This window comes from Microtus pennsylvanicus, chromosome 13 (genome assembly GCF_037038515.1).
Source record: "Microtus pennsylvanicus isolate mMicPen1 chromosome 13, mMicPen1.hap1, whole genome shotgun sequence".
NCBI lineage: Eukaryota > Metazoa > Chordata > Mammalia > Rodentia > Cricetidae > Microtus > Microtus pennsylvanicus.
The window spans coordinates 42,604,559-42,837,675 of NC_134591.1; the positions used below are offsets into that span (position 1 = coordinate 42,604,559).

General features: G+C 50.3%; 6 protein-coding genes across 10 annotated transcripts; 3 read left to right on the forward strand and 3 right to left on the reverse strand.

The window, feature by feature from the left end:
• Positions 1-4,093: 4,093 nt before the first annotated feature.
• Ttc22 (tetratricopeptide repeat domain 22) lies at positions 4,094-21,124 on the forward strand. Its single transcript, XM_075946343.1, has 7 exons — positions 4,094-5,337; positions 15,381-15,436; positions 15,556-15,671; positions 16,945-17,063; positions 17,725-17,886; positions 19,615-19,767; positions 20,123-21,124. The coding sequence occupies exons 1-7, from the start codon at positions 4,777-4,779 to the stop codon at positions 20,657-20,659; spliced, it is 1,704 nt and encodes a 567-aa protein (XP_075802458.1). The 5' UTR covers positions 4,094-4,776; the 3' UTR covers positions 20,660-21,124.
• A 10,250-nt stretch (positions 21,125-31,374) lies between these two features.
• On the forward strand, positions 31,375-40,286 carry Pars2 (prolyl-tRNA synthetase 2, mitochondrial). 2 transcript variants are annotated; one of them, XM_075947086.1, is made up of 2 exons: positions 31,375-31,427; positions 33,838-40,286. In XM_075947086.1, the coding sequence occupies exon 2, from the start codon at positions 33,851-33,853 to the stop codon at positions 35,276-35,278; it is 1,428 nt and encodes a 475-aa protein (XP_075803201.1). In that variant the 5' UTR covers positions 31,375-31,427; positions 33,838-33,850; the 3' UTR covers positions 35,279-40,286. The 2 variants fall into 2 exon arrangements, with proteins under 2 accessions (XP_075803201.1, XP_075803202.1); XM_075947087.1 differs by lacking the exon at positions 31,375-31,427 and adding an exon at positions 31,440-31,753.
• A 3,438-nt stretch (positions 40,287-43,724) lies between these two features.
• Ttc4 (tetratricopeptide repeat domain 4) lies at positions 43,725-58,337 on the reverse strand. The gene is made up of 10 exons (XM_075947088.1): positions 58,122-58,337; positions 57,491-57,608; positions 55,966-56,127; positions 53,457-53,534; positions 51,401-51,525; positions 50,466-50,552; positions 46,805-47,022; positions 46,046-46,127; positions 45,769-45,851; positions 43,725-44,927 (listed from the first exon to the last, which is right to left on the reverse strand). Exons 1-10 carry the CDS (start codon positions 58,230-58,232, stop codon positions 44,831-44,833), a joined length of 1,161 nt encoding a protein of 386 aa, XP_075803203.1. The 5' UTR covers positions 58,233-58,337; the 3' UTR covers positions 43,725-44,830.
• A 1,512-nt stretch (positions 58,338-59,849) lies between these two features.
• Positions 59,850-106,017, reverse strand: Mroh7 (maestro heat like repeat family member 7). The gene is made up of 22 exons (XM_075945517.1): positions 104,907-106,017; positions 96,704-96,768; positions 92,347-92,430; positions 91,101-91,180; positions 90,694-90,823; positions 88,804-88,899; positions 87,913-88,017; positions 87,679-87,814; positions 84,677-84,789; positions 83,740-83,916; positions 83,217-83,371; positions 80,844-80,982; positions 80,474-80,664; positions 75,200-75,337; positions 73,325-73,439; positions 70,361-70,501; positions 69,356-69,535; positions 68,850-69,005; positions 67,852-67,974; positions 63,727-63,829; positions 60,744-60,806; positions 59,850-60,205 (listed from the first exon to the last, which is right to left on the reverse strand). Exons 1-22 carry the CDS (start codon positions 106,015-106,017, stop codon positions 59,955-59,957), a joined length of 3,852 nt encoding a protein of 1,283 aa, XP_075801632.1. The 3' UTR covers positions 59,850-59,954.
• Positions 106,018-118,214: 12,197 nt separating this feature from the next.
• On the forward strand, positions 118,215-130,005 carry Fam151a (family with sequence similarity 151 member A). The gene is given in 8 exon segments (XM_075944588.1): positions 118,215-118,341; positions 120,098-120,244; positions 123,178-123,330; positions 125,097-125,256; positions 127,291-127,515; positions 127,905-128,044; positions 128,701-128,844; positions 129,275-130,005. Coding segments are annotated over 8 exon segments (1,827 nt in total).
• Positions 126,372-180,163, reverse strand: Acot11 (acyl-CoA thioesterase 11). 4 transcript variants are annotated; one of them, XM_075944907.1, is made up of 17 exons: positions 180,045-180,159; positions 175,728-176,348; positions 151,007-151,214; positions 150,350-150,419; positions 145,743-145,803; positions 144,761-144,859; positions 144,288-144,423; positions 141,058-141,211; positions 139,592-139,711; positions 138,267-138,411; positions 137,195-137,250; positions 135,892-135,958; positions 135,520-135,603; positions 134,422-134,552; positions 131,706-131,837; positions 131,034-131,160; positions 126,372-130,221 (listed from the first exon to the last, which is right to left on the reverse strand). In XM_075944907.1, the coding sequence occupies exons 3-17, from the start codon at positions 151,200-151,202 to the stop codon at positions 130,066-130,068; spliced, it is 1,734 nt and encodes a 577-aa protein (XP_075801022.1). In that variant the 5' UTR covers positions 151,203-151,214; positions 175,728-176,348; positions 180,045-180,159; the 3' UTR covers positions 126,372-130,065. The 4 variants fall into 4 exon arrangements, with proteins under 4 accessions (XP_075801022.1, XP_075801024.1, XP_075801025.1 ...); XM_075944909.1 differs by lacking the exon at positions 175,728-176,348 and having other exon boundaries at positions 180,045-180,163; XM_075944910.1 differs by lacking the exons at positions 175,728-176,348; positions 180,045-180,159 and adding an exon at positions 179,937-180,018.
• Between the last annotated feature and the right edge of the window lie 52,954 nt (positions 180,164-233,117).

Here is a 233,117-nt window from a genome sequence, read left to right on the forward strand (position 1 = left end):
CGTGCTCACCTTGTATTAAGGGAAACCAATGGGAGAGCAAACTTGGAACTCTGTTCCCTCTCTACTGGAAGGAACTCCGGGAGGACAAAGAGGATGGAGCACGCCAAGGGCAAATAAGGTGAAGAGATAGGTGAAGGATCTAGGATCTAGGATGTAGTACCATCTAGGATGTAGTACCATCGGGACTGGTCCATCCTCAGACATCCGCTCTGAGCAGACCCTGAAGAATGTCTGCAACCCAAATGTTGTTCCTGTCTTCTGTGTATAGTGAGGAAAACAACATCCTTCGCAGCTTGGCCAGACTGAGGGGAGGAGGTGGGGTGGGACCCAGCCTATGGGCCAGGTACTTCAGGGAAAGCTTTAGACAGTAGAATCGCAACACTCTAGCTCCCAGATTCCCACGAGGATTAAATGACCTACTGTAGGTGCAAGAGTTCAGAGTCATTCCTAGCCTCGGGAAGGGCCTCCGAGAGGCCCACAGAAAGAGACTGGGTCCTTCTCTCTTGACCCAGCACGCTTAGGAAATATGCAGTACATATCTGTTGCATGATGGGAAATGGATAAAGGAATGTAGCCCAGTTTCTCAGGGACCCTTACATTTGAAGGTTGGTTTTGCTGTTCCCTAGCTGGTTTTGCTGTTCCCTGGCCTGGTTTTGCTGTTCCCTAGCTGGTTTTGCTGTTCCCTCGCTGGTTTTGCTGTTCCCTAGCTGGTTTTGCTGTTCCCTAGCCTGGTTTTGTTGTTCCCTAGCTGGTTTTGCTGTTCCTTAGCTGATTTTGCTGTTCCCTAGCCTGGTTTTGTTGTTCCCTAGCTGGTTTTGCTGTTCCCTAGCTGGTTTTGCTGTTCCCTAGCTGGTTTTGCTGTTCCCTAGCTGGTTTTGCTGTTCCCTAGCTGGTTTTGCTGTTCCCTAGCTGGTTTTGCTGTTCCCTAGCCTGGTTTTGTTGTTCCCTAGCTGGTTTTGCTGTTCCTTAGCTGGTTTTGCTGTTCCCTAGCCTGGTTTTGTTGTTCCCTAGCTGGTTTTGCTGTTCCCTAGCCTGGTTTTGCTGTTCCCTAGCCTGGTTTTGCTGTTCCCTAGCTGGTTTTGCTGTTCCCTGGCTGGTTTTGCTGTTCCCTGGCTGGTTTTGCTGTTCCCTAGCTGGTTTTGCTGTTCCCTAGCTGGTTTTGCTGTTCCCTAGCTGGTTTTGCTGTTCCCTAGCTCTCTTCTGGACACGATGTGCTCACGGAACTTCCATGTCCCCACCTGGGAGAGGACATATGACGGAGCATCCTTGGAAAGTTACACTGAAGTGTCATGGAGTTGTGGCTGACCTTGCACAGAGCAGAAGTCTCTTCTACCAATCTAGGCCTCCTTAGGCACTCTTGTGGGATGGCTGTAGCCGCTTGCGTCTTTTCTTTTAAGTGATCTCTTGGCTGCAGGCTGGCTGAAGGGGTGGTACAAGATACAAAACCAAGATCCATGGGCCAATGTGAGTCAGCCCTGTACTGAGGCCACTGCCCTGAGGCCATTGCCCTGAGGCTACTGCCTTGGACAGTCCAACCCTTCCCTTTTATAGAAACTTCTTTGTCTGGCCAATGAATTCACTCTCTTTCATGGGCGCCACCGCAACTCTCCATCCCCACTCTCATGCTGGAGGAAAGGAAGCTAAGGCACTGACAGAATAAATTGTCTTGGTCACATCTAATAAGGCATGGGGGTCACACAGCCCACGCAGGCTTGAGAGATCTGTAGCTGCAAGAGTTTCAGTGTGAACAAATTGAGCTTCTCAGCTGGGATGTGAGGGGCTTCTGCCACTACCTTTACATCTTATCTCTTGTCACCTCTTTCCCACACTCTGTGAGCTCCAGGTAGGGGCAGCTCTAGCCTAAGTTGCGTTGAGAAACCCCTGGACTTTTCAAACTTTTCCAGCTTCCACAACACACTTACTCCCTTCCCTCCCAACTCCTACTCATCTTCTTTGAGTCAGCTCAAAAGCCTAGCCCACCCATCAGAATGTTAATATGAACAGAATTAGAGAAGATGACATGTGCCGGCAAGGCTGTAGAGAAACTGGAACCTCTGTGCTTTGTTGATGGAACATACTGTAAAACAGTCCAGTGATTCCTCAAAGAATAAAACATAGAACTATAACATGGCCCAGCAATACTACTTGTGCTGCAAGACTGAAGGCAGGACACCCAAACACACACAAATACACACACATTTCACACCTGCACACACACACACAGTACCCCTGTTTGTAGCGGCATCATTCACAATAACCACAACCCACGTGTTTACAAGCAAATGATGGATAAACAAGGAGTGATAGGTACAGACAAACAGACCATGGAATACTGCTCACCCTTAAAAAGGGAGGAAACACTGTCCAACAATGGCAGTATGCACCATAATCCCAACATTTGGGATCCTGTAGCAGAAGGAAAGTTCCAGACCAGCCAGGGCTACATAGTGAGTATGAAGTCAACCTGGACCACACAGAGGCCCTGTCTGGAAAGAAAAGTTAAAAAAAAAGTTTTTTACTCATGCTACATCATGGATTAAGCTTGAAGTCATTATGCCAAATGACAAGTCAGGCATAAAAGAATATTATTTCACTTACATGAAGTGCTAGAGTATTCAACTGTGGAGAGAGAGCATGGAATAGCAGTTACCAGGCACAGGAGGATTTGGAGGAGGGGGAGGGAACTGGGATGGAATCCTATCTCCATCGCTGAGCTACATCTCCAACCCTTGTAAAATTATTTGAAATGAGGTCTCATATGTTTCCAGGCATTCTGATGAGCCCCGAGCTAGCAATGCTCCTGCTTCAGCCTCCTACTGAGTAACCAATATTAAAACATGAGCCACCGCATCTGGTGGGAGTTATTTAAGTAGACATATAGAGTTTCAACTTTGGAAGATGGAAAGGTTTCAGAAATGGAAGGAGGTGATAATGTGAATAAGCTTAATGCCACTAAACTGCACAGTTAAAACCCAGTAGAATGGCTGGGTGTGGTAGGGCACCCCAAAAGAGCAGCGCAGACTGCAGTGGTTTTGAGTACAGCCTGGCTTTTATTTATTTGTTTGTTTATTTATTTATTTGGTTTTTCGAGACAGGGTTTCTCTGTAGCTTTGGAGCGTGTCCTGGAACTAGCTCTTAGACCAGGCTGGTCTCGAACTCACAGAGATCTGCCTGCCTCTGCCTCCCAAGTGCTGGGATTAAAGGTGTGCACCACCGTCTGGCTGGTTTTTATAGTGAGTTCCAGGCCAGCCAGAGAGACATGGAAAGACCCTGTCTCTAAAAAATAGCAAACAGAAACGGGTAAAATTGGGCTGGGGAGGCGACTCCACAGGTAAAGGCCCTTGCTACCTAGCCTGACAACCTGAGCCCCCAGAAACTAAATAACAGGAAAAGCTGACTCCTGAAAGCTGTCCTCTTGACATGACACATGTGTCCCCACCACACAAATACATAGGGGTACCCATGAAACCTGTGCCCCTACCACACAAACACATACAATAAAATATTTTATAAGTCAAATGGAAATTTTTATATTAACTATACTGCTGCAATTTGAAAACAGAAAATAAAAAAGCAAAGCTCTCTGGAAATCCCTCCCTGATAATCCAAAGCAGTGAGAGATTGTTTCAGCTCATGATGGACAGTAACATATGGTAAGTTTTGTACTAAAAAATATTAAATGTGTTATGCTTCAAACCTAAAACTAGTAGGTAAAGACAGCACCCAGATGTTTTGACTTGAAAATACTGCTGAGGTCGTATTTTCCTCAGCTTCACTAACAAGTCTATTTTCTCTTGTGAAATCCTTCAGAGGAGAATGAGGCAAGAAGCCCAAACACAGGATGAGGGCGGAAGAGTCCAAGGTCCAGACCGAAGCCTAGTCTACAGGGACTCTGCCTTGCCACACCAGGCACCACAGTCCGACCCGCACTCTAGAGCCAGCTCCAACCTGAGGAGACAGGGCAGAGCAAGAAAACTGGGGTCCGGGGCAGGCAGCAGGACCAGCTGGGCACCAATTCGGAGTCCACGCATATCCAAAGCGGTCATTCATCAGTTTACAAAGTATTTTTCTCCCGCTCTCCCCACACCCATAGGTGTCTGCATCATGTCACGGAAGAGGCCAGCCGACAACAACGGGAATTGTGCTTTATTAGGGACGGAGAAGCAAAAGTAGACACAGTTCTTGGGTGCCTTATTCTTGCCATCCGGATTCACTGCGGAGTAAAGGTATTCAAGTGACAGGCCAGACGCATACCGGCTGGAAAAAGACCGGAGGGCAGTGGCCTGCTGTGTTCTGTGGAAGGACACACTACAGCGCTAGAATGAGGGACGCTGCTTGCACGGCTGGAAGGGCCTGTCCTGACAGCTCTGTGTGGAGGGCGGAGCAGTACCAATTGAGGAAGGATCTGGCCTGCCTGGGCAACCTGAGGTACCAGGTCTCCTTAGGCATGCCCTGGTTCTGTGACCTTGGCCAGCACCTTTCTCTTCTGAACCTATTTCTTCGTTTGCTGAGTAGTCAAAATCTGCCTTTGCCACTCAACGAGTTGGTGAGCCTTGCATTTGGACCACACCTGTTTTTCAGGCACACCTGCTTGTGCAATGCAGCGAAAGCGGAAACACCTACAGGGCGAGTCCTCGACCAGCTCTAGGAGCCACCCACTCGCAAGAGGTGCCCAGGACTGTCCTGTGGTTGTGCGGGGCTCCCTCAGGGCGGCCCCATCCACTGTCCTCCGCAGCCTTGGGAGCTAGGAGGGGCCAGGGCAGCCCAGGGGCAGCCATGACAGAGCCCGGGGCCGAGGACCTGGACACCCTCATCGACGAACTGGACTACCTGCCCGGCCACTTCCATTTGGAGATGCAGCTCAACTTCGAGCCGCGCTCACCGGCTCAGCTACGCGCCCGGGATCTGAAGCTCCAACGGGAGGGTCTGCGGCAGGAGCTGGAGCTGTTGGCCACCCCGCAGCTGTCTGCTGTGCGTCACCTCCTGGGAACCTTTTCCTTTTATCTGGATGAGCTGGACGAGGCCCGCGAGCGTTTCCTGGAGGTGGCCCGCGAAGACCCTGGGAACCTCAATGCCTGGGCCAATCTGGCACACGTCTACGGGCAGCTGGGCCAGGAGGAAGAGGAGGAGGCGTGCGCCGCGCGACTGGCCGGCCTCATGGGCCTGGCAGGGGACCCCGAGGATTCAGGAGACCCACGGCTCCGCGCTGCCCGGTGCCTGGCAGAGCAGGGATACGCACACGGCTTCGACGTGGGTTGTGCCAGCCCAGAGGAGCGTGCCCAGGTGCTGGAGGCGGGCATCGCACTCTACGACAAAGCGCTGAGCTATGGGCAGCAGGTGAGTGCTGGCAGAACTCTTCCATTACCTTTGTAGGGATGCCCCCCACCATTCCTGACCCAGGCTGCCTAATAGCTTCGGGTTCCTTGCACTGCCTACCTAGCTTTCTGTTTCCGCACCAAGGCAAATATAACTAGACCAGCTCATCCCTTTTCCCTCCTCTGCCAGCAAGGACCTATGCACATTCACCTAATTAGAGGCACAATCAGGCACCAAAACTTGCCAGATTTTCTTTCTTTCCTCTCCCCTACTCCACCTACCTATCTATTTAGACCCCGAATTTTGCCAGCTCCGCTGCCTCAGTGGGCGGACTTCCGTCTCCTCCCCAGCCTTTCTCTGCTGGCCCAGCCTCAGGAACTCTCCTGTGCTATGCCTCACTCGCTATCCATACAGTTGCTGCAGCTCACAGGCCACGTCTTCAGCTCAGGCCCCTCCCCACCCACCGGCAGAATGAGTCCTGGGTTTGAGTGGCATTTGAGGCCCTCAGTCCTTCATCCAGGCTTTCACTAAATCCTACACCTGCTCCATTCCTTATAGGCCGGCTGCTCACGGCTCCCTCCCTTCAGATTTGCCACAAGTTCCCCCTGATTCCTGGCTGGTCACAGCTTGCGCTCAGCTTCCACAGCGCTGTCCCAACTATCCCTCCAGCTCAGTCTCAACAGAGGGGGGCACAGTGTTCATCTGATTTATCACTGTAAACCAGTCTGGTAGTAACACTCAGGTCCTGGCACTAACAGACCCTAGTATACTTACCAATATCCTGCAGATAAGGGCCCTATGTTCAGCAGCCTATACAATAAGCACTTAGAATTGAGCAGCCCCATGGGTCTGGAATCAAGGTATGGCTCTATTCAGTGCTTGGGGCTATGGAGTCCTCTGCAGGTCTGCCTGACTGGGGGCCATCGATAGCCACACCAGTTCATAATCAATTGGGTTTGGTTCCTGCCTGGTTGATGTTTTGCTGTCTTCTGTTTCTTAGAAACAAGCCAATGGGTCTAGCCTACACTGCAGGGGAAGGGGTTACACAGGTCAGAAATACCAGCAGGTGGGACTCACTGGGGCATCCCAGAGGCTGCCTGTCACTGAGACTGATGGAAGAGTGATGTGGGCATGTTATCCTCTTGAGAGCAATGCCCTAGCACATCTCCATCCCCCAAACCTCCACGCGCCCTGGGTGTCTCTTCCATCAAAGTGTGCAACTTCTTTAAGGACAAATATTGGAATGGTGACTTCAGGAAGGCCACGTTGGAGAGTATGGACTTGACCTAAGGACAACAGTGCAGAACTGAAGTCGAGAGGGGACTTAGGCTGCAAGGGTCCAGGTCCAAGCCCCAGCTCCCTGAGCTCTCTAGCTCCAGTCAACAGATACCTGGCTCTCCAAGTGCCCTTTCTGTCACTTAATGAGGAAATAATGGCATGTGTGTCATAGGTTTTCTCACTGGTATAATGGCGACACAGCGGGCCCTGCCAGAGGATGGAATGCTGAGAGTTTGTTGCTTTGGGGAGCTGCCTGAGGTCTGTGCAGAGCAACTGGGGTCCAGGGAGAGGTAGGGTTTGTTCCCTGCCCCATCTGCCAAAGAATAGATGAGCCTGTACTCATGAAGTACCTGGTACCGAGTATGTGCTCAGTAAACAGGACAACAGTGATTTCAGCCTTCAGCATCAGGGGCTGGATCTGGAGAACTCAGATCTGTTTCTGATTTGCTGTGTGGCTTAGAAAAGCTGCTTGTCCCTGGCCTCTGCAGACTTCACAGAGGCCAGTCCTGAGCTCTGTATCCCTCCCTGAGATGCACCGTGATTATCTTGTCAAGTAGTAGAGAAGCCCGTACATGCCGAGCAGGTGGTTACTGGATTTCTCTACATTTATCCATACTGCCTGTGTGCCAGGCTTGTATTTAAGAAGTCCCAGCATTGAGAAACTCCTCAACAACAAAGAAAGCAAACATCAGTTCCTCCATTAACCACCTTACCCAAGCCCTTCCTCTGGGAGCAGAAGCCCAAAGGACAAGTTAGAGATGCCCCTACAGCTGCCCGAGGTCACACACCCATGACACTCTCTAAATAGTGAGCTTCAGGGAGCATGCTTTCTGAAATAAAACCAGTTCCCCAGGGCCTGATGATGGACACAGACTTCAGCGGCACATGGGGACCCAATGCTGGCATCAGCGGTGACCTGGAAAATCCGGGTCCTGGGGAGTAGAGAAGCAATGTGCAAGTTCCAGAGAAGGGATGCTTTTCAGCAGAGGTGACTGATGGAAGCTTCTGGAAGAGGAAGAACTCTGTTAACAGGAATAAGAGGAGGGCATGCCCAGCATGATGTCTGTAAAGGCCTGACATAGCAGGAGCATAGGGAGCATGAGGACTTCAGAGACAGTTACCTGGGGTGGGAAATGAGGGCCAGGAGGCGGCATCCTGAAGCTTTGTGGAGATAGCATTACCACTCAAGAGCTACTGGTATGAGCTCTGAAACCGGGTGCTGACGTGATGCACACATACATACACACATACACACACACACATGCACACACACATATACACACACATGCACGCATACACACATGCACACATGCACACATACACACACACACATGCCTCTGCCTCCCAAGTGCTGGGATTAAAGGCTTGCGCCACCACTGCCCGGCGCTCCCCCCTCCTTCTAAGAGGGCAGATAAACAGGCCCAGCTGTGCTGAGCTTTTGTGAGCAAGCCAGCAGAACTCCCAAAGATGGTGGCAGTTTTGCTTGGAGGGTGGTCCTGTCCAACACACACCTGCTAATATACTTGCAGATCCACGTCTGAACACACATGAACACTCTTCATACCTACCACAAGTAAGTGCTCACACATGTGCGTGCTCCTGCCCCTCCCCACCCCTCACAGCTGCCTGGGTGCGACCCATCCACAATGGGAGCCTGTGGGCTGTCTGAGCTCAGAACTGCACTTTTATTAGCGTTTTTTGTCTAACTCAGACTTCACAGAGCCACTGCCAGTTAGGCATTGTGTTCCCCCTCGCCTGCAGGGCACAGCAGGCTCCAGAGGGGAAGCTACCTTCCAGGAGGAACCCGTGCACTCACATCATTTGGATTTCATCATCAGGGATGCTGGAGGGCAGGGAAGTGATGCCTAGGCCAGCTTCACAAAGAGTGGGCATTCCATTTCCATGCCTAACAGGGTTGAAAGGGGACCCTAGTCAGCAAACCCAGGGTCCCTGTGTGCACATTGGGTACACACACCTCCACGGTTCTGGAAGCTCAGATTCTGTTCAGGATGGGTGAAGCCAGACGAAGCCGACAGAAGGAGGATGCCAGGCCATGGGCTAATGAGCTGGGCACTGAGCATGCCTGTGTTTTTCTACATCATCTCACGTGATCTCATAGAAATGCTGGCAATGCCACGCTGTTCTACAGATGAGCAAACAGAGGCTCAAAGAGGTGCAGCCTTGCCCAAGAGTATACACAGCCATTAGTGACAGGCAGGGACCAAAGTCGGGTGCTTTTGTTCAGGGTACAGCATTCCTGCCTCAGCCTTGTGGTGTCCTTGGAGCCACTCACATTTGCTGCTCATTGCTTCTGGGAATGCCACTGCCTTCTCTCCCCAGTAACTGATAACCTTGAGGGCTGCAGTCTGTGAGACCTCAGAGGGCAGGCGTTTTTAGTATCATCTCATTCAATTATGCCTGACAGAAGAAATCATGTCCACAGGGCTCTGCACAGTGGGGAACTGAGGAGAGTGAGGCTCTCTGTTCTTACCTGAGGGCAAAAGTCACCCTCAGACCCACAGCCACTACAGACCCTGAGTCTGAATTAGATCTGCAGCAAATAGAGACGTGGCTCTTCAAGGTGCAGTCAGTGTAGGGACCGCACGAAACAAAGATGACCCACAGGGCCAGCGGGTATGACAGACTAAGAGGCAGCAGGGAGCTGCTGTTGATCTGCTCAGAGCATGAAGTCCAGGTGAAATGCTTCAGGGGACCCAAGATGCTGACAGACACTGAGTCATGGCACTCAATTCCCAACGCCCTCCACCAGCCCATTCACTACCCCACCACAAGCTTCTTAGATGGGCAGGATGTTCAGAGACACAGAGGCGGGTTCAGTGACCAGGATCCCTCGGTAGAGGAAGGAACCTCAGACTTTTGTGATTCGGCAGACTCAATGAGGCAAGTCAAGGGGAACACTAGTCCCCACAGCAGCATGGGGAGGAACCTCTCTCTGTCCTGTCCAGTGCGCTCTGCCGCTGTCTGTCACCACTAAAGACATCCCACTTGTGCTAGACGGACTCATTCTCGGGCAGGTCTGACACCAGCGATTGTTTCTGCAGTGTCTGCCTTTACAAGGCCAGGGATTCAGGGTGCTGTTGAAAGACTGGTTTTTGGAGGGAGGCAGATCAGAACTGAATCCTGGTCCTTCTACCCGGCAGTGTGGCAGAGCTGTGGCTCTTTGGCTGTCTTCCAATCAGTCCAAGGAAGACGTGATACCTAACTTCCAGAGCTGTTCTGAGAATCCGATGCCACCATGCCCCGCAAGCCCAGTGACCTGGGAGAAGCCTCCTTCCTTTCCATTAGTCCCCTCCCAGGAGGGTAGTAGTCATCCCGGGGCCTCCCTGGAATGTAAAGAGCAGCTGCCAGGGCAAAGTTCACCCTGCCAGGTAAATACTCGCTGAGAGCCTAGTTGATAACCCAGTCTAGTCCGTAGTCTGTAGTTCTGCGAACTGAGGGTTTAATGAAAGGAGAATTGAAATCCTTTAAAGTAACTTCCAATGTCCCTGTCTCTGCGGCACCACCCAGGGACACGCTTGAGTCCACGCAAACCTGCCCTGTGTGTGACGCTGCATCTCATCCCACTACTTCTGCCAGGTCACCTGCCTTAGGCTCTTATCCCACAAGCCACAGAAGCAAGCTCGTCAGGCATCCCCGAGGAGGGGAGTTCTGGTCCTTTGGCCCATTGGAAAGGGACACACCTCTCAGCCCATTTCACTCCACCCTCTGTAGGGAGTCCAGCCAGCGGCTTTCAAACTCAGACCCTCAGAGAGGACACAGAGCCTCCTGGGCCATACCTCTAGAGCCACAGAAGGGTGAATCAAGAATTTGCATTTCTAAGTAGGGCCTGGTAGCTCACACAGTAATCCTAGCACACCCAGACTAAGGCAGGAGGATTGCCACAAGTCTGAAACCAACCTAGACTATATTATGAAACGCTTGCCTCAAAAAAAAAAAAAAACCCTAACCAGGTTGGCCTCGAACTCACGGAGATCTCACCGCTCTATCACAGCTGTCTCTCCTACAACCTCCCTAACAAGGAACTCTTGAGCAGTCAAATGGGCCAGCACATGGTCTGCTCTGCACAGCAGAATTTATTGGCTATCACATTGTGTGACATAACAAACAGCTAAGTCTGGATGTGGTGATGCACCCCTGGATTCCTAGCAAGAGATGGAGGCAAGGTGATGTCAAGCTCTAGGCTAGCCCAGGACATGCAGTAAGATGCTCCCTCATTAAACAGGGGTGTAGGGGTGTGTGGGGTGGGTAGAATGCAAGGAGTGTCCATAAGTCTGTCCAGGCTTTCACGTCAGTCATGTGACTTCGAGGGCAGCATCTTGCCTCAGTTTGCCCATCTGGAGTAAGGTGGTAATGATTCTCACTTTCCCTTCCATGCGGACAGTCAGAAGCCCTAAGTAAGCTGTGAGACCGTGTTTTGCAAGTGGTAACCACGGTTTTAACCCTGGCTCTTTGCGGTTAGATAGTGTGGAAAGAATGTGAACTTAAGACAGAGGTGGCTTTCGGCCTGCTTTCCCCATCTCAGGGGGGAGGCAGAAAATGAGGAGAGGAGCAGGCTGATGCTTACTTAGGGAACCCCTCAGGGTCTATCCCCACACCTGCGGCTATTCCCAGGGTGACTGCAAACTCAGGCTGGGCCTCATGCAGCTCCTTCTTGAGAATCTATCTGCCCCAGAATGAGGGCCAGCCTGACACCTGGGCTCTGATGCTGACTGGCCCCTCTCGTGGGGTGTCCCAGGCAGAGCCCAGACCAGGCTGTCCCAGAGACTCCTTCCATACTCTCAGCCTTTACCTCCTCCCAGGCTGCCTAAACCCTCAGCCTCTGGAAGCTGGGAACCCTGGAGCTGTGCCCTTGCCTGCCACTGAGGCTCCTCAGCAGGAGAGAGGCAAGTACCCCCTCCTTTCAGCAGGAGCCACAGCAGTCACAGGCCTGGTTAATTTAATGCACTGTGGCTTGCCAGGTTGCCCCTGGTAACAGCTTCAGCTGCTGCTCCCAAAACAACCAGGACTTTTAAAGGGACAGGCTATTTTCCTGCTGGCATTGCACTGCAGAGGGAACAGCATCCAGGAGATTTTCCTGGCTGACAGCAACCCAGCAGCACTCTGAGGCCCCCACTCCCATGTCCGCTGCTGCTCCACTCCTTGTCTGCTGACCCAGCCCGTAACCCAGAAGCCCGCCTTCGGCATCACTCACAAGTGAGATTCGTCACTTGTCTCACTCAGATAGCTGCAGTTCTGAAAATCAGTTTAGTCTCCAAATTTGGAGGGTCAGGGAGAGAGAAGAGTAGAAGAGTATAGGCCTAGGAGCTGCTCCTGCAGTTCAGGGATAGTGTCATATGGCTTCCATTGTGAAATTCTTAATAAGGGTGTTGACAGTGAGCAGAGTGGCGGGGGAAGTGTCTGCTCATAGACCTTGATGTTAACACGTGTGGAGCTTTGGGTAAATCACCCCACCTCTCAGGTCTCAGGGTCCCTGGATACATAACACAGCCTTGTGGGAAAGGCTGGGGGGTTAGGACCGTGGAGGAATGAGCGTAACTCCCAGCTCTGCCATTCACTGGCCATGTGGTTTGGGCAAATAAGGCAATGTCTTTGGACCTGAGTACCAATGCTGAAGGAGTGCCTACACACAAGAGGAGCCCTGTCCAAAGGCAGTGGGTCAAGTGGGTGTAGTGTACATACCTATAATGTAAGCACATGGAATCACACGTTTGGAGCTATCCTGGGCTACACAGCAAGTCCAGGACAGCTTAGGCACATAATGAGATGCTGTCTCAAACAAAAAACAAAACAAAATGGATGGCACTTCTAATACCGGGGTGCTATGGAAACAAGACAGATGTCTGCAGCCCTAGAGATAGGAATAAAGTACGGAGGGTGTCTTCAGGTTCCAGGCCTTAAAGCCCTGGGGCCATTTGGGGCACTGAAGCAGATTACAGTCTACAGTCGACAAAGCAGCCCCAGCCCACACCAGGAGAGACGGACTCCTGTTTGCCCCTGGGTGTGCCCCTGAGGCACACAGCACTATCCTCCTCTGCAGATAAGGATGCAACCCCTAGATAAGCTCTCATCCCTAGGGCTGCCTAGCTGAGGCCCCTGAGCCTCCCAGCCTCTGCTCTGCTCGTTCCAACCCAGAAGCCACTCTGCCAGCTCTTGTATTGGCCCCCCCATTCCTTATCAGAAACACGGAAGAAAGCGTGGGGCCTTTTCCCTCCACGACTCGTGTTAGACAATCACAAAGCAGGCCTGTGACCAGACCAGAGGTCTGAGGTCACGCCAACAAGCAGTCAGGCAGCCCGAGGCACCATGGGTTACTCATGCACAAGTGTTTGACCAGGGTAGCCCATAAAAGGTGCCCCATAAATCTGAGCCCTCCCTCCCTTCCAAGCACCAGTGTAAGGGCAACAGGCAGGTAATCTACCATCCTATCCCCACTTTGTGCTTTGGAAATGTTCCCCATTTCTCAAGGATGCCCCAGAACCCTTGGGGCCTGCGCCTCTATCACCCACAGTGCTTTTCACAGCAGCCCTGGTGTACGTAGCCCCTCCTAGAAACGGTTTAACCCACTGAAGTGTCATGAGCAGCAAAGCACACGCGGCCGCTTGACATCCCCAGCTCTAGCCCCTGCTTTGGCTCGCCACCACCTTACAGATGGGCTCCAAATTCTAAGCCTGGAACTTTGACCCTTCACAATGTTCCCCCTGGCTCCTCGACACTTTGGGTTAGGGATTCCAGCCCTGGTCACATGCAGACCCCATTTCTGCTCTCCTACCATCTTGAACCTCTCTCTGCCCATGATGGCCAGGCCTCCGGGAATAGTATTTCTTGCTATATCCCTCTGGCAGTGCCCTCTCTCCTGGAGGACCCTGTTCTAGTGCCACTTCTTCAGAAAGCCTTGGGGGACCCTGGTCTGAGTAGGACATCTCTTCAGGACTCGCACAGCCCCTTCATCCCTTCCATTCTAACTGTGCCTTTACACCTGGCTTTGCTGCCAGGCCAAAACCTTCAAGATGGGACCACCTTCCCTCTCCTGTCTTCACTGCCCAGCCTTGGACCACTCACCATTCACTGGCTCTGGCTCCCTCCTCCTCACTTCACAATGTTCTTTGCCTTCCAGGTTACATACATACATATGTATACACACACACACACACACACACACACACACTTTACCCAAGATCCTGTTCACTGGCTGTGACTCCCTCCACCTCACACACACACACAGTGTTCTTTGCCCTCCAGATTCCTCATTCCCTCACATCCCTGAAAAGCTGCTCAAGCCACCCCACCTCAACACACACACCAGGTACTCTGGTCCCTGTCTCTCCCTCTGAAGTGCCACAACCTAGTCAAGACTCAGCTTGGAAATACATCCTCTAACTGGGCGGTAGTGATGCATACCTTTAATCCCAGCATTTGGATCTCTGAGCTCTGAGTTTGAGGCTACCCTGGTCTACAGAGAGAGTTCCAGGGTAGCCAGGGCTACAAAGAAAAACCCTGTCTCAAAAAAGAAAGAAGAAAGAAAGAAAGAAAGAAAGAAAGAAAGAAAGAAAGAAAGAAAGAAAGAAAGAAAGAAAAAAGAAAGGAAAGAAAGAGAAAGAAAGAAAGAAAGAAAGAAAGAAAGGAAAGAAAGAAAGAAAGAATGAACGAACGAACCTCCTCTGGCTGGAAGTGGCGTCATCCTGCTATAGATGGTCTGCCATCACTCTCAAGGCTTTGGTCAGACTTTGCCCCTCCTCCAGGGTTTGATAATGGTGACAGGAATCAGGAATATGGGCTATGTAGCTAAACCAACACCAGTTCCCTAGAGCTGCCTTCTCCAGCCGGGCTATCCTGGGCAAGTCACGTCCCTCTCTGCACCTCAGTGTATTTACCTGTAGAGGAACTAATATCCAGGTCCTAGGTTTGCTGTGAGCTCAGGTAACGGGCATGAGAACCTTGGCACATACACCAGGCCTCTCCATACCCAGGTCTGTTTCCCTAGCCAGTTTATAAGCCTCGAAATGTCAGGGTTCAACCGTCACTGGAGGCCACATCCCCGCAGCACCTCAGAGGCTCTCGGGAAGGCTGGCTGATGTGAACGTTGCTGGAGGGGGAGGAGTGTAGGGAATGAGGTGAGTGAGAGCCCAAGCAGAGAAGGCAGGAGAGGTGGGCAGGGAGATGACTATGGGGGAGGGGCCAGAGGCAGAGGCAGAGCCGATATGCACTGGGGACTTTATTGGTTTTCATTAAAATTCCTTCCCAAGGCAAGAGGAGCTACTCCCGTAAATAGCAGCATAAATATTTTATCGGGTGCCCGAGTCAGTCTAAATGCACAGCAGGGTTGGCGAGAATAATAATGGGAAAATATTCAGGGAGGCCCGGTGAGCTGAGCTTTGTGGACTCACTTAACATCCCCAGAGAGGTGGAAGTGGGGAAGCGGGAGGGGAAGGAAGAAAGGAGAACACAGCTGAGCAGAGCTGGGGCTGGGGACCAGAGACTGGGTAGAGTTAGCTGGGGAAGGAGGAGAACAGGATCCATACTTGCTCTTGAGGGCTGCTTCACTGGGGACTCAGGTGGCTCATCTCAAAAGCCCTTTGATCAGAGAAGGAAAGCAGTTTGCCTATGGCTGCCCAAACAGGCACCAACATCAAGGCTGTTGATGGCCGGAGGCCTCCCCACTGTACCTGTTGCCTCTTCGAGTTCAGGCTCTAGCATGGGTGCTTGTAAGCACCAGCCTGAGTGTCTCCATAACCACCATATACAGCATGTCATTCTCTGCTTCCTAGATCCCAATAGAAGAGAAAAGGAGCTGGTACTTCACCATGGCAACGCTCTTCATCAGGTCAGGCCTGGGACTGGAGATGGGTTGGGGATGGTGGAAGAGGCGTGGCTTGTGGAATAGAGGTGGGTGGGTGCCATGGCACCTCTCTGGCGTCGGCCACAACCCTTTCCTGTGCACAGGTTGGATGGCATCTTGCTAGAGATGGGCACTGAGGAGCAGAAAAGGCTGCCAGCCTTCAACCGCACCCTGGCCTTGCTCCGGCAAGTCCTCAAGTCCTCAGACTCCCGACACCAAGGTGGGAACTCCGGGTGGGGTTGAAGCACCTCTGTCCTGCTGTCCTGCCCCTGTCAGTAGTTCTGTCTGACTCCATCCCTGTCTCTTTTCGCCTCACCCTGGCTCACCTCACAAACCTGTGTTTACCCAAGGAAGCCCAGGCTCCTTAGCATAGCAGACTCAGGTGGGATGCCAAAACCTGTGGTCCGTGAAACATCATAGAAAGGGCTTGGATCAGTGGTAAAACAATTTACCCACGTGGAAACAGGCAAAAAGAGTTTACTGAGGTATGCTTCAAAGAAGTAGCAGGGAAATCACTGCTTCTTCAGGGAAGAGAGAGTAGCCACTGAGAGGGAGTTTCTTTTTCTTTTTTTTTTAAATTTATTTATTTATTATGTATACAACATTCTGCCTCAATGTATGCCCGCACGCCAGAGCAGGGGGCCAGATCTCAGTACAGATGGTTGTAAGCCACCATGCGGTTGCTGGGAATTGAACTCAGGACCTCTGGAAGAGCAGCCAGTGCTCTTAACCTCTGAGCCATCTCTCCCGCCAGAGGGAGTTTCTTTTATAGCCGTTGAAGGGGGGGGGGTACTTGGCATTGTTTCCTGTGCCATTTGTGTGGGGAACCCTATCTGGGTGGAGAGGCTCCACCCCGTGCCATCTTATTTAGTAGGAATTTTGGCAGTAAGTTGTTTTCCTGGAGATTGGTCATTTGTCCAAGGAGCCGTGGGGTCAGGTTCCAAAGGTTGTGACCAGGCTGTAAAAGCATAGGAATTTTGCTTTTATTTGGGGCCTTTTGTTTCCCTACTCAGAAACCTGAGGTAGCCTAGAGTGCTAAAACAGTGTGTGTTAGATAGTAAGACCACCACCAGACACAAGCCCATAAGCGTACAATGACACAGACCCATATCTTAGAATATACAGCATGTGTCTCCACCACCTTCCACCCCCGCCTATGGTTAGGGAAGAAGGCTGTGTTAGGAGACAGGTGAGTCACTCGTTCTAAAGGCCAAGCAGCAATCACAGGGACTGAAGGGCTATGTCCCTGAAATGGCTTCTCCTGTGTGACATGTTTAGACACAGAGTAAGCTGCAGACATGGCCTGCCATACCCTCAGGAGTCCGATAACCTCCTCTGCCTTTCGTCTTCTCTGCCTCCGGTCACGCTGTGGTCCTTTTCTTCATCTTTATGGGGACAGTGCCTACAGAGGAGGAGTTGGCCCCCCTCCCCGCTTATGCTCACCCTTCCTCCACTGCTCCCTAGAGACCCCACCCTCTCTTGCCCTCACCCAGCTTTGGCCTGGTGCTATGTTGGCATGCTGCTGGAGAGGAAGGACACCTTCTTTACCACCCCCATGGGTGTCCACGAATGCGGATACTCAGGGACGGAGCCCCTGGACTGCTTTGGCAAGGTATGTGTATGTCCTGGATACATCCACTTCACAAACTTGGGCTCCCCCAGAGCCCTCTGCTTCTCTGGGCTAACCCCGCTGTGTGACCCACCCAGAAAGAACCCTACTCCAGTCCTCCATCTCCATCCTCTCCTCACCCAAAGGATAAGCATTCCTTCACACCTGCTCTGCTCTGCCCAAGGTCAACACTGTCCCCACCTGAAAAGACCCACACCCATCCCTCCAGCCTTGAAATGGGCCTGAAACAGTTCTTCCCTCAGCTGTGTTTCCTTTCCCTCCCAGGGGTTTAATAGAGGGGATAGATTTACTGGGGTCTCCTTACTGGGTCTGCCCTCAGGCTCTGAGACAAGTCAGAGAACCACTAGTAACAATCAGCAATCAATACCAACATTGGCAGGGAGACTCTGGCCCAGCTAGAAGCCCCATAAGTATGAGGAGGTTGAGGATGACTCTGGCCTACGTCTTATCAGCCACATAACAGGAGAGGAAAAGCTTAAGAATGTGCCAGTGAGCTGGACTCCAGGGAATTTGGGGCTGGTAGGTTTGCCCCAAAGTGGTTACTTGTATGACTAAGCCATGAGGATGCTGGCCATGGGTAGGTAGGATCTGTGAATGTGGTGGCTCAGCTTCATGCTTCATTCCCCCCTTCCTCCCTCCATAGGCCATTGAGATCGCCAAGGACCATCCTCCCATCCTGAATCGCCTGGCCAAAATCTTCCACTTCCTAGGAAAGCAGGATATGGCCATAGGAACCTGCAACATGGCCCTGGATGTGCTTAGAGACCCACAGCTCAACTGGCAGGCATACAGCACCAGGGCCAAGGTGAGACAGCCCCACCTCATCCTGCCATCAGGAATAAGAGGCCAAAGGGCAAGGGCAAAGATCCTGGGGCCAGTGCCCTGGAATCTTCGTGGCAGAGAGCTTAGGAATCGTCTAGACACCCGAAATGCCTGCCTTTTGAGCCAAGAGTTAAGCTTGGTGCTGTGTGTAAACACGGAAGCAAACATATCCCAGGAGTCCGTTCGTGACTGAGTGATCGCTATATTAGGTCCATCTTTAGCGACTTCACTGTCTATCGGGAGACTGGGCTGCACCATATCCTCAGGGCTCCCAGTTACACACTGAGGTGAGAGTTGCCTCCCTCGGTTCTCCTTGCTGGGCCCAGCTCTACCTCTGACCCCCTCAGAACACAGCTGCTTGAGGCCACACCTACAGGTCTGAACTCATTTTTCTTCAAGTTAATAAGTCCCCCCTCCCCCCACCACACACCCCTCATCGGCTCTACTACCTTTTCATTGTGCTTCCAATCCGGTCTCCAGGGCTGCAGGAAGTAAACAGAAAACTGCCCTGTAGTTGATGCAGTTGCTACTGATAATAAGGATACTCACTGTAAAGCCAGAAGGTGGCGCTACAAAAATCTTCCAAGCTGTGCTCTGTTTACTCACCCCGAGAATCCCCGGAAAAGTCTACGGATGGGGCAAAGCACAGAGTGGCAGCCAGCTTCCTCAGGGTCCTGCCTTCACTTTGCTGGAATGACAGCCATAGCTCCTCCATCTGCTCCCTGTGGCTCCAGAGGTCACACTCACTACTCAGATGACCAGAACAAGAAGGAACATGGACAGAAGGGAACGCACAGGGCAAGGACGGAAGCCAGGACCTGGCTATGATAGCTTTGTCCAACTCCTGTTCTGACGCCTTTCTTCCATCCTGTGGGCCTGGGTCTCCGCCTAGAATGCCCACTTGGTAGATATCCGGCTGACTTCCTCCCTTCCTACAGGCCTGACAAAGCTTCAGCTTTTTTCTAATGGCCTCTCATTGAAAATATCAAACTACTTGCCAGTATTTTCTGTCCTTCCCTGCTTTATTTTTTTCTTCTTTTGTTGTTTGTTTATTTGTTTGTTTATTTGAGACAGGGCTTCTCTGGCTGTCCTGGAACTCACTCTGGAGACTAGTCTGGCCTTGAACTCAGAGATCCTCCTGCCTCTGCCTTCCAAGTGCTGACATCAAAGGCATGCACCCCCACCGCCCGGCTACTTTTCCTTTTTAACACCCAAGACACTGTTTGCTCTTTGTCCTGTTGATTGCTTCTCCTTACTGACATAGAAGCTCACACTTTGTCATTTTGTTTTCCACTGTGTCCTCAGGACCTGACACATAGTTTTGGGAATTGCCAACTTTTCAATCTAGAAAATGGAGTTCAGATGTTATAACACTTCCTCCAGGTTATATGGCAGATTGTGGGGGCAGTCAATACATGTTTGCTGGAAGAATAGATGGATGGAGGGATGGATGGATGAATGAATGTTCTTACTTCATTCTGCTCCTCATTGTGTAAGCAGGGAGGCAGGCCCAGAATGGGGAGTGGTTACCCCAGCTGGCACAGAACTAAGACCCAGGGCTCCTGGGTCCCAGTCTGGGGTAGCAGGCTTTCTGCAGTCACACAGGATGCCCCTGGTTGCCGCCAAGAAGCAACCTGGCTTTTTCGTGAGATCAGAAAGGAGGCAGATGTCTTGTGCAGAGGATTTCCCCTGAGTTGCCCCTCTACTGCAGGTTCGAATCAGAGCCTATGTCCACGACCTGGAACGGGCCAAGGTGGGGCTCGGGGGCATGCCAGACAGGAACCACCTGGCTTGTGCCAAAGCTGACCTTGAGGAAGTGATCAAGGTGCACCCAGGCCTCAGGACCTACCTAGACATCGGCCAGGTAAGAGACAAGGGCTGCCTGGACCCTGAGGACAGAGAGGAATACGTGGTGTGGGCCCTGCTCTCTCCTCCAACTGTCCCGTGGATTGGATGCAATAATGTGTGTAGATGTTTAGAAGCCTCCCTCGTCCCACCCTCTACCCCTCAGCAGTCAGTACAGGCCATGATGTGCTCAGGGAAGGGCTATCAAAGGTGACCACATCATAATTGCATGGGGGCGGGGCTTAAGGCTAGGTGTGGAGGAGCTGGGACTAGAACCCTGGTACAGGGTTTTCCAGGGGGCTGGAGAAATGGTGGGAACTGATTAGGGGGGCTAGGGTGTGAAGGAGGAAGGCTAAGAGGCCATCCCTACCCAGGTTTACTACTACATGGGCGTGGATGCCATGAGGGAGCTGCTGGCTGTGGATGAAGCCGCGCTCAACCAGGCGCTGGTCTTCCTGGCGAAGGCTGGCGAGTTGGAGCTGGGAGCCACGCTACCGGAGCTGCAGCTGCTGCGCGGCAAATGCTTGCGAGTCCAAGGTGAGGATGCCAACGCTGCAGCCTGCTTCAAGCGTGCAGTGGAACTGGACGACAGGGGATCCAGCCACACCGAGAGCTTCGGCTGCCTGCTCGAGGCGCTCCTGGCTCAGTGGAGCCAGGCACAGCTGAGCGACGGCGAGGTGGGCTGCGAGGTGGACATCTGGTTGTGCCACGCCAGGAGCAAGTACCCAGCGGCACGCCTGCGCCAGGAGCTGCAGCGTGTGTGGCGCGGCCACACAGATGAGGTCCTGGGCCTGGCTGGTGCCTTGGTAGCCCAGGGACGGCCGGCACTAGTGCGACTGCTCTTTGAGACCATGGAACACGAGGGTGAGGACGCTGGAGGACCGTGCAAAAATCGAGCATCCTCCTCCTGAATCAGGTGCTGATGCCCTGATGAGGTCGGATCCCAAAGAGTCCCCACGTGGATGACTGAGGTTAGTCATGGCACTCAAGACAGGCCACCTGGAAGGGTGAGCAGAGCCAGATGTTTTTTGCGTTGGGTTATAGTTTAGTCGAAGGCTTGCCTAGCAAGCATTGAGGCCCTGGGTTCGTTTCCTACACCTGAGGGGTGGGGGGAATCAAAGCAGATTTTCTCCCCCTATAGAAACTGTGAATGGGTATTTTGAAACGTTTTATAAATTTGAAATACCCATAGGGCAGGAAAGGGGCGCTTGCAGGAAATTCTGCAGAACAAGGAGTCTGGGGGCAGGCACGAGAGGCCAATGGAAAACTGCTGCTTGAAGAAAAGAATTTTACAAACATGCAGGGAAAATAGGATAGTTCAACTCTGACAGAAAAGATAGCTGTCTCCAATGTGACTTTCTATCCCAGATGTCTGAGTGACTGTCATTGGAGTCCCGAGGGCCACACTGAAAGTTTAGCTGAGTAGTCTCAAGTACTCAGCCAGAAAAGTCTAGCTAAAACAGACTAAGGTAGCGCTGTGCGTGGGTGCCTGCAGGGTTCTTCTGACTTAAGCCCAGGCTTTCAGAACCAGTTCCTACCTCCCCATCAGCGTCCAGCAAGCCTGGAAGGCATCCCGAAGTCCCTGAAATAAAACTCATCAGAAACACCCTCACTCACCTTCCCTGTCCTCTCTGTACCCCTGCTCCTGTCCTGTTTAGTTTTTTTGTTGTGTATTGTTTTATGATAACCTCGAGGAATTTTCTGAAAACCTCACCGGCACATTGTATGGGCAGTCAGCAAACACCTGTTCTAATTTCCCTCTGGGTTCTCTGCACACCAACCAAACGTCACATAGGTCAAGAACCCCATTGCCTGGGCTGCCCGCTATGTGCTACACATAGATCAAGTGGCATTACCTCCTCACTTCATGGATGACACAGACACGGACAAAGTCCCAGACAGATGAAGAGTCATCACAGAGGCAGATCACCCACTCCCTGACACCTCCCAGCTGGAGGCTGTGGCATCTTTGGTCAGAGTTAGGCTCTCCTGGTGCTCTTTGGGCCTGTTCTCTTTCGTCCCCATCTCTGCTCCTCACTCCAGGACCTCTGTGCCCTTCCATATCTTGTTTCCTCTCTGGCTTTCCCCAGCCATTACTGTCCTATCGAGTGCTCAGCTCAGAGGCGACACACCCCCCCCCGGAAGTTCTTTGCCTCCTCTCACCTCTCATGAACCTCACCTTTCTCAACAGGAAGGGTGTATTGGAACTGTCTCCTGCCGTATGACATTCATAGATGTTGTGACCAGGACTGTAGCCCAGGGACTCTTGAGGTCTAGAGTTCAGCCAGAGCCGTGGCCATTGTACCTCCTGCTCAGCTTTATGCCAACTCCCCAATTCCATGAGTGGGAAACTGAAGCCACTCATGTTTGACTGGTCCAAGGTCAAGCTCAAAACTACTACCCCTTTCATAGTCCTTTCAAGGATGCCGTTTACTTCTGTCAAGTCCATGGGAACCTCAGTTCTTCCATTTCCTGTCTCATCAAATACATGGCAAGCACAGGCCAAACTCCAGAACAGATTTGGGGCCAGAACCAACCCTGTCTTTGCCTTGCCTTTAGAGAGGTAGCAGTCTAGACCATGCTCAGCAATTAGGAAAACACCTTATGAACCACCACCCTCAAGACTTAAAGAGAGTTACAAAGCTACTAGAGACCTATGGAAGTGTTTGAAAGGCACCCGCCCCCAGCTGTCCTCAGCTAGCCTGAGTGGCCCTTCTATAGCGTAGTGAAGAATGTGCTGTCCCAGGACCTGAATCTTGGCTGTTCCTCTTCAACAAGCCATTGTCAGGTCAGACCTGAAAATTCCTTGCTCTGCCCCCTGAGTGTCTGGGAGGACAACTGTCACACAGATGAAGCCACAGGAACCTCAGTCTTTGCACTGCCTGCCTTCTCTTCTCTTGGATCTCACAGCTGCTAGGCAGCTGGGAACATCTGTTTAAGAGGTATGAGCGAGGGATGTGAAAGACTATAAAAATGAACAGGATTCCTCAGTTACAGCTTTCAAAGACCTTTAGTTCTCACCTGCTCCTGCCTCCCACCTCCTGATCGCCCAGTGGGAGTGTCTACAAACCGTTGCGTACAGCAGACAGGCAAATGCTACATCACAAAGGAATTAATTGTTAGTCAGGTATAATGGCTCACACCTGTAATCCCAGCACTCCTTGGGCTTGGGATCAAGACCAGCCTGGGCTACACAGTGAGTTCCAGATCTGCAGAGTGAAAGCCTGTCTGGAAAACTAAACAAATAAAAGAAGACATTTTATTTATTTATTTATTTAATATGTATACAATATTCTGTCTGTGTGTATGTCTGCAGGCCAGAAGAGGGCACCAAACCTCATTACAGATGGTAGTGAGCCACCATGTGGTTGTTGGGAATTGAACTCAGGACCTTTGGAAGAGCAGGCAATGCTCTTAACCACTGAGCCATCTCTCCAGCCCCTAAAAGAAGACATTTTTAAAAGGAAAGGAAAAGATAAAGATGGCAAGAAAGCCACAGAAAACAAATCAGTTCGTTTTCAACAGGTCTGTCCTTTTATAGAGTTGATACCTTTTCTAAAACTTTTCCCCCCAATTCAAGTTCATTTCCTGGGGCCATAGAGCATAGACCCTAATAAGTGAAGTGACCTTGAATAGACTCTTTCCTCTGCTCAGCATCCTCTTCCTAGCATGGTGCTGTTGTGCAGTGTTGCCAGCCAGGCTGTGCTATGCTCTGACCTGGGCGCTCACAGCGAAGGTGCGAAGGTGTGAGAGGCTAAAAGCTGCTTAGTGCAGGGTTTCTCTCTCTCCTGAAACAGCCCCCTCTCCAAGGGAGCACCCTTCACGGATGATGGTGGCTGGATGCCAAACGAAGTGAAATGTCTCCTTCTCGGGCTGTTGACTTTTTTCTTGTTTAGGGAAGGGGAGGATAATGACATTTAGCACTTTACAGCCTAACAGTAAAATGAGCAGATGGAAACAGATTCCAGCACTGTGGACTGAAGCTCCGCAGCCAGAGCCCCGCCCCCTGCCCTCCCCCACCCCCGCCCCACTGTTCTTGGGGCCAGAGTCACTGGCACCCTCCTCTCTCAGTTTTGCCACAACCAGCTGCTCACATCAGGTTTCACACCTGTTCTAAATCTACCCTCAACCCTCCCTCCACCCCCTGACAACTACCCCCACTAACACCCCCAGCTACCACACTTCTCTGCCTCTGCTGAGGGGGAAGGGGAGTGCTTGCTGTATTTAGAGAGTGCTGCTTGTCCCTTTCCTTGCAGAAAGTCTGGTTTCGGGAGCATTCACAGACTATCCACAAAGATTAAGGTGGATACTTCTGGGCCCTGACCCAAGACCCCTTCTCAGGCTCATCTTATTTTAATGCTGGGTCCCCAGCCTGTGGTGCTGTTTTGAGGGAACCTTTAGGTGGGAGACAGGGCCTGGAGTCCTTTGAGAGTTATTCCCATTTGGTCGGTGTCTGCCTATCTGCCAAAGGAAGATGCTGACACCGTGTGCTCCCACAGACTGAGCCACCCCGTTTTGCCTTCCCCTACTCTGAAGAACTAAACCTTGAAAACAAAACAAACAAACAAAAAGCTGTAGGGCGGGATAGATGACTCAGTGGTTAAGAGCACTGCCTGCTCTTCCAAAGGTCCTGAGTTCAATTCCCAGCAACCACATAGTGGCCCAAAACCATCTGTAATAAGATCTGGTGCCCTCTTCTGACCTGCAGGCATACATGCAGACAGAACACTGTATACATAATAAATAAATTTAAAAAAAAAAACAAAACCCTGTTAACCAAAAGAATAAGGTGGCAGTGGGTGATAGGAGGGGATGTTTGCAGGGCACCTAGGGACTCAAGCTGGCTTTGCAGGATTTACTAACGTATGCCCTGTTTAAATTGTCTCTGACAGGCATTTGGTCACAGAAATGAGAAAAATAGCAAATATACTTCCCCAAAAATCAAGTTCCAGCACTTTAACATTGGACTTCCTAGCTCCTAGAATGCAAGGCACACATCTCTGAATTTTTTTTTCTTTAGAAATTTCCCAGCTGGAGAGACAACTAGCAGCTAAGGTTACTTACTGATCTTTCAAAGGGCATGAATTTGGTTCCCAGTACCCACATTGGGCAACTTAGAACTGCCTCTAACTCCACCTCCAAGGGGATCTGATTGATGCCTTTGACCTCTATGGTCAAAGACCTTCGCACAGACACATGTGCATAGACAAAAATAAAATACACTTTAAAAAATAAATTTTAAGAGCCGGACAGTGCGGTGGCACACACCTTTAATCCCAGCACTTGGGAGGCAGAAGCAGGCAGATATCTGAGTTCAAGGCTAGCCTGGTCTACAGAGTGAGTCCCAGGACAGCCAGGGATACACAGAAAAACTCTGTCTTTAGAAAGAAAAGAAAAAAAAATCTTTAGAAAGTACAATTAGAAATTACCCAGTCTCGAGTATCTTGTGATACTAGTACATATGGACTTAGCCAGAGAGCACAGATATTTGGTCAAACACTATTCTGGACATTTCTGTGAGACTGTTTTTGGACGAGAATAGTATTTATCCCTGAGAGCTCTGAGTAACGTGGATCGCCGTCCCTAATGTGTGTTGCCTTGTTCACTCAGTAACAAGGACTAACTTCCCTTCAGCAAGAAGACCCTTTTGGGGCTAGAGAGATGGCTCAGAGCTAAAGAGCACTGATTGCTGATCCAGAGGTCCTGAGTTCAATTCCCAGCAACCGCATAGTGGTTCACAACCATCTATAATGAGATCTGGTGCCTTCTTCTGGGCACCATAATAATAATAAATAAATAAATAAATCTTTTTTTTTTAAAGCCTTTGGATTACAACTACAACAGCAGCTATTTTAGCTGGCCCAATCCACAGATTTTTGAGCTTACAGGCTTCTATAATCATTGGAGCCAACAGTACTCATTGCACGCGCGCGCGCACACACACACACACACACACGCACGCACGCACGCATGCACGCATACATGCCCTATAATTTCTGTCTCTCTGGAGAACTCTCATGCGGATGCCTATACAAATGCTCTCTCTTCTCAGGAAGGACCCACTCTCTCAGTCCTCCCACAGTGCTGTCCTTACACTCCTCTATACATCACAATCTATCTTACTAAATTTCCTAAGTGCAAATAGGAAGGAAGGGGTACTGAGGTATTTATTGCATGCCATATGTGTGAGACACTGTAGCACTCGCCTCGTGTTCATTCATTCTTTTATTCACCAATTAATTCAGCAAAGTTTTATCAAGCATTTATAATGTTCCAGGCAATGATCTAGTCCAGGCGGTGGGTAAACTATGGGTGAATTTGGTCTGCTACCACCTTTTTTTAAATAAAGTTTTATTGAAACATAGCCATGCTTATTTGTTTACATTCTCCTATGGTTACCTTTCCTAGATAACGACCTAATTGAATAGCTATAAAAAAGACCATACGGCCTGCAAAGCCTGAAGTACCTAGTGTTCTATTTAACTCTTGAAGAAGAAAGTTTGGTGCCCCCGGGACAGACATTAGTGTGCCACTGTGTTCTAAGGTGACGGAGGTGGGGAAGGATGAAATACAAGTGAGACCCACACTGGAAAAGCCTTTACTGTGTTAAATAGTGATGCGTATTAGAGAGGAGACTGAAGCAAGGGTATGAAGCATGCAGGGGATGCCGTGAGTAGGGGTGGACTGCAGAGGGGAAGAGGATGTCCTGGTTGAGAATGGGTGAAGGTCTGAGGAAGTGGAGGAGTGAGTCCTGAGGGCGGGGCATGGAGCTGTCAGGAAAACAACAGGTGCAGAGCCCTACTGGAGTATTAGCTATAAGTACGATTCCATTTAACACCAGGTACAGGTGCCCTTCAACAACTTCCCATATACAATCACATTTAATAACAAGTCATTGCCTAATTACACAGATAATCATACACAAGACTCACCTGAGTATCTTTCTGCTACCTACTCTTACAAGACTTCTAGTTTAAAGCTTTGTCTGTTGCTCAGATGTCATGTCTGAGAACACTACAAGGTACTGTGCCCTCCTCTTGAAAGACACTCTTCCATGAAGCCCATAGTTCCTGTAGCCAGGGAGTTCATTGTGAGCTTCATCCTGCATGTTCTACCCATGCTTGGAGTCCCTCTTGGTTTGTGGTCATAGGCTCTGGATGCAGGGATGTCTTGCGTCAGAGGAGTTTGTCATCTGAGGGGTAGACAAGCTGTCCCTTCCTCTATTTATTGATATATTAAGCCACAAACCAAGCAAAACTGTGGTTCTTCAAAATACAGGAAAGGGCAAGATTAGGATCACCCTCAAGAGGATGCAAGTGTGGCCAGGGAAAACCACTGGGGCATAAAGTGTCCCGGGACAGTGGGACAGCAAAGCAGCTGTCCATTTCTTTCCCTTTCTTTTTGATAACCAGAACAAGAAATGGGCTTTTCTAATTTGTGGGGCTAAACTAGGAATGTGACTATAAACCAAAGCATCCAATAAACTGATTGATTGAAATGTGTCCCAGGAATCTGCTAGCATGACAGGGTTAGACACTGGGTCTCTGCCACCCTGGACTCTGTGACTGTCCAGCCAGGCCCCCACTCCAGACCACAGAAGCTCCTGTGCTCTTACAGATCACTACAGCATGCTGGTCTGCTTCCCAAGGGGGTCGTAAGCTTTAATTGGTTCCTGTGGTTAAGTGCTCTGAAGATGTGGGGGTGTATAAACACTACAGGTCATTAGGCCTCTTCATACCACTATGTTCTGCAGCCTGGGAACTGCTAATTGAGAAATAATTAACACCTCAGGGTATAAAGGCCACTGCCTAGATTCCCCAGATCGGAGGGACTATAACTACATGTGTGGGCAGAGGGAGAATAAAAGGTCACTGTGGACACATGGATCCCAAGAAATTCCGAGCATGACTTCCCTCCCAGTTGGAGGAATATTGCTCCAGCAAAACCTGAGAGACACCAGTGCCCAAGGAAAACCCCTCCCATAGAGCTGGACCACGGGGACCCGGCATGGCTTTTAGAGACAGAAGAACTCAGGACCACCAGCTCAGCCTGGTCCTCTAAGCAGGTTGATGGATACTATGGTCATGTGCTCTCATGTGTTCAAGCCAAGCCATGTCTTCCTCAATGTAAGGGTATGATGAACCATATATCTACTACCCTCCCCCACCAAGTTGTTCAGTATCTTTCTTACATCTAACACAGTCGTTCTAGGGGAGACTTTAAGATATCAATGCCTGGGCTTGTCCCACTTCAGTAACCATGTACATGGGGATTCCTGCACGGTTCTGGCCAGGGTATTAAGTCACTGGAGCCTGCATGCCTGGGAGGAATAAAGACATTCTTAAAGAGACACTGTGCCCCTCCTTGTGGCTATGGAAACAATGTGCCACAAGAAATGGGAATTCCTCTGGAAATCTCACACTAAGGGGAAGGAAACGACTAAAGTCTGAGCCAATGTAGTGGTTTTGAAAGAAAATGGCCCCCAAAGGGAGAGGCACTATTAGGAGGTGTGGCCTTGTTGGAGGAAGTGCATCACTGTGGGGGCGGGCTTTGAGGTCTCTTTTAATCAAGCTTCACTCAGTGTAATAGTTGACTTCCTGTTGCCTCTTAGTCAAGATGTAGGACTCTCAGCTCCACACCACATCTGCCTGCACACTGCCATGCTCCCTCCCCTCACCCCCCCCTGTGATGATAATGGACTGAACTTCTGAAACTGTAGCAAGCCACCTCAGTTAAATGGTTCATTTATAAGAGTTGTTGTGGTCATGGTGTCTCTCACAGCAATAAAAACCCTAAGACAGTCACCCAGAAAGAAACCGATCTCCCAGAAGAGGACTGCAATTTGTCAGGCCACCTTTCAGCACAGTCTAGAAATGGTGACAGCGATGGCTTTGAGACAGTCTAGTGGTCCTGACTGGGTGTCTCTTCTCTGCCAGTTAAAGAGTTAAAAGGCAGGGGCAGTCTGAAGCATCACAGGTGGCAGCAGAGAGCAGCTGGAGAAAGACATTCCCTGGGAGCGAGGACACTCAGCCGGAAAATCCAGTCTTCCCTCTAGGGCTGGGGGTGTTAAAGCCTCTGAAGGGTCTTGTGCTATTTAGGATTAGTCAGTCTGAAGAAAGCAAGGGTGGTTGATTGGCCCAGAACTGTGGTGTGGCTTGTCCAGCCAGTCCGTCACCACGGGGCCTGCTGGTGGGAAACAGAAGCCTACAAAGCTTTTCTTTGCTTTAAGCTGATGGGTTTTTGTCTGAGATCAGGAGGGTGAGAAAAAAGTTGGCCATCTTGGAAATTCACCACCTTTATTACCTAGCCATGGCTTCTCTCCCTGTCTGTCTGTCCACCAGGGAGTCGTTCTAACTCCTAGTCTCAGCTTGTTGAGGACAGGTGGCCAAATCTGGCTCACTGGGGTTTTCGGGACCTAGGTTCTGACCCTTAACAATTCTGGCACATCAGGAGCCCTGAGAAACAAAGATGCAGTCCCAGCGCCGGCCTATCCCTCTGACTGTCCTGGCCCCCCTGCCTGGCAGACACTTTCATCTCTAAGGTAAGCTGAAAGGTAATTTCCTCAGTAAGCTTCCCCTTTCCTGTGCTCCAGTGAGGCTACTGATCACAGGCAGGCGTTGTCATTGAAGCTCCAGGGGCACCGAGAGCTGTCTGGACCATTATGGGAGTCATCAGTGTCTTGCGGTGGGCCCAGAACACTTGAGGCCGTCCATAAAGTGTCATTGTTGAATGAGGGAACTGAAATAAACACAGCTGCTGCTCAGGACATTTTCATTGTGTTCTGTGTCTGCAACATTCTCCCCAGACACCTACAAGGCTCTGGACCCTCCCCTCCTTCAGCTCTTTGTTGACATGCTGCCTTCGTGCTGAGGCTTCCTATGGGTGATCTGTTTACATCAGGACCATCCAGCTCCCCGCTCCGTGCTTTTTAAGCTAACTTGTCTTTGGAACATTTAAAATACCCTAGAGCTAGCTAACAACTTAGTTTCTTTCTATGAATTTTTTGTTAATTTTGATTTAAAAAATAATTTTATCAAAATCCTGTTTTGCCTTAGTTTCTGAGTTCTTTATGCCCTGCTTCCCTGCAGCACTTTCTAGTTTGTTTGTCAACATGAGAGAGCTAGAGCCTTCTGGGAAGAGGGGACCTCAGTTGAGAAAACACCCCCATCAGGTTTGCCTGTAGACAAGTCCGTAGGGAGACGTCTTAGAGAATGATTGACATGGGAGGGCCCAGCCCTTTGTGGCTGGTACCACCACTGCACAGGCCGTCCGGCATTGTCTAAGAAGGCAGGTAGAACAAGCCATGAGGAACAAGCCAGTAAGCAGTATTCCTCCATGGTGTTTGCTTCAGTTCCTGTCTCCAGGTATCTGTCTTGAGTTCCTGCCTTGACCTCCATCACCCATGGTGGACTGTAACCTGTAAGCTAAAACAAACCCTTTCCTCCCCAAGTTGCCTGTGCTTGTGGTCTTTCTCACAGCGGCAGAAAGCCAACCGAGACAAGTACCCACTAAAGTTTCGCTGTGCTAGGCACTGTTTTCTTCATTCTGTTCTTCACTACACCTCCAGCAGGGGCTTGTACGATGTAGCTATTCAGAAAATACTTTGTGAGGGCTAGGGAGGCGGCTCTCCAGGTAAAGAGCTTGCCATGCAAAAGTGCGCCTCCATGAAGAGGAGAGCTCAGGATCTCCGGGCCTCCATCTATAAGATGGAAGAAAGACACCTCTGTCAGCCTTGGACCTCCACATACGAGCTCATACTTGTACACACGCAAACAAGCAAACATTCGCTTACGCCACACAACACACTTGTGTAAATATGTATATATTATGTATGGGGAAAAAGACTCATTTTTACTTATGCATATATGTATGTACACGTATGCTATGAGTGGGTATCCTCAGAAGGCGGTCATGAATTTCCCCGGAGCTGGAGTTACAGTGATTGTGAGCTACCCGAAGTGAATGCTGAGAACCCAACTCTTTCTCCCTGAAGAGCAGCAATCGGTCTTAACCAGCACAGTAAATGGAAGTTTTAATTCGCACCTTCAAGACTCAGGGAGGCTCCTCTTTGAGAAGCCCACGCCCATGTTCTCCAGTTTCTGAGCTATTCTCTCAAGCCTGGTGCTTAAGTCTATATTAAAATGTCTTTGTTAAACCCCATTTCTGCCTCATAAAAAATTTTAAAAGACTTCCCTGGATATTGTAATAATTTGTCCAATTGGTTTACGATCCTAAGCTCATTTAAATGTAAGCTTTTTTAATCATAGGGTAAAGTTGAAACGTAGCTTCCTGTGTGTAGCCAAAGTCAAGGTTACTTAGCAGCACACCTGTTATCCTAAGAGTCAACAGGTCCTGGCAGTGGGTGGTAAAAATAGACTCAAATCCTTAAAAGTAGGATTTGATCATAGAGTCGCACCTTGCTAATGCCTAGAGGGCACTTCCGGAACCGTGATCATCATGCTGCGACCCAGGCCAATCAACGATCTTGGCGGGAGAGCGAGGCTCTTTGGCTCAGTTTCCGGAAACTCTCTCACGTCCTTCTCCAGTAGGGTGGAGCCAGAGCTTCCCGCCCCCTCCCGAGAGTGTGGCTTTCCGATTGGCGAGAAGCGTGGGGGTGGGGCTCAGACAGAGCCGGCGCAGGCGCACTGGCTTCGCGTGGCGGACGAGCGGGCGGTGCAGGTAGAGTGCTGCTGGGGAGCATGGCTGGTTTGAGGGTACGCAGGGAGGGCCCAAGCGAATCTAGGGACGGTTTCTGGGCGCACGCACCCAGGATCTGGTGTCTGCTTTCCCGCCTGCGTCCTGTCCTGGAGTTTGGTGGAGTCACAGCCACGGACAGTTGGATAGAGGAGTCCTTGGTCCCTGCACCCCCGCCCAGCTGTATTTGAGGGCAGCACTTCCGCCCTGGTCAGCCTCGCGTGGCCCTCAAGAGTCAGAGTTCCTAGAGCAGCCTCGGGGATGACCTAGTGGTTCGGACGCCTTAGTGTTTTGATTCAAGAGAGAGGAAGGTGGGTAGGGTCACCTCTCCTGAAGGGCGAGCCAGTTTAGAGCCGGGTGCTGAAATGCCAGTGTCAGTGGTGGCAACTTGGTGGGAATTGGAGACGAGTTCCTGCCTTTCAGAATGCCCTGTGCCTTTTGCTGTCGCCTTACACAGATAAGACTCCCCCATCTCAGAGCCTCTGAATTGGGCATCATAATAGCCAAACCTTTATGGCACTTCCTGTGTACCTGGCACTTGGAAGCGCTCTGTGTACAGCTTTCCTGACTGTTGAGTCGTGTCGTGTGTCCCTGGAACAGGGAGAGGATAGGGACATCTCACAGGTGGGATCTGTGTGCACTCCCTAGGCAGCAGACAACTCTCCCGACTGCTGCCTGCGTTTTGAAAAGTTGGAAGCGGGCTGTTTTAACAGGCCGAATGAAAGATGATTGTAGCTGGGACGGAGGTGCAGGCTGGTCAGGTGGAGAGCTTTGGTAATAAGGAGCGAATAGATGAGGGCAGGTTTCTGATTTGGCTGGAGGGTGCTTCTGGTGCCTTGCAGGGTGATACTCAGATCTGCAGGGGCACCGTTGTTGAGAGACTTTGGGTCATCAAGTTCCAAATAGCTGTGTGCTGTGTTCTCCAAAGAGGAGGGTATGCAGGTCTAAAGTTCAGCAGATTGCACAATGAATAAAGATGCAGATTGACTGGGAATGTGCAGTGAGAAGAGCTGTTAAAACAAGAATGATTTTTTTGTTTGAGCCAGAGTTTCATTATATATCCTCAGGTGGCCTGGAACGCTGATGTGCAAACTTGGCTGGCCTTGAACTTGTGGTAATCCCACCTCTGGTTCCCCAGTCCTGGTATTACTGGATGTGCCACAGTGTCTGGCAATACTGACATAAAAGCGGAGGTTGGGAATAAAGACAAGGGATGGCAAAGCTGCCCTCAGCTGTTGGCTGTGGGATTACAGTGGGTTTGTTCCAGATTGTTCTGTTGTAGAAGATTATTTTAAGGTGTGTTGCTTTTCTTTATTCTGCATTTGTTTAACTCTGTGAGGCTGTGATTCCTTGCCTGTCTAAAACACCTGATGGTCTAATAAAGAGCTGAATGGCCAATAAGGCAGGAGCAAGGATAGGCGGGGCTGGCAGACAGGGCGGATAAGTAGGAAAAATCTGGGAAGAGTAGAGGAGCAAGAGAACAAGGATTGGAGGATAGTAGGGGCCAGTCACCCAGGTAAACAACCCGTCACGGAGTAAGAGTGAAATTAAGATATATAGAAGTAAGAAAAGGAAAAAGCCCAGAGGCAAAAGGTAGACAGGTTAAGAAAAGCTGGCTAGAAACAAGCCAAGCTAAGAGCAGGCACTCATAATTAAGAATAACCCTCCATGTGTGATTTATTTGGGAGCTGGGTGGCATCCTCCCCCGCAAAAGCCAAAGGAGTTAAAAAAAAAAAAAAGGAACATTTTGGCATTCCATCATGGGGATAGAGTAAAAGAATATATAACTACAGGTTCTTCCCCAGTTTCCTAAAATAGTAGCAATAGTAAACATCCACCGAGCACATAAACTGTTGGAAGAATAAAAATTCCCCCCATCTTTACAAAGTGCCCACAGTGAACATACAAAGGAAATCTGGTGGTTATACCATTTCATGATGAACTTTAGTACACATGAGTAGAGACAGATGTGCGAAGCTGCATACAGGAAGTTCTAGTGGGAAGTTGGCCGAGAACCCAGGCTGCCTTCTCCACAGCCTGTGCATGTACCGCTGGATGCTGTCTCCACGGTAGATTGTTACATCTTCATAATCAGAATAATAGGAATTTCTTTTGTTCTTCTTCAATAAAAGTCCTTTCTACATAGCCCTGACTGTCCTCGAACTCACTCTGTAAACCAGGCTGGCCTCTGTCTTCGCCTCCCGAGGTTTGAGATTGAAGGTGTGTGCCTAAACCTGGCTGAACTTTGTTTGAAGAGAAGTGGTGCTTTGGTCTGCTGGGCTATTGGAAATAGAAGGACCCACGGCTCCCGAGATGAGCTTCTGTCTCAGGCGTTAGTTGGAGCCCATGCTGAGAACCCAGTTAACAGTCATCCACTCGACTCGTTTTTCTCCAGGTACCAGGGTGTCATGGAAGGGCTGCTGAAAAGATGCAGAGCACTGTCTGCCTTGGCTCTCTGCAGCCGCCACCTCTCCAGGTACGTTACCCACAGATGCTACCATTGTGCACCGGGGAGGTGGCAGCGCTTGGTTTTATCCCGCATGTTCCAGCCTCAGAACCTCCGGGAAGACCAGGTGCTTCCTCTGGAGGGCAGAGCTAGCGATCTGACCTGTAAGAGCCAGCGGCTGATGCTGCAAGTGGGCCTGATCCTCCCAGCAAGCCCCGGCTGTTACCACCTCATGCCCTACACGGTTCGTGCCATGGAGAAGCTTGTCAGGGTAATAGACCAGGAGATGCAGGCCATTGGGGGGCAGAAGATCAACATGCCGAGCCTCAGCCCCGCTGAGCTGTGGCGAGCCACCAGCCGCTGGGACCTGATGGGCAGGGAGCTGCTGAGACTGAGAGACAGGCATGGCAAAGAGTACTGCTTGGGACCAACTCATGAGGAAGCGGTTACAGCCCTGGTCGCCTCCCAGAAGAAACTGTCCTACAAGCAGCTTCCCTTACTGTTGTACCAGGTTACTAGGAAGTTTCGGGATGAGCCGAGGCCCCGTTTTGGTCTTCTCCGTGGCCGGGAGTTCTATATGAAGGACATGTACTCCTTTGACTCCTCCTCTGAGGCCGCCCAGGAGACCTATGGCCTGGTGTGCGATGCTTATTGCAGACTGTTTGATAGGCTGGGGTTACAATGGACGAAAGCCAGGGCAGCTGTGGGCAGCATTGGGGGCACATTGTCCCACGAATTCCAGCTGCCAGTGGACATTGGAGAGGACCGGCTTGTGGTCTGTCCCAGCTGCCACTTCTCGGCCAACACAGAGATATTAGACTTGTCGCAAAAAGTCTGCCCTGACTGCCAGGGTCCACTGACAGAAACCAAAGGCATTGAGGTGGGGCACACATTCTACCTCGGTACCAAGTACTCCTCCATTTTCAGTGCCCAGTTTACCAATGCCCACGGGGACCCTTCGCTGGCGGAGATGGGGTGCTATGGCTTGGGGGTCACTCGGATCTTGGCTGCTGCCATCGAAGTCCTCTCTACAGAAGACTGCATCCGCTGGCCCGGTCTCCTGGCTCCGTACCAAGTCTGCCTCATCCCCCCTAAGAAGGGCAGTAAGGAGGCAGCAGCCACCGAGATGGTGGAGCGCTTACATGATGACATCATTGAAGCGGTGGCACAGCTCCGAGGGGAGGTCCTGCTGGATGACAGGACCCACCTGACTATCGGAAATCGACTGAAAGACGCCAACAAGCTTGGCTACCCCTATGTGGTCATTGCTGGCAAGAGGGCCCTGGAGGACCCCGCCCACTTTGAGGTTTGGTGCCAGAACACTGGTGAGGTGATCTTCCTCACCAAAGAGGGAGTCCTGGAACTGCTGGCTAGTGTTTGTGTTGTCTAAGTGTCTAACCACACCTGTCCCTGGGCTTGGTGTCCACTGTACGACTGTAGTTCCTTCCACTTCTCTGGCTTCTCGTGAAAGGGAGGCCATGCTAGGGAACCCTGTACTCATTCCTTAGGATGGTTCGTATTTAATCACTGACTGATCCCCTGGACTGGCCATCTACCATTGGCATTCATTTTGCACGTAGACACTTCCATTACACAGGTGCGAAGGAGACCTACGTCACTCCCTTGAAAAGCTGATTTCTGGGTGTAAGACCAGAATGACTGGAAGCTGGGGACCACGCTTCCCCAACCTCATCCCACAGTCTGACACATGCCTTGCACTTCATTCAATCCACAAAGCAGGGCCCTTCTCCTCTGAGGAACCAAGAGCTCCAGAGAGTCAGGCACTTGCTGCTAACTCATTGGTAATTTGACTCGCCTACTCCCTGCTGGGGCCTGGGGTTCCCATTTGAGCAGGGGGATGGAGTTAGGTCTGTAAGGACCACAGAGCTCTCACTGAGTGACTCCACTAGACATGTGGGTCTGGTCCTTATTCCTCTAAGCTTCCCAAGAAGCTTAGTTGTCCTAACTGCCTGATGGCCCCACACTAGCTCCAGAGACTTGACATTACTGAGTTCACTTCAGCACTGAGATCATGTTCTGCTGATTGAATAAAGTCAGGCTTTGGGATGAGCTTATTTTGTGTGTTAATTTGAAACAAAAATAGCATGTTGGGGGCTGGAGAGATGGCTCAGAGGTTAAGAGCACTGGCTGCTCTTCCAGAGGTCTTAAGTTCAATTCCCAGCAACCACCAGGTGACTCACAGCCATCTGTAATGAGATCTGATGCCCTCTTCTGGTATGCAGACATACATGAAAGCAGAATGTTGTACACATAATAAATTAAAAAATAGCATCTGTTTCAGCAGTACATACAATAGCATGCCCCCCGCACTTGCTGGGGTGGGGAGGGTGGCAGGGGGTTGGGAAAATGTGCTTTAAACTGTTTCTCCCAGACTTCAGGAGCAATAGGACCCATCCTCCCACCACCATGACCTTGTCCTGGGTTCTGAGTTGAATTCCAGAGCCATAACAGGAGAGACTGGTTGAGAGCTGGCTAGATTCTGTGGGAAAATGGGAGTAGGGGCAGCATTTCACAGCAGGGCCACCTCCACTCACTGCTCCAGCATCCAGCTGAGGAACACAGCTGGGCTTTCCATCCCAGCGTCCCCATGATCTCCACGTGTGCAGCTCACCACTCCATGGAATAGTACCATATTTGAGGAGGGTCTTCCCCACCTTGGCTAACACTCTGGAAAGGCTCTCCCAGACACATACAGAGGTGAGCCTCACAAATCTAGGTGATTCTAAATCCAACCAACTTGCCAAGGAAGGTAGATTACAGAAAGGTGTCTGGGCTCCAAAGCAGGTCCTGGGAGCTATTAGGGCTTGGCAGATAGATTGCACTGCGGGACTTGACAGTGTGCTTGAGGGTGGAGTTACTGCAGGACAGCAGCAGCTGGACAGAGACGGGAAAAGAGAAAGTAAGCCAAGCATCCTCAATCCCCTTAGTGCTACTGGCCAGCCGTCAAGTGGACAGCCACCTCCGGCCACATGCTGTTACGTCCAAGCGCATGGGTCCTGTGAATGAACTGAACCCAATAGTCTCTCTTTGGGTTGTCTCTCTGGGGTATTTTGATCAAGTGACATGAGATGTAATCTTGCCTTTATAATACTCAGGGTTCTGAGAGCAAGCATAGGTCAGGTTGCCTGGCAGAGGCTCTTATAAGGTTTACTGCACATTGGGGTCCCTTACAGAGCTTCTGGTTCCAGTGGGGCCATGGCTTAGGACTCTGGTTGCAGTGAGACTCATCAAGAGCTCCTGGAGTGAGACCGTCTGCCTTTGAACCCATGTTATCAGGTATTTCTTTGATTTCAGTGGGGCATCAGGCTGATGCCAGCCTCTGTTTTTGGGTTTTGTTTTTTTTTTTAAATACTTTGTGTGTGTGTGTGTGTGTGTGTGTGTGTGTGTGTGTGTGTGTGTGTGTGTGTGTGTGTGTGTGTGTATGAGTGCTCTGTCTTCACGCACACCAGAAGAGGGAATCAAATCCCATTACAGATGGCTGTGAGCCACCATATGGGTGCTGGGAATTGAATTCAGGACCTCTGGAAGAACAGCCAGTGCCCTTAACTGCTGAACCATTTCTTCAGCCCCCCAGCCCTCTACTTTTGATGGTTTTGTTTGCTGAGGACCTGCCTTGAGCCTCTACTGTGAGCATCTTCATGTGCTGCTTCTAGACCTTAAGATTTTTACAGATGAGGAACCTGGGGCTCTGTTTAATCAGCTATCATAAGGATGTGTGGGTACTGAGGATCACACCTGGGATCCAGATGCCAGCCCCAAGCTGTGCCTTTCTTACCACATTACTTGACTTCTGTGCTATCTCATTAACCTTGTGAGAAATTAAAATTCATGCACACGGGCTGAGATGCAGCGCAGTTGGCAGAGTACTTGCTATCAGGCATGGAGTCCTGGGATTGATCCCCAGCACTGCATAAACCAGGCATTATGGTGCACGTCTGTCATCCCAGCACGTGGAGACAGAAGAATCAGAAGTTCAAGGTCATCTTGGTTTCATAGCAGGCAGCCTGGGACCCTTGCCCCAAACAAATGAAAAAAATGACACGAGTGCTTTAATTTATTCATTTTGGTGCAGGGAGTTGAACCAAGGGCCTTGCACACGTGCCAGACAAGCAGTTTACCACTGAGCTGCAGTCCCATACATCTTCAGGTTCTTTTTTTTCCCCCAGGGTTTCACTGTGCAGCAGGCCAGGCTGACTTCAAGTTCAGTCTTGCCTCAGCCTCCCAAGTGCTGGTATTACAAGAATGCACTCCTAAGCCTAGCTTTATTTTTTTCTAATTACAGATGTGTGATGTGAGATTCCCCTCTGTATGCTATGAATACCATTGGTTAATAAAGTAACTGTTAGGCCTGTGCAAGGCAGAATATTTTCCCCAAAGGTAGGTGGGGAAAATGCTGGGGGAAAAAAGGTGGAGTCAGGGAAAAGCCATGGAGCTGCTGCCAAAACTTTGCTGGTAACCCACAGCCATGTGGCAATACACAGATTGATGGAGATGGGCTAGTTTAGGATATAAGAGTTAGCCAGAAATACGCTTAAGCTATTGGCCAAACAGTATTGCAAATAATATAGTTTCTGTGTGGTTATTTCGGGAGTCTGGACAGCTGGGAAAACAAACAAGTGGCCTCCTACAACAGATGTGTATGCTGTAAACTTAAGGAAAGTTGGCCTAAAGGCACTTTAAAAGCCAGATTCCAAGAATAGAGAGCCGATAGACTTCATAAACGTGCAAGCTGAATACAATGATGTGGAACTCCAGGAACCCCACATGCAGGGACCGGGAAACTTCTCTAGCACTTGGTTCACAGAGATCTGTTTGTCTCTGCCTTCTAGGCACTGGGATTAAAGGCGTGTGCTACCACACCTTGAAGTCACAGAGGTCAATCTGTGTAGAGGGCCTGTGTAGAGGGCCTGTGTAGAGGGCCGAATTCGAACTGCATAGAAACTCTGTGCAGGGGTGACTTGAGATAGCATTCTCACAGGCTTGGCAAACCAAGTCAGGAAGAGGCAAACCTCTCCCATCAGTAGAGTGCCTTGCCAATGGTCAGTCCTTGAGAACACAGATGTGCACTGTAGTTCAAAGGCTCTGATTAGGTTGTGGTTTGTCTTCTGCTGAGGTGTTTTTACATATTATATTACAACAAGAGTTTTTCCCATAACACTGAGCTTTCTGTTTAGATTAGCTAGGGCATAAAGCTCTTGAAATTAGTTGCAACCAAGTGACTAGTCCATGAAACAATTTTCCTGTATTATGGGAACCTAGTTTGAATCATGATTTGAGTATTATAAAAAGAGCACTGGCTTTGCAATAAAGTATGCACTGTATCTCCTACTCTGCATCCCCTGTGTCCAGGGTCATCCATAACCGAGGAGGTTGGGGAAGGAACAAGCCTGGAGTAGGAACAAAGTGTCTCATGCCATGGACCTGGCGAGTAGCAGGTCAGCCACTAAGCTGCCAAAGCCTCATATGCTGCTGCCACTGGTATCCATTCTCTGTCTCACAAGGAGTTAAATGCAAGCACAGTGCCACCCGTGGCCAGCCTTGAGTTTTAGGCATTGGACTCACGGGACCACTAAGCTAGTGTTCTGGTAGCTGCCAGTGTGATTTGGTGAGATGAGAAGAGCATAATCCTAGATTTCGTTCTTCCTGGGATTGTGACCTAAGACAAATTGTCCTTAACACACTCATTCTTGGCAAGGTGCTCAGAGGAGTGGTAGCCTCCTCATAGGGCGATATGGGGTTGACAGGGTCACTTGTGTGTAACACTTAACCTTTAGTGTGCACTCAAGAAACCCTTCTCTTCCCCGAGGAAGCATTCCCATAACTTAGGAAATCCCCCAGGAGGCCTGGCTCTGCCACTAACGTTATCCTAAGATTTGGATCTTGCTTTTAGGGGTTGAAGCTTTGTATCCGTCCTGGGAAGAGTCGAACAAGTGGGGCACACCCACAGAATGTTTCAACTTGGGACATCCAGACAACACACCCTACTCATTTCTCAGCCAAGGGATTTTACCTCTTGCCATAAACTGATGGCTGGGATGTTGGCTGGATAATGCAGGACAGGCAGAACTATCACTGTTCATTCCTTGGGGAGGTGTAGCGGCAACTGGCTGGGAAAGGGCTGAATTACTACTTGGGGATAAAGGCTGGTACATAAACCCATCATGTAAATCAGCCTAGAATGTAAATCAGGGCTCCATTAATATTCTGTGTTCTAATGGAAGAAACACCTGCTGAGCCATCAATAAAGGAACTCTGCAGAAATATGTTGAAATTGCTCCTTTTTTAACTGCTTGGATGCCAGGCCTCATAAGAGTTCCTGCAGCCCATTTCTGTATTAAGATGCCTGTATGTTTTAGTGAATTGTTTTGCTACAATGGCTTTGTTTTATTGGGAAAAGGATGGGACATAATTTTAAGTGTTATTGCAAACTTAAGTAACATTAAAAACGAACAAGGTACTTCACTTAATATCAAACAATGGTTTACATTGTAGTGAGAATCCAGACCTGAGACACTAAGGATACATGATACACTTAATAGTGTATCTATGGCTTCTATGACTGTGAAGGAGACTTCCTTAGAGCCTCAGTACCTCAACTTTTGTGTGGGTAAAATGGAGACAGTGCCTGGGCCTTTGCAGGCACATGGTAAGTAGCGACTGCCCTTACATACATTAGGTGATACTTTGCATGTAAGTTGGGGGCACACACGATGAACCAGCAGAAAAGGGTGACGTTTATACTTTGCATGTTCAGGCAGAATCCTAGTGAGGGACTGAGTCCCCAGTTGTCAAGCCAGCAGCTTGCCAGGCTGCTAACAAGCTCCCAGGGTTGAGCTTAGTTGCCCTTGGCTAATGCATACTGCAAGGTCAGCAAGGTGTCGAGGGGCACACCAGGTAATAGCAACCATGCATCCCATTGGCAAAGGCAGATGCTGCTGCTAGGGCTCTCCTCAGAAACAGGCTGTAAGCCAGGCGTGGCCATGCTTTTTGTGGAAGTATATTTTAAAGACACGAAGAATAGGACAGTGGCTCCCAGAGTAAATGGTGCGCTGGGAATGGTGCCAGAGAACAGGGAGGATGGGAAGGATGGCTGACCCTTTAAAGTTCTATAGCACAGGAGGACAACTCTGGTTAACAATGCTTCACTGCCTATTTTAAAATGGCCAATCAAGAGGATTTTCAATGTTTCCATCAAAGTAATGATGTATATGTGACTGTCATTACACAGTACATACATGTACAGAAATGTCACACTACACCAAGAATTTCCAGTTACTATGTGCCAGTTTAAATTTAAAATATTTTAGAAAGTACTACATACCTTAAAACAAGATTATCTAGATGTGCACAGTTTAACCACACAGATCTTAAAAGCATAGGGTTTCCTCTGGCTGGAGTGTCAGATGTAGCAGGGGAAACCAGGCATGAGACACAGAACATGACAGGCCACAGAGGAGCAGTTAGTCACGGAGACCCAGGAACCAGAGAGAGGCTTCCAGAAGCTAAAGACAGCTCCTGCTGAGGACTAGTGAGGCAAGGGGTGCCTCAGTTCTACCTCGGTGAACTGAATTCTCTCAGCCACCTGAACAGGCCTGAAGCAGATTCTCAGAATCCTCAGGAAGAGCCCAGAAGGCTGACATTTTTATTTCACCCTTGTAAACCCTGGCGCGGAGACACCAGCTGAGCCAGGGCACATCTCTGGCCACAGAACTATCTGCTGCTAAAGAAGACAGGATGGAAGAGGACTGGGAGCCCCACTGACAGAGTTCTGTGGCCATAGGCTCTGGCTGGGGGTTGGGAATGCTGCACCGCCCAGCGACTGCCAACACTGTACCGTAAGCACAGAGCGAGCGGTGCAAAGGCCTTTGGGCCCATGGCAAGCCAGGAGGCAGGCCCAGTCTTTACAGTCTTGCTATCTCTGAAGGACTCAAGAAGGTCCCGAGTTCAAGTCCTGTTCTACTTTGCATTGGCTAGTTGACTTTGGGATGGTTGCTTAAGCTGTCCTTGCCATCTTTATACACTGCCTGCTGCCTAGAGGCGTGGGGAGATTTGGGGAGCCGGCACACCAAGCCCCTACAATGTTGCTGGCCTGGCGCAGGCGCTCAGTAGGTGGCTGATCTTTCTCTGGAGTCAGGCCAGCAGGTGCTGCCCTGCAGAGGCTCCCTCAAGGGGCCTTGGCTCTGCTCGGACTGTCCACCTTCTTCAACTTTATAAATCTCCACAGGTGCTGGACCTGTTCACAGTGAGTCACCCTTTTCTGGAGGTCACAAGCCCATGACTGCTTGTGAATCATTGAGATGCTGAGTGGGTTCAATGCCAGGCCCTGGCAAACAGGCATTGAAGACTACAGGAAAGAAAGTTGCACAGTGGTGAGACCTCAGCCTTATTGTCACCCTACCTCCTCTGTGGGTCTCCTGCCTTCACTTCCCCACCCTGCCCCCCCACATGCATATGCACACACCAAAACAATAACAAAACCAGGCAGGTAAGGTTTGGGTCTCCTGCTGTATTCCCCAGGATGGGTATGGTGACCAGAGGGGCACAGGATGAGGATCTAGCCCATGTCTTGCTAGGAAGCAGTTCCTTCACAGATCCCCACCACTCTCCTCAGGCTTCATAGAAAGACTGTTTCCAAAAACCATCTTTTTCTTTCTGGTTTAGTGAACATTTCTCCACCTCCATCACCGACAGTTTAGGTCAGATCATTCCTTTTGTGGCACACACCATAAAAAATCAAGAGACAACACCTGGCCTCAGCCTTCTGAATGCCAGCAGCACCCACCATATTATGATGTCGCCTGAATGGTGTCATACAGAATCACCCAATTGTGAATCACTGAGCCTGTCTGTGTATATGTGCCCCAAACAGCACATTTGACAAGAGCTATTCATTAAGAACATGTCACTCCTGGGCTGAGGCCTCAAATGCACAGGTTGCAAGCAATGCCAAGAGTAAGATAAGCATTTTACAGCTGAAAGGGGCTTCAAGCAGCAGATGGGCCCTGGTGTAACAATGAGCTCCTGGTGCCTGTTCTGCATGTGGTGGTTTGAACGAGAATGGCCACCTCAGGCTCAGTATTTGAATGCTTGGTCCCTAGTTGGAAAATCTGTTTGGGAAGGATTAGGAGGTGTAGCCCTGTTGAAGATGTGTCGCTGGGGGTGGGCTTTGAGGTTTCAAAAGTCCAGCCATTTGGTTACCTCTTTTTGTCTTGTTGTCTCAAGATGTGAGCTCTCAGCTACTGCCCCAGCACCATACCAGCCTGCCTGCTGCCATGATCCCCACCATGGTCTTGGGTTCTAACCCATTGGAACCATGGGCCCCAGTAAACTCTTCTGTAAGTTGGGTTAGATTCCAGAGGGTCAAGGACTAGAGGCACAGCAGAGGCTGGCTGATGGGAAGGGCACAGTCTGAGGATAGAAGGCTCTAGAACGTCTTCCAGGTGTATTTCACCCATTGCCTCGCCTCAGCCTCATCCGGGTCGTATCTCTAAGTAGGCAGTAGGAAGGCGCAGTGGAACGTCATTTGCCCATGACAGCGAGGTGGCTATAATGGCTGCTCTTGGGATCCTGCAACGCCTGCTGGTCTGCTGCCAACCATTAGGACCCTCACATAGACTTCTGAGTTCTTACAAAGTCAGGGACAGTCTAGCTGAGGAGAGAATGTCTAGTGTTTCCAAAACCAGGTGAGAAGAGAGGCTAGATTTGCAGAAACCTGCCCTAGGAAAGAAAGCTGCACTGGTCTCCCTAAATATTCCAGACAATTTCTCTTCCAGAAATAAGGATGCATGTAACACAAGACCCCGAATCAGCCCATCTGAAGGATACCAGCTGGTTTCAGTTTAATGATGTATTAGTCAGTTTTACTATGGTAACAAACACCCCCAGATCTCAGTATTTACTACAGAAAACATTTGCCTTTCACTTTACAATCCGTGGCTTTAGGTCAGCTGCTCTGAGCTTTGTTCAGACACTCAGGCTGAAGGCAATGCTCCTATTTGAGAAATGGGGCCTCAGAGTAGAGGGAAAAGAACACAAGCCTACTTGTCATCCACTGTCCATTGGCTCCTCCAGCTTCTGTCAGACGTGGCATGAGTCACATCTGCTCATAGCCCTTGCTCCCCTTGGGAGATGGGGCGGGCACTGAGGAACGCCACTTGGCGTCAGGTAAGAGTACAGAGTCTCTAGGATGAACAAGCCCAAGACAAAAACCATCTATGGCAGATAAAGACTTTCCAGATCAAGAGGTATGAAATCCTAGCAGGCACAGTGGTGCGCACGCTAGCCCAGCATTCTTCTGCTGAGCAGGAGCATGACTGGAGCTGAGGAATTGGGAAGCGCTCAGACTGCTGTCTGGTCTGTTGTAGTTCTCACACTGGAAGGTCAGGGGAACAGGTAGACTTCTGAGACATCCTGAGGATCCCAGTTTGTACAGTCACTGACGCAGAAACAGGATGTGGCTTCATGGCTCCATTAACCTCACGGCATCCGCAGCATCCTTATAGTTCTCCATTCTGGTGAAAAACTGGACCAGTCTCAGCCCTACGCCTTAGAATACTATGCAGGATTGGTTACTGCCTTGGAGTGCCTTCCATGTGTGCCTGATGCCACAGAGGTTAAGGCTGTCGATGTGCTATGGGACAGTCTACAGGCCAGGGAGTCACCAAGGCCAGCTAGTCTGGCAACTGCAGCAGACGTTCCTTCAGAGATGGGCTCCAAGGATGCTCTCTCTGACCAGGGCGGAGTTGTGAATCTGAGGAGGGTGAGGCCCAGCTGGAGCCTGGCACTCAGCCAGACAGGCTGAGGTTCAGAGAGGCCAGCAGCTTCTCCCCAGCATGAGGCTAGGAACCACTGTCCCTGGGGATAGAGAAGTGCTGGACTCCAGGCAGAGGAAGCTGAGGAGACCCCAGGTCTGGCTCCCACTTTACCTGTGCACCCTTTTCCCCTGAAGATAACTCTTAAGGAAAGACGAGGATGCTACACAGATGAGAAATGCTGGGGTGAGGGCTTTCACAGAGTACCTGCAGGGAGAGCATGACAGAGTGGTTAGCTGGGTTACACTCCCCATTAGCCATGAACCTTTCAATGTACAGAAACATTAAAATACAACTTAGCCCATTGCTTTGTCTGTGGACACCATGACAATCTCCCCTTAAAACTGAGTCCCAACCCCTAGATGGGCCCTCTGACATCAGGCACACAGGGACAAAACATGGAAGACCACAAACAAGCTATCAGTTCATTCCCTAGCTAGTCTGTGAGTAACGGGGGTGAGCCAGGTTCCTACTAACTTGAGGTTACAGTCTGTACCCCAACAAGCAAATGGCTCCAGGAATGAACTTGTTAACCCCCTGGGAATTCTACAGACGCTGCTGAGAGGCCACAGTGGATACTGCTTGCTGCCATTGCTGATAACAAAGACATCCTCTCCCAGCAGACTGCACCATGTCTACAGGACAGGGCACTCTGACCCCGGGCTTGCTTCCTTACTTGAAAGCCTAGAACCGTGTCCCCATCCTGCCGGTGAAGGGCAAGCCACCGAGGCAGAATGCTCAGGGTCACACAGACGGAACAGAGGGTCTGCAATGCTCTTTCCATGTAACGGTGCCAGGAGACAAGTGCAATCAGAAAACGGAAGCTACCCCAGCTGCCTTCTGCTGTAAAGCAGCTTTTCCATTCTGAGACCAGGCCACTCACCTGCCTTGGCCTAGGCTGTCACTGTTCTTCAACCTCCTTGGCCAATGGCCAGGCCAGTCAGTCCCACTGGCTGCCTTCTGTGACTGCTGTGTGTCACTGAGCAGAGGAACTAACCAGACCCTGGGAAGGATCTGCCCATTCCCATCATCCCAAGGAGGTGCTCACCTGGGGTGCTGCAACACCTGCAACAGAGTGCTCCCAGGGGACACCTGGTATAGCTCTGCCCTTTCCTCATCCTCGAAGTAGACCTACGAGATTAACCAGGAAGAGAGTCAGAGACAAATGGGCATAAGCTGCCCTACACATGCCAACACCCAAAAGTTGTTCACTGACCTCCATATGTGCTATGGCAAATCAAACACACAACGTTTTAATAAAAACACTCAATTTCTGTATACACTCTCCCAAAATCCCTCAGAGGAATGAAACAGAACTTTCTTACCTCCAAATTATCCGTGTGATATTTCTGCTCTGAGTCCCAGCAGGGTGCTTCACTAAACATCGCCATGAGATGGTCAATAAACCTAAGAAGAGAGGAAGATGTGCTTTCTGGGTACCAGTGCTCCACCTACATTCCCATACCAGTCCCTGGACACCTAAGAGAGGAAGATGTGCTTTCTGGGTACCAGTGCTCCATCTACATTCCCACACCAGTCCCTGGACACCTAAGAGAGGAAGATGTGCTTTCTGGGTACCAGTGCTCCATCTACATTCCCACACCAGTCCCTGGACACCTAAGAGAGGAAGATGTGCTTTCTGGGTACCAGTGCTCCATCTACATTCCCACACCAGTCCCTGGACACCAATCCAGAGAGAAAGGCGATGTATAAGGCATGACATTCAGGCTTAACTCACATTGGCAACAGTGCCAAAATAGGAAGGTGTACCACTTGTCTAGAACGTATCTCTCTAAGCATTAACTTTCTAAGCATTTCACTTGAAATTACAAGTTAAATGGTGCAATCTGTATCTTTTCTAGTAAACACACATAAGTTATATGGATGAACTACCTACCCAGACCTGACAAGGCAAGACCTGTGTGGCCAGCTAGTAAACAGATTCACGCTAGAGAAGCCTGTAAACCTGCTGGAGATAACCTCTAAATTACTCTTTCCTACTCAGCAAAAGCCCGCTTATCACTGGGCAGTCAGCAGGAGGCGCACACGAGCAGGAGTGGAAAGCTGCTGGATGGAGTATGTACCTGGAGTCCTCATGAAAAGCAGAGATGAAGTCAGACTGCGCATACTCTGGATACAGGAACAGCACAGGCCAGCTCAGTCTGCCTTGATTATCTAGGCTCAGCCTGGCTCCGCAAGGGTTCTCAGAGCTGAGCCCATCCAGGAAGATCTCAGTTGGACCATCGGAGGCTGAATCTTCATCCTTACCCAGGGCTTCTGAGACAAGCCTGATACTCCTAGCCTGGATCAAGACAGAAAGAAAGGCACAAACTACCTTCTCCTGTAGGAAGATGCAGACACACACCACTGAAATACACCCTAGCCCTATGAGCTTTCCGAGGGCCCACTCCACATGACTCATCCTAACTGTCCTGGCAGCCTGGCACACAGGAGGCACCACTGTTGAACTTACTTTCACTAGGAATGTGTTGTGTGTTTGGCCCTGCATCAAAAGAGGAGCTGGACATGGTTCCCTACCCTCAGGGCTGTTTCTGGTCTAGTGGGAGCAGCTGCAGAACAGTTACAACAGAAGGTAGGAAGTGGAGCTGAGGAACCACAGACAGTTCACGTGGGATTCCCCTCTGTATGCTATGAATATGTTTTATTACCACTGGTTATTAAAGAAGCCAATGTTTCGGCCAATGGCTTAGTAGAGTAAAGCCAGGTGGGAAATCTGAACAGAGATGTAGAAAGTAGGTGGAGTCAGGGAGACGCCATGTAGCTGCTGAAGGAGACAAGATGCCACGGAACCTTACTGGTAGGCAACAACCTCGTGGTTATACAGATTGACAGAAATGGGTTAATTTAAGATATAAGAGCTAGCTAGAAAGACGGCTAAGCTATTGGCTGAACAGTGTTGTGTAATTAATATAGTTTCTGTGTGATTATTCGGGTCTGGGAAACCGGGATACAAACAAGCAGTCTCTGCCTACAGACAGTAGCTGGTGGTATCTGAGCATGCTAAGCCTTAGAGTGTGGCTTTGGAAGGCAGAGAATGAAGGAGCAGCCCAGCCCAAGGACTGGCATGTGCAAAGGTGTAGGACAGGGCAAGCATGCGATGGTACAGCAATGGAAACGCTTCCCTTTGGGGAGAGCCTGGGATGCTAGAAATAAAGCTGACTTCATCCTGACTGCCTTACTAAAGTGAAGATCCATCAAGAATGGGGCTACCTCTTACGTGTGCCAAGGTTTCTACGATTAGCACATCCAGGGAATCAAAATTAGTTGTGGTGATATCCCTTAAGGTAGGTGAAAAGTTTCTACTCCCTGATAAGCCTCTCCACCAACACAACAATCCAAATCAGACCAAATCAAACCAAATTAGAAAAAGCCCAGGTTTAATGGATACAATGCTCCTGGATGATTTTCTAGCCCCGCAAAGAGCAGACAGGAAAGGAAGACCAGAAAACTACATGTCTGTTTTCTGGGGGGGCAGTTTAAATACCCAGCGGTAGTGTTCGTGAGCATCTCTGGGGGAAGGGTCATCATGTGGTGGTCTTTCTGAGATGTAGCAGGGTTTGGGGAGAGAGATGGGGGAGGGGGCTTAGGATGGAGCTTCCACCTGAACATTCCAGACTCTTTGGATATATGGATGCCAGGGGCTGGGGTGAAACTTCCACATGAACAGTAGGAGTTGACAAAACCTGTTCTTTTCTTTTTGACAGTCTCATGTAACTGGAGCTGGCCTCGACTTTCTGGTCTTCCTGTCACCTGCTCCCTAGTGCTGGGATCAAAGGCATATGCCACATGCCCAGCCCAGTTTGTTTGTTTATTTGTTTTTAAAAATTTATATTTATGTAGTGTTTTATCTGTATATACGTCTGTGTGAGAGTGTCAGCTCCCCTGGAGTTGGGTATAGACAGACAGTTGTAAGCTGCCATGTGGATACTGAGGATGGACCTGGGTCCTCTGGAAGAACAGCCAGGAGTCTTGATCACTGAGCCATCCGTCTCTCCAGCCCCCATATTTAACTTGTTAATAGGTGTTAACAGATTGTTGGTTGGGAGAGAAGTGGGGTACACTAAATTTAGCAGTGTTAAGTTTTCAAAGTTAATAGCTGAAATAAATGGGTACATGACGTCAGTGAACACAGAATGAAACTATGACCTCACCCAGGAGGCATCATCTCCCTTGTAAGGGCAGAGCAAGATCAAATGGGAGACTAGCCAGGTGTCAAGGATGAGAGACCACGTGGGTCAGACACATCCACTTCATGTAAGAACCAAGCACTAACTGGCTTGGCCACTGGGTCTCCTAGACTACACTCACTTCAGAGTACAGCACAGGGAGGATTTTATCATCATCAGTTAGAGTGACATCCTAAAACTGTAATATAAGTTATAGTAAAGAGCAAGGACCAGGCTCTGACACCCACGAGCTGCGTTAGATTTTCTCACCCAAGGCTAGTAAACCAGGAATAAGAAAGCCTTCCCCAAGGCTGGAAAGGGAGAGGGGAGGAAGGGGAGTGGAGAAATGTATAGCTCAATTAAAAATAAAATAAACAAGAAAGCCTTCCCCAAGGCTGGAAGGGGAAAGGGGAGGGAGGAAGGGAAATGGGTAAAATGTATAGCTCAATTAAAAATAAAACAAACAAACAAACAAACAAACAAGAAAGCATTCCCCAGATGGCTGCTGTGAAAATGCCCAGAGCACGCACTCAGTATGTTGCTGAGACCAGCAAAGGCTATTTGAACTAATTGAACATGGTGGTCTGACTCCAGAGCCTGGGGTAAGCACAGTGTGAAGAAAAAGTATCCCAAGAAAGTCCCCTGTAGTCAAAGACTGCCTTTCATTTCCCAGCGCCCAGACCCATAATGACACAAAAACTACATTAATTGTAACATTGTTTGGCCAATAGCTTAGGCGTATTACTAGCTAGCTCTTACATCTTAAATTAGCCCATTTCTATTAATCTATGCATTGCCAGGAGGCTGTGGCTTACAGGTAAGGTTCCAGCGTCTGTCTCCTTTGGCATCTTTTGTCAGGAGCCAATTTCCTCCTAAAATCATTACAGGAACCATCACCCTGGGGAGTCTGCAGAGAACCCCACACCCCTAATTGTGTTAAGAATGGTTCTATTGACAGAGCCTACCCCACACCCAAATTGGCTTGTTAATGAGAGCTATCTGTTAGCGGAACCCACCCCACATTCCAAACTATCTCGAGAACTAGGTGTGTCATCTCCTAGTTGCAACTTCCAGGCCTACTGTGACTTGACCGAAGATAACCTCCTGCCTACGTGACCAACGAGAACCATGTGACCAACGTGAACCACGCGGCAAGAGCCCAGAAACCTGTGCCCATCCCCCAACTCTTTACTCTATATAAAGCTATACCCCATCTGTAATAAACGGAGGCTTTGACAAACTTTGCATGGCCTTCTTCCTGTCTCCTAGCCCATATCTTCCAGGTAGTGCCTCTCCGTGACCCTGGAATAACTGAACCGCCAGGCGGGTTACTAACCCTAGACTAAGTAGCCCGCCAAGGCAATCAACAATCTTTGACTCTGCCTTCTTTCTCTCTATATCTGTTCAGATTTTCTGCTAAGCCACTGGCCAAAACACCTTTATTTATCAACCAATAAAAGCAACAAAAATAACAGAAGTACATCTCACATAAGTCCCCAGCAGGCTTCTCACAACCAGGGGACTTCATACACTTGGGGCCTTTGGCTTGAGAACTCACCTTGATGGCCTGGAGTAGAGCCTCGTTCTGACTCTGTTCCTTCTTTTCTTTCAGCCTTGCTTTCCTCAGATCCCTCTCTTTCATTCTCTGAAAACAAAATTCAGATGCTGTCAGCTCTAAGGAACTCTTCCTCCATCTTATTCCAGCCTACAGGACTGATTTTGTCCCCCAAGACTTAGGGAGCTGAGGAAGATGCCACCAATAAAGGAGAAAGGGCATTCCCATTCAGGGACCCCAATGGAGTATACAAGTACTGCATGGGAACCCTAACTTCTCTGGTGTGGCTGAAGAACCCATGTCAAAAACTCACAGGCTTTGCCCTCTGCACAGTTATAACCTATAAGAGAAAAACTCCACCATTCTACTCAGTCTGGCAGGAAGAGAATTCAGATTCTCTTTCCAGGTCGCCTCCCCACCCCAGTCTGTCCAACACCAGTAGCTCCTGCTTTCACTCCTGGGCTTGCAGTTGATGGGAATCTGCCAACATCTGATACAAAGGGAAGAAAGCAAATATTTTAGGCTTTGTAGACCATGGGGTCTCTGCTGTGTATTATCTGGTTTTCTTTCTGACTCTTGAGAATGTGAAAACCGCTTAGCTCATTTCATCTTCATTAAAAACACTCAAGGGTGGACTGAGAAATATCAGGAACTTGTCCAGTGCATTTCAGCAGCGGCAAAGCAGAATTCAAACTCAGATTTGCTGACGTATCCCTCCTAGGGCTCTTGCCTGGAATATGATTCTCTCTCAGCGTCACTGAGCCAAGTAAACACCTGCTTGGTCATCATCTCTCAGCAAGCTTGCCTGCTGGAATCCCCATTTGCACCCTGCTCTTGGTAGGGTAGAGTTAGACATCACTACTAGACAGCTAGCACACACACCAGACAATCCCAGTGACATGAGACACAACCTGATGCATGTGTAGATAGTCACCAACCTTCAGCTTGTCTGCTTTCGCCCTCACTTCTAGAAGTTTCTTCTCTTTGGCATCGATCTGTAGCCCCTCATCACACCAGTTCACAGCCTCAGCAAAGTGGTTCAGTTCAAGATGGCACATGGCACCTGTGGAAACCAGAGTTCTGAGATCTAGGAACAACGGGCACACCTTGAACAAACCCTCCTCCCCTGGCAGCACCAGCCAGCCCCAGGAGGGGTAGCAGGACACAGCTCTTTGCAGTTCAGTTCCTAGACAAGGCAAGGATTTGTAAAATTGCACTCATCCCCATTTAGTTAAAAACTTTCTAATCCTCCTGGCACAAAGAACCCTAAAATACAACATCTCACGGCAAAGAACACAGGCTCTGGAACCAGAGAGAGCTGGGCTAGAAAATGGCTGTCATTCATGGGACTAGGACAAGGGCCATGACTGAGCCTCAGGTTTCTCCTCTGCGAATGGGAGAATAAAGCCCATCTCAGATGTGTATTTTTTTTTAAGATTTATTTTTAATTGTGTGTGTGTGTTTATAGGTGGGCATGTTCACAACAATGCCTGCCTGAAGAGGCTAGAAATGTTGGCCACCCTGGAGCCGGAGGCTCAGACAGCTGTGAGCCACTGGGAACTGAAAAAGGTGCCCTGCAGAAGTAAATGTTCTCCCAACCGCTGAGCCATCTCCCCAGCCCCAGAGGATGTTTACTACAAAGCAGAATTTCTGCAGCCGCCAATCAACACCAAAGCCCAAGCACTTCTAATTTTCCTTTTTTTATGGAGCCGTCTGCTTAAGCTGGCCCCTTTTGGGTTTTGTCTGGCTGGTTTGGGGGTTGTTTGGTTTGCATTCTGGGATGAAATCTGAGGCACCTTGTGCATGTTAGGAAAGTGCTCTACCACTACGCTACATACCTGGATTCCAGTTCCAAAATGTTTCTTTAATACATTTGTTTGTTTTTTTGAGACAGGGCATCATTGTGTAACCCTGGCTGTCCTGGAACTCATTACGTATACCAGGCTGGCCTTGAACTCACAGAGATCCGCAGCCTTTGCCTCCCAAGTGCTGGGATTAAACGTGTACACCACCACCACCCAACTCTAAAATTAATGATGCTATCATGTTCAAGAGTTAACCTCTTTTAGGCTTTTCATAGAAATTAAAAATATCAGAACTTTATTATAAAGCTTGGCTGTCAAAGACTCTAACCCTGGATAGGTAAGATGGTTGAGCACTTGCTGCCAAGCCTGATGTCCTAAATTCACTCCCTGGAGCCTACATGGTGGAGGAGGAAAGTCTACTCCTGAAGGTTGTCCTCTGACCTCCACAAAATACATACTTGGCTTTTGTTTTTTTTTTTTAAGACTCTATCTTCATCATCCAGAGATGAACAAAAACTCATACCAAGAGCAAATGCCCTGCCAAGATCATAACATAAGGTAAGGCTGACAATGGGTCAATGAGACTAATTCTACTGGCCAGTGCTTACTCAGGGCCTCTGTCCTGTGGCCACCCACAGCCATGAACATCTAAAGAGGCATAAGTTGGATAACGCAGGTCAAGCTGGCTCATGGCAAGGAGTGAGGTTCAATACATAAAGACTAAAGACTACAGCACCCTAAGCTCAGAGAGGAGCCGAAGAATAAAGGAATAAAGCATTGTTATTATGAAGATCAGACCTCAGGATGGAAACAAGGTGGGGACAGTCCAGCACCAGTGTTCTCTGCAAAGGCCCCAGAGCTTATCTTTTCATTCATTTTAACAAGGCATTTGACTATCTTGCCCTTTAATAGGCAAAACTGGGGAGAAAATCAAAATGTGCTATGTCTTAATTGATTTCATTCTTTACTAATTTAAAATGAGGAGTTTCAATTTCATACAAATACAGCATAAAGGGCAGAGCCTTCTAGGAGTGCCGAGGGGCAGCAAGGAACTTCACCTCAAGACTGCAGGATTGCGGCCACTCCCCCAGTCCCCAGCTCCTCGGGAACAAAGCTTTCAGTGGCAGTTTTTGGTGCAGACGGCCAGCTTTTCCATAGTGATGACCACCCTCAGCTCATGGAGACTCACCTCTTATTATGGCCTTCAGGTGGCTGGGCTTTAGCTTCCTGGCGGCCAGCACATCATTGAGAGCAGAGCGAAAATTGCCTAACAAAATGTCAATAAGTGAAAAAAAAAAAGAACAAATTTTAAGATCAAAATGTTTCCAAAATATCATGGCATTGACAAAAGATATTTTTGCACAACTGTCGAGAAATCACAACAACTGAACATATTTCTGGAAAAATATAGTTATGCTCATCAAGTCCTAAAAAGTTCACAGTATCAGGCAGTCTGGGTGACTCTGAAATGCTAACAAGCACGTGAAATAGGTGAGGGTATGAAAAAGAACAGTGTCCAGATAGAGAATAAATCAGCACACTCCTTGAAACAAGTTTCCTTCTGGAAATCATTCTCAAAAATACTTGAGTAACACGTAAGGAGTGGTGAGAAGAACAAGCAAGCTCCAATACTTCCCTCTGGTACTGAGATCTAAGACAGGGTTCCATGAAACCACCAGGCTGACCTCAAACGTGGGATCCTCCTGCCTCACTCTCCCAGGTGGCTGAGATTTATAGTCAGACACTCACATAGGCGCTTAGAGCACAGAATACACTTTGAAAGCTGGAAGGCAAAGGGACAGGCTTGACAACAGAAAGCAGAGGGAAAGCCACACCACAGAAGGAACGAGCATCAGGATCAGTGTCATGGGCACCAGGCCCTCTGCAATGGGAGCAGAGGCAGACTGAAGGACCAGCAGATTTCCAAACGCCGTACTCTCCACTGCTAGAACCCAGCCTGCCCCAAACCTGTGGAGAAACTGGAAGTTTATTCTAGGTAGACTCAAAAACAGGTTTTCTGGGCTGCAGCCTCCCTCCGCCCCCGCCAGGCACAATGAGATCCAGTAAAGGAAAACTAAGCATAGAGCCCTCAGCAGTACACAGGCCTAGCAGTGGCAGCCCACGCCTTTAATCCCAGCACTCAGGAGACAGAGGCAGGTGGGTGGATCTCAGTGAGTTTGAGGATAGCCTTGAAGCATAATTAATAAAAACTCAGGGATAGATATTGAAGTTCAACCTAAAGAGACAAAAAGCAAAATAGCCATTAGCTCTTACCTCGACTTTGGTTCAAAAATGGTGATTCTGCCTTCAGGAATCTCAGAAAGAGACTGAGAGTTGTCTCCTCCCGTTTTATAATCCTCTCTAGGGCTGGGATTAAAGGTATGCACCGCCAGTTTCTATGGCAACTAGTGTGGCTACTGGGATTAAAGGTATTACCACTGCCTGGTCTGTAGGGCTGACCAGTGGGGCTGTTTTACTCTCTGATCTTCAGGCAAGCTTTATTTATTAAAATACGAGTGAAATGTCACTACACAGCCTGGTCTACAAAACGAGTTCCTTTACAGCCAGGGCTACACAGAGAAACCCTGTCTTGAAAAAAAATAAATAAATAAAAATCAGAAAAGAAAGAAGGAAGGAAGGAAGGAAGGAAGGAAGAGAAAGAAAGAAAGAAAGAAAGAAAGAAAGAAAGAAAGAAAGAAAGAAAGAAAGAAAGAAAGAAAACAGTACACAGATGAAGGCGTAAGTCACAAACAATGCCACACCAATTTGGGATTACGATTAATAGGGTGATATTTATTTAAAGGGGAAAAAACTTACAGATCACTGCCCCAGGCAACGGCCCTCTACGCAACGCAACCAGGAGTCTAGTCGCCGGCGGAGCAGGAAGTGAAGAGAGGAGAGGGAAGTGGCTGCTTTTTTAAAGGGAGAGAGACCACGCCCCAAGGGGCTGGTATCTCAGCGGCGATAGGCTGGAGGAGTGGGAGGACCTCCCGCAACACCCAGAATTTAAAAAATTTCCTAGCTCTACCTGCATCTCCCTCTCAAATTCCAAGATGAGAGGCATAAGGTACCACTCCTGGTGTAAAGTCTTTCTTCCTGGTTTTTTTTTTTTTTTTAATTTGTGTGTGTGTGTGTGTGAGCGCTCACACACACATGAATGCCAGCCAGCCAGGCTCATGGACATCAGAAGACGTCTGATGCCCTCTGGAGCTGAGTTGTGCCTGTGTACAAGCGGCTGTGAGCACCTGATGTGGGTATTTGGGATCTGAACTTGAGGTTCTCTGGAAGCAGAGTGAGTGCTCTTAACTGTTGAGACACATAATCTCTTGAATCCTCTAAGTAAATTCTTCAGAAATAGTAAAGTCAGGCTGAGGAGAGAGCTCAGTCAGCAAAGTGCTTGCTGAACAAGCATGAGGACGGGAACACAATCCCTAGCACACTAAGAATGCTCCCTGTGAGCATGTGCCTTTGATCCCACGCTGGGAGAAGAAGTAGTGGAGACAAATGGATTCATAGGGCTTGCTGGCCAGCCTGCCTTTCTCAGAAAGCTTCAGGCCGAAGAGAAACTGTCTCAACAAACAAGGTAGATGGCACCTGAGAATGGCATCCGAGGTTACCTCTACCCTGCAATACACACCCACTCACCTATACATACACACACATACAGGAAACGGAGCTAACCGCGTCATAATGCTCACCCAGATAGTACTGGGCTGCCGCCCGGTTGGTATAAAGGACAGCGTTCAAATCAGGGTCTACACACTTCTTCTTTAATCCCTCGCTGTAGGAAACCACGGCTTTCTTATAGTCCTTTTCTTTAAAGTAGTCATTGCCTTCATCCTTATAGGTCTTGGCTTGATCTGAAAAGAGAAGGAAATAAGTATCATGTCACACCTTCAGAAAGCTCCTAAAAATCTGAACCATGAAGTAATGTAATACTGTGCAGGCTGGGTTGTTGGCATCTTGATGCAAGCTAGGGTCCTCTGGGAAGAGGAAGCATCGAATAAAAAAATGGCTCCATCAGATTGGCCTGTCTTAGGCATTTTCTTGATTAATGATTGCTGTGGGAGGGGCCATCACACTGTGGGCAATACTACTCCTAGCAGGTGGTTCTGGGTTGTATAAAAAAGCGGAACACGGCAAGGGCAGCAAGGCAGTGAGCAGCACTCCTCCATGGTCTCTGTTTCAGTTCCTGCCTCTAAGTTCCTGCTCGAGTTTACTTCCTTTGGTGATGGACTAACTGTAACCTATAAGCTAAAATAAACCCTTTCTTCCCCCAAGCTCATTTTGGTCACTCTTTTAGCACTATAAGAGAAGGGCAAACTAACACATATATGATAAATGAAAGAAATGGGACCAACAGAGAACTAAAAATTCAAATTAATGGTATGATAAAGTGGACATCAACATAGAAACACAATGTTATGCAAAGTTAATGCTACAGTCAATTCCAGGTATGTGTATCTCTGGCTATTCTGGAACTCACTCTGTAGACCAGGCTGGCCTCAAACTCAGAGATTCACCTGCTCTGCCTCCTGAGTGCTAGGTGGTGTGCCACCACTGCCTGGCTATGAATGCTGCTTGTGAGAGGGGGGAAGAAAACTGACCTAAGAGAAGGGGCTCAGCAGGTAAAGGCACTTGCCCATAGCTTGACAACCTGAGTTTGATCTCAGAAACATTCATAAAGGTAAAGGAGAAGTCACGCCAAAAAAGCTGTTCTCTGACCTGCATATGTGTACACACACACACACACACACACACACAGAGAGAGAGAGAGAGAGAGAGAGAGAGAGAGAGAGAGAGAGAGAGAGAGAGAGAGAGAGATCCATCCTAGTTTTTGAAGGAGCTTAAGAATCGTTTTGAGGAAATTATACTACTCCCTTTGTTCCGTTCACTGAAATGCAAATTTCCCTCCTCTTTCTGGGAACAACCTACAAAACTATTAAGATTTACTTTCAACTTCAGACCCACTGTGAGCTCACCCCTACCCCCACAGTGCTCCAACATGTTGTGCCCACGAAGGCAGTAGTATATTTCTTGGCACTTATCACACATATCTCCTGATTCTTTGGGACAATTTGGCTTTTTATTGGAGTCTGACCTTTAGGCCTGTAATGACCATGGAGAAGGACGTGTGGAGCGAAAAGCAACAAGCTGGCCATCTCGCTCACACTTTACCTCCACTCAGCAAACACACAAGCAAACACTAGTTAGGTAAGGTACCTTCCGGAGATCGCTCATCGTCATAAATAATTGACTGAAGGCAAGCCAAGTCGGGGAACTCCTTGGGATCTATTTCTGATGGTGCTTTCTTCATAAATAGGGGGATCTTGTCAAATTCCTAGATTTTAAAAAGAATAAAGCACATAATTAGTATTGTCTACTGAATGAGATCCAATCCCAGGACGCAATGTTTTTTTCACTGGTCATGATCTGCCAGTCTTCATGATTGGCTGGATCTATAGAGGCTCCAGTTTCTAGGGTGGAAAACTGGACTTCTGAGTTCTCAGCTCTCCAGGGGTGGTCGTAATCACCTTTAGCTGGGCGCTCTCGCGTTCCTGACCCTTCTCCACCTCCTTTCATCTTTGCCCCAACCTTAAGTGACAGGGTGCTGCAGGTAAAACAACTTTACAAGTGAGGAACCCGGCTCAAAGAACCCAGGAAATCGATCCAGTAGCAGAATCAGGAGGTCACAGGGCTGACTGCCAAACCCTGTGGTCTTAACTGCACTGACAACTTAGACCCTCAAAACCTCAAGGCTTGTGGCACTCAACAGGCAGTCACTCGTCCTTTGGCAGCGATCAAGACACGAGGACCACACTCCTACCCCAGCGGAGCCCCCGAGACCGCCCACCTCCTCCCACTGGTCCTCGTGGAAGCCGCCGCTGTAAGGTTGGCTCTGGAACTTTTCCAGGAATGCGTCCATGTTAGCGTCATCCGTAGGGTCAGGCTCAGAATTCTCCATTGCAGCTCGTGACTCTAGGGCTTGAATCCGGAGGAGCCAAGAAGCGTACCACTCCTTCCGGCGGCGGCCCAGGTGCCCTTCCCTCTGCTCTCCGGGCTGTGCGTTGTCCGTGCCTCTTGGGTTCCGCTGGTCGGGGGCGTGGTCTGACAGGGGCGTGGCCTGATAGGCAGCCTCCACCGCCGCAGTCCGCAGGCAGAGTTTGCCTAGCTTCCAGTCTCCTGGCTTCCAGTAGGAGTTCGCTAAGCTCCCTTTTGTATCTGAACCCTCCACACCCTCTCCAAACCTGATGTTTTGTCTTTCCTATAAATATTCTCAAAAGGTGAATTCTTAGCCAAGCCTGGTAACATCTGTCTGTAATCCTAGCACTTATGAGTTTTAGTAGGAGAGAATCACAAGTTCAAGACCGCCTAGACCCAGTCTCCAACAAAAAACTTTTGTGCACACAAATTTTAGCACACTTTTTTCACTCAACGCAAGTCTTGGGGTCCCCAATGGAACTAAGTACATCCCTACTACCTATAACTACACATGAAACTCCATGGGGCTTACTCTTCTGGATAGACCCAGCCTAACTCCTCCTCGCCTCACCTCACCCCACCTCACCTCACTTCACCTCAGACATCTTCATACATGCCCCTATGGGCCTGTGGGACGATCGCCCCAAGACGTATGCCTACAGGTAGACTCCTTGGGTCATGGTTATTCCTAAGCTCCCACTACTGACTAGTGACAGATTCTTGTTCAGAATTAGCTGTGTCAATCTATTGCCACACCAGCAGTGCCCAGGGCTCCTACATCCCACGAGGAGAGTTTTCTAAAGTTGGCATCTGCTTATCTATCTCCCTTCTTAGCACCCCACCGTGCCTCCCCACTGCCCTCTGGATGAAGTCTATCTCCTTTGGGCAGCTTCCATGGCCTTAGGCCTGGCTCTTGCCCCTCTCCTCTTTTTCTAGGTTCTGTCTCACCGTGACTTTGAAGATGGTCTTTGGTCCCACGTACCCCACTGTCTACACATAGATGCCCAAATGTGGCTATCTTTCCAAACCTCCTTGAAAAATCTCTTCTCTGGAACCTCAGCTGACACACACAACCTCTGGATGCCACGGTCTCTATGCCTCCCTGCTGAGAACTCAGTCCTAGAACTTTGGAGCACTTCCATGTGGGGCTGTCATGAACACTGTAAGGTATTTAACAGTGTGCCCTGACACCTGCTCCCTACCTACCAGAAGTCAGTAGCATTGACACCTTCAGGTGGTAACAGCAAAAATGACTTCAGGTATTTTTGTGTTAGGGGTGGGCAATTACTGGGCAAAGACCCAAGGGTGAGACTCAGAGACCAGGGTTCCCAAATATGCACTATGCCATAGGTGGGAAAAGTCTTTTCTCTTTCCTTTTCTACAGGGCCACCTAAACCATCGCCCCTTCTGCTCTCGTCACTGAGGAAAGGGAAACTGAGATGTCCAGGAGACCTCCTGAGTGGCCTTGGTCAAGCCACTTCACCTCTGTGCCTTGGTATCCCCTCCCGTTATGCTAAGTGAACAAAACAGCCTGCACACATCTGTAAGTGTCAACTAAATCAACAAATGAAGGTCATGTGCTTTTCACAGACTCGTCACAGTGAGGGCTACACAGGAACCCGGGGTATCTCTCATGAAGAAGCCGTCCGGATGGAGAGCTTGACCATGCGGTATTTACAGTAACCTGTCTGGGGGCTTTGGCATGTCACTGCTTCAAAGACATCGACATCTTCCAGGAGGCCAGTGCCTGCATGATCCAGGAGCGCCGCTGGTGGGACGTGGGTAGGTTCTCACAGCTGGAGTTCCAGCGGTGCGAACTGGATGGGTCACACACCCATGAATCCCCATGTGGCAGCGGCCAAGAATTCCGCCAGCAGCTAGCCATGATGTGGTCCTGGGCCTGGGCTGCATAGATGCATACTGACGCTTCTGGGTCATGTCTCAAGAGATCTAGAGCTGGGTTGGAGGACGAGAAAAGCCACTTGTTTAGATAAGGTTCCTCTCTCCAGCAGAGCTCACATTTCACCCCTCCTTCCCACCTCCTAGCCTTGGCTTAGACACCCCTCAAGGAAGCATCTTCCCAGTCATCCAGATTGTTGCAATCTTTCAAAGCTTGTATGAGAAGTCTGCCTCCCTTAGGAACCCTCCCAAGAGTTCTCCAGCCTACTTCCAGGCTCCTTATCCGTGCTCTCAGGTGCAAGCTGTGCCTCCTTAAGCATTTAAACTATCCACCCTGCACTAAATGGTTTTGGGTCTTGCTTCTGAGCCTTGTTTGCCTAATGAAGTCACAAGCTCCCCAGGATGCTGTGCGTTCTGCCTCTGGGTAACCCCACAGTAGCTAACATTGCACTCACTACAGGTAATGCTTTAGCACAGCAGAATGAACTGAAGACTCTTGCCCTGACCCACGCCATTCTCTTTCCCTGTTATACATTGTGGTTCTGCTCATGTCCCCATTCCCTCAGCAATCTCACCAACTCCGGGTGTGACTTACTGGCTTTCACTTCATTCAGCCACTGTTCAGTCATAATGTTCTTCATGCAGGGGACCAGGGACCCTGGATAATCCAAAAGGTGAAGGCGTCTACCTTGATACCTGCTCCTCCTTTTCCTGGATCAGATGATCTCAGAATCTGTCTGCCCTCTTCCAGCCCCTTAGAGGGCATTAAAGGAGAGCTTTGTTATGACGTGAGGGCAGACTCCCAACAAGAGTCCCAGGGAGGTGTTGGTCCCGTGGGCAGGATTGAACCAGGATGGCACAGGATCCGGGATGTGGCCAATTGACAGTGCTATCCTAGGCTGGGCCTTAGCTTCCTTGTCTGTGACATGAAGAATTTCCCAATTTCCCCAGAGAATCTGAGCCCGTAGCCTCATACACTTGTCAGCCACAGCTGCAAGGGACCTCTGAGGTGTCCTTGTGCCACTTACCTGGCTCCCATGATGCCTGGTCCTGGTTATAACCCACCCTTCCCACATTCATGTGTTTTCCTGGGAAGTTCCTAATTGTCCTGTATGTTAACTTCAGAAAGTGACTCTCTATGAAGTCCTGACCCAGGCTGAGCCTTGATGGGGAGGCTCAGCCAATCACATTTGGCTAGGGCGTGGCCACTTAGGGCGACAGAAGAAGGACCTGGGCATCCAGGTGCCCACCCCTTGTTTTGTATTCATTCGGCTGCGCGTGACTCTCACTGAATCCCGATTGTGTGAGTTTCTCATTCTCTCAATTATTAAAATTACATTCCTTGTTTTTGAGCTGGTCTGGTTAATTCTGACTACCGGTCGACCACACCCTTCAGAGCCTGGTGTCTACCTAGAGTCTCAGAGTCTCGGTGAGCTTCCTGTCTATATACACTGGATCTGTAGACACTGGGCCTGTATACACCGGGTCTGTATACACCGGGCCTGTATACACCGGGTCTGTATACTCTGGACCTGTATACACCAGGTCTGTAGATACTGGGTCTGTATACCCTGGGCCTGTATACCGTGGGTCTGTATACACCAGGTCTGTATACCCTGGGCCTGTATACCGTGGGTCTGTATACACCAGGTCTGTATACCCTGGGCCTGTATACACTGGGTCTATATACCCTGGGCCTGTATACACCTCTGTATACACCAGGTCTATATACCCTGGGCCTGTATACACCGGATCTGTATACCCTGGGCCTGTATACACCGGGTCTGTATACACTGGGTATATATACCATGGGCCTGTATACACTGAGCCCATATACATTGGGTCTGTATACACTAGGTTTGTATACAATGGTTTTACTTTACTTGTGATTTACAAATCGTATATGTATGTGTTTGTGTGAACTCGGGGTCTTATACATGCCAAGCATGTGTTCTACCACTAAGCTACATCTCCAGGCCCTGATTTATGTATGAATCTTTATCTCCCACCACACTATAAATTTCTTAATCTGATATCCATTTGGGGGGTGGAGTGGTAGGGTAAGTTGGAGCAAGACTGAAAGAAATCAGCATGTGAGGAGCTGCCTCTGTGTAGCCCCTTAGTTCAGATGTGTGCCAAATGTCCTAGGCCTTGCTCCTGTGCCCCAGCATTGGTTATGTTGGCAGTCCCCTCATCCCACCCCCGTGTCTTACCCCAGCCCCCGTCTCACTCCCATCCACCCCAGCAGCTCAGTTTCTCTAACCTCATCATCACACCTGACAAAGAACAGGGAGTCATTCTCTAAATAAACCACTGACAGGATGGGAGGCGCATGGATGGATGAGGGGATGCACAAGTGGGTAGATGGATTGGTTAGTGGATGGATGGGCAGGTGAGTAGATGGATGGGTAGGTGGGTGGATTGGTGAGTGAATAGCTACAAAGATGGATGGGTAGATGATGGACAGATGAGTGTGCATGGGTCGATAAAAGGATAGGAAAATGGAATATATTACATATATGGTGGGTGGGTAGATAGGTAGATGGATTGAAGGATGAATGGATGAATGGATGAATGGTGGATAAGTGGATGGATTCGTGAATGGATGTAGGGATGGATGGATGGATGGATGGATGTAGGGATGGATGGATGTAGGGATGGATGGACGGATGTAGGGATGGATGGATGTAGGGATGGATGTAGGGATGGATGTAGGGATGGATGGATGTACGTATGGATGGATGTAGGGATGGATGGATGTAGGGATGGATGTAAGTATGGATGGATGTAGGGATGGATGGATGGATGGATGTAGGGATGGATGGATGTAGGGATGGATGGACGGATGTAGGGATGGATGGATGTAGGGATGGATGGATGGATGGATGTAGGGATGGATGGATGTAGGGATGGATGGATGTACGTATGGATGGATGTAGGGATGGATGGATGTAGGGATGGATGGATGTAGGGATGGATGTAGGGATGGATGGATGGATGGATGTGGTGATGAATGGATGGATGTAGGGATGGATGGATGTATGTAGGGATGGACGGATGTAGGGATGGATGTATGTAGGGATGGATGGATGGATGGATGTAGGGATGGATGGATGTAGGGATGGATGGATGGATGGATGTGGTGATGAATGGATGGATGTAGGGATGGATGGATGGATATAGGGATGGAAGGGTGGATGTAGGGATAGATGGATGGATGGTAGGTATATGGGTGGATGGGGTATGAGAAAGAGCAAATGAATTTAAAACATACACTAAAATAAATGTCATTTTATAGAGGTCATCACCTCCAGGCCTCTCTGCAGTAAGGTCTCCTGACCCTGGTGTAGGGACTATGATTATCTGGGCAGAGGAGAATAGGAATCTAATACAGTAAATGTAGTGTGATGTGGTGGGAGAGGCAGCCCAGATGCCAACGTTAGAAGGGTCTTATGAAGAATCCTGAGCAAAGAGAATCTGTAATCAATCTTTCCCCCAGAGATTGGGATTCTGGGAAACTCAGACTGGAGCTCAGGCAGAGGCTTGGTGGGGGGACTTATTATCCCAGAAAAGGTTACCTATGAAGATGACAGAGGACTTCCGGAGGGAGGCCCGTGAATTCTTGGCAAACTCCAGGCTCTGGCTGAGGAAGGTGAAGACACTGTCTCGGTGAGCGTTCACCTGGAATGAAGAGAAACCCCTCAAGTGCTGGGTCCACTACCTCATATCTAGGGGCAGCTATTCTCCCCATCAGCACTACCCTGACCCCGGCTCCCAAACATCCCTACTGCCCAGCTCTTTGCCGAGAAGCCCCCAGGGGCCAGACTTTGTCTTCTTTTATCTGACTGAAATCACCACTTCTAATGGCGTGCCAGCCCAGGTCTCCTATCAGTCCATCTCCCGGGTGTAATGGAGGAAAGGTTCCACACTGCAGATCCCACGGGAGATGACATGGGGCATGGCATGCAAAGGGAAACTGGGCTGGCAGGGATGAAAGACTGGGGCTACAGAGCGACGGGGAATTAGCTGGAGGACTGAGCAGTCCTCAAAGCCAGGCACAAACAAGGCATCCTCCTGCGCTGGGAAGTGCAAGCCTTCACTCACGACTGGTAGTGACAAAGCCATGCTCTGTGCAAGATCGCCTGACAGAGGCCATCACCGTGGCTCAGGTGTAGAGACCTGGGAGCAGTTGTTCAGGTAAGAGGCTACTGAGAGAGAAGACTCATGTCTGTTAACAACTTCCTCAGGCTGAGGCCAAGGTCTGAACTCCCAGGTCTGGCAGGCAAAGCCTCCACAATCTTACTGAGTTTGACAGCTTCCCGTCGCTGCCTCAACTGCCATACTTGCGGGGCTATGCAGTAAGGACATGAACCAGCCAGAGCCACCTCTGTGTCCTGTATGGGGATTGCCCCTAATTACGGTATCCTCCCTTCTACTTGATAAATTGCTTTGCATCCTTCAAGCCTCAATTCAGATGCTACCTCCCACTGAAATCTTTCATGACCCCAGGGGATGCTCATCTACCATTTTTGTTTGGCTTGGTTTGTCTTTCAAGACAGGATTTCTCTGTGTGTATAGCCTTGGCTGTCTTGGAACTCTCTCTGTAGACCAGGCTGGCCTCGAGCTCATAGAGATCCAACTGCCTCTGCCTCCCAGGTGCTGGGATTAAAGGCGTGCGCCACCACCACCTGGCTGTCCACCATTCTTAATGCTTCTGCAGCATCCCGCACATGCTCAGTCATGATACCCAGAACGGTAGCTTTTAATCGTACACCCTTTCCCCCATTGCATACAGAACTCTTCCAAGATGAGGGAACTTATCACTCCATTCAGAGTCCTCAGCACCCTAGACAGGACTTGTATTAGAGCTGGTGACCAGAAACAACTAAAAGAGCAGTTCCCAACCCATGGGTCCCAACCCCTTTCACCTAAGGCCATTGGAAAACACAGATATTTACATTATGATTCATAACAGTAGCAAAATTACAATTATGAAGTAGCAACAAAAATAACTTTATAGTTGTGGGGGTCGCCACCCCATGAGGAACCGTATTAAAGCGTCACAGCCTTAGGGAGGTTGAGAAGCACTGTGCTAGATGAGAAAATGAATGAGCTACAGTTGATTCGGTCATTGATCAGCAGTAAGTCACTGGTTTCTTCGTCAAGCTACTAGAGCGTAGCTTTAGCTTCTTGTACTCATTTATTTTTTGAGACAGGGTTTCATGTAGCCTGCCCTGGCTTCCTGCATGCACCACCACACACCACCACACACACACCACCAAGCTGGGGTTATGGGGTGTGCTAAAGCTCTAGCCTAGGGTCTCAGGCATGCTAGGCAGGTACTCTACTAACTGAGCCGCAGTACTCAGCCCAAGAACTTTTTTAAAGAAGATGTATTTACTTAGTATGTATAGTGTTCTGCCTGCATGTACGCCTGCAGGCCAGAAGGGGACACCACATCTTATAGTGATATTTCATTTGTATTTTAATAAATAAAGCTTGCTTGAAGATCAGGAATAAAATAGCCACTCTGGTCAACCTTACAGACCAGGCAGTGGTAACACACACCTTTAATCCCAGTAGTCACACTAGCTTGCCACAGAAACCGGGCAGTGGTGGTGCATGCCTTTAATCCCAGCACTAGAGAGGAATATAAAACAGGAGGAGACAGGTTTCATACAGTGTCTCATTCTGAGGATTCCTGGAGGCAGGATTGCCATTTCAGACCGAGGTAAAGGTAAGAGTCTGTGGCTGGCTGTTTTGCTTTTCTGACCTTCAGGTTGAACCCCAATTTCTGTCTCTGGGTTTTTATTAATTGTGCTACAAGATCTCATTACAGATGGTTGTGAGCCACCATGTGGTTGCTGGGAATTGAACTCAGAAAGAACCTCTGGAAGAGCAGGTAGTGCTCTTAACCTCTGAGTCGTCTCTCCAGCTCCCATTAGCTTAAGAATTTAACTTTCTTGTGAGCAAAGCTGTTGATGGGCAGAAAAGCAAAGTAGAGGGATCGGCCATAGAGGTACAAACTGAGAGCCACAACCCCCAAAGGTCTACAGAACGGTGCTGAGCACAATGTATGTAGGTCTTTTGGGGGTTGTTGTTGTTGTTAGACAGAGTCTCACTCTATAGCACAAGATGGGCTCAAACTCATAGCAGTCCTCCTGTCTCAGCCTCTCAAGTACTAAGGCTATACCTAGCTTAATACAATGCTTTAGTGTGTGTGTGTGTGTGTGTGTGTGTGTGTGTGTGTGTGTTTGTGTGTGAGGTTGTTTGTGAAGGTAAATGTATGTGGTGTGTGTGTGTGTGTGTACAGGCATGCACGGGGATACTCCTGTCACTGGAAATACTGCCTGGGAAAATCCGTTGCAGGAAAGGGAGCCAAAAGGCCAGGCATGATGGTCCATGGACGAGGAGACCCAAGGACAACCTCTGCTGCTGCTGTTGTCTGGGTACCGTCCATTTAGAGTTTTTTGTTTGTTTGTTTTGTTTTTGTGGAGACAAAGTTTCTCATCGGCCTGGAGCTTACCAAGTAAGCTAGGCTGCTTTTCCAATGAGTCCCAGGGATCCTCCTGCCTCTGCCTCCCCAGTGCTGAGAGCACAAGCATGCACCACCATACCCAGATACTTTCTGTGTTTGTTGTTTTTTTACATGGACTCCTGCCCATGACAACAGGGAAGGGAGAGTGGGACTAGATGTCCCCAGAGGTTCCATGACCCACAGTGACACCTTCACAGCATGTCTGTGGCTTACTTAGCTAGTCACAGAGATGGCTGAGAAAGGTCGAGAAAGCATGAGTCATTCCTCTGCACAGAGCACCTCCAAGCCCTCTGAAGCTACTGTCAATCTGCAGGGTTGTGGTGAGCATTCAGCATTTGCAACACCCCAGAACACCTGCCCCCAGCATCCCCACCCTGTGGACCATCACTAGAAACACTGCCTGGGAAATTCTATTGCAGAAAAGGGAGCCTGAAATCCAGGCACAGTGGCACACACCTTTAACCCCATCTCTCAGGAGGGTGAGACAGAGAGTCACTGTGAATTCAAGGCCAGCCTGGGCTACATAGTGAGTTCCAGACCAGGTTGAGGTACATAGTAAGACCATGTCTCAAAAAGTTTAAAAAAGGAAAAGAAAAGGCAGACCATCTAGGCAGAAGGTACAATATAGACACAATATAGATAGGTTGGGGCTGTAACTCAGTGGTAGATCACTTGCCTAGCATGCATGAGATCACAGGCTCGGTCCCTACACACACACACACACACACACACACAGTGGGGAGTGTACAGAGAGAGAGCAGGAAGGAAGGTAGATAGATAGATGATAGATAGATAGATGATAGATAAATAGATAGATAGATGATAGATAATAGATAGATGATAGATAATAGATAGATGATAGATAGATAGATAGATAGATAAATAGATAGATAGATGATAGATAGATAGATAGATAGATAGATAGATAGATAGATAGATAGATAGATAGATAGATAGATAACTATCCACTGGAGGTATCCAGTGATCCAGAGGAGGGGGACTCTAGACGGGGAGAAGTCAGAGACAGATATGGATGCTTAAGCACCAATAGCCTGGAGGCAGTGATGTGAACCACAAGTCAGAACATGAAACAGGAAGGGGGAAGGGATGACTCCTGGCCTCCAACACCCTTGTAAAGAGTCAGTAGCTTACAGGAAGCACTCACAAGATACTTGCAAATTTTTGCCACCGTCTGTAGATGGTTTTCCCAGGGCTTCTGGCTGTAAGCCCTTTTTGGCAACTCCCACTTCATGAAGCAAGAACAGCGGGACAGGGTCTTCACACATTTCTGCAGACCAATAGGAAGAAAATAGCAGCAGTGTGGAATTCCAGGACAGCAGACCTCCAGGGGGGAAAGGCATGTAGAAACTGGCCTGGGGACTGCTGAGACAGCTCAGTGGATAGAGGGGCTCACCACTCAAGCCCGGCAGTCCGAGTTCAATCCCCAGAAAGGTAGAAGGAGAGAACCAACTCCGCAAAGTTGTTCTTTGACCTCCGTGTGCACACTGTGGCATGTGTGCCCATGCTAAAACATTACACGCACAAATTTTTAAAGGAATTTATGTTTTTAATATTTATTTATTTATTAGATTTTATTTATTAGATATAGAATGTTCTGTCTGTGTTCTGATTAGATATTTATTTATTAGATTTTATTTATTAGATATAGAATGTTCTGTCTGTGTTCTGTGCAGGCCAGAAGAAGGCACCAGACCTCATTACAGATGGTTGTGAGCCACCATGTGGTTGCTGGGAATTGAACTCAGGACCTTTGGAAGAGCAGGCAGTGCTCTTAACCTCTGAGCCATCTCTCTAGCCCCACACACAATTTTTTATAGTTGGATTTTGGAAAACCAAGTCCTGTTTGAAAGGTGCAAATGAAAGCATCGAAACTATAGCTCAGTGGTAGAGAGCCGGACTGGCGTGTGTGAAGCCTAAGTAAGGCTTAACCCTCAGCACTGCAAATAAATAAATAAAACTTAGAGGAAGAAAAGAAGGGTACAAGTGAAGCTATCTATTTGAGGAGGAATTCTGTCCAAGATGCCTCTAGAAATCACACCTGGCTGGACATAATTGACTGCTTTCCACGGACTGGCCCCAGTCCTGGCTTGGCTCTGTAAAGGAGGTGCCCCTTCGGGACCGGACACCTGTGCCTGCTCTCACCTGGACCACTTTGGCATTGCCCTCCTGCATGATGAGGAGCAAGGGCAGCAGCGTGCTGGTCAGCTGCTCCTCCAAGGCTTGGGTGCGGGGTATCCGGAGCTTCTGAACCACTTTTCCGTACACGCTGATGCAGGAGACCTGCACCTCTTCTCTTGCCTGGGACAAACCAGAGGCTCAGAGGGACCTCTCTCCCAGGAGGAGGCTCCCCAGCCTTCCTGTCCCTCGTTTGAAGGACCTTCTTGGCACAGAGGCAGAGAAGAGCCCAGACCACGTGGGGGGGCCAACATAGACCAACCAGTGGCAGTAAGTCCACCTTCTCTGGGAAAACTAATCACAAAAGAACTCCCTTCTGGAAAAGCCGCTGGGTCAAGGTGCCCCTTCCTCTAACCTGGGGCAGCTCTGCCCAGACCCCAGTGTGGTGGGGTAGATGGGAGATTCTGCAACCCCAGGAAGTGACTGACCCTCCTCTTCCCATGCTCCTCCCCTCCCCACTCCTGAGGCCTTACATCAGTGAAGTGAGGCAGCAAGAGCTGCAGCATCTCCACGTAGACTGAGCTGTCCATTAGCTTCTTGCCCTTCCCCTGGAAGATGCTCTTGAGGTCACAGACAGCCTCCACCACCAGCACCCCATCCATGTTCTTCAGGCATTTAACCATGGTGGGCAGCAGGGTCTGGACCTTGGCCATCTGGGGGACAGAAGCATGGAGGAGGGGGTACTGCCTGGGCCAGCAGGAAGAAGATCCAGCCTCCCACTCACAGAAGACCTGGGCAGCCCAGCCTGGACCTTGTCACCTATTCTGAGCTCCCTCCCTGGCTGTTCTTTAAAGGCTTCTTTGGTCTCCTTAATTCCCACCCCCCTGCTGGGTGAATGAATCCGTCTGGCTTTTTCCCTCCTCTGGCCCCAGGTCACATAGGATACCCTACGTCACAAATTAGCTTTTTTTTAAAATATTTATTTATTTATTATGTATACAATATTCTGTCTGTGTGTATGTCTGCAGGCCAGAAGAGGGCACCAGACCTCATTACAGATGGTTGTGAGCCAACCATGTGGTTGCCGGGAATTGAACTCAGGATCTTTGAAAGAGCAGGCAATGCTCTTAACCACTGAGCCATCTCTCCAGCCCCCACAAATTAGCTTTTTGAGTCTGTGCTCTGCCCCTTCTACCAAGCTGTGTCAGGCAGTCCCTAGGAGAGAAAACGGGCACTTTTTACAATGCTAAGCTTATATCACCCTTCCAGACTTCCGTTTCCTGATCCACAACATAGGGATAATTAGTGCCATCCCTTTCTGTCCACACACTGCCTGTACGAACACTGCCTGTACGAAATCTGGATCAGGATATGTTGAAAAAGAATATAATACATAGAGATTGTGTTGGCAGGTCCATTTTACAGATGGGACCACCGAGGGCAGGCAAACATAAGCTCTAATTCCAGACTATGACAGCTGAGCCCTCCCTCCAGCCCAAGGCCTGGTAAGGCTGGGCTTCTCTCAACCCTCTACTCACCTTCTCAGACCTACGGGCCAGGATGACCAGGCCCCGGATGGACAGCACCTTCATGATGGGGTTGCGGTGGCTCAGGCCTTCCACCATCCGCCCCAGGGAGTACTCCTCGGGGATGCGACGCACCTGCTCCATGCGGAACAGCTGAGAGAGCAAACAGCACTGACTCCTGAGCCCAGGGGTACATAGCCCACGGTCTCCCTGGGACTCCCAGGATCTGCCTCCTGGAGCCGCGGGCTTGGAAAACTGACAGTAGCCGGTGCTTTTCACCTAACGTTCACCAGAAACTGGTGGGAATGCTGAAGCTGTCTCTCCTTGTGCCTCTGCATCGCCTGCCTCCTGCCCGCCTCCTTCGCTCTGTATTCACCCTGCAGCCCATACTCCTACATAGCCAGACATGTTCCACCATTCCTCAAATGACCAGGCCCGTTTGTGCCCTCTGGGCTGGCAGGATGCCCTGCCACTACGATAGCTATTTGCATGCTCACACCCACACCTGGCATAGCTCCTTCCAAAACTCAGCCCCAGGTTGAACACGTTTCCCCCGAGTCCCAGGAACTCTGGGCACCCTCCTGAGGCAGCAACTAGGAACCTCAGTGCTCCATCCGCCCGTCTGTCCCCCTGGACCTCTGTGACCTTCCTATTGGACAAAAACTCAGCCAACTCTTTCAGGGGCATCACTCAATCTAAGAATTGGGGTAGAATGTGTGTTTACTACAGGGATCAAGTCCTCCCCCTCTGAGGACAACTCCTCTTCCATTGCAGGGTTGGCACCATCAGTGAAACCCATCCTCTTCTCCCTGTCCGGCTTCACACCCTCCCTCCCTTCAGCGGCCAACAGGCACTGGGTCTTACCGGCCCATCCTCACAAACAACACTCTATCATCCTGGCTGCCACCGTGGAGAGCCATGTCTACAAGATGGGGAGAACTGGGAGGAGGAGCTGGTGCAGCGGGAGAATCACCAGTTAACCAGAGGAGATGGAAGGGAGGAAGGACCACACCACCGCTGCCTTCTATCTGTCCATGCAAGCTACTCAGGCCGGATGTATACCAGGCTGTGGGCAGAGCCTGAGACACAGAGGATAACGGCTCCTGTCTCTTTTACTTGCAAACTCCCTTTGCAAAAGATAAAGATTCGGGGCTGGAGAGATGGCTCAGTGGTTAAGAGCATTGCCTGCTCTTCCAAAGGTCCTGAGTTCAATTCCCGGCAACCACATGGTGGCTCACAACCACCTATAATGAGATCTGGTGCCCTCTTCTGGTATGCGGGCATACACACATACAGAATATTGTATACATAATAAATAAATATTAAAAAAAGATAAAGATTCTTCATTTATAGATCAGAGGGCCAGCGAGATAGCTCAGCAGGTAGAAGTGCTTGCTGCCAACTCTGATGACCTGAGTTCAATTCCCACACGGTGAAAGGACAGCGGAACTGACTCCCACAAGTTGTCTTCTAACCTCCACATGCCAAGACATGCATGTGTTCATATATATAGATACACAGACATAAATAAATAACTATAAGAGTAGATGTGGTATAAATGTCTACCCAAAATAATTAATGTGGACACTTGAACCATTCACTTTTATAAATCATCATTTCTAATCTTGATATTGGCTACAGATTTGGAACACTAGTGCTGCCATATAAACATGGTCCCTGCTCTGATCTCACAGTCTGGAGAGGCAGAAATGTTTTAAGAAATGTGTCAAGAAGAATGCCCTTTTTGCAAACCGTACTCACCCGTTGAGGTCGAGCTTAAATGTCACCTCCTCCAGGAAGCCTTTCTGTCCTTCCCACTAGCTAGGCAGGTGGTAAGCCAGCCCTACCCTACAGACTCTGGTGAAACCCTAGAGTCCTCCGAATGATAACTGTCAGACGAGGGAGCAGGGACCAAAGCAGGTCCTCTAATGTCACTCACAGACAGAAGTTGAACAAAATGGGGTGTTCTCAGCCTCTTTGGGGGGACACCCGATGATTCAGCCTGGATAAGCTTGGAGATGCCATAAAATCGCTGAGCACAATGCTGCAAACAGGTCCGTTTGCAGTTAGAAGACAGAAGTTGGGAGGACCAGAGGGCTTGTGTGTAACGGGGGTGGGGTGTGTGCATCTGATGGGGCAGGTGGAAAGGTCCTGGAGTTACTTAGTTACAATTACACAGCGTAGGAGGGAACTGGCACCACTGAGCGCTTCAAATGACCTTGTGCCTTGTGTGGTGTGGAGGTTTTACAGCAAACTAAGGAAGAGAGAGGCGTGGAGGAGTTAGAGCCAAAGGTGAAGATTTGAATCCTGGATCTAGCTGCCATTTGGGCCTTGGGAAAGAGACTGGACCTCAACTGCCTTCTCTGAGGTGGCCATAAACTAGTATCTAAGTTATGGAATTTGAGGGAAAATGAAATGAGCCAATTAGCATAAATTGAGAGCAGGCTGGGAGGACAGTAAGCGCCCAGTAAACGTCAGTCAGCTCCGAATGCATCGCCCTTCTGCGGCTGGCCTTCCCAACTCCTGACTAGTGTCCTGGTCCTGCCTGGCACTTCCTGCTACGTGTGCTCTAATTATGTCACCTCCTTCAGGAAGCTCTCCCTGAGGCCCTCTCTCCAATCTCCAGCTCTCTCATGACCGCCCAGTATGGCACCCCACACTATAACCGGGATGCTCTCTGTTTTCCCTGCCACACTGAGAACTCCTCAAGGCCAGGGTGGCGTCAAGGTCACATTTGTGTCTCTGGTTCCTGACACACCGTGGTGCCCAGCAAAGATAAACAGGTGCCTGAGGTTTTCGGAAAGTCTGGAAGAGTGGGGTATAGGGGTGCAGAGGGGGAGACACAAGAGAGAGACCTGTGGGGTCTTCCTATTGAAGAGACATGAAGGATCTGGGAAGGCTTTGCAAACTGGAAAGTGTCGTTCCCCAGAAGGCCCCGAATGACTGTCCCCAGGTTCCCAGGGCCCCAGGAGGTACCTCCACAAAGAAGGCGGTGGCCGTGACCTTGTGCTTCTCGTCACCTCTTTCCAAGAGCGGGATGAGCAGGTAGAGGATGCGACACAACTCCTGGCAGGAGTAGTGCACCATGGCCCTAGGGAGGGCAGACCCTCAGGCTCCCAGTCACACAAGGCCCGCTGACGAGGTCTAACAGGGACGCTACCAACCCTGGCCAGTCAGTGTCATCCGGGTGACATCTCGGAGTCAGTGGTACCTACCTGCTTCTTTACACAGCTGGGGAAATGAGGCACAGGGTGGGAAGGAGATTTGGCAGAGGGCACAGGGCAAATCAGTGAGCTGGGCAAGCTGAAGCCCTCCCACGACGGTGCAGGAGGCCAGGGCAGAAGGAAGGAGATGTGAGATTTCACTCACTGAGGCCAGCAGCAGCCAGCCTCCCACTTTGTCATTCCATGGGGTCTCCACACCACCCTTCCAGACAGGTCGCCTTGAATATCCCCAGTCACAGAGGGAACTGAGGCTCTGAGTGGGGCTGGCTCAGCTCTCAGAGCTGGAGTGTGGCAGGGCTGTGGTCCCGACCACAAGTTCCTGCTCCAGCTGCTTCACCCATCCCACCGGAGCCAGCAGGTGATCAAAGTACCCCTACCCACACAGCCAGCATCAGCACCGCATGGAAACTGCCTGAAGACACACTCTCAGGACCCTAGCCCACACCCACTGAGAACTCAGCTGCCAGCCAAGGTGACAGTGGGTCACTGAATCTGAGAGAATAGCTTATTGAAGAATTGAAGGGAGAGAGTCTGGGTTCAAATCCTGACTCCAGTATGTGCTGTGTGATTTGGGGCAGGCACTTAATCTCTGGGCCTCAGTTTCCTCATGTTTGACCCTGGGCTCGTCATAGCACTGTTTCTTTGGTGCTGGTAAGAACCATGGAGTCATCGTCCATGTAGCCCCTTTTTGCGTGGTGCTTGGAGAACAGTTAGTGCTCCATCAGGTGACTGTGTGCTCAGCCCAGGAAGAGGCTCTTGTGGCAGGAGTCATGGCACCAGCACAGAAGTCGAGATGCCCCTCTGTAGCCAGGGAGGGGTGTGTGTTTGGAGAGGGAGCACTCATCTGGGCCAGGGTGGGAAGGAGCCTCGGTGAAGGACACAGGACAATCACTTTACCACTCCTCAGTTGTGTGGCCTTGGATAGATGACCCAGCTGTGTTCCTGAGCAAGATGTGTACGTGTAAACCCTGGCTTGCCACCAGCCTCCATCATGGTAGCCTGTGCTTCTCTCTGTGTAACAGCTCTGGCTGTCCTGGACCTCACTTTGTAGACCAAGCTGGCCACGAACTCACAGAGATCACCTGCTCTGTCTCAGGAGTGCTGGGATTAAAGGCAGGTGCTATCATGGCTGGCTGAAGAAGGGAACTTGTAAGTAAACTGGTGTTTATTTATTTTACGTGCGTGTATATGTGAGTGGTGTGCATGCCACGGTGCTCATGGGGAGGTCAGAGGACAATTAGTGGGTTTGCCTTCCATCATGTGGGTCCAGGGAATTGAACTCAGATCGGCAGCCTTGGCAGCAAGCACCTTTACCCGTTGAGCCATCTCACCAAGCCAAAAAGAGAGAGAGAGAGAGAGAGAGAGAGAGAGAGAGAGAGAGAGAGAGAGAGAGAGAGAGAGAGAGCGAGCTAACTATATCATTTCAGGGACCAAGTTTGCCTCTCAAGAATGGACATCATCTTTCACACTGGTGTTGACCCGCTGCTAGGACAGTATTCCCCAAGCTGTAGAGAAGAGCCGGGGTTGGGGGGACAAAAGCTGTTGCTCAGAGATGCCAGCTTGGGTCTGTCTGAAGATCCGAGGGCCCACCCTATCCCACCCTACCCCACTGAGGTCCACACCTCACCTTGCCAACAAGGACACTCCCCGGTAGTGATTCTCTGCCTGGCCCATGAGCTCCCAGCCACCCTGCTCCTCCAGAAACGTAGACTCATATGAACAGCCCATTTTCAGAAGCAGGGTTTTCACCACCTTCACCATCCAGCTGCCGAGACAAGGGGGTAAAGTCTCCTGTGCACTGTGTGCCTTCTACTTGGCCCCTCTTGCCAAGGCTCCTCTCCACCCCCAGCACCGTCTCTACCACACAGTTAGCAGGGTGCACTGGATCCACAGACAGTGGCTCTTTATAAGTAACACATCCTTCACTTTCAGAACCTGAGAGATAGCAGACACAAAGTCCCCCTTCACCCACCCTTTCTCCGGGGCCTTGCTTCCTGGAGGAGCTGGCTGCCCAAACTTCCTTTCCTGTGTCTTGCCTGTTCTCCTCTATACTCTCCATTAAGCCACGAATGTCTTGGCAGCCTGCTCTCCTGGACACTCAGTCTTCTGCCAGTGCCCAAGTCCCTTTTGGCCTCAGGACCCTTCAGGAAGGTCCTGGGGAGTTGTCACACCCAGGAAACTGAGCAGAACTCAGAAGGTCTAAGTGAGCTCAGGGATCCTGGAGGCCACTGCCACCTTTTAACCAACTGGATGTCTAGCCCAGCCTATTGTTTCGTTACGAAAGTTAAGTTACAGCCATATACTGATGGGATACATTCTGAGAAAGGCCTCAAGAGCTGGTGGCATGTGTGAGCATTGAAAGACCCAGGTAAATTCAGACCCCTCTAGCAGAAAGAGTAGAGCCAAAACAATCAAGCAGGGAGAGAAGAACCAAAAGTCTAGGTTAGCTGGTTCAGTGACTCTGTTCCAGGAACTAGCTGACCATAAAGTTAGATTATAATTTTGAGAATAATCTTGAGAAACAGGGAGGTACCCCCTTGTGATTATCACTGGTATTTTCGGAATTTTCCAATGACGCCCTCCCTACCCCCTTTAGATTACCGGCTTGTGGTTTCTTCCCTTAAATATCCCTTCTCCCAGCTACTCGGGGTCCAACTCTCCACCCCTGCAAGGGAAATGAGTTTCCGCCCCGGTGCACTGGTTCCTGTCATGTCAATAAACTTCGTGTGATTGCAGCAAGGATGGTCTCTCATGAGTTCCTGGGGGGTCGTGCTATCCCAAGACTTGAGTGAGAGTCTCCCCACTCCGGGGTTCTTTCAGCATCATGGTGTGTACTTACTCTAGCTTACGTGGGCTCTCCTACAGTCTTAGGGGAACCACCATTGTGGGGAGCACAGTCCAAGAATGAAGTCGAGTGAGGAGAACTCTGAGGACTTGTGAGAAAACAAAAGTCTAATGACCTCAGTTTCTTCAAAACACGAATTGTTCTTGGAATGTGTTTTCATGTTCCTGCCAGGTGTAGTGGATGGAAGTGAGTGTGCTCCAGATCACTAGTGCAGTTCTTACATTGGTACTATCTCTTGCAACGTTTCAACTGCTGTCTTTCATTTGACTCAGGTTCTCTGGGTCAGCTCCAGGTCAGGCAGGTGGACCTTATACTCACTGGGCCCAAATGCTGCTTAGATCCACCCCGTCCTACCGGAGAGCCTCTAACCTCAGAGAAAAAAAGACCTGTCCCTTCTAAAGGACCTCAAAGATGTCACTGTGACTAAAATTAGACCCCAGAAAAGTGTTAAGGTCGATCTAAATGTCACTTTAGCTAAAATGTTGAGAATGTGGTTAGTAGCAGCAGCAGCGGCTGATGCTAGCAATCCAAGCAATCACCAAAGCTACTTTTCTTTTTTCTTTTTCTGTTTTTGGAGACAAACAGTGGCCAGTCAAGAAACTGATTGTAAAATGATTTTTTTTTTTTTGGTTTTTCGAGACAGGGTTTCCCTGTGCAACAGTCCTATCTGTCCTGGAACTAGCTCTTGTAGACCAGGCTGGCCTCGAACTCACAGAGATTCACCTGCCTCTGCCTCTGAATGGTGACTGGACAGCCACGGCACCACACGAAACAACTGAAACGCCCAGGGCTGCCAAAACCCTCAGGTCATGCCTATGTCCGTGTGCTTGAATCCAGGAGTCCCTCTTTCCCTTCAAACTCACATGAGACATGTCACCTGGTACCAACAGAGCTGTCACATTCATAGCCAATGCCCCTCGCCATACAAGAGATGTGACTACTTCTGTTGGGTGACTTTTTCATCTGTCACTGAGTCTGGAGCACCAAGGAGTCACACAAAGGCCACACAACAGCATGGCTGCCGTGGCTAGCTGCCACAGGTAACCGTAAAGCAGCAGAAAGGACTGCTGGCTCTAGAGGCTGGAACCCAACTTTAAGGTGCTGGCAGGGCTGTGCTCCCGCTAGTGGGGATATGGATAAGATGAGCTGTCCATCGCTGTGGGTAGGTGTGCTGTTGCTGTGGCTATGGGTAGGGTGGCTACTCTGGCTTCCTTCTAGTGGTCCTGTGGTCTTAGCGGAGTTGAATCCTCCTCTTGTGGAGGCTGTTCCCCTCATCACTTCCAGACAGGGAAGCCTCCATCTGTGTTCCTCCTACTGTGGCTACACCACCCCTTCATCTCCTGCTGTTGCCCAGGAACCTAACAGCCCCGGAAAGCACAGCAAGAGATGCAAGAGGATACGTGGACGGCGGGTGTTTCTCTAGCGGCGGGTGAGGCTATCAGTTCGCACAACCATTAGGCAGAAATCAGGCATTCATCTCATGGGGGCGGGTGGCCAAAAGGTTAACTATCAAAACAAACAAACAAACGGGAGAAAACCAGAGCAAACAGGATGGACAGCTCTGGATCAAAGGCCTCCAGCCACACGCGACTTGCCCTTTGCCCTCCCGAATATGCTTCTGTAAGTGAACGCACAAGGATGAGAAGGGGAATGGACCAGCACGCCATGGAAACAGTTAACTTTCTGAATGACAAAAGACTTAAAATAAACACAGGTTAAGTAGCCAAATATAATATAAATGACAGTTAATTCCCTTAGTAAAATGGGTTCTCCTACATTAATAGGGAAAAATGGAAATAAAATAGTTTTTAAAATTGCTAAGAAAAATCCCCAATAGCCCTATGTGGATGGACGAAGGGCAAGGGCAACTTGCTCATATAAACGGGAATACAAATGCCATTTAAATCTCAGCTTCATTCAAATGAGAGACATGATAACGAAACCCCCAGCACGTCGCATGCACACACGCGCGTGCGCGCACACACACACACCAGGTGTGGTGGCAGAATCCTGCCCTCCCAGCACTCAGGATATGAGGCAGGAGAATCATGATTCCTTTTAAGGACCTTATCTAAAGAAAAGAATAAGAAAGAAAGAAATCCATTTTTTTTTGCAGCTCAGATTTGCAAAGATTAAAATGTTCTGCAATACATTAGCCGAGAATAGATGTGGAGATGTAGGCACTGGCATAGACCACAACCACTCGTGACAGTTTCCTCTGTGCACCCTGGCAGATGGGGCAGTGGAGGAATTGCTACGTTTTAGCTAATCTCTGTGTGTATGTGTGTGTGCGTGTGTGCCTTCAGAGGTTAGAGAATCGATTCTCTCCTCTGTCTTGTGGGTCATGAAGATGAAACTCAGGCTTGACAGCAATCACCTGTATCTGCTGACCTATCTCACTGGCCCTTCATTTCAGTGTTCAGCCCTCAATGATCATTAACTTTCTCCATCATGCATTCCTATGCCATTTCAGTATCCCCATGCAGAAGTCCATCGGTGCCCCACCCTCCCTTCAGGAGTCCATCCTACACATACAATTACATGCGTGTCTCCATGCAAGCCAGCTCACAGCAGTGTCTCTGCCATTGCAAACGGTAGAGAAGTGCCCGAATCAGGAGGAGGGCTGCAGGGCTGCCCATTACGGGACTGAACTTCTGTACATAAGGATGCCCCAGTGTCAAAAATAATGAGACAGCTGTATGCATGAAGGTCTTCAAGACTAGATATCCAAGAGCAAATGTGTGCCTGTGTCACAGGCTAGCACCTGTAAAAATAAATATAAACCCATGTGCTCATCTAAACTAACTACCCCTGAAAGGGCATGAAGGAAAAAACTTGCTTCTCTTCTGGGAAGGCATCTGGGGTACAAAGAGGAAAAAGAGAATTGATTTTAATGCCCTGTTTCCTCCCCCCTCCCCCCGTGTACATAGATTATGTTCCAATCAATAGGAACATTGGTGGGTCTGTGATACACATCTAATACGAGAAAGTCCGCTGGCGATGGCAGCGGGTGAAGATCCCCGGACCACTCATCCTGTTACGCCACCATGCACTGATCAGAGCTGTGGGATGCAGACAAAGGGGCTCAGAACCAGCTGTGGAACGGGGTGTGAGTCCAGTAACATCGCATCTCTAGTGTCTGGAGAGGCAGCTAGGTGGATAGGGAATGCTTGGTCAGCGTCAACCGAGCCCGAGGTTTGATCCATAGAACCAGATAAACTGGTCAGGGTGGAGCATGCCTACAATCCCAATGACTAGGGAGATGGGGACAGGAGGGTCAGAAGTTCAAGATCATCCTCAGTCTACATAACAAGCGCTGGGCCAGCCTGGACTACGTGAGGTCCTATTTCTAAAAGCAAATGTATGCTCCACTTCTGGTACCTGTTTATTTGGTTCTAAGGATCAAACCTTGGGCTCGGTTGATGCTGATCAAGCATTCCCTATCCACCTAGCTGCCTCTCCAGACACTAGAGACGCGATGTTGCTGGACTCACACCCCGTTCCACAGCTGGTTCTGAGCCCCTTTGTCTGCATCCCACAGCTCTGATCAGTGCATGGTGGCGTAACAGGATGAGTGGTCCGGGGATCTTCACCCGCTGCCATCCCCAGCGGACTTGCTCGTATTAGATGTGTATCACAGACCCACCAATGTTCCTATTGATTGGAACATAATCCATGTATGAGATGTCTGGGGGACTCCCAACTGCCAGGACAGCAGGGTAGACAGACGATGGGGCCTACCATACAGGTAAGAAGAAAGGAGGGTAGACAGACAATGGGGCCTACCATACAGGTAAGAAGACAGGAGGGTAGACAGACAATGGGGCCTACCATACAGGTAAGAAGACAGGAGGGTAGACAGACAATGGGGCCTACCATACAGGTAAGAAGACAGGAGGGTAGACAGACAATGGGGCCTACCATACAGGTAAGAAGAAAGGAAGGTAGACAGACAATGGGGCCTACCATACAGGTAAGAAGAAAGGAAGGTAGACAGACAATGGGGCCTACCATACAGGTAAGAAGACAGGAGGGTAGACAGACAATGGGGCCTACCATACAGGTAAGAAGACAGGAGGCTGCGTGTCATCCTTGGCATCCTTCCGAGGAGCCACGCGGTTGGGCAGGCTGAGACCAATGTGATAATGGACCTGAATGAGCAGAGCCAGGAGCAGCTGAGGGTAGATGCGCCTCACACGGCTCACACAGCTGTTGACGGACAGGAGCTCACACAAGCCACTGGCTGCCTAGAGGTAGAGGGGAGGCCAGTGGCTTGACCCAGTTCATCCTCTCAGCACCGCTGGCTGTAGCCTAGCTTATTGCTCTGAGAGGCTGGGACTGGTTCACTAATTCAGTCTAGGAAAGCAGATGGGACCAACAAGCTGAGTGGGGTAAAAGGGAAGGAAAGCAGGTGCCTGGTCCTCACCGCCAGGGGCACAATGGAGGCCCGGCCCTTCTTGGTGATGGGTTTCTCCTTCAGGCTAGTCAGGAGCAGATCCAGCAGGTCTCGGACATCACAGCTGGGCTTTCGAAGTATCAGCTGCCTCCACATCTCTGCCCCGTTGCTAAGGAGGAGGGAGGATAGTTAGTGGTTGGTAAGGCAGGGGCCACCTGATGCCAATGGCTTCAGGGCTGAGGTGCAGGGCCAATGAAATGGTATCCAGGAGCACACCCGCAAGGAGTGGCCCTGAAAGCATTCTCCATGAGGCAGGAGGCTGGCAGTGATTGAGAACCCCGTTTGCAGGTTTCAGCCCCAGTGCTTTATCCTCATGTAATGTGCCACTGGGCAAACATTCATTAGAGTGGGCATCGTGTACCAGGCACCAAGCAAATCTCTGAGGATACAGACGCAGACGCCTGGAAACGCTCCAAGTCACTGACTTCTCGCACAGTAATAAAGGACATTATTCCCATTTTACAAAGGCAGAATGGAGGCTCGGGGAGGTAAAACCATCAGTCCAAGATGCTGCTGCTAACAGGCTGCAGAGGTAAGATGTGACCACACCCGATGACTCCAAAGCTGTCTCCCAAGAGCAGGAGTGGACGTCACAGAGCCCTCTGGGGCCTGGATCTTGCCCTTATTCCAGACTCCCAGGAAGCAAACTCCAGGCCCTTTGCCCAAAGCTATGCCAGCAGGAGGAGCAGCAGCACCAGGGCAGACTCTGGGCATTTGGCAGTGAGCTAAAGGGTTACTGAAACCCTTTTGCCTGGATGCCGGAGCATCTGAACCTTCCGCTCACTTCCCAGCTCTGTTCTCCTGGAAACCCAATAAAGATAGTATTTTAACTACGTTGCTAGGCAACATTGCTTAGGGTAAAAATGGTCATGTTTATAGCTGCCTGGTATATATAACATCTGGATCAGGGGGAACGATCATTAACTATAAGGACCAATGGAACAGCATGGGGCTTCCCAAGGACTGTGACCCTTGTGGCTGGACTAATCACTGCAGAGATGCAGAGAACAAGGATCCTGTAAGAGATTCTGGTCCCTCTGAGTCCCCTGGCTCTCCTACCCTCACAGCCACGGTTTACTTGGAAAGCATATAGGGAATAAATAGAAGCCCTCACTCTCGGGATCATAAATAGGGCCATCAAGTCAAGGGCAGCCCTGGTAACCTAATGACTGAGTGGTTCACAAAAGAAACCCCCTGTAGCTGTAGTTCAGCAATAGGGCACTTGCATACCATGGCCCTGGGTTCGATTCCCAGCACTGCATAAAGGAAAAAAAAAGACCTTAATGTAATTCCAGTACCTGAAAGTAGGAGGCAGGAAGATTGCAGTGAGTTTGAGGACAGTCTGGAATATATAATGAACAACACCCCCCCACACTTCCTCTTCTCCTTGTCACTGTCTACCCATTCATGTGTGTTCCCATCTCTGTGTGTGTGTGTGAGAGAGAGAGAGAAACAGAGGGGAGGAAGGGAGAGGGAGAGAAAGGAGAGAGAGAGAGACAGAGAGAGACAGAGAGAGGGGGAGAGGGAGAGGGAGACAAGGGGAGGAGAGAGAGACAGAGACAGAGACAGAGAGAGAGAGAGAGAGAGAGAGAGAGAGAGAGAGAGAGAGAGAGAGAGAGAAGAGCTCCCCCTGGTGGGCAGTACAGCTATAATGCGCTATAATGGTTAACTTCTTGGGCTAAATAGCTGGCCCTCAGGGTCCCCTGATCTTGACTCTGTGACTGACCTGCTCCTTGGGCACACCCCCTCTTGCACAGTTCTGCATATTCTTCCACATTTCCTCAGAATCAACCATCCTATGTAATCCCTTTCCCGATTCATTCATTTAAAGGAGCAATAGATGGGCTTGTCCAACAGGCTAAAGGAAGCAAGACTTGTCCTTTGTCACCATCTGGCTAGGCTCCTCTCCAGCCCAGACAAGGACCTCCATGGAGGCAGTGAGCGGGGAACCGCCTTCTGCTCACTGACACTGTGGAGCAGTCTTTCCTAAGGGAAAGCTGAAGACCAGAGAGGGCACAGGAGCTACCTGAGACCAGCAGCTACCGTTAAAGAAAGAGCTCCAGGGTAGATCCCCACGCTAGCAATACCTCAGCGGGTATAGAGGCCAAGAAATATCTCCAGAGCCTCACTTCAACTTCTGGAGACCAGCACTGAGTTAGGAATTAGAGACTGTACTTTCAATATATATCCAGCAATGCTCGGGCAGAGCCTGGCTGGCTGTCGTTACCATAGAATGTAGGAGCAGGGAAGGGTGGGGCTTCTCTAGACAAGAGCATCTCAGCCTGGGACAGGACTGCCTCAAGCCTTTGAGATCTACAAGATGGAAGCCTCCATGCTTGGTACCTGTCCAGTGGGAGGGGGCACATGAACAGGGCCACCACGACCTCGGTCATGAAGGAGCTGGCCAGGAAGGAGATGGGCAGCAAGGCCACCTCACGCGCCCGCGGCTCCTGGATGTGGCTCAGTTGCATATAGATGCCCTGCATGATCTCTGGAATCTGGAGGCCGCAGTGAGCAGGGGGAAGGCAGACTCGTAGAAGAAGCAGAGAGGGGACAAGAAGCATGGGTAGACGGCAGAAGGACGAAGGACGTAGGGTAGAGTAACAGAAGGGGACCAAAGAGACAGGGAGAGGAAGCACAGGACAGGACAGAAGTGAGGAGAGATGTTTAGGGGCCTGCTACTCCCCCTGGAGTGAGACAGACCCCTAACTGACGTCCCCACTCAGGGCTGGTGCCTCCTTCTCCTCCCTAGCCCAGCGCTCAGTTCCAACCCCGCCCACAGGCAGGCAGGCTATCCCAGTAGAAGCAGGATCCCGGGGGACTCCCTCAGTCTGATATCAGGGCCTCTGCCTCCAAGAGGCCTTACCACCTCCAGCGCCCTGTGACGATACCACTCCAGCACAGAACTGAGTGTGACCTCCGAGGCCAGCTGCATCATCTCCCCGGAGTCCTTCCCCTGAGCCTCTGAGATGTCCTTCAGGCCTTCCAAGGCTGCTAACAGCAGGTCCTTTACCTGCTGGGGCCCCAGGAAGTCTCCAAATTCCTGAAATATGGATAGAGAGGTCTTGGCACTGCTGCATAAGGCAGATCCCCTGAGACACACAGAGAAGCATAGACTCCACCCAACTCGAAAAGAAAGGGTGCCGGACACCAGACACATTCTCTAATGCGTGCATGTTAGACCCACTGACGAGGTCAGAGGGACAGCAGGGCACCAAGGTGCTCCTGTAGCCCAAGCTGCTTAGGAGGCTGAGGTAGGAGGACTACATGAGCCCAGGGGGTTGAGAGTAGCCCGAGGAGGGTAACAAGGCTCCATCTTTAAAAGAAGGAAAAGAGAGAGACAGACAGACAGACAGAGAGAGGGAGGGAGGGAGAAGGAAGAGGAAGGGGAGGACAACGGACAGGGACAATATGGCCCCTGCCCCCAGAATTGGCTGGCAAGCACCCGGGAGAAGGAAGTCAAGGGCTGGAATAGCAGTTCTCAACCTCCCTGATGCTTCCACCCTTTCCCACAATTCCTTATGTTGTGGCGACCCCCCCTAGAATTATTTCACTGCTACTTCATAACTATAATTTTTCTACTGTTATGAAATGGAATGTATATATATATGATATACAGGGTCACACATCAGATACCCTGTATATCAGATATTCATTACAGCTCATAAATAGAACAGAGAGGACAGAGGAGGGCACCTGGGAAGGCTGTGCCGCCTGAGAAGGCTTCCTTCCTAGGATGCTTTCTAGTGGCAACCCCTTGTCCCTCCCATCCCGGCCTGGGAGGCCTGACCACTGGTAGTCACCGCAATGACACGCAGAATGTTCTGGCATGGACTGACAGGGTTGTAGGGCCCTAGAAAGTGCTTGTTGTTCTCATACAGCTCTTTCTTGTTGGTGTCTTCCTTGTCCTTGGTTCCTACAGGAGAAGACACCTTCTGAGGAATCCTGACCCCCACCATTGCTTTGAACTGTCTGTCAAGCCCACATCATCATCCCGCACAGTTGGTCTTCACATAGTGAACAGGCACAGGCAGCTGGTACCCAAGTAAAGAAACAACACAACCAGCCCCCCCAGGAGCCCCTCCTCTGACCCCCTCTCAGCACCTAGAGCAACAACTATTCTGGTTTCTGAGGCCCTAGGTAGAGGGCCTTGCTTTTGGACTTCTCATCAATGGACTCGCAAAACATTATCCCTTGTGGATGGTTTCACCCTGCAGCCGCCGGTACTTATTCTCATTCATTCGCAGTGTAGTCGTTTCCTACGCTAGGAGGGCTGCAGCGTGCATGCCTGTCTTACTTGGCATGCACCTCTAGGCTGCTTCCAGCCCTCCTGCCCTGTGCTGCTGTGGGCACACAGCAAGTCTCCTGGTGAACATATTGACGCGTCTGCCAGGGATGCGCCAGGGGAGAAATCCCCGACTCACAGTAGGCTCGGGCTCACCCTCCTGAGACGTGCCAGACCATTTCCCAGCCCTGTCTCCCTGAGCAGTGTGCAAGAGCCCCTGCCGCTTCAGCCCAAGGCATTATCTATTTCATTTTGTTATGCTATTCTAGTAGCCAGTGGATTTTGTTTCCCTTTTTCAATTGTTTGGTTGGTTGGTTGGATTTGGTTTTGGTTTTTAAAATAAGGCCTCACCATGTAGCCCTGGCTGGTCTGGCATTCACTATGTAGACCAGGCTGGCCTCTAACTCACAGACCTGCCTCTGCCTCCAGAGTGCTGGGATTAAAGGGTGCAGCCTCCACATCTGCCTCACCCCGTTTCCAGTTCTTGGATAGAATCCGGGGCCTGATGCATGCTAGACAAGCACTTACCCACTAGATACCCACAGCTTTGCAATCCTCTTTTGGATTTGAGCTGTTCCTGTGTTCAGGTGGTGTTTTTATTTTGTTGGCTTATTGTTACTTAGGCTTGGTTTTCTTGAGACACGGGGGCTCTCATAACCCAGGCTGGCCTCCAGCTCTCTCTGCTGCAGAGGAGGGCTTGAAGGCCTATGTCCCTGCCTCTCTCCCCCTAGTGCTGTGCACCACCATATCTGGTCTATTGTGTGTGTTTCCAGAGGTGAGGTCTCTTGTCCAGAATGGCCTCGACCTTCCCATCCAGTGCTGGTACTGTCACTATGTGCCGCCAGGCCCAGCCCTGGTGACACCATTAGCGAATGCCGGTCTCTCCAGCCTCTGCTGCTTTTGTTCCCTTTGTATCTAACTTACTCTGTGCTTTACTTGTTTGTCTTGCCTATTATCTGTCTCCTGGCAACAAGAAGGTAAGTCAAAGAGAGAGGTGCTTAATGAATCTCTTCTCGAGGCTGTGCCCCCAGAGCTTGGGCAGTGCCTGGCACAGAGAGCCTCCTGGTCTTCTGGGAAAGGAAACACCTTTAGGAACTATGCCCTCATCGGAGCCAGGCCTGGGTCCTTCCTGGAGCCATTCAGTCTGCACAAAGCCTGGGCACAAGAAAGGGTCGCTGAGGCAGTGTGAGTGAACAGAGGCAGAAGGGCCTGGGGTTCTGTGGCCAGGCACTTTCCACAGATTGCCAATCCAAGCTCATGTCCCCCTCCTCCAGAGTGACTGTGGCCAGGGGCGCTCCCAAAGAATACAGGGCTCTCAGCTCAACCTGGGTTTCAGCAGGACGGATCATACTCAGATACCTGAAAAGTGACTCACTGTTCATCTGCATTCAAATTAAACTGGACGTCCTCCATTTCCAGCCATCTCTGGCAGCCTCACTTTGGTCTGTACTGTCCCCATCCTAGGGCCAATCAGTATTGTAGACTACCATTGAAGGATCTTGAACCCCAGTCAGTGGAAGAATATCTCAGGAAACATTGCCCCAAATGCTGGGACTAAGAAAGATCAGAGACCCCAGACAGATCCCAGAAGCAGAGGTAGGAGATTGGGGAGGGGGGGAGAAAGTTCTGTGTGATAAGAGCCTATGACATGGAGCCCTGAGTTGGTCTTTCCATGTGCTCTTACGAAAAATAGCATTTAATATTTCAAAAAAACTATGAATTACACTCTACCATAACCCTGTACAGATGAGGAAATCTAGGCAAGGCAAGTGCTGTCTTGAGGCCACCCAGCTGAGAAAGTCGAGTGTCATAGTCAGGTCTGCTATACAGGCCACTCTGCCTCCACAGTCAGGGAGTCTAAGTGACCAGCCAAAGTCTCCTGGTTGAGATAGAGTCAGGACGAAGGAGAAAGAGAGGCCAGAGGCTGGAGGCAGCTGGCACTGGGCAGTCCAGGGAGAGGTAGGCTCATGCCATCTCACAGGCTCCCTGAAGCCTAATCTCAGGACGGTCTCTCACTAACAGGCTCCAGATTCTAATGGAGGACCTGGCCTTCATTAGTTCCTAATGCATAGTCTGTGAATATGGTCATATGCCAGGCCAGGACTACACTCGGGACCAACAGAGGACCTTGCCCTCCCCTCGTGGTATTACAACCTAGTAGGAACAACAGACAAAAGAAGAAGTCATCCATAATGCCTAGATACCCATGGTACCATGGGAAGGAGAAATTAAGGTTGGAACAATACAGAAAAGCTCAGTTAATGAAGGGTGGCTTCCATCAATATGAATTTGCTATCTAGACAGGGCAGTACATGCATATAGCCCCAGTACTTGAGAGGCTAGCTATATAGTTAAGACCCTGTCTCTAAAACAAAACATGCAAAATAAAAGCTAGTTTGTATGGAGATAAGGGTTTCACATCAGCTCCCAATCCCTACCTGACCCTTGCTGCCCTTCTTCCAGTTGCCCAACTGTACCACCAAGCTCCCCTCTCTAGTTTTGCAGCTGCTTGGGACATACGTTTCTGGAGATCCAGGATAGTGTAGAGGATGGCAATGCCATCCAGAGCCTCCCGGCCGATCTCTTCATCAGGATCCCCGATACGAAGAAGGAGCCTCCCCAGCAGCAGACCCAGTGCTGGGAACCCTGAGGCCATCTGTTAGTGCCATAACCACAGGGAGGGGGTCTATATATGACAGCAGCAGATCAGCAGAGAAGAGTCCCCAGCGTGTCCACCCCTCCAGGAACACTCACGGAGAAAGGCAGGGTCATGAGTGTGTGGTTCAGCACAGAGATGTTGCTGTTCACAGCCCGTGCTCGCTCATGGGCCTTCCCAGAGTTCATCCAGGGCCCTAGGGGCTATGGGGACAAGGAAGAGACTCTGCTGCCATTGACTGCCAGCCCTTACTGTCCAACAGGTAAGCCAATAGCTTGCAAGAATCTTCCAGAAGAAGGCAATTAGCCATAGTTCTCCTTCTCTGATGGCTCAATGACAGATGGGGTTTGAGCTGAGAATGGGACTCAGACCAGAGGAAGGGAGAGGGGTCAAGGAAGAGGCACGGAAGGGACAGCAACAGGGGTCAGGGTGGAGGAAAGGGGGGGAGGCAAGGGCAGGAGCTGCAAGAGATGGCTGTAGGGAGCACAAGGGCAGAGGTCCAGGCCTGTGACCCCTGCTACTCAGGAGATCATACTGGGCAGCTCACTAAGACAATGTCTACAAATAAAAAAGTTTTAAAAAGAGCTATGGTGCCAGGCAGTGGTGGCGCACACCTTTAATCCCAGCGCTCAGGAGGCAGAGGCCAGTGAATCCCTGTGAGTTCGAGGCTAGCCTGGTCTACAAGAGCTAGTTCCAGGACAGCTATGATTGTTACACAGGGAAACCCTGTCTCGAAAAACCAAAAAGAAAAAAAAAGGGGGGGCTGTAGCTCAGTAGGTAGAGCTTGCCTAGGAGGTGTGAGGGCTTAGGTCCAACCCCCAATATCGTCAAAAACTCAATAAAACAGTATAAAATACGATGAGGAAGCAGAGCTTTGAATTTGAGCTGGTATCCTGAAGTCACTTCTTTGGGATCCACCTCCCACTTCTATCAAGTTTTCCGGTTTCCCTCTGCCTCCCCGCTCCCTCCCCAGCCACCGTGCTGCACACCTCCAAGATGCTCTTCAGTCCCACGGGCGTAGGGTCTTCGATAAAGAGGGCGTTGAGCAGTTTCTGCAAGGAATCTAAGGTCTGGTGGTAAAGTGTCTGTAGACAGAAAGAGGACAGGGCTGCTGGGGGCTCCCAGCAAAGCTGCCAGCCCCAGACACCCCCTGGGTTGGTCCTGGAGGAGGGTACACTTGGACACACAAAAACTGTATCTGGCCCCATCTCTGTGCCTCACCTAATATACAGTAGTAGGCAAATTACTTCCTCTCTGTGGAATCGAGTTTATTTAGCAACAAATTGGGAATTAGTATCCCCTGACTTCCCGGGGACGGGGGCATGAGCAGAAGCCTGGCATTCGCTGCCTGGCACGCGCCAGACAAGTGCCTGGTGATTTGAGTATCCTCCATCACTTGGTCTTTAAATTGTTTTTCTCATTTTACAGATCCGGGAACACCTATCCAAGGTCTCACAGCAAGGAACAAAGACTTAGGGCTGGAGAGCCGTCAGGCCTATCTGGCTTTATCTTCTCCAAAGTGTTCTGCTTCCTGTTACTTCCAGACCCCCCTAGATCCCAGGCAACCCTTAGGGAAGCCATCTCTGCCTTGCCCAGGTTCCTCCTTATTTTCCTATACTACAGTCCCACAGTTGCTCCGTGAGGACAAGCAAAGCTGAGTGGTGGAGCTCAGACTGCTACGGGAAGACCCTCTCTTTCTTACCTGCTCTCCTTCTGCGGGCTTCCATAAGTCTATTCCCTGGGTTGTCCTTATCCCAGCTTCCTAATTTCACACACTCTAGAGTCAGTGGCCCTTAGGATCACACCGCAACCACTAAGCAAGCCCTACAACCCGCTTGCTTCTATGACTGCTGCTTATTAGACACTACTGCCCTCTGCCGGCAATACTCGTAACTACAAGAGAGCCTGTTCTTTCCACAGCAAGGATTCTGGTGGTGGTGACCTTGAGTCCCCACAAGGCACCAACTTGAGAACCCAGAGTTTATCTTTCTGTGTGGTCTGACTCCTACCATCCTAAGCTCTCAGAGTTCCTGTCTCACCCTTCAGACTCCAGTCACACTGACTCTTGTCGTCCTGGCAGTTGGCACGGGTTCTGGACAGGATCTTTATAACACCCTCTTTCAAGGAATCACAACATCTCCCACCCTCCCTAGGCCATGTCCATCATCCACTCTCCTTTTGGTACCCCGTAGGTTATGCGTGTAGTGCTGACCACCCCTGAGATTTTGCATTTGACTGATTCTTTGATAGCACTCCCCCCACCCCCACCCCGTCCCCACTGCTACAAGATGGCCTTAGTGATGTGGCCAGGGACACGGTTAACACCTGCTGAGTGAAAAGGGGGTGGAATGGCTGGGCTTCCTCTCACCCAACCTCCCGCCTGACCCTAGCTTTCCTTGCATCCTACAGCATCCTACAGCTGAGCCCCACCCCACTGGTACCTCCAGGAATAACTCTGCCGAGGCTTTCAGGATGCTTGCCAAACCCTCTTTGAGGTTCTGTTCTTCCAGATCTCTGCCCAGTTTTCCCCAGTCTTCTTCCTTACGGCCCAGTCCTTGGTCCTACCCTCTAAACCTGGCCCCTTTTTATGACTCTGGAGCCTCTGTCTACATCCCAGATACAGGACAGGGTTTACAAGTGGACACGCCCTCCTAGGGAGTCACTACTGCAATAGTTCCCTTATTTGCTAAACGGTTATCGAGCACCTGTTCAGGCTGACACAGGAGAGGTGAGTCACTCCAGTGATTCCAACAGTCAAGGATTGGGGGGCCTGGGGGGCTCACGGTGGACTAATTATAGAAAGCCCCTACTCATCCCTGTGAGTTGTCCCTTCTGGGCCTGTCCCCAACCTAAAGACCCACCAGGAGGAGAGGACTCACCTGGATGACCTCTGCCTTGGCCTCATCTTTCTCCTGCATGGATCGCACCGAGGGCAGGGAGAACACACTCCGCACACAGGTGTTCACCAGCTCCACCCTGTCCCGCACACTCAGGGCAGGCTTGGTGTGACTGAGAGAGAGAGAGAGAGAGAGAGAGAGAGAGAGAGAGAGAGAGAGAGAGAGAATGCAAGGGGTGGAGTGAGGGAGGGGTCAAGGACATAGTGGGGAAGAGGGCAACTATTTCAGCTAGGCCACCTGGGACAAGTTGAGGTGCGAGCAAGAGCGTGGAGGTGACCTGTTCTGTGGGGACCAGGCAGGGAGAGAGGGAATGGCTCTGAGTGGACAGAGGCAGGTGTGGGAGAAGGAGCAGAGCTTAGGAGAGAGAGACACACACAAGCGGTGGGTACCTCAGCTGTGCCAGGATCTCCATGGCTTGCCGGCGGACAGGGCTCAAAAGGGAATCCACAGGCTCTTCCTGAATCTGTCTCTGGGTGGAGAGCACAAAGCCGGTGAGGGCAGCTGTGGCTGACTCCCAGGCTCAGACAGCAGGTCATGCAGGCTCTGGACCTGGGCACACTCTCCCAGTGGACAGGTAGGAGAGCCAGCTACCGCCTAGACCAACCTCAAGCTCTCAAGACCACTCAACCTCCAGCGCCCTGATCTGCACGTCCCACGTGGAGAGCTCAGTAACGGCCATCCCCATGGTACCCTTTCTGTGACTGACAGCTAAACCGTGGAACTGACCCACGTAACAAGCACCAGGTGTGGCCACTGAGAGCTGTCCAGTTGAATTCCTCAAACATCCTCCTACTTTTCACTTGTCATCTAACAACTACACAAGGTAGGTGTTCAATTAATGTCAGCTAATCAAAGGGAGAAAGTTTCTTTTCTTATGCATCGTGTATGGGCAGATGGGTATGTGAGTTGTGTGTGTGTGTGTGTGTGTGTGTGTGTGTGTGTGTGTGTGCTCACGTGCACATGTATGCAGAGACCAGAGTGTATCATTCTTAAGGAGCCACACATCTTGGTTTTGAGGCAAGGGCTCTCTTGGGTTCCAAAGCGGGTCAGTTAGGCTGGTCTGATTGACCAGAGCGCCCATTATGTCTCCTCAGCGCTGGGATTATAAAGGTGTGTCTAAATACCATGCCTGATTTTTATGTGTGTCCTGGGCTTTAAACTCGGGAACTCTTTCTTGTGAGGCAAACACCACTGTCTAGGCTAAGCCCTCTAGCCCCTTTCTCTCTTAAGGACCACAAAGCCAAATATAACTGTGAAAGCCCCCATGGTGAGTGATGTATGGTTACGAGGAAGCTGCTTTAGGGAGCTCTCTGAAGTTACCCACCAAGAGGGATCTCTGGGGAGGGGGAGAAAGGGTTGACAGCAGCTGCTCTCAGCTGCATAGACTTCACAATGGGCTAATCCCTGGGTCGTGTCTTCCCACAAGCAAAGCTAGGCATGATCACACCCATTTCTGAGATGGGAAGAGTGAGGCTCAGAAAAGGAAATAACTTGTTCATGCTCCCTCTTGGCAGGAGGGGCAGTGAGAGGCAGAACTGAGCCTCAAGCCCAAGAGGCCTGTCTCCTGCTCCTATCCCCCTCCCAGCTCTCTCCAGAAGTCCCACCCCCGCAGCACTGGGCCTGTGGCTCCCATACCATCATCATCTTCACCGTTGTCTCCTTTTCTCCTTTCGTTTCTATCAGGTCCTGATCCTTCTGGAAAGCAATGGTGTTCTCTACCTTCAGGGCCATGGAAGCAGAACCGCAGGATTCCCCTGAGTCCTGCCCTCCATCTGAGCAGCATGAACAGCACCCTCTGGTCACCCAGCACCTGCAGCTCTCCCAAGCCACCCAACCCTGGCATCAGTCCATGTCTAGGTCTGGTTTCTGATTGCTGTGATAAAATACTCCAACAAAACCTGGCCTAGTGGCACACGACTTTAATCCCAGCATTCAGAAGGCAGAGGCAGGTGGATCTCTGTGAGTTTGAAGCCAGCCTGGTCTCCAGAACGAGTTCCAGGACAGCCAGAGCTACACAGAGAGACCCTATCTCAAAAAAAAAAACCCAAAGTAAATAAACGAATACAAACACCCTGACAAAAGCGACCTAAGGGGAAAGGATTTATTCTGGCTCCCAGTTCAGGGAACCATTCATCGTGGTGGGGAAGTCACAGGACAGAAGCTTTAGAGTAATGGTCACATGACACCCATAGGCAATCAAGTGCTCAGCTCCTCTCTCCCCCTCTCAGGACAGTCCAGGATCCCTGCCTAGGGAATGATGCTACCCACAGTGGGCCGGTACCCAACTGATGTAATCAAGATAATCCCTTGAGAAGTAGAAAGTAGAAAAAGACAGATCTCCTGAGTAAATTGGGAACATGGGGACCTTGGGGGAGGTTTGAAGGGGAGAGGGGAGAGGCAGGGAGGTGAGCAGAGAAAAATGTAGAGCTCAATAAATATCAATAAAAAGTATAAATCAAAAAAAGATAATCCCTTGCAGACATATACACATGGTCTAGACACTTTCTCTGGAACTCTCTTCCCAGGTGATTCTTGGTTACATCAAGCTGACAATTAAAGCTATCACAGCCCAAGAGAAGGGACATGTTTCTGCAGGGGGTGTCTGGGTATATATGAAGATTAGAGCCAGGGGATGGCGCATGCTTTTAATCCCATGACTCGGGAGGCAGAGGCAAGCAGATCTCTGTGAGTTCGAGGCCAGCCTGGTCTACAAGAGTTAGTTCCAGGACAGGCTCCAAAGCTACAGAAAAACCCTGTCTCGAACCCCTCCCCCAAAAAAAACAAAGAAGAAGAAGAAGATGATGATGATGATTATTAGTGATGGGAAGGATGGCTCCTGAAGTTGCATTTGAGGGACTATAAGGCACCTTCCCTCTCTAATCAACTAAAGGAGGACAGACCTTAAGGATCCATAGACCTCAACCTGAAAGTCTACCACAGTAACACTTCTTCCTAAGCCTTTTGGTAAGTTCCAGTCCAGTTAAGGCATTCTGCTACGTGAGAGATGGAGCCCATTCGCCTGTGTCAACCCATTGATTCCCATCATCTTAAGGAGGAAGAACAGGGTCATATGAAATGAATAGCTTAACATTACACAGTGAAGAAAAAAAGCCACCTTGATCTGATGCAGACTATGGAATGTTAATGATGGCCACAAGTGTAACGGTCTGCTCTGTCCCTTTAAGAGACAAGTCACACCCACTCCCTTTCCCATCCCCTGAGGCAGCTGATCTTCAGCTTCCAGCCTGAGTCCCTTTCTTTTCCATCTCTCCCCTGGAGAGGCAGCTTCTGCCTTGCTCCATTCTCTCCATTTTCCCCTTCCCCCATCTCTCAGTCTCTCTCTCTGTTTCTCTCTGCTCTTCCCCTTTCTCTCCTTACTCCCTCTCCCCTTCCCTTCCATAACCCACTAAATAAATATCCAACCTCACCTATCCATGTCTCTCGCCCACCAAGTGGCTCCCTGCCCAGGACCAGCTGCCTTTGGAGACCTGTGGCATGATCTCGTAGCATCATCTGTCTCTCCTCGTGGGACTCACTGCCATTTGGGGAACTGCACCGTGCCTGCCTGGGACTGGCTGCTCTCGGGACCTGGTGCCCACTGCCTGCCACTTGGGGGATCTGCAGCATTTTTACTTAATCCATTATAAAAAGTTCTTTTCCGCTTGTCCCATCAATGGACAGAATCTTCTCCAGCTCTGGCTCAGACTATTGTGAAAGGAGCGTGTGTCAGTATTTACCCCTGCACACGCTTCTCCTTTCTGTCACCCAGACATCATGCTGAAGGAAAGTCAGACTAGACTAAGGAGGAATGAGCCCATGCAGACAGGGAGCCTCGTGAATAAGGATCAATCAAGTTCCAGCCCCCTAAGAGATCTGTCTGTACAATGTAGAACAGATGAACCACCCAGCTGAATTCAGTCAAACAGCAGCAAAGAGAAGGTCACCCTGGGAATCCTTCCTCCCCAGCAGCAGACTGAACTGAACTGCTTTGGGTTATTAATTGCAGTTTGAAAAGGGGGGAGGGTGCCAGTATAGAATAAATATAGAATATATACCTATATATAAATATAGAATGAATCGCCAGGGACAGCCACTCATGAGTGGACAGTCAGGCTTAATTCTGAGTAAGGGTGTGGAGGCCCAAAGAGGCCAAAGGTCACAGAGTTTGGAACTGGTTTTTAGTTCATTCAAGGTTATTGAGCTTCTAACTCAAGCAAAGGTCCCACCTAGCTGTGAATCAGGGTTCTGCTCTCTCGAGGCTATTGTCCACAGGTGTACCAAGTTGTCAGACCTGTGCTCCTGAAATAGGGAAGTTGGTTCCTACCTAAAACAAAAGTCTAAGAATCCAACTAAGTTCCAGTTCCCTTTGTGGAAATAACTTGGGATTCCACCCAGGGAGTGGTGGAATTTGCCTACAGAGTGTTTGGTCTAGGTCATGAGTCTAGGACACCAGCGATGAATATAGCCCACGACTTTCAATTTGTATGTCAATGCAGTCTTTCGTTTTACTTCTGTGTTTTAGGGTCAGGGGTATATTAACCAGTTGGAAATCAAACACTGGTGAATTTTCAGTACTCACTGAAATTCCCTCCCTATACCATCCTATATGTTTCTGCATTTTATTATTTTCGTTCGCTCTTTGTATTCTTTACTATATTTCTAAATTCCCATGCCTCCACTCTGGAAGAGGGTATTTTTGTCGTGGCTGGCCTCCGACATAAGGGGAAGGGTCTATTGACCCAGCCTAAAATATCAGGTCACTATTCTGTGCTTAGAGTTGGAATTAGCGTCCGGCACATTGTAGAGCCCTGTCAAGCTCGCTGAATGAGGGCAGGGATTGCCTTCCCTGTACTGGCACTGAGCTTGGGTCTGAAAGGGCCTCACTTCAACTCCACAGGCCCACTCTCTAGAGGAGGAGACTGCTCCTGACCGCAGACCATCCCACCACATCCATACGTGTATAACACAATTGTCTGCCCCTACTGGCCTGGCCTTTTCTGCTACACAGTCCAGACTATTTTTAGCCTTTCTGTCCCTTTCAGAGCCCCTCCCACAAGTCATTCAGCTGTTAAAGACTTTTGGCGATGGTGGCGCACGCCTTTAATCCCAGCACTCGGGAGGCAGAGGCAGGTGGATCTCTGTGAGTTCGAGATCAGCCTGGTCTACAGAGCTAGTTCCAGGACAGGCTCCAAAGCCACAGAGAAACCCTGTCTCGAAAAAAAAAAAAAGACTTTTATTTAGAACCTACTTGCCAAGCACTACTCTGCCTCCTGAAGGCTCGGCTGTAAGACAAACAAAGATTCCTGGCCTTCTTTGGAAGACTCTAGTGGGAGAGACTGCTGGGGTCTGAATCTGAAATGTTTCCCACATGCTCCGTCTGCAGCTGCTGACGCTGTAAGGAGAGACTGTGGATCCTTTAGGCTGCATGGCCTGAATGGAAGAAGTCAATCACTAGGGAACAGTGTTAGGGGTATGGTCTGCTTCCTGTCTCACCATCGCTGCTTCCTGGTCTTCTGGAAGTGCGGTATCTGCCACACACTCCCACAGCCTGCCCCTGGGATGACTGACACCCTCTGAATCCGTGAGCCAAATAAACCTTTCCCCCCTTGAACTGTTTCTGTCGGGTCTTTTGGTCACAGTGGCGCAAAGGAAACTGAAATGGAGGTGGATGAGCAACAAGAGGGGCTGGTGACCACTCAGCGCATCAGGTAGCACAGAGCTCCCGGGAGGGAGCAGAGATAGAGCAGAGGGGTGGGCGGGGCCAAGCCAGAACTGGGTGTGGTGACGTGTACCTGGTGTCCCACCACTCAGGAGGCAGAGACAGGAGGATTGCTACAAGCTCGATGCCAACCTGTTCTACATATCAAGTTCCAGACCAGCTAAGGTTAAACAGCAAGACTCTACCCAAAAAGAGGATGGGCAAGGAGGGCAGGATGGGAGGGGGGAAGGAGAAGGGAGGGGACAGAGGGAAGGGACCGACAGTTGAGCGTACCAGAGCTGTTTTGTTGCCATCGTCTCTGTCCTCTGGCACGTTGACCTTCCCATCTTCAGAGGTTCCTGCACGTCACAGATTCGGTGAAAGAGGGAAAAGTAGAGCATGGTGTCCCCAGGAAGCCATCTTCCCATCTCTCCTCCCCAGTGGGTCTCTCCAGTCCTCACTCTCTCACCAGACCGACAAAGCTTGGAAAATGTAAATCAGCTCTTGCCGTGGACTCTCCCTAGAAGCCTTCAGTGAAACTCCTTGTCATTGATCGTGTGTTGTGGCCCTGCCTGGTCAGTCTCCCTGTCCACCTCTCCAGCTTTATCTCCCCTGCTCTCCTCCATTCCCAGGTCTGTCTCTACTGGCCTCTGTCCAGTTCCAGGCAAGCTTCTGGTCAGGTGGTTTTCTCTACTCCAGCCACTATGCCCTAGGGATCTCGTTTTCAGGCCTCACCCTGCCTGCCACACCTCTCAAAGGCCTCTCCTGGCCTCTGGGATAAGAGAAAGCATGTGTACCGCCCAGAACAGGCTGTTTGTGTCCTTCAGGGCTTATCCCTTTGATAGACCCTGGTTACAGTGGCTGAGTGCTGTTTTCTCAGCCCAGATCCCTTGCTTTACTTTGGGTGAAAGAGCCCCTTTCTTTCCTGTAGGTTCCTATTCCCAGCAATTAGGTAAAAACCCCACCCATTCTTCTTTTCAAAGAGGGATTGGTCTGCAATCCAAGCTTGGCCAATTAGAGTGTCCCGTTCCCCTAATTGACAGGACCAGGGATGGGTACTTAGCTGATGAGGGCCAATAAATGCCTTCTGTTTAAGGGGACACTGAAGGAGAACAGATCTCTATCCATCTGAGGTCAAAGCCACCAGGGTCTGGGTGAGCAGGGATTCAGGAGGAACTTGGTCTAGCTGCCAGAGGATGCAAGAGGGTTGAGCCAAGGGGAAGAGAACACAACTGGTCCAAGACATTGGCTTCTAACTACGATTCTCCACTGAAAACAGAGAGGCTCCTGGGAGGAAAGGCAGGTCCCGGGAAAGTCTAGGTTGAGCCTGGGACTCTGGCCCCAGTAAACAAGGAGAGCTCCGAGGAGAATGGAAGAACATACATGCTTACCTGGAGGAAGTTCTGCTGCGGAAACTAAAGAAATCTTATCAACATAACTATGATAGCAACTGATTTATAACCCTTAAATAAACTAGAAAACGACACAAATAAATGTACCCATAACTTGAAAATTTAGATGAGCGGGATAATTATGTGTGTTCAACGCCCTCCCTCATCACAAGATAGTACAAGGGAAAAACAAGGCTTCCCAGTGTAGAACCTCAGCACAGCCCTCCTGCCAAGAATCAAAACCAAAGAACATTACTCAACTCCATATGGAAAAACAAAAAGCCCAGAATAGCTAAAACAATCCTGTACAATAAAGGAACTTCTGGAGGCATCACCAACCCTGACCTCAAGCTATACTATAGAGCTATAGTAATAAAAACAGCTTGGTATTGGGATAAAAACAGACATGTAGATCAATGGAATCAATCTGAAGACCCTGACATTAATCCATGCACATATGAACACCTGATTTCTGACAAAGAAGGCAAAAGGGGACAATGGAAAAAGAGAAAATATCTTTAACAAATGGTGCTGTCATAACTGGATGTCAACATGTACAAAACTCAAGTCCAAAGTCAGGCGGTGGTAGCACACGCCTTTCTTTAATCCCAGCACTCGGAAGGCAGAGGCAGGTGGATCTCTGTGAATTAGAGGCCAGCCTGGTCTACAAGAGCTAGTTCCAGGACAGGTACCAAAGCTACAGAAAAACCTTGTCTCGGAAAAAAAAAAAGCAAAACAAAAACAAACAAAAAACCCTCAAGTCCAAGTGGATCAAGGACCTCAACATAAAACCAGTTATACTGAACCTGATAAAAGAGAAAGTGGGAAGTAGCCTTGAACACATTGGCACAAGATACCGCTTCCTAAATAGAACACCAGGAGCACAGACACTGAGAGAAACAATCAATAAATGGTCAATAAGACAAAATGCAGCCTACAGAATGAAAAAGATATTCATCAATCCCACACTGGACAGAGGGTTGATCTCCAATATATATAAAGAACTCAAGAAACTAGACACCAGGCCAGGCACCTTTAATCCCAGCACTTGGGAGGCAGAGGCAGGTATATCTCTGTGAGTTTGAGGCCAGCCTGGTCTACAAGAGCTAGTTCCAGGAAAGGCACCAAAAGCTACAGAGAAACCCTATCATAAAAAACCAAAAAAAGAAAAAGAAAAGAAAGAAGGAAGGAAGGAAGGAAGGAAGGAAGGAAGGAAGGAAGGAAGAAAGAAAGAAAGAAAGAAAGAAAGAAAGAAAGAAACTAGATACCAAAATACCAAAAAATACAATTTAAAAATTGGGCCGCGCAGTGGTGGCACACACCTCTAATCCCAGCATTCGGGAGGCAGAGGCAGGCGGATCTCTGTGAGTTCGAGACCAGCGTCTACAAGAGCTAGCTCCAGGACAGGCTCCAAAGCTACAGAGAACCCCTATCTCGAAAAAAATAAAAATAAAAATGAGGTGGAGAGCTAAATAGAGAATTTTCAACAGAAGAAACTCAGATAGTCAAAAGACGTTTAAGGAATTGTTCAACATCCTTAATCATCAGGGAAATGCAAATCAAAGTGACTCTGAGAAACCATCTTACACCTGTCAGAATAACGAAGATCAGAACTAAGAGTTCTGAGGACAGCTTATGTTAGAGAGAATGTGGAATCAGGAGAACACTCCTCCACTGCTGGTGGGAATGCAAACTTGTACAGCCATTCTGTAAATCAGTATGGTGGTTTCTCAGAAAATTGGGAATCAATCTATCTCAAGACCCAGCAATATCACTCGGGAATATACTCAAGGGATACTCAATCATACCACAAGAACACTTGCACAACAATGTTCATAACAGCATTATTTGTAATAGCTAGACCCTGGAAACAACCTACATGCCCCTCAATTGAAGAATGGATAAAGAAAATGTGGTACATTTACACAAGAGAGTATTTATTACTCCACTTCAAAAAAAAAAACCAATGACATCATGAAATTTGCGGGCAAATAGATGGAACTAGAAAACCATCCTGAGTGAAAACCATCCTGAGTGAGGTAACTCAGACTCAGAAAGAAATATATGGTAAGTATTCACTCATAAGTGGATAGGAGAAATAAAGCAAAGCAAAGGATAAGCAGACTACAGTCCTCAGCTCCAGAGAACTGGGAGCGTGGGGGCAGGGAAGAGGTTAGAAAGGGAAAGGGAGGAAGGAAGGGGAGTAGGAAAAATGTATAGCTCAATAAAAACGTTAAGAAGTTTTAAAAAAAAATCAAAACCGAGAGCCGCCAGAGGGGGCACAGTGAGAAAGCCGGTATGTATGCCCAGCTACTCCTGCCAATGCTGTGGGACCTGAATCTGGCCAGCCCTCAATCTCACACAAGGAAATGAAGGGCAGAGAAGACCAAGAACAGAAGGAGGCCAAACAAGACAGACAGAATGACAAGACTCTCAGCTGGAGCCTCTTAGGACAGTGCTGGGAGAGCTGACCACACTTGAGTAGCGTACGAGAATCTGGGGGGAGACATAGAAACATTAATGCCTTGTTTACGGTGGTTATATTTTGTGCTTTTTTGGTAAGAAATGTGCTGAAAATTTAGGGGCTTACTAACAAGTGACTCAGGGGAAAGAAAGATTTTAATGATGTGCTTTCGACTATTCTGTAAGCTTTTAAAAAAACACTAAGGGGCTGGAGGTGGGTTCGTGGATAAAGCACTTGCTGAGTTCAGATTCCTAGCACCCACCCACACACAGGTGAGTATGGTGGCCTGCAAGTGAGAGTCTCAGAGGCGGAGAGGGGATCCTTGGAGCAAGCTGGTTAGCTAGACTGGCCATATAGGCAACCTCTGTTTTCAATTAGAAACCATGCTTCAATGAATAAAGAGCAGTCAAGAAAGACTCCTAGTGTCTGCCTCAGCCATCAAAAGGCATGTGTACCCACACACATGTGAACAGGCACATACATGCACATATACCACATATACATATGTATCATAAAAACTAACAAACAAAAACCATTTCCGTTGGTAAAGTGCCTGTCATACAAACATAGGGATCTGAGTTCAAATCATTCCCAACACACACACACAAACACATACACACAATAGACACACGTGTGATATGTGCCTACTCTATGACCACACTGTTCTAGGTGTACCTAATAAGAGAGAATCAGGCACACACTTGGAGTCCCAGAATACAATAGACTAAAGAAGGATCATGAGTTCCAGGTCAACCTGGGCTACAGAGCAAAAGCTTGTATACATTTTTTTAAAATCCTCTCTCTCCCTCTTTATCTCTCTCTTCTCTTTCTATCTCTGTCTCTCCCTCTCTCCTCTCTCTCTTCTCTTCCTCTATCTCTATCTCTCTCCCTCTCTCCCTCCTTCTCTCTCTCCTCTCTAAGTAAAATCCCAGGTCTTGCATGCACTATGCAAGGGTTCTATCACTTTATTATTAAAAAAATTAAAATCAGGCATGATAACTCACGCTTGTAATCCCAGCATTTGGAGACCTGAAACAGGAGGATTGCTGCAAATTTAATATCAATCAACACTACCTAGTGAATTTCAGGTTAGCCTGGGCTACAGAGTGAGACCGTGTCTCAGATTTTAAAAAAAAAAGTGGGGGGAGGAACAGAGGGAGGAAGGAGAAAACAAAAACGGGCAAAGGATTTGGAATAGAAATTTCTCAGAGAAGGCACAGAAATGCCCTGTCCCTATATAAAAAGACCCTCGGCACCGGATGTCATTGCACATCCTAGAAGTTAGTTGTTACCCTGGAGGACAGAAGACAAAAGCCAGACCCGCCTCCCACTCATCACATGACCAGGGGCTCTGCTACCAGGAAAGCCCAGTCACTAACACAGGTAGCCCCATATTGTTTCTGTTTTTCCTCCTTCCGGGCTCTCTTTGGTTTCTCTTCCCTATGGTTTGTCCCAGTAACTCCAGGCCTGGTGAAGACATTAAGATAAATGACCCAGACCACGCCACACAACAGGGTGGTTTCTTGGTGCAGACAAAGTTCTCTGCATGGACATTCTTGAGAAAATGGAGGAAGTAACTATCAACCAGCCTGTGACCAGTCCGAGCAGACCTAGGCTACCAATCATGGAAACCCCAACTCTCCAACCCTAACCTTTGTTACCCGTACCTGTGTAACCCTGAAACTGCGAGAGCACCCTAGACAAGTGCCTGCCCGTGAGACCTCCATTCTCCCCAACAGGATTCCTGGAGATTGTTCAACTTGGACTTTCTAGGGAAATTGGTATGGTACTTCACTGGGACTCCCTGGAGGCAGGCTTTTGCCCTCCCTCACTCTGGCAATAGCGGCATTGTTTAAAATAAGCAGAAGAGAGCTGGTGAGATGATTCAGCTGGTAAAGGTGTTCAAGTCTGATGGTCTGGGTTAGATCCTGGGACCCACATGACAGAGAGAACTGACACCTGCGAGCTATCCTCTGACCTCCACACACGCACGGTGGCAATCAATCAATCAACCAATGTGACTTTAAAAATTAAAAGAGCCAACAGCGGGCTGCGAATGTTTCAGCTGGTAGAATGTTTCCCTAGCATGTACAAAGCCCTGAGTATGATCCCCATCATATAAAATCAGGCATGCTGGGCCATGTATGTAATCCCCAAACTCCAGAGGTGGGAGTCAGAGGGATTAGAAATTCAAAGGAACTCAAGGTTAGCCAGCCTAGGGTACAAGAGACCCTGTATGTTAAAGAAAGAGAGGAAGTTGGAGGGGGGGGGAGAGGAGGAGGAGAATCAAAACACAGAGAAAACTCAAATGTCTGTCAGTTGTCACCTTGCCCAGGTGACTCAGTTGAGCGTCTATCCTGCCCTGATCTTATCTTGCCATCAGTCTCTCCAGGTGGACCAGCTAAACCCAGTTGAAATAAAACTTCCAGACAACCTCTGACTTTGTTACAATCCATCTACATGCTAAATCTTAATGACACAAGCACACGCCACCACCACCATTACCACAGCTAACAGCTGCCGTGAGAACAGCCAGGAAGATAGTAAAAAGAGCAAAAAGAAATTCCCAGCCATTTTCTATGGCTCTGGGAAAGGACTGAGTATCTCTCTTCATCAGCCCATCTCTCCTGTCATTTCTTTGACTCTGTATCTGTGACTTCTCCACTGTCAACAAGTCAAGAAGCTGGTCTATGAGCCTTCCTCCCTGCTTCTCCTGCATCCAGCCACCAAAGACACATCTTCCCATGGGCATAGCGGCATTTAGGGAACGGAGGCAGCAGGGCTTAGATTGGAGTCTAGTCTGAGCTACACAGCAAGATTTAACCTTGCTCTACTGGTCAATCAAGGACCTTGGTTCCCTTGGTCCTGTGATTCCGTTGAGGTTAAAATATTTGATAACAAATAGGTATAAACAAAATGTCTATATCCACAGGAGAGGATACTTTCAACACAAGAATGAAGTGTTGGCCTGCACTGCAGTACAAGCGAAACTTGAAAAGGATTTACTGTGTGAAATAAGCCAATCACAAAGGGCCACAAATTATAGAAATTATATAACTCCAGTTATACAAAATGTACAGACGTGGGATGTAGCTCAGTGAGCGGGACACTTGCCTAACACACCCAAGGCCCTGGGTTTGATCCTTAGGATCAAAAATGTATTAATTAGTTTAAAATAAAGTCTTCAAGGCCCAGGTATGCCCTGCTCCTGTGATCTCACTCCTGGAAGATAGAGACAGGAGAATTGTAAGTCTGAGGCCAGCATGAACTACACAGCGAGGCCCTGACTCAAAATGACAACAGCTAATAAAAGTGTATGGAGGAAAAGGTTTACTAATGGCTAGTGAATTTGAGTGGGGTTTTATGAGTGGCTTCTCACCCTGGCAGATACGCACACATAATTACAAAGCCATGGGTTTGCTTGCTTGCTTGCTTGCTTGCTTTTTACTTTGTTGAGAGAGTCTTGTAACAGAGGCCGGTCCTGAACTTGCTATATAACCCAGGCTGTCCACATGTTCTTACCCTCTCTTCATCTTTAGAGTGCCAGGATCATAGCCTGTGCTGCCGTGCCTAGATGTCATGCTAACTTTTCAAATCACAATCTTGGGGTTGGGGGACTATGATGACCTGGGTTTAATCCTCAGGACCATGGAAACAGCAGATATTGGTAATCTGTGTTTGTAATCTCAGTGCCAGGAAACCAGAGACAGGAGAATCCCTGCAGCACCCTTAGCTAAACAGCCTCTAGCCCACACAGTGAACTTCAGGTCAATGAGAGACCCTGCTGGTCTCAAAACACAGATGGAGGACTCCTAAGGAGTGAAACCTGAGGTTGACCTCTGTAAACACATGCGCACACAAGTAATCACAATAAGACAGTGGTGCAGGAACAAAAAAGAAACATTGATTGATCCCGATGTGGTGACACACGCTGCAATCTCTGCACTTGAAATGTAAAGGTAGGGGGATCTGAACTCAGGTTCATCCTCCAGTCTGTAGCAAGTTTGAGACCATCCTAGGCTACACAAGACCCTGTCTACCAAAGGATATGAAAGAAATACCAACTGAGAGAACATACAGCAACAGACTTCCTGCATATACGGAGGGAGGCATTTGCTCCAGAGGTCAGGGCCTGAGTGGGTTCTTCAAATAGCTAGAGAGGCGATCCCGCTACGTCTAGACTTTCCCTGCTCCTCTGGCCAAATCAGCCACGGGAGTCAGGACTGGCATTTACAGAAAAGAGGAAGACCTTCTGAATGGAGCATGTGAATAGTGGATGAACTCAGGCTTTGAATTGAATGGAAGGATCATTGCCTGGTGGGACACTTTTGATCCAGCACTGGAGATACAGAGGTGAGTGGATCTCTGTAAGTTCGAGGCCAGCCTGATCTACATAGTGAATTCCAGGCTAGTCAGAGCTACATATAGTGAGACCTTGTCAAAAAGGGGGAGGAGGGATTATCATATTATAATTTAAAAAATAGACACTCAAGTCATACGGCTGGCCAAAGTGCCGGTCAGAGCATGGTTACCACTGTGCCGTGAATGCCATCTACTCCCTTCTCATTCCTCTCCGCTGCCTACCCTGTCTTAGGGCTCTGAATGTATAATCATTCTAGGCTGCCTCCTCTTCCCTACTCACCCTCAGGAGGGCTGCGGAAAGCCGTGACACCCTGCAGGCTGTCCCACTTCCCCAGATTCTCCTCCAGGGGCATGGTGCGGATGCTGTTGTCCTCAGAATAATCCCGCTGGCTGCTCATGGTCAAGGTGGAGGTGTCGCTCACCAGGAAGCTGGAATCCATGCTCAGGGACTCGGAGCCCAGGATTAGTGTCATGCAGGAAGATGGAGAGAGAGTGGAGGTGGGTGCTCTGGCGCTCGAGTGCAGGCTGAGACCTCCACTGGAACCAGGGATCAGGCTGACACGTGAGGCCTGAGAGACAGTCACATTTAAACCAGACCTGGGTCGGCTGCTGGAAGTCACATTGATGGAGCTCTGGGAGCCTGAGTTCCAGGGTGCACTCAAGGCTTCTTTGGAAACAGACGCAAAAATAGTACGTGAAGTCAAGGTGATGGAGTCTTTCTGGTTTGGGGCTATTTCCAAGTTCACCTTGGAGGTGTTCCCAGAGCGCATAGGGTCCAAAGAAGTGTTGGAGGCTAAAAGAAGAGGCACCTGAGAGCCCTGCCTGGAGATGCTCTGGCTCCGGACCAGGGCATCTCTGGAAAGAGCTCTTACAAATAAGTTTGGCTCAGGCCTGGATGGATTAGAGTTACTCTGACCCAAATCAAAAACCTTGTTTGAGAGGGACCCGGGGACATCCTCAGAGCATGGCCTAGAAGGATTCTCTGTACTTAAAATAGTAGCCTGGGTAGCGCTGTGGCTTCCAGCTGGTTGTGAGCCTGGGCTGATAGTCCCTGCTGAGTCGGGCCTGGAGATGTGATTCAAACTCTGCTCTGCCGTGTCCACGGAGCCACTGTTGATCTGGACGGAGGTTGGAGCCGTGGCACCACTGGCATTGGGGTTGGAGGTGTCAGTAGACATAAGGCCAGCGACTCCCTCTGAGTCAGGACTCCGTGCTGGGTGAAGGACTGGAGTGAGAGCCAAGCCATGTGCCGGGAGAGGATCAAGGATCAGGTCTGGGGTGGGCCTAGGCCTGGTGCTAGACATTATTCCTGGTACCTCATAGGAGCTGGGACTTGGCGTCTTCTCTAGGTCTTCGTGGAGAATGAGGCTAGCCCCCCGACTCAGGGCCATGTCCAGTCGGGAAGCCTCTCAATACCACTGTCCCTTCTCTCCAACTGCTGACTGTGGGGCTTCCTGCGGCACCCCTGAGAGAGAAGATGAATGCAGCCCGCTAGAACCCTGTCCTGTGCCCGCTGCCATGGATGAGGGTCTCTTGCTGTTAGCAGCTTCCTTTCCCAGCACCTCCACTCCTCCACTCCCTTCTCCCTCTCTCCATCCCACGCCATGGATCTTGACCTCCCTGACCACATCCTGCTCCCCCTCTCCTTGTGTTCCAAACAATGTATGGCCTTTGGCTTGGTACCTCCCGCTATGCCTTGCCAATCGCAGCTCTCCTACTACGATACTCATCCCTCTTCATTCTAATGACTGTCTGAGCCCTGTTAGAGACAAGCTCTAGGTGTTAAGAATGACAGTTATTCTACCCAGACATGGTGGCTCACACCTGTAACCCGAGCACTTAGGAGGCTGAGGCAGGAGGATTATCCAAGGCCAGCCTGTCACTAAAAATGAAGGAAAGAAAGACAGAACAGGACAGAAGGGAGGAAAGGAAATGGAGGAGGGGGAAAACTGTGAGTATCCTGGATCCTGGAGCATCTCCAACTCCCAGACAGTACCAGGCACATAAACCAGTCTATAAACAGGCAAATGATCTCTCTCTCTCACTTAAAGTTTGAAAGGAATAATAAGGGACTTTGTTATGAGTAACCCAATACTCAGCCAGGCCCACGTGACCTCAGTTCACCAACAAGGATCCTATGTTATTGGAACTACTCTGCGAGTGGTTCCAGCCCAGCATCTCAAAGGTTCCTTGGCAGAGCACCCTATAACCTACAGATGGAACTGTTTGCCCAGCAATCTAACTGCGGGTGAATTCCCCAGTCCTCCACCTGTTAGCCCTATCCCTGAGCCACCCTGCCCCTATAGGATCTATAAGAACAACTCACCTGCCAGCATGGTGTTCTTAAAGCAGGAGTGGGCCCCTGGGAAGACATGCAAAGACATCAGGTGAGAGCCAGAGAGACCAAGCCATCTCTGTGCCACCCACCTCTGGCTACACGTTGGCTTCCTGTTGTCCTTCGAACAGTCGCCAGTTGTTAGCAAGACCTAGAGGCCTCTAATGCATCACCCTGAGCGGCCCTCCTTAAGCCTCCATATCCCCCCTCCTTCCCACTCTGTCTTTGCAGTTCTGGGCCTTCCACAGGCTGGCGTCTCTCTTCCATTTCCCTACCCCAGCCACCACTTAAAGCTGCACCCTTGTAGGTCCCTTAAACAGGTGAAGGCCACCTGTAAGTTCTCGGAGCATCTTGCTGCCATACACATCTGGCTTCCCCCAGGAGCTGCCTCTGTCTTGCTCGTTGCTGATTTCTGACATCTGACTGCATCTGAGCACATGAAGGGTTCTCAGTTTACCTTCATATTGTTTGGCTCATTGATTCTTTCTCTAGATCACTTTCTTCCTTTCCCGTTCATTTCTTTTTTTAAGGTTTATTATGTGCCTGCATGTATTCCTGCAGGTCAGAAGAGGGCACCAGATCTCATTACAGACAGTTGTGAGCCACCGTGTAGCTGCTGGGAATTGAACTCAGGACCTTTGGAAGAGCAGCCAATGCTCTTAACCACCAAGCCATCTCTCCAGCCCTTTCCATTCACTTCTTATGCACTCATGTGCTGGCTCCCTAAATCATTTGTTCATTCCACCAAGCTGTATCTGTGTGGCGTGGCTTTGGAAGGGCCGTGCACTTTAAGTCACGGAGTCCCAAGTTCACAGATCAGCTCCTCTCACTAGTGTGAGTGAACAAGCCTGGACAAGAGACTTTTTCACCCTGGCGCTGTGCTCGTTAATAGCACCCTGTCCTATGGAGACATTGCCCTTACGGTGTCTGGCAGGGAGAGTGAGGCCTGCAGAAGGCTTTCCTAGGTCACCCTTCTGTTCCTCTTTGTTAGAGGCTGGGGCACAGGGCAATCGGGACCTTGGTGCCCAGGGGAAGCCATGCGCAATCCTAACACCTGGTGGCTGCAAAGCTGGAAGAGCTGCCTCATCATCGCCCCCAAAAACTATTTTACCTGTATCCAAGGGGCTGAAAAGTTTGGGGCTCCTGATTTCAAGGTCCTTGACAAAGCCCTGGTCTCAATTTTGTGCCCATCATTTTTCTTCCTTTTACTTGATGAGGGGCCTGCATTTCCTCTTGATATGTTTCTATGTCATATACACAGGTACTTGCACATGCACTCACTTCACACACACACATGCACGTGCACACACCACACACACATCAAAGGGAGGCATTTTTGACCTGGAGTAATACAGGCTAGTATAACCTGAAGGCAGTGAGTAGGACCTGAGTCTAGCAGACAGACTCAAGCTTGCCTTTCCCTCCCTTTGCCACAGGACAGATCGACAGGACAGACAAGACTCTCCCTGATGCATTCTGCTCCCTGCCCTCCTCCTCCATCCTGCTGCAGGTGGTCAAGTCTCCAGAGGGTCCTAAAAGTGTGAAACAACTTGTGGCTTGCCCTATGCCATGTGGACATTGCTCATTAAGGGGAAAGGAGGGAGCAGGGAGTGATGGCACATGGCTTTAATCCTGGCATTTGGGACACAGAGCCTGGAGAGCCTGGTGAGTTTCAGGCCAGCCAAATCTACACAAGTTCCAGGCTAGCCATGGGCTACATAGAAAGACTTTGTCTCAAAAAAAAAAAAAAAAAAGAGGAGGCAGGGGCTGGAGACAACTCAGCAGTTAAGAGACTAAGGGGCTGCTCTTCCAAAGAACCCAGGATTGATTCTCAGTGCCCACATGGTGGCTCACAGTCATCTGTAACTCCAGTTAAAGCCTGATGTCCTCTTCTGGTCTCTGAAGACACTGCATGCACACATTGTGCAAACATAATTCAGACAAAACACTCATTTGCATACAATATCTTTTAAATTGATTTTTAACAAAAAGAGGAGCGGGGACTGTCCCACATCTGTAATCCCAGCACTTGGGTGGAAAGGCGGAAAGATCAGACTTCAAAGCCAGCCTGGGTTACACAAAAGCTTGCTTTACAAAAACAATTACAGTGTCCGTGTTTAATGTACATGTTTTGATGAGTTTGGACAAATGTATATCTATAGGCTATCATCATCACAGTCAGAGTATTAAACATATCCCCTCTGGAAAGTCCCTGTTTCTGTGATCTCAACATGAGTGTGCTACTGTGTGTGTAAGATCATTTAACAAATAGCTCAGTTATGTTAGGGCACACCTGTAACCCCAGAACTCAGGCAGGATGATCACCTCCAGGAGTTCAAAGCCAGCCTGGAATACCCAGTTAGCCCCAAGATTGGCTAGGCTATATAGGGAGACCTTGTCTGAAAAACAAACACAAAACTTAGTATAAGATCTGATCTCTTAGCTCTAGGTGTAGTGGGAAAGCACTGAGGTTCCAGTGCTCAAGAGGCTGAGAACGGATCACAAGTCTGAGGCTATCCTGGGCTACTAAGTAAGATCTTCTTGTAAACATCAACAAAGTCAGGCATGGGGACTCATACCTATACTTCCCAGGTTGAGGTTGGAGAAGTACTGGGAGTTTGAGTCCAGCCTGGGCTATGTAATGAGTTCCAGGCTAGCCTATGATAGAGAGTTTGACCCTATCTCAAACAAAAATAAATAAATAAAATACATTATGCATCTCCTATGTGTTCTTCCAATGTCACCGAAACACATTCTCTAAGCAATGACTCCCGTTTCCTCTTCTCCCCAATAACTGAATCTTGAAAAGTTTGCCTGATGGACTCAGTAGTAGAGACAGAAGGCAGAGGCCTGAACTCAAGGGCAAATTACTAAAATCTGCTTAATCTGTCTAGGCGTGGTCACCCAGGCCTGTATTCCAACCCTAGGAAACTGGAAAACGAAGGGGCCAGATGTCTTCCTCTGAAACATAACAAGTTCCAGTGCTGACTGGGTTGCAGGCCTCAAGAAGAAAAACAGAAATAAAATAAAGAGCCGCTGTGGTGGCGCACACCTTTAACCCCAGCATCCGGGAGGAAGAGGCCAGCAGATCTCTGTGAGTTTGGGGCCAGCCTGGGCTACAAGGTGAGTTCCAGAACAGCTAGGACTACATACTGAGACATTGTCTCAATAAGCAATAAATAAATAGATCTATAAAAAGACAAAAATACACTTAGTGTGAGCAACAGGGGAAAACAGCAGACTCTTGGGAACTGTAACAAAGTATCTAGCTTTCTACACTCACAGCCTCAGAAGTAGAAAGGGTGCTGAAAAACATTCAAAGTAATAATGGCTGAAAACATCCCAAATTAATAAAAGATACAAGCCTATAGATTCAGAAAAAGTGAGCAAACCTGGGGGTAAGCCTAAAAAAGTCCATGCCAAAACACTAAAAACAACCATAAGAGGATTGTTTCGTTGTTGTTTTTTTTTATGTTTGGATGGTTGGATTGGTTGGTTTTTGCTTTTTGTTTGCTTGTTTTTTTTGTTGGTTTGTTTTTTGGTTGTCTTGTTTTGAAATAGGGTTTCGCTAGACAACGCTGGCTGCCTTTAAAGCCGCTATGTGGCCTAGGCTGGCCTTGGACTGATGAACCTCCTTCCTGAGCAACTCAGGGCTGGGATTGAAGGGGACACCATCATGCTCAGCCATGACTTAAAAAAAAAAGTCTTGATAGCAACTAAAGTATTACCTACAGATGCCACTACTGCCCGAAAGTGACAGCCCCAGTCTGCACACTGGTCTCTGGGTTTCTCTTAGCAGGGTCCTCAGGCCACAGGTAGTTGCCACCTTTCCAGCCACACCGTCCCCTGCCCTGGTCTTGAACCCACTTCCACCCATCCTCAACTTCTCTGATGCCTCAGATGTGCTGGAGTTCTCTCTTGCTACAGACTCTTTCAAAGTCTTTCCCCTCCCTGTGACCCTCCTCCAGATGCCCACTTTGCCTTCCAGCCCTTCATCTGTCTCCTGCCTAATAGCCACATTTCAGACCAGCGTTGACGTCACCCTCCCCCAGGAAATCTTCCTGAAATCCCAAATGCTGTCGAGGGTTCTCTTCCTGTGATCAGTCCCTCTGTCAGAGGATCACTCCGTTTCTTATCTGTCTCCATACTAGAACATGAACTGGGTGTCTGATTATCTTATTATTCCTGTTTCTCCGGACCATGCACAGGGCCTGGCACAGAGCAGAAAGTCAGAAAGTATTCGAATGAATGAATGAATGAATGAATGAATGAATGAATGAATGACAGCTCTTCAAGAGAGATACTACTGCCCTCATTTACTAACACGTTGAGACTGTTCAGGGATCGAAATGATTTTTGTAAAGTCCCTGGCACATGGCTTGAGGTGACTTCTCAACCCACACAGAGATTTTTGGATTTCCACAGTGGAAAAAGCACCTTCCTGAATTTCATCCCAATTCCCTCTGCCACTCTTGGGCCGCACCAGGTCTTCCCCAAATGTCCATCCACACACCATCCCTCCCTGGGGGAGAACAGGTGGTGCTCTAGCCCCGGTTCTCTGCACTGGCCCCTTTGGGGCTCTGAAATCCCCCCTGGATCTTCTCATTCTCACTGCCACCCCCTCCCTGCCCTGTTCTCCCACCCTCCACTCTCAAGACAGCGAAACTCTCTGTGAGCCTTGGGCTGCTAACGTGTTACCTCCACCTGGGGCATCCACATGGCAACAGAAAAGTCAACTTTAATCCAAGAGTATGCAGTAACAACTGTGGGAATATAGCCAGACCTGGAGACTTTTACCTAGTGAGGGGTGGGGTCAAGGTAGTAACTGCCTTGTGGAGGCTGTGGAGGCCGACCCCACCCTTGGTACTTCCCCAAAGTCACCCTTCAGCTTACCTGGGCTCCCCCCAGCCCAGGCTAGGCTTACAGTCTTTGTGAGGTCACTATGTTCCGGAAGCCCCCCTCCTCACCCGCTCCCCCAGCCAATAAAGCTCCTGGTCCTGCCCACACAATGGAAAAAAGCAGAGGAATCTTTAGAAAAGGGGTGTCTTCAGACCCCCAAGATCACTGAGACAGGGCCTGACTCAAGCAAAGACTGAGTCTCAGGGGGCCTTCAAACCCCCCGGGGAACAACTCCTGTGGCCTTGTGCTTCCGCTTATCTTGGAGTGACAAGTGTTTTGGAGAGAGGCAATAGTGAACAGAAAGGTCAAAGGCCAAGGCACACACGAACCCGAGTCCTTGCTCTTTTCCCTGCTCTGCCCTTCTTCACGCAGTGACTAAGAGTGTGGAGCAGGGTGGGGCAGAGGGCAGGGCTCAGAGAAGCCACTGAGTGTGACCTAGCTCTGTGGTGAAGAATTAAGGTCCCATGGCTGTCTCTCCCAAGAATATAATTGTTTGGTTTGTTTTTCAAGACAAGGTTTCTCTGTGTCATCCTGGCTGGCCTGGAACTCACTCTGTAGACCAGGCTGACTTTAAACACACAGAGATCTGCCTGCCTCTTCCAAGTGCTGGGATTAAAGGCGTGGGCCACCAACCGCCTGGCTCCCAAGAACAACATTTTAATGATGAGCAATAACTTAAAATAATTAGGATTACAGGGATGAGACAGAAACATTTTGAAGGTACCACTTACAAAATGAGAATGAGGGGGCTGGAGAGATGGCTCAGAGGTTAAGAGCACTGGCTGCTTTTCCAGAGGACCGAGTTCAATTCCCAGCAACCACATGGTGGCTCACAACCATCTGTAATGAGATCTGGTGCCCTCTTCTGGCCTGCAGGCAGAACACTGTAGATATAATAAATAAATCTTTAAAAGACAAAACAAAATGAGAGTGAAACTATACTCAAGGCTATAATCCTGCTTTCTTGTTTGGACCCAGGTCAGTAAATCTTGATATTCTCAGCCATTGTTTTCTAGGAGACACACTGTCACAGACCAGGCCTCATCAGACTGTATCCTCAGCACACTCAGCCCTGTCAATGAGCAATAGGCATGTTTGTGTGAGGGTGGGGGTGGGTGACATTTATTCATTCTGTGTGTGCATGCGTGTGCACATGACTCCAGCATGTGGAAATCAGTCTTTCTGCAGCCTATTCTCTCCTCCCACCATGTGGGTCCCAGGGATCAGACTCAGGCGATCAGGCTCATGCCAAGGGCCTTTACCAAGGAGCCATCTCACACTCACACGTTCATGATTGGCATTCTTTTTTTTTTCATTTTTGGAGACAGAGTTTCTCTGTAACAGCCTTGGATGTCCTGGAACTCCCTCTGTAGACCAGGTTGACCTTGAACTCCCAGATATCCTCCTGCCTCTGCCATCCGGCTATGACTGGCATTCTTGAATTCTCCTGTCCACCTTGCTCTTCCTGTCCTGACTCCAGCCCTCAGTTCCTCCAGGGGAACTGGTGCCCATTTCTGGCCTCCTTCCTGCTCCTACCCACACCCGGTCCCCGTTACCCCACTCCCTTCTGTTGCTTCAGGAGCCGGTGTCAAACAGAATTCCTCCCCTCCCTCCCTCCTCACAGCCTAAAAACATGTCAGGTTTTCTTTTGCCTAAAACCCTTGCCAGGCGGTGGTTGCACACACCTTTAATCCAGAGTGATCAGGAAGCAGAGGCAAGCAGATCTCTGTGAGTTCAAGGCCAGCCTGGTCTAGAAGCTAGTTCCAGGACAGGCTCCAAAGCTACAGAAAAACCCTGTCTTAAAAAAAGAGCCAGGCAGTGGCGGCACACGCCTTTAATCCCAGCACTCAGGAGGCAGAGGCAGGCGGATCTCTGTGAGTTCAAGGCTATCACTGGTCTATAACAGCTAGTTCTAGGACAGGCTCTGAAGCTACAGAGAAACCCTGTCTTGAAAATCGGAAAAAGAAAGAAAGAAGGAAAGGAAGGAAGGAAGGAAGGAAAGAAGAAGAAGAAGAAGAAGAAGAAGAAGAAGAAGAAGAAGAAGAAGAAGAAGAAGAAGAGGAGGAGGAGGAGGAGGAGGAGGAGGAGGAGGAGGAGGAGGAGGAGGAGGAGGAGGAGGAGGAGGAGGAGGAAGAGGAAGAAGAAGAAGAAAAGAAGTCCTTCCTGGGACTGGAGAGATGGCTCCCTGCACTGGCAACTCTTCCAAAAGACCTGGGTTTGATTTCCAACCATTTGCAATCCCAATTCCAGGGGAACTGGTGCCCATTTCTGGCCTCCTTAGGATCCAATCATGAACGTAGTACACAGACACAGATGCAGGCATAACACATACACACACAGGCAAAATAATGAAGTCCTTCTTTAGCCACGGCACACACTTGACCCTCGAGAAGTAGAGCTAGGAAGATTAGGAGTTCAATGGCAGCATGAGCTATAAAAGGCATTCCTGTCTCAAAGGAGAAAAGTAGGCCTGGTGGCACATGATTGTCATCTCAGCTACTCAGGGAGGCCAAGACAGGAGGTCGACAAGTTACATGGGCTACAGAAAATTCAAAACCACCTTGGCAACTTAGAGTGAGATCCTGTCTCAAAACGCGGAGAAAAAAAGAAAAAGCAAAGCTCAGGGCTAAGTTCTATACTAGAGAGCTTGTCTAACATGTGTGAGACCCCAGGTCCAATCTATGAACGACAAAAAGGGAGGGGGTCCTTCCTGTGAGGCTTCAGATGTTGTCACTGTGAGATCAGCTACAGCTTCCTAGTAGAGCAGGTGGTTCTCTGCTGTGACTTCAAACACAGGAGACCCCAGGTAGGCAAGACAGCAGAATTGGCGTCCTGCTACTAGGCCCAAAGTAACCTGGTTTATGGCTGTGCATCGAATCTAATCTAGCACATAGCAGCTTCTCCAGACATTCACCATATAGTCAGAGATTCCTCCCCTTTAAATCAATAAAGTAAAACATTTCCTTTGTTTTGCAGTCGGCGTTATTAATATCTACTACTTCTGGGTGTGGTGGAACATGCCTTTAATCTCAGCACTCGGGAGGCAGAGCCAAATAGGTCTCTATGAGTTCAAGGCCAGCCTTGTCTACAGAGTGAGTTCCAGAACCCTGTCTCAGAAACACGCACCAAAGAAGAAGGGAGAGATAGGGAGAAGGGAGAGACATTGAGTTGGCCATTCTTCCGGCTCTGCCACCAAGTGTTTGGGTTAAAGGTGTGTGACACCTTGTCTAGTTCATAACCACTCTTAATAGCCACTTACTCTCAACCACCTACCAATATGTGACCCAATGTCTTCTTGACTTTTCCACGAACATCTCAGAAAGTGTCACTTTGACACAGCTAGCTCCCCGCCAGCTCTAGCTCTATATCTCTATCCTGCTGCAGCCCCATCGCACTCTATAAATACACCGATGCTTCTTCTAGCATTATAAAAATTCATGCAACCTTTTTCATTTAGGGAAACTTGAACCCATGTTCCCAGGTCAGGCTCACTCGTATTTGCCATAGAATAAGTGGTTTTTTCTTTTCCCTAGCTCTAATCCTCAGCACCCACATAAGAGCTGGGGGGGGGGGCACAATGGCCGGCCTGCAATGCCGGGGCTCAACAAGCAAAGACAAAGGATCCCAGAGCAGGGTGATCCGCTAGAGTAGCCAAATCAACAAGCTGTAGTTTCAAGTGAGAGACCCTGCCTCAGTATACAACATGAAGGGACAGCAAAGATGACAGATGTCAACCTCTGGCTGTCACACACTGTATATACACATACATGCAAAAGAGAAAGAGAACGTTGCAGAGCCCTCATTTCCGCCAGCTCCCTTTTGTTCCCCCCGGGGGGGGGGGGGGAGAGAGAGAGAGAGAGAGAGAGAGAGAGAGAGAGAGAGAGAGCGCAAATGTTCTAGCATTGAGAGTCCCAGAACTTATTGTTTTTATTTCTGAAACAGTCTCATGATTTACAGGATAACCTCAAACTTGCTATGTAGCTGAGGAAGGCCTTGAACTCCTGTCTTCACTACTTAATCGACACTTCTGAACATCAAGGGTCCTCCTGAAGAACTAAGCTTTAAGTCAGGCATGAGGGAGCATGCTTGTGACCCTAGCACAGGCAAAGTGGAGAAAGGAGAAACTTTAGGGCTGGTTAGCCAGGCACCCTCACCTGATTCGTGAGGTCCAGGTGAAGGAGAAGCTCTCAGATGCTAAAGTGGGGGCTGGAGAGATGGTTCAGTGGTTAAGAGAGTGTAGAGAGTATTCTGTTTGTGCAAGGAACCAAGTTCAGCTCCCAGCAGCCACATAGGGTGGCTCACAATCATTCTATGGAACTCCGGGGGACCCGAGTGCCTCTGGCCTCCTACTACATTCACATACCCTTATATAGAAAATAATATTTTAAGATAATAAAGTAAATGACACCTAACGTTGACCTCTGGCCTCCACACACTCTTACACACACAAATGCATGTGTACTGGCAAACAGTACATACAAACAAAACAGAATTTAAATATCTTTTAAAATCTTTTTTTGTTGTTGTTGTTTTTGTTTTTTGAAACAGGGTTTCTCTATGTAATAGCCCTAGCTGTTCTGGAACTAGTTCTTGTAGATCAGGCTAGCCTCAAACTCACAGAGATCCTCCTGCCTCTGCCTCCTGAGTGCTGGGATTAAAGGCATGAGCCACCACCGCCCGGCCCTAAATATTTTCATTTTTAAATTGCATTTATTTTGTGGTGACTGGGGGTATGTATAGAAGTCAGAGGACAACTTGTAGAATTTGATTTTCTCCTTCTACCATACAGGTCCTGAGGACTGAACTCAGGTCAACAGGCTTGGCACCTTTACCCAGTGAGCCACCTTGGGGTGAACATGAAGAGACCAACCCCAAGTGACAAGGGAAGGGCATTGTTTTAGGGTTATATTTAATACCAGGGCTGAACAAATCTCAGTAGAAAACCCCAAAACTGAACTTTTAAAAACATTACAAAGTTTTTTTTTTTTTCAAGACAGGGTTTCTCTGTGGTTTTGGAGCCTGTCTTGGAACTAGCTCTTGTAGACCAGGCTGGTCTCAAACTCAGAGATCCGCCTGCCTCTGCCTCCCAAGTGCTTGGATTAAAGGCGTGCGCCACCACCGCCCGGCCATTACAAAGTTTTTTGGGGGTGGGCAAGGTGGCCCTGCTTACATGGGGCACAAACGTGACTTGGGACAAAATCGTCTGTGACACGGGGATACAGGAACCATTTGGTGGTGGTCTTGTGACAAGAAATAAACTTCTTGGCCAGGCGGTGGTGACGCACACCTTTAATCCCAGCACTCCGGGAGGCAGACACAAGGCCAGCCTGGTCTACAGAGCTAGTTCCCAGGACAGGCTCCAAAGCTACAGAGAAACCCTGTCTCAAAAAACCAAAAAAAAGAAAGAAAGAGAGAAAGGAAGGAAGGAAGGAAAGAAGGAAAGAAGGAAAGAAGGAAAGAAGAAGGAAGGGGAAGGGAAGGAAGGGAAGGAAGGAAGGAAAGAAAAGAAATAAACTTCTTGGAAAAGCAAAAACTGTATTTTATTCATTACTGCCAAGGAAGGCATAAGAGAGAGCCCCTCATTTAGCCTCATTTAACCTGTTGCCTGTTGTCCCTAACCTCTAAACTGCAGGCCCTCTGCACGCTTCTCACAGCTGCCTCTGGCCCCTCTGAGTTCCCTGGCCTGTGAAATAGAGGACGTCCCTAACTTTTTTCATCCTCTTGCCCCTAGAACCCTGCGCAGTCTGCCTGAGCAGGTGACTCAACCCTGCCTGTGGATCTGCTGCCCCAGAGGTGGCCTGTTCTCTCACCCAGGTTCACAGGCCAGGGCTATCAGCTACCATCCCAGCCCAGTCTATCAGATAGAAGGAAATCCTTGTCCTCGGGGCAGATCTAATCTGCTCATGTCCCTGGGGCAGGACAGAAAGATCTAGACTGAAAAGAGTAAAGAGGTGGCCCTTTTCTGCTGCCTCCTTCCACACAGGGGTAGATCAAGGCCTGGGAGGACGCCTTGGCTTGCTCCAGGCCACCAGGAAACCCAACTCAGCTGGAATAGATCTCTACTCCTGTGCCAGTGGTCGGGACTCCGTCCAGTCCTCCACTGCTTCCTGCTGTGCTCAAAGGTCATTTGGGGGGTGGCAGGACTTTCTGCTTAGCCTGCGAAGATACAGCATGGGTGAGGGGAAGAAGAGGAGAGTTTGAAGGAGGGCAGGGTTTCTGAGCTCTCTCCGCCCAGGCTACAGGAGTGGCCAGAACTGAGGAGGACTAGGTACCTGCAGGCTCCTGCCTGGCACCAGAGCCTCAGGGACTGTGCCTGTGGAGTCTGGAAGGGAACTCTCTCCAGGGAGGGTCAAAATGTCCTGCAAGAAGTGGTGCTCGAACAGCCAGACCAAGTGGATCCTTGCAGGCAGTGTCAGTGTGACCCTGGTGTTGACCATTTCAATGGTCCTGGGCCTCACCTTGCATCGGAGCACCCAAACAGGTAGGAACTCTTCCTTCCCGTACTCCCCGGCCAACCCTGCCATTTCTCATCCCTTACCCCACCAAGCTCTGCCCATACATCCAGCTCTATTCAGCTCTTTGATACGTCAGTCCTACCAACCTTCATCCCTAGCAGAAGGTGCCATTGACTTTTCCTGATCACCAAATCTCCTTTCTCCTGTGCTTTTGGAGGGACGTTCCCTCTTGGACATTGAGCAGCCTTCACGCTCCTCCTACACACCTGCTGGTCCTTGCAGTCCAATATAAAGGGCTCTCTAGGCACCCAGACACGCCTATCCTGATTCTGAGGCTTTGCTTCCCACCTTCCTCTCTTATCCCCAACTAGCACTGCCCTCAAAAGCTCAGGGATCTTGTCTAGACTCCTGCAGGGACTCTGTCTCCATGGGCTCTTACCAGCCACTTCTCTTGGCAGCCGGCATGGTATTATTTTTTTTTTCAAGATAGGGTTTCTCTGTAGCTTTGAAGCCTGTCCTGGAACTAGCTCTTGTAGACCAGGCTGGCCTTGAACTCGTAGAGATCTGTCTGCCTCTGCCTCCCAAGTGCTGGGATTAAAGGCCTGTGCCACCACCGCCCAGCAGCATGGCCTTTCTAAACAATTCTCTTGGTCCCTTTCCATGCACAGACTCAACTCCTTCACTGGAGATGAAGCTTTCCTTCTCCCATGAAGACCAGGCAGTGCCCATGTCTTTGTACAAACATTCTTTCTTATGGCTAAGCCTACACTACTCTTCCAGTCCAGAATTATCTATATCCTCCTCTTCTGTCAAGTGTACACCCATCCCTCCAGGTACCTCCTAAATGCTACTCCCTTTCCTAATGATGCAAAGCCAACAGGATGGTCTCTGCAGCCCCAGGAATCCATACAGTTCCCTGTCTACTGGCTGGGTTTTGTTTTTGCATTCATTTATTTAGTGTGTGTGTCAAAGGAGAACAATTTGCGAGAGTCAGTTTCCTCCTTCTACCATGTGAGGTTCAGGAATTAAACTCAAGTCATGAGATTTGGAGCCATCTTGACAGCCCTCGTTTGATTTTTAAGACAAGACTCCTGTATCCCAGACTGGTCCCAAGTTCACTATGTATCAAAAGACAACTTTTTGTTTGTTTGTTTTTGTTTTTTGTTTTGTTTTGTTTTTTGTTTTTTGTTTTTGTTTTGAGACAGGGTTTCTCTGTTGCTTTGGAGCCGGTCCTGGAACTAGCTCTTGTAGACCAGGCTGGCCTCAAACTCACAGAGATCCACCTGCCTCTTCCTCCCGAGTGCTGGGATTAAAGGTGCGTGCCACCACCGCCCGGCCCAACCTTGAACTTCTGATTCCCCTGCTTCTACCACCCTAGTGATGGATGCCGGGTATATGCCTCTTCAGCTGGTTTTGTGCTGGCTAGGTGTTCAGTTCAGAACCTCACAGTGTAGGCAAACAAGCACCTCACTAACAGCCATATCCCCAGCCCCTATTAATTTACTTGAAAGAGATTTTTACTCTACAGTCCAGCTGACCCAGAACCACTATTTAATCCTGGCTGAGCTCATACTGGTGCCAATCCTCCTGCTATGGCCTCTCAGCTGCTAGGATTAGAGACACAGCACCAGGCTAGTCTCACTGTGTTTTACTGAACCAGGGGCTGTGGGTCCTGCTGTCTGTCTACTGGATAGAGTGCTAGATTCATAGTGGTAGAATTATACCGAAGCACGCTGGGCTGAGCAAGAGATGATGATAACAACCCCTTACCATTGGTTCCAGGCTGTGATCAAGATGCAGTTTGCCGTTCAGAAGCTGACATGCTGGACTACATGCTAAGCACGGGCCATATCAGTCACCGGGATGGCCTGCTAATCACCTGGTACCACGCAGCCAACAGCAAGAAAGAGATGGAGGATGCCCTGAATAGTAAGTCTAGCCATTCTGCTTGGGGTCAGGGGATCAGGAGGCAGCTGACACCATGGTCACGGCAGCTCCATAATGGCTATGTCATTGCCTGCCACAGTCTCCCTCGGGGAACAGGGCTGAGGACTAAGGCCACTCAGGTGGAGCAACCAGTGAGCTCTGAGCCCTAGATTTAGACCAGGTGCTAACTCCAGGCTCATCACTATACTGTACCCACTCCAACAACCCGTCAGCCTGTCAAGAGCTGACAGTCCCTGCTAAGGAGGCCTTTGACCTCCAGGACTAACAAGCCAGAGACATGAACTTGACAGTGCTCCTGAAACATGTTGTGGACACCTGAGCTGTACCTTAGAGTCTGCATACAAAACAATCATGACGTCCTGTCAATGGACAGGCACACACCCCCACATTGCATGGAGGTCCCCTGGAACCCATGCCACCTGCTCACGAGCACCACTCATAGAAGAAATTCTATGAAGCCCAGAGAAATTAGGTGATCAAGGTTCTGCTGTCGGAGAGGAGTGAGGACAATGTACATCAGCTCCAAAGTTTGTGGTCTCTGTCCCCAGACTGGGACAGTGGGGAAACATTCTCTTTGGGAGCTGCTGAGACGTTCATGACCTCCAAGCCATGGAAGATGGGGGTGGGAGTGGGGGGTGCCTGGCTTGAGTTTGCTTCAGAAGACACAGGTCTCCATTCAGCACTGTGGATGTGGCCTGAGGGCTCCCCGGGCCACACTACTGCTTAGGACCACACTGACCCGTAGTCATATCCCGCTGACCTGTAGCCCCAGAACTCAGGAGGCTGAGGCAGGAGAATCACTAGTTCCAAGTTGGCATGGGCTACATAGCGAGACCTTGTCAGAAAAAAAATGGGAGGTGGAGAAAAAGAGGGAGCTCTCCTGATTTCAGCTGAGCATCCGGAGTCTCATCCAGGGTCACACACTGGTTGAAAGCAGAGGAGGCCCGGTCATCAGGCACTGACTTTTGCTCCAGCAGGTCACTGTACAGCCGGCCTGATATGTAGTCTGGGAAGAACTGGTTGACCGGAGGCCTAACTGGTCCATGGGGAGAGGCCAGGCCAGGAGAGACCCAGCCCACCACTGCTTTTGCTGTGTCCTCTGACAGCTGGGTCTGGTAACTCGGAGTGAAGGAGAAAAGAAGATGGCAAACTTTGACATCAGCCATGCTTCCCAAGCTTGCTCAGAAGACACGGGGTGACACAGGAAAGAGAAGCCGTCTCCGAGCTGAGACAACAGTGCTAACTCGGAGCTATGGGCTTCTACTTCTGTATGTCTGCTAGCTCCTTCCTCACTCTCTGGAAAAGAGCACAGCCCGTCAGTCCTGTTGCTAATGATAAAACTATCTTAACTAGGAGCCTGAAAACTTTAGCTTATGGGAAATCTGCTTAGCTCTGGGAAAAGTCCCCTTTGGGGTAGGGATGAAAAGACCACCCTGGGATGGTCAGTGGCCACATAGAAAAAATGATAACAGTACCTTTCGCTATACAAGCTACGAGAGATTTCTGACCTGGCCTGGGCCTATTTGAGCAACAGCTGGAGGCTAAAGCTGTGCACTAATTAGGAGTTTTTCCTTTCTATCTGAGTGCTGAGAATTTCTCTCTAGAGAAGGGTGAGGCCTGCCCTGCAGTACACACACACACACACACACACACACACACACACACATGAACAGAACAGAAAGTCCTCTGCTCTGTCAGAGAGAAAGGGGAGATAAGGCCTGAGGGGATGCCTGCCACCGGGCAAGCCTGGCACAATGAGGGGGTGGGAGGGGACTGGCAGCAGGGAACGCAAAAACTCACGCTTGGCAGAGAGAGGCCCCTTTTCCTTGCTGTCAGGCCCCTGGAGCAGGCCTCTGAGGGAACTGGCCGAGTTAGGACGGCATGAACTGAATCTCCAGGCAGAGGGCAGAGGGCAGAGGGCAGTGGCGGCAGCCCAGAAAGTTCAGATTTTACCTTGGTGTTTACTAGTCACAGTTCTGGCCACGCCTGTAAGCCCAGCGCTGGGGAGGTCAGGGGAGGATGATTAAAACCTCAGGGTCCTCCTGGGCCGTATAGTAAGTTTCAGACTAGCCTGGGCTACATGAGACCCTGGAGGTGGGGTGGGGGAATGCAGGCAATGATTCCAGGCAAGTGACCCTCCTGGGTAAATGTGGGCTGGTAGTGAGCCACTGGTCATCCAAACTGCGGCATGCTTGATTGCAAACAAGGTCATTATTAGTAATTGTGTTGAGACAGCAGAAGTACACCAGATGGCCCTGGGTTACCCTAGGTGATTGTAAATAATAATTAACACTTTGTGAATGCCTAACCTGGGAGATGTTACTATTTACTTCTCAACAGATGAACAAACGAACACAGAGAGGTCAGGTAATCTGGCCTGTCTCACACAGCTTGCAAGTGTATGGTTTCAGGGTCTGTACACTCAGCCACCACGCTCTCCTGACTCGGTGGTGGGTGAGTGGAGGGCCTGGCAACCGCGTGTCCCCTGCCTTTTAGGGAGCATCTTCCAGAGGATCCAAAGTCCTGCTCATTTTCTTGGTCCCTCACCCCAAGAAAGTCAGCCCCCTGGCCCAGCTTCTAGGACATCCACCACTTTCAGTATTAAGGTATTAAGTATTATATAGATGATAGGTCGATAGATAAATGGTTGGTAGGTAGATAGATAGATTGATTGATAGACAGACAGATAAATATTTTTCTTTTTCTTTCTTTTTTTTTAATTTTCGAGACAGGGTTTCTCCGTAGCTTTTGGTTCCTGTCCTGGAACTAGCTCTTGTATACCAGACTGGCCTTGAACTCACAGAGATCCGCCTGCCTCTGCCTCCCAAGAGCTGGGATTAAAGGTGTGCACCACCACCGCCCGGCTCCAGATAAGTATTTTTAAAGTACTAATTGCATTCTCCCTTTTAAAATAGGCAATGTCATGGTCTTGGAGGCAGATGTCAATGTAGAAGGGTTCACCACAGTCAATGAGACCGGGGTGCCTATTATGGCCCACCCTCCAGCCATCTACAGTGACAACACCCTGCAGGAGTGGCTGGAAGCTGTACTCTCCTCCTCTCAGAAGGGTAAGGCATCCCTCTCCCAGCCCTACTGGCTCCCCAGACCCTGCCCTTAAGTAGGGATCCCTCTTGGGTGAGGTGAATCCAGGGCCCACCCTGAGCTGCTTACTCCCCAGACTTCCATCACTCAGGCTCAGGGAGAGCTACGTTAGGTAGACTAGAGGAGCTGCAACCCACGAGTTCTCTCCAGAACCCACAGGGGAGACAGGGATGTGAACGTGGACAGTAAAATGTAAAGAGACTAACAGGGTCACGGTGTCCCTGAGTGCACAGAGCTGGGTACAATGTGTTCAAAGCCCAACTCCTCTTTCCAGTCCAGATCTAAGTCTCACCCTAACATCAGCTTTTCCCTCACCCCCTCATCCCCCTCACCCCCTCATCCCGCTCATCCCCTCATCCCCCTCATGCCCCTCATCTCCCTCATCCCCCTCATCCCTCTCATCTTCTTCATCCTCATCCTCCTCATCCCCCTCATCTCCTCATGCCCTTCATTCCCCTCATCTCCCTCATCCCTCTCATCTCCCTCATCACCCTCATGCCCCTCATCTTCCTCATCCCTCTCATCTTCCTCATCCTCATCCTCCTCATCCCCCTCATCTCCTCATGCCCTTCATTCCCCTCATCTTCCTCATTCTCCTCATCCCTCTCATCCCCTTCACCCCCTCATCCCCCTCATCTTCCTAATCCCTCTCATCCTCCTCATTCTCCTCATCCCTCTCATCCCCTTCACCCCCTCATCTCCCTCATCTTCCTAATCCCTCTCATCCCCCTCATTCTCCTCATCCCCTTTATCTTTCATTCCCCTCATCTCTCTTCCTCTTATCCTCCTCATCTCCCTCATCCCTCTCATCCTCCTCATCGCCCACATCTCCCTTATCCCTCTTCATTCCCCTCTATCTCCCCCATCCCTCTCATCTCCTCATCCCCTCATCTCTCTTCCCCTCATCCCCCTCATCCTCCCCATCCCCTCATCCCCCTCATCCCTTCCATTTCCCTCATCCCCCTCAATCCCTCCTCTCCCTCACCCCCCTCATCTCCCTCACCCCCCTCAGTCCCCCATCTCCCTCATTCCCCTCAATCCCTCCTCTCCCTCATCCCCCTCATCCCCTTCATCTCCCTCATCCCCCTCAATCCCTCATCTCTTTCATCTCCCTCATCCCCCTCAATCCCTCATCTCCCTCATCTCCCTCATCCCCTCATCCCCCTCATCCACTCGGCAGCAGCACCTGCCGACTCTAACTCCAGTCACATCCACACCACTTCTCCCACAGACTATCTTCCTCAGACAGCCTCCTCTAACTGCCACACACACCTGTGACTCCTCTGCTTCCACCCTCCATGGCTGCCCTTGTCCTGGCTTGGCTTTCAGCTTCTCTAACTTGGGGGTCTCATCTCTGTCTCCAAAGTTAAGATGGACACTCATTCACACTGGGTCCTTTTTCTATTCTATCTAGCTAACCTCTCTACTTGGATGTCTCTTCCTAGTGGATTCCTCACAGGCTGTTGGGGTTCAGGTCTCAGATCTGCCCTGTCCCTTTTTCATGCCTGAAACTCCCTGAACCACCCAGGCTTTTGCTTCTGCCTACCTGGGATTAAGAAGGTGACCCCTTCTTCTCAAGTGTTGGCTTCCCTTGCCTAAAAGTTGTCCCTGCACCCCGACACTATCTGCTCCCCACCTTCCTACTCTCTCCCAAGACCTGCCCCACCCTTACCAGCTCTTCCTACCCAGCAAGTCAACTTCCAGTTCCCCAGCCCCCGCCCCTTTCCTGCAGGCATCAAACTGGACTTCAAGAGCCTCAAGGCTGTGGGCCCCTCCCTGGACCTCCTCCGGCAGATGACCGAGGCTGGCAAGATTCGGAGACCGGTGTGGATCAATGCTGACATCCTGAGGGGCCCCAATGTGCCCATCTCGATTGAGATCAATGCTACACAGTGAGTGCTCACCCTCTGCCCTGCTGGGTCCACCCTCTTCTGTCAGCACGGAGCATGAAAGGGAGCCAGGGGGACCGTTGTTGCATGTGTCAGTCCTGCTGTGACACCACAGCTCTGAGCCTTCTCCTATGTGTGTGTGTGTGTGTGTGTATGAGTCTCACGATGAGACCATAGCTCTGAGCCTTTTCCTATGTGTGTGTGTGTATGTGAGTCTCACCATGAGACCACAGCTCTGAGCCTTTTCCTTTGGTGTGTGTGTGTGTGTGTGTGTATACGCACACCTATAGGCCATGGTGCAATGTGAAAGTCAGAGGCCAACCTTCAAGCACTGGTTTTCTCTTCACCATATGGCTGCTGGGGTTTGAACTCGCGTCATCAGTCTTGGTGGCAAGCACCATCTCACCAGCCACCTCTGAGCATGCCCATGCTCTGTTCCCTCTTGCCTGAGATGCCTGCCCCTTTGTGGGTTTTTAAGACACAATCTCTCTATGTAGTCCTTGCTGGCCTGGAACCCGTTATATGGGCCAAGCTACCTCATACTTGTGGGGCTCCTGGTGCCTTTGTCTACTGGTACCAGGATTACAGTTACAGGCCACTGGGCCTGGTTCTTTTGTTTGTTTCTTGCGTTTCGTTTTGCTTTCCTTACCTTTTTTGTGGCAGGGAGAGGATGAGACAAGTTCTCACGTAGCCCTGAACAGCCTTGGACTCTGCACACAGTTCAAGCTGGCCTTGATCGTCCTCCCATCTCCACTGCTGCTATATCTGGTGTGCACCAGCACGCTTAGCCTTCCTCCTTTCTCTAGTGAGTCTCTGCCACCTTCAGAAGTATCCCCAGCACCCCATGCTCCTGAAGAACTTCCCCTGGGCCCCTCAGCCCTGATTCCATTGGACTGCTTCTGTTGGCTTACACGCTGGTCACCCCTGCTTCACTGTGGACTCTTGGGGAGCAGACGACCATGTCTTTTCTACCTCCCCAGTGGCGTGCACAGGACGTGGCCTGCTAGAAGTTATAAAGAGATGGCTCCCTCCCCAGCCCTCTAGAAAATCCAGCCCGTGACTGGCTAGGAGTATCTTTCTCCCCACTTTTCAGATGTGAAAATTCACAATGACAGAAGCACGCTGTTGCATGTTTATTGTGCCCCAGGCACTGTTTCAAGCATTTACTTGCAGAATACAGCCGAACTCTTAGGAGAATGAGGTAGCAACTAGTCATCTTCATTTTGTAAGTACACAAACTATCTTTGGTAGGTTAAATGGCCTAAGTCTACAAAATGGCAGAGCAAGGGTTCCTGCAGGTCTTTCCCTCCCCAAGCTCTGTGGTCTGCAGGCATCTCTCCCTCCATCTGCCCAGCCACCCACCCAACATTTCTGTGATTCTTAAATTGAGATATACTTGAAGAAAATAATTTTTTTAAATGCAGTCTAGGGCCCGAGACAAACAAGGCTTCTCTCCTCAGGGTACTCTGGAGGCTGGGCCATAGGTGACATTACTTTCCTAATAAACTCTGCATCAGAATAAGATTCAAATCATTCTTTTTGATGTATTGCTTTGAGACTGTTTCATATAGTCCAGGCTAGCCCTGCACTCTCTATGTACCTGGGGATGAAGGAAGTCCTGATCCTAATACCACCACCTCCCAAGTGCCGAGATTACAGGCATGTGCTATCATGCTCGGTGCACATAAAAAAAAATAATTAGGAATCTGAAACTCTGGAAACTCAAAGTCAGCTGGCAACTTACAGATCTGCACACCTCACAAATCTCACTCAGCCCCCTCCATCCATATGGGGACGTTTAACAGGCCCTGCCTGAAGTAACCGCCAGAGGCAGAGTAGGGCCCTGAGCCCAGACCTCCCCGGCTGCACAGGGTGGTCACATCAGCAGGAGGTGCAAACCCCTGCTGTTCTTTAGAGCTGTGTTGCCAGCCTCCAAGCACAGACTCAACAGGCCTGGCTGCCCCAAGTCCCTGCGATAAGAACCTACAAGAATGGACCAGAATCATCTGCAAAGCTGGATCTCTCTGTTCTCTGCAGGTTCCTGGCGCTGGTCCAGGAGAAGTATCCCGAGGTCACCATCTCTCCTGGCTTTACTACTCTGTATGTGCCTCAGCTACCAAACAGCACCTACACCAAAGCCATGATAGAGAAGATGCAGGAGCTGGTGGGGGCGCTGCCTCAGAGGATCACCTTCCCTGTTCGGGCTTTCATGGCACGGGCTGCTTGGCCCCACTTCAGCTGGCTCCTGGCCCAATCTGAGAGGTAAAGCTCCCTCTGATCTATCCTGGGCTCTGATGAACATGGCAGGAGGGGTTCTGAAGATCATCTTGTCCTGGCCCCGGTGGCCTAGCCACCTCCTATAATGAATGCCCTGCCTCTGGCTTACACTTCCCTGGTGACAAGCCGTTCACTGCTTCCATTGTTGGGTAACTCAGAAATAGACATCCAGAGTGGGCACATCCTCCCATCCCCTGAACTCCTGCTTTCTGTCATCCCCTGGAAGGGATGGTACCCAAGAGGAGAGGCTAGCAGGAAGCTGGAGGGCAGATGTTCCACTCCTGGGCTCAGCTGGCATTCTGTTCAGAGCATAGGAGTAGAGCCCAGGGTCTTTCTGGGCCCAGAGGGGCACTGAGTCAGCTCTCTGGTCCCAGGTACAGCCTGACACTGTGGCAGGGTGCCTCGGACCCCGTGTCGGTAGATGATCTCCTCTTCATCCGGGACAACAGCGCCACCCACCAAATCTACTATGACCTCTTTGAGCCCGTCCTGTCGCAGTTCAAGCAGCTGGCCTGTAAGAAGGGGGCCTAGAAGGGGAGGTGGAGGCTGGGTTCTGCTCAGGGCAGCCTTGGCTGGGCATGGGAGCAAAGGTAGGGAGGTCTAGATGGGGAAATTTCTGGGTGGAACAGGAGATAGGAACCATTCTGAGAACCTGTCTTTTGCCCCTGGGACAGTACGCTATCCAAGCTTCACCTATCCACAAAGCAGGAGTCTGGTTGATAGAGAGGGAAATTGAAGTCGAGAATACAAGGAGTTATAGAAAAGCAGCTTGATCAGACCCTAGCCAACTTAACCCCTCCCCATGTTTCCACAGCCTTCTTCTGTGCCCACTCATCCATGAGCCAGATGCCACCAGGCAAACCCCTTGTACTTTTGACCCTGAGTCTAGGAGCACCCACATTTAAGCCATCCCAAGGGGTCACATCAGGTCCCACTCCTATTGAGGGAACCGTGTCCGGAAAAGGGATGAAACCAGCTTTGGGGTCCTCCAGCTCTAGCTCCATTTGGTTGCTGGCCCAGCAAACTCTGCTTGCTGGTTACCAAACCTTGAAACAATGACTTCACATCTATCCAAGAGGGAACTGATGGCTACAAGGATTTGGACACAGGAGAGCCAGGGCGTAACCATGGGTAGTGGTCTTTTCACCTTGGCAATTTTGGGTCCCACAGTGAACAACACCCGAAAGCGAACCTACTACACAGGTGGCAGCCTGATCCCTCTTCTCCAGCAGCCCAGGGGTGATGGCCTGGAGGTAGAGTGGCTGGATCTAGAAGTGAATGGCAGCGGGAGGACAGCGGCCATTACTGCCCCTGGTGAGTCTGCCTGCAGTCCCAAAGCTCCTGGCTAACCCACAGGTCTGTCGTTTGCTTGGGTGGGTAACTTGGTTCTCTGTTACCATGGCAACATGATAAGCCCTGCGCTGGATACAGAGTGGGAGGAACATTGTCAAGAGCAGGAACTCCTGACCTTAGGCCAGCAGCCTTGCATCCCCAGCCTTACTGTGACTAGAAGAGGGGGTGGTGACCTAGGTCTGAGTCACTAGGAAGGCCAAGAACCGAGCCAGCCATTTGTCATGTCTGCCTGAGAGTCACCAGTCACAGCATTTGGAGTCTGGAACGTCAGATTCAAGAATGGCTGGCACCAGTTCCTCCTTGTCTGCTCCCATGACCTCCACTGCCCCTTTAACAAGAGGGAATGACATCCCATAATGACAGGTACTCCGAACACTGTTGCCTCTTCCAGACAGAGAAGGCATGATCCTGTTGGATGTGGGCCTCCAGGAACCTGAAGCTGGGACCCCTGTGCCCGTCCTGCGTACCCGAGGTGGTCCTGTTCTGACATTAGAGTCCTGTCTGCTGCAGCTGGCTGCTCACTCCGGGTCCTGGGGCGTCCATGTGAACATCGTGGAACCCACAGCTCTCCGGCCCTCCCTGGCCACACTGGCACGCCTCTCCACCCTTGGCCATCTGCCCTGGCCCGTGTGGGTGGGGGCTACAATCTCACATGGTAATTTTGTGGTCCCTGGTCATGTGGCCGGCAGAGAACTGCTTACAGCCGTGGCTGAAGTTTTCCCTCATGTGACCGTGGCACCAGGCTGGCCTGAAGAGGTGCTGGGCAGCGGCTATCAGGAGCAGATGGTCACAGATATGCTGGAACTATGTCAGGGACTCTGGCAACCTGTGTCCTTCCAGCTGCAGGCTGGGCCACTGGGCCGGAGTTCGGCCAAAGCTGTGGCCAGGCTGCTGGCAGCCTCCCCTCGAGCCACGGTCACGGTGCACCACAGCATGGCTGGGAACAACTATGCAGACGTTTGGGCTGGAGTGTGGGTGGCCAGGGCCATGGACAGGACCCGAGTCTATTACAGGATACCCCAGGAGTACCGAGAAGACTTGCTGGCAGATGTGAGCAGGAACTGACCACCCAGTAGGACTGGACCATCTAATGTGGAAGGCTTCCCCGGGGAGTCAGGGTGAATAAATGCCTCTGCTTTGCTCCACGCACTGTGTAAGACCTGGGGCAGGGTGGGGTAGTGCCTAGAGGGTCTGGAGGCTGGGAGCCAGGTCATTCCGGTTGTCCAATAGGAAACACTCACAAGCCTTGAACGTATTGTAGAACGCCGTGGACAGGCCGGCCACATTGGTGGTCACGTAGTTGAGAAGTCCGGGGGTGGCCTGGTTGTAGTAAGAAACCTGCAGGGTGAAAAGCCAAGTCAGGGAAGCAGAATGGGGAGACTCAGGGACTTCTGAGCAGTAGGCAGGTGGGGAGTCAGTCCCTCCTGCATTCTGGGAAGGCAACAGGTACAACCCTGAGCCTTGGAGCTCAGTTAGAAAACCGACTGGCAGACATGGCCTCCTTTGAGAGGTTACCTAGGCACTTGGGGTACCCTGGCTATCCTATCACAGCATATAATAAGATCATTGTGCACCTCCCTATTGGCCAGGCGGCCCCAGGGAACAGGAATTGAGTCTCCAAAGCCTATCACTGAATCCACTTGACATCACAGAAAGAGGATAGGCATAAGCCTTGGACCAGCTTTGTATAGTCCTTTGCAATGCTGGCCAACTCAGCCGCTGGGCAAGGCACAGAGTCGATCTAGGGCTGCAAGGGGCTGCAAGCTGGGGGCAGGATGCAGCATTCCCACCCCACCTCCTCCCTTCCTTTTCAATCAACACGGACTATCCTGCTGGGTTTTATAGGCCCTTGGAGCCACATAAATCCCTCCCAGACAAGAAGGGGGACACAGTAAATAAATAATGAGACAGAATTTTCAATCAGATCAGGGCTTTCTGTAGACCACGTCCAGAGCTTTTTCTAAGCCCCAGCGGCGGCCGCTCACTGACTACACTTCTCCATGAAGTCTCTTTTGTCTCTGATGCTCTGACTTTTCCAGGTTGGTAAAACTGGGAGGTTGCAGGGGTCCGGGTCTGGAAGGGTCGCAGCCCAACAGCATAGAGTTCGATTCACCCATAGGTGAAAGAGTAGAAATGACACCCGGCCTCACCTTAGTCAACTGGTCCCCCTCCCGCCACAGACAGAAGCCTGAGCAGAGAGTCTCCCCACGCTGATATTCCGGTGTCTCACAATGAGTGGGCAGTGTGACCGACCTCAGTGCGATGACATAAGGGTCCCTGGAGGAGAGTCAGAGTGAGGAGTCAGAGATCATCCACAGGAAAAGGTGGGGACCCTGTCCTGGTCCCAGGCATGGATTTAGTCCCTCAGAGCCCAGTGTCTTGCTCAGGGCCAGCTGTAGAGATGGGGCATCTGCGTTAGCAGCACCAGGTTCAGGCCTCACGTGTCGCCATGGATCTGTGTGCCTTAAGGTTTTCATTCTTCGGGTCCTTGTCTCCAGAAAAGAGATGCCATCTATCCTGGCTGCACCCACGCTGCAGGTGCCAGTCACAAGCTCCCAGGGGGCAGAGGCCAAGGGATAGCCATGTTTGTGGCCTTAACTATGGTAGCCTCAGTCACCAGCACCAGGAACCGCCTTGCTTACAGGAGCAGCATAGGCCCTGGCTGTCATGGTGAACTCCACGAGCAGCCTACAAACACCCGGTGGGGGTCTGACTTCAACCACCAGTGGGCAGCGGAGCTCTGACTCCAAGTTGCTGCTCCTCCTGAAGAGGGAGGTGAGGCCTCCCACCCCTACTGCACCCCTCAGAATGAAGGCACTCACCCGTTGTCGCAAGGCTTCCGCCTAGAGGCCAGGATCACAAAGTCTTGGGGCTTGGTGTTGCTGCTCAAGGCAGGGCTGACGACGTGGTAGATGGCATCATCCTCATCTACCTGCTGCACCAGCTCCACACTCCTGTTGGGAGGCTGGAGTCAGGACCTGGGAGCCACCGCCCGCCGCTCTCAATGGGAGAACAGCTCTGCCAGGACCCTGCAGATTACAGCCTTCTGAGCAGTCCTGGCGTGCGTGCGTTCCTCACCGCTGCACAGCTCAGCAGAGCCGGGGAATGGGAGAGGGCCTCCAAGATGCATGCGTGCATGAGTATATGCAAGTGCCCGTGCACATACACACATGCACACAGCAGACACAGAGTCCTACACACCAGAGCAGATGTACAGGTACATGCATATGTGTTGGCAGAGACTGCTCTTTTGTTTCCCTACGGCTCAGACCCGAATAGTCACCCAGAAACTGTATTAACTGCAACACTGTTTGACAAATAGCTTAGGCATATTTCTAGCTAGCTCTTACATCTTAAATTAACCCATCTCTATTGATCTGTGCAACACCACAAGACTGTGGCCTAACAGCAAGGTTCTGAGTGGCGAATGGCATTTTTTTTCCTTCCGCAGCTACACGACATCTCCTTGACTCTTCCTACTTTCTCTCTATATCTCTGTTTGGATTTCCCACCTGACTTTATTCTGCCCTGCCATAGGCCCAAAGAAGCTTCTTTATTAACCAATGGTAATAAAGCATTCACAGCATACAGAGGGGAATCCCATATTACCTCACCTTTTCTGTCTAAATAAAAAGGAAGATTTTAACTTTAACATAGTAAAATTACATAAAACAAAACAGATATCAAGCAAGAATTAGAGTTACAATATTTATATCTACTTAATCTTTTATCATAACTAAGGAAAACTGTAATTATAACTATTTATTCTTCAACTATCAAAGACCCTAGCAGGATATAATATTACCTAAGTTAACAGGAAGTGCCTTGTAAGCAACTTCCAAAACTCTAGAACTGACAGAGATATCTTGCTGCCTGGACACATATGTCTGCATACACAGAGACATACACATATATAGACACACAGAGACACATAGGCACACAGCACTGGCTTGGGGACAGGCTGGCTTGTGCAGGGCTAGAGAAGCATGCTGGGGGATCTTTTTACCTTGGGTCACTCACATCCTCAGTGATGCTTCATTGGGTCCATACCAGCCCATCTTTTGCAGTTCCTCTGCCTAGACACCACCCACCACCAATCACCTCTCAGCTTTCTAGAGCACGCCACTGGCAGGCCAGCTTCCCCAGGCGCAGCGTTTTAAAGTAACACAGTTCATTCTCGCCCCCTCTCTCCTTTTCTCTTCTATCTCTTGCTCTTTCTCTGTGTGTGCATGCATGTGCGTGTGCACACATAAATATGAGTGTTTGTGAGTGCAGGTATTCCCTTAATGATGCATTGTAGACATCACCAACCTCAAGTATTGGTCATTGCTATTCACCTGTGTGTGCCTGGCTAATTGGCCCTAGAAGTTCCAAGGAGTCAGTCTCCTGTCTCTGTCTCCCATCTCAAGGAGCACTGGGATTGCAAATATGAGTCATATGCCCAGCTTCACATGGCTCCTGGGGTTCAAATACAAGTCCTCATGTGCTGCTTGTGAGCCATCTCCCCAGTCCAGCACAACCAGGGCTGTGAGGAGAGCTTAGACGGAAAGCCCAGGTGTGCATGGCTCTGAGCGAGCGCTCTGCTGAGGACAGACTCAGGAGGAAGGAGCAGGCCACTCATGAACAGTCAGCTGGCAATAGGCAGCTCACTGAGTCCCCAAGTCCATCCACTTGCAGTGCAGGCTCCGAGTGAGCCACGGCACTGGCAGAACTGAAGATTACTTCGAGGATCTTGAATAAACACCACCTTAAACATTAACTTTCCCAACCCCACAAGTTGGTTCAGTGGGAAGGAGTTTTGCCAACAAGTCTGCTGATCTGAATTCAATCCCTGGGACCCACAAGTTGTCCACTGACCTACACACACACACACACAAATACACAAATGCCATTGTTAAAAACATAAGTGCTGGGGAGATGACTCAGTGGCCAAGAGCACTGGCTGCTTTTCCAGAGGCCCTGGGATCAAGTCCCAGCACCCACACAGTAGCGTACAACTATCTGTAAGTCCAGTCCCAGAGAATCCAATGCTTTCTTCTAGATTCCATGGGCACCAGACACGCATGTGGTACACAGACAACATGCAGGCAAAATAGCCACACACACTGGGCCTTAGTGGTGCATACCTTTAATCCCAGCACTCAGGGGGCAGAGGCAGGTGGATCTCTGAGTTTGAGACCAACCTGGTCTACAGAGTGAGTTCCAGGACAGCCGGGGTTACACAGAGAAACCTTGTCTCAAAATACAAAAACATAAAACGAATAAATAAAGCTTAAGAAGAGGGAGGAAACAGAGGCTCAGAAAAGAAATGACCTGACTAATGTCGCACAGCCATTTAGAACAGATAAACTCAGGCCTCCACATCCAATTCCAGGCTCAGTCACTTCCCTATGGCCTCAACATGCCCATGGCTTTTACTGCCACCCTGCACATAACTATATCCCATGGCCAGATCCATCCCTACAGAAGGTCAGCGGAGCAAAGCATCATGGGGGAGGCTTAGCATCATCAGCAGGCAACACCACCACTTCCTCTCACCGGTAATGTTTGTCCCACTCCGGCCTCCGGCGCAGGTCCGAGAGCAGTGTAAAGACTTGGGCAGCGTCCACGTGTACCACCATCTCCAAATGAAATGACAGGAACTCCTCCTCCAGGGTGTACAGGTGTACCTGTGCAGCACAGATGGTGGCCTCATTCCTGTGCCACGCCCCCAGACTAGGCTGCTGGGAGACAACTGCTCCCAAGGTCAGGGCTGCCACTGAAGCACTGTCTGAAGTGTTTGACTGTCTCTGAGACTTAGTCACAGCCCCGTGAGAATGGACCTCTGACAGAGCTCAGTGCAGACAGAAGAAAATTGGAACTAGCTCTTGTGGACCAGGCTGGCCTTGAACTCACAGAGATCCACCTGCCTCTGCCTCCCGAGTGCTGGGATTAAAGGCGTGCGCCACCACTGCACAGCTGAAAATATTTCTTTAAGAAGCAGTAATCAGGGGCTGGAGAGATGGCTCAGCAGTTAAGAGAACTGAGATTGTTCTTCCAGAGGTCCTGAGTTCAATTCCCAGCAACCACATAGTGGCTCACAACCACCTGTAATAAAATCTGGTGCCAACTTCTGGCCTGCAGGGACACATACAGGCAGAGAATAAATAAATCTTTAAAAAAAAGAAAAAAGAACAGAGACATTAAAAAAAGCAGTAATCGGGGCCTGGAGAGATGGCTCAGTGGGGTAAGAGCACTGGCTGCCCTTCCAGAGGACTTGGGTTCAATTCCCAGTACCCACATGGCATCTCACAACTGTCTGTAACTCCAGTTCCAGGGGATCTGATACCTTCATACCAATGCACATAAAATAAAGTTAAATAAATTATTTTTAAAAATTAAAAAAAAAGAAGCAGTAATCAGAGCTGGAGAGACGACTCAGAGATTAAGAGCACTGGCTTCTCTTCCAGAGGACCCGAGTTCAGTTCCCAGCACCCATGTGGCAGCTTCTAAGCCCACTAGAGTCTGTAACTCCAGTCCCAGGAGATCTGACACCCTCTTATGACCTCCCCTAGGCACGCGTGTGGTGCGCAGACACACATACAGGCTAAACACCTTTACATATGAGGAAAACAAGGTGACAAATAGATCAGTTACCTCACCGAACTCCACGGACAGCACCCAGTTGTCCTTGGCCATAAGCGTCTTCAGAGACGACACGTTGTAATAGCTCAGGTACACCTGGAAGAGACCACCAATAAATGCTTCCTTCTCCTGTCCCCGGGGTCCCTGGATGGGGCTGTGCTGGTATGGGGAAAGGACTGGGCTCCCACAAGCCCTCCACGCAGCCTTGAGCAGCCACAACCAGAGCCTCTACTCCCTCTTGCAAAACAGGGGCATACCCGTGAATAGCATTCATGAAGCGGAAAAGGGTTTCCCATGGCCCTGGACCTGTGAGTTTCCCTCCAAATTCACTCCAACCAGAGGAAAGGAAAGGGGACCTGGAAGCTTAGAAACAAAGGGTTTTACCTGGTTGCTAGGATCCCAGGGGACAGACAGGGCCATTTCCGACTGCTTACAGGACACAAGGTACTTCCTGAGAGGGAAGAGAACACCCTGGGTCTCTCGGAGTTCACTGTTCTTAGCAGATGTCATTGCCTACTGCAATGCCAAGCCGGTGCTGAGCCCCGTGGGGTTGAAGGCTCTGCCTGGCAGGGCAACTAGGTATGGTGACCCCCAGAAAACAGCAGCTGAGAACACGAGTTCAGCTAGCACCCTAGACAGTTCACAGGGACTGGCAAGGACAAAAGGACAAGACTCCCCCTTGCCCACGCCTCAGTACTCTCTCCTCTGGAAGGGTAGCCATGTCATCTTTACCTCTGAGGGGCTTCGCGAGGAACACAGTGCTTAGCAGATAGTAAATGTCCCAGAAATGTAGACTTTTCTTAAGAATACAGCGTGTGAGACACTGGGTGCAGTTACATCATCTACACTTTTGTTGTTGTTGTCGTTGTTGTTTTTAAACTTTTTAATGGTTTATTTATTGTTATTTCATATGCATTGGTGTTTCATCTGCATGTCTGTATGAAGGCATCAGATCCCCTGGAACTGGAGTTACAGACAGCTGTGTGCTGCCATATGGGTGCTGGGAATTGAACCTGGGTCTTCTGGAAGAGAAGCCAGTGCTCTAACTGCTGAGCCATCTCTCCAGCCCCGATCTACAGTTTTACAGAGGACACAGACATGCCAGGTTGGAGGTCATGAGCCATTGGGTCTGTCCTCTAAACCTTTCTGGGTTTTGTTCTAGTTGATTTGTTTTGGTTGAGACAGATCTCCCTAGATAGCCCAGGCTGGCCTTGTGGCAATCCTCTATCTCATCCCCACAAGTGCGGAGATTTGACCCTTTCATCAGACAGGCCAAACAAGATTTAAAATCACCCAGATCAAGCCAGGACCAACAGCAGATCTCACTCAACTGTGTGTCCTAAGGACAAGAGGCCTCACCCTCTGTTCTCGATGTCCTGGTGTATAAAAGAGCAGTAAGACACTTTATCCAACAACACTGAAGGCAGAAGGGTATGCGGCACAAAGGGCTAGCCTATAAAATAGAGGCAGAGGACTCCCAAGAGTTCAAGACCAGCCTGAACCACTTAGTGAGTTCCAGTCCAGCTTAGGCTACAGTATGAGATCCTATCTCTAAATAAAATCAAACAAAAATAAAGGTGGTGGGGAAGGACAACCCAGTACTGCACCCAGGAGAATCCCTGGAGTATCTCGACTGTCCTGGAGTCACTGGTGGAGCATGTCCCTCCCATTACCCAGACTCACTCACCTATCCAAGCGGATCTTCTTCCTAGCGCTGGCCTCTCTGTATCGCCGTTCACCCTCCTAGGAAGGAAGCAGGGACAGGTGTGTGGGTCAGGTGGGATGACCAGATAGCCCATAGCTCTGCCATCCCTGTCCCCTGTGTCCAGAGGACCCTGAAGTTCACAGAGAAGCCTAGATCTCACTAGGGCAGCAAGAGTCAAAGCGTCCTCACTGGGAAAGTGTCAGGCCCCCAAGCTCCGTAGAGTCTTTAGGGACCCTCGACACCCTGGCCCCCTTCTGGGCCTCTGGGTTTTCCCCAGCATAGAATGGGATGATGAAAGTACCTCAGAGTGGTACCCAGAGTAACATTCATTGGACACTTGGTAGGGACAAGGCCCTCACAAGGGCTCTGCTTGAGACCACACCTGTTCTCTATTCCACGTTCCTGAGCCTAGAGCCTGCAATTCCCAGTTTTCACAGAAAGAAATTGAGGCCCAGTGAGTGAGTTGAATGTTTTCCAAGGTCATAGAAGTATGGGGTCGAGCCGGGGTCAGAACTCAGAAGGCCAGCTTCAGAGCCCACCTCCTCTATAGTCTTACCCCTACTCAAAAACACAAAGACAGCCAACTGGCCCTCAGCAAGCCAAAAGTGTGTGTCTTCACTAACACAGAACCCAGGCATCCATGTGCCCCTGCCCTGTCCCTATAATGCTAGACATCACAACTTCTCAAGGGCTCCAAGGCTTTGTAGCCAGTTGGTCCCCCACAGCCACGAATTTGCAGCACACTAATCACACAGATAAGAACTGAAACTCACAGAAATACATGTTCAAGAATGTGGCAAGGGGGAGACCCTATCAGCTTAGGGTTCCCAAGCCAGGGGTCTCTGCGACCTGTGGGCTGTTCAGGTTCATGATCCCCCAACATCAGCCAGACCCCATTGTGTCCCAGTCCTGGTAGGCAGAGTAGGTGCCCAGCTTCATGAGGGAATCTCTGAGTCAAGACCAGGATGCTCCGATCTGGTTGTGCCTCAGTGAAGAGCCAGAGAAAGCACTGTCACAGAGTAACAAGTGACGAACTTGGGGATAGGGCACTTACTCCAGGCTGGGGACGAATCCAGGGCAATTTCTGAGGCTGGTCATCTTTGTCCAGGACCACAAAGGTCATGAAGGCACTGTTGATGTGTCGCCGCTGGGTCTCAGCCTCCTGGCGATAAGCCTCCACACACACGCCCACCTCCATGCTAAGGTCGAGTGAACGATAGGGTCAAGTTCAACAGACCTTCCCCAAGCCATGCCCTTCCACATCACACACTCACACACTAACACACAAGTACACACACAGGCAGGCAGGTGTACACAGAGTATATACACACTCTACTGCAGTTCTTCCGGCAACCGGACCCAGATTCCACGGACCAGAACCACACATGTCCTCTTCAGTAATCTTACAGAGAACCTAGTGTGTGCAACACACTGATGACAGCCCAGGAAGTCAACAGAGCAAAGACACCCAAAAGTCACCAAAGGGCAGGTGACAGGGCTCAGCAGGAAAGGCATTTGCTGCCAAGTCTGATGACCCGAGTTGGATCCCAGGACCTACACAGTCAAAAATAGAAAGCTGATTCCCACAAATTGTCCTCTGATTTCCACGTGGGCACACACACACATACATACACAAACACAAACACACACACTATGAAAATAAATAAATATAATTTCTTAAAAAGTAAGCCCTTGGAAATTACAAAGGAAGCAGGACATGCTGGCATATGATAGTAATCTCAACATTGGCGATGCTGAGGCCGGAGGATTGACATGAGTTGAAGGCCAACCTTATAATCCCAACCCTGGGGATGTGAAGAAAGAGACGTCAAATAACTTGCTCAAAGTCACACAGCCTATGAGAAGTGGAGTAGAACTTGAACCCAGGCTGCCCGGCTCCAGATTGCTCAACCACAATGAGCACACAAGTTCTCAGAAAATCGCCTTTACTTAAAGCCAGCTGTGGTGAAAATAGACATCAGAACTCATGCCAAGGTGAGATGTTAGAATACCTGGTTTAGGACAAGGGTAGGAAAGGATCGGAGAAACATGAGCAAGAAGAGGCCCTGTGCACCCCCAGAGCTCAATCCTCTGGCCAAGCAGGAGAGAGATGGGGCACACAGCACAGAGCAACTTCCCAGCTGGTGGGGGACAGAGCACCTATGAAAAACCTAGAGAAGAACCCCAATACTGTCATTGGACAACAATGGGAGGCATAAAACATTCCAAAAGAGGGAATACTAGCTAAAGTTGGGCCATGTGAACAACTCAACGATTCAGACCTCATCTGCTGGGGAAGGGATTGCCTTAGGTAGTTTCCAGAGTCAAGAAGAACCCTCGACCCTTGGTGAAACTGTCCTACCCATGGTGACACCTCACCTGTGCTTGAAGGCATTATTCACGATGGCCTTGAGCACCAGACGGTCCCCCACCTGCGATGGGCCTCGGAAATGGAACATCTCAATGGCCTTGAGTGTAGGGTGTGCATGGCAGAGCCGGCTGGGAAAAAGAATAGGAAGGAGACAGAAGACATGGTCGGTACTGCATCAGGGTGCTTGAACCAGCCTTCTCCAGTCCCTAGCCCCTAACCCATCCTGGATCACAGACACAGTCATCTGGCCCAACCCGGGGACGACTCTGCTCCACACATCGCACTAAAGCTGTTTCCAGCTTAGCATGCTTGCCACTGTGCATGGCTAGAAAGGAGCTGAGTTCGAGGCCAGAAGGAAGAAAGCGGAAGTATTGTCTGAAGCAAACGCCTTCCCTGTCTTCCCTTGGCATTTTTTTTGCCTCAGTGTCTGTGTCTCCTGACACCTTGAGGCCCACCCTTCCCAAAAAGGCTTCTTGTCACAGGAGGCCCCAGTGAGGTGCTCCTCCACCAGGAAGCTCTCCCTGATCATCCAGGCCCTGGGCTCCTCAAGCCTTACACTCTCAGGCCAGGCTTCTCAGATGCTATTGCTAAGACACCATCTCCAACTTAACTTCAGAGAAGAGGTGGCCTGAGCTGGGCTCTACAAAAACTAGCCTAGAGGAGGAAGGTGGCTTAGGGATGCTGAGAGGACAACAAAGACAAAGTCATGGAGGCACAGGAGTGTCGATCGATGACCTCCGGTTATCACAACTATTTTTTTAAGCCCTGACAACCGGAATGCCACGAACACTAGTCCAGCACAGAGGCTATCGGAGGAAGTAGAACTTATTTCACCATTAGAAAGAGGGACAGGATAGGGGGAGCATGGTGGCTGGAGAAATGGCTCAGGGGTTAAGAAAACTCGTTGTTCTTCCAGAGGATCTGAGTTCAATTCCCAGCAACATATGGTGGCTCACAGCCATCCATAATGAGATCTGGTGCCCTCTTCTGGCCTGCAGGCATACATGCAGGCAGAACACTACATACCTAATAAATAAATCTTTTTTTAAAAAAAAAAAAAGGGACAGACAACAGTAGTGTTATGGTGGGGCTGGGCAGTATGCTGAAGAGTGGGAAGTCACAGCAGGAGCAAAATGGGGGGCTAGCAAAGTAGGGGATCCAGGGGGACAGAGCCTGAAGGAACAGTTACTAGCTAAAGTGCAAGCAAGGGTAGATTAGGGAGAGACTTCAGGGTCAGTCTGCTGGAGAGACTCCCAGTGGCTACAAGGAATGTGGCAATGGGTGGGTAGAAGAAGGCATGGCCAGCTCACAGACATGGCTGCTCTCTGGCTCGATAGGTGTGAAAAGCCAGGGTTATCCTCACAGAACACCCAAGCTTCTGAAGTCTTGAGTGCCGACATAGGAAGAGTTTCTCTTGCCAAGGAAACAACCTCTCTGGCAGAAGCAGAGAAGACACAAATAGAAGCTGTCTCACCTGGCTGCAATGGTGGCCACATTCTCCATCCAGGCCATGATCTGGCCCCCAAAGGTATTGCCCTGATGATTGGCATGAGGAGGCAACACCAGCTCCACGCTCTCCACTCGGGTCTTCTCTGCTGGCACCATATTGCTGAAGTCCTTGTCAGGGTCTGGTCAGGGAGGAAGGCAGGGAGGTGAGAAGATTCCTAAGGATAAACTGTCAGTAGAAGCCCCAAGACACCGACCCCACCCTGGAGCATTAGTTTAATAACAAGTGATCACAAAGCCTAGACCGGGGCTGGAGAGATGGCTGAGGTTAAGAGCACTGGCTGCTCTTCCAGAGGTTCTGAGTTCAATTCCCAGCAACCACATGGTGGCTCACAACCATCTGTACTGAAATCTGGTGTCCTCCTCTGGCGTGCAGGCATACATCAAGGCAGAATGTTGTATACATAATAAATAAATCTTTAAAAAAAAAAAAGCCTAGACCAGCCCTGGGTAAAGAATAGGAGGACATGGGAGGAGGGGCATAAGCCTGCCACAGGGAAGCAGACAGTGTGGCTGGGCTTTGAGACAAGGCACACCTGAGCCAACCCCTGCCTCAGGATGTATGACCTTGGATGCATCAAGCAAACTACTGGTTCTCAAACACCCACCTGTAAGGAGCAAGTGTCAGCCCTAGCCAGACAGGACTGTGTGTCAGTGAGGGATGGTTGTGGCTGTAATGTGCTCAGCTCAGTCAGTGGCTACAGTTTCAGGATGGTCCTGCTCCCTGCTAATGACCAGCCCCTATTCCTTACAGGGGAGTCATTAGGATACTCAGGGTAGAGAAGGGTCAATGTGCAAACAGTGCCTCAGAGGTCCAGGGAGATGATGCCAACATGCCCAACCAAAGCAAGGTGCTGTTATATGTCTACAGAATCCTACGAGAGTCCTCTGCAGAGCACCCAACAGAGAGATGACCTTCACTAGGGTGAACAGCCTGGTGAAATGTCACAGGAAAGGCAGGACAGAAAAGCAGAAGCTGAGAATGACCTAAGCCCAAGTCTGAGGCTTGGATGCCAGGCAGAGGTACCTAGACTGATCCTTGGAGGCAGGAATGTGTGGGCGGGGGGGGGGGGGGGAGGAGTTGTGGCGGAATGGACAGCTCCATAGAAACAAACCACCTGGAAGAGTTGGGCTTCTAAGTTCAGCACAACGGTGTTCAGGGAACTCAGAGCTCAGCACGCAGTCAGTGAGTTCTGTCTGCTCTCTCCTTGTTTTGGCAAAGAATGATTACCTGGCTTGTGGATTTTGTTGTTGTTTTCAGTGCTGGGAATTGAATGCAGGGCCATGTGCATGCTAGTTAAGTGCTCTACCAGGGCCTCTGGGCTTTTTATTTGTTTTGAGACAAAGTCTCTCCTTGTAGGTCTGGCTGGGCTGGAACTCAATATGCAGAACAGGCTTGCCTTAAACTTGTGATGATCTTGCCTCTGCCTCCCAAGTGCTGAGAGTATAGGGATTGATACCTTGTCTGGCTCTTTTTTTGTTTCGTTAATTTTTATCACTATTATTATCATTAATGAGAAGTGGGATGATGATGATGATGTGGGGGTTGCTTTTCAGCAGAGGACGTATTTGAAAGTCAAAGGACAATTTTGGGGAGTCAGTTCTCTCCTTTCGCCTTTAAGTAGGTTCTGGGGACTGAACCCAGGTCATCAAGCTTGCACAAGTTCCTTTATATGCTAAGCCAGCTCACTGATCCACTCCTGAAATTTTTGAGAGAGAGTCTTTATCTGTAGCCCAGACTTGCCCGAAACTCATTCATTATACGGGCTCAGGAACAAACTCACAGCAAGCTCCTGCCTCAGCCTTCCAAGTGCTAGAATTACAGGAATAAGGCACCACACCAGGTGTTCTTGCAAGTATTTTGAGAGGAGGGAGGTGTAAGGGGATGAGATGGGGTTTCATGCCATGCAGGCTGGTCTCAAACTTGTTGTATAGCCAGGCTGGTCTTGAACTTGTGATCCTCCTGCCTCAGCCTACTGCGTTGTATCACTGTTGGAACTGCCAGTGTGAACCACTACGCCCAGTCAAGGCTCAGGTTTGGTTTATTTGTTTTGAGACAAGATCTCACAATGTAACCCAGGGTGGCCTTGAACTTCGAGTGCAATCCTCCTGCCTCAGTCTCCGGAATGCTAAGACCAGGTGTGTGTCACTTGGCTCAGCTGAATTACTTTTTATTTGTCTGAAAATTGGCTTCTTCAAGTTCAACATGAGGGAAAACCTCACCTAAGACTGTGGAGATGGATAAAGAAACCCAAGGTTCCTATTCATACCCCTCCAGGGCCTTCGTCTTCTGTGGAACACCATCCTCACCTCTCCACCTGCCCAAATCCCACCCAGTCCAAGGTAGATCATCTCATACCAACAGAAAACAACTATCAAGAGAGATTTTTAGCTGGACAGTAGTGGCACTCGTCTTTAATCCCAGCACTGAGGGAGGCAGAGGCAAGTGGATTTCTGTGAGTTCAAGGTCAGCCTGGTCTACAGAGTGAGTAAGTCCCAGGACAGCCAGAAATACACAGAAAAATCCTGGAGAGAGAGAGAGAAAGAGAGAGAGAGAGAGAGAGAGAGAGAGAGAGAGAGAGAGAGAGAGAGAGAGAGAGAGATTTATAGAAAAAAATGAATCAAGATAAAGGTACACAACAATGTGTCCTATGTGTTCCCTCTGGGGTAAAAACAGGAAACCAAATAACACACATGTTACTTAAATCTACAGGGAGCCTCCCTAGAAAGATATTCAAAACCAGGTAGCAGTCTTTGCCTCGGGAGAGATGACTGAACTCTGGGATGGAGGGAGCCTTGCTTTTCATCTTTTTTTATTTTTGTGGGTGAAAAAAGAAAACATAAACACTTGTGCACAGACACTTTAAAATTCCTCTACGTCTTCAAAGCCTCGCCCAACACTACCTTCCCACACTATCATCCCATACAGCTCCAAAGGCCCCAACGGATTGTGAGTGACAGGGATTTCAGTAAGTTCCCACCCCCATCTCCACTGCTGCTGGGCTGTGACTGAGTGGCCCCGGCACCTGCTTTACCTGGAAGGGATCTGAAGACCCAGGAGGCCAGAAAAGCCTCAGGCCATCAGGGGCACAGGTCCATAGGGAGTTCCTTCCTCCTTCCACTCAAAGGGGGTTTGAGGACACCAGCTGCCCTCCTGCGTATACCCAGCTGCCCTCTTATGCATATACCCACACTCACCATCCTGGATGGCACAGTGGGCCAGGAGGTCCTTGATAGTGTCTGCGTAGACTAGCCGCATGCGTCGGCGCTCAGCTGCCACCCCATGTTCCGTTTTCTCCTCCTCTGTCACTGGTATGACCTGCTTCAGCTTCACCTGTTGGCCAAGAGATGGGGGAACAAGTTTCCTGAGCCAGCACAGTGGCCTGCCTGAAGCTGGTATGGGTTTCTGGGGGACAGGGAGCACTCCAGAGATCTCTCCCCTCTGTGCCCACCTTCCTGTCCCCATTCTTTCACTAACGTCTCCACGATCCCTTCTTGGGCAAAGGCCCAGAATACAGAGGGATCTATTTAGAACACAGTGTTCTGAAGACTCCTCCTGTTGAAATATGCAGGAAGAGATGGGGAAAGGAGGAGGCGGCTCCTTGGGAGGATTGCAGAGGGTTCCACTGGGGGAAGGGTGGGTATAACCAGCAGTGGGGACAGCTGTCTACCTTGGAGAGCTCCCGGTGGGCCACAAAGGTAGCCAGGGCCTTGCACACACTCCATTGCTTCTCGGAGCATAGGTCCTCAGAGACCACCTGGATGCCAACCTGGAAAGAGGGGGGGGGTATGGGGTGAGGGGAGGGAAGGAAGCTAACCACTCAAGGCCTACAGCTTGGCGAGACTAAGGAGCCACCCAGGCTGGGTCTCTGGAGTTTCTATGTCACCATCAGGTGTGCAACACCAGGGACATGGAGTTGGTTCTGACTTTCCCTTGATTCCCTGGAAAACCTTCGGCAGTTCCCTTCTCTGAGCCTGTGTCCTCATCTATAGAATGGGAGTGGTCACTGAAATGGGTTAAAATGTGCCCCTGCCCACTGTTGATACTGAAAGGACAGATCTGTGGGATGCCTAGGGAGGAACTGGGCATCTGTGTGCTGCCCAGAAGCAGGGTCAGGACCCTGTTCCTCCAATCTCTGGGGCTCTCAGGAATCAATGGCTCACTAGATGAAGTTGCAGGACCTAAATGAAGCCCAGGAGAAGAAAGGAAGTCCTTGGTAGCTCACAAAGCCTGCACATCATCACGCTATACTCTGACTAAACCTTCAGGGTCCTGAATGCAGGAGCCATGGCCCACTGTACGGATGTAGGGACAGAGGCCACTGAGGTGAGCTAATAGGAGAAGGCCCAGTCTCTCCCACTGCAGCACCGTGACCAGATACAGTACTGCCTTCCTCGGCGTTCACCACCTGCTTCTGAACGTGTCTGGCCAGGAGAGGAAGCCCTGAGCAAGCCCGCTCCCCTTCCTGGCCTCCCTGCTCTCTCCTGGCTACGGGATATTATTAAGGAAGGCCTTAGGGTACTCCTCTCCTAGTCACCCATTTTGGAACTCTAGTCAGGGACCCACGATGTGAAGGGTCTTGGGTCTGAATCTTCAAAGACGGAGTGGAACAGAAATGCCATCCCGCCCCCAGCAGGGCTAGCCACACACACCTCCATGCTGGAGTTGAAGGCCCGGTTCACCTTGGCCTTGATATTCACCACTTGGCCGACACTGGGGAGAGGAAATCAGGAGGTGAGCCTTCCAGAGGGAACGAGGAAGAGGGCAGGGGCCTCAGACACCCAGCGTCTCAGAGATGGGGGGAGGACTGACAAAAGCACTGGAGACTCCCAGAACACATTCACATCTGCAGTGTCCCCAAGCCAGCAGACATGAGCACTCATTCCACATCAGAAGTTCCTGGTGGCAACATTAGAGCTTACAGAAGTGCCTGGTTTTACGCGTCTCGATTCCTCCTCCTTCCTACAATGTCCAGGGGCTATGTGGCCTCATTTTGCCTACAGTTCCCTCCCTGAGGCAGGTCCCCTACCCCACGGTGCCCAGAGCTCACCTTCCAACATTCCTCCTGGAGTGTGACCTCCGCCTCCCCAACCCTTAAACCACACTGGGCCAAAGCCCCTGGCTTTTGTTCTCTCTTCTTCTGTCTCATTTCTGTGGCTCGTAAAGCCAGGGCCTGTGTGGGGTAGCCACATGCTCGACTGGGAGCCACATCCCTGCCCCGGGAGCATATGTTTTGCTCACCAACACCCCAAGCCCATGCGGCAGGGCAAGACTTCCATAAACAGTGACCACTGAGTCAACACATCCACATTCACCAAACGCTGCCAAGTGCCGATGGCTGGAGCGAGGAGCAGGCAGGGGAATGGGTCACTTCAAGGTGCTGTGTGTGCATTGCCACATTTGAATCTCCAACTTGAAGATGGGTTTGGAGGGGGTTGAACATCAGAGATGTTAAGTCATTTGTCCAAGGTCACCCAGCTAACAAGAGCCCCCAACTAATGCCAAACAAGGCCGGGATTCTAGATGGGCTGTATTGACTGAACCAGCCCAGATCTTCTCAGCTGTAGCCTGTCCTTCTGGGAATACTTCACAAGTCCACATAGGTCTCCAGGGAGCCACCTAGCTTGCCTTGCACCTAACTGGAGACAGCAGAGTGTGCCCAGCTGATGGACTATGGGGATGAGGAGGGCAAAAGGCTGGAAAGCTGGTCCAGTTCAATCACTGTGACCTCAAGAAGTCCTTTGACCTCTCTGCACCTTGGCTCATGAACATGCAGAGTGCACTCTCCCCACCCCAAAAAAAAATAGCCTGGAAGTATCAGTACCCAGCATTCCAGTCACAAGGTCATAGTTGTGGCCACACAAGACTAGGTTTGTCGTGGTCTGCTCTAATTGTCACACCACCAGTTGGTGACCTAGGGTAAGTCATGTCACTTCTCTGAGTCCGGTTCCTTGCATGTATAGCTCTGGGGATGCATGGGGACTGCCTATACCTCTACAGCCCAGTGAGAGGCAGGGTGGCTCAGCCCAGCACCTGGCTAGTCAGTTTAGAGGCTTGGAGAGTGACCTCTCTCACAGTGCTGGACATGTCACCTCTGTTACTGTTTTCAGCAAAACTGACACTCAGGCAGAAAAGTGTCTCCTGTAACGTATATTTTTACACGCAATTGGTCATGTGTAGCTAAAGCAAGGCAGCAAAGCAGCAACTGTCGGATCCTAGCAACAATGGCATGTCCTAATCCCCATGTGCTTGGAAGTTTCCATGACTGGAAGTTAGAAAAGAGCCAGGCGGTGGTGGCGCACACCTTTAATCCCAGCACTTGGGAGGCAGAGGCAAGTGGATCTCTGTGAGTTCAAGGCCAGCCTGGTCTACAGAGTGAGTTTCAGGACAGCCACCAGGAATACACAGAGAAACCCTGCACTGGCTACTCCTCCAGAGGACCCAGGTTCAATTCCAGCATCTACATGGCAGCTCACAAACACCTAAAACTCCAGTTCCAGGGGATCTGACGCCCTCTTCTGGCCTCTGTGAACACTGCATGCACATGGTACAGAGACATCCACGCAGGCAAAACATCCACACACACAAAATTAGCTTAGAAGTTTAAAAAGAGATAAATAACTTCAAAGTTTCTAATGTTTATGAAAGCATATTTTTATAATTGATCAACTTTATTATAAGCTCCCTCTTCTCCTCTACCTCAATGCTGGAGATTGATCCTAGGATCCCAGATTCTACCCCTAAACTGAATTCCAAGATGCCCAGGTTGGCTTTGAACTCACTCTGTAGCTCGTGCTGGTTTTGAATTCATTATCTTCCCACTCTAGGCTCCAGCATAGCTGGGATTATAAACTGTGTCACCAGGCCTGTCATAGCCTTTCTTTGTTAAACCCTGATTTACCTAGCTTTGAACTAAGCTTCATCATGGCTGTGTACCTACAGGAGACATCACGGTACATGGAGGAATTGGTGCCAGTCAGGGTTACAGGCACCCATCAGGGGTCTGGGAATAGACTTCTCACAGGGAATAGGAGAACGGCGATTTAAAATTGACTTATCTTTCTGTGGTGCGAGAAGAGGTCTGAGAGGGCCAGAGAGATGACTTGAAGCTTAAGAGCACATACTGCCCTTGTAGGGGATCTGAGTTCAGTTCCCAACATCCATGTCCTATGGCTCACAACCACCTATAAACTCAGCTCCAAGAGTCAAATGATTCTCGCCTCCACCGGCATCTTACACACACACACACACACACACACACACACACACACACACACACACACGCAAAAACACACACACAGAGTTGATTTGCAAACTGGTGGGGAGAAATAATCGGCCATTTTTCAGATGCAGTAATCACGCAGAAATTGTTTAAAATCAATACAGATATGTTTGGAAACATTTTCTTGTCTTGTATTGTTTGGCACAGCACTCAAGAGGCAGAGGCAGGTGGATCTCTGTGAGTTCAAGGCCAGCCTGGACTACAAGAGCTAGTTCCAGGACAGGTTCCAAAACTACGGAGAAACTCTATCTAAGAAAAAAAAGGAAGAGGAGGAGGAGGGAAGGAGGAGGAGGAGGAGGAGGAGGAGGAGGAGGAGGGAAGGAGGAGGGAAGGAGGAGGAGGAGGAGGAGGAGGGAAGGAGGAGGAGGAAGAGGAGGAGGAGGAGGGAAGGAGGAGGAGGAGGAGGAAGAGGAGGAGGAGATGAGAACTCAGCCCCGCCTTCAGGGATGAAGCCTTTCTGTCAAGGTGAAACTGTTTGATCTAAGCTGGGTTGGCGCCCCAGAACCAAGGGGTAAAGTATGACAAAGCTACACCTTGTCAGAGCTCATTGTCACTGTAGGACTTGCTGCTTTTCTGTTATGGTGGAGATGGGGATCGAACCCAGGGCTCCTGCATGCTGAACACACGCTCTGAGCCACACTTCAGGCCCCAACTTCCCACTACAAATGCAAATGACATGTCTCCATCTGTCCCTCTGCAGACTGGGTAATCCTGGGCATAAGGATTGTGTGCTGGTGGATTGTGTCCCCAACCGTAGCATGACATCAATCCAGAAATGCTCTGAGCGATCTTAACTAGTGTTTCGATGGCTGTGATGAAACACCATGACCAAAAAGCAGCTTGGGAGGAAGCAGTTTATTTTACTCCTGCTCCCACATCACAGTTCATCATCTAAAGCCATCAGGGCAGAGCTCTGGAGACAGAAACTGGAGCAGAGACAGTGGAGGAATGGCACTTACTGCTTTGCTCTCTTAGACAGTCCCGGACCACCTGCCCAAGTGCCACTACATAGAGTGGGCCCCCCTACATCAATCGGTAATCAAGAAAATGTCCCACAGGCTTGCCCATCTGCCAACCTGATGGAAGCATTTTCTCACTTCTGAATATGACAACTTGGGTCAAGTTGACATAAAACCAGCCAACACATTAACCAATACTGAGTGTGGAGTGAACGGGTGGCTGACTTGCGTACAGGGACCGGCCAAACATCCTTCTTATTAGTCACACACTGGGTGCCAGGCAGCCCTGAACAAGCCCTTAGCTTATACACTGGCATGTCTAGGAGTGGGCACTGCAGTAGCAGGAGCTCTAGTGAGGCCTGTCCCGGGCCGAGGGCTCAGCAGCCTCCCTGTGTCCCAGCAGGATGAGGACAGTGACAAAGCCTGCAGGCCAACGACAAGCTTTCTAAGCTGTACGGCCACTGAAAAAGAAAAGGCATCCCCGAGTAAGAGCTGAGATGGGTATGAGCCAAGGCTGGCTCACTCTTCTAGACAGGCTGGGCCCTGGCACCTTGTCAGGGGAGCCTCCCTAGAGTCCAGTGACAAGGGACCTAGGAAGAAATGTCTGAGATAAAAGAGGTGCTTCCCAGCAAATTCAAGTCCTTCCATTTTTACAGGTAAGGAAAGAAAAGCCCAAAGAGAGATCCACCCAAAGTCACATAGCCCTGAGCTGTTGGCTCTGCCTTGGGCCTCCCCGTATGCCACCAGAGGCGTCTTCCCAACCACAAACCTGAGACAACTTCCCTGGCCCCACCCCGGACAGCGCAAAGCAACAGGGCCACTCCTAACCCACCACTATCCCAGGCACTTGCAGAAAGATGCTCCACCCCCAAGACACCATGGTTCCACTATCCAAAATTCTCCGTGGACAGAGTCAGCTCCAAGAGCCACACAGCCTGGTATGTGGGGAGATAGGGATGCAAGCCCTGTGCTGGAGGTGGGGAGACCAGGAGGGTAGTAAAGGCAGAGGGCCACTTACCTAATGGTGTGGTCAAAGTAGATGTCGTCCATGGAAGCCGTGACACAGGGGCAGCCAGCATGCCTCTCCGCTGGCTCAGAACATAAAGACAAATGTTAGCCGCCTCCCCACGTCACACAGGCCTCTGATCGCATCCCCCTCTTCCAGAGGCTTCGCCACCATCTTTCTTTTCCCACTTCTGCTTCCGTGCCTCAGTCCTCTGTCCCATCTGGAGCCCTTTCCCTGACCCCATGGCCGGCTAGGGCCTCTCAAACCCTGCTGGTATAGCCAGGTCACAGTGTTAGACCTAGAGGCTGGAGAACACAAGTGTGACAAAAGCCAATATGGAAAGGATCGTGCACATCCACAGTCAGTCCGTGCCCAGTCTTTACCAGCCAATAGGGAAATAGCTTTGGTTAAGGCTGCAGTAGCAGCAGACCGGGACAGCTGCATGGCACCAACACCCAGGGCTAGGGGACTAGAAGAGATGGACAGGCTGCTCAGACAGCTGGGAGATGAACAGAGGCTTTGAGACAAGGGACCAGCAGGAACTAAGGCCAGAGGACAAGTGTGGTGATCATCAGAGAGAAAGGGACCCTCTTTAAAGACTAAGGCCCCCTACCCAGGTTCCACAGGGCAAGCGGTGGGGACACGATGGAGTCTGAAGCAGAGCCTCACCTGACAGGCAGGCCGTGGTGTCGATCCATTTGAGCAACTGTCCGATGCTCAACTCCCCACGGTGGTTGGTGTGGCAGGGCAGCACCAACTGGCTCATCTGCACCTCCGTGGGGTTCCGGTACTCCTCACCCTCTGCCATGGTATCTTCGTGCTCTGGATGTGAGATTGATTTCCGGGATGTGCGACCAGAGAACATAGAGGCGAAGCCCTGGGGACAGGGGAGGACAACATGGTTGGCCAGCATTCTGCATGTCTCTGTTCTGACAACCCTGACACCTCAAGTAGAGGAGGAGGAGCAGCGCGGACCACCTCCCACCAGCCCAATCAAGAATGGCCACCATGACCCATGATCTTCCAGTCCATGCTCTCAGCTCTCAGAGTTCAGGGGAATGCCACTGTGCCAGCTCCCTCCTGGGGGCGTGTCTACTTCCTTGTTACAACTTGTGGGCAACTTTTACAGTTTCCCTTTAGATTGATCTATTTTCTTTCTTTCTTTTTTTTTTTTGTTTGTTTTTGTTTTTCAAGACAGGGTTTCTCTGTAGCTTTGGAGCCTGTCCTGGAACTAGCTCTGTAGATTAGGCTGACCTCGAACTCACAGAGTTCCAACTGCCTTTGCCTCCTGAGTGCTGGGATTAAAGGCATGTTCCTGACAATCTATTTTTTTTTTAAACAGCATCTCACGTTGACTGAGTTCTTGCTCTCCTTCAGTCTCTAAAAGTCTGGAATTATAGGCATGCCACCATATTTCATCCTTGGGTTTCTCTCTTGAAAGACTTCCCCTCCCAAAAGAGATGGTAGGGGCCTAGAAAGATGACTCAGCATGTAAGAGCACTGGCAGCAAAGTCCTGGGGACCAGAGTTTAGATCCCATCACCCACATAGCAAGCAGAACATGATGGTATAAATGAGAATGCCCCCTGCCATGGGCTCATATACTTGAATGCTTGGTTCCCAGTCGATGGAACTGTTTAGGAAGGATCAGGAGGTGTGGCCTTGTTGGAGGAGGTGTCACTGGAGCAGGCTCTGAGGTTTCTAAAGCCCATGCCATTTCCAGTTAGCTTTGTTGTGGGTGCTGCTGGCCTCTTCCCACAGCCCGGCTCCTGGCCACTTGGCTAGCTTATACCCCGAAATAACAACACACAAATTGTATTCTTTTAAACACTGCCTGGCCCATTAGTTTCAGCTTCTTAACCCATTTCTAATAATCTATGTAGCACCACAAAGTGCGCTTGCCAGCAAAGATTCAGCATGTCTGACCTGGTGGCTGGCTGCATCGCATCTGCCCTGGAGAGAGCTGCATGGCTTCTGAGCTCACTTCCTCTTCCTCCCAGCATTCTGTTCTGGAATTTTAACCTATCAGGGCCAAGGCAGTTTCTTTATTTAACCAATGACCTTCCTCCATCATAGCTCTCCGCATCAGGGCTGTATCTCAGCTGTTGCTCCAGTGACCTGCGTGCCTATCTACTGCCATAGTCCGTGCCATGATGGTCACGAGCTCACCCTCTGAAACTGTAATCCCCCAACAAACTCTTCTGCAAGTCGCTTTGGTCATGGTGTCTCTTCACAGCAAAAGCCACTAAAACACTAAGCGCCCTACAAACTCCTGTGACTCCAGCCCCAATGTGGGCAGAGCCAGGAGGGAACCATGGTGGCACTCATGAGAGGGAAAGGGACCGTCCTGCCTGGGAACAGGAAAGGGTACACCAAGCTCAAAGCCCCACCTCTCATGTGTGGGTTCCAGAACTTTCTATGTTGGCTCTTCAGTTGTGTCTGATGACTGACAATGACTACCCAGAACCCCAAAGCCAATAGATCTGAGAAACACCGGAGCTCACTGGCTTCCAGCCAAGCTAAGAAAATTGGGGTTCTGGGTTCAGAGAGAAACTCTGCCTCAAAGGAACAGGTGGAAAGTGGTGAAGGAAGATCCTCGATGCCTTCTTTTGGCCTCTGTGCATGCACACACACATACACACACTCACATACACACACACACACTCACACACACGCTTACACAGACAATATTAATAAAGAAATGTTTTAAATGTCGCAGGTATATACATGGAGTGCCATGTCTCTATCTCAGCATTAAAAAGGAAGGACATTCTGGAATATTTTCAAAAATACATGAAAGGTATGGACATTGTACTGAGACACAGCAGTCACCAAAGGACAAACACGAGAAGTCACTCACAGGACACCCTTGGATCATATTCATAGTACCATGGTATAACTAAGGATTGAGCTACTGCTTAATGGGGTGGCTAGGGAGGGGACTCTGGTTCAAAAAGGTGGAAAGTTCTAGAGATAGGGGTCAAGGGAGCCCAATATAAATGCAGTTAATCCCACTGAACTATACATTTTAAGATGTTTAACTTCTAGGTCTGGTAGTATACACCTTCAATCCCAGAATTGGATACAGGAGGCAGAGACACCTAGATCTCCGTGAGTCAAGGCCGGTCAGAACTACGCAGAGAGTCCCGTACCAGCCAGGGCTCCTCAGTGAGATGCTGCTTAAAAAAATAACAATGAGAACATCTCACACAGTGAACTGGATAACAAATAGAGCAAATGCTCCAAGTCAAAGCAGACGGCCAGGCTGCACTGGAAACAGTAAGACCCGAGGAAGAGCACACTGTGAAAAGTGACAGCCAGGCTCTCCAACGGTCTGAGAACTGCCGTGACTGCCGATGCATTGCCGCAACCTCAGAGGCATGGCGGTCCAGGCAAGCGTCTGCAGGCTCATACTGTGGGCACATTCACGGTGGCCCTGGGCGCTGCAGCGTCCTGTAAGTTTGGTGCAGCTTTGAACCAAGAAAGAAGGCGTATGCTGATTTCTACAGGAATTATGATTCCATGAGAGATTTAGGAAGAGACAAGGAAGGCCGGTATCACAGTGCCGTGTAAATTCAGAATAGTGAGGAATCCTGTGGATGGAGTTCCATGAGGCTCACCATTGACCTGTGTTGCCAAACAATGAAACATGGATGTGTGGACTAAGGAGTAGCTTCTCTCAGTAAACAATTAACAGCTATGAGACAAAAGAAAAAAAAAGTGAGACCTGGGGTTGGGGGCAGGAAAGGGAAGGAAAGGAAATAAAAGGAAGACTCATTCTCCTCCTATGCAGGAGGCCTGAGTCCGTGGAGCCTGGGAATCGCTCCCAACACAGTGTCTCAAGCGTGTCCTCATCCCCACAGGCCACAGACCCCTTTCTCAGGCTCTCCTCTTCTTGAGGGCCTCGGAAGGAATACCTCAGTCAGCACTGCCTTCTTCGTCATTCAGATCTACTGATTATGGTGTCCTGGGTATCACTGTCAGTCACCTGACCCAGATGAAGAGCCAACAGAGAAAGTTCTGCACCCTACATATGAGAAGTGGGGCTTCAAGCTTGGTGTACCTTTTCCTACTCTCCAGACGGAAGCAGGGACATACCTGGTAGCCCTTCTGATAAGAGACCTGCTGTCCCATCTCAGTTTGTCTGTCCCCCTAGTCAGAAGTGTGCAGAGCTGGCCACACCTGCCTTGTGAGAAGGATTGATGCAGGGGCAACAAACACTGGGTTCCTGTTCTCGCAGTCAGCGGTGACTGCAGTGGCGGTCACAGTCACAGCTTGCTAACACAGCACGTAGGTGCTGCGTACTCTCTCAGGGGTATACGTGTGATGATCTAATGTTATTCTAACCACAGACTTGTGAGACAGGCGCTCTAGTAACACCATGTCACAGACAAGGAAACTGAGGCAAGAAGTGACAGCATAGCCCAGCGGCAGTCCCGGGGCCCTGATTGTGATGTGAACTCCTTTGGGCTATATATACGGCCCCCAGGGTCTCCTAGGACAAGAGGAGGCTAAGGCTCCGGGCCTCGGAAACAGCAGCACAAAAACCTCAGCCAGTCACATGACAGGAACAGGTGTGAGCCCGCTTCAGCTATGGGAGGAGGACAGAGCTGGCTCTTGGGCCACAGTCGCTCATCAAGGTCCTGGAGCGAACCTGATAAACTCAAAACTTCCCAAGGTAACTTGTTCAAAGCCCATGACTCCTAGCCTAGCAGGATAGAGATGAACCAGGCCTGTCTAACTGCTGTGCCTCCTAGAGATGCAGCTTCTCCGAAAAGTCCCTGGGTGCAAAGCAGCACTAGGCCCCAAGGGGAGAAGAGGGCAGCAGACCTAGGAACTCTTGGCCTGGGTGGGAGTCCACACATGACAGTTACCCACCTTTCAGGCTCTCAAGGGCTGCCTGAGGCTGCTACACTCAAGCAGCAGGATCCATCACCATGGAAACCACTGCCAAAAGCCTCTCCAGCCTGACTGTGCACTGGGGGTCTGCATGGATGTTGATACAAGTGGCTTAGCGTTCTGGAAGTGGTACCACAGGGAGGAGGCAGGTAGGCTCCATTTTCCTACCCCATTTTCATGGTGAGGAGCTTTTAGAACCTTCTAGATGCCCAAGCAACAAGATCAGGGCCTCCAATTGCTATCGCATAAGTGTCTCAGACTCCACTTTCTCCCTGGGCTCAATCCCAGCAGCCAAGATGGAAGGCAGCCAGCAGGAGGCAGGGGTGTGTGCCCCAGGCAAGCTTCAGCCAATGGGGACTGGAGAGCACGGCCACTCCTCCCAAGAGAGTAGAAGTCTGGGATGAAGTTAGGGCCAGGCAGGCAGGGCCAAGACAGCTGACAGGGAGGGCGGGCATGTGGAGGTCAGAGACAGACCTTCCCAGACTGCAGCTATGCCAGGCACTGGCTCCAGGCCACCCCAAACCTGGCCAGATTTGAGTCCTGACCTAGGCCCCAGCTGACCATGCCATCCGTGGGCTTAGGTTCCCTTCCTCCTGGCCAATGTCACATCACAGACCTATCGGGTCAAAGAAGAAGAAACTACCTTGTCCAAACCCTCTACAGTGAGAGATGAGACACAAAGCGAAAGGCTACCCAGTGTCACCTAGATGGAGAGTGAATAAAAGCCCTCATGATCCAGGCTGCTGCTAGGCAACCTGACAACAGCCTCCCCTCCATTTCCTCCATGGTACAAATAGCCACGTCCCAGTGATCCCAGCTCCTTAAATGTGTGGTTTAATTTCTCACTGTACATGTTTCCACAGCCTGGCTTCAGGTCCCCACACTCTACTGGCCACTCTCAGACTCCACTAAAACAAAACCCTGAGCCACAGCCACTTGCTACGCCTTGCCTCCCAGGGCGGCCTAATCAGGCCTCCATGATGCTGCCCCCACCACAGGTCTCCTTGTGGCACTCTGCCTTCCTAAAGACTAGTCCTACCAGGCATGTCCCTTGCTCGAGACCATTGGATGGCTCTCCACCACTGTCAGGCTTGAGATCCAGCCACCCGTGAGTCCTGTCACTAAGTCCAACAGCTGTTCTCACGACTCCCGAATTGCACGGCATCCTCAGAGTACCTTCTCGCTCCAGTTCTGTTCTCCTGTTGTAAGAACCCCCGCACCTGGCCCTGCCTCTTCTTCCCCCCTTTCTCCTATTGCCTCCATCACAGCACAGACCAAGCAATGCTGTCTCCCCATAGGGATAAGGAGAGGAACCCAGGCCAGGCACAGAGCAGGTGCCCATAACCACCTGTGGAAGGGAGAGAGGAAACGGAACTCGAGTTGATCCTTGATGCCTGAAGGCAGGTCTGGGGTATGATGAGGCTACCCAGGAGGAGGGAACAGCCTACAGCGGTTAGTAAGGGCAGGCAGCACAGCCTGTGGGTCAATTCTAGAACCACAGCCCTAGGGCAAAAGAGACAATACCCTGGAGGGAGAGGTAGGCAGGAGAGACTCTGAAGTAACTCATGAAAGAGGTGTTGGGCCACCTAGTTTGGGTTCAAGTGCAGTTGCGTAATAAGCCTGTAGGATCTCAGAGCAAGCTGTTCTACCTCTTTACAGGCCTCAGTTTCCTTGCCCATAAACCTAGAGTCAGAGGCAGACAAGTCTCTGTGAATTCTACGTCAGTCTGGTCTACATAGAGAGCTCCAGGACAGTCCAATCTACATAGAAAGACCCCATCTCAAAAAAGAAAAGAAAAAAAAAAAGAAATGGGATCGTAATACCTGCTTCCAAGGGTCATCTCAGGAATGATACTAAAGGAGATCAAACCTATTAAGATATTACGCTCCTGGAACACGTCCACCCACAGAGAATATTTATTGAGCACTATCTAACACTATAAAACTGAGTCAGACTTCTGAAACTAAGCCAGGAGAAGCTGTCCTTTGTACCATGAACTCAGCAGGGCCACCAAGCAGCTGAGGGTAGGGTGGGGACGGACGCCAATTATCATCCTTCTGGGAGGGATGCTAAGGGAATCTGAAACACCAGCAATCTATGGGCCACCGGACCACAGGGCAGGACTTCGACCCCGGGCACAGACTGCATTAGAGCTCCTCTCTCCCCTCCCCTATCATCCTGTCTCTCACAGGGCCATGAGAAGGACTGGAAGGGCATCCCAAAAGGAGGTGGGAAGAGGACCCTCTGGCCCACCCTGGGAGCCACCAGCCAGGCCCCATGAAAGACCTCATTGTCTGAAGCTGGCAGCACTGTGCCACGTAATGGTGTTGCCTGCACGGAGTGCTCTCCTCAAAAGGAGGCCATGGCCCCAGCCTCTCAGGGAGCTGGGTTCAGCCAGGACAACTGCCCAGCCACTGGACCCATCAGGAAGTGAAGAGGCTAGCCTGGGGTACACAGAGACACTGTGGTGGTCTGAATGAGAATGGCAGCCCCGTAAACTCTTGTGTTTGAACGTTTGTCCTATGTTATCATATGCCACCCCACCTCTCCCACACCACCACCACCACCACCACCACCACCACCACCACCACCACCACTGCATGCACACGCGCGCGCATGTGCACCCGCACACACACACACACACACACACACACACACACACACACACACACACGCTGTTGGAAGAACATAGGAGGTATAGCCTAGTGTGTCTCTGGGTGGGTTTTGAGGTTTCAAAAGCCCCCGCTATTCCCAGTTAGCGTTCTCTCCTCTGCCTCCTACTTGCACACAAGGATGCAAGCTCTCAGCTGCTTCTCCATTGCCGAGCATCTCCGCCTGCTGCCATGCTCCCCGTCAGGATGGTCAAGGACTCACGGGCTGAAACTGTTGGCAAACCCCTCAGTTAACTCTTACAAGATGCCTTGATGCCTTGATCATGGCGTTTTTATCACGGTAACAGAAAAGTAACTAATACAGACACTGTCTCAAAAAAAAAATAAATAAATAAAACCATGGGAAATAAGCAGGGGCTAAGATGTGGAGACAGGACTCCTTAGTGTCCTGGCAGGAGTGTAGAAGTGTTGAACACCTGTGGAAGGCCATTTCCTCAGAAAAGAAAGTTGAACCAAGGGTCTGGAGACATTGGTCGTAGTGAAGAGCGTGTGGCGTTCTTGCAGGAGAACATCGCCAGAGCTCAGTTCCCAGCACCCACTTCAGAAGGCTTGCAAATGTCTCTAAGTCCAGCCCCAGAGACTCTGGCGCCCTCTTCTGACCTCAGTGAGCAGGCACACATGCACAAGCCTGCATGTGTACATACGTACGCATAATTTACCATCATTTTTAAAGTTAATCAGAAACACCTAATATCTGAGACCTCCTGCTCCTAGTATAGTCCCAAGACTTTTTTTTTAATTTTTCAAAGAAATCAAAATAAGTCCTCAAAAAAAAAAAACCCACACAGGTATACAAGCTTCAAGTTCAATTAGGGACCCTGTCTCAACAAATATGGTAAAGAACAACATGAAGAAGACACACAACATCGACCTCTGGCCTCATCCACCCGCACACAGACACATAGGAACCCATGCACACACACACTCACACACACAGCTGGGAGAGCAGAGAACGCCAGCCTGGCACACGGTGGGAGCCCGGGGAACAGAGGTCATTAGTTCTGGGGATCATCATCTTTCAAATGGCCCTTGGCCAAACTGTCAAGACCTTCCAGCTCTGAAAGGCAGGAAGAACTGCCTGCCCAGGCCTCCAAGCCATGTACACCTTCCCCCCCCCCCCCAATGCGCTCCACGGTGACGCTATTATTTAACTCTGGGAGCATTAAAGCAAAGAGACACAGAGAGCAGGAATCCTCTCTCAACTCCTGGTAGCCACAAGGCCTAGGAAGCAAGTCTGGCCTGTCGTGACATAAATACAAGAGTCTGTTCAGTGGGCCCCCAGTTCCAATTAATGCCAACCACAGGCAGGAGGAATGCGGACCATTCTAGAACACAACACATCATCATCTGTCTCCCTCCCCCACAAGGATAAAAATAACCTCATCTGCGATAGGGTGCCTGCCATCAGCTAGTCCCCAGACCTGCCCAGGCCACCAAGGAGCTGTCAGGGGACCAAACGTGGGAATATAGTCGGAAGGCGATCCCACACATACACATATATACATCATCTGCCCCACGGAGAAATGCTGGAAGAGCTCTTAATGATGAACTGGAGTCCAGGCAAGTCCCACATCCTGCTCAAGGAGCCAAGGCTGGAGGCCACGCCTCCTACTGGTCTACCTGCGCCTTTGTTCTAGCATCTTGAGACTACAGTACTAAACTACCAGCAGCTGCAACTGCAGCGCTCTCTCTACTGAAGTCTGCCCACCCGATGCTTCCAGCGGCGCATCAGACACAAAAATTTAAACACAGACATAGATTTTTTTTTTTATGGTATGGACTGCCTTGAGGAGAACAGGCATGCCTGCCTCCGCCTCCATCCAAGGTGTCATGAGGATTAACACAGATCTCTGAAACCACAGGCACCTGGTTCACAGTGAAGTGCCATGGGGGGGGGGGGCACTATGTGGAAGAGGCTGGAGAGCAAGGGGTAGCTGGGTCGACATCCTAGAGCCCAGCAGCCCACCTCCCACTTTGGGAAACAGGAATGTGGAGAAGGAAGATTCTAGAGTCTGGATGGCATTTGAGTCTAATCCAGCCCAAGCCTCTCTGGAGGGCCTGGGTATCTCTCTTCCCTTCTGTCCAGCCACTCAGCAGCCCCAGGAGACAGTTTCCTTGTCTGTAAAATGAGACTCTAAAGACTTAGTAAGGATGACGTGGGCTGCCAACAAGGGAACACAGTCAAAAAAAAACTTTGTCAATCACAGATGCTCTGACCTCTGTCCGTGTGAGGGCCTGCCACCAGGCTGGGGCTGACTGCCCAGGAAGTAGGTCTAAGCAGGCTGCTGCCCCAGAGTCAGGGTTCAGGTGAGAACAGACTAGGCAAGAAGTAGTAACATGGGAAATGTCACATCCAGGGGTGCGGGGGCCATGTGACCAGGATTCAGCTTTCCCCTGGACAGCGTCCCTGCTCCAACTGTTCTGTATGGTCTGGGCACTGGGCCTACAATGTACCAGGACTTACAGGCTGTGGAATGTGGGCAAGTATTTCACCCTCTGAACTCAGATTCCTCAGTTCATGAACCTGAGAGGGGTAGGTGACATGGTGAGGGGCGGGTGAGATGGAGAATATGTACCCTCCCTTAAGGACATTTTTGTTTTCGAGATGGGGGTCTCATTCTACAACCCAGGCAGATCTCAGACTTACTGTGCAGGCCAGGCTGGTCTCAAACCAGCCAGTGCTTCCTACGCGCTGGTATTACAGACTTCCATCTGCCATGCTCCACTGTGTTTGCTTTTTTTAATCTTCACACAGCCCTAATGGTTGGGTGTCTCATTCCCATTTTACAGATGGAAAAACAGAGGCTTAAGAAGAATAAGTGACTAGCACGTAAATACAGAAGATCACACGGCTGGTAAGGATACGATTGGGACTTAGGACCACACTTGTGTAGCTTTGCTGTATTAACTTCCATCTAGCAGACAGGAGAATCAGTTCTGTCTCTGGGCGATACTACCACAGGCAGGCCAAGCCAGCATCCACACCTATATCTGGGTTCCTGAGACTCCTCCTGGTGTCCTCCTGCAGGGACAGTGTTGGTGTCAGAACCCAGATCAAAACACTTTCGGAAACACTGTCCAGCGGCTCACCACCAGGGAGGGAAATGCTGGAAGCAACTTAGTCCATCTGTAGCTCTGGGGAATGGGAGTTCACGTGACACCAGCTAGTCAGACCCTGCTCGGGTCCAGTGTTGTAACCCACCACATGCCCTCCTGTGGCTGCCTGGCATGAGCAAGCTTGCCCCAGAAACAGAGGGCCTCACTCCCTCCTGTAAACCCCTCTGCTGCCCAGGCCTCCCATCTCCCGCCCTCTTCCTCCATGCTTCCCTGTGGGCCTTCTGCTTCAGGCTGTCCGCCACTGCCCACCCCATCACCGAAAGGACTAGAAAGAGACTAGAACGTTTTGAGCACAAGCAGTCTGACCTAAAATGTAAACTGACCCCACTATGTGGCCCAAGAACCAAACTGACCACACCCAGCCTCAAATCACACTGACAGCCAGCAATCCTCCACGGGGAGCCCTGGCACTGAGGGGGGCCATTCAGGGGGTTGTGAAGGAAAGCCCTGGCTTCTCCCCCATCAGAACTCTTCGCCCTTCACACCATGGCCAAGAATGCAGCTCGGCCCTGCCTCTGGGTTACCATGGCAACGGGAAGCCAGGCAATGGGCCCAGGCCCTGCCATCCTGCAAGCCACCTCATTTACCCTGGAGCTGGGCACAGCAGCCACGGATATCACAATTCCTTCTGGAGAGGAAAAGAGAACAAGAAGGAAGGGACAGAAAAAGACAAAGCAGTTATGGGGGTGGGGACAATCAGAGAGAGAAAAGAACGGAGGCTGGGAAGAGGGAGAAAGAAGGGAAAAGAGATGGGGGGGAGCAACAGGCTGGGGGCACAACTGCAGAGAGAGAGAGAGAGAGAGAGAGAGGAAAGAGGCCCCTCCTAATCCCCACTCCACACCACACATTCCTGGGCCTGAGCTGCTTACAGTTTGTGAGACTCTGAGCAGCTAAGATTTCCTGCCCCAGGAAGCTGGCAGCCGGGCTGGGCCCCTCCAGCTGCTCTCCAGGCCCAACAGCCTCCACCCTGCTAAGGGACGGTGCTCAGGCCTTCCCCCAGCAAGTGGGGCCCCTTCTACTAACCCTCAGGCATCCTCAAACTCTCCTGTCACTTTGTGCTCCCCACCCCCACCCCTGACCCAGACTCCTCTGTATTTCAGAAGCATTCCCAAGAAGCACTGCAGAGTGGTGGAAGCAGGGGCATGATTTACTGACTGAACACATCCTGTCACTCAGCACAGGGAGTGGCCTAAGTGGCCTCTCTGCAGACAGGAGATGCCAAGCAGGGCCAGGCAGCCTGTGGCAGAAGCTGCTCTCGCAGGAGCTCACCCCCCTCCACCCCAGGTGCTTCTCCAGCCCCTAGCTCAGGGGAGTCGATGGGCTACAAAATAATCTTGACCTGTCCTGGCCCCACATTTTCCCCAAACTCTGTGAGAGGAACCTGAGCCACAAGAAAAGCTTGCTGAAGAAAAACAGAAGGGCAGAAAGGGAAGAAAGACAAATCCAGGTTTGGGGGTGATTGGCAAGAGGGCTGTGGCAAAGCCCTGCAGACTCTTGGAAGTCTGGATGTGTCCCTGCCTCTTGTTCACAGGAGAACCCTGAGCCATAACTTAAACCACTCTGCCCCTCGCTGTTCACATCTATAAAATGGAAATGCGAGTGTCACAGGAAGGAGTCCGGGTGCTTAGAGCAGGACCTGACCCCCAGGAAGTTTCCCACCCTGCAGCACTTTGTGTTGCTAAAAAACCTAGGCCCAGTCTGACGGGTGGTGGTACATACCTTTAATCTCAGCACTTGAGAAACAGGCAAGCAAATCTCTGTGAGTTCAGGGTCAGCCTGGTGTACAACAAGAGCTAGTTCCAGGACAGACTCTAAAGCTACAGAGAAACCCTGTCAAAAAAAAAAAAAGAACCCTGCCCACAGGTCCCAGAGGTAAGACATCTGCTGAGAACAGCCAGGTGGTCTGTGCAGAGAATGCTTCCAAGGCAGCTAGGGCCTGTGGCCATAACATTCATTTTTCCTATCAATTTTTTTACCTATTCAATTTTCTTGCCAATTTTTACTACCAATTGGACACAAAGCTACACGAGGGCTTCATTTCAACTGAGAATCATGGCTGGTCAGGACAGAGTCTGTGGTCCTCGCAGGCATCCCACACTTGATGGCTGTGCGAACACCACGCCACCCAGTTCTAGGAAGGCTCCAGACCCTCGGGCGGGAAACAGACTCCTAGAATTAAAGTCTGGGATTACTAGAGGGCAGCTGGGGGTCGGTGGGAACAAGGTGGGCCAAGCCTGGGAGAAGCCTGCTGGGTCACGATTGTACAGGACCAAGCGTGGAGATGGAGGCTTGAATAAAGGTGGGTCTGGTCATCAGCAGCTGCCTGAAAGGTTAAACAGACAAAAAAGCCAAGCTGGGAAGCCTGGAAAAAGACTGGCTTCATGGGCCTGTGCTTCAGCGTTTCCGCCACTGTCCTCTTGTTTTACGCTGGTTATGTGCAGGGCTGCCTCCAGCTCAATAGATGTTGATGTGAAAACAGCCTCCTGAGTACATCTGTCCACAAACTCAACCGTGGTTAACTCCTGCTGTTAACCAAAGCGTGGCCCTGTGGCAGCTGAGGCTTCCCAGCCCAGTAGGGTGGGAGAGGGGAGGAGAGGGAGGAAAGACTCAGTTTGGAGGAAGCAGCCACAGGCTGGGATTTGCTTGAGGCCCAGCCCTGTGAGCAGGGAAACCAGAAGGAGTGGGACTAGTGCCTAGACGGGACAGACAACAGGCTGGAGGGACAACAGGGAGGGTACCTGGCTAGGCGTGGTCTGGGCTCAGCCCTCTAGCTGAGCATCTGAGGGCTGGCTAAAAACCAGGGCTGGAGGGTAACAGTTAAGAGGTAAGGTCAAGAGCACTCCAGAAGAGCAGTTAGAAAGAAACCAGCTCTACAGATGGATGCTGTTATCTCTGTTAAAACTCCCATTTGTGCCAAGTGGTGGTGGCGCACACCTTTAATCCCAGCACTAGGGAGGCAGAGGCAGGTGGGTCTCTGAGGTTGTGGCCAGTCTGGTCTACAGCGTGAGTTCCAGGACAGCCCAGGCTACACAGAGAAACCCTGTTAGGGAGGAAGGGAGGACTCCCATTCATTTCTACAGAACACTGAAGAGAATGGTCTGTTCTCTCATGACAAGCAAAAAGGGGACAAGACCATTTAAAGAAGGAAAGAAAACAGAACTAGGGGTGTGGCTTAGTGGGCAGAGTGCTTGCCTAGCATTCAGGAAGTCTGAACCCCAGCACTGCATAAAGCAGTTGTGCTACTTGGAAGGTGGGGGCAGAAGGATCAGGAGTTCAAGTTCAGTCCCAGGTACAAGCTTAAGGCCAGCCAGCCTAGGCTACATGAGACCCTGTATCACAAATAAAAGAGAAATAAAGAAAAGACTGGGGAATGTGATGAAAAGAGAAGGTAATTTTCCAGTCTGAGGCGGTAGTGGGGGAGGGCTCCTGCTGAGACCTGGCTAAATGCATGCATGAATGAGGAGCAATTATGAAAGACATGGAGGGGGGTTTCTAAAGAAGGGAGGATGCGAAGCCCCAAGAGGATAGTTGTGACGTCAGAGGGCAGTGGGTGAGAAGCCGAGAAGGCAGCCTGGTCCACGTGGCCCGAGGCTGAGCAGATCCCCAGAGCGCAGATTTGACTCAAAGCGCTGGAGTCTGTAAGTGGAGGGTGATGGGAGCTGCCTTTCAGGTCTGCCCACACTGGGCAGGTGTGTGTGTGTGTGTGTGTGTGTGTGTGTGTGTGTGTGTGTGTGAGAGAGAGAGAGAGAGAGAGAGAGAGAGAGAGAGAGAGAGAGAGAGAGAGAGAGAGGGAGGGAGGGAGAGAAAGAAGGGTGGAGAGCCTCAGAATGAAGAGGGTCTGCTTGCTAGCAGTGCTGTTAGCAGGAAGGAATGGCACAGGGTAGGTCCTGTCCGAAGTGTTGGCCCAAGGCATATGTCAGAGGTCCAGCTAGCACCAGTACTGCTGGCTGAGAGTCCTTGCTTAGAATCAGAAATAAGGAGGGAAGGGGCTTGAAGCAAGCAGGAAGTGATAGGTACTGAGTTGGGGGAACCCAGGAAAGAAATGAGCAAGGAAAGGGATCAAGAATTTTCCAGAAGGGCTGGAAAGATGACTCAGCACAAAGCAGTGGTGGCACACACCTTTAATCCCAGCACTCAGGAGACAGAGACAGGTGGATCTCTGTGAGTTCGAGGCCAGCTTGGTCTACAGAGCAAGTTCCAGGACAGGCTCCAAAGCTACAGAAAAATGCTGTCTCAAAAAAAAAAACAAGCCGGGCGATGGTGGCGCACGCCTTTAATCCCAGCACTCGGGAGGCAGAGGTAGGCGGATCTCTGTGAGTTCGAGACCAGCCTGGTCTACAGAGCTAGTTCCAGGACAGGCTCCAAAGCCACAGAGAAACCCTGTCTCGAAAAACCAAAAAAAAAAAAAAAAAAAAAAAAAAAAAAAAAAAAAAAAAACAAAACAAAAAAAATACTACTCTTGCAGAGGACCTGGGTTGAATTCCCAGCACCCACATGGCAGCATACAACTGTCTGTAACTCCAGGATCCAACACCTTCACACAGACATATATACAGGTAAAACACCAAAGCGCACAAAATAAAAATAAAATTTAAAAGAATTTTCCAGATAGTGTTAAACGTGCACTGAATGTATCGAAGTTCTGATTTGTACCCCTCTGTTAAAAAGGGTTACACACCTGCAAAACCAAAAGCAAAAACATAGCCACCAGCACATACTAGCTTCTGAGATTCCTGGGAATCCAGACCTGTATAAAGGGTATGAAGACTTAAGAGAAGGTGGAGTCTAATCCTCTCCCCTGGGTCTGCATCACCTTCAGTGACATTTCAACCAAAGTCATGGGAAGCCGAGGCCTCCTGGAACTGTGGGGGGACCTAGCTGCCAGGTAAGAAATCTGACCGTCACAACAAAGAATCCGCATGTCGCATGTGGGTGCTCTGAATGACATTCCCGGCTAAGCCCGACCTGGCAACGGTGCTCACCACAATGCTAGTGAAGCTATACCCGTGGTGAGCTTACCCATAAGCTAGACACCACCCAGTAACTTCCACCCGGGCCCCACACGGCGGATGAATCGCCCTGAGGAGCTTTGCCCAGCCTTGTCCAAGCTTTCAAGTCACAAAGCACAATCCATCACTAACCGGTGGGCTCACTAAGCCACAGAGTGTATCTTGCATTGCAGCCCTAGTAAACTACAGAAGACATGGTCCCCGGGGTGCGGGGGAGGATGTAGACAGGAACAAACACACATGAAAAGACCAGGGAGCCGTCAACCTGGTGCAGGGGGAGCCCCTGACAGGTTCCCTGACACGGTGAGCAGAGTGAAGGCAGGTGGGGAAGGAGAGGACAGAGATGCAGGGGCAGAGTCCAGGCAAGGTGAGTTAGGAAAAGGTTGAGAGGCTGCCAAGTGGAAGCGGGAACCCCTTGAGCAGTGGTTGGCAGGAGACCTGGGACCTGAAGGGCTTTGCTTCCATGGAGGCTGGGGAATCCTGGAACTTGTTCATCTGCTAAGGGGTACAGCAGATGGAGGGAGACCCCAGAGTCAGAGAGCTGCCCACAGCATAGGCACCTAGCATCTAAGAAGTACTCAGGAACCAGCTCAAAGGTCCTTTTTTGGAAATCCACTCTTTGGTATGCGTTTACTGTATGCTGGGCTGGACCCTTGGGTAACTAACCCTTGTCTTCGGCTCTACTCCATAACAGTGACCTGAATGAAGCAGATGAGGGAAAGGAGGCATGGACACCAGAGAGAGAACCCCTCCACACCATGACTGGCCAATCAAGGGCAAAGGAAAGCCAGCTCAGGTGTGGCAGGAGGATCCCTAGGGAGCCCGTCACCAGTGCCAGGCACTGCGGAGACTCTCCAAGGTTGCCTTTGGGCTCCCAGCCAGAGCAAGTATAACCAGTGGAGCCCTCCTAGGTTTGGGGATCTTTTCAGGTAAAAAAAACATCAGAGCTGCCAGGTCAGGACCATCAATCCCCATCCAAAGGGCCAAGGCAACAGGCTCAAATTCACTCTCAAGTGAGACACACCTTCCAGGCCCTGCAACCCCGGAAGCTTGACTTTTATCTTCAAAGCAAGAGAAGGGCTGGACTACCCTGACTCAGAGGGCCTCAGGGCCCTGGGGAGAGGCTGAGGGGGGGGCTGGGAAACAACCAGGGCTTCCCCCCCACCACATCTGGCTCCCTTTAAAGACGGCCCCTCCCCTGGCCCCACAGTCATTAAACCTTTGGCTCACCGCTTGCTCTCATTTGAAAAAATTTTACGACATTTTATTTAGTTATTTACATATAGCGGTGGGGGAGGCGTGTGCAGCGTGCCTGCCTGTGTGAGGAAGATCAGAGAACAACCTGTGAGAGTCAGTTCTCCGTTCTTCCCTTCGACCACGTGGATCTCAGGACAGAACTCAAGTCACAGAGCTTGGGGGCAAACGCCTTGACCTCCCAGAGGCGTCTCACCAGACACATCACTTGCTCTCTGAAAATGAATCATGGAAAAGTCGGCTAATACAAACCTGCTCAGTGACAGGGCCCAGCGTGACCCCACATGCCCAGTTATAGTCAGGAGGCTGAGGCTGGCAGAGAGCTGGGAGAAAGCCAGTCAGATGGTTGGGGGGTAGCCCAGTGGATAAGAGGACTTGCTGCTCAGTCATGAGTTTAAAACCCTAGTATGCACATAAAACGTCAGCCATGGCCATGTGGGCCGGAAAACACAGTGATGGTGGCGGGGAGTGTGGTGTGTGTGTGTGGTGTGTGTGAGAGATGTGTATTTGTGATTGTGGTGTGTGTGTGGTGTGTGTGTGGTTGTGTGGTGTGTGTGTGGTTGTGTGTGTGTGTGGTTGTGTGTGTGTGTGAGTGTGGTGGGGTGTGTGTGGTGTGGTAAGTGTGGGGTCATGCTATAGTGTGTGTGTGTGAGTGTGTATGTGTGTAGTGGTGTGTGTATACGTGTGTGTTTGACAGGAAGTCTGTTGCGGCTTTCTGGCTGCCAGCCTAGCTCCAGGTTCAGTGAGAGACCTGTCTCAAGGGAATAAGAAGAGGGATAGAGCAAGACAGTTGATGTCATCCTCTGGCCTCTATCAATGAGTCCTGAACATACGTGTGAAATGTGCACACGTGTGCACAGAATTCAAGCACACAAGAAAATCACACACACACACCTCACAGGACTGTAACCTGGGGAAGAACAAGATGCTGGTCTGGTCTCTGCAGGCCTCATAAGGGATCTGAAGGAAATGAGGACCCGCACAGCTTTGGGAAACGAGGGTTGCCTTAAGGAGTTCCACAGGCAGCTCTTTTAGTTCTTTGACCCAGGCAAGGACACACCCCAGGGTGGATCACAACCTGTTCTCAAGTCACAGATAGGACAAGGCCAAGGAGTGAGAAGCAGGACCTCAGGTCCCAGTGAGATGTGGGACAAAGGTCCAGTCTAGGCCGCTGGTATAGCGCTGGTTCCCATACCTCTGAAGGGGGAAGCTAAGGTTCATATAGCACTCTCTAAACTGTGACGTGGATGTATACAGGAGGTGAGAAATATCCCGAGAAGCCCAGCAGTGACACACACCAAAGACCCAGCTCTTGGGAAGGGGAGGCAGCATGATCAGGAGTTCAAGGACAGCCTCAGCCACATAGTTCAAGGCCAAAGTGTCTAAAATACCCCAACAGGGAGGGAGAGAAGAAGGGAGGGAGAGAGGAAAAAAGGGAGAGAGGAAGAGAGATGCTCTGAGAGCCAGCCAGCATACCAGCACGCAGCCATTCCTACAGTGTGGCAGCCCTTACAGACTTCCTACTGGAGTTCTCAGCAAATCCTGCCAGGGACAGGTTTCCCTCCGCCATTGGAAGGAAGTAGAAGCCCAGTTGTCCAAAGGACTTGCCTAGGGCACAAATATGCCACCAAGGTCCTGCTTTTCCCACTCCCAGGCTGGCTCTGCCCGCTGGGCTGCCTCAAGTAACAATTCGTCGATATATCATCTACTGAGGGCGGTTATGGCTACCGAGGAAGCTCTTGAAAAGACAGCTATATCGTATGGCCAAGGGGAGCAGAAATCCAGTCAACGGGCGCACTCTCCTTTACTTGTGGAACAGGCTCTTTCCTGGCTCTCCATACATGTGCCTCTCTCTGCTGAACCCTGCTTGCCCCCACAGAGACGTTTACAGGGTGAACTGTCGCCTACTCCAGGAAGCCTGCCTGGGCCGCTCTTGAGTGATGAGGGCCACCTCAGTCTTCCTCTGCCACAGTCTAGCTATACTGTGCTGTCATTATCAGTTTATGGCCACCTCAGTTGCCCTATGGAGGACAGGTCTGGTCTGGGTCATTCCTATGTCCCTAACTTACACTGGTCCTTTTCGTCATTGCCATGACTCTAATGTCATGTCCTACCTGCAGGGAGGCTACGCCTGGAATGGCAGGCACACACACAGGCCTGTGACCAGGAGACTGGCAAGGGACCCAGCTGGCCGTACCAACTGTCCTAGAGCCACCGGACAGAGCAGGCCTAAGGCAAAGATGACAGACAGGCTGTCAACTCTCCCAGGTCAGCCTAGGACAAGGTGAGAGCCACAGCATTCAGGGTCTTGCCCAGTTGGAGCCTGGGGCCAGACAAGAATTTTATCTTTAATGTATTTGCTTTATTTTGTGTACATGGGTACTTTTCCTTCTTGTATATCTGGGTACTCAGTTGTGCCTGGTTCCCGTGGAGCCAGAAGAGGGCATTGGATCTCCTGGAGCTGGAATTACTAAGGGTTTTTAGCCACCATGAGTGCTGTGAATAGAACCCGGGTCCTCTGGAAAAGCAACAAGTGCTCTTAAGTGCTGAGCCATCTCTCCAGCCCCCAGACATGATTGTTTAAACCTCTAACTAGGTCAAAGTGATGTAAAACCAGAGCCTTGACTTTCTCAGTTGTAAAACCAGTTAAAAACCAACAGCCATGTAAAACACTCAGGGATTTAAATATGCCTGACATTGAGCAGGGCCTCAGCAGAAACCACCATTTTACCATCTCACCTGACCCACAATCCCTGCCACTGAACCATGGCAGAAACCCACAGACTGATGAGAAACAGGAGTGATTATTTAACCCGGCCAGTGACATGCAAGTTCTGTGGCTCACCAGCGTCTCCGCTCCTAACAGCAGTTCTAACAACACCCGCAGAGGCGGAAGTGGCTCACAGATGATGAGTGTGGTCGACACAGGCAAAATGAGTTGGTGTCTCTGGACCCCTTCACTCTCGGGCAGCTCTCCCAAGGCTCTAGGGGGACGACATGGCAGAAGTACCACACTAGGCACAAGTGAGGGGCGGTGGTCCAGGAGCCCCAGCCCCTGGCATGTGTGTTGTGGGGTCAGCTCAGACAGCCTGGGTGCCCCAGCCTATGCTGTCAGTGCACAGAGACAACAGCAAGGCCACTCACTGGAGTTGCAGAGGCCTCCATAGTCAACTGAAGATGGGTGAAGGGGCCCCAAGCTAGCAACTTCCCAAGCCCAGGCTCCTTCTTTAGTGCCTCATGGGTTCCTGGTTGGTCCTAATCAAACTCCCTCTTGTGAGGAGCAGGGGGGTGATAGGAAGGTAGCTGGGACCATTTGGAGCTGGCCAATTAAAGAAAATCAGGTACTAAGTCAAGAAACACCAGGGATGCTGGTCTATACCTTCAATTCCTCACTGGAGAAGCAGAGTCAGGCAGATCTCTGTGAGTTCAAGAGCAGCCCAGGCTACATTGTAAGACCCTGTTTCAAAAAATAAAATAATTAAACAAAAACTAAAACAGGGAACCAGAGAACCCCCAGAAAGCTCAAGAATAACACCAACAAATCTCCAGACTCCAGCCCAGACTCCAAGGCCAGCTGTAGTCCCTCCAACTTCAGCCAGCTGGCAGCTGCTCCTCCCAGGCTCAGGCCACTCTGAACCACGGAAGCGTCATTCAGAGCTCAAGGTGCCTAGCACTCCCCTGCCTTAAAGCCTGCAAGGGAAAGGTTCCCTCTGCCCAGATGAGACCCCACCTCCTCAGCCTCCAGGCCTCCTGCTCAGATGTCATCTGCTCAGGACCCCACCCCCACCCTCTCAGTTCTTGCTCTTTAGACAGCCTGAGTTTAAAGCCCTTCGTTCAATGTCCCTTGACAACTGTGTGACCTTGGGAAGGAGACTTACCCTCTCTTTCTCCATTTCATCTTTAATAGAGGACACAAGAGCATTCGGAGTTATAAGGACTGAGTCCGAGCATGCTCAGACACAGGTAAACCATAGATGACACTCATTGTTACTGTCATTCGCGGTATTTATGGCAGGTTTCCATCGCCATGGCTTGCCTGCCTTTATCTCTCCTCTACTAGCCCAACAGCTGGGATCCTATACCGTCACAAGTCACAGCACACTCATGCACCTTCCGTACCCTCAGTCGACACCCATGTAGGGAGCAAGCTAATTAGGTGTAACGTTGGAAGGTGACATTGTTACCTCTGGGGCTACATGGGATGGGAAGCCAAAGAGGAAGTGATGACTGAGCTGTGTCTGGAAGGATAAAAACAAATCAACTAGACAGACTGAGAGCACTGGGCATCCGCCTGTGGCCGAGTCTGGGGTTCACATGCAGCTCCTGAACAAACTGTTGAGCCTCAATTCTCCTCCAGAGAACCTTCTATGACCACCGCAACCCCTTCAAGCCCTGGGGCACTCATCCACTCAGTCATTTTGAGCTCCTCTTGTATGATGGGCATTATCATTTTCTGTCTCTCGGCCTCCCCTCTCCTGCCACATGGTGAGGACCACCATCAGAGGCGTTATGCCAACTCCTCAGACCCAAGGCTGGGGGACGTCTAGGATCGCCCAGCACAGGGGTTCAGGGACTAACACCTGAGCTAGAGTCACAACATGAATAATAGATGAACATGAGATTTTTTCCCTTCGTGTGTGTGTGTGTGTGTGTGTGTGTGTGTGTGTGGTGCATATAGGTGAATATGTAGGTATGTATGTCTCTGCACATGCATGAGGTCAGAGGCAATGTCAAGTGTCCTGTCCTCTCCACATCATCGTTTTGAGGCAAGCTCTCTCACTAAGCTAGAAGCTGACAATTTAAACTAGGCTAAAATTTCAGCTAGTTCCCGGGACTACCTGTTTCTACCTTTCAATGCTGGAACCCAACACCCAGATCCATAACCAGAGACTAGATGCTACCCAGTTGAGTCAGGGCTCAAGGTAGCAATGCTAAGCCTCATGTCCAGAAAAGCTCTGAAGCAGGACTATTGAGTTCAAATCCCAGCTCTGCCACTATTACAGCTGCGCTAAGGTTTTTGCATAAATGCTTGGGATTTGAATTAGTATCCTCTTGCTTGCACATCAAGTGTTTTTACTCACTGAGCCAACTTCCCAGACCTGAAAATGAGATTCTAATCCAGGCCTGGCACAATGACACATACTTGTAATCCCATTACTCAGGAAGCTGAGGCAGGAGGATCAGGAAGAGGAGGCCATTCTGAGCCACATAGTGAAACTATCTAAAAACAAAACAAAAAAGAAGAGGAAGAAGTAATAGAAGGAGGGAGAAAGACAAGATTCCAATCCAAGGGCTGTTTCCCAAACTTCAGCGTATTCTGATCTAGACCCCTAATGAGGCTGGAGAGAATGAAGTATGGAGAAGCTACTTCCGCTGTCCTGGGGTTCAAAGGAATCAATGGGTCCTGTGGAGGTCTGCAGTAGCACCCAGGTCTATGAGCAGAGAAGAGATGCCCACTGCTGGTTCTGGTCTACTCCAGCTTGCCATTAGTACAAGTGAGCAAGGAGTCTCAGGAGAATGGGGTCAAATAGCCCATCACCAGCTGTAGAGTCAAAACAGCTGCTAAGCCCCTTTGGGAGCTGACCTGGACCAGGCTATAACTGAGGATCAGAAGTTCAAGGTCATCTTTGGCAATATCCTTATCAAATTTGAAACCAACCTGGGTTACATGAGACCCTGTGTCAAACATAAAAATAAAAATAGCTCAGTATTAAGAAAAAGAAAGCGTTCCCAAATTCTTCTTCTTTTTTCCATTGGAGCAAAGGAAATTAAGAAGAGGCCACAGAAATTCAAGATCTGCCAACCAGGCACAAGTTCAAAGGTGGCGATGAATGTCATCTTAACTAATGTGAGGTCCCTGTGGCCCTGTGGCCCAATTTCCACACCCAACACTCAGATCCATAGCCAGAGGCTAGATGCTAGCCGAGCTGAGTCAGGGTTCAGGGTAGCAATGCTAAGCTCATGTTCAGAAAAGTTCTGAACCAGGACCACTGAGTTCAAATCCCAGCACTGCCACTTCCTGCCTCTGTGCCGTTAAACAGGCTGCTGACCCCTCTGAGCCTGAGTTACCTGGGTTGAGGGTAGGGAGGGAGCAACAGGGTGGAGAGCATTGATTACTTTCCTTCCTGCTATAACCAAACACCCAACAGAGGGGCTTAAGGATGGGAGGGCGCGTCCTGGCTCACAGTTTGAGGAAACACAGTCTAGCAGGCAACGACCTGATGGTGGCAGCTGGTCACACCGTGTCCACAGTTGGGGAGCACAGAGATGGTGCTGGTATCCTAATACTGTCTCCTTTTTCTCTTTTTATTCAGTCAGGGCTCCAGTCATAGGATTGTGTCACCCACATTCGGGGTGGGTCTTCCTCCTCACTTAGACCTCTACAGAAACACTCTCGCAGACATCCCCAGATTCTGAGCCCAGCCAAGCTGACAGTGAAGAGTAGCCACCACGGGGAGGGTAGAACGAGCCCGCCCCACAGAACAGAGCAAGGAAATGTGCATGCGCCCAGCATGCTGCCTGGCAAAGTCGGAGTCTGAGGACATCCTACCCGGGGCTCAGGGGACAGGAGCAAGAGGCCCAGCGGCTCAGATTCCACCCTGGGCCTGGCTGAAAGACTGTATGCCCACATTCATTCTCTAGGTATCCTCTGGCCCCTGGCCAGGCCTAGGTACGCTAAGCACAGCTTGTAAAGTTCGCTGGGGTATGGTGATAGAGATACAAGCCAAGCTCCCATCCCAGTGAGAGCGGGGCTCAAAAAGGGTACATGGCGTGGTGAAAAATCTAGGAAGACTTTCTGGAGGAGGCAGCATCCCAGCTGAATCTGAGGAATGAGACGGAAACTACCAGAGAGACGGCAGGCTAGGGGAGGCACAGGGAGGCTGAGATCACTGGGGAGCAGGGGGTACAGAATGTGCAGCAACTGGAGAGAGTCTAGGTGGCTCACCGAGGCAGAAGAAGCCAGGCAGTATGATGCTACTATCAATACAGAGGGAAGGATGATGGGACCTGGAGACCTGGACAAGCATGCCACCAAGACGGTGACCTGCTAGGTAAGTCTGAGCAGGTGAGCAGGTGCCACAGTTACTTTACCTTCAGAGGTGCCCTCTGCTGTGAGAGCAGATCGGGGGACTTGATGAGATATCAACTCCTGGGGCTGGAGCTGAATGGCAGCTGGCAAAGAGGCTGGTGAGACATGTATTTGCCCCCAGGGCCCTTCTTTAAAGGCCTCTTCGGAAACGTCCTCAATTGGCAGCTACTGTGTCCTGCACAGGCTGCCCAGGCTGTCCTGGGTCCTTCTCCAGGCACCAGGCCAAAGGCCCCCAGTGAGCCGCTGAGCGCTTGGGTGTTTCTGGGACCTCAGCACCTATCTCCGCTCCAAAAGTCCCAGTCAGGAGGATCCGGGAAAATATATTCCCAAAGGTCACTCCACAGGACGTGCCCACATGGCCTGTCCCTCACATGGTCGTGTCCTTACTCTCCTTCTTGCCTGCACACACACACCCTCACACCCTAAATTCTGTCTGGTCTGTAGACTTAGAGTCCTGAGCTAGGGAGGTCAGCAGACTCCAAGCCCTGAGCTCAGAAGGCAGGAGAACTGTGCACAGGACACACACACACACACACACACACACATACACACACGGCACCAGGATGAATTCCAGAACTTGCTACAGAGGATTCCATTCCACCCAGCCCCAAACTGCCAGCCAGGGGGAGCCTGCTGTCCCCACGGCTCTTTGGCGACTCTACCATTTATAACTTAAGAAGTCCGTGGGTTCTGTGAGTTCTCCTTCCAGACAGGACTGCAGAACAGCAGACAGTGAGGCTGGGGATGTAGATCCTGACTTAAGACGGAAGCATCTACTTTCTGGGCCACACATAGGGGAAACCCCACATTTGGCTCCCGATCCACCCTAACCCACCATTCCGTACCCTTCGCAAGTGGTTTCCCACATTCTGGATCATTGCTGCTCCACCTGCCAGGCCCTGGGGGTTCTGCGCGCTGCTCAAGGGCCTCTGGTCACCTGAGCCACAGGCAGCCAGCCTCTCCAAAAGCAGCCGGCTTCTCACAGCTCCTCCTCCCAAGCTCCCGCCCCCTCCGGGGCCAGCTGTTAATATCTCCGCCCCATGTCCTGGCCTCTCCTCAATCCACCCTCTGTGCACCCCCCAACCCTAGCACAGAAGGCTCCCTAGCGCCCGCCAGCTGGGCCACAGCCACATGGGAACTGGTGCCCACCTACTGGCACCACCAGACTATGCTTCTAGACTCAGCCAAACTCCAACCCTCTACCTACTGCCCTTAGTTAACAGAATGGCTCCAAGATCCCAGAGCTCCAGCTCTCTGGCCAGGGATTCCATTCATCCGCAAGAGGGCAGGCTGGAGCATGGCAGGATGCCAGAGAGCTGCCAAAGCCTCCTAGAGAGACACCAGACCCACCTGCCAGGATTTCACCTTCCGGAGTGCTGCCCACTGGCTCCTGTGCCTAGGAGGCCTGTATCCAGCAACTGCTGAACTGGGAGACAATACACCAGCCCCTAACAGCCACTTCCTTATAAACTGGTGATTCTTCTAATAGAGGCACCTGCCAAAGTCCACTGTGCACGCCCGCATCCAAGGCCATCAACAGGTGATAGCCCTCCAGGATTTTTACTTTCTTTGTCACTTCTGCAAGAGATTTGAGCCAGAGGGCTTGAGGCTCACACTGGACAGGACAAAAAGTCTTGGAGGCCAAAGCGGCTAAAGATGAATCCTAGAACACCAGACCCCTTCTGAGATTCAGACTTCCTGCTGGTCCTGCTCCTACCCCACAAGGACAATCCTCGGGGCTGGGAAGGGATGCATCCTAGGCGCTTGGCCAGTACAGAGCAGATGGGACGGTCCCGTCTGCCCCTTGCTTCTTCTGTCACCATGCAGCTGATAAAATGTCCTCTGCCAAAGGCTCGAGTTCACGCCCAGGCCTCTGAGCAAGTCCCCTCCTCTCTCAAAGCCTCTGTTCTAGGAATCCAGGGCTCTCACGCCCTGTCTTGTGCGTTCTTGTCAGTTACCAGCACTCGGCCTCTGCAAATGAGAAACTGAAGTCATACACTAAAGACAGCAAGATGGGCACCCAATTTGCTACTTCATGCCTGCCATCCCAATACTCTGGAAGCTGAGGTAGAAGATCAGCCATGAGTTCAAGGCCAGCCTAGGCAACTTGGTGTGTTTCAGGCCAGCTTGATCTATATTACTGTGTTAGACATTGTCATTTAAAAAAAAGAGGGGGGGGGGATGGAGAAATGGCTCAGTGGTAAAGGGCACTTGCTGCTCTTCCAGAGGAGTCAAGTTTGGTTCCCACACCCATGTCAGGTGGCTCACAACCATCTGTAACTCTTGCTCTAGGAGATGTAATGTCTCTGAGCTCCAAGGGTGTCTGCATTCATGTATACACCTGGATGCAGACACATAGAAGCAAATATCCTCTGAATTGAAGTAGAGGCTGGGGAGATGGCTCGGTTTGCAAAGCGCTTGTTATTACACGCCTGAAGACCTGAGTTTGGCTCCTCAGCACCCATGTAAAAAGCTCGGTGCAGTGGTGGGCACCTGTGATCCCATACAAGATCCCTAGGGCTTGCTGACTAGCCTATCTAACAGAATGGGTAAGTTCCAGGTTCACTGAGAGATCCTGTCTCAACAAATAAAGTGAGACCATGAGGAGGCTCAGCGTGCCAAGGGTGCTCGCTGCCCGTGGTGATTTAAATGGGAATGACTCCCATAGGCTCATATAACCGAATGCTTGGTCAGCAAGGAGTTGAAATATTTGAGAAGAAATAGGAGGTGTGGCCTTGTCGGAATAGGGGTGGGCTGTTGGAGGAAGTGTGTCACTAGGGGGCTGGTTTTGAGGTTTCATTAAGCCCAAGCCAGCTGCAGTATTGACCTACGGCCCTGCCTGTGGATCTGGATGTGGAAATCTGCTTCTCCAGCACCATGTCTGCCTGAGGCCGCCATGCTCGCCACCATGATGATAAACTTCTGAGTCTGTGAGCAAGCCCCCAGTAAGATACTTCCTTTTATGGGAGTTGCTTAGTCATGAGTCTCTTCACAGCAATAGAACACTGACTAAGATACTGCCCAAAAATACCGGAACCACGCAATGGTGGAACTGACCACACAAAGTTGTCCTCTGACCTCTACAGATGTATGGCACATGTGCCCCGCTGCCATACACACATCATACATACACACATACTCAATGATCAGAAATGAAGTAAGTTAAAACGGTTTTAAAGATGAGGAAGCAATTGAAGAAAATAACTCTGGCCTACACACACACACACACACACACACACACACACGGCACCGAGGACTAGAGAGATCCAAGTGGCTTCTAGAGGAGGTGGTACTCACGCCAATCTAGAGCCTGAATGGGCTTGGGCAGGTTGGGAGGAGGGGCATGGCCGAAGGCCTGACAGGACAGCACAGTCCTGGGCTTCGGGGACACGAACCTTTTGCAGAGGGCCTCATGGACCAGCAACAGGGTTTATCTATGACTCCTCTGCGCCTGGTGAGCAGGCCCAACATGATGAAGCCTTGCAAGGAAGAAAGCAGATCAAGAGACCTGGATTCAGCTCATCTTACTGAGTCCACACCTAATGTAACAGATACCGCAACTGAACCTCCAACCCCAGGCTCTCGTCTCTCCGGAGGACCACCTCCTGAGGACCACCTCAGGCTCACCAGCCTCAGGCTCGCCAGCCTCAGGCTCGCCAGCCTCAATCCAGAGCCTCTATCTTAGACATAGACAGAGTAAAGACCAGAGGTGGAAAAGGATGCTCGAAAAGACATGCTTGGTGGAAGTTGTCTAGACTCAGCTCTCCTGGCTATAAGTCCAGAGCCCCATGCAGCTGAATCTGCCACAGGCACACTGTGGGAGGGGCTTCACTCAGACATCGGAGGACTTGAGTGAGGCTAAATCCCCAGGAGTGCACAACAGAGAGCTCAATCTCTCTACAGAGGCTCCTGCGACTCACAGACTCATATCCTGTCTGAACTGGTCCCTGTGAGTCCTCAGAGGTTCTGCCCCATCTGTTACTACAGAGATGTCTCTATGGGCATCCATGGAGTTCCAAAGACAAGGATCACATCTCCCTCATCTCTGGGCCCCTTCCCCAACACCCAGAGCACAGTTCCATATTCAGATGCCTGTACTAGGTCCTAGAAGGGCCCAAACTTCAGCCTGCATCAGGGACACCCAAAGGGCTCTTGACATTCAGGGTGCTGGGTCCCACCCAGTTTTTTTGTTTTTCTTTCTAATTCTATATAGACGAGTGTTTCGTCAGCATGTATGTTTAAGAGCTACTTCACCACTAGTGCCCTTAGAAGTCAGAAGTGTTTGTCAGATTCCCCTGGAACTGATGGTTGTGATGTGGGTGCTGGGAATTGAACCCTGGTCCTCTGGAAGAGCAGCCAGTTCTCTTAACTGCTGAGCCATCTTTCAAGCCCCCATACGATAAGGTTTTTGTTTCAGTAAAGCAGAAGTTAAGCCTGCCTAACAAAATCCCTAGAGATGTCAATTCTGCTGGACCAGAGAGACAGATCAATGGCACGTTATGGTGGGGATATGATAAGGAGACCCAGAGACTTGACAGTCTGTCACCACAGCAACAGCAGATGAAATGCCACCACCTCCAGGTAGCCTCCTCGACCCCGCCTCAATAGTCTGCACAGAAGCATGTACCTGTTCACACTTCACAGTCCTGTATCCCTGGTCCTTGCTGGAACTCGAGCCCAGGGCATTGTGCATGGGAGGAAGACCGCGTCCCTACCAAGACTTTTTCTCTTTTTAGTTGGTGTCCTTTTTTCTTTTTTAACCTCAAGTAATCTGGCAGTGGAATGGCGCAGATTCATCAGAATACCCTGCCCCTTCACGGTGAGCCTTGGACATAGATGTTCAATGAGCATCTAGCAGTGGAAGAATCTTACAAGGGGACACAGTGAACGGAAGTACCTGCCTGCATAAACCTCTGATCAAATGAAGGCATGCAGGAATACTGTCACCCTCTCGCTGTCCCCAGCAGTGTGGCCCAGCAGATTAAAGGAAGCTTTGAGATAAAGAGTAGGTGGGGCATCAGGGAAGGGAGGGGCTAAGAAAAGAGTAGTAACACCAGCAGAAGAGGAAACAGAGGTGACTTTTCAGAGCCCAGAGCCAAGCACTCGCTCTAAACCCCAGGCTTTGTGGAGAAAAAGCCTCTAAAGAAGAGCAAGGGAAAGCACACAAACTGCCCCAGGCAGAGGAGAGGCAGCGCTCACGGAGGCGGGAAGGGATGGAACCCCACAGGAGAAGCAAAGTTTAACCAGCTCTGAATACCATCCAGTCTAATAGGTTCTGATACACGGATTCTAGTCTCTGCCAGCTCCTGGTGAGAGTGGACCTCCCACGTGGCCAGCTGCTGAGGGTCTGGGCCCAGTCCAACTTCCCAGATTTGGCTTTTGCTCAGGAATTGTTCTCACCTCAGGCTATTCGGAGTAAGTCATCACAAGGCGCACCTTCTGGGGAGTCTGAACCCTCAGGTCCCCGGTGGCCAGCCTGAGGCCCTCCCCCATCCTCATGGAGGCCAGCATCCAAGCAACGCTCGCCTGAGTAAAGGACAGTCCCCAGCAGAGACCAACCTGAAAGTTGCACAGGGAAGCGACCCACGGAGCTGAGACGCCAGGGACACGTGTGCCCTTCCAGAAGGGGAACAGTGACAAGTCCGGGTTGGTGGGGGGGGGTCTTACCCAAGTGCTGGGACAATCCTGACCCCCCACGGTTGGCAGGGCGGAGTCCAGGACTCCCTGGGTGCCAGAGCAGCGACTGTTGGGGAGGCTGGAGCTCCGCAGCAGCGGAAGCGCCGGCTGTAGACAGAAGGCGGGAGCGGCCAGACAAGTTCCTGGGCCAATCTATGCCCTCCCTCCCATGCTTGGAGCGGGTGGGGCCAGCCAGGGCCGTGCGGTCAGCTGATTTCAGAGGTCCAGGCCCCGCATGGAAGATATTGGAGGTCAGGACCCCAACCGACAGTAGACATTTCAGCCCGGAAGTTGTCAAGCCCTGGTCACAGGACAGAGGTGGAAAAGTGGGCACCTGGTCGCTACTGGAAGCAAAAGCTGACTGCTACTTCTCAGCTTGCTAGTCTTAGTATGATCTGCTATTCAACCACACCTTTAATATGTGCCCAGTACTGCAGTGTGTGCTGGATGAGATACTACACAGGACTCCCAGTATACTTGTAGGATTATTGACTCGGGGAGGGAGGGTACAGAAAAATAGATGATTCAGAACTAGACAAAGGCAACAGCACCCACTGACCTCCTCACTCAGTGAGAGCCACTGTTAACAAAAAGGGGTGGCTTCCAGATAGACTAGAGCTGAGGATGCAGCCCCCAACCCTATCCTTCAACCTCCCCCCTCCCCCGCCCCGGGGGAGGGTTTGGTATTTACCTTACCCAATATATAGTATGAACTACATGCTACTGAACACACAAATAGGACTGGAGGGCCACGTAAAAGATGCCCACCAGTGTTCGTGTTTGAGACACTGGCTCATCTGTCAAACTCAGAAGGGATCAGATAACTCAATAGTGGTCCCTGAAAGAGGAGTTGAGGAGGTGGGGGACTTTGGCAGTCCAGTGCATTCTATAGGGAGGGGGGACCTGGAGGAGCTTGTCCCTCCAGACTTATGCCCAAAGAGTTCCTTGGGAACTTGGCCTGCCCCAGCCACTCTGGGGACAAAAGGATAGCTGTTTATGAACAAAGACCCACCTACTGAGGCTACCCACACTGGGTCCGAGAAGCCCTCCAGTAGGAGACCTCTGGTGACAACAAAGGTCTTCCTTTGGTCACTTGTATGACCTTGCTTAGCGCACACTAAGAATGAGACCTTCACAGTCAGAGCTGCAAGTGTCCACCCATGGGTTTGGCATCAGCCAGCCACAGACCAGCTCTGCCTCAGCTGGGAGCATTAAGGCCCAGCCTCAGCTCCTAGATACCTAGGTGTCTTCGACAGCAAATGACAAGCGAGACCATTTTCCAAGTGCAGATGAGACACATCCAGGGACACCAGGAGCCCTGTGGGACTGCCAGATCTTGCAGGGAAGGGGAATTCTCGCTCTGGCAGACTGCCATGAGTCTGCCATCAACCATGGCTTACTTTAGTGTGACACCAGAAACAAGTGGTGGAACCCTAGAGAAATTCAGATTGTCTTCTTTTCTTTCTTTTTTGTGAAGCTGGCCATGAATCCATGGCCTGATCCCACACTCTATCACACAGCTACATCCCAGCCCTCAGGACTATCTTGTTATTGTGTTTGTTCTAAGACAGCAGCCTCTGTGGGCCAGGACGGTTGTGAATTCCTGATCCTCCTGCCTCCACCTGCAAGCGCTAGGATTGCAGGCCCGCCTGTTTGCTATGGGGCTGCAGATTTAACGTAGGGCTCCGTGGATGCCAAGCAAGCACTGTACCAACCAAGTCACACAGTCAGCCCTCACACTGTCCCTTTTAGAAAGCGACCATATTGGCTGTGCTGTTTCGGAGTGGTAGGGTGTGCGTTCCTGTGTGAGTGGCCACCTTTCAGGTGGTGGAGCTTCCACCATGTGGAGGTTATCCTGGACCCTTGCCAATGGTAGGCTAGACTAAGGGGCCTTGCCTGGCACCTAGGGCTTTTCTTGATTTATAGCAGCAGCTCTCAACCTGTGGGTCACATGACCCTTGTACAGGGGTCACATATCAGTCATCCTGCATATCAGATATTTACATTATGATTCATAACAGTAACAAAATTATAGTTATGAAGTAGCCACAAAAATAATTTTGTGACTGGAGGTCACCACAACATGAGGACGTGTACTAAAGGGTTGTGGCAATAGGAAGGTTGAGAACCCCTGATCTATAGTTTAATTAGAAGTATGTTACTGAGCCAACAAGATCTTCCTTTAGGGGCTGGAGAGATGGCTCAGAGATTAAGAGCACTGGCTGCTTTTCCAGAGGTCCTGAGTTTAATTCCCAGCCACCACATGGTGGCTCACAACCATCTGTAATGATATCTGCTGCCTTCTTCCTAGCTGTAGGCATACAAACAGACAGAATACTGTATACATAATAAACAAATAATTAAAAAAAAAAGATCTTTGGGGGCTGGAGAGATGGCTCAGTGGTTAAGAGCATCGCCTGCTCTTCCAAAGGTCCTGAGTTCAATTCCCAGCAACCACATGGTGGCTCACAACCATCTGTAATGAGGTCTGGTGCCCTCTTCTGGCCTGGAGACATACACGCAAACAGAATATTGTATACATAATAAATAAATAAATAAATATTTAAAAAAAAAGATCTTTCTTTGAATAAAGACACCTGCCACCAAAGCGGATGACCTCACTTCAGTTCCTGGGACCGGGACCCCCATGGTGGAAGAGAACCAGTTTCCACCTCTTCTGTCTCCTCCACACACATGTTGAGGCATTCACATATTCCCACCTACAGACACAGACAAATAAGAAGGAACCAGAGAGATAGCTCGGTGGAGAGAGTACTCACTGCTCTTTAGAGAACCTGCACCCAAGCCGAGACTCACTGCCTCCGGAACTTCAGCTCCAGGGATATCTGATGTCTCTGGCTTCTGAGGATGCAGGTGCTCGTATCACATACCCACACACAGACATATGCACAGACATACGATTTTAAAATGAAATATGTCTTTGGGGACGGTGAGACGACTCTGAGGATAATGGTGCAAGTCTGTCACCAAGTCTGGTAACCTGAGTTTGATCCCTGAAACCTGAGGGCGTGTCTGCCAGTGTCCTACAGGGAATCGGACCACGCAGAGAGATGAGAATGCAAACCCGGTACAGACTGACTTCATCAAACCGGATCAGGCTTTGGAGAGTCTAACGCCAGGTGGTCCCTTGTCAGCCTATTTCAAACACAGTACCCTTTGGGGAACGGCTTCTAAGCAACAATCAATCCGATTCCAGGTGTACAATAAAGCTTCAGGGGTGACTCCACAGGGACTCTTTTACACAGTACACGTGACCAGGAGGGTAGGTTCTATAGCTAGAAGGCCTAGAACCTAGTGTGGTCTCTGACGACAGCATAGAGCTCAACAGGCCATAAAATACTTGTGACATCTCCCCCTAAGGATGGGTAACAGTCTAGGGAGGGAAGAGTCTGGAATAACCATTTTGGGAAATTTGGGTGAGGTCTGCCTCTATAGTAAAAGGGGGTGAGGTCTGCCTCCACTGATAGCAAAAAGGTCACCAGGTAGCTAACAAAATCCACTCACAGCCTTCTGGGCAGAAAAAAAGTATTTTATCTCCTCCATTGAGAAGAGGCCCCTGCCGGGTAGTGGTGACACACACCTTTAATTCCAGCACTTGGGAAGCAGAGGTAGGCGGATCTCTGTGAGTTTGAAACCAGCCTGGTGTATAAGAGCTCGTTCCAGGACAGGCTCCAAAGCTACAGAGGAACCCTGTCTCGAAAAACCAAAAACAAAAAAGAAGGAGGAGGAGGAGGAGGAAGGAGAAGAAAGAAGAAGGAAGAAGAAAGAAGAAGGAGGAGGAGGAGGAGGAGGAGGAAGAGGAAGAGGAAGAAGAAGAAGAAGAAGAAGAAGAAGAAGAAGAAGAAGAAGAAGAAGAAGAAGAAGAAGAAAAGAAGAAGAAGTAGTCCCTGTGTATTTAACATTCCTGGTTTTCCTTAAAGCTTCTCTGTGTCTACAAGGACCTCTGTGTCCCCAACTGCAGAGACAGTCTCCTGAATAGCCAGGTCTACAGGTCTGAGCTGCCAGATCCAGCTTCGTTCTTCTCTGTAGTGTGTTCATACAATTCCTTGCTTTATCAACTTAAGCATTGCGTTTAGGCTGCTGCCCCACGATCAGTAATGAACTAGTCCACACCCCACAGTAGTCTCTTCTCCCTCCTGTCTGGGTACCTCAGTGTGGGCAGGGGAGGGAGGAGCGATACAAATGCACGCTTTCCCACAACTCTGTCATCTACAGACCACCGTGCATGACCTCCACACACTTAAAAAAATGAAGGATGGGGGCTGGAGAGATGGCTCAGTGGTTAAGAGCATTGCCTGTTCTTCCAAAGGTCCTGAGTTCAATTCCCAGCAAACACATGGTGGCTCACAACCATCTGTAATGAGGTCTGGTGCCCTCTTCTGGCCTGCAGGCATACGTGTAGGCAGAATATTGTATACATAATAAATAAATAATTTTTAAAAAAATGAAAGGTGTCTAGACCCTTGCTTTCCCCCAGCTCTTCTCTCTCCCCCTTTTATCTCTTCCTTGGTTTGAATTGTCAGATTATCAAAGTAATTGACATGGGGTTCAGTCCTGTAATCAAATTAGGCCTTCAAAACATTGATAGATTGATTCTATCAAACAGTGTGGCCTCATTACAGGCTATGGGGAATATTGGTGACTTCAGCTCCATGCGGTTCCCGTTTCCTGTCCTTTTCTTTCCCTTCCTACAGACCTGCTTGCTTTCCCAACAGTTTCTGTCTCCTTTTCGGCTTCCTCGCACCGCTCTCCTGGGCTTATCCTCACTAGGTTAGAACCGGTCTGGACCAACCTGTTGACACCTCTGTGCTGAACACCAGGCTTTCCTCTGACTTCCCCAGCTCAGATGGCTGACCTCATTCCCTTATTTCCTCCTCAGAGCCTCTATCCTGTGATCAGCTCTAACCTGGCTGGCATAGGTCCTCAGCACCACTCACACAAGACCCCACCTCCACCTAAGGCTGCGGGTGGGCGGGGGGGGGGGGGGCGCGTTGCACAGGTCTCTCTGATGTTAGGATGCAGCACAAGACTTGGCTGGACCAAATTTTTGCGCATTCCACTTCTATTCCGAGAGATTCTAAAATCTGTATTATATCATTTATTTTGGATGTTTGTGTTTGCATGTGAACAGGTGCCACAGGGTGTGTGTGGAAGCCAGAGGACACCTTTCAGGACTCAGCTCCCTTCTTCCACCGAGTGGATCCCAGTGATCGAAGGAGGTTGTCAGACCTGATGACAAGTGTCTTGGAAGTTTCTTTAAAAAGTTTGATTACAGCCGGGTGGTGGTGGCGCACGCCTTTAATCCCAGCACTTGGGAGGCAGAGGCAGGTGGATCTCTGTGAGTTCGAGGCCAGCCTGGTCTACAAGAGCTAGTGCCAGGACAGGCTCCAAAACTGCAGAGAAACCCTGTCTCGAAAAACCAAAAAAAAAAAAAAAAAAAGTTTGATTACAGCCATGCAGTGATTAAAAGTGTCTGCAAAAGGTTTAAAAAAAAAAAAAACCAACAGCAAACAAATAAACAATAATAACAACAACAACAAAAGCAAAACAAAAGAAAAGAATTAAACTAACCGGGTGTGGCGCAAGAGACTGCCGCCAAGCCAGAAGATCTGGGCTTGATTCTAAAACCCACAGAGGAGAGAGAGTGCTGACTGAAACTTGTCCTCTGGCCCTTCATGAACACTGCTTGCATGGACTCCCCCTAAACAAAACAAAACAACAACAAAAAAGTAATAAAACGCTGTAGCTTTGGAGCCTGTTCTGGAACTAGCTCTTATAGACCAGGCTGGCTTCGAACTCACAGAGATCCACCTGCCGCTGCCTCCCGAGTGCTGGGATTAATAAAGGTGCCTGGACTCTCCGACATCCCTCTCCCAACTCCATATCTTCTCTTTCTCTTGCTTGCCCTACCTTTCTTTTAATCTATCAAGTTTCATTAGTATTGCCCACGTGTACATGAGTATGTGCACACACACAGAGTGCACACACAGTATGTGCACACGCACAGTGCACACATACCCTAGGTTCCGGGGGAGACAGGTGGAGAGCGATAGAAAAGTGTAGCTGATGCCCTCTTCTGACTCCTTGTATGTACAGGTTCAGGGTGGGAGCACATACACACAAATAAAGAAATCAAAGCAGACAAAAATGGGGGCAGGAGGAGGAGAAGAGAAGGTGGTGGCGGCGGCGGTGGCAGCAGCAGTGGCAGCAGCAGGAGGCAGCATGGTGATGCATGCCTTTAATCCCAGCACCTGGGACAGACACAGTGGCAGGGTTTCAGTTTGTGGCCCTGACCAAGGAGAATGTAGACCAAACTTGCAAACAGGGATTGTGGCCCATACTTACCCTAGATCCTGAAGCAAGTCCCAGTGAGCCTCCTAACCCTGACCCTTAGAACTGGCATTGCAGGCATGCACAGGACGCCTGGCATGTTAGGTGACAGTCCTGGGATACGACTCTGGTCGTCATGATGTACAGTCAGGGTCTCAACTGCTGAGCCATCTCTGCAGCCCCCTTGGATACTTCACCTCCATACTTCTCTCTCTACTTACATTTCTTCATCGGGGAACGAACCCACAGTTCTCAGGTCACCCATGGGGGCTGGAGAGCTCCAGGGTTTCTGCGAACCTTCTGAAACTAGGTGAGAATTTTGGAAGGGAGCTCTGTATGCCTATCAGATTTCAAGATAACCTCTGCCAACAGTACTAAATTATTCTCATGCGCAAGTATTCCCCCTGAGAGCTGGACATTAGACCCCATGTCATAGACGAGGGTGTGGAGCTCAAAGAGACTAAATATTTTGCCCAACGCCACCCAGCTTACACATTAACAGCCGTCACCGCAACCCGAGCTGTCTGATCTCAGAGTTCCACACAGACCCTGTGCTCTAAAGCCCCCCAAAAGGCAAAGGGTCCTGTTCTAGACCACCTGGGCTATCTGGGTCCCGTTTGACCAACTGTAAAAAGACAAAATGTGACTTCTTGCTCCACCTACCTCTCTGGGCTATGGAAAAACAGCTGGGGCCAGGGACAGATAGACTCTGGTGCCTTGGTGTGGCCCCAACATTTGTAAAGTAAAGGAGGAAGATCACTGAAAATCCAAGGCCAGCCTGATCTACGTAGAAAGTTCCAAGCAAGCCAGAGCTATGTAATGAGACCCTAACTCAACAATGGAAGATAAGACAGAGGGGGTGAAGGGAGCAGAGGAGAATGGGAAGGCTCCACACACAGCCAAATGCAGCACAGGAAGCCACTGGGAAACAAAAGAGGAAGGGCCTAGATATCGCCTCACCTCCCTGACACCGCTACCAGCTTCACAGGAGATGGGGACATTAGGCCAATCAGGAAAAGGGTTGCTCCCAGCGGCCCTGTGCTGAGAGACCTGGGGACACCCAGCCAGGTGCAGGAGATGACCTCGGCACATCATGGGACCCAAGGGTGGCAGTGCTGTAGAAGAACAGGTCTTGCGGGGACTGGAGAGATGGCTCAGAGGTTAAGAGCATTGCCTGCTCTTCCAAAGGTCCTGAGTTCAATTCCCAGCAACCACGTGGTGGCTCACAACCATCTGTAATGAGATCTGGTGCCCTCTTCTGGCCCGCAGACATACACACAGACAGAATATTGTAAACATAATAAATAAATAAAATATTTATAATTAAAAAAAAAACAGGTCTTGGGGTGGCAGAGACAGAGAAAGCCAGGGGCAGCATGGAGAAGGCAGAGGCTGCCCCTTGGGGAGAGGCAACCTGTTTACACCCGGGACCACCCAGCTCTCCCCCATAGACCATCATTTTCCCATGTCCCTTGGCTTCCTCCAATCATGTTGTGAAGCCTGGTGGCCTCTGAAGGCTTGGCCTGCCATGTTCCTTCCTGCCTGGAGCCCTGGGTAACTTAGATCACTCTGACCACCCTCACGATGGCTTCCTCAGCCAAGCAGCCCCTCCCTCTCAGCCTTACCCACAGACATCACCTCTGCCTCCCCTGCTCAGACTCACTCAGCTCGCTCCTCAGCTCCTGCAAGGAGTGACCCTGCTCTCCACAGCGTCCTCAGGGCCACAGCAAGTGTCCGGTAGGTGCTCCGGTTTATGGGTGAACAGGGGAATAAGAAGAGCCTTCCTGCACAGCGCAGTAGCCTTGAGCCACCTGTGGCTACTTAGACTCAGAAAGAAAAGTCAAAGCATTCAAAAGACAGCTGCTGAGTTCTCAGAAGTCACAGGTGGTCAGTCGGGGCTACTGTAGAGGAAAACACGGGCTGAGAAATGTTATCATTTCAGAAGGTTCTAGAGCAGTGGTTCTCAACCTTCCTAATGCTGAGACCCTCATGTGGTGACTCCAACCATGAAATTGTTTTCGCTACTGCTTCATAACCGTATTTTGCTACTGTTATGAATTGTAATGCAAATATCTGTGTTTCCCGATGGTCTTTGGCGACCTCTGTGAGTGCCTGTGACCCACAGGTTGAGAACCACTTCCCTGGGGAAAGTGGATGAGGGCTTGTGGAGCAATGGGCACAGCATGGGCCAGGTCCTATCATGTGAAATGTGATGTGTATCTGAGGAAAATAGGGGGTACAGCACCCCTTCTTTGTACCAGCCTGTTGGTTGTCAGAATATGCCACTATAGGCGAGAAAGGATGTAGGAACAAGAAACTTCCCCCAGAGACCAGCAGGTACCGTTCATCCCTATCAGAGTCAAAGGAGTCTGGAGCGATATCCCAGTGGGTAGCGCAAGTATATACAAGCATAAGGACCTGTGTTTGAATCCATAGCAAAATGTCAGTGTGGTCACGCATACCTGTAGCCCCAGCTCTGAGGAGATGATAGGGGAGGCTCCCTGGGGCCTCACTGGCTTGCTAGCCTAGCCCACTTGGCAAAAACCAGGCCACTGAGAGACCCTGTACCACACAGAAAAACAAAGTGAATGGTACCAGAGCAACAACAGCCATGGTTGTCCTCGGGGCACCACCTTCCTGTACACATATGTGCACCTGCATACACCTAACGTACACACACACATACAAATACATACATACACACACACTCACACACGCATACACTCACATAAACACACATATATACACACACACCACACACACACATACACACACTCACACATACACACACCATACTCACACACACATACATACACACACATACACACACATATATACAGACACATACACACACCACACTCACACACATATACACACACATATATACACACCACACTCACACACACATACACACACATATACAAATATATCCATACACACACTCACACACGCACGCATACACTTACATACACACACATATATACACACACACCACACACACACTCACATGAAGCAAAGGCTGATCCAAAGGGGGAAATGTCTTACCCAAGGTCACAAGAATGACACCAGAACCCAGGTCTCCTGATTGCCAGTGTATGGAGTCAGTTTCCTCCTCCCCCTCCAGACTGGCACACACAGCCCCCCAGGCAGGCCTTGGTGTTCACACTAGCAGCTCTCATCTCCTATTTACCCCCCACAGCAGCCCCCAGCATCTGACCCTTAGAAATGTAGACATCCCAAGGAGAATAGCTGCTTATAAGCATTTGCTAATTACACGTATGGATGTCAATTAATTCATTCTGCTAATTAGTCACTCGATGAGCACCACGCACCAAAGAACTGTAAAACACAGGCATATGGTGAGAGAGGGGGATGGCTGCGTGCTCATGCAGCATGCAAGGACCGGGAGGGTGCGGGTGGTCCCAGTCCCCCCACTCCCAGATGAGCGGCTTAATGGCTAGGGGAGCCCTGCCGCTGCCGCTGCCATAAAGCGTAATTACAGCTTTCCCCTAATAGTGCTGGGAAAACGCGTGCGCACTCAGCCATGTGCAGACAAGCGCCCAGGCGTGCCCACGCAGCTCTGTTTACACATCTCCACCCTCGGTGCACACAAACATAGCACACACACACCCATAAGCACCGTGCGAATACACATACACTCAATACATATGTGGACCTGTGGGACCACAGTGACGTCCTAGCCCAGGGCCACCCTAGCAGAGGCTGCAGGATGGCCATTCTTTCGCTGCACTTCCTGCCCTCTCTAGGATCAGCATGGACGTGTACAGCACTTCATCTCATGTACACACAACTCCACCGAGAGCGACTGCCATTGCTTTACAGATGAGAAATCAGACTCAGGGAATCTAAAACAGTCGCCCGAGGCCACACAGCAAGGAAGGCTGAGCTGGGACTGACTCTCTTTGTATCCGTGACCAAATACTGCAGCCAGGAAAAGAGGGCTCCATCTGCTTACAATTGGGGGTTTTGGGGAAGAATACATGCTTCGGGAGAGGAATGGCTTGTCACACGCTTTGTCCCTCGGGGATGGGAAAAAAGCAAGCACAAGTAAGAAAGCATTGGTAAGAGAAACACAGTTGAAATTCTCTTTACATTTTTTTAAATCACACGTATCTGTTTTGTGGAGCTAGGGGTATGTGGGGCTAGGCCGGAGGCAGGACAACTTATGGCTGATTCTTGTCCTCTACCACGTGGTTCCCAGGGATCAAACTCAGGCCATCAAGCTTGGCAGAAGGACTTTTCCAGGTCGAGCCATTTTGTGAGCCCATTCAGCTGGGATTCTAACTAGCAAGGCATTGGGAAAGAAATGTTCCAGCAGGCTTCACTCTGAGTCAGCTCTGACTTACCCCTAAACCAGCTCACATGAGTCAGGCCCAAGATACACTGACTGGCACAGAGGAGCCCAGCAGAGCATGAGCCCAGGCTTACATGTACGTTCCTAAAGCAACCCAGAGCCATGCAGGTGGGCAGGTGCTACCAATGGGTACTCCTACAGCAGTCAGATGTGGTTCAGTGCTGGAGTGAGCACAGAGGCACCATCCTAAGGCCACCTTGGACACTGGCTGCACAGGGAGCCCAGAACCTTCTCATTCGGGCAGGTTCATGCTGTGGAAGCAGCAGTGGGTGTTAGAACATCACAACTTGGCCCAGGCATCTCCTTAAATGAGAATGACAGCAAAGGGTACAGGGAGGACCCCCTTTTTCTTGAGCTGGAGGAAGAAGCACCTTATCTTTGAGCACAAAAGGAAATTTTGTGGGGGAGGTCACTGAATGAGCCCAGGAGCCGGAGGCATCTCAGAGGGCAGTCTGAAACGACCGGTCCAGGCAACTCAACAGTGAGCAAACATGACTATGATCGTGGCTAAGGAGCAAGATCACAAAGACTGGGCTGGAGAGATGGCTCAGAGGTTAAGAGCATTGTCTGCTCTTCCAAAGGTCCTGAGTTCAATTCCCAGCAATCACATGGTTGCTCACAACCATCTGGAATGGGGTCTGGTGCCCTCTTCTGGCCGCAGGCATACACACAGGCAGAATATTGTATACATAATAAATAAATAAATAAATATTTTTTAAAAAAAGATCACAAAGACTTAGCTTTCTCCGTGTTTGGATTTCTTTGTCTTATAATCACATAAAATCAACATCAATAGTGACATTTGTCCCTAAGGAAAAAAATCGGTGCTGGGCTCCCCCAGCCTCCACCCTCGGGTCCCACATTTCTTCGGTTGGATGATTTCTCCAGCCTGCACGTGGGGTCCCGCTGGGCCTCACCTCCCCAGAACGACAGCTAGCCACACAACATGGTGCTCTCCAGTCCTCCCATGTCTCCCGGTCTTAACATCTAGATCCAGGATGTCCTAAACACTCTCTGCTCATAGTCAAAGGTCAACACTGCCTTGGCAGCATGGAAACTCCTTTACTTGGCATCAGCATGCTCCAGGAAGAACCAGAAAAAAGGTAATCTCCATTGCTTGAAGATTATATATAAAGATTATAGATTTATATATAAAGACTTTATACATACATAGAGAGAAATAGATAGATGATAGATAGATAGATAGATAGATAGATAGATAGATAGATAGATAGATGATAGATAGATAGATAGATAGATAGATAGATAGATAGATAGATAGATAGATAGATTGTTTTACTTCCCTTTCGGACTTGACCTTTTGAGGCAAGGTCTCTCTATTATAAAGCCCTGACTATACTGGAACTTGCTCTGTAAACCAGGCTGTTCTGAACTCAGAGATCTGCCTTCTTTTGTCTCTAGGGGACTGGGATTAAAGGTGTACACCACCATACCTGGCTAATTTATATAAATTTTAAAGCTCTTTTGAAGAGTTGGGGAAATGGCTTAGTGAATAGGAGGACAAACTACACAAGTACTCAGCCGGGCATGGTGGTGGCGCACACCTTTAATCTCAGCACTTGGGAGGCAGAGGCAGGCAGATCTCTGGGAATTTGAGGCCAGCCTAGTCTACAGAGTTCCAGGACAGCCAGGGCTGTTATGCAGAGAAACCTTGTCTTCAAAAAGAAAAGAAGAGAGAGAGAGAGAGAGCGGGAGCGAGAGAGAGAACAGGAAGAAGAGGGAGGAGGGGAAAAAACAGGAAGGAGGGAGGGATACCCTTGGGAGGGGTTGGGTGTAGCTTGACAACACTTCACTAGCATGCTGAGTTCAAGCCCCAGTACTGGGGGAAGGGAGGAGTGGAGAAAAGGAAGGGGGAGAAAAAAGGGAGGGAGAGATTAAGACCCTTTGAGGCACATGGAGGTGTCAGGGGACAAGTTTCAAGAACCTATCCATATTCCACACGGTAATAATGAGGGGACTTGGTGTTTTCGAGACAAGGTCTCACCATGTTGCCCAGGCTAGCCTACTTTCCATCTTTCCAACCCCCTTCAACATAGTGCTGGAATTGCACTTGAAGAAGGGTACCTGTGGGAGCAGCAGGCAAGCGGGCCACACTTTTTCTAGAGGTAGTCTAGGATAGCGTGCTAAGAACCAACCCTGTGGATTGATCAGCACAACCACAGACTTTCTGGGTAAGACTGGACCAGTCATCTCCATCCCTAGTTCCCCATCCTGCTGGTGCTGGGGGATGAAAACAGGCCCTACCTCATGGTGCCAGCCTGAAGACTGGAGGGTGCATGGCGGCACTGGTAAGCAGTAACATACGCCACAGGTCAACAGCGGGAAGCATAAACCCAGCTGGCAGAGTCCTGAGGAATAGAGGGAGTATGCCCGCAGAGGCACTGAGGCATGGTGAAGAGATTCGTACTGATCTTGTTTCATTTTGAAACAGGGTCTTACCTTGCCGCCACCCAGAATGACCTTGAACTGGTGGCCTCACAGGGATCCTCCCAGCTTCCCAAGCAACTGGAACTACAGAATGTATACCGCGGCTAGCTCGATAAGAAAGGATGTGTGTATGCGTGTGCGTGCCATGGCATGCAGTGTGGAGGTCAGAAAACACCTGTGGAGCCTCTCCCTCCGCCTTCTTATGTGGGTCGCAGGGATTGAAGTCAAGTTGCCAGGTCTGCAAGGTAAGGGCCTGCTGAGTCTTCCCAGCCAGTCCCCTGGAGCATTGGTTTCCTAAAGCAGGCTAGGCTAAGTTCAAGTGTTTGTTAGGCTTGTTAAACACATGTTTGATTTAGGATGTTGTCAAGATCAACCTTGGCTGAGCAACATCATAGGTCAGGTAAAAGTTTAGGAAAAAATAGCTGGGACTTGGAAGGTAGAAGTGGTCTATAAAGTGAGGTTCAGGCCAGCCCAGGGGCCACGTTAGGGAAAAATCAGGGGTACTGGAGAAAGGACTGTGGTGTGATTGAGCAGGGATCCACCTATGTCTCCCTACCTTTCTGCCTGTCCTTATTTCAGTAGCTGAGGACAAGGGTACAGCTAGGGTCAAGAAGTCGGCCTTTGGGGCTAGAGACATGGCTCAGAGATTAAGAGCATTGCCTCAGTTTCTAGCCCACACCTGATGGGTTCCATTCCAGTTCCAGAGGATCTGACTCCCTCTTCTGGCCTCCAGACACAAATTTGGTACACAGACATCCATGCAGACAAAACACACTCATACACATACATAAACAGTAAAATTTAGCTGGGTATGGTGGTGTATGTCTGTATGCCTTTAATTCCAACACGGGGAGGCAGAAAGGAAGGAAGGAAGGAAGGAAGGAAGGAAGGAAGGAAGGAAGGAAGGAAGGAAGGAAGGAAGGAAGGAAGGAAGGAAGGCATCCTTTCAGATCCTTCTAGAAAGTAAGTCAGGGGGCTAAAGCTAAGCTGCTCCGGAATTCAGGCAGAAGCGACATCACTGCCGTTGGTTTCAGCCACATGACGGGTGGTGATGGAAACCCGCTTAAACACTTGTCAACCACGCACAGATCTGGATATGAAGATCCGATTCTGTCTTTCATTTCCCAATCCTCCTCTCTGCTTTTTAAATTGTCCTCCCTTCCTTTACAGTTTTCATTTAGTTACTTTGTGTCCATGTAGACATGCATGCGGGCCATGGGGTAGATATGAAGGTCAGGTGACTAGTGGGAGTAGATGCTCTACTTTACTGCGTGGGTCTCAGGACTTGAACTCTTGCTCATCATTCCTGGCTGCAGGTTCTTTTACTCACTGATCCATCTCACTGGCCCTTCCTTGTTAACTGTCAGGATTCTCCTGATCTTTGCTAGTCCCTTTTGAGTAAGGATCCATTGTTTAGGGAGGACTACATTGTTTTGTTTGATGCTACGTTGAATTCCCCAAGGTCTTAAATACTTAGATACCTTGCCGCTCTGGTTGCTTTTATGAATGTCATTCTTCCATCTTCAATTTAATTTCTAATTGAATGCTGCTGAAGTCCAACATCAGCAGTTATCTGGAGACCAACTACAATAGTTCTCTCAAGTCTGGCATTAGCACCAACAGTTACCTCCAGGTCTGCCAATAGGATCGTTCTTGTCTCCATAGCTCAGCGCCTAAGACGACAGTCTGATCCCCTTCAACACATTTCATACACATCCCGTCTCTTCGCTTGTTCAGCCATAGGTTTCTCAAGTCTTCTGCACCCTTGTTTCTCATTTCCCCCCAAATGAAATGCGACAGTTGTTGTTCAGAGCTCAGGATACTGAGGCAGAATATCAAGCTCAAAGCTAGCCTGGGCTACAGAGCAATACCCTATTTAAGCAAATACATATGCAAACAGAGTTCAGTTCTGCACTCAAGGGTTTGTTCTGGGGACAAGGCAGCCAGGGTCCTTATGCATAATGGCTGGGGGTGACCTAGGCAATAAACAAGGAACTCTTAGCTGCCTCCTCCAACGACAGCCCTTGCCACTAACATGATGGGAGCTGAGCAGGCTGTGGGCTTCTCTGGACCAGCCTTGCTAAGGAGGTGTAGCAGCCAGCAGAGATAAACTATCACATCTGCAGAGGCTGGGAGGTAAGAGAGCCCAGCAGAACAGGGTGCAATATGAAAGAATGCAAGAGTGGGTGCGGCACTGGAGAACAGACTGCCTTGCACGCATGGATTTAAGTTCTTTGAGAAGGGGCATGACTAAAAAGGACCTGGCCCACCTTGCTCCCATCCCCACTCATCCCACCCGCTCACGGAAGTTTTGCCAAGGTTCTGCTCTTTTGGGGAAGTGGGTAGACATGATGAGGCTCTGAATTCATTGGGGAACAGAAAGAAGACAGCAGGTACAGACATGTAGTAGACCTCAAGCAGGCCCTGCCTCCTCTCCCATTTCTGACTTAGTTGAAAGCGTTCTCTGAAGTTCCCCAACCCACAGCCAAGGCTTGCAGGGCCCTCCCCTCTGCCAGAGGGGCTCTGGGAGACATCTTCAGCTGCTGAAGCCCAATGCCACTCCACTGAGTTCAGGGAGGAGTGGAAACAGCATGGTACAGCTGAGCACACAGCGTTCCCTTTTGCCCTGACACTTTATCGTACCTAGGGGCCTAGACAATTCACTCCATGCCCCAGCTAGTACCAGTTCCTAAGGAAGCTGAGCTGCCCATGGCACCTTGTGATACAGCCCTTAGCTCTGCATCCACAGACCACACCTGGAGTCTTAGCCCTGCACCCACAGACCTCACCTGCAGTCTTCCCTGCACCCACAGACCTCACCTGCAGTTTTCCCTGCACCCACAGACCTCACCTGCAGCCTTAGCCCTACACTCACAGACCTCACCTGCAGCCCTGTGCCCTGCACCCACAGACCTCACCTGCAGCCCTGTGCCCTGCACCCACAGACCTCACCTGCAGCCCTGTGCCCTGCACCCACAGACCTCACCTGGAGCCTGAGCCCTGCACCCACAGACCTCACCTGCAGCCCTGTGCCCTGCACCCACAGACCTCACCTGGAGCCTGAGCCCTGCACCCACAGACCTCACCTGCAGCCCTGTGCCCTGCACCCACAGACCTCACGTGGAGCCTGAGCCCTGCACCCACAGACCTCACCTGCAGCCTTAGCCCTGCACCCACAGACCTCACCTGCAGCCCTGTGCCCTGCACCCACAGACCTCACCTGGAGCCTGAGCCCTGCACCCACAGACCTCACCTGCAGCCCTGTGCCCTGCACCCACAGAACTCACCTGGAGCCTGAGCCCTGCACCCACAGACCTCACCTACACCTACAGCTCTCATTACTATGAACAGGACTTTGCTCTCCTCATTCTGTCAGAGGAAGTACTTGGTATTTTGCTAGTTTGTCCGTGCCAGAAGATCATGCTGCAGTCTAATCCCGGCACCAATATTGTGAGGCACTAATAGAGTAGCATTTTAATCAAGGATGCTGTCTCAAGGTAGGCCTTGGGCCTGCAAGATAGCCCAGTAGGTAAAGATGCTTGCCATGTAAGCCTGACAACTGAGTTCGATCCCCAAGACCCACAGAGTCTCGTGTAAAGTGTTCTCTGACCTTCGCATGTGTGTACCACACACACGCTCACATGCACAATAAATAAATGCAATTTTAAAAAATAAAGGTCTGCTTTGGGGAAGTGATTGGATTAGAAAAGTGCAGCAGAATGGAGCCGATGATTGAATCCTGATGGCTTTAGAAGAGACCAGAACACACACACACACACACACACACACACACGCACACACCAGTCTCTTACCACATGATGCCTTGCATCTTGGGACATTGCCAGGAGAAAAGCCACCACCAGATGTGGCCCATGACAGTAAACCAGAACTTCAAACCAAAATAAACCCCTTCTCTTCTCACCTCACCCAGTCTGTGGCATTGGGTTGTTGGCAACAGAAAACAGATTGAGACAACTCTCAAGAGGCCTGAGTTAGTCATCCCATCGTCCCCTCCCAGGCATGAGTCAGTGGAAGGGTGTCTTCAGCATTCGTAGTGAAGGGCCACATCTTGATAAGCACCTCCGAGGTGACAGGCCTGGGCTCTGGAAGAAGGGCAGCAAAGGACAGGTATGAAAAAGAGAGAGCGCCAGTTGGAAGGGACAGCAGTCATGGGAGACTGGGTGGGTTTCCTGGAGAGAAAGCATACTCTCTATGCAGAAAGCAGAGCTCTGGCTTGTCAGCAGAGAGAGCAGAGGGTGCAGGTGAGGCCTGTGGGTGCAGATGAGCACCCGGAAGGCAGAGGCAGATGGATCACCAGCTTGGTCTACAGAGCAAGCTACAGGACAGCCAAGGCTGTTACACAAAGAAACCCTGTCTTAGAGGCAGGAGGGAAGCTACAGGTGAGCCGCGATGCAGGGTGGTGACACAGACCCTTAATCCCAACACTCTGGAGGCAGAGGCAGGTGTATCTCTGGGTTAGAGGCCAGCCTGGTCTACAGAACCAGTTCCAGGACATGCAAACCTACAAGGAGAAACCCTGTCTTGAAAAACTATACAAGAAAACAAAAACAAGCTACAGGGGAGATCTCTGGGTACAGGGCTAAGACCTGCAGGGGAGGCCTATGGGTGCAGGCTGCTGTCTCTGTGCTTCTGTCCTGTGCACCGTCAGTTCAATTGCCCAGGAGGTCTGCCCTAGTGGCTAGGGCTCTTGACACAGTAGAGTTTCAAAAGCACTGTCACTAAACTCCACAGAGCCTTACCTCAGAGCCTTATAAGCCAATCGTCATCACCATTTTAAAATGGAAAACAGTCCAATGGCCATTTCTTGAAGGTAGCTGGGATGGGATTTGAACCTAGATGAGTCTGAAAGAAAGGGCCTTATCTGTTGCAACAAGCCACAGAAATCCAACCAAGGAAGCTAACCAGAAGGGGCAGGCTCACAGACTGAAGCTCAGAAGTATGAGATGTGAGTAAGGGTCATTGGAGGCAGAATGCAGGGTAGGGGCAGCGGTCCTCTGCAGCCCCCAGATATTGAAGGATCTGGTGGAAGGGAGCTGAGAGAAAGGCGGGGTGGTTTGCAGGCTGCAGGGCGAGGGCTCCCCCTCCCCCTCTTCAGCGAATCGCCCGCCCAGGCTTTGCAAGTCACCCCTCCCTAGAAGCACAGACCGCACCCCTCAGACACCCCCCTTGCCAGCCCAGCCTCCCTCCCGGAGCGGCCGGAAGCCGCAGTCGCTCTGCAGACACCCCCTGGTGGAAACAGCTCATTACGGGATGGAGAAAATGTGCTAGAACATTAGCTTAATAAATCAAACGCTCCCGCAGCAGCCTGCCGCCGCCGCTCGGCTAGGCGGGGCCGCGGCGCCCACGCCCGCTGGGCCGGGTGGCAGGGGTAGGCGCCCGTCGCAGTTCCCTCCTGCCTGGCGAAGCGAGGCGGGCACCCCCCACCCCACCTCCACCCTCCTGTCCCAATCCTATCTAGGTCTCAGGCTCGTTGGTTCGACTCGAGACACTAGGCTGTGACTAGATCCCGGTCTCCAGGAACCTCATCCCTCCAGCGAGGGATCTTCAGCTCTCCAGTGAAGCAAAGCAGACCCTCGACTGGGGGGCAACCAAGGGCCTGTGCCCTCTCTAATTCTCCACAACCTGTGAGATGCACGCTGCCCTCCCTTATTTAAGAATGATGATCCTGACAGCCTGTGGTTACTTCCAGTCTGGCCTCCCCTCTGCGCTCCAGAACCAGCTGTAACCACACATACACACACAGTCACAGACAGACAGACAGACAGACACACCCCCCACACACACACTTGCACTCATAGAGGGTTTTTTACCTGAAGAAAGACCTGCTGGAGGCTCTGTGGCTTGGCAGGACCTGTAGACAGGCTCACCTCACCCAGCGCCCAGTGGAATTGACATATGTGGGCAGGAAGTTGCTCTGGGTCCAGAACCCTCTGGGTTTCTGCCCTGGTTGGGCAGGGTACCACTGCTGAACATGAACCCTCCCAGCATCTGCTCCCACCTTCTGGAGAGTTGGCCTAGATGGTCTTTATCTTCCAGTCCTGGCTTCTGTTCTAGCACACTGGGCACCTGGGGAGCAGACCTCTGAGCTCCACTGCCTCAGTTTCCCCCTGTGTACAAAGCTTGGCCTCAAGATCCTCGAAGGCTCTGCTTGCCTCTGTGCCCCTCTCACCCACCTAGGCAGGGAGGGGTGAAGCTGCCAGAGCTCCCTGAACAGGGAGAGCCAGTCTTCAGAGCCATTCCACCAGCTCTCTGGGGGTAGAGGGAGGGAGAGGAAAAAATTCAATTACCAGACCTTCTATTTGTCAACTCCTCCCTCCCCATTGACTTAATTTTCTTCAGCCAGACCTAAAGTTAGAGGAGGCATGAGTGAGCCTGCAGGCCTGGAGAGGGAAGGGGGGAGAAGGGAGGGAAAAAGGAGGGAGGGAGGAGGGAGGGAAGAGGCCCCAAACAGATGTGAGGATGGGCCCATTGGACACACCAAGTCAGGAAGCCTCTGATGGGGCAAGAAAACAGCAAACTTAGTAGGTGTGCAGGTGTTCTCTGGGTCCCCAGCGCTATCAAGGGACACAGAGCATCTCCTCCAAGGACCTTTTCTGAACCTCAGACTGGGTTAGGAACACTTTAGTTCCCCAAACACCATGCTGACACCGCTCTGTTAGCTTTCACTCTATTCCTCTCTCTTTCTCTCTGTGTGTGTGTGTGTGTGTGTGTGTGTGTGTGTGTGTGTACATGATGTGAGTGTTGCATTGTTTTAGATTTTTATTTCTTTTTTACTCATATGTCTGGGTTTGGGTGAATGTATGCCACATGTATGGGGGTGCCCTCACATGCCAGAAGGGGCATTGGAGCCCCTGGAGCTGGAGTTATAAGTAGTTGTGAACCACGTGATATGGGTGGAGGTAACTGAACTGAAGTTCTCTGGGAGAGTAACGCATGCTCTTAACCACTGAGCCATCTCTTCAGTCACATGACAAGGGTGTTTGCATGCTGGTGTGCCCAGGCCGCAGCGCAGAGGTCAGAAGACAACTTTCACAAATTTGTTCTCTCCACATTGTTGAGGCAGACTCTCCTGTTTCTGCCGCTCCGTGTACACCAGACTGGCAGGCCTGCAAGCATCTCCCATTCTGATGTGAGAGTATTTGAGTTACAGATGTGTACCACCACATCAGGCGGCTGTGAACTCCAGGGACTCAGCTGAAGTGTTCAGGATTCAGTAGCGATGAACTGTCTGTCTCACTGCTTCGTTCACTGTTTTTTAGAGACAAGGGTCTCGCTCTGTAGCTCAGGCTGTTCTGAAACTGTGTAGTCCAAGATGGCCTCATGACAATCATCCTGCCTCAGCCTCCAAAGTGCTGGGATTATAAGTGTGCTGTCAACATACCTGGCTTTTTTTTCTCCTTTTGGAGTCCCACTCTGTGACCCAGGCTGGCTTCAAATTTAGGGCAACCTTTCTGTTTACCCTCTGGAGGACTGAGTCTGCAGGTATAAGCCACCACGTCTGACAACTTTCACTCTGTCATCCATCATGTATCTGTGGTACATCTAGAACTTTCCAATGTAGGTACTGGGAATTTAGTAGAAAATGGCAAAGAGTTATCTGTCAGCAAAGACTGAGAGCGTAAACCCGTGGACTAAGCACCGCTGTGTAACAAGCAGCCCACACCTTCCTACTTTGTTTTGTAATTCTTCTCCATGTAAGCACCTAAGGGAGGAGGCTGAACTGGGCAGGTCTAACAGAAGGCCCCCTTGTACTGCAATCAAACAACTGCCAGATATGGTCAGCAGGGGACTTCAGGAGCCAGGTAATGCTAAGCACCTTGCCCTTTGACTTAGCCTGGGACTTCTTCCTGTACCTTCTCTGCACTCCTCACAGCATGGTGGCTTCAAGACAGTCTGCTTAAGTGACATCTGGTTTCTACCACAGTGAACTCTCCATAACCGCAGAAGCACCAGCAGCTGGGCATGGTGGGGCAGGCCTGTAATTCCAGAAGGAATCTGAGGCAGGAGGTGCCTGAGTTCAAGGCCAGCCTGGTCTATACAGCAAAACCCTATCTAAAACAATGAACAGAGTGGCTGAAAAAATGGCTCAGTGGTTCAGGTTCCTGGCTGCTCTTTCAGAGGTCCTGAGTTAAATCCCCAGCTCACAACCATCTGTAACGGGATATAATTCCCTCTTCTGGTATGCCAGAAGGCAGGTCATTCATCTACATAAAATAATATTTAAAAAGAAAAACACAATGAAGAGAAAGTAAAGAATGACAGTCTCACTATACATGCCAGGCTGTCCTGGAATTCACAGTGATCCTCCTGCCTCATCCTCCCCCGGGCTGAGATTAAAGGAATGTACCACCACACCTGGCTACAAATGGTCCCTCTTGATCTCTGATTTCTCTGCTTTCCATACAGCTTTCCTGAGTTCCTCCCTGTGGCTTCCAATGTCTAAATGACTCGGGTTACATGTATTGCTAAGATGTCACAGTACAGTGAAGGAAACAAACTAGACTACTCAGAGTAGAGTTACCCCAAAAGCAAGAGATACTACCCACAAGCCCCCCGCCCCCCACCCTCACATCACCCCTCCACTCCCCACAGCCTCTGCATGTGCCCATTTTCCTGGCTAAAGGAAACTTGGCTGTCTGGAAACTTCGATGCTGTTTCAGGAAGTGCCCACCCACCTTCTCAGGAGGGAAAGGGCCTGAGGCCGGCTGAGTAGCCTGAGGAGCCTGGACTGGGTTCAGAAGCTTGGGAGAACTGCTAAACTCTATAGAGAACATCTTGGACAAAGGGGGGAGCTGGGAGGATGAGGTAAGAAGGAGAGAAGAAGTAAGGGAGGAGGTGAGGTGTGTAGAGGGACGAGGCACAGGCATGAGCATCTGCCTAGACAGAGATGTCTAATGTTCAAGTTACAGGTGTCTCTCCCTAGTGTCCCCAAATCCTGAAGAAAAAAAACAGGGGGTGCATTTGCCAGACCTCAGCCCTTCAAGCCAAACTGACCTTGCCCAGGTGTCCTCAGTGGCTGAGTGGCCATGCTGTTGCATTGACCAATGACCTAAGAAACACAGTGGTGGCTCACGCCTTTAATCCCAGCATGTAGGAGGCAGAGGCAGACAGATCTCTGTGAGTTCAAGACCAGCCTTGTGTACAGAATGAGTTTCAGGACAGCCAGGACTGTTTCACAGAGAAACCTTGCCTTGAAATACGGATGGAAGGAAGGAAGGAAGGAAGGAAGGAAGGGGGGAGGAGGAAGGAGGGAGGGAGGAAGAGAGGAAGGAAAGAGGGAGGGAAGGAAGGAGGGAGGAAGGAAGGAAGGAAGGAAGAAGGAAGAGAGGAAGAAAGAGAGGAAGAGAGGAAGGAAGGAAGGAGGGAGGGAGGGAGGAAGGAAGGAAGGAAGGAAGGGAGGAAGGAAGAGAGGAAGGAAAGAAGGAAGGAAGGGAGGGAGGGAGGGAGGGAGGGAGGGAGGAAGGAAAGAAGGAAGGAAGGGAGGGAGGGAGGGAGGGAGAAAGGAAGGAAAAAGGGAGGGAGGGAGGGAGGGAAGAAGGAAGGAAGGAAGAGAGGAAGGAAGGAGGAAGGAAGGAAGGGAGGAAGGAAGAAGGGAGAGAGGGAGGGAGGGAGGGAGGGAGGGAGGGAGGGAGGGAGGAAGGGAGGGAAGGAAGAAGGGAGGAAGACAGTGATGTGTCAGCATTCAATACCCACCATTGTGACCAAATCCCAACTCTGAATGCTACTGAGTACGGTCAAGTGTGTGGGGAGCTGTGTACTCTCAGGCACTGCTAGTGGCTCAGTAGAAAGTAACTATATTTAGTGAAATAACCGAGCAGGGGCCATGAAGATGGCTCAGCAGGTAAAAGTGCTAATTGCCCAAAGACCTAAGTTAGATCCCTGGAATCCACATAAAAAGCCAAATGGGGCTGGAGAGATGGCTCATCTGTTAAAAGCACTGACTGCTCTTCCAGAGGACCTGGGTTCAATTCCTAGCAGCCACATGGCAGCTCACAACTGTCTGTTTAGGATCCAACACCCTCACACAGACATACATCAGGCAAAAAAAACACCAATACCAACCTTACACAGCAAGACAGAAGAAGCAATTCAGGGGCTCACCTCAAGAGTCAAGTCAACAGGCCAGGAAGTGGTGGCACTTAGGAGGTAGTGACAGGCAGATCTCTGTGAGTTCGAGGCCAGTCTGGTCTACAGAGAGAGTTCCAGGACAGGCTCCAAAGCTACACAGAGAAGTCCTGTCTCGAATAACCAAAAAAAGAAAAAAAGTCAAGTCACCTGGGGTCCTATGGCGCACAGCAGCAAAAACAAGAGAGAAGAGAGACCCTCCTCAACACAGTGGAAAGCAAGAACAGAGCAAGAACAGACTTAAATATTGTCCCCCGATCTCCATGTGTGTATTATGCCACGTGTACATGCACACACACATTAACTAATGGAGCAGATTTGGGATCTCCCAGGACACTTCCTGCAGGACATCAGGGGACATGGATCAGGGGCTCTGCCACAGACTCCTTGGGGAGGCAGAAGTTGGGAAGGCCATCACCACCAGGATGATGGGTGGGGAGAGCCCACAGTCCAAGACCTCCACACTCATTCTAAGCTTCAGCAAGGACTCTTCCAGGGGAGAGTGTAAACAGCTGCAGAAGACCTTCAGCACCCAAACACCAGTCCCCAAGTTCCCTGTTTATGCATCCTTAAGAGCATAAACAGAATCCAATGGAGCAGGGCTTCTGGGATGAGGAGACTCAGGGGAGGAAAGCAAAGGACAGAAACAAGATCCAGTAAGCATGAGGTATTTCCTGTGAGCCGAACCTGTGTTTGGAGCCTCTTATCTGCTCAGCTCACCTCTGGAATATCCCATAAGGAAGGTACTGTTCACGGGAAGCATCAGGTGAGGAACTGGGGCTGGAAGAATCATTATTACCCAGGAGCGCACAGCTGAGGAAATAGGTGGAGGTGCCAGATTTTTTTCTTTGTCTTTTTGTTTCTTTCTTTTTTTGTTTTGTTTTGTTATCAGACTGGGTCTCTCCATGTAACCCTGGCTGTCCTGGATCTCATTACATAGATCAGACTGGCTCAGAACTCAGAGATCCACCAGCCTCTGGCTGAGTGCTGAGATCACCACCATGCCTGGCTCCCTTCTCGCTTCTAAGCTTGCACCAACATGCACCACCTCAGATTAAGTCCTGGCTTTGACTGCCCTGGATCTTCCCACTACCCACAATGCCTTCTCTCTGCAGGATGGGACCCATGCCCTAGGCAGACCCTCTTCTCTCCAGGAGCCCCTTGGGGGAGAGGGGAGGCTCCAGATGGCACAGGGTGAGGGAACCAACAAGGACTTAGGAACAGGTCACATGGTTTAAGTTTTGGCTCTGACTTTCATCAGTTATACTTTCTTTCACTTGGAACTCAAAAAACAAAAACAAAAAATTCCTGTAGATTTTTCAGAATAAGGACATAAGAACTATTATACATGTAGGAATTTTTTTCTCTTTCTTTTAAAAAATTGAAGGATTTTAAATTCTTTTAGAAAAAGGACTGAGGGTTGTGGCTCAGAAAAGAGGGCTAGCTTAGCATGCGAAAGGCCACGGGTTCAGTTCCATCAGTGGGGGAGTGGATACAATGTGCATGTGCGGATCTTAACTTCAGCAGGTGAAATGAATTCTGGCAAACAACTTGGCCATTTTGACAGCCCTTCCCCTGTCGGAACAAGTCTCTCCAACTGCAAAATGGGATAATATCCACCTTCCACAGAGAAAACTAACGTGAGACAAAAGCACGGAGAGCAAGCAGTAGTGTTACATTAATGAGTTGTATTAACAAGCAGCTTGGGCACTTCTTCAACACAAACTGAGCACCTGCCTTGTGTCCAGGTGTGTGAGCTGCAAGAGACCCAAAGGCTGAGAGAGATGTGGGGTTGCCAGTGTGAGTTCTGATACCATGTTGGAATGGTATCATGGTCAAAAAGGAGAAAACAAGCCTGGCTTTGAAGGTCAACACGGCTTCCTGGAAGTGACTTTTGAGTGACACCTTGTAAAACCCAACAGGTGAGTGCAGACAGGACAGCAGGTAGCTAGGTGTGGCTCTGCGGGGTTTGGAACACTCTGAGTTCAGCCTGAGGAAACTATACCGGGGGTAGAGGCACACACCTGTAATCCTAGCACTCAGGAAATGGAGAAGGGGACTACCACGGGTCTGCAGAGCAAGCCCCAGGCAAGCTCTGTGAGACTCTGCCTTGTCAAGGAAAGGAAGTTAAACCAATCAGCACGGCGGTGCACACCTTTAATCCCAGCACTCAGGAGGACAAAGGCTGGCAGAGGTCTGAGTTCAAGGCCAGCCTGGTCTACAGAGCGAGTTCCAGGACAGCTAGGGCTACACAGAGAAACCCTGTTTCAAAAAAACAAACAAGCTATATATTCATATTTTATACATATGCCCTACTGCAGAGACCACTACTGGCATGGCTACAATGGAAGTCATGATTCCTGACTGAGGATTCCTTGCTCCAGCCATGACCACTGCAGGCAGCTTGCACCAGCTTTGGAAAAGACATTACTCCAAGCAAAACAAGTACCCTTCTCATCCAGTAGCTATTGTCACTTAGAAGGCCTGAGAGCCCTGTTATGCCGGGCTGTGGTTGTAGAATTACAGTCATAGGTGGGCCATGTCCCTTTTCTTTCTTTCTTCCTTTTTTTTGTTTTTGTTTTTGTTTTTGCTTTTCAAGACAGGGTTTTCCTGTGTAACAGTCCTAGCTGTCCTGGAACTAGCTCTTGTAGACCAGGCTGGCCTGGAGCTCACAGAGATTCACCTGCCTCTGCCTCCCGAGTGCTGAGATTAAAGGCGTGCGCCACCACTGCCTGGCGCCACATCCCTTTTCCTTTTCTCAAGCTATTTTCTCAACCTTGGTAGACAAGCCCAGAAGGCTTCTTTTCTGTGTATTATGCCTTGATGTTAAAGCAAGTCCAATAAGAGGCTTCTTTAGTATAGCCTTTTATTGTCCGTGTGGAGTAGGCTGAGCTGCTTACACAAAGAACTGAAGAAGCTCCTTGGTTTTGACCCCAGGCATGTCCAGTACAGTGAGAAAGCAACTGGAGAGTTCCAGAGGGTGGGTAGATCAGAAACTATGGAGAGCTGAGACTACACAGGGCGAGAGAGGCAACCTAGAGCTACAAGCCTTGGTTCTGCTAGAGTTTCTGAGAGGCAAAGTCCCAACTCCCAAAGCAAGGGAGCTGTAACTCTAGCTTCCGTGTGTTGGACTGCTGACTTGCAAAGCCTAGAACAGGAAGCCTGAGACCTGAGCATCACAGTTACGGTCTCTAGCTTTGAAAGCTTGGGGCAATAAGCATCTAGTTTTCAGAACCCAGAATTGTAAGCCTCTGGCTTTGAAAGCCCACGGCTGGCTATGATTTGATCATATCAGTAGAACGTGTGTGTGTGTGTGTGTGTGTGTGTGTGTGTGTGTGTGTGTGTGTGTGTGTAGAGAGAGAGAGAGAATCTGAACCTATAGGTAGAGGAGAGAGAGAGAGAGAGAGAGAGAGAGAGAGAGAGAGAGAGAGAGAGAGAGAGAGTCTGAACCTATAGTTAGAGTTTCGAGACTTCAGATGTGAAAAGCATGGAATCATGATCCTCTAGTTCCCAGGACTTAGCAGGTGTGCTCAACCTACAGCCCAGAACTTCATGCATCTCAAAACAGCTGTGTATGGCACTCAACACATTTGCGGATAACCATGTCACACTGTGATAGCAGAAGGCGTGGACCTCCTTGGCTGAGCTATAAGGTCTGGACTCTCACGAGCCCAAGCTGCCGATGCTAAACCCTTGCATAGTCAGCTTTTCCCTCTGAAGCCAAAAGACCTTCAGGTTAGACCCTGTGCTGCGTACCTGTCATCCCAAGGAGGCAGAGGCAGGCGAATCACCCTAAGTTTGAGGCCAGCCTGATCTACCTAGTAAGCTCCTACACAGTCTGAGCTCCTGGGGGAGAAAAGAATCTCACTGCAAAAAGGGGAGGGGGAAGATCCTCAACCAATTATCTGTGATCCACTCCATGGTCCACCTTATACACACACACTCTCTCTGTCTCTCTCTCTGTCTCTGTCTCTGTCTCTCTCTCTCTCTCTCTCTCTTCATCTTACATTTCAGCCAGTCTTATTTCCACACCATCCTTTTACTTCACTGTATGAGGCCTTTCCCCTCAAAATTCAGCACATCACATCCTTCAGGAAGCATTTCCTGACTCAGTCTAGGTGAGGGTTCTGAGGGTCCTTAAGAACCTATTCTGACACTAGGTGTAGTGGACGCCTTTATCCCAGCACTTGGGAGGCAGAGGCAGGTGGATCTCTGAGTTCGAGTTCGCCAGCCTGGTCTACAAAGTAAGTTCCAGGACAGCCAGGGCTGTTACACAGAGAAGCCCTATCTCGAAAAACCAAAACCGGGAAAAAAAATCTGCCTGGTATACTGATCCACAACTTTAAGCCCAGCACCTGGTAGGCACAAACACACAGATCTGAGTTCAAGACCAGACTGATCTCTATAGCAAGTTCTAAACCAGTCAGGGCTATATAATGAGATACTGCCAATAATATAAAATAATAATTGATAGAAATAATCATTCTATCAATTGTTATGGGGTCACCACGCTGGCTATCCCTTTCAGCTACCTGTGACTCTGCAGGGAACGGTTGGAAGTGCTCTTAAGTATCACCAAGGTCTGGGATCCCACCAGAGCCAAGCCAACAGGACAGTCTCTAGAATAGCATGCATGTGTCAGAGAGGAACCCAAGAAGAAGCTGGAGATGGGGGGTGATGTTGAGGCTGGGCAGGGTGTACAGGAAGGCTCTAAGAAACCAGTTCAGAGCCCCAAGGAGACCAGCAGGGGCAGGTGGCTGAGAGGATGGAGAGAAGAGAAATTTGGAGATACTTTTAAGGGGAGAAAGGAAAGCAGGAGAGCAGAGCGAAGAGTCAAGTTGACTCCAGGCAGCTCCCCAGCCTCCAGGAAAAGAGAGAGGCGGCTAGCAAGCATTTCGGACACCAGTTACCTTGGACACAAATAACCCTCAGGGACCCTGGCCACGTTAGCACGAGCTGCAGCCTCTTGACAGCAGCCTCGGCAGCAGCCAGTGCACAGCCCCCCTCCCTTCCCCAGGGGCTGACTTGACGCTCTGTTGGCTGTGAGCCCACTGCTCCCTCCCGCAGTCAGCTCTGCGCCAGCCAGGGGAGGAAAAGGGAGGGGCGGGATGGGAGCCCAGCAGGGAAGAAGGGAGGGCGGAAGAGAGGAAGCCAGTCCGGTGGACCCCAACACCAACCGAGGAGCAAGGGTATAAGAGAGGGTGTGGCAGACAAAAAAGGAGGAGCCTAGTTGTGTCACCTAGGGGTGTAGGAAGGAGAGGAGATGCCTTTTTTTATAACTCCATACCCCCCCTTCCATTTTGCAGATCTGGACACTGAGACCTAGAACCCAGGGTTTTGCAAATGCACACCTTTCTGTCCGTCCTTTCTCCCATCCGGGAGCAGTCACTTCCACCCTGGTCTGGCTGTCTGTAGCTCAGGTCTGTGGCAGAATTGGCCTGCTCCCCAAACCTATGTTCCTGCCTGTATGATACAGGGAGAAACGACAAAACAGGGACGTCAGTTCTCCGCTGGCTGAACAAGTGAAAATTCTCCTGAGTTCTCACTTGTAAAATGAGAATTAGAGAGCTCAGTGGTGGGTGGCACTCACTGTTAATCCCAGCACTCAGGGAAGCAAAGGCAGGTGCGTCTCTGTGAGTTCGAAGTCAGCCTCCTCTATAGCCAGGGCAACACAGAGAAGAAACCCCGTCTTGAGAAAAAAAAGAGGCGAGAGAGAGAGAGAGAGAGAGGCTGACTTGAGAGTTGGTGCCTCTAAGGAGAAGCCATCCTCAAGGATGGCCCCAAAGACACCGGTCATGAGTGAAAACAAGCCCAAGAGCAAAGGATCCCCTCTCTAGAGGGTTAGTTTCAGTAACTACAGGACCAAAAGACTTGACTAGGGAAAAGCTGTAGGATGCACCCAAGTTTCAAACTCTAGAGCAGAAATATAAACCCTCCTACCCCATCCTCCAGCCTTTAGAACTGTCCCTTGGAGGTCGTCCTCCAGCTTGTCACCAGCCTGCCAAGGGTCTAGGCAGTCCAGCCGTGCTTGTTAGGCCTCTTAACACCCTTCAGCAGATGCCCTGGTCCAAGTACCAGATCCCTACCCTCCACATCCTCTCCGCCCCTCCTGCACACCCTCAGCGGCCTCTAGGGGGCAGTGTTGCCCCGAACTTGGCGGCCCGCCGCCACTTCCCCCGCCCTGGCGAGCGCCGGGAGGACGCTAAGGTTCTGGGAATACTAGATGCCCCCGGCACACGTCGCCCCCCGCCGCCGGCCCAGCCCCGGGGCTCCCGCGCTGCGCAGCCCGCTCGGTGCGGACTTGCTGCTGGCTCCCACCCCTCCCTGCACAAGGCACTTCGCGGGAAAAGGCTGGGTTTTGCCTTTTTTTTTTTTTTTTACTTCAAAGATTGGGGCAAAATACTGGGTTCAGAATACACGCACCGACCTATTCGCCTGTGCTCAGAGGGGGAAAATAAGAGAGGCGAGGGGGCTTGTTCTACCCAAGAACCTGTCAACTGCTTCCCCGTCACCCCTTTTTCCTCTGCCACCCCTTCCAGCGTCCTACAAGCATCCATCCCGCACCTCCTCTCCCAGAGCATCGCCAGGGAGCCCCAACCCCAGAAGGACGTGCCCTGGGGCTGCTGTCTCCGACGGGATCTGGCCCCAAAGCTAGGCTCGCATATGCGCAGCTGGCCAGGCTCGGGTCCGGACGCAGCCATCTTTCGGGGTGCGTTTCGGGGAACGACTCCCGCTGCGAATGACCCCATCGCCCGACTCTGAGCCGTGAAGTCAGGCTGGAGCGATGCTTCTGGGGGGTTGGAAACGGAGGGAAAGCCCCATTCGAGTTCCGGCCAACGGTTTAATGGGAGGCGGGGGATGTAAAAGCCCCGAACCCACAAAGCAGACTTTTTAAAAATTCTAATTGAAACCATCTCGAAGTAAGGGCCGTCAGGAGCGGGCCAGCTCCCCGCCCTCCGTCCCATCCCCCTCCCCTGCTCCCCCGAGTCCGATGAAGTCATGATAACTAGACTGCAAAAAGAAAAAAAGTGGGGATGGTCTGGGGGGCACGGGGGTACCCGGCTGGGGCCCCGCACGGACAGTTTGGATACTATGGTTACGCGATCCGACCCAAACAGCGAAGGCGGACAACAATAGCGGCCGCCAGAGGAGGAAATTCCTTCCGGGGTGGACGGCGCGGGGGGAGGGGCGCCTGGCTGGAACGCCGAGGCGGCGGCTCGGCCAATCAGCGCGCGGCCGCCGGCGGTTTCAAGGTGCCCCGCGCCAGCCCCCCCCCCCCCCCCCCGCGCGCTCCGCTCGGGCGCTGGAATTGCTGAGACGTTTCCCTGCACGCGCCCGGGTAACACTGCGGGGGCTGCTGCCCAGGCCGACACCCCCTGCGCTCCCCGCACCCCTCCCGGAGCCCACCACCCGGGCTCGACTGAGCGTTCCACTGCACGAGTTGCTTGCACTCGAAGGAGGTGGGGGGGGAAAATCCCTGCCAGTCACCCCTTTCTGTGGGGTTGGTTCCTGCACAAGCCTGTTTTCTATTTTAAAGCATGTCTCAAGAAGAAAAAAAGAGAGAGAGGGAGAGAAAGGAGAGAGAGAAGGTCCACCCCGGCCTCAGCAAGCCTGGGAGGACCTGGTGCCTGCCTCCCTGATCTCAGGGGTTGTTATGTAATAAGTTGGGTTATTGATGTTGAAGGTCTTGCCCGGGCATCAGAGAAGCAGGAGGCCAAGGGCAAAGCTGCCGTGGAGAACCCACCAGCACCATCAAATTTAAATTATCTACCTAGTAATAGACAACCAGGGGCTTCCCCCACCTGGCACCTGGATTTTTATGTGGTAACTAGTGAGGTGACTGCCTCTCCCACCATCACCCCTCAAGGAGTCTGGAGTCTGTGGCCAGGTCATACTCCTTGGGAAGACCAGGACTAGCTACCAAGCCAGCAACACTTCAAGTTCCCATCCTGCCTGCGCCCCCCACCCCCAAACATGCTATACTCGGCGCTGCGAGCCTTAGATTCTCATCGGTCCCTTTTCTTTTTTAAGCTCCTGACCAGGCTTTTGCTTTCTGATGGCTCCTGGGCACAGAACACCACTTCCCCGGGAGCACATGCTTTTTTATTCATTGCATGCATATAGGTTTGCTTCTCTGGAAGGATCCAGCGTTCAAAATCTTTCTCTCCCCTTCTCTCCACAGATAATGGGGATAGCCCTAATTCTCCAGTTCCCCGTGCGTCTTTTTATAAATAAATAATGAGATTTTTATTAATTATGCACGTACGGTATCTGCACGCAGATTGCTATGTCTCTTGATGCTTAATAATAATAATAATAATACAAGAAACACTCCACACTGTGCCTGGGTGTTTCCCCCCTGCAAGCAAACAAAAACTTCAAGGGGCCATATGTCCCCGAAGGGGGGGGAGAGAGAGGCAGAAGTTGGGGAGTGTGCGTGACATGAAGGGATTAGAGGGGCTTCCTTGCAGGTTTTCAGGGCAGCTGAAGACAGATTTCAAGTTGCCTGCTTCTCTTTCTGTAATTGAACTGCAGGTCTGAATATTCACCGAGGTTCTCTGGGGCATCTGTGTGCTGCTAGGCAGGCGGGATGGGCAGCTGTTGCAGTAAACAGGAAACCGGCAAGAAGGGAGTTGGCGGAAGCCCAGTCCCTGTCTCATTTCGTGCCCCTCCTCAGAGCCCCTGACCCTGAGGCTCTCAAAACACACTTAGCTCCTGAACTCTTCAGCATCCATGTTCCCGCCATGGGCACAAAATAAGGACTGGACAAACTTTGCACACTGAATGCATGGATCGTGACGACAGGCTGTTGAGAAGGGGCCAGAGCTAGCTAGGTCTTAGGTACCAAGCAGGGGAGGTACAGGAACTGGATCTACTCCCTGGACAATGGGGTTGGGGGGTGGGGGTCCCTGAAGTTGTCTGACCCGGGAAGTGACAGCAGGCTGAACCGTTAAAAGGCTGAGACCAGACAGAAGAGTACAGAGCAGAGGCAGTATGGCCAGGGAGATGTGAACACAAAGGACTATCATCTACCTCTGAGATTACCTAGTGGCTGGAGCCAGAGGTAAGCTTCTGCTCCAAACATTCTAGTTGAGTCTTTGGTGGCAGCAGATGTGTCTGTGTTGGAGGGGGTGGGGGATGGGAGGTGGGGGGGGTGTTGAGAGTGTTTCTCTTTGTAGTCCCTGCTGTCCTGGAACTCACTCTACAGACCAGGCTGGCCTTGAACTCACAGATCTCTGCCCACCCCTGATTCTCAGGGTGTTAGGATTGAGGCATGTGCCACCACCACTTGGCTGAGTTCTGAATTTTATTTTTATTTATTTATTTATTTTTGCTTTCAAAGCCCTGGCTGTCCTGGAACTTGCTCTGTAGACCAGGCTGGCTCTGCCTGCTTCTGCCTCCCTAGTGCAAGGATTAAAGGGGTGTGCTACCATCCTTTTGAAAAGAAGGACCTAAGGATACAAAGAAGAGATTGGGACCCTAGACCTTCACCAGCCAGGCAGTGGTGGTGCACGTCTTTAATCCCAGCACTGGGGAGGCAGTGGCTGGTGGATCTCTGTGAATTCGAGGCCAACCTGGTCTACAAAGTGAGTTCCAGGACAGCCAGGACTGTTACATAGAGAAACTCTGTCTGGGGAGGGGGACGGATGGACAAACAACAAACAAACAAACAAAACTAAACCTCTACCTCAAACTGATCTTCTCTTCTTTTCTTCTTCTTCTTCTTCTTCTTCTTCTTCTTCTTCTTCTTCTTCTTCTTCTTCTTCTTCTTCTACTTTTTCTTCCCTCTTCCCTCTTCCTCCTCCTCCTCCTCCTCCCCTCCTCCTCCTCCTCCTTCTTCTTCCAGGGCTGGGCATCCAGAGGGAAGGGCTCCCATGATAGACAAGCCCTCTACCACTGACCCCTAAGACCCTGAATTATTTTAATTCCACTCATGTGTTTGTTTATGTGTTGTAGGTCAGAGGACAAGTTTCAAGAGATGGTTTTCTCCTTCTACCACCTGTATTCCAGGTAGAGCTGTCAGTCTTTTGGCAGCAAGGACCTTTGGCTGCTGAGCCATCTTAGACCCCTATTCCTGGAAATCATAATAAACAAACAAACAAGTGGTAGACACATAAAATCACTCGTGCAATCATTTACCCTGTGAGGACTGGGGGGAGGTATGGGCCCGCCAGGAGTCCCACAGGTTAGGAATGGATCTAGGGCTTCAGCAACATGACAACACTTGGCAAAGTTCCTTCTGCAGAAGGGTGCCATGGGTTTGTCTCTTACACACAGCAGTGAGGCTGAGCTGGCACTCCTGCCTGCCTCACAGAGGGGACAGTCTGCTAAGCCAGCCTAGCACAGACCAAGCTTTGCGACAAAGCTGAACCGAACTGGTGTTGCCCAAGCTCATATGTGCACATGCACACACATTTTGTGTGCGTATGAAGTTGTAGATGCCATTTCTCTTGCCTGTGAGATGTCTGTATATCACGGCAGAGTTCAAACTTAAGAATAAAATTGCACTGGCTGTGGTTACCGCAAAGCGATCAAGCTGGGTCTTGTTGGCGAAACCCTGGCATCTGCTGTGTAATTTGGGGAGCACTTAGTCTCCCCTCCGTGCGCGAGTGGGGGTGGCCGTCTGCCTTCTCTCTTTGTATCCTTCTAATTAAAAAGAACCGGGATCCCTCTCCACGTGTGTTCTAGAGCATCTCCTCAGCAGGGAGAGGCAAGGGCTGCACACGCTAGAGGCTCTCAGAGTTTGAGGAGACAGTTCAGGAATCTGACATGCTCTCACCTGTCAGAGGAGTCATGCCCTAATGGGTGACCCTGGGCAAGGCCCTCCATCTGCCCACAAACCATCTGGGTGGGGGAAACTGGGTGGAGACCACTGATCCTCCCTGTTCTGGGATTCTAAGTACCCATGACTGTGAGCTGCTTTCCCTGTGGTCTGTTGAGGTGGTGCCTCTGTTGCATACAGCCATCATGCCTGTCTTCCAGTTGTGGGCCAACACTCGAAAAAGCAAGCCACCTCTAAACCACAAAGGTTCCTAAATGAAGCCCACTCGAGAGCTGATAAACACTGTTTCTCATTAATACACACAGGAAAACACATATCACAAACTGCTCTGAGAGATCAGATGGCCCAGCTTGCATGAGATTCACGTAGACCCTCTTCTTCATCCCCTGCTCTTGTGTGTCCACCGGGTTGGAACACTGTGACAGAGAGCTCATTACCACAGTAGATCCTAATTGTTGTGTGTGACGGGGAGCTCATTACCACACTAGATCCTAACTGTTCTGTCTACCGAGAAGTCCCGAAAATAATTCCATCATGTTCTGAAATTGAACTCCTGGTGTTCTCAATAGACCTGCTCATCTCCCTTTGTTCGGGTGTCCTGGCTCCAAAAATTGGCACTCCAAGCTAGAAGCTTGGGTAATTCATTTCCTGTTCAACCTGCAACTAGTCCAAGTCCTGAAATCCTGCCCTTACGCTGTCTTCCCAGTCAGTTCCCACCTCGACTGTACAGTCTTATCCCGTCACCTGTTAGTTACAGCAGCCTCTTGACTACCTGGTGTGGCTGCCTACCTGAGCCCTCCTAAGTTTGTCTCCCTAAGCCTTTCTATGAACACAGCAATACTTTTAATAAGCCATGACCCAAGCTGTGCACATAACTTGAGTCTGAATTCCTTAGCCTTTCTATGAACACAGCAATACTTTTAATAAGCCATGACCCAAGCTGTGCACATAACTTGAGTCTGAATTCCTTAGCGCTTACACAGGCATTTGCACACATACACACATATGCATATATGTTCACACACAGGAACTGTGCACTACTCCCCATTCCATACTTCCACACCAACTACAGCAGACAGAGACAAAGGCATTGCCATGAACTGGAGATCAGCCTGGGTTCCACAGTCAGTATACGCTATAGAGGAGGAGGAGGAAGGGGTGGGGGGTCACCACATTTGTTAAGATGGTAATATGGCAGGAGAAAGGAGGTGGCTTGCAGTCCCAATTGCAGGAAATGGATTGTTGTCCCCTAATTAATTTGTTCCTTTGTTCCTCTGAGTCTTTGTATATGTTGTGTCTACCTACGACAGCCAGCCCCTGCCACTAAAGGAAAAGATGAAGAAGATAAAGAGCCTACATTTGAGGAACCCATATCTAATGCTGCACCACCCCAGCATGGTGAGTGTTCACTGTAAGTGACTGTGGGACAATGCTCTTGTACCCTGGAGAGATTTCCCACTCACACTGGTTTAATAAAACACTGATTGGCCAGTAGCCAGGTAGGAACTATCGGCGGGGTGACCAGACTAGGAGAATTCAGGGAAGAGGAAAGGCTCAGTCTGCAGTCACTACATAGACACAGAGGAAGCAAGATGAGAATGCTGCACTGAGAAAAGGTACCAGCCACGTAGCTAATTATAGATAAGAATTAGGGGTTAATTTAAGTTGTAAGAGCTAGTTAATAATAAGCCTGGGCGAATAGGCCAAACAGTTTATAATTAATATAAGTCTCTGTGTGTTTCTGTGGGACTGAACAGCTAGCTGTAGGACCAGGCAGGACAGAAACTTCCATCTACAGTAAGTGCTGATGAAGTGCAGCCAATCAGAATAGACTCATGCTAACAGTGAAGGCTTAACACCCCAAGTCAAAATAAAGGAGCTTGTTTTCTCTTCATACTAAGTACATAATATGTTAGATGTATAGGGTTTAATTTATAAAATTGTTAAAAGAAATTTAACTTTTTTCTCTTTTTAAAAATGTAGTTGCTATGACAGGTATGGTAGCATATACCTGCAGATCTCTAGTACTTGGGATGATGAGGCAGGAGGATCAAGATTTCCAGACAAGCTGGGTACTGGTGGCTTATGCCTTTAAGTCCATCACTCAGGAAGCAGAGCCAGGGACATCTCTCAAGGCCAGCTTAGTCTAGGAGTTCCTGGATAGCCCGGGCTTTACAAAGAAACCCTGCCTTAAAAAACAAAACAAACAAAAAGATTTCCAGGACAGCCTAGTCTCCAAAGCAAGAACAATAAAAACTACGCCAAGCAGAGAACGTCACAAGCCTGTGATCCCAGTTTCTCAGGGGGTGGCAGTTCAAGCTTCTCGGGTTCAAGGCCTGGTCAAGTCAACTTAGAAAGACCTATCTCACTGAAAATAAAAAGTCAAAGGAGGGTTAGGGGCATAGAGATGTAGATCAGAGGTGGAGTTAAATCATCAGTAATACACACACAAGCTAATAAGTAAAATGTGGCTGAGCATGATGTATGCCTATAAACCCATCACTCGGCAAGAGTTTCAGGAGTTCAGAGCCAACCTTGGCTACAGGAAACCCTGTCTCAACAACAACAACATTTTACACTGTACCTGTCAACAGTCAGTCATGTTGTAGGAGGGTCTCATGGAGATCCCTCCCTCTCCTTTCTGAACTATGGGCAATTGATGGATTCATGGGATGGGATGATAGTCAATGCCTTCACTTACGTCCCAAACATTAAGCCCACCAGGCTCCAATGGATGGTTCCAAACTGGTGACCACACAGACAGACCTGGTTAATATCAGTGGGTCACAAGATCAAAAGGTGCGAATGTGAGGAGAAGACCTGTGGGGTAAGAGGGGAATATGATGGAGTAGAAGGAAGATAAAAGAGTGTGAGGGATGAGAACATATATATGTATCAAACTGCCGAAGGATAGATTTAATTAATGAAAAAATGCATGCATAATCCCAAATTGAATTAATACAATATAGTTACTATAGAATAAAAATGAGATCTGACTTACCTTTTTGGCTTGTACTATGTATGTATCTTTGGGACAGAACGGTGAAGAACAAAGACATGAAAACAAAAAGTTGCAGGCAATTGAAGTACCAGAGAGATAGTTCGGAGGTTAAGAGCAGTGACTGCTCTTCCATAGGACCAGAATTCAAATCCCAGCACCTGCATGGCAGCTAGTTGTCTGTAACCCTAATTCCAGAAGATCCAATGCCCTCTGATGCCCTCTGATGCCCTCATAGGCATTGCACACATGTGGTGCACAGACATGCAGGCAAAAATACCAGTATCCATAAAATAAGCACCTCTTTTTTTAAAATGGAAGAATGGGGTGGTGGTGTTGCACATCTTTAATCCCAGCACTTGGAAGGCAAAGGCGAATGGGCCTCTATGAGTTCACAGCCAGCCTGGTCTACAGAGTAAGTTCCAGGACAGGCTCCAAAGCTAAAGAGAAACCCTGTCTCAAAAAAACAAACAAAAAACAATTACAGGAGTGATAGGCTATGTAATGATCTGTCCTGTCCCTTTAAGAGACAAGCTCCACCTACCCCTCACCAGTCTGCTGAGACAGGCATATCTTCCTTCCTGCCTGCAGTCTGAGTCTTTTCCTTTTCAGTTTCCCTCTTGAAGAGACAGCTTCCATCTCCCCCCTTGCCTCTCTGTTCTTCTCCCCTTCTCCCTTTCCCCTCCATAACCCACTAAATAAATATCCAACCTCATTCTACATGGTGTGCCTATCCATGTCTCTGTCTCTTGCCTGACGTTCCCTGCCCAGGACCAGCCAACTTCAGAGACCTGCAGCTTGGTCTCATGGCATGACCATCTGTCTATTTCTCCTCGTGGTTTCATGAGCCATCCCTGCCTGGGACTGGCTACTCTCAGGACCCACTGCCCACTGCCACAGCTTGGGGACCTGCAGAGTTTCTGCCACTGCAGTCACTCGGGGATCCGCAGCATTTTCACTTAATCCATTATAGCCTATACCTGTAATTCCAGCACTTGGGAGTCACAGACAGAGGCAGAAGGATTGTCAGGAATGGAGACCAGCCTGGGTTTCACAGTGCATTCCAGGACAGCGACTGCTATTGAAGAGGAGGAAGAGAAGGAGGGGGCCATCGCAGTCGTTAAAATGGAAATATGGCAGGAGAAAGGATGTGGCAGTGGCCTGGCAGGAAGCAGTGCTATCTCAAGGGGAAGGCGTCTTCTCGAGGCTGGCCAACACCAGTCCACATGAGGCTTCCCAGCATGGCTGAAGGCCTGCGCAGCACCTGGTTTCAGTTGCTGTTGACTTGCAATGATAAGTGCTGGCCGAAGAAAGGGCATCAAGTGCTCGCTTCTTCGGCAGTACATATACTAAAACTGGAATGAGAGAGAAGATTAGCATAGCCCCCTGTGCAAATTCATGAGGCGTTAAAACAAAATAAAAAGGGCACCCAAAAGGTCACTCAGTCATTTTCTCTGAAAAGCTGTCTTAACCACTACATCCCCTGCCCTGATTTGGTCAGGTTCTCTGCAAGGTCCCTGCCCTCTTTTCCTCCTCGTCACAGCATCAGCCTACAGGGTCATCGCAGTGCTTTTGACAGGCATGACAATGGGCTTTCTTCCCCGGACTCCATCTTCAGGATCTCGAGCCTTGCTTCCTTTGGGTTTTGCCCTAGAGCTTGAAGCAAGGGAGACTTTCAGTAAATGTTTGTTAAAAGTGGAGAGAATTCCTTCACTCAACAAACATTTATTGACCCCCAATAACCTTTCCAACGGCAGCTATCCACAGCCCCACATGTTCTCAGGCTGCCTCCCTCCAGCCTTGTAGATCTGCTGGAAAGGGTAAGGATGTCTAGCTTCATCACTAAGACCATGTGGTAGTTTGTACATCATCTGGGACAGGTCCCACATAGCTGCATCCTTGTACCTTGAGGAACGTGCCCAAGATCACACAGAAGGTCTAGAGGGGCTAACCCTCACCAACCCATCCTCCATTCCCTAGACCTCCTGCCTGAGACAGGGTTGGTCCAGGGTTTTCTTGGGACAGTCCCAGTTGACCAGACCATTTTGCCTAGACCACCAACCAGCCTGTCCTTCAATACTTCTCCAGCTGTGAGAAAGGCAAGTCTAGCTCACTCACAGCCCGGCAGCTGGAGAGCCCCTTATCCCTCAGCACAAAAGTACCCCCTCCCATGCTGGACTGAGCACCCCACCCCCCAGCACCCCCAGAGGCCCCATTCGGGAAAGGGAGGAGGGAGGAAAAGAGAAACCCACGGGGCCTCTGGGGCACAGCCCTTGAGGAGCCCCCGGTGTTTGGTTTCAATTAGGAGGAGAAATTCCAGGAAGCCAGGCCAGTGCTGGGGGAGGGGGTGTGCAGAAGCAGGGCTTAGAAAGAGGAGGCTCCTGGAATCTAGCCTCCGGAAGAGGCTCCCATAGGGCTGAGGGGCCGCTGGGGAGTTGTGTGGCCTGGAGGGCTGGGCTGGATCCCAGGTCACCGTGTACCTTCAAGGTGGCCAAGATGTGGGCCAGGTGCCCGTCACCCTACAGATTCTCAAGGCTCGGTGAGCCATGGCCAGCGTTGCCCCGCTCCTGTTCTTTCTCACATTGTTCTCTAAATTCCAGCCTGGGGTGGGGAGGGATGCGTGCTGGATGACAATGCAATCAGCCACATACCGAGATGGCCTTAGCCAGGGGCTTGAGCCAACCCAGGAGCTCCAGGTGCAAACAGAACCGCTCTGCAGGACAGGCCACTGGAGACAGAGCTCTCTGGAGCTGGGAACTGAGGAGCCAAGGGGGGAGAAATGCAAGGGTTTTGTCCTCTTCAACCTGCCCTCCTTGGCACTGCCCGTGGTGCTTGGCACACAACAAGTGCTAGGTAGAAATCTTGCAGCACTGATGGTGATGAACTCTTCTGGGAAATTTCAGTGGCGGCTTCTTAGAAAAGGGGTGCATCTAAGTGAGGCTTTAGAGATGTTGGGAAAAAAAACGCTTGTAGACCAAAGCAAGCAGAGCTATGGGCATTCATTAATTCGTCCATTTGACAGCTATGGCTTACATGCCCGTGAAGTTCAGCAGATCGCTAAGCTGGACTGGGAGGGTGTGGGCTAGAGTATCAGGCGAAAGCCAGTCTGTGGCTCAGTGGGCATCTCGTGGTGTGCTGGCAGAAGTCAGGACACTACTCTGTAAGAGATAGGAAGCCCCTAAGAGAAAACCAGAGAACTATTCAAACAGAGACCTATAGTTCCTAGCAGCACTGGGGAGGCAGAGCTGGCTCCAGGACAGGCTTGCTCTCCTCTGCCAGCTGCCCAGTCAATGCAGCTTTTCTTCAGCCAGTCCCTACTGCTGCTAGAAATGGTGGCTGCCTGGGGTAGTCAGGCACTTCAGAGCTGAGTGACTCCGGATTATGTCTCCCCGCGCCACCCCCCCCAGAGCAGAGGACTTAGACCCACACATCTATTTCCCCAAGTGTGGAGACCAGGGGACTTAGACCAACACATCTCCCCAACTGTGGGGACTACAGGACTTAGACCAAAAAAACACATCTCCCCAAATGTGGAGACCAGAGGACTTTCACCAACACATCTATCTATCTCTCTAAGTGTGGGGACCAGAGGACTTAGACCAACACATTTCCCCAAGTGTGGTACAGGCCGAGGAGGATGGGGAGTGAGGTGCTAAACTTCACAGACCAAGTCATACAAAAACAGAGCCTCTGGCTGGGTATGGTAAGTGGCAAATATCTTTAATTCCAGCACTCAGGAGGCAGAGGCTGGTCAATCTCTGTGAGTTCAAGGCCATAAAAAACAAACAAACAGGGCTGGAGAGACTGCTCGGCTGTTAAGAGCACTGACTGCTCTTACAGAGGACCTGGGTTCAATTCCCAGCACCCACATGGCAACTCACAACTGTCTGAAGATCCAGTTGCAGGGGATCTGACACCTTCACACCAATGCACATAAAATAAAGTTAAATAAACCATAAAAATATTAAAAAAAAAAAAAGAGCCCCATCCAAATTTTTAGACTTTTCTTTCTTTTTAATTTTTCAAGACAGGATTTCTCTGTGTAACAGTCTTAGCTGTCCTGGAACTCGCATAGTAGACCAGACTGGCCTCGAACTCACAGAGATCCGCCTGCTTCTGCCTCCCAAGTGCTGGGATTAAAGGCGCGCCACCGCTATCCGGCTCAGACTTTCACTCTTAATGTTCTCACAGCAGGCGTCTGGAGACGTAGAGAGACGGTGGCAGAGCGCTGCACAGAGCTTGCAGTAGACCCTCGGTTCTGTCTCTGGCACCACAGAAAGAAAACAGAAGTTCTTCTTTTTGTTTATTTTTATTTTTACTTGGGATGTGTGGGGACACACTTGTGGAGGTCAGAGTTGACACCCAACAGTCACTTCTCTCCTGCAGTGGGATTCGATTCGACGGTCAGGGGGTCAGACTTGACAGCAAGCGGTTTTACCTAATGAGCCATCTCGCCAGCCCAAGTTCTTTTACATTGTTTCTTCAATTAAGTTTAGGGGACAGGGCTCAGTTTAGGGGTGCTGTGGTGGTGGATAATCTTTGGTGACACAGTCCTGCTATGTATCTGCAGTCAGCCATGAACATGCAGCTTCCTGGGTGCCGGGGTTACAGGCATTGGCCACCACACCCGGTGATAATACCTTTCCCACCCTGGTGACTCTGCCTGTATGGCAAAGAGAGAGCCCTCCTTGCAGGCATGAACATCTAAGCTAGAATTGGTTCAGTTTTCCTTGAATTTATTTTTATCTTTGCCTTCTGTTTTTTTGGAAAGTCATGCTGGTTTTCCATTTCGAGGGCTGATGCAGTTTCCTTGTTAAATGAAGTTTTGCAAAACTCAACTAATTCAAGGAAAACACTATAAGTCACCAAGTATGGTAGCCTGGACCTACTAATCCCAGGCAGTTGGTAGGCTGAGGCAGGAGCTTTGCTTGAGCCTAAAAAGGCCAGCCTGGGCAACAGAGGGAAAGAGACAGAAAGGAGAAAGGACGGGAGAGAGGGAGGAAGCAACTAAGTAGATACTGGAAACAGATGTGACAAACCCCAGAGGAGCCCGGGTGGTGTGGCGCAACCTATAATCCCTCCACTAGGGAGATAGATGGAAGCAGGAGAGGCAGATGACCAAATCCATTCTTCTTGTTTTGTTACTTTGAGACAGCGTCTCTCTATGTATCCCTGGGGATCTTGGAACTCCATGGAGACCATGGAGACCAGCCTGGCCTCAAACTCACAGAGTCTCTCTGCTTCTGCCTCCCTGTACTACCTGGCACTGAGTACCGACTCATTCTTAATTACACAGTGAGTTGGAGGCCAGCCTGGTTACTTGAATCCTGCCTCAAAATAAATAAATAAATAAATAAATAAATAAAAACAAACAATCAAACAAACAAACAAAAAAAAGCAAGGGCCAGGGAGATTGCTTAGCAGGTAAGCACTTGCTATGCAAATGTAAGGACCTGGTTCAGATCCCCAGAATTCATGCAAAGCCAAAGAGGTCACATGTGTCAGTAACCCCATTGTGGGAAAGGTAAGAAATGGAGAATCCTCAGAAGCTCATAGTCCAGCTAGCCTGGTGCATGCAATGGTAAATAAGACAGCCTCTCTCGAACATGGAGAAAGGCAAGGGGGAGATACCGAGAATGCCCTCTGACTTCCACAAGTATGCTGTGGCACCTATGCATCCCCAGTCACACATGGGAACACGCATGCATGCACACATACACACACACCATGGTGGGTTTCTAATGATAACTCTCCGGTCCCGAATTCAATTATTCCATAGGAAGCAGGCTTGGAGTCGTCCAGGCGCTGCTGTCTGTAGTAAGAGGAGCATTTCCAGGGGCTGTAATGGCAGAGTGGGCCTTATGTTCCAAGGAGTTACCCTCGACAGTTTCACCGCCAGCTGCTTGCCGTTTGCTGCCTCTCTGTGAAGGGAGATGAAGAAGGAACCCTCAGATGGAGAGGCTGAATCAGGACCATCCTCTTTTTATTTTTCTAGTGCAGGGATTGAACCCACGGCCTCATGCACGCTGGGTAAGCACTCTGCCACTGAGTCATATCCGACCCATACCAGTCTCTTCTGGCTGATTCTAGGGTAGACTCTAGGGAGAGAACTCTGGTACTGGAGACAGTGGAGAGCAGCTGTCGGGAGGCCCTTGCAGATCCACTAATCTTAGCCCATTTCAGGAGGAAGGCTACTGAAGACAAAGACATAGGTATGTCGCCAATCCCATCTGTGTCACTCCAGTTCTGCAGGGCTCAAACCCATCCACGTTTCCAGGCTACTTGGCTGCTTCCCACTTCCTCCTCAAGGTTCCTGTCCCACTTCCTGGCACTCGCCCTCCCAACCTGGGCTGAAGCTTCTGATCTTTGTCTCCTTACCATCCCAACCCCAGGCACCTAAGTCATCACTTGTGTTTTCGTATCCATGGTCCCCAGGGTTGGAGACAGTGTCTGTTTCATCTGGGTACCCAGCACAGGGTCCAGGTCTAGACAGTGCTCAGTAGAATTCTACAGAATTGAAGAGGGCACACTCCAGCGGGCATTGTGGTGACATCAGTCAGATTTCTCGGAGAACTGTCATAAGTCCATTCTTTCTGTACATCAGGTGTCAATTAAGAGTTGTCAGATGAACTGGGCAGTGGTGGCACATGCCTTTAATCCCAGTACTTGGGAGGCAGAGGCAGGAGGTCCTCTGAGGCCAGCCTGGTCTACAGAGCGAGTTCCAGGACAGGCAAGAACAACAAACAAAAAAATCGTCCGAAACCAGAGAAAGCAGAGATCTTTGTTTGTTTGTTTTTGTTTTTCGAGACAGGGTTTCTCTGTAGCTTTGGGGGATCTGTCCTGGAACTAACTCTTGTAGACCAGGCTAACCTCAAATTCACAGAGATTCTCCTGCCTCTGCCTCCCGAATGCTGGGATTAAAGGCATGTGGCCCCATTGCCTGGCTCAAAAGCAGAGATCATATACCAGATTCTGCGCTTCAGCTCCTGGTTAATGTCCAGCTGCAGTAGCTAGCTGATTTCATTGAGCTCATTCTGTGTATCACACAGCTAGCCTAATCCCTACCACGTAGGCAGACAGGGCTTAATGAATAAAAAGGTGATATCAAGTGAGAAAAGCAACATGTACAACTCAGGTGCACACTTGCTAATTAAGTTATGCAAATGTTCCCACTACAGAAAACACAGGAAGCCTAGATACTTGCTGATCATCTTGTCCGAGGGACTCGGGTAGGGTAAGTGCCATGCTTTGAAGCATGAATAGGAGTCCCCCTTTCTCACGCCTCAGCTATGAGACCAAGTGTGGTTAGAGAAACGTGAAAAGGAGGGACTGAAAGGCTAGAGAGAGAGGGAGAAGTTGATCACAGCATCTTCAAGAAGAATGAAGAATTCCATCCCGTCACAGGGTCCCTCACTCACTGTGTAGCCCAGGCTATCCTAGAACTCCACGCTCCTCCAGCCACAGGCTCTCATGTGCTGGGGATTCTGGACTGGAGGCAACATGTTAGGCTGGTTAGAAAGGGAAGTTTACGGAGCATAGGCAAGGGGACAGGAGGCTGTGTAGCCATAACTAGAGCACAACCTACATTAGCACCTCAGTAAGGGCCAGGTGTCTGGTGTAAGATCTGTTTCCCCTGTCCTGACAGCTCTTCCTAGGCATCTTACCTGCAAGAGGAGGGGACCTGCAACAGCTCCCAGAGGGATCAGGACTGATGCCAACCTAGCCGCCCACTGAAGTATGCCATCTTTGATTCTGCAGAGTGTGACTGAAGCGGTCTGGGCTGAGACGCTGTACTGCGTTTTGAGAAGTAGCTCGGTAGAACACTTGTCTAGTACCCATAAGGCCCTGGTTTCCATCCCCAGCGTGATAAGATAAAGGAAATGGTTGCTTAGCATTCCAAGGGTCCTGGACCTGATCCCCAGGACTGAAAAACAAATTCTAGCCCAGGATTTGACTAAATGTATAGAATGATCTGTAAGAACCTAGGGCCCCCTAGGGCAGGCCTCACGAGTCAAAAGGTCACTGGTCCATCTTTCTGTGGCCAAGCACCAATTATAACCACTTTTGTCCCCAAGCCTGCTTTCTTTGTGCTGGAAGTGAACCTCATTTCTTTTTCTTCGTGAGTGGGGGGAGGCCCCCTCCAATTCTTGGGTCTGTGTCCAACAGGCTGGGCCCATAGCCAAGCAACCTCTCCCTCTCTCTCCCAAAGCCTGTCCTCCCTCCCAGTCTCCTGAGCAGGCCCTCTACCCCCCTGCAGCCTTGACCCCAGGCAGGCCTGCCAAATTGAAAAACAAGCCCCTTTTCCTAGGCCAGAGGCATAGGAGGGGGCCAAACCCATTTCTAGGTCAGAGCTCTTTGCCCTGTTCTTCCTCCCCTTGCTCCTGTTGTTGAAAACTAGACCTTGGGGAAAGCTGGTGAGGGAGAGCCGCCTCTGCGAATGCCGCTGTGTGTGTGTGTGTGTGTGTGTGTGTGTGTGTGTGTGTGTGTGTGTGTATGTAGGGAGAGAGAAGGAAAGAGAAGGGGGGAGTGTGTAGGGGGATGGGGAGAGAAAACAGCTTGGAAGTGTGTGTATGGCTGTACAAGAGACTGGTGTGTGTGTGTGTCCCCGTCCATGCCCTGCTCCTGCAGCAGGCTGTACCTTAAAGGCACAGATCCTCCTCCTGAATCCTTGCCCTCCATCCACCTCAGCCAGAAGGCACCTCTTATCATCAGCTAGGATCCAGCACCCACCGTCCCCCGCGCCTGCAGTACCTAGGAAAGAAAGGCTGCTATGCTCAGATCCCCCTCACAAGCAGCAGTCAGGGATGTGGGAAGCGTGGGAAGGAGAGCTGGGGTACCCTGAGGAAAGACGCAGACTGGGTAGGGCCCCAGCTCTCCTCTCACCAGGGCTGCATGGGGAAGATTCCACCTTCCAAGGCTGACAGAGCCAAAACTGTCACCATCACTGATGGAGACGGGGAGGTGGGGAGCAGGACAGCAACCGTGGTCTCTGTGGGACCCTGAGCCTCGCCTCAGTTCTGTGCCCTGAAGCAACCGTCTTACCTCCTTGGTAGTTGGAACTTTGGGGGCATCTTCTCAAGGCAGCTTCCCCACTCTGACTCGGGAGTTTCTGCTCCACCAGAGGGTGAGGGCATGATGCCCTGGAGGCCAGCTTTCTCATCCTGCTTCCAGCTCCTCCCCAGTTTGTGACCTTAGACAGGCCCCTCTCCAGTGATGTCTAAAAGAGGCATTAGGTGCTGAGTGTCTACCAGCTTTCTCAAGCAAAACTGCCTGGTGCTGGGTCTTGTGGAAGGCATCATTTGCTGAGAAAATGCCTCCATCTATGAAAAGACTAGAATTACCCTGCACCAGGCTTCAGTCCTCCAAACCTTGTCCCAGGGCGACAAAAAATAGCCCCGCCCTTGTTTGTTTGTTTGTTTGTTTGAGATGGGGTCTTATGTAGTCCTCACCCGCCAACAACTCACTGTGTAGTGAAAAATGCCCTCAATCTGGATGTGGTGGTACACGGTAAATCTCAGCACTTGGTAAGCCGAGGCAGAAGGATCTCTGGGTTTGGGGGCAGCCTGGCCTGTATAGTGAGTTCCAGGCCAGCCAGTTACATGGTGAGACCCTTTCTAAAAAACAAAAGAGGGAGGAGGGTTGTGTCCAAGGAATCTCCCAGTCCAGTTCCTCCAGTTACAGCTGGGGAAACCGAGAATAGGGAGGGAGATGAAGGTGAAGAGCTGCCTAGAGAACCAGAGGTCATTGGAAGCCAGTGACCCAGCTACAGTCCCTGGCCCAGACTCAAGGCTGCTAGAGGAGGAAGGGGGAGCTAGCGACGACCCGCGCGGGCCCCTTCCGACCCCTCCCCCCAGCCCGCACACCGTCCAGCCACCTGCTCCCCCGCCCACAGGGGCGGGGCAGCCGCCCCCCGGTCCCCATGGCAACACGCTGCCTGACGGCCCCAGCCTCCCCACCGCAGAGAGGTCCATCTGGCCCCCAGCCCACCCCAGCTGGGCGGCCTGAGGCTTTCTCTCCTGGGGACCCGCCTGCTCTCCGGGGGCATACATAGTAGCCCCACAGGCGACTAGAGCCCCGGGCAACAGCGCCAGGTGCCCGCACCTCCCGGAACCACCAAGATGACTAACTGCTGGGCTCAAGAAGTGGATCAGAAGCCACCTGGCTCAACCTTCAGTGCAGAAGGCAGAGACACTTTCCCAGTGCTGCCGAAGGCCGCAAGGAACAGTTCAGTGCTACGTCAGGGGGTAGCTTTCTGGAGACAGTAGACCTGAGATCTAGGCACCCAAGAAGTGTGAACTTAGTCTGTTACCATGTGAAACAATGCTGGTCATAGAACCCAGCTCCTGGAATGGTTGTGAGGAGTAGTAGCTGGATCTGTAAGGGAGCATTAATAAATACCAGCTACTGTTCTTCAGGAAGGCCACCAGTGGACAGGACAGGCCAAAGTTAAGGGGTTCTGACCCAGCCTGGGGCAGTGTGGGTTGGACCTTAGGAATAGTAATCAGAAGCCAGAGCAAGAGGGGACACCGTGGGAAAGGAAAGGAGGTAAAACACGGGAGGCAAACTGTGGGGAGACTGTGCTCACCCCGGTTTGACCGCCACACGGAAGAGCTTGGGGACTGTGTAATGGTTAGAGGGACCAGGGGCTAGAGAGCTCCTGGGCTTAGCAGGGCATGGTGGTGTGGTTGATTGTGGAATAGCTGGAATAAGTGTGGTCCCGAGAGATAAGGCTCAAGCAAGGCAGGTTCAGGGATGGTAAGGGCAGAACCCAGAGCTGCTCCTGCAGAGGACCACAGCAGGGCAGTGACCTACGGATCTCAGGTGTTTTGATTGCACTGGGAGCATTTCAGAGTAGGAGGTGGGTCTGTGGTCCAGGGTGAGAAGCAATTGTGTAGTGTGGGTGTTAGCCAGTTTGCAAATGCTTCACTGCAGGGCTAAGAGACGTATACGGATACCACTTTTGGATATATACCCGAAAGATGCTCAATCATACCACAAGGACATGTGGTCAGCTATGTTCATAGCAGCATTGTTTGTCATAGCCAGAACCAGGAAACAACCTAAATGCCCCTTGACTGAAGAATGGACAAAGAAAATGTGGTATATTTACATGATACAGTACTACACAGTGGAAAAAAATAATGGCATCTTAAAATTTGTGGGCAAATAGATTGTTCTAGAAAGCATCATATTGAGTGAGGTAACCCAGACCCAGAAAGACAAATATAATATGTACTCACTCATAAGTGACTTTTAGACATAAAGCAAAGAAAAACCAGCCTATAACTCACAACCCCAGAGAACCTAGACAACAAAGAGGACCCTAAGAGAAACATACATGGATCTAATCTACATAAGGAGTAGAAAAAGACAAGATCTCCTGAGTAAATTAGGAGCCTGGGAATCATGGGAGAGGGTAAAAGAGGAGGGGAGAGGCAGGGAGGGGAGCAAAGAAAAATATATAGCTCAATAAAAACAATTTAAAAAGAGAGAGTGAGAGAGACCTATGTTGAAAGAAAGCAGAGGGGAAGGCCACAGGGGCTGGATGGTAACAAGGGCTCTCAGAGCCCTAGAGCTACTCCAGAGTGTGCAGTGGAGAGTGTGCAGTGGAGAGTGTGCAGTGCAGAGTGTGCAGTGCAGAGTGTGCAGTGGAGAGTTGCAGTGGAGAGTGTGCAGTGCAGAGTGTGCAGTGCAGAGTGTACAGTGCAGAGTGTGCAGTGCAGAGTGTGCAGTGCAGAGTGTGCAGTGGAAGTGTGCAGTGGAGAGTGTGCAGTGCAGAGTGTGCAGTGGAAGTGTGCAGTGGAAGTGTGCAGTGCAGAGTGTGCAGTGGAGAGTGTGCAGTGGAGAGTGTGCAGTGGAAGTGTGCAGTGCAGAGTGTGCAGTGGAAGTGTGCAGTGCAGAGTGTGCAGTGGAAGTGTGCAGTGGAAGTGTGCAGTGCAGAGTGTGCAGTGGAGAGTGTGCAGTGGAGAGTGTGCAGTGGAGAGTGTGCAGTGGAAGTGTGCAGTGGAGAGTGTGCAGTGCAGAGTGTGCAGTGGAAGTGTGCAGTGCAGAGTGTGCAGTGCAGAGTGTGCAGTGGAGAGTGTGCAGTGCAGAGTGTGCAGTGCAGAGTGTGCAGTGCAGAGTGTGCAGTGGAGAGTGTGCAGTGGAGAGTGTGCAGTGGAGAGTGTGCAGTGGAAGTGTGCAGTGGAGAGTGTGCAGTGCAGAGTGTGCAGTGGAAGTGTGCAGTGCAGAGTGTGCAGTGCAGAGTGTGCAGTGGAGAGTGTGCAGTGCAGAGTGTGCAGTGCAGAGTGTGCAGTGCAGAGTGTGCAGTGCAGAGTGTGCAGAGTATGCAGTGGAGAGTTGCAGTGCAGAATGTGCAGTGGAGAGTGTGCAGTGCAGAGTGTGCAGTGGAGAGTGTGCAGTAGACAGTGTGCAGTGGACAGTGTGCAGTGCAGAGTGTGCAGTGCAGAGAGTGCACTGCAGAGTGTGCAGTGCAGAGTGTGCAGTGGAGAGTGTGCAGTGGAGAGTGTGCAGTGGACAGTGTGCAGTGGACAGTGTGCAGTGCAGAGTGTGCAGTGCAGAGAGTGCACTGCAGAGTGTGCAGTGCAGAGTGTGCAGTGGAGAGTGTGCAGTGCAGAGTGTGCAGTGCAGAGTGTGCAGTGCAGAGTGTGCAGTGCAGAGTTGCAGTGGAGAGTGTGCAGTGCAGAGAGTGCAGTGGAGAGTGTGCAGTGCAGAGTGTGCAGTGCAGAGTGTGCAGTGGAGAGTGTGCAGTGCAGAGTGTGCAGTGCAGAGTGTGCAGTGCAGAGTGTGCAGTGGAAGTGTGCAGTGCAGAGTGTGCAGTGCAGAGTGTGCAGTGCAGAGTGTGCAGTGGAAGTGTGCAGTGCAGAGTGTGCAGTGGAAGTGTGCAGTGGAGAGTGTGCAGTGGAGAGTGTGCAGTGGAGAGTGTGCAGTGCAGAGTGTGCAGTGGAGAGTGTGCAGTGCAGAGTGTGCAGTGCAGAGTGTGCAGTGCAGAGTGTGCAGTGGAAGTGTGCAGTGGAGAGTGTGCAGTGCAGAGTGTGCAGTGCAGAGTGTGCAGTGGAGAGTGTGCAGTGCAGAATGTGCAGTGGAGAGTGTACAGTGCAGAGTGTGCAGTGGAGAGTGTGCAGTGCAGAGTGTGCAGTGGAGAGTGTGCAGTGGAGAGTGTGCAGTGCAGAGTGTGCAGTGCAGAGTGTGCAGTGGAGAGTGTGCAGTGCAGAGTGTGCAGTGCAGAGTGTGCAGTGGTAGGTGCCCTTGACCAGTGTACCAATCTACCAGCCCCTTCCCAGAGAAGAGAATCACCTTTCATGACCAAATCCTGTGTCCCTGGCTGGATACCCGGTGAAACCAGGGATAGAAACTTGGGGCTTGAGAGACGATGGGCTCAGCACTTAAGAGCATTTGGAGCTCTCTCAGAGGATCAGGGTCAGAATTCCCAGCAGCCACTCAAGAGCTCACAACCATCTGTAACTCCAAGTCCAAGGGATTTAGTACCCTCTTCTGGCCTCTACCGGCAGTGCACATGCATTCCTGCAGGAAAAACACCCAGAACATAAAAATAGGAAAATCTTTAAAAAAAAAAAAAAACAGGGCTGGAGAGATGGCTCAGTGGTTAAGAGCATTGCCTGCTCTTCCAAAGGTCCTGAGTTCAATTCCCAGCAACCACATGGTGGCTCACAGCCATCTGTAATGAGATCTGGTGCCCTCTTCTGGCATGCAAGCATACATGGAAGGAATGTTAGTTATATACATAATAAATAAATAAATCTTTAAAAAAAAAAAAAAAAAAAAAAAACAGACAAAAGGCTGCTGGGTAATGATGCACCCCTTTAATCCCAGCACTAAGGAGACTAAAGCAGGTGAATTTCTGAGTTCGAGGCCAGCCTGGTCTACAGAGTAGAGTCCAGGACAGCCAGGGCTACATGCAGAAACCCTGTCTTGAAAAAACCAAAACCAACCAAAGAACTCAAGGATTCCAACCTACATTCTACACATGTTATGAACTCTTTCAAGTTGCTTGAGATTTTAGGGGATTGCCTAAGGTGAAGGATGCAGTGGAGGAGCTCAGAAGACTGTTTTGTTGACTGGCCTCTCCCTGGGCCTCAGCACCTTCCTGGAAATGCCCTCACAGGAAAGGGAACCTAATCAGGGAGTGGACACAAAACCCCTAAAAATGAGCTCTGGCCATGAAAGGCCCATTCCAGGATCTCCCCAAGCTGCAGGGACAGGTATTTCCAGAGGTAGGAATCTGGGATCTACAGGCAAAAGTGGCCTCCAACAGCTGCTCCAGGGGCCTCCTTGGGCAGGCCCTCCACCAGGCCAAGAATTCCAGAGCCCAGGTCCCTAGAATGTGATCCACTGAGAGCCAGAGCTCAGGGAACATACTCTTTGCTGTGCCCCACCCACACTAACCTTACAGGGAGAGGTGGGGCTAAAAAACGGCGTAGGGGCCCAATTGCCTAGCCTGCAGACTCCTCACCTTGCTCCCAGCCGAGCTACTGCTTTCTAAGAAACACGTCACAGGGGCTGAAGCCACCGTCCCTCTGCAAGGACTCCTCAGATGTTGCCTGCAGGCATGGTCAGAGTCTGCTAGCTTAGAGAGAGTGGAATTTCGAAGCCTCCTAATCTGCCACCTCACAGACCACACACTCCACCTCACGGACCTCACACTCACACGTGTGCTGCCCCCTCCCCCTCCCCCAACCCCCACTGCACTAAGAGGTGTTGCTGTGGAAACAAGCAGGATGTAGTCGCTCACCGCATGTGGTCTCAGCACTCCTGAGACTGAGGTGGATTACCGTGAATTTGAGGGCATCCTGGGCTACATAATTAATGAGACTTTGACTTTGTCTCAAAATAAAATAAAGGGCCAGGCTGGGCTGGAGAGACGTCTCAGTGGTCAAGAGTACGGACTGGATGTTCAGTTCCCAGCACCGGCATGTTGGTCACCAACCGTGACTTCAGTTCCACAGCATCCAACCCGCACTAGTGTATGAGCGACATGCATGTGATGCACACACATACATGCAGACAAATACTCAAACACATAAGATAAAAACAGGGCTGGCGAGGCGGCTCGGTGGGTAAGGTTTATTGCTGCCAAGCCTGACAACCTGAGTTTGACCCTCAAGATCCAGGTGAAGGAAGAACCAGTTTCCCACAGTGTCCTCCGACTTCTGCAGGAGCACAAATGTAACAGAGCGCCACTCCAGTACCGCCCACCCCGCACAATAAATAAGAAAATAAATGGTTGTTGTTGTTTATTTTAAAAAAGGAGGAAGCAGGCTCCTAGAAGGCTAAGGAGGGACAAGCTTCATAATAGGTCATCATTCACTCCCTTACAGCATCAGAGTTCTGCTGAACCACAGGACCTGGAAATTCAGGAGAGAACTGTAATTTACCCAAGGACCATCCCGCTAGAAGGAGAGCAGTGGAATTTGACTGTGGACCCTTAGAGCCTTGGGTTAGACCCAGGACAGACGCAATGGGCCCAGAGTACTTCTTGCCTAGAGGAGCTGAGGCTAGCAGGAAGCCTGGGCTGGCCAGCTCCAGAGAAGGCCTTGGAATGTGAAGAATGTCCATCCCCAGGGCTGGGTGCGTACAAGGTGACCTCTGGGGAGATAAAGTCAAATTCCAGCTCTGAGAAGCAAGGTCTGAGAAAGCAGAAGCAGAGGAAAGGGGTGGTACAGGCAGGGACTGGCTCTGAACCCCTCCTGGAGATAGTCATTAGAACTGGGGAGTGCAGTGGGGTGCTGGGAGGAGACAAGATTTCACTCCGACTCCTACGTTATGACATTAGGTACGTTGTCCCTGCTCTGCCAATGACGTATCAGGGACATTCCTTGAATACTGTCCTCATGCATTCCCTGGTTACCTGCATACTACTGCGTGGAACCTCAGCCACAGTCACCTAGAACGACGGTCACTCCACTTCCTGCCTACTTGCCAGCATCCTGCCCAGAAAGGCTA

Coding starts and splice junctions, on each gene's coding strand:
- Ttc22 (XM_075946343.1), top strand. CDS start 4,777: ATGACAGAGCCCGGGGCCGAGGACCTGGACACCCTCATCGACGAACTG. Junction 17,887..19,614: donor CATACAGCACCAGGGCCAAG/GTGAGACAGCCC, acceptor CCTCTACTGCAG/GTTCGAATCAGAGCCTATGT. Junction 19,768..20,122: donor CCTACCTAGACATCGGCCAG/GTAAGAGACAAG, acceptor ATCCCTACCCAG/GTTTACTACTACATGGGCGT.
- Mroh7 (XM_075945517.1), bottom strand. CDS start 106,017: ATGGCCCTGAGTCGGGGGGCTAGCCTCATTCTCCACGAAGACCTAGAG. Junction 84,790..87,678: donor TATCCTGGATCTCCAGAAAC/GTATGTCCCAAG, acceptor CTTCTCCTGTAG/GAACCAAGGACAAGGAAGAC. Junction 70,502..73,324: donor CCACCGCCTTCTTTGTGGAG/GTACCTCCTGGG, acceptor TTGCTCTCTCAG/CTGTTCCGCATGGAGCAGGT.
- Pars2 (XM_075947086.1), top strand. CDS start 33,851: ATGGAAGGGCTGCTGAAAAGATGCAGAGCACTGTCTGCCTTGGCTCTC.
- Ttc4 (XM_075947088.1), bottom strand. CDS start 58,232: ATGGAGAATTCTGAGCCTGACCCTACGGATGACGCTAACATGGACGCA. Junction 53,535..55,965: donor GGCAGCCCAGTACTATCTGG/GTGAGCATTATG, acceptor ACATTTTGTTAG/GCAATTTTCGCTCTGCTCTC. Junction 50,553..51,400: donor CGAAAGCAGACAAGCTGAAG/GTTGGTGACTAT, acceptor TTTTGTTTTCAG/AGAATGAAAGAGAGGGATCT.
- Acot11 (XM_075944911.1), bottom strand. CDS start 175,255: ATGATCCAGAATGTGGGAAACCACTTGCGAAGG. Junction 151,215..175,222: donor TGGGAAACCACTTGCGAAGG/GTACGGAATGGT, acceptor CCCTGTCCCCAG/GGCTTCGCCTCTATGTTCTC. Junction 144,860..145,742: donor CCTTCAACTCCAGCATGGAG/GTGTGTGTGGCT, acceptor CCCTCTTTCCAG/GTTGGCATCCAGGTGGTCTC.